At 37.8% G+C, this 288,358-nt stretch overlaps 1 protein-coding gene, 1 non-coding gene and 2 pseudogenes across 9 annotated transcripts; 3 read left to right on the top strand and 1 right to left on the bottom strand.

The window, feature by feature from the left end:
• The first annotated feature begins 9,253 nt into the window (after nt 1-9,253).
• On the top strand, nt 9,254-9,592 carry LOC113256560 (transmembrane protein 230-like; annotated as a pseudogene).
• Nucleotides 9,593-22,889: 13,297 nt separating this feature from the next.
• On the top strand, nt 22,890-28,519 carry LOC113256628 (cytochrome c oxidase subunit 6A1, mitochondrial-like; annotated as a pseudogene).
• An 8,545-nt stretch (nt 28,520-37,064) lies between these two features.
• On the top strand, nt 37,065-242,866 carry CHL1 (cell adhesion molecule L1 like). 8 transcript variants are annotated; one of them, XM_057311886.1, is made up of 30 exons: nt 37,424-37,705; nt 86,077-86,157; nt 95,272-95,364; nt 96,695-96,785; nt 163,184-163,363; nt 169,283-169,388; nt 172,535-172,722; nt 183,965-184,087; nt 185,137-185,307; nt 186,256-186,303; nt 188,277-188,397; nt 193,514-193,698; nt 199,326-199,457; nt 205,129-205,269; nt 205,817-205,928; nt 207,680-207,846; nt 210,347-210,512; nt 213,123-213,247; nt 218,609-218,710; nt 218,914-219,111; nt 220,382-220,452; nt 223,784-224,006; nt 225,283-225,398; nt 225,528-225,732; nt 225,941-226,063; nt 229,072-229,251; nt 232,476-232,637; nt 233,379-233,510; nt 236,299-236,371; nt 239,195-242,866. In XM_057311886.1, exons 5-30 carry the CDS (start codon nt 163,273-163,275, stop codon nt 239,409-239,411), a joined length of 3,678 nt encoding a protein of 1,225 aa, XP_057167869.1. In that variant the 5' UTR covers nt 37,424-37,705; nt 86,077-86,157; nt 95,272-95,364; nt 96,695-96,785; nt 163,184-163,272; the 3' UTR covers nt 239,412-242,866. The 8 variants fall into 8 exon arrangements, with proteins under 8 accessions (XP_048083007.2, XP_044240953.3, XP_057167869.1 ...); XM_057311884.1 differs by lacking the exon at nt 95,272-95,364; XM_048227050.2 differs by lacking the exons at nt 37,424-37,705; nt 95,272-95,364; nt 96,695-96,785 and adding an exon at nt 37,065-37,325.
• Nucleotides 126,087-126,193, bottom strand: LOC113257316 (U6 spliceosomal RNA). The gene has a single exon (XR_003316927.1). It is a non-coding gene; the product is annotated as a U6 spliceosomal RNA (small nuclear RNA).
• Nucleotides 242,867-288,358: the final 45,492 nt, after the last annotated feature.

Genomic DNA, 288,358 nt, shown 5'->3' on the forward strand with positions numbered 1-288,358 from the left:
CTCAATTTTTATAAAATGTTGGTATTTTCAAGATTCTTCCAATTATTTTTTCTTATGATTTGTATTACCTCTTAACGTTCATAATCCTTATCTCCAGATTAATTATGTAAGACAGTCCAGATTGTGGTTGATTTTTTAAGAAATATGAACTTGAATTCAGGTAACTCTTATAGAAAGTTACCTGTAAAAGCTCTGGTGGTTTTGCTATTACACTGTAATTTCTGTTAAGCCTCTTATTCTCCATTATAGGAAATTTGCTTTGGCAGAATCCAAACTGAATGAACATAAATCCTAAAGAAATACGTTCATGGGACTCATTAGTCCAGCTCCCTTACCTCACTTAAATGTCTAGTACCTGTTAATTCCTGCTAGGTTCTTTCACAGTTTTAAAGGTATCTGTGAACTCTTACTTAAACTGTGTACCATATTTGTTGCACCATCTTCAAAATTCTCTAAGGTTTATGCCCCAGATTTAAAAAGAACGTTTTTACAAGGCAATAATTTCTACAAAAACAATATTTTTAAAAACATTTCCCCCCTCCCTTAAGAGCTTTCCAGAAAATTAGAAATAAGAGGATTATTATTGTTGTTGTCCTTGGTGAATTATCTATAGCGATATATTTTATGAAATTATTCTTTTTTTATTAAAAAAATCAGTGATCACAACTGCAATTAGCATTTACTGAGCACTGATTAAATGTCTCAGCTTTATTTGAGTTTTATATATATATATTTTTTAAAGATTTATTTATTTTTTTTAGAGAGAGAGAGAGCACAAGCAGGAGGGGCAGAGGGAGAGAGAGCATCCCAAGCTGACTCTGTGCTGAGCGTGGAGCTTGATGTGGGCTCAACTTCAGGACCCTGAGATCAGGACCTGAGCTGAAACCAAGAGTTGGATGCTCAACCAGCTGGGCCATTCAGGCGCCCCTGAGTTTTATATTTTTTTTATGTTCGAATCTTACAATCATCCTGTTAAGTACCTATTATTATTATTATTATTTATACATGAAGAAATTGAGCTGCATACAAGGATAATTCACTCAATATGAATTAGTTGGTAAATGAACAAAGGAGAATTCAAAACCAGTTCCGCCTGGGTTCATGATTCGTGTACTTGCACTCAGTGTAGCCTCAAGTGTGTAATCTTCACTTAAACTTAGAAAAAAAAAAAAACTTTGCCTGAATACTTTGTAAATCTCCACAAATCAGAAAAACATAGTGACTTGATGTTAATTGAGAAAGGGCAGACTCCATCTGAGCTCAGAGTTGGGACTAACCACCCAGATATGGCTTCTGTGGTATCTTTTTACAGAATGGAAGAAGACAAAGACAGGAGTTTTATACCGTCATTATGTAGTGCCCAATATAGTCTTATAGCTTGACATTTCATTCTTTTCCTATTCTAAACTTTAGAAGGATAAGAAAAAGAAAGAAAGGGGGGCGCCTGGGTGGCGCAGTCGTTAAGTGTCTGCCTTTGGCTCAGGGCGTGATCCCAGCGTTCTGGGATCGAGCCCCACATCAGACTCTTCTGCTAGGAGCCTGCTTCTTCCTCTCCCACTCCCCCTGCTTATGTTCCCTCTCTCGCTGGCTGTCTCTGTCAAATAAATAAATAAATAAAATCTTGAGAGAGAAAGAAAGAAAGAAAGAAAGAAAGAAAGAAAGAAAGAAAGAAAGAAAGAAAACATACACCAATATAGCTGTTATGAGAAGAGAAGAAGAGGTTCTCCCCTCTTAAAAACTGATGTATTAAGATGAATAATAGGAGAAGAAAAGCATAATTCTTACTTATAATGAGATAATGTTACAAACAAGCGTAAGTTAAGCATTTTGCTAAATGAAAAAGAAAAATGAGAAATAAATTAAGAAACGATGCCTTTCAAAATATTTAATTATATACTTAATGTCAGAAGTCATAATAAGACATTATTGAGTTTATTTGAGTTGTAATAGTTAGGAATCCATTCAGCTACAAGAAGCAGAAAACCAACCACAAATAGCCTGAAGCAGTTGTTCTAAAACATGGCTGATTTTGGAATTACCCAAACAGGATTTAAAATGACTAAATATTGGGCTCCAGTTCTTTCTGTTTCTGGTGAAATTGGTCTCTTTCAGGGCCACAGTATAGGTATTTTTTTAAAAGTTCTCTTAGGCATTCTTATATCAGCCTATGTATCAGTTATCTATTGCTACATAACAAATTACCCCAAAACTTAGCAACTTAAAGCAATAAATATTATTATCTTGCATGTTTCGGTCATGAATCTAGGTACAGCCGAGCTGGGTACTTCTGGCTTAGGCTCTGTCCCAAGACTCTATTCAAGGTGTCAGTTGGGCTGCAGTCATCTCCAGCTTCGGCTGGGGGAAGATCTGCTTCTGGGCCCACTCGCGTGGTTGTTGGGTAGCCTCGGTCCCTGTGGCTTTTTGGCTAGAGATGCCAGTGTTTTTGCCACGTGAGCCTCTCCAAAGAGCAGCTCACAATATAACGGCTGGTTTCCCTTAACGTAGGTGATCACGAGAACAAGAGTACCCCATGTGATAGCCACAGTCATGTGTGATCTAATCTGGGAAATGACATCCCATCACTTTTAACGTATTCTGTTCTTGAGAAGCAAACCACTAGGTCTAACCCACTTTTAAGGGGAACAGATTAAACAAGGATTTGAACACCAGGAAGGGGAGATCATTGAGGGACACCTTAGAGATGGCCTACAACAGCCAGGAATGAGAACTGGCTTAAGTAAAGAGAGCTTTTTCTTTTTCACATAACAGGAAGCCAGAGAGTTTCAGTAGCTGAAAAATTTCAAGGGTGCCAAGAAAGCTGAATGCCAGTCATCTACTGGCATTTGACAGGAACAAGGGGACAGAGGAAGAAGGAAGTCTATACTAGATATGCCTCTCCTTTTCATTAGGGAAGCAGATATCTTCTCGTGTCTTCTTAGAAGACATTTGTTTGCGTCACTTGGGCTCCCCTAAATAGAGGTGCAAATGGGTGGTGGACATTTACCATCAACTTTGGTGTAAGAGCAGCAAGGGAGCTTGGGGTTGTGAACAGCTTTTGAGTACCCGTCAATAGTGTGTACTCACAGTGCATATGTATCTTTGTATGTTACTCTTCACTGGATCTTGATTTAAGTTTGTAAATTGAGTATGAATTAATGCTAGTATGATAAATGTAATATAAAAACTAATCTGGAGTTCATTATTTCCCATACCTTCAAATATATCACAATATACTCTTAAACCAGAAAGTAACAAACACCTTTGAGCAGGTGAAGGAGCTCTAATCAAGGTCATGTCCCTAAATTTACAGGAAATCCTTCAGACCTTCATTTTAAGTTTTATTTATGACTTTTTAATTCACAATCCTAACAGATTTAATGACTAACTCGTTCCATAGTTTGAAAAAAACATTTGTCCCAGTTTTTCCCAAAGGGTAATCTCAATATTTTAGCATTTTATAAAAGGGCCTTCCTAATCGGGTCACAAAATTTGTCTGTGGCCTTACTCCTCACTGTTTCTCCTATACTCTCATTTCTCCGGCAATGGCTGTGTTCTGAGCATAACATCTTCTTCTCAACCTTCCTGCTTCCTCTCTGTCTGCATTGTCCTTCCTGACTCATCTTTCAAGGTCTACATCACATCAAACGATCTCAGATGCCTACAGGGTCAGGGAAACAATGTAAATGAGAGGAGTGTGCTGGTGGATGCATATTAAACATGTAGAAATAACATTTGCAACAAGAGATATGCTCTGTGCCTTTTTAATATTTTCCCTATTCTTGGTTATTCTTTTAGACAAAAGAATTTTTTTAAAAGATTTATTTATTTATTTATTTATTTATTTATTTATTTATTTATTTGACAGAGAGAGAGAGACAGCCAATGAGAGAGGGAACACAAGCAGGGGGAGTGGGAGAGGAAGAAGCAGGCTCCCAGCAGAGGAGCCTGATGTGGGGCTCGATCCCAGAACGCCAGGATCACGCCCTGAGCTGAAGGCAGATGCTTAACGACTGAGCCATCCAGGTGCCCCTAGACAGAAGAATTTTGATAGAAACATAATGATCAGCCTAGGTTCATCACTCCATGCAGGAGATGGCTACAGTACGGCCACATCTTCTATTTCCTTTTAAAAATTTTTATCAGGAGTAATGAGAAATCCATAGTTTAATGTGAAGCATCCCATTTTAAATCTGGGTGTATGAATATACATATTTACTCATTTAATTATTTCAGTGGAGAAAGAGAACATTCTATATGCTGCATTAAATACATCTGCAGTCTGGAGTCAGCCTGCTGCTAGTTTGCAAGCCCAAATCAAAAGAGTTTCCTTTTTGGAGTCTTTCCTAGATGTCCAAACTAGTTTCTTCCCCCACTCCAGGAGGGGCAGACTGACCTCCAAAATAACACTGTGTTACACTATTCTACACCTGTTGTCTATATGTAATCTTTACCAGAACTGTGATATTTGAGGGCCGAGTCTGCACATTTTGATTGAATTCCCAGCATAGCACATGGAGTTAATCTCATAGTTGACACCTTGTAAATGCTTGATGCAGTAATGCATCTTGAATGAATAAATGACTCTAATAAAGAAATGCATTTGATGTGGAAAGGATATGATCTAGCCAGAGAACAAATAGGCTTCGATTTAGCCACAAAACACTTGAAGGAGAAATTTCCTGGTTGTTCTCCTCGGACAGAAGCATTGGGTGGTGGCCCAAGATTCATGCATTTCCCATGTATGTGTTGAAAACCCATGATTTATCAAGCACTCTTCTAATTTACTGAGAATTCTGAAAACAACAACACAGGGGGGAGAAAAATCTTAGTGGGAAGGGACAGATAAGAAATAAAGTAAAAAAAAAAAAACCAAGTCATGTTTTCAATTGTTATCATGTATTTTGGGGGATGGGGATGAAACCAGAATGGAGGGGTATGCTAGTGAGAACCTGATGAATGGGGTTGTGTACAAATTTAAATAGGCTACTCAGGTTCCGTCTCTGTGAGAAAGGGAACATTTGAGTGAAAACCTGAAAGGAATAAGAGAGCCATGCAAGTGGATTTCTAGGTGAAGAGTGATCCAGCAGAAGGAATATCGAGTTTAAATCCTGAGGCGAGAGCATACCTATTCAAAAATTCAAAAAGCAAGGTGGCTGGGGTGGGGGTGGGGGGAAGAGAAGAGAATGAAGGAGATAAGGAGGAAGTGATATTAGACACATTAACAACAGGATAGGAGTTAAGATCTCTTAGAACATTATAAGCATTTGGTGACACCTTTAACTTTTACTCCAAGGTAGATGGAAGCCATTGGAAGAACCCAAGAATGACATGATCTAACATATTTTAATGGGATCCTTCCCATTTTCTGTTGAGATTGGACTGAATGGGAACAAGAAAGGAGAAGGATGGCCACTTAGGCATTGAGGTAATGCGGGCAAACAAGATGAAAGCTTGAACCAGTGCTGTGGTCACGGGGGTAAAGAGGCTGATAGACAGCTTGGTTTCCAACCTCCTTAGGTTATTCACAGAAGACCACACTCCTTGTAGAGCAATTGGGTCACAACGTGACCTACCAGCTCAGTCCATGTATATCTTCTCTGGGATCCTTCTCATTTCAACACAACCAAAATGAGAATGAAATTGCCTTATTACCATTTATTCCCCCAATATTTAGCACACTGTCTAGCACATATATATTGGATGGATGGATAGACGGGTGGATGGATGAATGGATGCATAATCCGATTGACTTAGAATTTAAGCATTAGTCATCTTGCTATTTCTCACCATTCAGTGCAATTTGTATTCTTAGAGGCATGAATAGAGAACAATTGCAAGTCCTGATTGTTGCAAGTGTGCTGCTGTAAAGCTGGGCTACAAAGACAGCCATTTTGTCCTGCCTGGTGATAAATAGGCATAGTTTGAGTAATGGCAATTAGAGCCAGAATTCAACTGGTGAGTCACAGCGAACACCACTTGAGTGAACTGATGGATTGTAATCATGACTATTCCTCATTTGGAAGCCTGGGGACTTAATGCTTTTGTTTGCCCGTTTTCTGGCACAGTCTGTGAGCCTAGAATGAAAAGATTATTATCTTTAACTAACATCTCATATTCTTCAATTTTCATCAAGCTTCTCACATTTTCATATCAAGAAAGCTGGGAATGATTTATATATATCTAAGAGTAACTCACTGACATTTTTGCAATGTTGCCTTTAAAAAATATACAGACCTTTTTTAAAAAGTAGTCTTGTAAAATAACTTCATAAAGCAAGAATGTATTAGTTCTTTCCTTCCAAAAATAAATTGAAGCCAGTGTCCCTATTTTGATGAAAATGATATTACATGCACTCAAATGCAATGATCTCTGAAGGGGGCTAAAACAATATTCTGTCATAAATCTTGAAACTTTGTAAATTCTGTCAATATTGGATCACCCAATTGAAAAACAATGTCTTTTTTGGGGCATTCCTTGTAAATTTTGTCTATTAATTTTCCCATAAACAGGTTGGTATGTTTTGCTATCAAGCAACTTAAATGTATATTTTTATAGGTCTTGGGATCATTATTAAAATTAGGCTAACAAACAGCAAAGGCAGTTGATGTGGATAAACCTTAGAAGAATAAATATAAGAACACAGGGAGAAGAAAATAATGTGCATCTGCTAAAGGGAAAGATACTGCTGAATACTGATTAGGAAAGTGGTCTGGGAGTTGTTGGAGAAAACCTCTAAAGCATGCAGCTTAAGGTACAGCTGCATTGAAAGGGCAGGGAGAATGCTAGATCATATGGATGGGGAAAGACAATATAAATCAGATTTAGCATCATTAATCTAAGCTCAAGTGCTAACGTCACCTAAAGAATTGTTCCCTACTTAGCTGCTGGTCAAGAGAGGCGCAAAACAATGCATTTGCTGCTGAAATGGTGTAGTAAAGAGGCAGCTACTGGAATTTAGTGGTCTGAAGTTGGCAAGTAGGGAAAAAAAGAAAAAAAATAGAAAATTTGCAGCCCTGCTGGTAACTGTAAACTGGGATGGGTGTCACTGCCCTTTCTCTGCAAATGGCCATTGGGAGTTAAATAAACAAGAGATATCATCGAGTTCATATTAAACTGAACCCCAAGCCACTTGAGCCAGACTCAACGGAGGCTTCCACATTCCCCAAACCCTCAGATTTCTACCCTTTCCAGTTTATCCAGTCATTTCCGAGAGGATACTTTGCTGGCTCCCTTGACAAGTACTTCTTTCTGTTTGGTTTTCTTTCTTTCTTCTTTGATTTAGTTGCCTCTTCTCTTATTGGTTTGTTATGAGAACTAAACAAGATAATAAGTATTTTAAAAATTAACATGGTTACTGGTACATATTAAATGCTCAATCATATGCATTATTCTTCAAACAGCTACCTATTCTTACCTTTTCTTCATCTCATTTCAGTCCATTTTACTCTGGCCATTCTTCCAGTGTCTTGTAGTACAGAAACAAAATTTCAGAGCTGAAAGCCTCTACTGATAACGTGATTTACAGATGTAAAAACTGAGTCTCAAGGGAAAACACAATGAGCTCAAAATCTCAGAGTTGGTGCTTCTATGAGGACTTCTCTCCCATTTTCCATAATGCTAACTTGAATCCTTAGTTTAGGTTTTGTATATAGGGGATAAAGACACCAGGTTCTCTCAAGTCTGTCTTTGAAGTGTTTTTTCCTATCCATCATGCCATCATGCCCTCTATCCCCATCCTGCTGCCACAGCAGCATAATGCTTGGATCATTGCAGTATCTTCCTAGCTCATTTCTTGGCTCTTCTCTCTCTTCGAATCTATCTTACTCACCATGGATGGTCACACTTTTGGAGCCATGCCACTTCCACTGTTACTCCAGTCCTTCATGAGTACCCACCCTGACACTCACATAAATGCAAACTCCTTTGCCTCATTCTGAATACTTATCATCATTGACTGCCTCTCTTCCTGCTACCGCTCTCTTCCAACACATCCCTCAGTGCCAGCTGACCCATTGTTCTCAATGTATAATAATAAATAAGTTACAATTGTGCCCATTTATGTGCATGTGCTTAAATGTTCCCACTACTGGATTATGTTATATTTATTATAGTATAGTACACCACACTGAGTTTTATATATTATTATTATTATTATTATTATATTTCTTATCTTTCTTGTTTATTCATCTTCAGTCCAAGGTAATATGGAATTGAGAAACTGAGTGAAAGTTCCAGAAAACCCCAGGAAGTTGTTATGTGTCTATATATACAAGCATATATGTGCTTGTAAACAAGCATACTAGCATTTTTTTCTCTGAATTGTTATTCCAAATGTAATATCCTTAACCATTTTGTAAGTGAAAATTTCATATGAGGTTAGGTTCAAAGCAAAACAAAAATCAAAGGAATTCTTATCTCTGAAGTTTCCCTACTTGCAGGATCCATTCTTTGATAATAAAAAAAAAGGATTTATTTAGCTTGATAAATAAGAGTTGGCTGTTACTAATACCTGATATCCTCTCTGTGCTTGCAAATTGATTTTTTAATGAATTGGTGCAAAATTTCTTTGAATCTTTCTGGTAACATTACCCTTTTCACCTTTGCAAATCGGAGTTGACAGTGCTTTAGAATGCTGCAGACTACCGGATGCAGAGTAAAATATATAGCCCTTGTACTGGTTGTCTCATCCATACCGAGCCAGAAGCATCAGCAGGTCACCAGATATCTCCCCTTCTGGGAACTTTTGGCACGTAAGTGCTGACTAGTGTCTTTATGACTATATTTATGGCTTTCAGATGTTATGCAAATTACCACAGTGCTAGATATAGTCATAGAGGATGCATTAGATATCAATGTACCTAACACAGGTAGGCAAATTTAAAATGATCTTTATTTTTTATTTTTTTAAGATTTTATTTATTTATTTGACAGAGAGAGACAGCCGGCGAGAGAGGGAACACAAGCAGGGGGAGTGGGAGAGGAAGAAGCAGACTCCTAGCGGAGAAGCCTGATGTGGGGCTCGATCCCAGAATGCCGGGATCACACCCTGAGCCAAAGGCAGACGCTTAACGACTGTGCCACCCAGGCACCCCTTAAAATGATCTTTAAAATATTGATAGTATTGGCGGGTGGGATGGCGGTTAGGTGAGGCGTGCCGTGAGGCCTCCAGCACCTCTGCTGCCGACCATGAGCAAGTTGTTGGTGTGGGGGTGACCTGGTTTGGGTGCTCTGATTGTCGCTGTGTCCGCGTGTTATGATGCTGTCTCCTACCAACCTGGTTACCGGAATCCCCAGTAATAAAGTGAGATACTCAAGGCCCTCCTGTGCACATGATGGCGACATTGACCTTGAGTTTAAGAAAAACCCTCCTAAGATCCTGTATGAGGCCACTGCTGTTGTGGCCTCTCATCATAGCCTCCCTCCTGTTGACTGGCTATATCAACAAAAGGTTGGGGGTTGGGGGCATGGCAGACCGGTGGCATTGCCATCCTGGTGTTCCTGCCAGAATTTTACCACCTTTGTATCTCCTACTATGCATCCAAAAGCTACTGGAGTTACTCGTACCCATGACATTCCAGATTTTGATGACTAGCCCTCACCTCAACCCTGAGGAGATGAGTCATAGATGGGACTGGGCTAAGGAATTCTGTAGTTTGCAGATGTGAAACAAAAGAATGGCCAGATTTTATGGTCCATCCCCAAGATGTCAACTGAGCTTACAGCCACAAATTAACTAATCAGGACATGCTCTATTTTTCATCTCCTAGCCCTGGCAAAAGCTGACAAGTTTTTCCACATGCATATGTATCTTGCAAGAGTAGTAGTGTTAATGGCACGGGAAAGCCAGAGGTTATTTGGTAGTGGAAAATGTTAATGCTACCACCCTTTTTATAGTTGAGCATTTCTTTTAAGTAGTTCTCATTGTCAGTTTGTTCTGGTGGCAAATGGAAGAATTCAGTATGCTAAGTTTCATATTACTGGTAATGTATTTTGAAAACATCTAAGTATCTTACCCCTCCACTCATCTCTAACTTTGTATTCTAGTGGAAAACCTTGGCAAAATCAAGTATCAGTGTGGGTGCATCTGTAATATTTTTCACTTGCTTTCTTATTAACAGCAGCCAGGGCTTTTTTTTTTTAAACCTCAGAGCAAGTTTCCAAAAGGTAAACACTTCCTCTCTTCACCAGTCATTGGTCAGCTTTGATTCGGTCCACCAGTAAATTGACCAGCATGTAATTTAGGTCATTTTGTTCTTTGTAGATCAAGATGCTCTGTATATCATGCCTTTAAAGGCTGGACTTTTGGATGTTTCCTAAGGGGGAAAAATGTAGATAAATGGTTAGTATTTAGAGAGTATAAGCCCATTCTTAACACCTTGTGTCATGATGTCATGCTGCTAAAGATCATAAGACTTGGCCTGGGTCCCTAGAAGACTAGACTGCCTTAGTTTGATTCTGTTTCCTAGCTTGCAAAAAGTGACATATTCAAAAGAAATTACAATGTCAAAATCTAAAAAAATAAAATCATAAAATAAAATATTGGTAATATTAAAGTCATTATTGGGGCACCTGGGTGGCTCAGTTGGTTAAGCATCCGACTCTTGATCTCAATTCAGGTCTTGATCTCAGGGTCATGAGTTCAAGCCCCAGGTTGTGCTCCACACTGGGCATGGAGCCTACCTAAAAAAAAATAATAATAGTAAAAAACAAAAAAGATATAATAAAAAAAAAAAATAAAGTCACTATTGACTTCTTCCTATACAAAGACAGAGACAGTTTCACTTCACCTGAAAGTAAAATTTAAAGGTATAATATTTTAAACTTATAAAATCCTCAAGTGTTATAAAGTATAGTCGGATAGTGTGCTAACATAGCAGACAATTCAGGCTTTGAATCTGAACTACAACTTATCCTTGAAGTTCACGGCATGGGGTACTCCATTTCCAAGTTCTTACTTGCCAAGTGACATGACCTTGAATTGTTCCCAGCTCCAACCTCACAAAGAAAAAGGACTAACTGATACCAAATGGACTCTGCGGTGATAAACTTATAGATAGCTTTTTTGAAAATTCAAAGGATGGTTCTTAACATTTTATCTGACACTAGAGGAGGTGTGCCACAATCTGAAAGTAGACCTTTTGGTCCTTAAACAGTAGCTATGAAATAATATAAACATATCAGTCCTACCAACTTAGGAAAATGTATTTTTATTTTGATATACGATGGTACTTTCCAGGGTTGTATTTCACACTGGACTGCAGCAGTATCACCAGGATTTTATTATGTGTTCATTACTTTTATTTATAACTAATGCTATTTTGGGCTTATATTTTGAATGTAAGGTAGACTATGTCCATACATTTTCTGGAATTGGAATTACAAATTACAAATTTGCAGGACAATATTAAAAATTATTTAAATATATGATATAAAGAATCTTGATAGTTCAGAGTGTATTTTTTTTTCTAAATTAAATTAAGTAAATTCTATCCATGTCCTATGTTATTCAGGAATTAGAGCCATCAGAGAGAGAGCATCATAGAGTCTGATGTCCTGAATTGAATCCAGGCTCAGTAATTTTGTAGCTATGTTACCTTATATGAGTTACATATTTTAACTCAGCCTCAGTTACTTCTTCTGGATAGTGTGTGAAATGTAAGTGCCAGGTTGGTTAATTGTGTGCTGCATATAATAGGTTCTCAATACAATTGGCTACTATACTTGTTTTATTGTTATTGTTTTTTTTTTTTTTTCTATTGCATGCTATCTCAACCTTGTTACTCTTCATTTGTCCTTTGTTTCTACCCATTTTCTTATAATTCTGCATGTTTTACTTATTAATCCCCTATTTAATTCCTTAAATCTAGAGTACAAATTATATTCTAAATTTTTTATGCCTTACTTACAATGTCTTAGTTATGACAGTCAATGATTTATTGAGTTCAAGTTTAGCCATTGAAATTTAGATGTGGATCATGACGCGATTCAATTGCTAACCTGTCAAGGATTGATAGTTTTAGTACATTTTCCTCTTTCAAGAACATGGCACATTTTCCCTGGTCATGAGGGTAGAATTTGAACTGGGCTGGGCCTGTTTTATAAAATCTGCCTTAGATTCAAATTGTGTCAGGAATGTAGGAAAACCAGGTCAATTAGAGATTTCCCAAATTTTCTAATGGACTTAGCAAAAAATATTTTTCTTCCCTCATCTGATATGAAGAAGAAGAATACACCCCTTCATAACATTTTTGATTAAGAATGAATATTAAACAACTTAAAAATGTCTTGGCATAAAGTAAGTTTTCAGTAAATATAGCTGAATACTAGCTGTTATTACTGTTGTTATTACTATCGACATCACCTTTATCCAGGATTGTTAAAATGGTAGGTTATGCCTCTGTGGTTTCAGAGACCATCTTGCTCATCACATAGGGAATGTCTGAACAAAAAAGTAAAGCCAAGCAAAATAAATTCTTAGGGATGAAGAAAGAGATAGTGGCCGAAGCTTGAGTTCATAGATCTGACCATGCCTGAATGCCAGGATACTCTACTGGAATTCCAAAATAAATGAGCCAATAAATTTCCTTTGAAAAAACTAATGTGAGCTTTTGTGTTTTCTCATTGTCATCAAAAGGATATTAAATGATTTTTCCACTAAACCACATAACCATCAAATGAACAATTTTCTGGCAAATTTGATTAATTTGAAAGACAAACTTGATATTCAAGACTGGATCTCTCTCTCTCTCTCTCTCTCTCTCTCTCTCCCTCCCTCTCTCTCTCACACACACACATACACACACAAGCACATATGCAAGATATCTTCTGCCTGCGTTATCCAGATAATCTCTTCAGTTAAATACTTGACTCTATCAGCATAGGCATAATGAATTAAGAATGGAAATGATGCTGAAATAGATGAAAATTTAGGATCATTACCATTGTTCCGCCTAATTAAGAGACCCAGAATGACCAATGAGGATCTGCAGTTACTATCATCATGACTTGATTTTCTGGATGTTCTCATTCAGTGTAAACAAAGAAAAACAAGCTCCTTAAAAAAACAAAACAAACAAAAACAAAACAAAAACATATGGGACTTAGAGAGATAAAGAATTTCAAATCTTGGGCGCCTGGCTGGCTCAGTTGACTTGATCTCAGGGTCGTGGGATTGTGAGTTCGAGCCCCACGGTGGGCATGGAGCCTACTTAAAAAAAAAAAAAAAAAAAAAAAAGAATTATAAGCCTTAATATCCCTAGTCCTATTCTAAGCATGAGGAAGTAAGTGGTCTTGGAACATAAAATGGTGATGTGTGTCTTCTGCATATTGCATAACTTGGGTCATTAAACAACTGAAAATAAACCTTCATTTTTCCATTGGTTACTTGGAAATTTCATAATTAATTAAGCTCAAGTAAGCTATTTTCAGAAGTTTCTTAAGTCAACAATTTTCTTAATAACTTCTATATGAATGTTGCTGTATTTTAATTTGCATTTATTTGGATTTATGGCCACTCAAGGTAAAAACAGATGATTTACCATTAGGTAATTTCCATGTTAACAATACCCATATTTTTTATTAGCGTTCATATACCTTACGGAACTTTAATTCAAAGCTAATTTTACCAGATAAAGATCTTTAAATAAGAATATTTCTATTCTGTACCTTTTCTCAATAATAGTTTACCCATACATACTCATGTAATGCCAAAAATTTCTCTGCCAGGCATTTCTCTATATAATACTTAGCCGTAGTCTGTAATCTGCTACAATAATAATCTGCTACATTGTCATCTGTAATAGCTGGTACTGTAAAAAAGCTAATACTTCTCAAAACATATCAGCTAATTTTCCTCCAAAATTACAAACGATTTAAAAGTTAGTACTATAGAGATGCCTGGGTGGCTCAGTTGGTTAAGCATCTGTCTTTGGCTCAGGTCATGATCCCAGTGTGCTGGGATTGAGTCCCGCATGGGGGTCCTTGCTCAGCAAGGAGCGGGCCTCTCCCTCTGCCGGCCCTCCCTCTGCCTGCCCCTCCCTCTGCCTGTCCTCCCTCTGCCTGCCACCCCCCCTGCTTGTGCTCTCTCTCTCTGATATATAAATAAATAAAATATATGTATTTTTAAAGTTAGTATTATAAATTGACATATGAAGTAGATAAAGAGCTGCTTTTTCTTAGTGAGTCTTAGTTTATATGTATATGTAGATATGTGTGTATGCATATATATATATACACACACACATACATATATATATATATATATATATATATATATATATATATATATATGCATGTGACTAGAATCATTTGAAAGGTGGTATGAAATATCACCTTGAATTAATTCTTTCACATATTCACAAATCAGCATGAAAAACATTCCCAATTATTTGTGAAAAACTGGTCTGCATTTAGCTTGTGGAGGCCAGGCTAGTATATTTCCCAAAACATGTAGGCATGTAGGAGCTTTTGTTTTTCATCGCTTTCTTCCACTGATTCCTCCCTGTATCCTTTTTATGCTGTTCTTATTCATTTCTGCTTTTTTCCTCGGGTTGCTTCTCTTTCTTTTTCTCTCGCACTATATCATTTTCTCTTAAGACAGTTGGTGGCATTTGAAGATGGGATTTAACTATTAGCACAATCTTGCCTTTGCCTGGCCACCTTTCCCCCAAGGAACTGGCTTTCCTTTGAAATTGGCTTTAGATCTGACAAGGCTTCTGCAGTTTCACATTACTGCTAGCCCAATAGAGAAAATGAAGCCAAGAAATTTGATCAGGTTATCCTAGGGCAAAAGAAAAGGTTGGTTTGGGGAAATGCTTAATTTCCATGATCCAGCAGGGGTTTATAAGCTGATTCTCCTGAGGAAATCAGAATCTGGTTTTCCATTTATCCATCCAGCTTTTCCGAATTGCCAGCTCTAGGTGGTTTTAAAGATAAGGAATTGGAATGGATTCTGAATGTCGAATTTAATTCTGATATGAGGTTATCTTAAAACATGGGTCAGAGCAGTAAGCCCCCTCACCTCACCACCCCCTCTTCAACTACCACCACCAAACAATCTGTATATTTTTGAGGTTTTTAGTAGATTTCCTCTAGAAAAATCTTGGAAGTAACTTAAATGCTTTGGAGTAAGAGACTATGTTAACCAAAGGTCAAAAGGAGACACTAGGTTAATTGAGAAAGGATTTTCAAAATTTTATTTTCTATCTTGTATCTTTTATTTTTTTCTTGTTTCATAAGGGGAATGTTGAACAACAGGCTGTTTCTTTAAGCAATAAGGAGAAAATAAATCTGCACCTTTCCTTACATCATTAAGCATAAGATGAACTAATATGCATAGACTCTTGGGGGTTGTTACTGCCTTTGAAAATGATCAACATTCACCACCATGATTTTTCTGCTGTATGTTTTTTAATGTTATATTTCTAATGAGTAATAGATTCAAGAGTAAATAATTTAATTTTGTAAAGGAATTAGATGCGTTATGTTGTGTCCATTGTCTAGCATTGTTATGACCTTTTAATACAAATTTGAGTTACACATGGAAAATTGGAAGCAACATCTCTTTCTTCATGTGCACAGAACCAATTTAAATTTGTCATTCTCGTGTCCTCAATGCAGCAAAGGAGCTTGCCTTTTGCATTACTCAGACTATGAAGGCAAATGTGGGGGGGTGTCACGCCAAATGCAGGTGAAGAGGAGGATGCTAATTAAGAACCATCATTCAATGTCATTTCTACATTAGATTAAGGAAAATCCATTAGAACACTCTGTCTTATTTTTCTGGAGAGGTCATGATCCAAGCTACTAACCTCATCAAAACAAACAGCTATAATCACTCTTTATCCACTTCGCCACCATTCGAGCTAAATTTAGGTCTCATTTGCCTTTCGCCAACATGTTTTCTAAATGCATTGTAAGCATTTCTTCATTTTGAAGAACTTACCACAACAGCCCCATACATCTTTGCCCACATGCATTTTTATCAAACTAAGACAGTTCATTGGAAATGTAAGGATTTTCTCTTTGGGCCTAGAGACTAATTTTCCTTCTATAGACTGTCCAGAATACACCTGAGGAAAAGAAGTTTCATGGATGGAGTCTTTAGTTCTTGTTAATTTGCTAAGAACACCATGGAAAAAGTGAGATTCAACTGTATTTATGCAGATCTAATTTTGTTGCTTCAACGAAATCAATTTGGATAACCATTTGGATTTTTTTTTGTTACTGCATTGATCATAAAATTAGTCTTTCAACAGAGCTAACCCCTTAAGCACATGGTCACCACCCCACTGTGTAATTTCCTACTGAACTCAGAAAATATATTACTAATTAATGATCCAGACTTAATAGTAATATTGATTTAGAAATAATGCTATTTCTACACAAGTAAAGTGAAATTCAGAGTACAATTAACAGGATCATTTAGAAAGGAAAACTGTTTGAATATTGTGTGCTACAATTTGGTATGAATTATTTAGATGACTATCTCTGTTATTCACTTTACTTGGTGTAGATATGGTTTAAATCATGGCATTAAAATGAATGGCCAGGTGTTTTTAAATGAATAAATAAACGTATAATGCTTCAGATACTTAGTTTAGATAACTTCAAATTCCTAATCATATATATTATAATCATATATATATAGTTTCTTATTTTATATATATGAATTTATATGTGTGTACATGTAAAAATACATTTATGTATGTACTATATATAAATACATATATAGTCAAACAAACATGAATAGGTAATTTGTATAATTGGTGACTATAGTACTTTATTTAATCTGTTCACTCTGTAAAAAAAGAAGCAAAACATATTTTGATAGTCGTATATGTCTGATATCCTATGCAAGAGGAGAAAAATGATAAAGAGTGAAATATGTATATAATATATGATATATAATATGATATAATATATAATATATGATATATAAATATATGTAAATATATCATATTTTGCATATTAAATATATATATATATATACACAGACACATATTTAGAGTGAAAATATAACACAAACTTTAATTTTGGATTATTTTTCCTTTCTTTTTCCAGTAAATGACCATTCACCTTAATATGTGAGCATGATAGTCTTCTTAGATAAGTTGGTAATAGTCACCATTTCTCCATTTGATTTGTGCATCATTTTGTGTAGTATACACATATGCAACACACACCAGGGAGTAGACACTGTATGTGTTACAAAGGGGACTGAAACATGATTCTGTCATCAATTCAAGATGAGCTGGACGCTGACAACATGCAGACACCAAGGTGAAACTGCATCACATACTATCTGCTGGTAGCTGGCAGAATCGATGTGCTTCTGTTTCGTGAAATGGCTTTGACTACATCCATGAAGTCCATAAGTGACATGGGTTTTGTTTTGTTCTGTTTTTTTGGTTTGTTTGTTTGTTTTGTTTTTTAAGATTTTATTTACTTATTTGCCAGAGAGAGAGAGAGCACAAGCAGGGGAAGATCCAGGCAGAGGGAGAAGCAGACTCCCCGCTGAGCAGGGAGCCCAATGGGGGACTTGCTCCCAGGACCCTGGGATCATGACCTGAGCCAAAGGCAGACCCTTAACTGACTGAGCCACCTAGGCATTCCCATAAGTGAGATGTTCACAGAGAGACAAATTTCTATACAAATATGTAGAGGTTATATACCGTATGTTTAAAATCCCTAGAATCAGCAGACAGACTCAGATTTAAGTGTGTGCTATCCACTTTTTTAGCTGTTGACTTTGAGGAAGATATGCAACTCTGTAAGATTTTTTTTTTTTGCATCTATAAAATGAGATAAGTATTTTTAAACATTAAGGATGAATCTGAAGATTAAATGCAGTAACACATATCACACATTTAGCACAGTACCTAACATAATAATTATTACAATCGTGACAAGGGATGGAGTGGCTGGGTGATGGACATTGGGGAGGATATCTGTTGTGGTGTCTTACACTGTGTATTGTGTAAGACTGATGAATCACAGACCTGAACCCCTGAAACAAATAATACATTATATGTTAAAAATAAATAAATAAATAAGTACAAAAACAAAAAACAGTCATGACAAGACAAAATAAAACACAACTAGTATAAATGAAACGCAAGTTGCTGTAGAAGTTCAGAGGGCAATTTCTATGGAACACCTTGGGAGATCAGAAGCATTCTAGTAGAGAGTTAAAATGTACACTGACTGAAGATTAATCAATATGACAGCACAGGTGTTCCAGAAGCAGTGAGTGGAGAAATTAAATGCTGAGCGAGTGTTAGGAAAACCAGATGTGATCTGGGGGACTAAATGTGGTCAAATTTGAATGAAAGCAAGTATTAGGATTAGAAGACTAGAAACATGAGTTTAAAACACAATCTCCTAGGCTCTTGAATGGTAGGCATAAAGGTATGACCTTTATTTTATAGGATAGTTGAAAGACTGTTGATTTTCAAAAGTTGGTGGGGTGGATTGGAGATGAAGAGAAGTAGATACAAGAGGACCATTTAGAAAACATTTACCAAAGTCCAGACTCAAAGAATGAGGTCATGGACTAGGTGGCAGTAGAAGTGGGAATGAAGGGACAGAAATGAAAGATAATTCTGGAATAAATGTAATCAGACTTGGCAAATATGTGAGACAATGCAAAGGGAAGTATCAAGGGTCAAAGACTGGATGATTCCTGGTGCCTGTTATGGGCTGAAACCAAGCTCTCAACACATTGATTTAGGACTTCCAGCCTCTAGTACTGTGAGACAACAAATTTCTGTTGTTTAAGCCACCCAGTCTGTGGTGTTTTGCTATGGCAGCCTGAGCAAATTAATACAGTGTCACTCACAGAAATAGAGAAAATAGAAGTAGAGCATATTTAGATCGACGTAGACAATTACTATAAGCAGAGACATCTCGACCTGACTCATGCTTTACATATTAAGATATTTAATGACTATCTTGTTACAATTTGATTGTTATATTATAAAGGTTAAAAATATAAAGCTACCATTTTGGGGGGGGGGAGAATGCTTATCTTATAGACAGAATTAGAGTAATTAATGCTAGCTACTAAAACAAAACTTTCTTCTCCCAATAGCTTTACAGAATAAAAATCTATTCCTTGTTCACGTAAAATCACTATAAATGTTCCAGGTTGTATTTCTTTTCTCTAAGAGTAAATCCAGAGAGTATAGCCCATTCCCTCTTATCACACTGACGGTTTCTCATTTCCTTCCAGTAGTCTCTATCTCATGGCCTACCAAACTTTTAGTTTGCAGAGTTATGTATAATGGGGAGAGGGAAAGAGTAGCTAATTTGATATAGGATACATTTCTGTCAGGGTAATTCAGAAGACCATCTGGACTTGGGGATTTACTCTTAACAATATAAATATTTGCTGGCAACCTCAAAACTCCAGGACAGAAGTTGAGAAACTTCTTCTGTATGAAGTCAGATAGCAAATATTTCGGGCCCTGAGTACCATATAGTTTCTGTTGAAACTACTCAAATCTGTCACTGTAGCACTAAAGCAGGCATAGAAAACATATAAATGAATGTACATGACTATGTTCCAATAAAACTTTATTAATAAAACAAGTAGCAGACCAGATTTGGCCTGCAGGCCATGGTTTGTAAACTCTTCATATAGCAGATTAGGTAATCTGTCATTTGCAAGAATTTCAGTAAGCTCAGCTAATTGTATAGCAGTGAGACTAGCTGATGCCCAGCAGTAACATCAAAATGGGTTTTGCTGTGGTTTAATTTACCTGGGCAAAGCTCATGGAATATCACCTGTACAGTAATAAGAACAAAGATACTCTGTGAAAAATGGCCTCCATATCAAAGGTAACTACTTGAATTGGTTATGAATGTAAAGAGAAAGTGACAGGCCCAAGACAGTGATGGACTATAGCTAGAAGATGCTATATTTAATTTCTCTTTCTTTGATTTGTCTTAGAGGAAGGGCTATTCATTCTTGATTTCACTATTTCTTCAATCCCAAAGAATTTCATATTCACCCTTGTTTTCATCTCCACTTTGTCCATCTCTATTGGCCTATCTCCTTCATATTGCAAATGCCATGTGGGGGTATTGCTGTCTCTTCCAGTACATTATTCTGATCTGCCAAAGCATATACTGAAGCATGTGTGAATCAGATGCAAGTTCCAGTCCCTAATCTTTCACTCTCTAGCCATATGCCTCAGCATTTCACTTTGTCTCCTAGAGGCCCAGTTTCTTCATTCTTAAAGTTAGAATAATCACAGTATCAAACTGAGGGTTTTTGTTTTTGTTTTCCATGTGGATTCAATGAATTAATCTGTGTAGATTATGAAATTCACTGTTTGGTACCTGGTAAGAACTTGAAAATAGTTGATTAATATTTTAATTTCCTTCAATAATCCCATCCATAATGCAATATGATTTCTAAAACCATAATTCTCCCAAAATGTCACCAAAGCCAACAATTACCTTTTTTTGGAGGTGGGGAGGGGTTCCTAAAGCCTTTTATTTATTTGATATTGTTAAACATAATTTCCCTCATATACCTTTCTGCTATAATACTCGTGGCATTGTACTTTTCTGTTTATCTGTTACTTTTTGATACTTTACTCTTCATATAATTTGATAGTTTTCCTCTTCTGACTCCTAAAATGTCCCCACATTCATACCCTTGAAGATCCTTTCATAGTGGCTACTCTCCACAACCCCCAGAAAAACATAAAACAAATCCTTCATTTTAGTGCTTTAAAATCCCACATTTGCAACTTTGTGAATATCTGGTATTTTCATGAGCCATATCTCAGCTGTATCGCAGCATGTCCAAACCCATGACATGGTCTGGAACTTGACTCATGTTTCTTACTTGCTGCCATTTCTTCAGCTTCCCAGGCTTCACATTTTAACTCATTTTCTTTTTTTTTTTTTTAAAGATTTTATTTATTTATTCGACAGAGATAGAGACAGCCAGCGAGAGAGGGAACACAAGCAGGGGGAGTGGGAGAGGAAGAAGCAGGCTCATAGCGGAGGAGCCTGATGTGGGGCTCGATCCCATAACTCCGGGATCACGCCCTGAGCCGAAGGCAGACGCTTAACCGCTGTGCCACCCAGGCGCCCCTTTAACTCATTTTCTACTCTCCTGCTTCTTCTCTCATATTTACTCAGTTCTCAAATCCTGCCCTTCTCTCAAAGTATCCTCTCTTCCCCATCTCCTTTAGAAAAATCTCAGATCTTATCCCTGAAATCATTTGTGCCCTCAGTGTCTCTCCTTTTCTTCTTCCATTTGTCTATCCATGTATTTATTCAACAATCATGAAGGCCCGACTATGGCAACAAGTAGTTTTTGGTCTTTGCTCTGAGGCATACACAAAATACCAGTCCCCTCCTAGCTTTTTAGAATGTATGCTTTCTTGGGGGACATTAGGACAATAAGGAATCAAACTGTCTTTTGTTAAAATCGTGACTCCATCACTTCCTGTAACCTTACACAATTTACTCAATGTCTCTATGACTCATTTTCTCGTGTGTAAAATGTGGATGATAATAGTTCATACTTGATAGATGCTTTGTGAGTATAAATTAACTGGTGGTACATGTAAGCCTTAATATTGTGCACAACATATAATAAACCTTTAATAAATGCTAGCCTTTAATATTGTCACTATTGTTATTAATAAAAACTGAAAGGAAAATTGCTGCAACAAGGCTTCACATGTTAGGAGCCAAGATGAGTCATCTAGAGTTATAGTGATTCAGGGAAATTGGACTGAGTCATCTAGAGTTATAATGATTCAGGGAAACTGGGCTTTTCCAGAGCCAGCCTATTGAATACCCCAATGCAAACACAAGCCTCATGTTTGTGAGTGTTGCTGGTAAGACTGAATATGGTAGGTAATGGCCTCTAATAATAAGCTAAGACTCGTGGAATTCCTACTGTTCACAATGTGGGACATTTTAGCTTTTTGAAAAAAGAAGTAAGTAATATGATGGAATCAGTGTTTTATTTTATTTTTCTGAATCAGTATTTTAAAACAACTTGAAATGTTATAATGATCCCCTTATTCCTGTATCCATGTCTAACCTGACCTCTATTAAGGCCAATTATATGATTTTTCCCATTTATATATTGAATTGTCCCAACTGGAATAAGAATGAACTATGTCTTATTTCAGGGTTCTTATTTTTTATATATAATAAGTATTCAGCAAATACTTGATTATTTATTGAAATATAACTTTCCTGATCAAAGCAAATGATATTGGAATTTCATTTTATGGAGGTATATTCATGTTGTCCCTTTATTCCATGACGACATTCTGTACCATTAAATCAAGGCTAATTTAAAATGCATGTGCTGCTTTGTCACAAGACAACAACACTATAGATATCAGCCAAGTCATCTCCACTACTATAAAATTAAAGTACAAAATCAACTGATTAAGATTCTGAGATACAGTCTTCATGATGATTAAGAACTTGATTATTCTACTGGATTCTGCTTATATATGAACATCACTACTGTGTTTTCCACTGTGAGAATAAATCATTTAAATGAAAATATCTTATTTGGCTCTACTTTGGTGGTTTTGCTGTTTCGATCAAATACTATATTTATAAAGGCCAAGGAGCTATTTAAAATTGTTTACCTCTCAGAATAAATATTTGGCTAGCTACTAAGCCAAGTCCATATTTACACTGGGCCTTAATGAAATGGCTATTTGCAAGAATTGGACTGTAACTGCATTGATGCATGAGGGACAACAGATCAGCTTTAGGAGTTGCATTTTACCGATATGAGTTATATGTGCCGGTAATAGGAAAGATCCCTTTGTCTTTGAAAGCTTGGCATTGGCCTGGCAGAGTGGTGAGGATCCTGCCTGTGCTTTCCTCAGGGCAGGATGGTCCCCTTCTATTCATTTTCTTCAAGCAGTACTGTTATCAGAACTACATTTGAGATGAAAGGAATCCCTGTTATGGCCCATACTGAAAATCTCCACTGGATTCCACTCTGGTAAGGATTAGGCTCTTATGAAGGCATTGAATCATTTCAACTTTAGCTATTGAAAGGAAGTATTGCTTCCTTATGGTATTCAGGGTGGTCTTTGCTATTCCCAGCCTTACTGCTTTCATCACTGAGGACATTTTAAAACACACTAAAGTTCCATTCATTCCAAATATTGGAAAATTAATTATACTGGTTCAAGGGGAGGTACCATGTTTCGTGTCTACCATATGCAGACTCCGTATGTATTATACATACGTATGTGTGTATTGGATGATGATTCAGGTGGCATTACAGGCTAACCCTTACTCCCAAGATAATTTATGTGAACAGGGGTATCATTAATAAAATTTCACCTGATTCTTCACTTGCAGGGTCCAGGAAATGCTATAAACTCTGAGGTTCACAAAATTCATCTGGTTGTCGATCGCATGTGTGTGTATATTTTCCAATTCCCTTTTAAACTCTTAATGATCTTTTTAAGTTTACCACTTTGACCCCAGAATACCCCATATTTTTATTGACAGAGCTATTTATTTCTCAGGGAATGCGAAATAAAGGTATAAGAATTTGTTTTCTGGATGAAGCATTCTTTAGTATGCATTATGCGATTTTTTTTTTTTTTTCCTTTTCTCTCTCCTCATTACATCTGTTTATTTAGGGAAGCAATGCTTGCTCATGTTTTAGTCTTGTTATTTTTCTGACTTCATTTTGCACTTTTCTTACTTTAATATGCACCATAGTTTCCCAATTTAACAACACTTTCTGTATCCTTTTACTGAAGTTCAATCTCTTGGGAATCAAGAGGAAAAACAAAGTCATCCATCTTCAACAAATATACAAGATTACACTTACTGACAGTAGTAAATACAAAATTGGTGATACTCTCCACAAGTAGAATTCCATTTAACTACCAATTCCCAAGGAGGCCAAGGGTATGAACAAAACCAGTCACTATTTCAGAGAACGTATTGCATTTTCCTTCTTTGAGATAATTCTAACAAAGAGCCGCTTCACCTTACATCTTAGATCACATGATGGTGAGAAAACTCTATAACTTAAAGGATAGGAGTTTATTACGGTAAGTATAAAATAGAACAAAACAGTTGGGCTTCTACAGCATTTTACGGGAAAACCTCTTCTGACCCTTCTATAAACAATCCCTTTGGTAAAGTCCCCATTTTATGCTGGTTTGCTCTGTCATCGGTGTAGAGTTATAGCTTGAATAAATTCTTCTTGAGGGTTTGAAGGTTGGCATGGGAATGCCTTTCTTTTCTAGATCTTATAATGGATGTGTGTAATTCGTCAAGTGTGGAACATATGCCTTGCTTTAATTCACAAACTTTTAGAGAAGTTAATTGCCAGCTATCACCTTCAAAATCTGGCACCAGATTTTGGTATTTAAATTAGTTGAGGAAGAATTAGTCAGGAAACCTTTGCATTTTATTCCTAGTAAATACATTAATTTACTATCAATATGAAATTTGTTTCTAGAGCATTTTAAGTTTTTCAAAGCTCATTATTATGCTTCATTAAATATCTTGGTGAGCATTTTAGATTTTCACTTTATCTAAATTTTGGAGTGGATGTGTGAATTCAAGACAAAGGCAAGGCTGCCAGATAATATCAGTTCATAAAAACTTTATTTACATTTTATTTGAGTGGCATTTAATGGAAAATTGTTTTCTGTATGTACATTAGATTTGTGGTATTTTTGTGTATGTTAAAAAGCATACTATCCTCCAAATGTTTACTTCATAAAGAAAAAAGCTTAGGACTACAAAACAAACTCACTTTTGTTTATTCCTTCTTATTCTCTCTTTTAACTGCACTGTTGACACTTGTCAATGCCTTGAAAACTCACTAAAATGCATTGTGCATTCTGCTTTTACAATTTCTGGTTATTAAGTCATTATAAAAAATTAAAAATATCATCTTTCTCTGTTTCATGATATTCAACTGTTGCATAAAAGAACAGATATGATATTGGATGAAATACTATAAGATAAACCTTTTCTTGGTTCATAGTACTGGTACTCATATAATCATTAGTCCCATTTTGAGAATCACAAATGAGCTGTCCTCAAATGTATTTTTCATTGGATAAAGCGAAGAAAACATGTTTGATGTACGAGAGTTATTGTTAATTACCTTGTGCGTAAGATATTTATCAGTTAATCAGTCCTAGCTGTTTCTACCAAAAAACAGTTTTCCTCTGGGCACGCATAATAGAAAAACCATATTATGCTGGGCAGAGAGTTGTTTTGTACTTCCTCTTAAGCAATTCATTCAAATTTAGATAAATTTTAAGTTCTTTTATTTTTAAGTGGACTAGCTATATTGATTCCACTTTGTTTTCAGATGCAAATGGTTAACTATTCTGCATTCTAATCAGTAAAGAGCCCGGTGACTAAATCATAATTTAATGATCTCTTCCTAGAGAGATAATGATGCAAAATTTAGATCTGAAAAGAGGATTCTCATTTTTATCTAATTGGGCTGATCCTTTTGCAAAATCTCTGCAGGCTTCTGTAGTTGTGCTAATAATAAAACAGTGGATGAAGCTGATATAATGAAAAATGCTGTATTTTACTCAGGGAATATAGATTATTAAAGCATATCTTCATATATGAGATGACATTTTTGTGCATGTAGTAATGTTCATTTTCTATTGAATTAGGGGAATTGTCAGTTTTAATGGATGCAAGAGCTAGGCCTTTGGGTTTAAACAGTCTTATATACTTTGAGTAAATCGAAAGAAAAATAATTTTCTAGATGTACTCACCTATTTACCATTTCCAGTGCTCTTTCTTTCTTTCTAAAGATCTGAGTTTCGGGGCTCCTGGGTGGCACAGCGGTTAAGCGTCTGCCTTCGGCTCAGGGCGTGTTCCCGGCCTTATGGGAGCGAGCCCCACATCAGTCTCCTCTGCTATGAGCCTGCTTCTTCCTCTCCCACTCCCCCTGCTTGTGTTCCCTCTCTCTCTGGCTGTCTGTCTCTGTCAAATAAATAAATAAAATCTTAAAAAAAAAAAAAAGAATATCTTTAAAAAATAAAAAATAAAGATCTGAGTTTCATCTGGTATCATTTCCCCTCAGCTTTAAGAACTAGTTTTAGCATTTCTTCTAGTGCAGCTCTGATGGCAATAACACTCTTCAGTTTCTTTTATCTGAACTATGCTTATTTTGCCTTCATACTTGAAGAATATTTTCGGTGGATCTAGAATTCTAGGTTGATTTCTTTTTTTCTTTCAGCACTTTAAATTTGCTATCAACGTCTGTGTAATGTGCTGTTTTACTCTCCGTCTTCTTTCCAGGTTTTCTTTTCTTTTATCTGTGTTTTTAACAGCTTGATTATTATGCATCTAAGTACGGCTCACATTTTATTTATCCTGCTGAACGTTTGCTGAGATCCTTGAATCTATAAGTTTCTGGCTTTCACCACATTTGGTAAATTTTCTGGCATTATGTCTTCAAATATATATTTTTATGTCCCATCCCTCTCTTCTCTTGAGATGGCAGTTACACAGATATTAAATATTTTGAGGCTGTATTCATTTTTCTGCCCCTAATCTTCTCTCTTTCTTCTCATGTTGGAAAAATTTATATTGATCTAGCTTCAAATCCACTGACTTTTTTCTCTGTCATCTCTAAACTGCTATTAAGCAAACTGAAATTTTAAAAATTATTTTTGATTTTGTATTTTTTTAAAACTAGAATTTCCAATGGGTTCTTTTTTTTTTTTTTTTTTTTTTTTTTTTTTTAAGATTCTGTTTCTCTGCTTCCGTTTCCTAATTTTATATTTGGTGTGATAATGCTTTGTTTCCATGAGCATAATTATAATTGTGCTTTAAATTCATTATATATTATGTCCAATGCATGGACCACTCTGGGTTGATCTCCATTGGCTTCTCTTTGAGTGTGGATCACTTATATTTTATCATATGTTGAGCCATCTTGGATTGTTTCTTGGTATTGTAGAGATTCTGGATTCTGTTATGTTCTCCAAATAATATCAATTTTTATTTTTCTTAGCAGGCAGTAAATGTAGCTAAGATCAAACTACAGTCTCCTTTGTAGTGGATGGTTGACATCTCAATTCAGTTCTTCTGGAACCTCAGCAGACCTGTTTGGAGACTGTCCTATTAATACAAATTTCAGAGGATAGCCGAAGATTAAGCATCATTAAAACAGAGAATCCAGGGCTTCCTCTCCCTGGCTCTCCCCTCTGTGGGATTCCCCCTCTTATTTTTTAGTTGGTCTGATTGTGCAAAATCTGTTCTTTGTTTCTTCGAGACTGTAAGTCTACAACTCTTCTTTCCCAATTTTGCCCACTTAGCATGGACAGACGGGGTCCTGCCCTTCAATTCCGACTTGTAAACCAGGAAATTCATCCAGTGTTGTTTCCTTCTCCAAGTATCTACCCTCTCCAGTATCTGCTTGTTTGGGGTCACTACACAGTGTTTTCAGGTATTATGTTTTATATTTTGTCTATACTTTATAGTTTTTACCTGCAGGAGGGTTAATTCTGAAATAAACCATTACTAGAAGTCTACAACTTTACGTTGGAAAGAATTACAAATCCTTATGCTTGTTAACTTCTTTTTTTTAAAGATTTTATTTATTTATTTATTTATTTATTTATTTATTTATCAGAGAAAGAGAGAGAGAGGGAGCCAGTGAGAGAGGGAACATAAGCAGGGGGAGTGGGAGAGGAAGAAGCAGGCTCCCAGTGGAGGAGCCTGATGTGGGGCTCAATCCTAGGACTCTGGGATCATGCCCTGAGCCAAAGGCGGATGCTTAACGACTGAGCCACCCAGGTGCCCCTGTTAACTTCTTTATGTCTTCTTCAGATAACCATATCAGAATATTTTAGGGACCCTGGAATATTTCAGATTTTCATCATTAAACTCCCTCTTTTACTCATATTTGAGAAATTAAAATCTGCTTAATTTTAAGAAACTTTTAAGATGGCTTCTATATGCAAAATAAGAAATTTTGCAAGTGTGTTTCATATTTATATTTGTGTGGATGTACTGAGCTATAGGAAACAATATGAGCTGATAAATTTTGCCTGCCTGGAGGAAACACTATATATGGACAAGATAAGTGTTATGTAAAACTCATGCTTGGTGACATGTCCTTAAATGCTTTATTATGAGCTGCCAAAAAACTACCTGAGTGAGGTCCAGGTCAAAAAAGGTGGTGGCAGCTGGGTCCCGGGTTTCTGGGCTACTAGGTTGGTCCAGGGCATAGCTGGGTCTCTCCATGTCATGTGGCCCACATGCAAGGAGGGCTCTGCTGGCATGTGGAAGGCCCTCACCTACTTCGTAGCACTCCCTGGTATGGGAGTGAGCACGCTGAACGTCTTCCTGAAGTCACACCATGGAGAGTAGGAGAAGCTGGAGTTCATTGACTACTCCCATCTCCACATCAGTTTCAAGCCCTTTCCCTGTGGAGATGGTAATCATACTCTATTCTATAACTCTCAACATGAATCCACTTCCCACTGGCTATGAAGATGAATAAAGAGAACCTGGACCTAACTCCCCAGTGGGGACCACAGCACTAGTTTGGACCATGACTCTGCACACAGACTGGAAAAGTATATGGGACCTTAAGCTCTTCTTCCCTACTTGTACCAAACGATGACCAGTATACTAATCTTCCTTCCCTTTGCTATGACAGGAGATGGCTTAAATAAATAACTTAGATTGGTCCATGGGGAACAACAACAAAAAAAAACAACAAACAGAAAACACCAAGAAGTACTGAGTGAGAAACTGGCAGAAGATAGAGGAACTAATGCCTATACAATAAGGCAAATGATTCTTGTCAATACCAGCAGGCGATTCAGACCCCTTGCTGTGGACTTATTGTACTGTGGTATGGAGTTTAAATGCCTTATTGTATTTGTCTGTTTACCATATTCTGAAAAACAACATGAAAAAAAACAGATTGATAAAAAAATACTAATAATAAAAAAAATAGATTGGTAGTCTCATTTAACCTCTGAAATCCAATGCAATGCCTGTAAACAACTGGGTTTGTGAAAGAGGATTTTACCTCAATTTTGACGTTCATCTGTGCTTTCTAATGGATTAAGTTCTTTCCAACTAACCTTTTTTTTAATAATTTTTTTATTATATTATGTTAGTCACCATACAATACATCCCTAGTTTTTGATTTAAAGTTCCATGATTCATTACTTGCGTATAACACCCAGTGCACCATGTGATACGTGCCCTCCTTACTACCCATTACCAGCCTATCCTTACCCATCCCCCTCCCCTCTGAAGCCCTCAGTTTGTTTCCCAGAGTCCATAGTCTCTCATGGTTCATTCCCCCTTTCTTCTTCCCTTTCTCCTCCTACCAATCTTCCTACTTCTTATGTTCCATAAATGAGTGAAACCATATGATAATTGTCTTTCTCTGCTTGATTTATTTCACTTAGCATTATCTCCTCCAGTGCCGTCCATGTTGCAGCAAATGTTGAGAACATCCCGATCAAAATACCAATGGCATTTTTCAAAGAACTGGAACAAATAGCCCTTAAATTTGTGTGGAACCAGAAAAGGCCCCGAATCCCCAAGGAATTGTTGAAAAGGAAAAACAAAGCTGGGGGCATCACGTTGCCGGATTTCAAGCTGTACTACAAAGCTGTGATCACAAAGACAGCATGGTACTGGCACAAAAACAGACACATAGACCAATGGAACAGAATAGAGAACTCAGAAATGGACCCTCGGCTCTTTGGGCAACTAATCTTTGACAAAGCAGGAGAAAACATCCAGTGGAAAAAAGACAGTCTCTTCAATAAATGGTGCTGGGAAAATTGGACAGCTACATGCAAAAGAATGAAACTTGACCACTCTCTCACACCATACACAAAGATAAACTCCAAATGGATGAAAGACCTCGATGTGAGATAGGAATCCATCAAAATCCTAGAGGAGAACATAGGCTGTAACCTCTTTGACATTGACCACAGCAACTTTTTTCATGACACATCTCCAAAGGCAAGAGAAACAAAAGAAAAAATGAACTTGTGGGACTACATCAAGATAAAAAACTTCTGCACAGCCAAGGAAACAGTCAAAAAAACTAAGAGGCAGCCCACAGAATGGGAGAAGATATTTGCCAATGACACTACAGATAAAAGACTGGTATCCAAGATCTACAAAGAACTTCTCAAACTCAATACGCAAGAAACAAATAAACAAATCATAAAATGGGCAGAAGATATGAACAGACACTTTTCCAATGATGACATACAAATGGCTAACAGACACATGAAAAAATGTTCAAAATCATTAGCCATCAGGGAAATTCAAATCAAAACCACACTAAGATACCACCTTATGCCAGTTAGAATGGCAAAAATTGACAAGGCAGAAAACAACAAATGTTGGAGAGGATGTGGAGAAAGGGGATCCCTCTTACACTGTTGGTGGGAATGCAAGTTGGTACAGCCACTTTGGAAAACAGTGTGGAGGTCCCTTAAAAAAGTTAAAAATTGAGCTACCCTATGATCCAGCAATTGCACTACTGGGTATTTACCCCAAAGATACAGACGTAGTGAAGAGAAGGGCCATATGCACCCCAATGTTCATAGCAGCATTGTCCACAATAGCTAAATCGTGGAAGGAGCCGAGATGCCCTTCAACAGATGACTGAATTAAGAAGATGTGGTCCATATATACAATGGAATATTACTCAGCCATCAAAAAGAATGATTTTTCCAACTAACCTTTTAACTCAGTCAAAAGACCTTGTGGGGAAAGAATCCCATGATGGGGACCAAAACTACCCCTCAAGGAATCATGACTGTCCTGACCAAGACCCCACAATTAACCCTGAGACAATGATCAACCCGACTATTACTGCTCACCTGCAAGTACCCACTAACCTTTGTCCTACATTTTTCTTATAGAAACCTAGAAGTATTTTCAGCACTTTGGAGACAGTCTTGGAGACATTGCTCCACTGCCTTCCTGGTGCTGGCCTCGCTAAAATAATCCCTTTCTTGTTTCACCCCCACTTGTCTCTCTGCCTTTGGATTTTGTCAGTGGTGAGTGACCGAACCTGGTTTGTTTGGGACCCTCAGAACTAGGTGCTCTTGCACCCATGGGCCCCAGTTACATCTGCGTTTGTTGTTAACATGGCATATCACATATAAGTAATTTGTTATTTAAATGCATGTTTGCTAATAAATTTATTTTGTAGGAAAAAGCCAATTGAAAGCATGAATTATGGCCCCTAAACAGTGCAATGGAAAGGACTAATTCTTCCATGGATATTTTTAAAACTGCTAAAATATGCCCCCAAAGAATGCACCATCCGATTGTAATTACAAAAAAAAAAAAAAAAGTCCCTTGCATTATCTAGACTTATGCCACACTTTCACAATGCAAGGATCCAAATATCCAGCATATGAGAATCATTTCTTGTGTAATATCAATGACAGACATCATTAATAATCACTTTGTCTTTTCCAGCTGAACTCAGATACAGGTTTGGAATCCCTTGGACATAGTATTTCGAAGAGTCACTACCAATCAGATGGGTTATCTCATGAAAGAAGGCTTTTTGTCATGGACATCCCTTTTACTAAAGAACCTATCCAAAGGGAATAATCTTACCTAGGAATTTATAGTAAATAAAAGTGATTTTGGGGCGCCTAGGTGGCTCAGTCTGTTAAACAGCCAACTCTTGATTTTGGCTCAGGTCATGATCTCAGGGTCCTGGGATAGAGCCTGGGGTTGGGCTCTGTGCTCAGTGGGGCTTTGGCTTCGGGATTCTCACTCTCCCTTTGCCCCTCCCCCAACTCACAAGCACACAATCTCTCTCCCTCTCTCTCTCTCTCTCTCTCTCAAATAAATAAATAAACCTTTAAAAATGATTTTGATGTCAGGAAACATGAAACTAACTCAAACTATTTTGCTATAATATTTTTTCACTCACCTAGCCACATAGTCAAGATGTATTTCAGTTTCAGCTTTTAATAAACAAGAAGCTTTCATCTATTTGAAGACCTAAGTCTTCAAGTAAGTGTCAAGTGTCTGTCTTCTTTTCTTTTCCCTGTGGCGGTTTTCTTCTCAGGCATGCTTTGTCTAAGTGGGGATAAGCAGCCACCTTCTCCTACCTTACATCATGCCTCCTGAGCAATCCTATGTTTTTTCCTGATCGTTCAAGCATACATCCCAGGTAGGTCTTTCATTAGCTCCTTTTGAGTCTGTTGCTTTTCATTGCTCTAATCACCATGGACAGAGGGATGGCAAATATGGATTCTATACCTGTGTCACGTATCTGGAGCAGTGGTAGATAGGAAGTATTGGCATCAGCCTCAAAACTCAGCCACATAAATATAGGAGATGTTATTTCCTAGGATTGGTTGCTATATGAATGTCTATCAATCTGGGCAAGCAAAATATAATGGATGCCTACGATACCATCCATTCTTATTTTTCTTGGCTATTCTGAAATTGTTCTGATGACAGAGATTATAACTGTACTAATTATGGAAAAGACTAAATAGTTAAAATAAAGAGACCTCAAAAGACACTGGCTCAAAGAATAGGGAAGTTCAGTTCTTCATGGTAATATGTGGGCTCTCATTCCTAGAGTCATGAGGGACTCAGGATAATGGGGGTGCTTTTGTCATCCTCACATGAATATTTCACTATTGGAGGCTAGCTAGAAGGAAAAAGAAGAGTGAATCTACTTTACCTTTAAGAAGATGGTAGTTGCCAATAGCATTTCTCTTCATGTCCCTTTGATGAGAACCTAGCCATGGGGCCAAACCTGGTCACAAGGGTGAATGTGAAATGTAGTCTTTAGGTAAGTGGCTGTGTGGGCAGGAAGAGGGGGGAGAAAAAAGAACAGATTGCGGGTCAGGGCAAGGAGAGAAGCAACCAGCAGCCTGCCACAAGCTCTTATATTAAGGAGACATACTAGGTCTCTTCCTTTTCTCTAACAAGTTTCCTTTATTCTGAGAGTGGAAAACCAATTTCCAAAATCAATTGGACAAAACAGACAGAAGAAAAGGATCAACTGAGACCTTCATTTTAGCTATTTGTTTCTGTAAAGGTCAGCTCTTATTCTCCTGGTCTCATTCACCATCTCCCTATTCAGCATTTATCTTGTTTGCTGTAGCAACCTGGAATAAATACAATTACCTTTCAAGATGACGGTGGCTTGTCATAGTCTAAAATCATACAAGAATAAAAAAATCTCTATATTAATTATTAACAAGATTAAGAATACACACACACATACACATTCTAGGCCACCAACCTGTTGTACAACCTTGAGAAAATTTCTGAACCTTGCCCTCCTCAAGTATAAAAGGAAGCTATAGGAGAATATGCTATCTGAGGTATCTTCCAGATTGAAAAGATTTAGTATTATGTTGGATATAAAGAGATTTAAATGAAATTTCCATCCTCCAAAACTATGAAGACTTTTCCCAACAAATGAATTCATACTATAAACCTGTTCTCAGGCCTTTGAGATAAGACTTCACTGGACAGGACTTTGGAGCAAACCACCAGTAGGAGACTAAGGTAGTCATAATGGGCATTTGATCATTTCTGATTGGAGGACAAGAAATCTTTCCGATCTTTACAAGTAATCGACAAATGCCTTAAAGCATGAGATTTGATAACACTTAGCATGATCATAACTACATAAATATAATGTTATTAATTCTTATAAAATTACCTAGCTCTTTAAAAAATCCAGTGAAAATATCTGGTTCCATGACCTCCTAAGGCTGAATCACATATATTAATGATCCATGGCATGAAGGACTAGATGTTACCTTTTTTTTTTTTTTAAGATTTTATTTATTTATTCGACAGAGATAGAGACAGCCAGCGAGAGAGGGAACACAAACAGGGGGAGTGGGAGAGGAAGAAGCAGGCTCATAGCGGAAGAGCCTGATGTGGGGCTCGATCCCATAACGCCAGGATCACGCCCTGAGCCCAAGGCAGACGCTTAACCACTGTGCCACCCAGGCGCCCCTAGACGTTACCTTTTTATTTGTTCCACAATGATTGCCCTTTGACTTTTAATACATGTCCTTTTGTTCTTGTATTAAAGGACAAGTTAAATGAGTATTGACACTGTCAGTTTAACTCTGCAGAATTAATACGGTCTTCTTTAGCTTTCTTAATATCTAAGCTGAAGGTAGCTGCTTTGTACTTCCAAGGTTGCCTTTGAGGACCTACCCCTCAGCGGAACATCCTGTTTCCTTTAGGACAGTAGTTGGCCAGAAAATCCCTGTGGATCTGTGACTATTCAGAACTGCTAGACTGAAATGCCATTTCAAAAACTACAGCTTTTCCGCTAAACAAGTTTTCTAGGAACATTGCCATATCACTAGCTACTCGGCTTTGCCAAAAGGCAACACTCCTCTATGGTCCTGGCTCGGGGAGTGATACCAAATGATGGTTCAAGCTGGGGATAGGCAGTAAATCAGCAGTAAAAGCTGAAAAATACCCCGGCTCTTAATACCTTTTCTCTTTTTTTCCAGATGACTGGCCTATCTCTCTCACCTTCTGCTTCTATTCATGAAAGACCTCCTTTCTCCCCTTCATCTGTGGTTTGATAGTCGGATTTTTATTTTACATGGCCTTCCTCAATTGTGAGAGATAAATTCACACCTTTCAAAGCAAATGAACTAAATTTCCATGTGACTCGTAAGAAATCTAGTCTTTCTTTAGCACTCACGTGCAACTGTGTGATGCCTGATAGATTAGGATTGTTTGTTGAGTGGGAACTGGTCTGAACAAAGTGTCAGACAGGAGGATGGGAGCCAAGAGAGGATTTCAAAGCAGCAGCAGAAGGTAGCTTCATCGAATATCCACTCTGGTTGAAGGCTGCCTTCTGGTCTCGGGTTCCAGCCTTTCCGGAATCTGAGGCAGTGAGCTGTTTTAAGTTCTTTGGGTCAGGAAAGCCTACATTTGTGGCCTGCCTTTGGAAATGCATCAAAAAACAAACAAACAAAACAAACAAAAAACAAAACAAAACAAAACAACCTATCCTTGGAGATAGCATCAATGGGTATTTTTTGGATGTGGAAATTTAAGTCATCTGCTTCTATTTTGCCTTTGTTTTAAAAGACTTATTTAGCTGGCTAAAATTCTTTCTTTTAAATACTTTTTTTTCCTTTCTTGGTTAATCATTTGTCTTCCCATTTCCTTTCCTCTTCCCTTTCTCGTTCCTTTCTTCCCTTTTCCTTATGTACTTTTCTCTTTCTCCCTCACTTCAAATGTATTTGCCTGGCGTAAAGCATATTGTACATATATAGACTTAATGGCTGTCCCTAATAAGCTTTGGGCTTACTATTGGGCTATTAGTTCCTCATTTATATGCAGCGTCAGAGACTCAGAAGTATGCTGTTTCCCTTTCAAGAAAACTCATATTTAAGAATTGACACTTCATCTTTTTGTTTGGGGTATTATGCCTTGGTAGTCTTTATTTTTGGATATTTGACTTAAAAAGAAGCAGCTAGCCTTGTCTATTGTGTTTTCCACTGTACCCTAGGACCTTGAACAATGAATGACTGATAAATACTAGGGTCTCTCTCCCTCTCTCTCTCTCTATATATATATCTTTTCATAATGATCCTAATGTCAAACAAATCATAGAGAAAAGAAGAGCTGTATGTTGAAGAGTATTCTGTTGGTCTGGCCAGGATTGAGTTGAGTCTTTTGGTCCTAGAATGTTTGTTCAGAAGGTGGTCAGCTTCTGAGTTCAACTCAGCTTTGTGTCTCCTTGACCTTGGAAATGTTTTCCTATATTTTCCCTGTTGGAATTTCATTCAAAATTCTATCTTTGTTTCTACTTTAGAAAACACGCCATGTGAATAATGATGCCTCAGGCAAAGAAATTACACTAGCAGTACAATTTAAACTCAGGGCAAATCCTGCCCTCACTTGAATTCGCAATTTGCAATGCAGTCAGTAAGAATTGGGCCCACACATGAACTGACAGAATCAGGGCTCCAAGGTTAGCAATTATTAAAGTTTAAAAGTCCATTAATTCTTTTTCAAAATATTTTATTCAGTTGCTTCTGAAGCAGAATTCTGAATTGCCTTCCCTCTAGCTGCTACTACAGTGGTATCCAACTCTGAGGGGAGCTCACAGCTCTAAATGTCCTCATTGTTCAATGTACAAGATGAGAACAAAACCAGGCTGTAAAGTCAATCTTACTGCCTTAGTGGAGTAAAAATTAGAAGTCAATGATTCTCTTACCATCAAAGAGAACTTAAATTCAACAGAATTTTTTTAAGTGGTATTGTGTGAAAAATTTGGAAAATACGATCATGGCGTGAAAAAAAAATGAAAGGGTGTATAAATAACTTATTCTGCAAAAGCCTGTAACTTCCCAAATTAATTTTGGAATCCTAAAATAAAATTTACATGTTTGGTGGAATTGATAAGGCATCAGGAATGGCCTTTTGCAGTGGAAATAAACACACAGGGCTTTCTTTCACCCTACAATAGTGAATTAATACGCAATAAATAGGAAAAACTTTACTGAACAATGTGGTAGAATTGGTACCACAATGTGGTACTTACAGACCGCATTAAGACAAAAATTTTAAAAATGGTTAACAGTGAAAGGTGCCCAAATTTATGTATGTAATCATTTGTTAACTTATCGTAGTAGCATCTTTTGTAAATTAAATAGCAAGCTTCATCGCACCCATAAATAAGGAAGGAAACCGAAAAGAATATTTTTTAATAGGTATATGGCACCACACCCTTCCAACATGCAGCAATGAAGGAAAACCAGACCGGCGGCCCGTGTCTGGAATATGTACTGAGTGAAACCATCGGGAGGGGGAGGGTTTTTTTTTTTTTTTTTTTAATTCGTTATTGCAGATAAAAGGGACAGCGATCTTACCTCTTTTGACCATAGATATAGAAAATGACGAGCGAAGTTTTGGCTTCACCCTTGCTTTTCACCATGAAATAAAAGTCCTAAGCCTGTAGCTCTCCCTGTCCTAAGGGAGTGTGCAAAGGGAGGGAAAATAAGCGGCGTGGGTGAGGGGTGGCGGAGCAGAACCGAGGAAGAGAGGAGAGGCGCTAGCCAGCCTCTGCCCGGAGGGCGTGGATCCGAGCGCAAGCCAGAACAGGTCCAGCGTTCTCGCGGCCACTGCCAGCGGCGGGAGGGGCCCGGCGGGATCTCAGCCGGCCCACCCGCGTGTGGATCAGCTGCAAGCGGCCGGCGAGAAACTCCCTCGGATCCGCTTGGAGCTGCCGGACACCGCACGACCCTCTCCCGCAGCAAGCCAGCTAGGGGGAGAAGTTTCCCTGAGAGAAGGTACGTTAGAGATCTAAAGCCAAAGACGGCTCAGGTGTGTCTGGGTGGGGGTTAATTTGCATCTGTTTTGCTAGCCCTACGGCTTCTCCCAGTTCGCCCCGTAGCCAACTCTTTGGGCGTGATGGAAGGCGGATTAAGGGTTTGCTGCTGGGAGGGGTCAACTCACTGTGGATAGGAAATGGTGCGCAGTCAGGGCTCCATCGTTGCCTAAAGTGGGGTGGTCCGAGGTCCCTCAGCCCTAACCCGGGAAGAGACACCCCCTTTCCCAGCTCCGCCCCCTGGTGGCTGACGCTGGATTCAAACACAGCTCCGTGTCAGTCGGATGGAGTGAACCCCGTTACACGAATCCTCCAGCTCCCACTTTCTCCGCGAGGTTGAGGGTAGGTTAACCTCTGTTTTTTCTCCAGCCTCCCTCCCCCAACTGCCTCCGACCCTCTGGCGAGCATTCCAGACCCTCCTGGAGATTGCAGTCCTCTCTCCGGTAGGGGGTCCGAGGTCTACCGGGGTTTGGGGTCAGTCCTGGTCGCACTCCTCCCTGCCCCTGACCATCTCTTGGGTCGTAGGGCTATGTTCTCTCCCTCACCCCACCCCGCCCCTGTCTTCCTCCCATTCTCAGGGGAGGATTCCAGGTACTGGTTGGGGTTCAGTATACGCCGCCAGCTTGAAAAGGGAGATCGGTCGACAGCAGGGTTGGGCCCGGGGGCGGCAAGCAAACCGGGAGGTTTAGGAGTTCCACGGTGGGTGCTAGAGGCCAGGCCGGGGGCGTGGTTGCCATGGCTCCTTGGTAGCCGAGCTGGGGGAGCTAGAGATGCCAGTCACGGATGGTCCCTTCTTTGTGCCTCTCTCTCCTTTTTTTTTTTTTTTTTTTTTTGAGTGAGAGTGTGCGTGGGGAGGGAGAAAGTGATTAATTTGGAGAGCAGGGATTGGAGCCTGGAGGCTGGTAGGCTGGGGAACGCCGGCCCCTTGATTCCCACTCCTCTTGCACGCTGTGTGAGCCGCACTTTCTCAGTCAGGGGCAGGGCTGAGGAATTCCTGCGAAAACCCTAAGGCCGAAGAAGCCGCTTTCGCGCGGGCCCAGGTACCCACGCCCGGAGCCGCGCCTTGGGGCGAGCGCGGGGTGGGTGGTCCGGATGTCAGCAGGGAAGGCGGGCAGGGGAGGGGGTAGAAGGAGAGCAGCGGAGGGCAGGTGTCTAGTGGCACAGCAGGGCGGCGCGGCGGGAAGGGAGTCCCGCGGCTCAGCCCTTTGCGAGGGGCGCTGGGGTTCAGCCCCGCCCTTGAGAACCTCTGAGGAGTCCCCAGGGCCGGCTAGTGGCCACCTGGGCACGCGCGGGCGCGACGGCGCGCTCTCTGGAATGCCCGTGGTGGCGGGGGGGGGGGGGGGGGGGCATGTGCGCGTGCGCGCGGAGGTGGGCAACTGGTGAGCCACCTGGGCTCGCGCGAGGCAGTCTCTCGCGGCGCCCAGGTGGATTCCAATTCCAGCTCCGGCGTCTCTGTGATGTGTGATTTTGGACGAGCGATTTAACTACTCCGTGCCTCGGTTTCCCCTTTTCAATAATAGCGATAATATCAATACCTTGCTTATTAGGTTTTTGCAGGACTGGAATGAGATAATCCAAGAAGACAGTTTAGCTTCGTGTTTATGCTTAATAAACACCCTAAGTTATTTATGGTTGCTGATGGCGTTACTGTTACTATTAATTAGCCCTCAATTTAATTAGATACGGTGCATTCTCATTTCTCCGCAAATTTATATAAGACAAAATACTGTGTTTTCTTATTTTGGAGAATATCAGTGGATATTAAATAATACTGCCCCGTACAACTCTCACGTAGCTCTGGATTGCAGCAAATTGGAAGATATAAACTGACCAACTGCTGGTCACGTTGGCTTGTCAGTACATTGATGGAGAGAGAAGCTCAGAAAGCTATTTGGGGAAACTTAGTGATAAGGGGAAAAAAAGAGTTTATTCTTACAGCTTTGTGTGTAAGACTCTATTTCCTCTTTCACAGGCTGATGTTGTAGTTGGGTTTGTCTTAATTTCAGTCTTTTGTAATGGACTACCCTATGGCTTTCATAATTTAACTTGGTTCTAGAGTCTTATGTATAACCCAGCTTTCCATTTTATGGCCTTAAGTGCTGTGGTGGATTTACCTCTAGTAGAGGCAGAACGTAGTGTATAATCATTCCTCCTAAGCTCCTGAATATTGTCAGTGAATAAATGGAGACAAATAGTTATTTTTTGCCAAGTGTGAGTACTGGCTATAGCAGTTCATTAAAAATCTCTTTCTGGGCATGTTTTTACCCACATCACTGCAGAAGAGTAGGACTATGATGATTAATATATGTTTTTTTAGATTGTTCTTTGTTGCATCTATACTTATGGGTCCTTTAAAGAAAAGACTGCAGATGTTTATTGCTACCTCATGGTTTTATTATGTGCTCCAACTTGCCTGGTGATGAGCAAAACATCCCATGGAACTAATTGTAAAAATGACAGGATTTGATATTGCACATAATGTATTTATTACCTTAAAATTAATTAATCCCATGTACTGGATTCGTTTTAAATATAGCTTAAAAATATCATTTGCTTATTAAAATGTAGGTGTGTCTTGGTGGATCCAAAGCAAGTAAAACTGGACATATGTTCCCATCACAAAGTTCCTTAAGACTTCTACAAAATAGACCTGACTTTGGAAAATATTTGCTGGATAAAATAGAATTTACTTTTGAAAATTTTGAAGATAGGTTGTTTGACCCGAAATTGCTTTGCTTAAATAGTCTGGTTCATTTTTTTTTTTTTAATGGAGAATTAAATAAGAGTAATGATCAAGACTGATTGATGATTCTGCTAGGTTTTGTTGCTGTTGTTTTTAATCTCATAAAGGAAAATTAAGTAATAGAGGGGGCCGGATGGCATCAGATTTGAAGGAATGAGTGTCAAGAAGCCCTGTGAATATCAATTCAGATAGTAGAGTATTGCTTTAAGTTTGACTTTTGCATGACAACACCCCCTTCTTCACAGCGAATATGTCATCTTTAAAAGGTACCTTGAGGAATTAGTGTGACAGCTTGCCTGAAATTCATGTGATCATTTACATTTTGTTTCCCAGGAGCATTGGCATTAAATGTTTCATTTGTTGGAAATTATTTTGCCCTTTGATTTATGACAGCCAACAGTGCCATGGAGTCTAATACATTTTAGAAACAAAAATTTAGCTTTTCACTCTTTTGTATTTTCTCCCTGAATATCCCCAGTAATGCACATGGAAAGCTTAAGTTAGGCCAAAGACAAAAGGTGACATGGAAAACCATGACAGATCTGGAGGTATTGAGTCCTGAATTTGGGGAGCTAATTGACATGCAAAGGTATAAGCTAGAGGAGGAAGTTGTCTCTATACTAAGGCTGTTTTCAATGATGTGCTGTATTATCTGATTCAATCAGTGTTGCTTGTTATTTTTTCAAACCGAGACCGAGAATACTATATTTTCAATTATGAACATTTTGATTACAGCTTCATTGTAACTAACTAATTCAGTCTGAAGAGAATGCAATTATTATGGTGATTTACATACAATATGCTAAGTTAACACAGCTAATGAGTGAAAGCATAATATTCTTTCTATTCATTCCTGGAAAAATATTGTGCTAAGCATTCTTTCAAAGAAAAGATTACATTATTCGCCAGCATTTTATGTCTACCTACAAGTAGAATTGGCATTGAGCCATTTTCTCTGCTATTGAATTGAAATCTCTCACATTTTGGCGACCATGCCTCTCCCCCTCTTTGGGGTGTGAGGGAGAATGGAAACAATTCCCAATTTAATTAGATTTGGTGCTTTCTCCTTTCTCTACATCTTTATTGGAGGAAAGATTCTGTATTTTCTAATTTTGGAGGCTGGTTAACACCTTAAACATTACTAATTACTGCAGTTTATTTTATGTGTGTCGCAATAGTGTAGTTAGTTAATTATAGCTTTCTCATTAGCACCATGTAGAGAATAATGAATTAACACATCCCTTTGATCGAAAGAACATCTAAGTTTATCTTCTGAGAATAAAAGTGTTATTGTGTTACCGAAAGTCACTATAATTTCCCAAGAAACAAATTGGTTGGAATTCTCTAGCACTGGGATAGGAAGCTTGATGAATGAGTTGGATTGATCACAAACAAGAGGGAGTAGAGCTGTGGTTGCTTGGCAACCTAACATTATTCTGCAATTTCTTCTGGTATATTTATCCAGTAAACTAGAAAATTCTGTTTTGTTAACGAATGTTTTTAGTCAGTGCACAAATAGACCATAACTAATTGAGATTTTATGTATTGTGGATAAAAAACGATCCTGCTTACCTTCCTATTGTGTTTTGATAATAAAAATACAAAGAGAATACATATTCTGTTTTCAATCTTTAAAATTTTCTGTGAAAAAATGTGATTTTTCATTTTCATAATAGCTTGTTCCTACCAAGAGATTATAGCTTATTTGTCTCTTTGGAAATCAAATTATTAGGAATATGTGTGTGTTAATGTGTATATTTATACACAATTTTTCAATAAGCATCAGAGAGTTTGAACTGAGATGAATTCTTCAAAAATTGTGGTTTGCTGGTTGAACTGACAATATAGGCAAATTTAAGAAGGCATAAATATCCAATCCAAACGATGCTGGCAGATGATGATAATAATGAATGGCAACTATATAAATGCACTCTCTTTAAATAGGGTTTCTTTTCCTGGTGGTTTTAATTGTTCTTCCTTCTGATGTTTGGGTGCATCTCATTTTCCCCATAGTTGCAAGTAGGAACTAAGCAAAACCATCAGCTGTCCATCTCCTAATCCAACTTTCCCTAACTCCAGGGACTACAATGGACCACTTTCCCACTCAGCCTGTGAATTTTAGTGTGCATCAAAATTCCCTTCTCATATCTTAACATTCTTGAGGGCACACATTCTATTTTATGCATCTCATAAACCTTATATTGTCTGGCACAGTGGGAAGCAAACCGGTGCATGGGCTGTAGTAATCAGGCTGCCTGCGTTCCAGATCAGTCTGCTAACTCCTCAGTGTGTGACCTTGGTTAAGTCATTTTAATCTAACACTGATTTCTTCTATGGAGTGGAGGTTAATATCCATGCCCAGCTTGTGTGCATTATTCTGAACACTATAGGGGGCAATCTTTATAGGCAGCTTAGTAGAATTTACTAAGGACTCAATCAATTCTGGCTTTTAATTAGAATGATTATCCATCTATTCCGTATTCAGTGTATGAATGGATAAAGATAGAGGGATAGATATGTATGTGTGTGTGTGTGTGTGTGTATTCCTTTGCATGTGAATAAATGTGAACCGTCATCATGGCACAATCAAATGGAAAATTGTTGATATCTATGTCAATTATGCACACATCTTCTAGTAGTGATTGTTCCACATATTTGAAAGATCCTAAGACTACTGGCTCTCAGGTTGGACTGAAAGGAGAATCACCTGTAGAGCTTTTTAAAACTACCAACCCAGCGGAATTCCATCAGAATCCCTGGGGATGGTGACTAAGACTTGGTGATTTTTGAAAGCTTCTAGGGAGAGTAATGTACCTGGAGGGTTGAGTATCACCAACTGAGATTGGGGTAGACGTTCTTGAAGATCATGTTGGCCTGAGGCATTGACTTGCAGTTACCTCGGTGTCATGAAACGTGGTTGGAAAAGGGGGGGGAAAAAAAGCTTTGGCAAACCTCAGGTTTTTCTTATTAATCCCTTTGGTTTAAACAGCATTTTATTCTCCGAAGAGCTCAAATGCACTTTTCATTTACTGTGTATTATTTCATTTCTCAGCCAAATGTCTCTGTGAAGATGGTAGGAAAGAAGTCATTATCCTGATTTTGCAGATGAATGGAGTGAGCCTTACTGAAGTTAAATGATTCGATTAGATTCATACATTTAGAACAGACCCAGTTACCAAGATTCCTGTGACTTTCCAGTCTGGATGTTTCTTTGTTTTGCCTTGAGATTTCAAGTGAGATAGAGAATTATTTTTTTAGGACTAAATAGTTGTGTAAGAAAAAGTTGTATAGATGTGAATTTCCACCTTTCTTGTAATTATGCATTGCAACAAAGAGCAGATTTTTTTTTTTTTTCTTAAAGAAGAGGCACCATAGTCTATTTAGGATCCAAACTAATGTCCTTTGGACTGAACCTAGCCTACATATGTGTTTTATTTGGCCCAAGGAGTGTTTAAGAAGTATTTCAGCCAGTATTTAAAAACCAGAGATCTCACATAAAAATTCATACTCCTGACTTATCTTTAAAGACTTGATGTTCTCACAGTATTGAACCCGAGTGTCTAGAGAGTGCCATTGGCTGGAAGTGGATAGTATGTCCCCTTGATAGTCTTAAAGGACCCGGAGTTTTGTGTCTTCTCTGAGTAAGACTTGGTTTCCTCTTGCTTTTACTTTTACTTTTTCTTATGTATAAGCATACTGAAAAAGGCAGTTGAAGGGAGTTTTAAGAAGGGACCACATCTTTTTGGACAGGCTTGAGGGAAACCAACAAGGGCTGCTGAAGAGCCGTTATTGCCCCTCAGCCAGTGGGACAGTAGGCGAGCGAAGTTACTAAGGAGATGAGAGCAGTAGCCCTGGGAAAGGCTGCCAGCCAGGACCTGTAAAGAAACAGCTCAGTCTAGTGGCAGATGCAAATCTGCTTGCACTTCCTTGGAGCGGCCAAACTGACAGAGTCAGATGGCAGGGGAGCCTGGTTGAATGGTCTGCGGAGATGGTTCCCTCTGCACAGAGTAGCATGGAAGAAGGTGGAGAACGGGTTGGAATCTGGTAGGTTAATAAAGAATATCCAGCACGCCTTGAGCCTTAACATTTATGGAACGCAGGTAATGGGGAAGGAGAAAGTCTGAATTGCCGAAAGTAGAACAAAATGGAAAAATCATTAAATTTGTGTTCAGAGGCATCTCCTACTTTCCTTTGTCATTCTCTGCCCTTCTTTCATTGCCCTAGGTGGGCGTGCTCACATTCAGAGGTGGGTTTCAGCTATAGTCTCCAAACTTCCAGACAATTCTGTCCATTCTCCTGTACAATGTTCTCTTTCCAAGATGAGAACTGAGATGGCAGAGAGCCTGATGCAAAAGGCATATTATAGCCTCTATGGTAACAGGTTTGCATTTTTAGCAGAGGTTCTTCCCTAACAAAAGCTTTTGTTGTAAGTGGTAAATCTGATGCTACGGATTGCAGATGTTAATGCCTGTGGACTGGAGAGACCCTCAAATAACAGTCTGACAGCTTAAAGTCACTGTAACCTGGACATTTGAGTCTCTGGAGGGGTACCCCTCTTCTTTGGCGTGGTGGTATCAGAGTGAAGAGGATGAGGCAATCATCGGGAATGCACTGGTAGCATACTGATCGGAGGCATTTGTGTTCCATGGCTAAGGGATGCAATCCACGGTGTAATGGAAGGCAAGGAGGTAAGAAAAATGTGATTTTTGATCATTTGATGCAGTTAGAGTTGATTGTGAATTCAGTTCATTATTGCATCGAAGACCTTTGCTAAAGAATGTAAAGTGACAGAATATCAGCTTATTATGAGATATTTTGTGTACTGATGTGTTCAAAGGAAACAACACATCTCATACATGCAAAATTTCAAGGGGAAGATCTTTTCTAACACACTCAAGACTACATTTCCATACATTCAGAAAATTACTTTTGAAGATTTCTATTTAAAAAATTGCAATGTTTTGCAATATTTGGATACTTTCAACATTTTAGAGATTTTTCCCCCATATCACCTTGCTTGACTTTTACAGTGACATGATGAACAAAAAGGGACAAGTTGTTAGCCCATTTTATAGACTAAAAAACTCCCAAAAAACAAAACAAACAAACAAACAAAACCCCCAAAAAACAAGCAGGGTCTAATAGCTGGTTAGGCAGTAGTGAAATCAGAATTAAGGCTCAGATATTCTGATTTGTGATCTAGTTCATAGCCCACACTACTGCTTTTAGATTTTATTTACTTATTTATTTTTTTAGATTTATTTATTTATTTATTTATTTGAGAAAGAGAGAGAGAGAGAGCATGCGGACAGGGGGAGGGGTAGAGGGAGAGGGAGAGAGAGTCCCAAGCTGACTCCCACGTTGAGCACGGAGCCCAAAGTGGGGCTCAATCTCATGACCCTGAGATCACAACCTGAGCTGGAACTGAGTCAGTCGCCTGACTGCACTGCCCAGGTTCCCCTAGGTTTTCTTATTTAAAACAAAAAAGAAAGGTGTTACAGCTGATGAATTTTTTTTAAAAATCAGAATTAATGTGTAAACTGAAGGATATAATGAGTCTAAGGGAAATATTGAAAACATGACCAGTTATATTCCCAAGGCTGCATGTAGCCCTGCCCACAGATAAGGAGATCTGATTTTCCATAGCTTCTTTAATTCTATGATATATTGATTGACTGATTGATTGATTAACTGATTGATTGTGGGTCCTATGGAATACTGACCAGTCATTTAAAAAGCTTTTATTGGTAATTGTTTTATGCTAGAGAGACAACTAAGGCTGTGCCAGGCTGATGCTTAAATAGCTACCACTTACTGAGTGTTTATGATATAGTTTGCATTCTCTGCATTAGTGATTTGTACTATAGTACTGTAAGTACTATTATTATAATACCCATTTTAAGCTGGATGACATAGACATAGTGGGCTTTTTGTCCAAGGTCATCCTGCATGGCTTAGAAGTGGCAGAGCCAGGACTCACCAGGACTCAAACTCAGAAGTGTCTTGAGTCCCAGCCCCAAGCCCCTAACTGCTACCCCGCACTCCTCTTGAGTCTCTCCTACACCTCCGCACCCTGTGTCAATTCAGGGGCTATCACAAAGTACAATAGCAGAGTGGCTTATAAACAACAGAAGTTTATTTCCTGTATTTCTGGAGACTGGAAGTCCGAGATCAGGGTGCCAGCATGGTCTTCTTGTGGCGGCCTTCTTCCGGGTTGACTTCTCTTTGTATCTTTCCAACAAGAATGGCAGAAGGAGCACGAGAGCTCTCTGGGGTCCTTCTTACCAGGGAACTAATACCATCATGAGGGGCTTCACCTCATGAACTAATTACCTACCAAAGGCCATAGCTCCAAATATCACCACATTGGGATTTGGATGTCAACGTATGAATTTTGCGGGAGACTCAAACATTTAGCCCTTTGCATGTCCTTTCTCTTCTCTCTTGGACTCCATTGCCCAGGTGTGCAGCGTCCATCGGTGCGCCCTTGATGAGCAGAATCCTCTCACTGTAGTCTTCATCAAGAGCTAGCACCCATCCCTGTTGTTTATCCAAATTCACCTGTTCTGTGTCTCACTACCTCAGTTAAACTTGTGGAAAAATAGATACAAATGATTCCTCTTAAGATACTACATGAAAATGCATACTTATCCCAGGAATGGCAGCTTTTAAAAAGACTATTTAAAAGCCTTAATGCAAAGGATTAATTGTGAGGGACTTCCATGTGGGAGAGGAGGACATTTGTGTTCTCTCCAAAATCTTGTCATGAAAGTATTTGGTGCCTGATTCTTTCTATAACAGTCCTTGGGCACCAGTATTTGTAAAATTCAACCTTTACCCTCCCCAAAGCTTTTGCTTGCCCTCATTACCATTCCTTATTTCTTGGCAGAAATGTTTCTGATGCTCTGTCATATCAATATGCATGGATTTCCCTCACGTCTGGGTGTTATATATAACCAATTGCATTACACGGTTGGCATTTCCACAAAGGTGTGAGTATCTGCCACTCCAGATTAAGATAGAAATAGTTGGCAATAGCAGATGTCATATACCAGCCTGACTGTTCTTGAAAATGACACCTATCATTATGATGGCACAGTCTTTATTAACAGCTGTCAATTGAGATAAGGCTTTGAAGGAAAAAAAAAATCAATGCTATTCCAGGCATGGTCAATATATTTGGGATTTTGAGAGGTGTTTGATGTTTTGGTTTGGGATATTTAGAAGCAAATGCTATTGTTATCTTTTAATGCTCAAAATATAAGTAGCATTCTCAGATGCTAAGGAATTCCAGCTCCTTTTTCTATAATAGAGTCACAAACGTTTACTTTCTGCTTTGGCTAGATAGCCAACCCCATTTCCTTGGATTGATGGAATGGATTTGTTATAGGACTTTTGTCTGAACCATGTCTGCTTCTCCAGAGTATAGTACTTGGCTTCTCAAGAAATACATTTGTTTTTGTGTTATAAATCCAGAGACTCTCTAAACTTGTTCTGTAAGATGCATCTGATGACATAGTGGAGAATTCATTTATTAGATTAAAATATTTAAGACATTATACAGTGACAAGAAATTGAAAACATTGCCCACAGTGGTAAGCAAACAAACAAAAATAATTTTAACATCTATAGAGTACATCAGAATGAATAACAGATGCTTTGGATTATTTATTATTGTTCACTAATTTGAAATGTATACTATTTTCCATAAAGGAGATCTGAGTGAATGAATAACAATAGAAAGCCCAAATAAAGATGTTTAAGTTTCACCTTGATTCCATTTTGCTTTGTAACCTCTAGCAATTAATTTTCAGTGGGGCTAGATTTCAGAGGGTCTCAACAGACCACTTTTTCCATGCATAGAAGCTTCTGCATGTAATTGATTTGGGCTGAATTTTTTAACACAGTTGACTTGCTTGAAATAATCCTAAAGACCACCATTGAGCAATTTGGATACAACTCATGTGTGCTTTTGTGAATCAGGTTCAAATAAACTGGATTTGACCTTAACCACTAACCCCTCAGAAAAGGGCTGGCAGTCATCACAGTGAATGCCATCCAATTATGTATAAAAATTGAAATGCGTCCTCTCTTCCTGTGGAGATGGCAGCCACCACCTACTTGGCATCATGGCCACCCTCAGACCTCTGGTGAAGTCCAAGATCATTAAAAAAGGACCAAGAGGGACATCTGGGTGGCTCAGGTCATGATCTCCAGGTCCTGGGATCGAGCTCCGCATCAGGCTCCCTGTTCAGCGGGGAGACTGCTTCTCTCTTTCTTTCCCTCTGCCACCTCCCTCCTGCTTGTTTTTTTTTTTTTTTTTTCCTCTCTCTCTCTCTTTCTCCCTCTCAATTAAATAAATAAAATTTAAAAAAAATAAGAAATAAAAAAGGACCAAGAAATTCATCCAGCACCAGTCAGACTGATATGTCAGAATTAAGCGTCTTGACAGTAGGGTACGCAGAAGATTCAAGGGCCAGATCTTGATGCCCAGCATTGGTTACGGGAGCAACAGGAAAACAAAGCACATGCTGCCCAGTGGTTTCTGGAAGTTCCTAGTCCACAGTGCCAAGGAGCTTCAAGGGCTCTTGAGGTGCAACAAATCTTACCATGTGGAAACTGCTCACAGTGTCTCCTCCAAGAACCACAACACCGGTGTGGGAAGAGCAGCCCAGGTGGCCATCAGAGTCACCAATCCCAATGCCATGCTGTGCAGAAAAGAAAATGAATAGAGGGATAGCCTATGTGCACACTGTAGTTGTGTTAATAAAATCATAAAACTACAAGAAAAATGATGTGAGTTGTTTGAATTGGAAATTGAGCTCTGTACCCAAAACCTGCTTTTGAAGACTTGATTACTACCCCTGTTTTCCTGTTTCACCAGCTGTAAACTGAGGATAGAAACATTTACCACTGCCTCCCAGTGGCAGTTGGAGGATTGATGAGCTAATATTTGTAAAGTGCTTTGAAGATAAAAGTGCCAGCTATTATTATTACTAATAAACCATTTTTCTCCAGTGTAATTTTGGACAGCAGCCATTAAAAACTCATTACTGTATTTAACAGTAAAACAATCTGCTACAGCCTTGTATTTACTGCCTCAATTAAGCATGCATTCCACTTCCTTTGCCCCTTGAAATTCAGAGCTGATGAGGAGGGACAGAAAGGTGTGTGTCATCATTTCCCACGTTCATTTAAATAATGGGTTTAACAGACTGGATGCTTATAGTGGAGAGTAGTTTGATTGTTTCTACCGAAAACTAGACTGTGTCCTTAATGGGAGGCTAATTTGGCTACGTTTGCTTCTGTGCTCTATGAAGGGAATGGAATGCCCAGTTCTAGGTTTTTATTCAACTGGATTTACTTCACATTTACTGCCTTCGAAGATTGTATTCCAGTGTCTTGATGGTTCAGACTGGTTCCACGAATGACACAAGTTTATGTGGGTGCCTCTATGGTGTGTGTGTGCCTGGTGGAGCAGGGGCGGGTATGCTTTATTCAGAACTCATGCTAAACATGACATAGAAAACTGAAGTAATTATTTCAGCCGTTGCCAGTCCACAAATATTAAAAAATAAAAGTGGAGGTCTTGAATTATACAGAGTAGTTCATTAATCTGTGATTGATGTGTTGTATTAAATCCCTTCAATACTAATTTATTTTGATCTACGTAGATGTTCTTAAATACTGCATGATACAGGTAGTGTGAAGTATTTCTCACCTATTGCCAAAACGATGCTCATTTTCCCCTGTGCCGTTTTACTACTGCAAATAAGAGTAAAAGATATAAAATAAATCAATGACTATAATCACAACAAGAAAATCTGAAGTCTATTCACTAGCTACCTACAGTCTCTAAATCCTAAACCAATATCTAAAGGTTGAACAAAAGAGGCCTCATAGCAACATAAATTCACTGAATTCACTGCAAGCATTTTGGTATGGAAAGACCTTCTTCACTCAGTGACTACTCACTCTTAATTTAGAACCCTTCTAATAAGCAAAACTCTGTTTTATTTTAGTGGATGGCAGAGTATAAACTGCAAGTTAGAACAGAGATGGAAATTTTGCAGATTTGTTCGCAGACAAAAGAAATTATAGCTAGCATCTCTTCAGCAAGGGAGGAGAATGGAAAAGCTAGGAAGAGCCGACTCAGAAATCATGATGGCCTTATGGGTGGTCCCGAGTCATTAAGAAACTATGAAATAGTTTAAACTAAAAATGATTTTGGTATATCACCTATAGGAGTATAAATCATTAATCTGAAAATAAGTGAAATCATCTTTCCTAGTGATCTACCTGTTTGAGAATGTTACATGCAAATACAAAACAGCAATATTAAAATTCCCCAAACCTTTTACATGATGTCCTTCTAATAGCAAGGCACTAATAACTACCGAGGTGCTATTGTTTGCAGATGAGATTTTGCACTGCAAGTGTATCACATTGTATTTTTTTATTACTATCACTTAGGGAGGCCATGCTTTGTAAATACTATCACCATTCCATTGACTTCTGAAATGGAGCTCATGCTATTTTCATCATTTATTTTGTTGAATTGTGCATGGGGAATTCACCATATGGCTTTAAACTGTTTAAGACCTCAGTAGGAATGTGTTTTGCATATCAAATTCTTAGGGGAAATACACAAGTTGCTTATCATTTGGAAGAAAAGTACCTGGAGACTTATGTGTAGCTAAGAGGGGAAATGATGAAAAATTAGTTTGAATTGTAACTATGTAGCAATTTATGTAACATGTGGAGGGGCACTCTTCAGTTACCTACTGTCACATTACTAACCCATAACTGAAACAAAAACAATTTTATGAAGTCTCGTGCTTTTGTTTGTCAGGAACTCAGTCAGACTAAGATGGGTGATTTCTTCAGCTCCACCTGGTGACACCTGGGGTGACATGGTAGGTTCAGATGGGGGCCGGGCTGGGCTAGTGGCCCCAGGATAGCTTCACTTGCATGTTTGGTGCTGTGTACATGCAAGGAGGGCTGAACTCCGTTGGGCCCCTCTTTGGCCTCTGTTTCTTTTCATGTAGCACATAGTCTCACCACTGGTATCTCAAGTAGGTCATTGGACTTCCTACATGATGGCTCAGGGGTCCAAGAGTCCAATTTAGAAGATCATCAGTTCTTGTAAAGACTGGGCCTGGAACAGGTTCCGCATCCCTCCGGCTGTCGTCCAAACCATAAAACACCAGTCCAGATACAAAGGGAGCACTCATCCAGCTACCCTGCTGTGCTGGAGGATTCAACTAGACAGGGTAGGAAGAACTTGAAAGACATGCTGACAAAGGGAATTATTCTACCTGCCATGATCCCATTTACTCATCACATGACTGATTACAAAGTAGAAGAACACATGGAGCAGGTAGAAGAATGCTGTGCCCCAAACGGGGCGCCTGGGTGGCACAGCGGTTAGGCGTCTGCCTTCGGCTCAGGGCGTGATCCCGGCGTTGTGGGGTCGAGCCCCACATCAGGCTCCTCCGTTATGAGCCTGCTTCTTCCTCTCTCACTCCCCCTGCTTGTGTTCTCTCTCTCACTGGCTGTCTCTATCTCTGTCGAATAAATAAATAAAATCTTTAAAAAAAAAAAAAAAAAGAAGAAGAATGCTGTGCCCCAAAGGGACGCTCCTTTCCCTTCCTACTTCCTAGATCTCTTATGCCCAGGAGAGCACACAACTTTGAGAAGGAAATGTGACAGGAGAGTGAACTTTGGATAGCTGGAGGCGCCCGTGTCTGGAGAGGGAGGCTAGAAGTGAGATGATGGGCCGCTGAGGACACTTGAGGCTGTGATGCCTTAGCAGGCTGGGCTTTGCTGATGCTCTGCACCTCCCATCCATTTGCATTTATCCTTACTCTTCCATTTAGCTTGGAAGTGGGTTGGCCTTGGGAGAGCGAGGGCTCCCCTAGCAGAGCTGGAAGGACCATGGTGAAACTTAAACGCCCGGAAACAGGGAGTTGACTACTCAGATCACATAGGCACTGGGCTTGAGGAGGGACAGAAAAGAGCCTCTCCGTGTCCTTCTATTTATCTGTTAACAGCCACAGACGACAAAGGAGGCAGGCTTCTTGCACCGAAATGATAATTGTGCACTTGGCTTCAGTTGTTCTTTACCTGTAACTTTCAGAAACAGGATTGTAACAGAAAGGGGACTCACGGGTGGCGAGTACCAGCATCATTCTCGTATCTTCCTGCAAAGCTGTGAGAGTGAAGAGCACGCAGGTCAAGAATATACAGCAAGGGAGCTGTCTTGGGCTGTTTCTTTTCTCTTCAAATGCTCCCTGATAATGGATGGAGAACAACTGCCACCATGTGTGATATGGGTTCAGTCTGTGTTCTCATGGCCTCTCCTCTATTTCCTCACGCCTTCCCATCATCTTCTTCCCTCTGCGGCATGCCATTTTTCTCTCAGTGCTTGGGAGGCATGCATACTATCATTCTCATACCTCTGTTACATTATCCACCTTTCTGATAAACACGAGTAGATGTTTTTCTCCTGCAGTCTTGCCAAAAGCACGTACGGAGTATTGCACTGTATTTTTCATATTTCAGAAACTAATTCAGCAGACAAAATACAATATATGCAACCCTAAAATGCTCTGCTGTGGTGAATTTAATTCTATAATGGTAATGCTGAAAAATTGCCTTTAAGTAAGAAACACACACATATATCATTTAATGTGATGCTTATAAAAGCTAGGTGTTAAATAAATGAATGCCTAAATAAAAATTGTGTGTTTAAGCAAGGTAGGTATTAATCCTATTCGGAGAGGGTAAGGGGACTCCTGGCACCATTTGTGTAAGAGTGGAACTGGAAATCCGGTTGTCTGATTTTGTCTTACATCATTTTCATGACAAACCCTTTTAGCTGTTGATAAAATGTTCCCTTGTTCAGAAAACTTACAGTTTCTGAACAGATTTCACTTGGGACTGTTGAAACACTAGCAATCCTCAGATTTTTTCCCCTCAGTTTCTTTTGTTATAGCAAAGTACATTTTTGCTAGAGCAGAAAGCACCTTCTGGCCAGTCCTGCTTTAGCGATTGTCCATGTTCTGTCCTCTGCATCCTTTCTCTACTTTTAAATGACGACAAAGCCTGCTTCAACTTTCTCTTTGGCACACTGAGATTTATTTCTCATGAGCCATTCTGGATAATTCCTTTTTCAGTCTTTTAATCACTAGACCACTGCAACCTTCCTCTCACTGGATTTCTGCCTTTTGTCACCGCTCTTCTCCACTAAAGTCTAAATGTCCCTGTTAAAATCCCCTTTCTCGCTTGTCACTTTGCCCATGATGTCACTTACTTCCCGAAAATTTCCCCTGGCTCCCTACTGCTTTGCAGGCCAAGTAACTGTCACACTTGGTTTCCACATTCAGCTGGACTCAGCCTTCATTATTCCCTTCTACTTTCCTGTATCCTTAGAGACCCTCTCCTTTTACCCAACAGCTCACTGTTCCAGCCTTCTTAGAGCTCCTGTCTTCTCCGACACATTTCCTGCTGTTCTTTCTTCTTAAAGTAACTGGTCACTCGATCATCTCCTATTCTCTAAGACTCCCCCAAATACACCATCTTCATTATTTTTGTCATAAGGTATTTAACATTTTTAAAGACACATTAAGAGAAAAAAAACTGTTGCCTTAAAATGGAGGTTTTATTTCATTACTGTAAATGAAATACTGGTGTCAGTGGGAAACATTGGAAGGTAACTACAAATGTTAATACAATGAAAATAGTCCAAGGTCATTAATGCTAGCAGGATACAAATTACCTGCCTATCTGCCAAAGGCTCTGGGTTGAAGTCCTACTCCCACTCTCCCGCTATATAATAGCAGGATTAGTAAAGTTAAAGTGTTGTTGGTGATACACTAGGACCTACCTGAGACTTCCACTTTTTTTTTTTTTTACAGTCAGAAAGATTGCAAGACAATTCAAAGGGGATGTTCACTTAGGTCATGCCCGAAGTGCTTCCTAAGAGGATCACAGTACAGAGAACAGTGCTCTGGAATATGCAGCCCAACTCAAAGAGGGTGAAGACATCCCTTAGAAAAATTCATCACACTTCTCTGCCTTTATCCTATTATGTTCCTGCATTTAATCATTTAAATGAAAATCTGTGAAGTTCTTGCTGTGTGAAAATCACTATGCTGGATGGATAAACTCCAAGATGAATTAGACACAGGAGCTGGCCTGGAGATGCTTACAGTTACCACCAAATATATGCCTACAAAATAGTATTAATATGAACATATATGTGTTTTGGGGGGCATCTGACACTCCCTGTATGTTGTAAACCTCCAGTCTAATTAAGGACATGTACTCAAATAAGAACAATGTAAAATAGAGGACCAAAAATGCCATAGGAATGTATAGACAATATATGATCAGAATAAGAAAGATTATTTCCAGTCTGTGCACTATTAAAAGTGTCAGGGGGCACCGGGGTTGCTTAGTCAGTTAAGCATCTGCCTGCATTGGGCTCCCTGCTCAATGGGGAGTCTGCTTCTCCCTCTCCCTCTGCCCCTCCAACTGCTGTGTGCTCTCTCTCTCTCAAATAAATAAATAAAATCTTTAAAAAAATAATATAAAAGTATCAGGAAAGAGGTAGAATTTGAAAGGTGAAGGAGAAATTCCATTGCAGTTACCATTTCTCTGAAGCAAAACAAACGTGCAAGCCCTACTTAATAAGCAATTAATTTTTAGCAGTATTTATCACATCAGAGTCTAGTACCATTAGAGAAAAACTTCTTGTGTGATAAAATGTGATTTGATTACCTTTGTCAAGTTCCAAAAGGCTTTTCCACGTATTATGAGATGTGTTGGGAGATGTGCTTCCCCAATTTGGCATAGGCTTAGAGAAAGCCAATCCTAGGTGGAAGATGGGGAGCCAACCTAATGCCTACTTGATTGAGAAGTCAGGGTGTGTGGACATCCAGAGCCATCATAAAGATGTTTGAGTTCTATGACCTTGGACGGTGCTTTCCAATTCTGAAATGACCAGGAAATCAGATGCTCCCAGCAGAAAAACACAGCACCTTCTGTGTTTTTTAGGTGGGTTAATTTCTCCTTTATGTTTCAGAGTGCTGCTGACTTTATGTTCTGTGGTCCCTTCTAGGACCTGGTTCTCAGTTCTAGAAGCTCAGATAATGCAGATAAGGCTATTGTGTATTCAGTCCTCTATACTTAATATGCTTGTGAAATGAGAAGAAGGAAAAGAAAACAAAGGAAAATAATGATAAGGTCATCAAATACTAAGAGCTGACTGTGAAATACCAGGATTTTCTTAATTGTTGTTTATATATGTATAATATTCATATATTTTTCAAGTGAAAATATTTTGTGCCCTTTATTTCTTAGAGACATTGAGGTCACGTGCTACATTATCAATGTCACTTTGTTGCTATGTGTTTTTTTTCTAATTTTATCTTTTTAACTTTTTTTTTTTTAATTAAAGTTTTATTTATTTAGGTAATCTCTACACCCAATATGGGGCTTGAACTCATACCCCAAGATCAGGAGTCCCATGTTCTTCCAATTGAGCCATGTAGGGACTCATCTTTTTTTTGTTTTCTTTGTTAATCACTTTCTTATTGGCCATACTAACACTTACATAATTGACTTGTTGAATCTCCTATACATTGCATTTTAATTGTATCAGTACTTTCACTCTTTTTAAAAAAGATTTTATTTATTTATTGGAGAGAGAGAGAGCACACAAGCAGGAGGAGCAGCAGGCAGAGGGAGAAGCAGACTCCCTGTTGAGCAAGGAGCCCGATGTGGGACTCAATCCCAGGACCCTGCGATCATGACCTGAGTGGAAGGCAGACACTTAACTGACTGAATCAACCAGGCATCTCCAGTAATTTCACTTTTTTAAAAAAAAAGTAGGGAAATGAATATCCACACTATTGATTAGTGATGGATATTCTTGCTTTTGATAGCACCTTGAATAAATGCATCCCTCTTTTTGATTACTGTGAATATTTCATTAATACCTAGAAATTCAGAAAATACAACTTTTTAGAGTTCAATAGGAAGAAGTAGTTATGTGTTAGTAGAGTTGATAAAGTAATAGTTGCAGTGATGTGAAATATTCTAGCTTTATCTTCTGAAGTTATTCTTTGCAAATATTAGTCACGTGCACCTAATCAGTAACAGTGACAAGGTATAACTTAGAGACTATAAAACTGAGAATTTGCACACATAGCATGTGCAGGCATACACATACGTATACATAACTGCTCTTTGGTAAATCTACATAACCTCACTTACGCTGAATTCACTCTCAGGATCTGCTTTCTCATCAAGCATTTATCAGCAAAACAAAAACCTCTTAAAATTGTCATGGATTTGCTTATACTACTGTATGTTAAGCACAAAAAGTAATATTTATTTCTTGGCCTCATACTAGGTGACTAATTGTAAAACTGTTCTGTGCATTGTAGCACTTCTCTCAAAAGCTTTACAAGTTTTTGTCAAAGCTTTACATGTTTTGACAAAGATGCCATTGCCATCTATCGAATATGCTGCAATAGTGAAATTTATTGAGGTGACCATTTTATGAATTCAGAATATTTTTTGGCTTTCAGCATTTCTACTCATTTTTTATTTATTGGCTCAGTTTCATCAAATTTGTCAACTGCCAGCCTAAAGCTTTGGAAATTGGTATGATGAAAATTCTGAGTGGGAATAAATGTCTTTAGAGATATTTTATTTTTTTTTAATTTAAAAAAAAATTTATTATATTATGTTAGTCACTACAGTACATCCCTGGTTTTTGATGTAAAGTTCGATGTAGTTGCGTATAACACCCAGTGCACCATGCAATACGTGCCCTCCTTACTACCCATCATCAGCCTATCCCATTCCCCCATCCCCCTCCCCTCTGAAGCCCTCAGTTTGTTTCTCAGAGTCCATAGTCTCTCATGCTTCATTCCCCCTTCTGATTACCCCCCCTTTCTTTATCCCTTTCTTCCCCTACCTATCATCCTAGTTCTTATGTTCCATAGATGAGAGAAATCATATGATAGTTGTCTTTCTCTGCTTGACTTATTTCACTTAGCATTATCTCCTCCAGTGCCGTCCATGTTGCAGCAAATGTTGAGAACTCATTCCTTCTGATAGCTGAGTAATATTCCATTGTATATGTGGACCACAACTTCTTAATCCAGTCATCTGTTGAAGGGCATCTCGCTTCCTTCCATGATTTAGCTATTGTGGACAATGCTGCTATGAACATTGGGGTGCATACGGCCCTTCTCTTCACTACGTCTGTATCTTTGGGGTAAATACCTAGTAGTGCAATGGGTGGGTCATAGGGTAGCTCCATTTTTAACTTTTTGAGGGACCTCCACACTGTTTTCCAGAGTGGCTGTACCAACTTGCATTCCCATCAACATTGTAGGAGGGATCCCCTTTCTCCACATCCTCTCCAGCAATTGTTGTTTCTTGCCTTGTCAATTTTTGCCATTCTAACGCGTAAGGTGGTATCTTAGTGTGGTTTTGATTTGAATTTCCCTGATGGCTAATGATTTTGAACATTTTTTCATATGTCTGTTAGCCATTTGTATGTCATCATTGGGAAAGTGTCTGTTCATATCTTCTGCCCATTTTATGATTTGTTTATTTGTTTCTCACGCATTGAGTTTGAGAAGTTCTTTGTAGATCTTGGATACCAGTCTTGTATCTGTAGTATCATTTGCAAATATATTCTCCCATTCTGTGGGCTGCCTCTTAGTTTTTTTGACTGTTTCCTTAGCTGTGCAGAAGCTTTTTATCTTGATGAAGTCCCACAAGTTCACTTTATCTTTTGTTTCTCTTGCCTTTGGAGATGTGTCATGAAAAAGGTTGCTTTGGCCGATGTCGTAGAGGTTGTGGACTATGTTCTCCTCTAGGATTTTGATGGATTCCTGTCTCACATCGAGGTCTTTCATCCATTTGGAGTTTATTTTTGTGTATGGTGTGAGAGAGTGGTCAAGTTTCATTCTTTTGCATGTAGCTGTCCAATTTTCCCAGCACCATTTATTGAAGAGACTGTCTTTTTTCCACTGGATGTTTTTTCCTGCTTTATCAAAGATTAGTTGCCCAAAGAGCCGAGGGTCCATTTTTGGGTTCTCTATTCTGTTCCATTGGTCTATGTGTCTGTTTTTGTGCCAGTACCATGCTGTCTTTGTGATCACAGCTTTGTAGTACAGCTCAAAATCCGGCATTGTGATGCCCCCAGCTTTGTTTTTCCTTTTCAACAGTTCCTTGGCGATTCGGGGCCTTTTCTGGTTCCATATAAATTTGAGGACTATTTGTTCCAGTTCTTTGAAAAATATCATCGGTATTTTGATTGGGATAGCATTGAAAGTGTAGATTGCTCTGGGTAGCATGGACATTTTAACTATGTTAATTCTTCTGATCCATGAGCATAGAATATTTTTCCATCTTTTTGTGTCTTCTTCAAAGTCTTTCAAGAGTGGTTTATAGTTTCTAGAATATGTCTCTGGTTAAGTTAATTCCAAGGTAACGTATGGTTTTGTTTTTGGTGCTATCGTAAATGGGATGGATTCCCTAATTTCTCTTTCTTCAGTCTCATTGTTCGTGTATAGAAATGCAACTGATTTCTGAGCACTGATTTTGTATCCCGCCACATTACTGAATTGCTCTATAACTTCTAATAGTTTGGGCATGGGTTCTTTTGGGTTTTCCATATAGAGTATCATGTCATCTGCAAAGAGAGACAGTTTGACTTCTTCTTTGCCAATTTGGATACTTTTTATACCTTTTTGTTGTCTGATTGCTGTTGCAAGGACTTCTAGTACTATGTTGAATAATAGTGGCGAGAGTGGGCATCCTTGTCGTGTTCCTGATCTTAAGGGAAAGGCTTCCAGCTTTTCCCCATTGAGAATATTTGCTGTAGGCTTTTCATAGATGGTTTTTATGAGATTGAGGAATGTACCCTCTATCCCTACACTCTGAAGGGTTTTAATCAGGAAAGGATGCTGTATTTTGTCAAATGCTTTTTCTGCATCTATTGAGGGAATCATATGATTTTTGGCTTTTTCCTTCTGGATAAAATCTAAGACACCGATCGATTTGCGAATGTTGAACCACCCTTGCATCCCAGGGATGAATCCCACTTGGTTATGATGGATAATCCTTTTAATGTACTGTTGGATTCTATTAGCCAGGATCTTGTTGAGAATTTTGGCGTCCATATACATTAGCGAAATCAGTCTGTAATTCTCCTTTTTGAGGGGGTCTTTGTCTGGTTTGGGGATCAAGGTAATATTGGCCTCATAGAAAGAGTTTGGTAGCTTTCCTTCTGTTTCTATTTTTTGAAATAGCTTTAGGAGAATAGGTATTATTTCTTCTTTGAATGTTTGGTAGAATTCCCCAGGAAAACCATCCGGTCCTGGAGTTTTATTTTTTGGAAGGTTGTTTATCACTGTTTCAATCTCTTCATAATTAATTGGCCTGTTTAAAAAATCAATGTCTTCCTGTTTCAGTCTTAGTGGTTTATAGGTTTCCAGGAAGTCCTCCATCTCTTCCAGATTGCTTAATTTATTGGCATAAAGCTGTTGATAAAAGTTTCTAATCCTTCCAATTTAATTGGTGTTGGTTGTGACCTCTCCTTTTTCATTCGTAATTTTATTAATTTGGGTCCTTTCTCTATTCTTTTGGATAAGTCTTGCCAGTGGTCTGTCAATTTTATTAATTCTCTCAAAGAACCACCTTCTAGTTCTGTTGATCTGCTGTACTGTACTCCTGGTTTCTTTCTTTTTTTTTGTTTTAAAGATTTTATTTATTTATTCGACAGAGATAGAGACAGCCAGTGAGAGAGGGAACACAAGCAGGGGGAGAGGGAGAGGAAGAAGCAGGCTCATAGCGGAGGAGCCTGATGTGGGGCTCGATCCCATAACGGCAGGATCACACCCTGAGCCGAAGGCAGACGCTCAACTGCTGTGCCACCCAGGAGCCCCTGTACTCCTGGTTTTTAATTCATTGATTTCTGCTCTAATCTTGGTCAACTGCTTCCTCGTGTGTGGATTAGGCCTGTCCCTCTGTTGCTGTTCCAGCTTCTTGAGGTGAGAATATAAAAATGCACTTTAGATTTTTCTATTCTTTTGAGTGAGGCTTGGATGGCTATATATTTTCCCCTTAGGACTGCCTTTGCAGTATCCCATAGGTTTCGGACCATTGTGTTTTCATTCTCGTTGGTCTCCATAAATTGTTTAAATTGATTTTTGATTTCCTGGTTTATCAAGTCATTCCTGAGCAGGATAGTTCTTAGTCTCCAAGTGTTTGAATTTCTTCAAAATTTTTCCTTGTGAGTTTTCCTTGAGTTCCACTTTCAAAGCATTGTGGTCTGAGAATATGCAGGGAATAATTTCAGTCTTTTGGTATCGGTTGAGACCTGTTTTGTGTCCCAGAACATGGTCTATTCTTGAGAATGTTCCATGGGCATTAGAATAGAATGAGTATTCTTTGGTTCTGGGGTGTAGTGTTCTATATATATCTATGAGGTCCAACTCGTCGAGTATGGCATTCAAAGCTCTTGTTTCTCTGTTGATTTCTTGCTTAGGTGATCTGTCTATTGCTAATAGTGGAGTGTTGAGGTCCCCTGCTATTAACGTATATTTATCTATATGTCTCTTTATTGTGGTTAAGAGTTGACTTGTGTATCTTGCTGCTCCCCTGTTGGGGGCATATATATTTATAATTGTCATATCCACTTGTTGGATACATCCTTTAAGAATAATACAGTGCCCTTCTGTGTCTCTAACTCTAGTCTTTAGTTTAAAATCCAATCTGTCTGATATGAGAATTGCTACCCCAGCTTTCTTTTGAGGTCCATTGGCGTGAAAGATGGTATTCCATCCCTTTACTTTCAGTCTGAATGTATCTTTAGGTTCAAAATGAGTCTCTTGTAGACAGCAAATGGATGGGTCATGTCTTTTTATCCAATCTGCAACCCTGTGGCATCTTATGGGAGCATTTAGGCCATTTACATTGAGACTGAATATTGAGAGATATAATTTTAATGATGCCATGTTGCCAGTAAAGTCTTTGTTTCTATCGGTTGTGACTTTCTGTTCTGTATCACTCTTGGGGCCTTTTTACTTTTATAGGACCCTGCTTAATGTCTCCTGTAGGGCTGGTTTCATGGTTACAAAATTGGTCAATGACTAGCAATTCTGGAAGGTCTTTATTTCTCCATCCATTCTGAATGACAGCCTTGCTGGATAAAGGATCCTTGGCTGCATGTTTTTCTCTGAAAGAGCTTTAAAAATGCCCCCCCCCCCACCCTTTCTCTCATTCCAGGTCTGTGTGGACAGGTCTGACGTAATTCTGATACCTTTGCCTTGGTACGTGAGAAATTTCTTTGCCCTGGCCGCTTTCAATCCTGTATCCTTGGATCTAATATTTGCGAAATGCACTATGACGTGACGTGGCGTAGGTTTGTCGTGGTTGAGCTTGGGAGGGGTCCTCTCTGCCTCTTGGACACGAATGCTTGTTTCCTTTGCTAGATTAGGGAAGTTTTCAGCTACAATTTGTTCAAATATCTCTTCTAGACCTCTGTTTTTCTCCACCCGCTCGGGGATGCCGATGATTCTGACATTGGAACGTTTCATTGAGTCAGTAATCTCCCATAACCTACATTCTTGAGAATGGATTTTTTTTAGCCCAGATTGTATTTTAGCTTTCTCTTCTACCAACCCATCCTCTGATACGTTCTTCTGCCTCATTCACCCTGGCCGTCAGAGCCTCTAGTTTTGACTGCATTTGGCTCATAGAATTTTTAATTTCTGCCAGATTCGCTCTCATTTCCACCCTTAGAGATTCTATATTCTCATTAACATTTTCGTTAATACTTTTTCTGATCTATACATCATCTTGACCATTGTTACTCTGAATTCCATTTCTGATAATTTGGTTATATCCATATCCATTAGGCCACAGACTCATTGTCTTTTCTTTGCTGGGGGGGTTTCTCCTTCTCGTCATTCTGATGAGGAGAGGTTGCGGAGTTGTCCAGAGCCCAAATTACTGACCGGTACCCAGGCCGTGCACCCTTGTTTTATAGGGATCTCAGGGATGTGGGCTTCTTGATTTTTCAGCCTGCCTTCTGGGGGAGGGGCCTGCCACACCGATACTCAGGCAACCCTGGTTGGGTAGAGTCTCCATGTCCCCTGCGAGGGGGAATGGGGATGGGCACACTGTGAGCTGGTATTTCCAGGCTTTTGTTCTCTGGTGGCTTTCCCTGGCGATTTGCTGTGCCTCTTCTGAGTGTCAGAGCAGCAGTGGCCGAATCTCAGCCTTTGTCTCAGAACAGAGGGATTGCGGACTGTTCTCCACTGATGTCCTGGCCACTTTAACTCTGTTTCTGTTGGTGCTGCTCAACCCTGCAGCGTCCCGGGATGTTCGCCCCACACCCCGCGTCCCCACCCTCACTTCCAGGGCCGGCGTGTCTCTGTCCTTTGTGTTTCTAACACTACCAGCCGCCAGCCGCCCCCACGCTCCCGGAGCTCCCGGTCTCAGTCTGGTTCCAGTGAGCGCACCGGAGCTCCGTTTCAGTCTGGTGGCGCGCGCTCCCGGCTCACGGTCTCAGTCCGCTCTCTCGCGGGTGCCGGTCCGCGAGTCCGCCCGCTCCCCCGTGCAAGTGGCTACCGCTTCCCGGCACCCGAACGCGGTGGCTCCCTCCCCCTTCCATTTATCTTCCGATATCTGTGCGCGGTTTCACGGCTCCCCGCTTCATACCTCAATACTCAGCGCTGGAGATGTTCATTTGTAGAGATCCAGATGCATCTTCCTGCGTCTCAGGCTGATTCCGTGGATGTTCAGGCTGGTCTGGTACCTATCCAACTCGATTCAGGGGACCGGCTGAAAAAGGGGTCCCCTGCTCCTCCGCCATCTTAACTCCCTCCTCCTTTGCCATCTTAACTCCCTACTTTAGAGATATTTTAAACCCTAGAATGTGGTATCTGAGACCTACCTGTCCACATATGGCAGAAAATGTAAACAAAAAATGATGTTTAAAATAACACTACCGTATTTTAGCGGAGCAGTACTAATCAGATAATATTTAAAAACTTGGGGGTGCCTGGATGGCTCAGTCAGTGGAGCATGTGATTCTTGATCTTGTGGTTGTGAGTTCGAGACCCCTGTTGGGTATAGAGATTACTTAAAAATAAAAATCTTTAAAATACATAAATAAATAGGAACTCATATGTGGTTATTATTTTGAATTGAGGTATTATGGGGGGGGAAATATCATTATTGGAGTTTGAGGTTTTGGCTCTTTGAGGATGTTTGGCAGAATAATTCTAAATATTACAGTTGTTTGTTGTTGTTGTTGTTTTCTTTTTGATTTCCTGTGAATCCAGAGCTGACTTTCCTATATGACAGTTGAAAAGAATCTTCTTACTTTTTGTGTATTCTTTTAATGTGGTCAGGAGAAGAATTAAAATGAATACTCTCTTTCATAAAGCAATTGAGAGTTGATTTTGAAATAATGTACAAGAGAATGCTTTTAGAGTGAGAGAATAGCCTTGGAGCCCTAAGATAGTCAACATGTACCAGACCTGTCTATAAAAAAAACATAAAATAATTTGTGCTTATATGTGCCTTGTGTAAGATGTGGATTTATCAGAAGTATTTGAATTTCATCGTTCCCTATGACTGCTAACTGACCATAAGTATTGGTAATATATTTGGGAAGTTTATTTCCTCCTTACATATAAGATGCCATTGGACACTCAAGGAATATTGCTGGAGACGACTTTGACATTGACAAACTGGAACATGCATTTGGGAAAGGCCTGCTATGGTCATTCATACCCAGAGAACTAGCATGTTCCTATTTGCCAGCATTTTCCTAATTTGGCAGTGGCTCCTGGATGCTGCACCCAGACTTTCTTTCTTTAGCAATGTGTTGACTTATGGAAGTGCCTTGATAGAGGCTCAAAAGCTAACACCAAATTCAGCAGTGCAGAACGACTCCAAATCGTATTCTTCCTTTTTGTCAATATTGTCACTAGGGCAATGTAAGATATTAAATCACTGGAATTAGTGCCATTTCAGCAACCTTTTGTGCTCAGTCTGCTACAAGCTGTTTGTGCTGATTAGCAGTTTAAAAGTCTGCAGAGGAAGGAAATTTTCAGTAGCTTTCTTCTTTCCTTCCTTCTTTCCTTCCTTCCTTCCTTCCTTCCTTCCTTCCTTCCTTCCTTCCTTCCTTCCTTCTTCTTCTCTTCAGTCCTTTGTGCACTGGGGTAGGAATTACCCTCTGTGCAATTCCTGAATAATTTGGTTGAACAGATTCATGCTGGAAAAGAACAGTATCAGAAAAAATTTACCTTTGTGTCTGTGGCAATGCTCCCGGATACAAAAGAGGAGAAGAACAAGTGACTCCAAGTGAGGGGTGTGTGTGTGTATGTGTGTGTGTGTGTGTGTGTAGCTCTGATTCCAAGGAGTCATTCATTCATTCATCAAATATTTATTGAGCTGTTTATAAATCCCAGGCACCGTGCTAAGCATCAAGATGAAGACAAATTCCCTGCCTTCCAGGGTTTACCATTACTGAGAATGTCAGCCAATAAATAAGTAAACAAATAAAATCATTTTACAGGAAAGAAACAAAGGATGATGATAGAGAAAAATGAAAGGGGGAACTTACTTTTAGAAAGGGTTTTCTGAGAAGGTGACTTTCAAGCCAAGCCAGAAAGGGAGGAAGGCTCACAGGAAAAGAGCCAGAAGAGCAGGGTTCCAGGCAGAGGGGCAGCAAGCGGAAAGGCACAGTGGAAGACAGGAATTTGGCATGGTCTGGAGCTGACAGAAGGCTAGAACTTGGAGTGTAGGGAGCTTGGGCGCGATTGGCACAGGAAAGGTTGGGGCAGATCTTGTGAGGCCTTCCAGGTCATGGATGAGAATATGAATTTAAAGCGCAGTATAGGAACTTCGAAGGAATCCAAGCAGTTAAAGCAAGTGGATGTGATTAATGTTTGTAAAAAAAAAAAATCACGTTAGCTGTTGTGTGAAGAGCGGATTGCAACAGGGAGCAGGATCTGTCGGTATTGCACATGGGGAATGAGAACAACTCGGACTCGGACTAGGGTGCGATAAAGGGGATTTGTGAGACTGTTTATTGTACTTTTAATAAGATGATATGGGTGGCTTGGGGACTGTTGTGAGAAATAGCACACAGCCCCTGCAGGCAGAAACCTACATGGGAAACAACCACAGAATATGGAGTTGTGAGACAGGGAGGTTTAAGATAGGTGTTGCCATGCTGCCTCAGAGCAGAGGGATTTGGATGAGTTCCAGGAGGGCTCAGGGCTGGGCCGAGTGACATTTAGTGAGCTTCTGGTCTGAAAGAGGGCATGCACTTCTGAAAGAATGTACGCACCACACTGGGGGAGCCTGCTCATTAAGTCTTACAGCACTTTTGTGTTGGGTATAGAAGATGAAAGACATTTTCCATTCAATTATTGATCATAAGCATGATATGTGTTGATTAAAATGGCATGATAATTGTATTTTCTTTTTTTTTTCCCTTGCTATATTTTAACATGCCATATTTAAGTTTCCACAAATGAGTAGAGAACCCAGTACCCAACTTCCCCTTTCTAAGGAAAGCACCATTCTATTGTTAAAAGGGTTACTGAATAGCAAGTAAATTATGTTGATTTTAACCCAAAAGCCCACCCTATTTTTGGCAGATACATTAGTAATGTGAAATGCTTCTAAATGTGTTCTTCTTGGGAGATTAAAGTTTAGGCTTTGGATGTTTATTTTCATGTTTACGTGAAAAAGATACAATTTATTAGTTATATAGATAATGACAAAGAACAAAGGATAATTTTTAAATTTATGAGAAAAAAAAAGACAACACAATGGAAAAATGGGCAAAGAGAAAGAACACATTTTAGAAAAAAGAAACTCAATTGGCCAAAAATACATGTAAAAATACTCTACCTCACAAAAATCAGGGTAGTGTAAATTAAAAATGTGAAAACAAATTGTAGGTTATCCATACCAGGAATACTACTCAGAAATCACAAAGAATGCAGCACATGCAATGACATGAGTGACTCTCAAAAACATCATGCTGAGTGAAAGAAGCCAGACACAAAAAGTTAAATATTGTATATTTCCATTTATAGGATATTCTGGAAAAGGTGAAACTGGAGGGACAGAAATAAAATCAGTGATTTCAGGGACTGGTGGGTGGGGTTGGGAACTGAGGTGATGGAAATATTTTATAGTTGATTGTAGTCATGTTTAAACAACTGTATACTTTTCTCAATACTGAATAGTACATTTAAAACTTGTTAATTTTACTGTACGTTAATTATACTTAAGTAAAGCTGATTAAAAAAAAAAAAAGCAATGAGGATCTGTATAACATATATTGGGCTGTAACAATGAAAATACCTAAAACTGAATGTTGTGAAGATATCGAGAAATGGGAACATTCATGCTCTGCTGGTGTGAGTGAAAAGTGACAGAACCCCCTTTGGGAGGAGGAATTCACAATAGCTAGGAAGATTGAAAATATTTATACCCTGGGATGCCCCAGTCATTGTGCAGCTTCACGATTACCTGAGAGAAGTGCCCACACATGTGCTCAAGGGGAACTGTACAGTCAGGGAGGAAGAATTTCCTCTGCTACTCTAGGTCCTTCTAGCTGGACTAAGAATGTAGATGAGCACACATTGAAGAGGGAGGTTAAATTATGTGTTTAATATTAAGTTAATGAGACTGTAAATACTATACTTAACTTATACAAGGTATTACTCTATTGTATATTAATGTTTGTTGACTAATTTATGAAAATATTTTGTGTGCTCAAAAATGATATGACTACATATGTGACAAATCTTACTTAAAAATTCAGGTTTCTGTACGAAGCAGCATAATTTTAACTTAGGCTTATGGATATATTATTTCATCTCCTTGCAAAATAATTAGTAGGTAACATATATTTTGTATCAACCTGAGGAAGTACCAATAATTGGTTCCTGAAATCAAAACCTAGGTTCTTATCTACACATATCTGTGTTACTTCAATTCCTGTTTTTGCTGTAAACAATTGCCACCAAATTAGTGGCTTTAAACAACACAGATTTGTTCTCTTGAAGTTCTGGAGGTTAGAAGGCCCAAAATCAAAGTGTCAGCAGAACTATTTCCCTTTAGAGCCTCCAGGGGAGAATCTGTTTCTTTGTTTTTTTTTTTTTTTTTTTTTTTTTTTTTTTAGCTTCTAGAATCTACCTGCATTCCTTGGCTTATGGCCTCATCCTTCATCTTCAATGCCAACAGTGTAGCATCTTCCAATTTGTCTGTCTCTGCTCCTTGTATCACTTGTTCTGACTCTCACCCTCTGCCTTCTTCCTACAAGGAACCTGTGATTATATTAAGACCCATTCACATAATCTAGGAGAATCTCTCTATCTCAAGGTCCTTAATCTAGTCACATCTGCCAAGTCCCATTTACCATGTAAGGCAACATTCTCACAGGATGTAGATACGTTGTTATGTCTTTATTCAAACTACCACACCACCCTTAAAACTATTTCCTAGTTGAAATATCCATGAAATTAAGTGAACTTTTGGCAAAAACATTTTGGTCCATTACTATCACTATATGATTTAAAATAGTGATACTTAAGTGAAGTGTTATGGGAACACAAATCTGCATTGCAAAGTTAATATTAGAAGGGAAAGGTTTTCTAAGTATTGAGCCATAGAGTTAAAATAACTTTTGTGTGGTCAGTATATCATCTTTTGTTTTTAAAGGAGTAATCTGTTCAGAATGTGGTATTTTTGTAGTGTAAGTAGACTGTATCATGGATAAAGAATAGGACATATCTCCAGAAGATTGTTAGAATTACTAAATGAACTATTTTTACAACTGTTACAACAGTGACTGGAGTGTAGCTTTTGCTAAATACATGCTTGTTGCATTTGTTAATATTACTAGAATCACTGATTTATCAAAAACCATATTGGCTACTTTAAGTAACAGAATTTAGTGGGAGAGAATAGTGCAAAAAATTGCTTGAAGTAACTCAAAAGGAAAAATATTTTGAGGAAAAAATAAAATAACTCAAAAGGACTGTGTCAGGTACTAATTGACTAGAGTATTAAGTTCATAAATCCTTTATTCATTCAATAAGCAGTGTTGAGCACTTAGGATACCAAGTTGTCTATTAAGTTCAGGAACAATGGTGAGCAACTGGAATGATACCTATCCTTACAGAGCCTACAGTCTAACTCAGGAAGGCTGTTAATAGAGGAATAATAAGCATTGGGATGGAAGTTATACAGGGTATCAGACTGTCTTTTATTTGATTCTTCGAGTTAAGCCAAATTTAACATCTTTTAAGTCTGAAAATGAATATAAATTAGAGATTCATCCAGTAGAATGGAGTCTAAATCAATTCTTAAAACATATCTTTTTCTTTCTTTCTTTCTTTTTTTCTTTTTTTCCCTTTATAAGACAGCTCATAAAGCCAAAGTGAAAGTTGGGTCAAACATAAAACAATTCAGGGGCGCCTGGGTGGCACAGCGGTTAAGCGTCTGCCTTTGGCTCAGGGCGTGATCCCGGCGTTATGGGATCGAGCCCCACATCAGGCTCCTCTGCTAGGAGCCTGCTTCTTCCTCTCCCACTCTCCCTGCTTGTGTTCCCTCTCTCGCTGGCTGTCTCTATCTCTGTCAAATAAATAAATAAAATCTTAAAAAAAAAAAAAATTCAGTTTCTTATGCTCATGTACACCCTGATAGTCCCACATTCACACAAACACACATACTCCCCACCACTATTGTCTAGGAACTCAACAGTGATTGTGCTTCTCTAAATATCTAAAATCAGGAGAGTTATTGTGAAATAGATAATGAGGGAGATAATTAGTACTTTTCTGCCTTTTCTTAAAATGGAAATATTTCTATGACTTGTTAGACAAAAAAAATATTTCCTTGTAATGCTTATAGTTTTTATCTTTCCCCTCATTTTCCAAAATTCTTCCTTCTCTCCCCAATGTTTAGTAGACAATCCACTACAAGTAGATACTTTCTGATAGACTGCACATAGGAGAGTTTTGAAAACATAACAAGAAGGGTGTCTTAGTCCTTGTCAAAATATTTTCTTGTGGAAAACAGAGAAAATTTTTGGTGAAAGCTGAAATGCATGTCAGTTTAATTCATGCCTATTATTTCAGGTAAATAATTTCACCAGGATTCTTCATTGGTAAAATCAGTGTTTATGTCATGTAAGAAAGTAGCAGGTGTAGTTATTACCAGGTTGGAAAATATATAAATGTTATCCACCTCCTCCCACCCATGTCCATCTTACTTTTATTTTAATAACCACCACCAAGAATACCCATCTATTAAAACTAAGCAGGAAGTTGTATAAATCATTTTTTTTTAAAGATTTTATTTATTTATGTGACAGCCAGCCAGCGAGAGAGGGAACACAGCAGGGGAGTGGGAGAGGAAGAAGCAGGCTCCCAGTGGAGGAGCCTGATGTGGGACTCGATCCCAGAACGCCGGGATCACGCCCTGAGCCGAAGGCAGCCGCTTAACGACTGCGCTACCCAGGCGCCCCAGTCATATAAATCATTTTTAAAAATATTTTTCTGCCTCACTTTTTATAGAAAAGTGATATGAGAAGAAACATGGGAAGACAGGAAATAACCTATTAGTTCCACAAAGGTAGACCCAAAGTTGGGGCCTAGAATAGCACTGTGTATGTGTGCAGCAGTAAGCCATGCTCCTTAGGACTGATTGGGAGAATATTATGCTTCTGAGCTAAATGAGAAAAACAAACAAAACCCCTGTCTTTTCTCTAGCATTCTTAATTACTTTATATGGAAATAAGGGCTCAAGGTTCCTAACACTTTGAAATATAGTAGATGATATATGTTTGGAGAGAAGAAACAAAAGACATGGAATAGAAATCAAAAGCTTTCAGAAATAGAGCAAATTCTGGAGACGATAGCATGTGTGGACACCGACTACATTTAGTGCGGACAAGTCACAGCAGAAATGCGGGCTTTTTTTAGTGCTTAGGGGCTTTCCAGTCTTTTAGACAAATTGCTTTCCTTTGTACATCTACATTGTTTTCTCCTCTGGGATTTTCTTTTTGGCTCACTTCTCTTTTACTATCTGTCCACTCCTGGATACCTGCACTCACTACTTTGGGCCTCCCATTAGTGATTTTGTTACAGTATCTGCATTCTGCTGTGTTTGCTTCCAGCAGTGAGCCAAAGGGAAGGAAAGCAGCCAAGGCTCATCAGGCGATGTTATGGGCTCAGGCTGGGTTCCTTCAGCGATCCACACTGGCTCAAGGAAGATGATTGACAGGACTTCTCATTTTCTCTCTTACATTTATCACAGCCAGTGCCCTGATCTGTCTTTCCATCTACCAACCGATAGATCGATCCATCCATGCATCTGTTTATTTTGGCATACAGCTTTGCAGTTGAGACAAACAATACCTGAATGGATTTGAACTGTCACAAGACTGCTGTTGAGATTAAAGAATCAGGATTCAGAAGAGGTTGAGATCAAGTTTAATGATTTTTTTTGAAATGTTTAGTCTTAATAATGATATGTTTTCTTCAAGGGAATTTCAATTTAATTAAGTATGTAATAAAAACACAGGGGAGTGTTTGAAGAATCATTTAGTCTCTGTCCACGCGGCATGCTTTTGGATGGAATTACATACAATCTAAGAATTGAAAAAAAAAAGTCCCTTAAAGGATTACTCCAATCACCCGTCCCAAAAAATACATACATACATACATACATACATACATACATATGTATAGTTTTTTTGAGAGAGAAAGTGCTTATGTGAGTTGGGCAGGGGAGGGGCAGGGAAGAGGGAGAGAGGTTCTTAAGCAGGCTCCAGGCTCAGTGCTGAGCCCATCACAGGGCTTGATCTCATGACGCTGAGATTATGACCTGAGCTGAAATCAAGAGTCAGGCGCATAACCAACTGAGCCACACAGGTGCCCCACCAGAAAAATATTTAAACCATGTTTCTGCTTAAACTGCAAAAATGTCTGTTTAGATGTTAAGTATTCAGTGGGATACCTACACATGAATAAGACATTTTTACATATACTCAGTTGTATATGTACATGTGTAACAGGGACAGTATTTTTAAAATGATCATAGCAAAAAAGTTACTTTATTTCTATTTATTTTTGTAGTGGAATTAAGCAGATTATAATTTACATAAACTGAATGCACATGGGACTCCAAATCTTTGCATGGTATATTGTGTGGTAATACAATTTTAGAGTGGCTCATTAGCCCTTTGAGGTCCAAGGACATAGGATAGCAATAGATTGCTATCAAAGCCAAGAAGAAGATAAGGTGGCATCTTTTTCCTGTGGAGCTCCAAATCCTCTATTACTTTGAAATCACCTCGGTAGCATATTTTAAACTCAAGGTAGGCTGTCTTTCTGGTTCCTGATGATTGTTTTAATGGTGGATTTGACCATATGTGTATCAGATATGGAAAGTAATGTCCATTAAATGGAGTAAAAATGTTCTTTTAGAGAGAAAAAAAGTGATTTAAATTTTTAGATTCTCATGGGATCTCATTAAAGTTCTCTTTCTTTAATAGATTGTGCAGCCTAATAGTTATCAGGAATCCTACAGTGCCCATGGCTGATAGGTTAGTTTACACAGGATTAATTGTGTAATTTTGCAGGCAACCAGCACAGTGAACATTGATTTTTGCATTAGCCCTGTGTGTTGTTTGTAAGAGAGATTCTGCTTTCTATTTTAAGGTGGTGTAACATTTCACTTTTTATTAATTATAATTTCTACTGACATGTTTTATGCCTGATATAATTTATTATAAGTTTTTCCTAATTTTTTTTTTTCCTAATTGCTATGTCCTTCAGTAACTTCATTAATTTTGAGCACTGATGTGTAAAAAAGTGACAGGAGAAAATGCCTTTCACAAAACATTCTCTGACTGGCCAGTTTCCCCGTGCCTCCATCGATAAGTTGCCCAAATCTTCCCTTAGCATACAGAAGCAATTCAGTTGCATCTACTCCAGCTATGCTGTGAATAATTAATGCAAGAGATAACCTGAGAATATTACATTTCTCAAAGCCAGAAATGTGAATGTCCAAAGGAGAGCAGGCTACTCAGAACAGAGGCTAGTTTCTAGAATATGTAGATCTCTAGAGCCTCATATTTCCTGAACTATTTGTCCATATGGAAGGAATAGAGAAAAGAGTTTTTTGCTTGAATTTTCCAGATAATTAGTTTAGCTCTCAACTGCTACAGTGTGTCCACTCTCTGTGGGTATAAAATGCCTGTTGGGATTTCAGTGGGATCATTATAGCTGGGTTCGGAATATACTTTGTTATATTCTATGTGCTTTGGAGAAAACAGAAAATGATGGTGATCGCATGCAATTTAGGCCTTAATCTTTACACTTTTCTTGTCTTGATCTTGCAAATCAATTACCTGCCTGTGCCCCTCTTACTCCCCCCATTCGGGGCTCTATTAGAGAAAATTTTCTTCCCTTCGTATCATTGTGGTTCCTCCAGTAAAAGGAGTTGAACACCTCTTAGTTTTTGCTGCTTTTGTTTTGTTTTGCTTTGCTTTGGGTGGATCCTCCCTCTCCCTTCTCCCCCACCGTGAGTGTCTGCAGCATTATAAAGAGCCAATAAGGAGCTGTACAAAGTGGTACTTAAAATGTGCGCTGAGTGACCAACTGGCCCCTCCTGGAAGAACCCTCTTAGACACTTTGTTACCACGACTTCAAAAAGGGACTTGCTTCTGAAGGATCAAAGGATCTCTTGTATAATAAATTTGGAGCATTCACTATAAAATGAAGAGAATAACATGTCTTTTAAGCTCCTGTATGACGCCCGATTATGTGGAGAGACTAAGGAAGTGGTGGTTCTCTCAGGCCTTTGTGTCACGTTAAACAGAAATAGATGAAAGCAAAAGCTTAAGACTGACAAAATCCCAGGTAGGGAAGCTCTGGTCCACAGGTGGTTCACTGGGTCATAACAATCCACCAGCTGATGATTTGAAGAAAAAAAAGAAAGAAAAGAAAAGAAAGAGAAAGAAAGAGAAAGGAAGGAAAGGTTTCCTTTCATCGTGAAGGACTGAATTTGTTTTGTGTCATTTTAAACTGTGCGTCTTCACGAACTATGTACCACCACTTGTTTTTCTGACATAGAAATTGGGTCATGACATTTGAGAAAGGACTGGAACTGGAATCACAATCCTGGGTTCTACACTTGACCTTTGTCACTTGCTACGTGTGACATTAAAGAAGTAACTTAACCCTCTACATTTTATCTTTCCTCATTTTTAAATGAATCTAACAAATTAACAAATTGTTTCAAGGATTAAATGGAAAAATAATCTTTGTTAGAGTGTTATAAAATGTAAGATTTTATACTGTTATTCTATTCAACAATTAAAACAGATTTTAGTTCTCTGTTTTGAGGCTGAATATTCACTTTTTACATTGAACTTCGTCTTGAGTAGTTTGAATAATTTTTGAAACCGTTGCAATTGTGTTCGATACAGTGTATGCATGAAGATGTGTGTAAGCTTCTGGAGACAGTCCTTAGCTTTCTCCAGATTCTCAAACGCGTCTGTGAGCCTCATGGAGTTGAGAACCCCTTCACTAGATAAATCATTACCAGTTTCCATTTCACATTAATTGGTAGTACTGGTACTATAGTGTTGGGGACCTGAAGAGTAAGTTTACTATATTGGTTTATATTTACTAAGAGTTTTTGTCTACTGGAGGAGGAAATTAATGTGGACTGGAGATCTGAATAACTTTCCCCAATATTCCTTTTTTGTTGTTGTTGTTATTTCCCATAATTAAGGCAGATTCGTTTCTTTCTTTCTTTCCTCATCATCACCACCACCCTTACCACCATCACCATCACCGCCACCATCTATTCCTCTTTTGCTTGAAATTTGTAGATAATTGCAGATGCACAATTTTATGGAAAACTGAAACAGACCTAGCCCACAGGTGAACTTCCACATTTTGTGAAATAGGACTGCGTTACATTTAGTATTTTTCTGAATGTTGACTTTGAATATATAAAAACGTTTATGTTAATTACAATTTTCAACTGACAGTGTATCTTTAGATTTTATTTCTTACTCTCTATCACCCCAGATGCATCTCACTGTAAATGTGTGGGTGTGATCAACTCTACTTTCAAGTTACCTAAACCAATACAAATTTTGTTGTAATAAATACTTTTCAAAGTATCACTAACGATATTCTACTCTTGACGTCATCAAATATCTTTGGATCACCTTATATTTCTGATTGATTTGCTGATCACTTTTTGGCCGGAGTGAAAGACAGGGGAACCCCTACTGATTGACCACAAAGTTATGCTTAGAATCCATATATTCATCTCTTTAACTGAGAGTAGTTTGACACCTACCATATGCAGAGCTCATTCTGTAGAGACACTGGGGAATCATGGTCTTGGCCCACATACTGGCAGGTTGTTTTAAATTATTATTTTGGTCTTTTGAGTAACACCATTATGTTTGTATATCATTCCTCTTGCTCACAGTTTCCCGGAACTCATCATATAAAGTCATTTTGATTTGGTCCACATAAAGATATTTTGAGAGTTGTCATTGAATTTGCATATTCTGTTCTATATTACAGTTAATAGGAATTATCATTTTATTATGATAAATTAGAAGTTAAGTAGTCTATTTAGGCTATTTAGACTGTTAGACTCTAAATGTCTAAATATCCTTCAGTTTTTAGACATCTTATGACATCTCTTTGTAGCAGTTTTAGATTTTTTTTAAGTTTATTTATTTTTTAGTCATCTTTACACCCAGTGTGTGGCTCGAACTCACAATCCTGAGATCAAGAATTGCATACTCTTCCAACTGAGGCAGCCAGAGGCCTTTAGAATTTTTTTTTTTTTTTTTTTTTTTTTTTTTTTAGTTATTGAGTAACTTATTCATGTTCTGCTGATTAGCTATTTATTTTCACAGTTTTACAAGTTAGGTTTTGCCCTTAGGTATTTTTTACACAACAAACTTTCCATTTGCTAGTGAGTGTATATAAAATAATAATTATGTTATGTTAGATATTATCTATTTTTAATTGAAACATTGTTTTTTAAGCTTTATTGAGGTATAACTGACACACAAAAATTGTGTTTATTTAAAGTGTGCAACATGATTTTGTATACATATACACTGCCAAATGATTACCACAATCCATCCATCATCTCACATAGTTACCTGTGTATGTGTGGGGGCGGGGATATTTAGTAGGATCTACTCTCTTAGCAAATTTCAAGTACACAATAAAGCATTGTTAACTGTAGTCACCTTGCTGTACATTGGCTCCCCAGAACTTAATCATTTTATAACTGAAAGTTTGTACCCTTTGACCAGCATTTCCCTATAAGCACCCCCACCCAAGTCCCTGGCAGCCAGCACTCTATTTTGTGCTTCTGTAAGTTTGACTTTTTCAAATTACACACACATAAATGAGATCATATAGTATTTTTTCCTTTAGTGTCTGACTTATTTCAATAGCATAATGTCCTCTGGGTTCATCCAGGTTGTTGCTAATGGCAGGATTTCCTTCTTTTTTATAGCTGAATCATATTTCAATGTGTGTGTGTGTGTGTGTGTGTGTGTGTGTGTGTGTGATTGTGTTTCGCTGTTTCTTTATCCATTCATCCATCAGCAGACCCCTAGGTTGTTTAGAGCTTGGTTATTATGAATAATGCTTCAATTAACATAGGAATGCACATATTTCTTTGACATCCTGCTTTCATTGACATTATCTCTGTTACATGGTTCACAATTTATAAAATCTATTGCCACTCTGAGAGTGGTGAGGCAGAATTTTGTTAGCTCCAATTTAAAAAAGGAAGATGCAGAAGTTCCTGGCGATTGTGACCTACTCAAGGGTACTGTTAGTACCAGAGTTTGTGTTTCCCATCATTTAACTTTACATCATATCTAGAATTTTCTAAGCTGCTTTGCTCTCTTCTCTGCTCAAAGACCTTCTCTGAAAGGAACCAAAGAGCTCTTAAAATTCTTCCACTAAGGTAAGGGCTGAACTCAACATCTTAGACAAAATCAATTCAGTTGCCTCTTTTCTCCCCTTTTTCTTTACTTCCTAATGAATCAAGACATCCAGATCCTTGGAACCTTGAGTTTATCTGAGAATACAAAGATATGAACCTGAATTATCATCCTGATACAAAAATTTGAACTTGTCATTTCCTACTAAAAACCCACAATGGTCTTCTGTTCCAAGATGAAGTTTAATTTTCTAAGCAAGACACCCAGGGCTCTTCACACCTTCATCGCAATCCAACTTTTTAGCTCACGTCTATTTTATCTACTTTTTGCCCTCATCTTCAGCCTCTCAAACTACATCTGTCTTGTTGACTATGCCCTGATTTCCTAGGCTGCTTAGCTTCCTCTCCTGCTATCCCATAGTGAGCACCACCCCCACCCTGAATGCCGTTCTTCTCTTTATAGCTTCATAAACTGAGTCATTTACTTACCTAGCTCAAATGACTGTGCAACTTTGGAGGAAAAAAAAGTGTTTTAATTTCCTCTCTTGTTTACTTTGATGCAAAAAATAATACATGATCATTAAAGTACTTATTAAATTAGATCATTTTCAATCTCTCCTTTTCTCTTCGAGTGTTACTTCCCATGAAGTTATAGAATCATACCTTCTTTTATTTTTTTGGCAAAATTGAGCCATACTTCATATACAATTTTGAGGTGCTTTGTTTCATCTAATTTTATAACATAAGAAATTTCTCTCAGCATTCAATATTCTTTGAAAACCCAATTTTTTAAAACTACAAAGTTGTCTAATACACAGTCTATTCTAGATACTTATTTCTCTATTACGGAGCATTTAGGTTGTTACCAAAATTTTATTGTTATGAATTACACTGACTAAATATGATTTTACATTAATGTTTGAGCATATATCAATGTGTTTAAATTCAAGCTAGGTTTCTATTTATACGAAGATTGGCTTAAGCAGAAGAACATAAAATGGTGTGTTAGATTATTCAATAAGGTAAAATGTTTATAATGTTATAGGAAGGAAATGCACTTAGTAGTTTTACCTTTGACAGATTATTTTTATTATATATATGCATATGTGTATGTGTGTATATTTACACACACACACACACACACACACACACACATACTTATGGGTGTATGTATGTGTATACATAGCTATTTGTATTTTACCAGATCTCTACAGTGGACATTTATTACTCATAATAAAGAAAAAAAAGAAAAACAAAAACATAGGTCACAAGTTATCCACCTTAACCAGTTGCTATCTCCTTCAAAGCCTTTCTAACATGACCTCTTAGGTAAAAAATTCCTCATGGGTGGAATAGTAAAACCACTTGAAAATTATTTGTCTCCTAAGGTTCGCTGTGGTGTGAGACTATCACCATCACAGTATTGTTACCGTAGCTTTCAATACTAAGATATAGACAGTACTGAAAAATATTGGGAATGTGGGCAGAGTACTGAAACTCAGTCTTCTTTTGAGGAAGAGTTAGAGAGCGTAGCCCTACATGTGCTTTGGGAAGATGAGAGGGAAGCAGAAATTCTAAGTTCCAAAGGCCAACGGATTAACAACAGTGGACGCTGGTCTGGGGTTGAAAGCTGTTTGAGCAAATACTCTGACCAAAGCAGCAGGTGGAATGGCTCAAGCAGGAAATTGGGAATAGTATCCTGGGATCGGATTTGTTTAGACAAGTTCCTATTTCAGGGACATAGGGCTCTCCATTTATGGGCAGACCTTGACCACAGTGCCGGACATGGAGTAGTCAAGTAATAAATACTTGAATGAATGAACAAAGATGCCCTTGTTTAATGCCTTCAGACAGAAAGTCCTAATAATAGTGATATTAACTTGTTTTCATACCTAAATGTGCCTGAAAGACTTTCATGAAGTTTTTATATGTACTTTAGTATGACTTGGAATTCCATTCTTTAATCGTGATTGAAGATATGAAAATATGTGTGGTCACTAAGTTTGCAGCCCTAAAGAACAAGAGTCTGGTTTAAAAATGTTCTGATGCTGTGACAATACCTTTGGTATTATTTAAGACTAGCACGATTTTAAAGCTGTATCCAGAAAAATGGTTTTGTAATCCTAGGCAATATGTAAATTCTTTGTGCCTCAGTTGTCTTATTTTTAAAATGAGAACCTTAAAAACAAGAAGTGTCTACCTCATAGCGTTGTAAGGATAAAATGAATTCATAAAATATAAAACAGAGCAGTGCCTGGCATACAACAAGCCCCACGTAAATGCATCCTATTATCATCACTGAGCGAGCCTGACCTTGGTATTAACCTGTCCACAACCACCTAATTTGATCAGGCTTTCGTCAAAGCAGAGCTTTGCTCTTCTGATATATGAGATTATCATCACATACATTTTGGATCATATACAAAAGCAAAGTGCTCCTCAGTCAATTGTGTTGAGAACTGCAGATTTGTTATGGACATTTGTACTTCCTGGGGAGACAATCTATAGTTGCATGAGAAAGTAATATAAAATCAGAGCTAGATCCTGTTTGAGATCTAAAAGATTATCTGTTCAATTTATTCTTAACATAAAACATTGACATTTTTACTTACTACTTTAAAAACCATTTCAAACACGATTTCATTTGCTACAGTACACTTGACAGAATTGAGAAAATGAAGAATGTTCCTGCCCATCACACAGAAAGGTGATAAACAGGGGATAAGCAAGTCCATAAGAGGGCCTCTGGCCTCTGGTAGGTGGGGCTTTAAGTTGTATGATTTGGAGAAGCAAGAGCTTCTCCCTTGGTGTCATGAGGGTCTAGTCCAAGCTTTGTGGTTTGACTAGGTAATGCAGCTGAATCTCGCCCCTCCAGGGTTGTTCTCAGTATTCATGGTTGGAAGACCACAGATGGTGCGATGAGGGGCCTGTGCCTTGTAGATGTGGCCTGTGGCCTCAGGATCTGCTCTACCACTCTAGTATTCTGCTACAACAAACTGCCTTAAACTTCCTCTTTGAGAGGGATTCCTATCGGGGACCCTGTAGGGAGTAAGTCATGTTGATCCTCACCTCTCAGATAGCAGCAGAATAAATCCTGTCCATAGTTGATTGCAGAGAAAATGAGGAGTTGCGTAATTTTCCCAAGGTGACACAGCTAGGAAGTGGCGGAGCTCATTCATTCAAACAAGTATTTATTGATCACCTGCTATGTGCTACATGCTGGGAGTGGCTCAAAACTCCGCAGTTCCTGAGTGTAATTGATAGCATTGGTCAGATCCAGGTCCTTCTAGGTTAGCCATCCATAGAGAAGGGAAGAGTTCTTGAGAGGTATGTGGTTTTCCACACTGTTCTCAAATGGGAGAGTCTCCAATACTCTCAAAGTAGGGTATAAACCCTGCTCTCTGTTAATAAACTGGGAGTGCACTTGCCAAAAATAGGTCTCAACCTTTCTGGAAGCTAGGTATTTCTTTGACATTTATGACCTGTCATGGTAATAGAATTCTGTTGTATATGATTTGATCTCAATTTGTTTCTGAGGGAACCTCTTCTCTTTCAAGTTATAGAAGTCCAAGATTATAGAAAGCATAATTATATTCACCTCTCCTGTATCTTTCAAGATTTTATTCATTTTGATCTGTTTTGTATATTCATCTTTCCACAGTATAGATTTCTAATCATTTAATCTTCCCTTGTATAAAAGTTCATGACCCCATCCTCTGTAATATTTTATTTGCCCTTCTCTTCCAGCTTTATTATCAGAGCTATTTTTTCCTGTAATCATGAGCTTTTTTTAAAAAAAAATTATTTATTTGACAGAGAGAAAGAGAGAGAGAGCTCAAGCACACGTGAGCGGGAGAGGGACAGAGGGAGATGGAGAATCTCAAGCAGACTCCCTGCTGAGCGTGGAGCCCAACACAGGACTCCAACCCAGGTCCCTGAGATCACAACCTGAGCCAAAATCAAGAGTTGGCTGCTTAATTGACTGAGCCACCCAGGCACCCCTTTCCTGTAATCATAAACTTTTAAGGCAAAAAGAGACTGTAAAATATAATTGTTAGCATTCTCATGTTGTAAATGAGGCTACTGAGACCTAAATTGGTTAAGAAACTTGCTGTTAATAAGCAGTATTAATGAGAGAGCTAACAACAAAATTCACATGGTCTTCTGATTTGCCCTGGAATATTCTTTGCAAGTTTCTCCACATGGTGCTATTAGCCTCCTTATGACAGTTAGGTGTATGACTTTAAAAAATAGTAGGAGATAGAGAAATAACTACCATGTAGTGCTTTTCTCAAACTCAAGGCGTGGTACATGAATGATGGAATAAGGAAGTCAGGCTAGTGTAGATAAATCATGAGCTTCCAGCTACATGGACAGGTTCCCATCACGGCTATGCTACTCACTCTCATTGTGATCTTGTGCGGGCTCCCGAATCTAACGGAAATCATTGCATCTTCTGTTAAATTACGGTTGGTCGTACCGAACTTAGAGGGCACTTGTGAATCAGAGATAAATTAGTACAACATGCAGCACAAAGTATGTCTTCAATTAATGTAGAAGAAAAATCACATATGACCTTTAGCAGGGGGTTAGTCATTGTTTTTGAGTAAACACATGCTGAAACTAGTATCAGAAATTGTGACTATTTCCTTTCAGAGTGTTCCTTCAAATGTATTCCTAGGAACAAACTCAATTTTTTTTCCAAATTTTTATTTAAGTTCTAGTTAGTTAACATATAGTACAAAATTCAGCATTTTCATATTGCTTGCATACGGTTTTGCTTATAAATAATTTCCCAAAGTGACTTTTCTATTGATCGTAGTTTCCCCAGTTATTGTATTGTGCATCATTTTATGTTAAGCATATTGAAGAAGTTCTGTTGTATGCTCATTTTTACTGTACTACCAGCTTATATTCTAGGGAATGTTATATGCATCATATATAATTTTCTTTTTAAAAGATACTGTATTCCTTCAAAAAACATTGAATCGAGTATCTTGGTACACATTTTGAGCATATGGACTTTAGTGATTTGAATCAAGAGCTCATTCCTGCCAGGCAAATGCTAGTTGATGAGAGAAAGGGAGAGGTTTTCAATCCCAACTTTTTAAGAATATTGACCCAAATATTGACAGAAAGCTGAGGTGTTTTCAGTCTGTTTTAAAAAATCAGTGAAACATCTCCACTGTCTGAAGATTAATTGAGATTAGGTACATTTTTAAAATAAAGTAAAATAAAAACAGAAAAAAAAAATAGCCACTCTTGATTCCAAACACGTACACACACTGCACACACACACACAACAAAACATATAGAATAGGTATTTTCATTCAACGTACATTTATTAAGCAACCAATATTTGATGATATGACAGCCACTGTGCTTGAGTACTAGGGAGGCAAAATTTAAAGAGTTGCTCCCCCCCCCCCGCCCCGGTCCCCCGGCCTTAAGGAACTCACAAACTTGAAAAACATTAGTAGAGAAATCCTTTTCCATCTTATGAGAATAAGACAAGTAACTGCTCACACATGTGTCTTACAGAGCATTTGTCAGGGCTCCTCTGCCACCGTTTGGGGTAGCGTGGTTTCATGCCGTTGGCTGAGTTTCAGTGATGTCTGAGCAAGTGCTCCTCCCAGCCTCGCTGACTGCCTCTGGGTGGTAACGGGGATCTGTGCTGTCCCTCTGGTTACTGAACACCTTCTAGATCCTCAGCCCTGAACTAAGCATTTTATACAAGTTAATCTTTATCTTCAAACCTATCCTGCAAGATAGATACCATTAATCCCTTATTTACCCATGAGACCATTGGCGTTCCAAAAGGTTATGTCATTCGCCTGAAGTCACACAGGGAGTAAGGACACACTCAGTTTATTTTCAGCTCCTCTGTCTCTTTTTTCTCTATGTTAGTGTCCCTTTCGATAGGCACAGTGGTGGTAGGGTGGTGACTCCTCTAATGGTGTGTGACGTGCACACCTGTGACTGTCAGATTGAGTAACTGTGAAGTACTCCTATTTTTTTGGTGTGCGTAGCTTTCATACATTCAATCATTAATCCGTCCAAAATGTATTTGTTAAGCTTCATTATGGTCTCAGCCGTGACACTGGGGTTACAGTAATAATCGAAGTGTGCCCTTATTGAACTCAAGATTCATTGTATAAAAATACAGAGTGAAGCCTAGCAAGAATATTATGACAGCCATGTGGTCTTTAGTTAATTTTGTCTAGAATGCCGTTGCAAGTTACATATGATATGTTGTAAATTCAGTAAGTAAAGAGAATTCACCTGGAAAATATGCTAGGTGCCATGTAGAAAAGTGATATATCATCTCTAAATAATTCTTGTGCAGCCAACTTTTCCTCCAGGATTGGAAGACATCACCGCTTTTTTTTGCTGAGCACCTGATGGAAGTCATTGGTTTGCTTTTAGGGGCCACATTGTGTGGAAAATACTATTTTCAAATACTGAATAACCAAAGCAGTATGATGTCCAAATTAGGAAGGCCTGAGGACCTGTGTTAACCCGATTCAGAGCTCCTGCCACAGGTATGCTGTTCACTGAGTGGACCGGCCTCATCCACTTTAATGCCTTTTGCTTTTGAGGAAGTTCCATTTCTTCCTCTAGCACTTTCTCTGTGTTTGGTTTCCTTAAGTGAGTACAGTTTAATTTGATGTACCTACGCTATGTATTTATATATTTTTTTCACTCATGCTTTTCTCTTCCCCCAGTAAAAAAGCAAGCAACCAACCAACAAGGGCCCAAAGGTCCATTTTGCTTTAATAGACCTAAAAATTCTTTAGATTTCCCCATCAGTTTTTCTATGTATACCCCCCTTTGCATTTGGTAGGCATATTTATTCAAATCTCTTAAGTAGAGGAAACAGAGGGACTTTGGAAAAAGAAACAAACAACGATTTGCTAAGAATAGAAAATAAGATACTGGTATCTGTATCAACAATGGTGGGAGAAAGGATAAAGTTTTGTAGATTAAATAAATTCAGAGGATTATATATCCTGATAAATATCATAAAAATACACTGAGGACATTTTCTTGGACTACAGTGTTGTTGTGTGTGTGTCTGTACCCTTATCATTGAAAATGTTTGAGCTTGTACCTCCAATATATGCATATCCTAATTGTCCAGATACATAGTATCTAAATATTACTGTTTGAAAACAGAAAAGGAGAAAAGAATTAGAAAGGATGAGAAAAAATGATTTTATTTACTTATTTTTTTTAAAAGATTTTTTATTTATTTATTTGACAGAGATAGAGACAGCCAGCGAGAGAGGGAACACAAGCAGGGGGAGTGGGAGAGGAAGAAGCAGGCTCCCAGCAGAGGAGCCCGATGTGGGACTCGATCCCAGAACGCCGGGATCATGCCCTGAGCCGAAGGCAGATGCTTAACCGCTGTGTCACCCAGGCGCCCCGAGAAAAAATGATTTTAAAATAGCATGTATATTCATATATGTATTTATAGATATTTTAATATCAACATAAAGGTTTTCAATTATATAATATATAATTAATATAATTATATAATTAATATAATTAATATAATATAATTTCAAATATATATATATATATAATTGTTGCATTCTAAAGGATTACCCCGTTTTAGAGATCATATTCCTACAGCATGAAGTAATGAAAGACCTAATAATAAGAGATAATCCTTTATAGACACCAACACCACACACACACACACACACACACACACACACACACACGGTGACTGGATTAGTTGCAAAGAACTTATATCCATGATTAATGGGAATGCTTTCTCAACCAAAGTTGGATGAAGCAGATGAGAGCTCAGCAGGCATATGCTGCTGCTGTGAGCATACAAATAAGTTTGATCAGTAGCTACAGTCTTCATGCCTAATGCCAAACAACAGTTTCGAAAATGCTAAGCGAGACTGTGGATAATTCAGCACGGGCACTGATCCCTGTTGTCATGGGTGTCCCTGAGAGTGTTAAGAAGGTGGGAGCCATTGGGAAGAGCCCCCTGTGGTAGCTATATGATGTGGATGGGTTATAGAGAGGTGTCTCAGAGAGACTTAATATTGGAACTATAAAAGTGCCTCCCCGGCTGTAGAATATACCTGATTTGTGACATTCTTTATCATGGGGATAGATAGAGGACATCCTATATCACATCGTTTAAATTCAGACTCCTTCAGTGGGGCAGGACATCAGCAGATCCCATTTGGACTCAACGTGCACATATTTCATTTATTCTTTTCCCTTTTGAATGACTTGTAACACATAGAAGATGCTGGACACAACAAAATGATGGAGATTTTCTGTGCTCCTAGTTAGGTCAAACTCTTCTATTAGCCTACAGAACTCAATAAACACAGTAATATTCTGATGTGTGCCATGGACCCACTGACTAGGAGCCATATTAAATGCTGTTTTATGCATTGTTAGTCTTCCATAAACAATTCTGTGTGTTATAATAATGCAAATAATAATGGTATCAGAAGTAAGCCTAAAGGGTTTGAAATGAGGTCACCAAACAAAAGTAGGCAGGACACAGTCCGTGCAGTGTGTCACTTGGTCACTTGGACAGCAGTAAGGACTGTTCTTATACTTGCCAGGGTAGAATTTGTTTTTCAGTGTATTGGTGTGAAGTTCTCTGTGAAGGATTGCAATCTGTTTATAACTTTCTGGCAACAGCTTTTGGAATAAGGCCAAATATACAGTCAAATAATGCAAAGAAAGGGAATTGAGTTGCTTGGATATTTTAACCCTTCTCTTTTGTCAGGCCAAAAATATTGTAGTTTTGTAACTATCTTTAATTAGTAATTTCTACCAGAGTGAGTTAGAGTTACTAGATAGAATTTAGCTCTTCTGAGTGATGCTCATTAGGTTATGACAACTGGTATGCAAAACCAGTTCTTTGACTTTTTTGACTGTCCTTATGCTCAACAGAAAGTCTTAGCTTTTTAAAGGTGTACTCATGGGACGGCATGTGAAAAAAAGGCTTATAAGCAGTCTTTTAGGGATTGGGAGCCAATCCTCAAATCATCCAGGAATTAACAGTAAAAGGATTGTGTATTGGTTGAAACCCTTCCTTTATTCCTTATGTTGATTTTTAAAAAGATGGGAGCCTTGGAATTAGAGCACACCTGGGTGAGAGCTGGTCTCTTGAATTGAAGGCTTATGTTAACTGTGTAATTCATAGAGTCCTGGTCTTGGAGAGTGCTTCCTGAGAGAGCTCTCATCGCTTTCGTCTGTACTGTTTTATGTTGACACATTGGTCATCGCCTCAGACAAAAGCAAGTGGCTATTCTGAAGAACAGTTCATGGAGGACTGCCAAGTAGAAAGTCCTGTATACTGTGGTCTGTTGCAAAATACTTGAATTTGTGAGAGAAGACATGTCAATAATTTTTTTCAATGAGAAGTGTAATTATGTGGCTGTTTTCTGCATGTCTGCCCTCTCTGCTTTATTTGTTCATAGATAGGAATCTATAGGATGTCTTTTTATAGCAACAGAACAGTGTTATTGTTTAGGCATTTGGGAATTTTTGGGGGGGTGGAGAGAAAGGAAATAAACCAATATTTTTTTAACAGAGAAAAGATAAACACAAACTTAAAAGTGTTTTTAATTTTTTTTTAAAAAAAGTTATATAGAGACAGATCATGGGTATGTATAAGCAGGGGGTAGGGTGAGGGGAGGAGAGGGAGAGAGAGAATCCTCAAGCAGACTCCCAGCTGAGCACGGACGCCTATGCAGGGCTCCATCCCAGGACCCTGAGATCATGACCTGAGCCAAAATCAAGAGTCAGCCACTTAACTGAGCCACCTAGAAGCCCCTAAAAGTGTTGTTTTTTTTTTTTTTAAGATGAAAATTATCTCCATAATTATAACTTTCAAATCTATCTCTAGGTGCTGTGAACTGCAAACAATGATCTTGTCTTAATACTGCAGACATACCGTAGTGGAACTAAAGGGGAACTTAACTTACTGGTAAGAATATTTTTCTTAATTATTTGCCTTACTGCATTTTTGAATGCATCTAATTATTGCAATGCATGGTAGAAGAGTGTAGCCAGAGGGAGTGACACAGGGTATGGGGCAGGTATAAACAGGTGAGGGTAGTGCTTATTGTTGTTAAGTTTCATTAAAATGCTGGCTTATTTTTGAAAGGGCAAAATCCTTAACTGTAAGTTATTTTTCTGTGGGCTGACCTCTTGGCATATTTGAAAGTTGGATCCGGGTATTTATCTGGACGTCATTTTTTAAAGAAGATGAATTTCACCATTAGAATCTGAGAAGGTTGGCTTCTTAGAAGGCTTGAAGTTTTAGTGAGAAAAACTGTATTTTCAGACCATGAAGGGCTTTCAGCTTCAGTAACTGTCCCTTGGATTTGGATCAATGTGAAATCTGACCTGAATCCTCCTTTGCAGTTTTTTCAAATTCTTTCTGCAGTACCAGGCTGAATTGTATAATTTCAAAGAGTTTGGAGGAGTGAGAAAAATCCACTTTCCGGGGCCAGACATGCAGTGACGTGGTTATGGGGAAGCAGTTTCAGCCCCTTTAAATCTCCGTTTCCTAGTTCATAAAATTGAAATAATAATAATTGTAATTGCCTATAGGTACAGGTTAAATTGGATTATTTTGGTAACACTTAGTAGCACTGTGGTTAGTCCATAATATTGTTTGGTAAATGTCAACAATTAGTATCATTACGAGTTTTTTATTTTTATTTTTATTTTATTTTTTAAAGATTTTATTTATTTATTTGACAGAGAGAGAGAGAGACAGCCAGGGAGAGAGGGAACACAAGCAGGGGGAGTGGGAGAGGAAGAAACAGACTCCCAGGAGAGTTGGGAGCCCGATGCGGGGCTCGATCCCAGGACCCTGGGATCACGCCCTGAGCCGAAGGCAGACGCTTAACAACTGAGCCACCCAGGTGCCCCCATTATGAGTTTTTAAAGACAAAGTGATTTAAGAAAAAAAAAATGGTATTTTCCCCCTAATGATACGAATGAAAGAATAATATTATTCTTACTTTCTCAAGAGCACATTTCATTACCAATAGGCTATGTACTCCTGAAGAATTAAGATATTATCTGGCGCATGCAGCATCTTTCTATATGCTGGTTGTAAACTAGGGTCTTAGTAACTATAAAATAATGTGGAAACAGATGAAACACCTCAACTGTGAGTCCTTGACAGCATACTTATTGCCTGGTAACCAGGAGGGGCTTTCTAACTGAATGGGGGCTACTCCAAGAATAAGTCTATGAGGAACTTGTATGTATGTGTGCTTTGAATAAATTTGGTCTCTTTGTCTCCTGCACCGGAGTGGTTTTGTCCCTCCACTCTATTTAGGTTGTTCCTTTGGAGCTGGCTCCAAGAGGGCTACCCTGCACAGGGTTTCCAGTTCTGTTTAATCTACAGGTCTACTAGATGATTAAAAAGCATTTGCAGTATATACTCATATTCTTGGAGAAAACCCTTCCTGAAATCTGTTTAATCAAATCCTTTGATGATGATGGGTAATGAGGGGTACATTTGTCATGTCATATGATCTCATCCTAAATAAATTTCTAATTCACAAGAAACCTAGGTAAATCTTTTCAGAAATTAAAGGATGAAACACAATGTCCAGTGTATTAAAATTTTAAGAAGTTTTTATTATACTACTATGAGAAACCTTAATTGTGGTTGTATCATGATGATGTATTAATAACTGTGTCTTTTGACATGAAAATGAATGGCAACCTGCAAATGTTCACTCATAACAATTCACTCTTTATTTTATTGAAATATGTTCATTTTCTTGTGTTTTTCTTGATGACTGATCAAATTATTACTTAGTTCTGCAAAATCAGTTCTCTCGCCATCAGTTTTCATTGTGATACTTGAGAAATTCAGTGTTTGTATCTTCCGGGAAGTGTTTCTGGAATCATAGTCGTTGGACACCTCCTCTCTCCCTCCACACACATTCAAGCATCAATTTTCCTTTGAAAAGTTTTCATTTGGAGTCCTCCCTCTTTCCAAAGAGCCTCTTAAAATTTTTTTAAAAAATGGAGTGAAATGATTCCCAAGGCTCTGATTAGACTGTAATATATGAATACTAATTTTGCTCTTTTTGCTGTTTTTCAACACCCAGATTTATCTGAACTTGTTCACAGCACAATCTACGATTTAAGTGTTAGAAATTTTATGAGTTTGAGTTTGTGCATAGCAGATTGATGTAAGTTCACCTACACATTTCAGTTGTTATCATATCTATGTATAATTTATCCAAAGATGATATTATACATACATCTTAACAGAAAGCTTAAGTAGTTGAATGACAGAGACTATATTTTTGTAGCAGAAGGTCACACAAAAAATATGGGCTTTGTTAAATATGGTGTGTCACCTTGGGTCACCTGCTGAGACTGGTTGATGGTGCTTATCTCTACACACTGCTCCTCCCACTGATTTATGGGCTCTGGTGGGTTCTATTATATTAGAGACTAGGCTGCATGCCCTAGGAGGTAAGAGAGAGTAGTGTCTTAATTTGTTTTAGCAAAGTGCTATTATGTGAGAGAAGATTATAGCTGCCTCCCCTTGCTGGCCTGTGAAGTTTTCATAAAGGTGTTGATTATTTTCCGGTGACATCCAGATCCACTGTCAGAGACCGCTCACACGTTTAGTTATGTCAGGGCTTGGCTCCTATACTCTGGAGGGGACAAGATATAACAACCTTTCGTTTTTGAAATGTTCTCGGTGCAATGTGCTGTATACACTGCATATGGTGGTGAATTTTCTGTCAGCTTGACAGGGACTAAGGGATGCCCAGACAGCTGGTAAAACATTATTGCTGGGTGTGTCTGTGAGTTTGTTTCCATATGACATTAGCATTTGAATTGGTGGACTGAATAAAGATCACCCTTACCAGTTTGAGTGGGCATCATCCAATTCATTGAGGACCTGAATAGAGCAAAAAGGCAGAAGAAGTGTGAATGTGTTCCCCGTTTGAGTTAGGATGCCCATCTTCTGTCCTATCTTGGTTCTTGAGCCTTTGGAATCGTACTGAATTGCAGCACTGGCTTTGCTGGTTCTCCAGCTTATAGACAGCAGATCGTGGGATTTCTCAGCTTCCATAATATCATGTGAGCCAACTCTTATATATAATAAATTTCTATCTATCTATCTATCTATCTATCTATCTATCTATCTATCTATCTATCTATCTATCTATATCCTGTTTGTTGTGTTTCTCTGGAGAACCCTATTACCCTGCACAGATGCAACTTACTTGGCTGATCCTACCTCTGTCTCATTTTAATTGTGTTTATATGCCCTCAACTTAATTGCAATTAACTGTTTACATATTTGTCTTATGAGTATGTCTTTGAGGGCAAGGTCCAGTTCAAATACATATTTGTAAATCCTGAGCATTGAACCTAGCACATACTAGATGCTTTATAAAGATGGGGGCAGAAAGAAAGGAAAGGAAGAACGAAGGGAGGGGAACATTATGCTGATAGATTGCTCCTGGGACACCTTCTTTTTTTTTTTTTTTTTTTTTTCCAATTTCTTCTTAATTTTTTGAATTTTTTACATTTTATTTCATTTTATTTACATTCAATTAACATATATGTATTATTGGCAAGAAACAACAAATGTTGGAGAAGATGTAGAGAAAGGGGAACCCTCTTACACTGTTGGTGGGAATGCAAGTTGGTACAGCCACTTTGGAAAATAGTATGGGTGTTCCTCAAAAAGTTAAAAACAGAGCTTCCCTATGACCCAGCAATTGCACTACTAGGTATTTACCCCAAAGATACAGATGTAGTGAAAAGAAGGGGCACATGCACCCCAATGTTCATAGCAGCAATGTCCACAATTGCCAAACTGTGGAAGGAGCCGAGATGCCCTTCAACAGACAAATGGATAAAGAAGATGTGGTCCATATACACAATGGAATATTACTCAGCCATGAGAAAGGATGAATACCCACCATTTGCATTGACATGGATGGAACTGGAGGGAATTATGCTAAGTGAAATAAGTCAAGCAGAGAAAGACAATTATCATATGGTTTCACTTATATGTGGAACATAAGGAATAGCATGGAGGATGTTAGGAGAAGGAAGAGAAAAATGAAGGAGGGGAAATCAGAGGGGGAGACAAACCATGAGAGATTAAGAACTCCAGGAAAGAAACTGAGGGTTTCAGAGGGGAGGGGGGTAGGGGATGGGTTACTGGATCACTGGATGGGTATTAAGGAGGGCATGTATTGCAATGAGCACTGGGTGTTATACGCAAACAATGAATCATGGAACTCTACATCAAAAACTAATGAAGTACTATATGGTGACTAACATAATAAAAAATAAAAAAAATAAATTAAAAAAACATATGTACTATTAATTTCAGAGGTAAAGTTCAGTGATTCATCAGTTGTATATAATACCCAGTGCTCATTACATCGTGTGCTCTCCTTAATGCTCATCATGCAGTTACCCCATTCCCCCACCCCACTCCCCTCCAGCAACCCTGTTTGTTTCCTATGGTTAAAAGTCTCTTTTGGTTTGTCTCCCTCTCTGACTTTGTCTTGTTTTATTTTTCCTTCCCTTCCTCCATGATTCTCTGTTTTGTTTCTTAAATTCTACATGTGAGTAAAATCATATGTTAATTGTCTTTCTCTGATTGTCTTATTTCACTTAACATAATACCCTCTAGTTCCACCCACATCGTTGCAAATGGCAAGATTTCACTTTTTTCAAGGCTGAGTAATATCCTACTCTGTGTGTGTGTGTGTGTGTGTGTGTGTGTGTGTATACACACACGACTTCTTTACCCATTCATCTGTTGATGGACATCTGGGCTCTTACCATAGTTTGGCTATTGCGGACGTTGCTGTTATAAATATTGGGGTGCAGGTGCTCCTTTGGATCACTACATTTGTATCTTTTGGGTAAATATACCTAGTAGTGCAATTGCTGGGCCATAGGGCAGCTTTATTTTTAACTTTTTGAGGAACCTCCATATTGTTTTCCAGAGTGGCTGCGCCAGCTTGCATTCCCATCAGCAGTGTAAGAGGGTTCCCCTTTCTTTGCATCCTCAACAACATTCATCATTTCCTGTCTTGTTAATTTTAACCATTTTGACTGGTGTGCGGTGGTATCTCATTGTGGTTTTGATTTGTATTTCCCTGATGCCAAGTGATGTTGAACATTTTTTCAGTGTCTATTGGCCATTTGTCTGTCCTCTTTGGGGAGATGTCTATCCATGTCTTCTGCCCATTTCTTGACTGGATTATTTGTGCTTTGGGTGTTGAGTTTGATACCTTTTTTATAGATTTTGGATACTAAGCCTTTATCTGATAACACATTTGCAAATATTTTCTCCCTTTCTGTCGGTTTTCTTTTGGTTTTGTTGACTGTTTCCTCACCGTGCAAAAGCTTTTTATCTTGAGGAAGTCCCGATAGTTCATTTTTGCTTTTGTTTCTGTTGCGTTTGGAGACATGTCAAGCCAGAAGTTGCTGCAGGTGAGGTCAAAGAGGTTGCTGCCTGTGTTCTCTTCTAGGATTTTGATGGATTCCTGTCTCACGTTTAGGTTTTTCATCCATGTTGAGTTTATTTTTGTGTATGGTGTAAGGAGATGGTTCAGTTTCATTCTTCTGCATGTGGCTGCCTTGGGCATCTTCTGTGCTAAATTGCAGGATTGCTTTTCTAGGTTCTCTAATCTATATAATCTTCTTAGGAGTTTCTAATCTCAAACTTGGTTTCTGATAAATTTTGATGTTCCCTTAACTCTCCTCTCTATGATTTCCCTACCTGGTTAAGTGGGACCTGGTCTCGTCATTGGCATATGGCTAATTCACTTCAGGACCACTAGGAAGTAGAAGCATGAGGTATTGTCAAAGTAATATTCTGCAAAATGGAAATCTCTCTCAAGAAAGCCTAAGTGGTGGGGGTGACTCCTGGGCAGCTCAGTTGGTTAAACATCTGACTCTTGATTTCGGTGCAAGTCATGATCTCAGAGTCATGAGATCAAGCCCCAATCCCGGCGCCCAACTGTGATCGAGATCCGTTCTCTCCACCCCCGCCCCGCTCACACTCTCTCTAAATTAATTAATTAATTAATTATCAAAAGAAAACCTAAGTGGAAGATAAGTAAAATCGAATTCCTCAGAAAAAAGTTCTCTTCTTTTGCATAATTGTTAAGTTTTTCAGCATCTCTTGAAATGAGATATTCCAAAGTGATAAGATTCCATTACATGCTAGAATATTTTGCATAAATAATTAATGTTTCATGTTTCAAAATGATGATACTAAACAGTATCCTCTTTCTTTTCTTTTTGTCCCCCCTCTTTCTTTTCAATTATATAATCAGAACTAACTCCATGCCCTTGTCCAGAATTAATCATCCCTATCCATATTTGATGTTTACACCTTTTAAATATTTATGAGCTGTTATGTTCCTTTATTGTTGTTTACCCACTTTGGGACATTTAGAAGCCTTACATTTCTTCCTCAGCCAAGCACTCCATTCCCTTCATCATTCTCTTGGCTGTTCTTTGGACCACCTCCAATTTGCATACATAATTTCGGTACTGAGGTGCCAAAAATACGTTTGTTTCAACTGGAGTCTTATTGGATTTGCTTTCACTCAAATCATGTACACAAATAAATGTGATCTCCAAGGGATGAAAAACTCAAGGAGGGCTCCAAAGGGAGGCTAGGATATATAGAAATGCTCTTAAAATGCTATAGGAAGATTTTAAGTCACTAGGGAAATGGCATCTCAAAATCAAATGATCGTAGAATGAGCAATGTGTGGAAAATTCTGTTTGTAAGCCCAGGTCTATGATGGTTTTGCACATTTTTGTTTAACTGCTAGTCTGTTGGTTTTTAAGATTTTGATGGGGTTGAGTTCAGTCTTACAGCCATTTCCTAATTTTTAAATTTATTTTTTCTTTCTTGGTAATTTCAGAAGGCAGAGTCCTTTATCAGTAGGAAAACAGTTGCTATTTCATTGCAGAGGGAAGACTGAAGTAAAATGACCATTAAAATATTCAAGACAAAGAGACACTGAAACCCAGGAAACCTTGAGTGATCTTTTTAATAAATGGACACTTCGGATCTTATGTTGTTACTTAAAAGGAGTTTTCAAGTAGCAACATGACACACTGCACAAATAAGATATCCATGAAATTATGTAGCACAACCAAACAAATGACTTACAGTGAAATCCATTGAGAAGAGAAAATTGTGTTTTCTCAACAAAATGCCATTTTTGCCCTAAGGCAATTCATGTTGGGGAAAAATATCATGTATAACATTGACACAAATCATAGGCATCTCCCCTAAACAGCATTTTTTATCGAACTGCACACATGTGCAAATATTTGAGGCCTCAGAGAAGAAACAAACCAATGAAATACATCACTGCTATCACCAACTGAACTGGGGAGGCAGCGGGAGCAAACACATTTCAGAGCCTAGTGATGAAGCAAAGAATTAAGAAGTAAATCAAAGCTTCTGATCAAAGGCTAATTTAGGCTGTCATAAATGATCCTACAGTGGAAGAAAGCCTCATGCACAAAGATCAAAGATTAGTGCCTCTACATAAACCACAATACTCTCTGCAAAGAGGCAAAAGAAAGCAGGAGAAGGAAGGGGAAAGAAGAACTACATTAAAGCATCGTAAGCACCCTGAGCAATATAATCTCCCTTTCTTAGTACAGCATGCACTGCTGCTGAAAACACTGGGGTGCAGGTGCCCCTTCGGATCACTACATTTGTATCTCTGGGGTAAATACCTAGTAGTGCAATTGCTGGGTCATAGCGTAGAGCTCTATTTTCAATTTCTTGAGGAACCTCCTCCCTGTTTTCCGGAGTGGCTGCACCAGCTCGCATTCCCACCAGCAGTGTAAGAGGGTTCCCCTTTCTCCACATCCTCATCAACATCTGTCTTTTCCTGACTTGTTAATTTTAGCCGTTTTGACTGGTGGGCGGTGGTATCTCATTGTGGTTCTAATTTGTATTGGGGAAGTAGACTTTGAAAAGAAACACAGTTCCACTTTTTAGCAACTTTACTTACATTTCTTTAATCCACATTTTAGAAGTTTCTATTATCTTAGATTAAATGTTATGGCACACATTTCTTCTGCTAAAAGGCCTTTAAAGTGTTTCGGTGGGACATTTAATTTCCCATTATGGCTGGTTTCTCAAATCATTCCCTTTGTAATTGTCACATTTTTACAGTCCTATTTAAAATGAATTTAGTTTTCCAACTAAAAATATCAAGCTGAGTTGGAAATTGAAATTCAAGGACTGTAAAATAAAATGGTAAAAAATGAGGCTTCAAGCCAAAGTTTTCAACCATTACATCTAGAAAGACCATTAGGAAAATGTTTTCTTTTTCTCTTATTAAATACATAAGAATACTTATAAACTTATTTTGGTCAAAATAAAATTTTGTAACATATCTGAATCTAGAAAGGGGAAAATGATTTATACCTTGTTAGTTATTTGAATGTGTAAATATTTGGTTTGATTGGGGCATCTTCTTATGCTTCACTTAAATTACAGTTGTATCAGCTTTAAAAGTTTTCTTTTGACGTATTTTGTTAAACATTGAATCTTTTTTTATACTGTCACAAATAGAAGAAAGAATACAGACACATATTTTTTCTATTTGGTATTTTAAAACCTCACTGCTGTGTTTTGCTTGATAAACAGTCTGAGTGCTTTCATGTTTATCTGTATCTTTACCCTTAAGGGATACATATTAAATGCATTAACTAGGTAGCCCAGGTGCTACTATTTCTATATTACAGGTTAGAAAACTGAGATGTTGACCCTCTCAAGGTCAACTGCGTGTTTTTTGAATTGGAATTACATTTCTACCTCCCAACTTTTGGACTAGTACACACTTCACGGTGCCTCACTGATTTTCAAATGTACTCTAGACCCTACTCAACTGAATGGAAGCATGCAAACCCCTACATGAATTAGATCTGGTTAAATTGGTCAATTATTATCTGATTGGTCTCAAGGATTGTAGCATTAAATAGTATTTCATGTTGATTTCCCTTGCTATTTTTTCTTACAATATTTCCCATTTAGTCAGCCTCTGTATGGATATGCTTTTCATTTGTGAGTGCCCAATTATCATGCCTTCATGTTGGATGGAAGACCAATTATCATGGATTAATTAAGGTAATGAAATAATTATACTAATTATGATATAACTATATAGTAACCCCCATTAGTATGGCCTAATTGTCTAGTGGTTATGAGTGTGTGGTTTGGAGATCTGATTTAAGTGGGCTTGAATATGACCTTCAGTATATACTATTTATGTGTGCTCTTGCAAGTTAATCTCCTCAAGCCTTAGTTTTTTCATCAATAAAGAAGAGATGATAGTACTTAGTTTTTTAATAGATGAATTATTTAATTGTATTATATTTTATGCATGGTAAAAGCTCCATAGTTATTATTAACTTTACTTTTATGGCCCTAGCCATAAGGGTGTGTGTGTGTGTGTGTGTGTGTGTGTGTGTGTAAATAAAATTATGAGGCAGTCATGTTCCCACAGCACCATAGTTCTAGAGGTGGGACAGTCAATGTAAATTTGGTCATGACGAGTTCTTCACTGGGGATTTATTAAACTCAAGCTGGAATAACAGTCTGGTCACAACACAGGATGCCTCAAACAAGCAACACAGAAACAACAGTAAAGCAAGACAGTCTTGATGGTGTTTGGGTTCCAGAATCAAGAGGTCTCTGGGGCTAGTTCTGCCTCTGTGTTTCCTCCACTTTTGGTTTGTAGGCCAATAAATTCACTTAATTAAGTTAGTTTGGTTTGGATTTTTGTGACCCACTAATAGAATCCAATAATACAGTATCCTAAGAAACATTTCTTTATCCTTCAGTTAAGATTTATTACTCCCAACAGTGTCTTATTACTTATTTATTTACATGCTTTTTTTCCCCCTTCCCATTACTAAAATGTAAGCTCTATTTGGATAAGAACTTGGAATACTTTCCCTCAGGCATTAGAAAATCCCTACCACCTAGTAGGCACTCAGTAAATATTGGGTGAGTGAATGGATGAAGGGAGAAAGGAAGGAATAGTTTAAAAAAAAAAAAAAAAAAAAAAGCTCTCTGATTAAAGGATATGCATCCATATCCTTTCCTGAATAGATTAGGTAAAGATGCAAATTTAGCATTTATTGAGAGCTTTACATTGAGCCAATGTAAAGCTTTACATTGAGCCAATCTAACACGATATTGTTAGATATTGTACATCTTTTAAGATTGTTAGTATCATCCCCATTTTACAAATGAGAAAATGGAGGGACAGTGAGATAAAGTTGCAGTAGTGGGTTCTGTAATGCCCTGTCCCGATCAGCCTTTGAGAACCAGTTACTCCCCATCCTTCTTGGAGTGCTGCCAGCAATCAGCCCCCACATGTCACCTCCCAACCCATTAGGTTGCCACCGCTGAAGAGAGTGCTCCCTTGCTCAAGGTCATGTGTCCTTTCCAGGGCAGCCCTCATCTAAGGCCTGTTGTGGAGGGATAAAGGCCCAACTCAGGACAGCTCTAAGGATCATGCCCACCCCAGAACTCCCTGTAAGGTAGGCTGAGGCTCCTCTTGACTCTGTACTACAGCTCCGCTTCTCCTTTTGTCCAGTTCACCTTCCTCCCTATCCCTTCCCCAAGCTTTGATCTCCAATCCCTCATTCATAGACCAGGGTCTGCTTCTCAGAAAACCAGCGTGCTGTGCTGACTTGTGAAGATTCCTTGCCCCAGCTCGCGAGGAGGCCTCTGTGAGGAGGTAAAGTGGCCTGAGAGCTGTCAGAGCTGGGAGAAGTTGAGCTCTGCAGTCTGAGTGGAGAAAGGGCTAGGCCTTCTCTAGGGTCTTGAAGATAACAACTGTAGCTGGAACACAGGGAGCTGGAAGGAAAGAGGCTTGAGAAGGTGGTGGGTAGCAGACAATGCAGGGCTACGTAAACCATGCAAAGAAATTAGACTTGTATTTTTAATTGTTTCTGCCCTTCTTTCTGCTCATGCAGCAGGATCTGCCTACTGCTGTCTCTAGCTACATGGGTCTGCCCTTTGAGGCCCATTTCTGCCCTATGAAATTTTACTAGCATTTATTTTTTCCTTTCAGAATGCTATTCATAGACCCTTTCATTCTTAGCCTTCTCAGTGGTTTCCTACTATAATTACGGTCTCAAAAAGCAGTTGTTTTCTGGGAAAAAGGATGTTTTGAGTAATTTGTTGTGACTTAGTTAATTGTGTATAGTTTAAAAAATTCTTTCTTTATCCACTGATAAGACTAGAGTTCCGGTTGTTATGATTCAAAGGCAACATGGACGATTTCCTAGAGTTTCGTGGGATTATGAAAACATTTTCAGACATTTTCGGTGATCATGGTTTATACCACATGGATTTACATTGTGGGGCCATTCAAATGACCCTTGGAATTCAGTAACTTCTAGGTCACAGAGAAGCACAGATGAGCACCATACCTAATTTTTGTCTTTGGTAACTGATGGGGTGTGTGTGTGTGTGTGTGTAGACGCGCACACACACATACACACCCCAAACTATCTTGGTATCCTGTCTGGAAGAAGTCTGAATGCTAAGCATTTTCATTTATTTAGGGCAAATACAAAGTGTGGCAGACACAACGTAGTATCTGCAGTCTGGAAGATGCAGAGATAAATGAAACATACATGAGCCTCAGGCCTTATTTTTCTGCATGATTTTCCCCCAGTGTCTCTTGACAACTTAGAACAATAGTTCTCACCTTTGACTGCCTGTAATAATTACCTGTGGCACTTTTTAGATCTAAGGTTCTCTGGAAGATCTTCTAAAACCGTAGCTGGAGCCCAGATAGCTATTTTGTGGTGGTGGGGATGGTGGTGGTGGTTGCTTTTTGCAGCTTACACCTGTGATTCTTTTGGACTGCCAGGGCTGAGAAACATTAGTCTGTTCTCATGTCTAAAAAGAAGGTGTCTGTGGATCAAGGATATGTCTTCCTTTGTCTACTGACACACTCACAACTTTCAAAGTTCCTAAGATTCGTGTTCTCATTTCCAAAAGAACAGTGAATTATCTAGAATTATATAGCAACCATTCATCAATAATGCTTTTGCCTCATTGCTTTTTTTGGGCTGCTGCTTAGAAGTAAAGACATCAAACAAAGTAAGAGGGTTCCAAACCTCTGTATGTGTCTGTGTGTGCATGATGGAGAGAACACACAAAAGAGAAGCAGTATTCATGAGTGCAATTTAAAAATGCAGTAGAACTCCGATAGGTATTCTCTATCCTAGTTGTTTATTAAACTTCCAAATCATTGTATATCACCACCGGAGCATGTAATTCCACCCATGGCACAGCAAAGCAGAGCTGCTCCTTTTGAGTGATGTACAGTTGTTGCACAACTGTGAGGGGTAACTTCACACAGAATTGCAACGAATGGTACTCCCTCGAGCTGTGCAGAGCAGCACTCTTGCTTTGGATATAGAGAAGAAGGCCTCAGGGCAGTGTTTTCAACCAAGGGTGATTTTGTCCTTCAGGGGACATTTAGTAATATCTAGAGAACATTTTTGGTTGTCACAACTGGGGTGTGTGGTGGGACTGTTGCTAGTGATATCTAGTGATTAGAGTCCTGTTTTTTGTGTGCAGGACAGCCTCCTACAAAAAAAGGAAGTACCTTCCCAAAATGTCCATCATGCTGGGTTGAGAAACCCTGGCTTATTTGTACTAGCTCTCTTGCCCCCATGAACCCATGTAAATATGGAGGTAAGGGCAGGAACCTTGTCTGTGTTTTTGGTTTTGTGTTTCCAGTATCTAGAAGAGTACATGGTACACAGTCATTGCTGAGTGTATTTTTTGGATGACTGAAGGAGTGAACTGTTTTAGCTGGGCAACCTTGTATTGCCGCCCTGGAATCTAGGTGAATGGGAACTGCATTAGGAGGCAGAACTGAGTGCTGCCTATCTCTGTGGTTGTCCTTATATGGAAATTCCAGTTCAAGGGGGGCCTAATATGTAGGTGACTAAAGATGTCTCTGTGGATTTTCCGTGGTGCCTGCCATTCTCTAGTTCATTTTTCCTTGAAGTTTTGCCCACCTGGGTAACTTCAGTGCCTCAAGGCTTCATGTCACTCCTAACATGGGTACATTAGCTTTGATCAGTTCAGTATATCCCAAATGATGGGATAGATACTACCGATGGGATATAAGGTGATCAGAGGCAATCTAAGATTAAATATAATTAAATAATAGACTCAATGTAAAGCAGACATTTGTTTCCTTTAAATTTTTTTCTGGTACTTCAGATTAAGTCAAAGGCTAGTTTTGTGATGGCATGATTTTATACATTTTTAACACTTTCCTCCATCTCTTTTTCATAAAGAGAGTCCAGACTTCAAAATCCAGGAGTCCGCTGGTCACAATGTCTCTCTAGAACTTAATTGGTTAGGTTTCATTGAGTTTATTTTCATGTAAAACAATGCCGATTTCCCATTTATAGTTGCGAGAGAACACATTAAGATATTTTAATTTAAATAAGAGAGTCAATTAAAAATACCTACAAGTAATGCATGCTTATGAAACACATCATGAATGTATATCATTTGAAGGGATTGAAAAGCATTGAAGTTGTTGATTTCATTAATTCTGATATCTCATCTTGGAAAAGATAGACTCTTGGGGAGCACCTGCCTGGGTGGCTCTTAAAGAGGCAGCTTGTTCTGGGGACGTGTGGACAGATTGGTGGGGGCCACTTGGGAGATGACTAGGGATGCTAGAAGGGGGCAGCCCCCCAGGAAGGAGCAAGCGCTGAAAGGACACGTAGGACCCTTGGAAAGTCCACCTACCTCTGATCATAGCATTCCCTTCTTCCCACGTGGCTGACTGTCCAGGCAGCACCAGCGTCACTTCTGGTTTGAGATGCCCGGGGAGTGAGAGGGAGTATTGTTTCATGGGGTCAATCAGTCATGCTATTATGAGTCATGGAACAGGAATCGTGCGTCACAGGTTCTCTTAGCAGACCCCCGTGGTCCTTTAATGCCACCGTGCATTTGGGTCTTGAAGACCTTTGCACCACCCAGTGTGTGGTCACCAACCTCTACTTCCTCTTCTCTCATACGGGGTCTTCCTCCTGAGGCTTTCGAGTCCATGTTCATATAATTGCAAACCTGGGGTTAGGAATTTGCATCTGTTTCTCTCACTTCTGCCTTGTGGGACCACAGACAACAAAATCTCATCCTTTCCCTATATCCTTCCGATGTTTGAAGAGAGGTTTTATGTCTCACTAACGTCATCTGGTTTCCAGGAAGACAGAAACAACCCTAACTCTTTCACCTTTTCTTTCCATGATATGGTGCTAATCCCTCCTCCCATCTTGGGAGCTTGCCTCTGAATAAGCTCACTTGGTCTGAGTCAGTTTTAAATCCAAGCACTTAGACCTGAATACAACTTATGAGGAGTTTCCTGAGTGGAATAAAATAAAGTGTAACAATCACATCCTGTATTCTAGGTACCATACTTCTTTCACCTAGGATCACCAACTTTTTGGCAATTTCATCACATTGTTTATTAACAGACTCTTTCTTTTTCACACTACAGTGATGCCAAGCCTTCTTTATTTTAAACTTTGGGCAACAGCTTTCTAATAAAAATATGTGTGATCTGTGTTGTGTGTGTGGTGAGGGGGCAGGTGAGGGGGCGGGGGTAGGAATTGCAGGGACATATGAGTGAACTGCTAAGTACCAAGAAAAGTGGGAAATTTGAGAACATGAAATATCTGACACTAGGTTCGAGCTTGGCACAGATAGTATTTTTCCTTAGCCTGTTTCAAGGGAGTATTTCTCCAGGTTTGGTCTCTGAGTCACTTGGATCAGCAGGATCTAGTCTGAGAGGCCCCCTCATTCTCCTTTGCTTGCCGTTGCTCCATCCTTGGTATCTATCCCTAGCTCTTGTCACTCCCTACATTTTATGTATCTTTATTTACGGGTTAAAACAATTTATAAAAGCAGGGACTTTGTTTTTTTCACCACTCTATCCATAATACGTAGCACACAGTGTAATATTTGTCACAATGGGTTTGTAAAAATGAATAACTGAATAAATAAGTAAAAGAATGATTTGGGGGGCGCCTGGGTGGCACAGCGGTTAAGCGTCTGCCTTCGGCTCAGGGCGTGATCCCGGCGTTATGGGATCAAGCCCCACATCAGGCTCTTTCGCTATGAGCCTGCTTCTTCCTCTCCCACTCCCCCTGCTTGTGTTCCCTCTCTCGCTGGCTGTCTCTATCTCTGTCGAATAAATAAATAAAATCTTTAAAAAAAAAAAAAAAAACTTAAAAAAAAAAAAGAATGATTTGGCAGGTTAATTACATATGCAGATTCTTGGAACCCCCAGTGTACCTGCTGAATTAGAATTTCTGACAATGGGGCCCAGTGCTGTAGGGACCCGTCTGTATTCTAAAATTTTAGCACGGCTGTTTTTGCATAAGTGCGCACAATGCTCGGTACACCAAAACCAAAACCAAAGTATAGGGAGCACATTTTTAAAATACTGAAAAATGGCCATCTACCTTTACATTCTTAGAAGAAGACATGTCTGTATCAAGACATTAGTATATGATCTTTTAGATCTTAAATTTTAAGGCATTTGCACATTACTGACCACTTGAGGATCACTACCTCCCAAATCATACCATTTGCTATAATGTAGGTTTGCTATTTAAAGAGATGGAAGGAACTTAGTAAAATCCTGTTTTTGACTATGATGCCACCATAGCTTGAGCGTTCACTCCTACTTCCTAAATCCCATTCCATTGCTAGTGTGACAGCAAAAATCTGTACATACATGAGTACCAGCAGACTACTGTAGCTTACCAAACAAGTCCCGGGTAGATCATTTTAGAAAGTCACCTCACTGACAGCTGGGCTGTCGTTTGTGAAACTTGTTCAAAATGCTGATCTCAAAAATTCAATGCATAGTGGGAAGAAAAAAATCTGCATAAAGCCTTTCCATGGAAGAAGAAATTCTTATTTTCCATAAACTTCATTACTAATAAAATAAGGGAGAAGAGCAATAAGAAACAAATAAGATTAGGAAAGCCAAAATGGTTTTTAAATTAAGTTATTCTTCTCAGACTTTTCTATGAGACATTGGCGGCTCTGCAACCACTTAGTTTATTGGAAATCAGCCTGGTTTTTGAGTTCGAGACAGTTTGAGAAGCCTTTCTGTCTGCCCCATTTTTTACTTATTGAATTACTTATCCTTGATTTGTTTTTCGGAAGTAAATGAGAATAATCTGAATGACGAGCTAAGCTGTTAAATCCCACAATGGTTTGGTCACTTAGTTCTGCCTCCCAGCTAGCTGGACTAGGACACATTCTGTGTTTTTACCTTTGATCATTGTACAAGAAGAAAGTCCAATATTGCATAATATAAGCATAATGAAGAAAAAGTTGTCTACTCAATTACTCAGTGCAGCTGTCCACTGAAACATTGTCTGTTTAGCATGATGTTTATATAATTTTTACCTTCAGCTAAAGTATTGGGTCCTAAAAGAAGGAAGTAAAGAGGAAGAGAAGCAGGGAGAAAGACAGAGGAAGGCAAGGAAAGTAAGTAGGGAGAGAAGAAGAAAAGAAAAAGGGAGAGATGAGAGAGAGGGAAGGAAGGAAAGAGAAAGAGGAGGAAGAATGCTGTATTCAGAAAATGGTATTATTTTTCCTTCATGAAACATTATGTGATAGGAAAGGCCAGTTACTACTAAAATTAAACATTGAGCTGAGGTTAAAAAATCATATTCCATCATTGGATTTCATATTCACTACCTGTGTGCCTTCCAAAGGTCACACATTTATTGATTTCTTACTTGTAAAAATATAAGATTTGCAGCTAAATGATACTGAAGAAACATTCCAGCCTTAAAACTGTATGGCTCTTTGATTTTTAATATATCTGTCAAATCTGAAACACAATGAATAGAATATTTAAAAATAGAAGCCACAAAGTTAAGGGTTGGCTATAAAGGAACTAAATCAGTATTTATAAGGAGAAATAAATTTTGAACAAAATGATAATAATTGTGAAGTACAATTATTGCTGGACTATAATTCAGTCTTTAGCATTTTAATAAAAAATAAGCAATATATGTTATTAATAAGTTCTTTAAGTCAGTAATTTAGTTTGAGAGTTTTAACAGGTTGTATATTCACAGCTAAGATCTGCGGTAGATATGGGGCTGGTATCACACATTTAAATGTGAAGGAGTGAGGCATCAGGAGAGGTACAAGACAATAGGGAATGGTGGAGACTGGAGCACTAGAGAAAATAGCCTCTTTTAAGAGTGGAAAGCTCTGCTCAGCTCTGGAAGGTCATTGCCATGTACCAAAAGCAGGACTTGTGCCATCAGACTTTCTACGTTTTTTTAATAAAAAGGACAGAAATCTGAATTTTACTGTTAAAACTCCTAATGTTTAAGAAATGGAAGCTGGGGCACCTGGGTGGCTCAGTCGGTTAAGCGTCCAACTCTTGATTTCCTCTCAGGTTATGATCTCAGGGTCATGGGCTCAAGCCCCTACGTTGGGCTGTGCACTGAGCGGGAAGCCTGCTTGAGATTCTCACTCCCTCTGCCCCTCCCTCTGCTCACACTCTCTCCGTCTCTGTCTTTCTCTCTAGAAAAGCAAAGAAAAAAGAAAAAATAAGGGAAAGGAAAAGAAAAGGAAGCTAATGGGGTGCTTGGGTGGCTCAGTCAGAAGAGCTTGCGATTCTTAATCTCCCTGTCATGAGTCCGAACCCCGTGTTGGATGTATAGATGACTTAAATAAAAAAATAAACTTTAAAAAAGGAAGGACAGAAAGGAAAGGGAAACGGATAGTACACTAATTTAAGCCTCCACAAAAGCCGCTGTGTGAGCTACATACAACACACCTAGGAGCAGTTCGTTGCCTTTGATTCTAGGATCTTTGGAGGTGCCTTCTACTCATTTAGCTACCAGGTGAACTACTGTCAGTTGTCACACTTTAATGACAGCTTTTTAACGCTCTTGTTTAGATATTTAAAGATTGGCCATCCCTGTGGAATTCCGAATGGCTGAAACATGAAGACAACATACATGCCATGCTAAGTGAAGGAAGTTTGGAGAGTAGATTTTTTTGTAGATTTCTCTGTTAAATGAGTTGCTCCCAAGCAGAGTCCAGAAGCTCCGGCACCTGAGTTCCTTAGAACGGAAATGAGCTGCTCCATTAACCTGCTTCTGTCCACTCCAGTGCCTTGAGACTAATGGTGATTCATCAGATGAACTCCTAGCCATCTGAAAGAGCTCATTCAGACTCATCCCCAGGGTGGTATTGATGCATTAAGAGGTTATGACTCTTGGAGTAGTTAATTAAAAAAAAAAAAATGTAATAGACTTGCTGAACAGTTAACTGAAAATTTCTCATTTATACCATGATGGTTCTGAATTTTGCCAGCTACTTCTTTGTACCCTGTGCCATCTTTCTTGTTTGTTATTTTGTTTTCTCTTAAGGAAGAATAATGCTAGAGAAAGGAAGTGTTCATTTGTTACTGGAAACTTCCAATAATTGGATGTGCTATACAGGACATCATAAGAGGGCCCTTGTTTCCAGCTTGCATATTTCACTGCTCCAAATCATTCACATATCTATATATTTGTTTTTCTATCTAGCTGAAATTTATTTACATCACTGGTTTATTGAGTCCATTTTCTCAAAGATGAGAATTATTTTACATTTTTTATTTATGCATTATTTGCTTTTCTGCATCTTTTAAATTTTTATAGTTCTTGGACTATAGAGAACACAAACCACATTCGTGTGGGCTTAGCGGATGTGGAAAGAGTGATTTTAATGATGCCATATATATTTTACTTTCTTCGTAGCTACACACAATTGTGTAAGGTACACCTTTTGAATGGATCCATGTGCAGTGCCAGATGGGGGTAACACAAAGTGCTAATATTGATTTGAAAAGAATGAGCTTTTTTTATTGTTGTTATTTATTTATTTATTTATTTATTTATTTATTTATTTATTTATTTATTATGTTAGTTACCATACAGTACTGAGCTTTTCTTCTGGGTTCCTTTCCAGCAATCAGCTTATCTAAGATAGATAGTGTCAACAGGCTGCACTGCCACTGTCTTAGATAGACTTGCAAAAATGTCCCACGGTTTTTTATTTTAGTTTTTCTCCCTTGGGTGCTTTGCTCTATCTCTGTCATTCAGACCTTACTATAAGGATAACCAATTAGTAGTTAAATGAGTTGAATGAGTCTTTTTATGTTCTCTATTCAAATGGCACTAAATTCATTGCCACATGAATAGGACAAGTGAATTATTTCTTTATGCGCTTTTAAAACAAGCCCACACAGTAAATGATACCGGTAGTTCATAACCCCTGCGTTTATTGCTCTTTACTATACCTTGGGAATCATTCTGAAAATGATCTTGTAGAGCTCCTATTGGTATTGCAGTAGAAAAAAAGAACTCAAAAGTAGTAAGAATGTATAGTTTCCCAAATAAATAGAAAGGGAGAAGTAGTTTTGAAAACAATACTCATATGGAACAACAATGAGACTACTTGCTGGCAGTTTACATCTTTGATAACGCAGGACTATCAAACTAACAAAATGTTCCTGACCTGTATCATTTCTGCATGGTATAGATGTATGTTGTGGACCTACTACGTGCCATACATTAAGATTGCCAAGGTAAATTCTCACTTCCGGTCTTTGAGATACTCAGACTTGGGGGCTATTTGGGAAGTTCAAAGTCAATGCTCATTATTTGACTCTCACAATGAATGATCCTTGGTCTTTTAGCAAAGGACATTCTGATTAATAAAATAGTATTGGGGTTGTAGGGAAAATGTCATTCTGGAAAACAAAGACCTTCTGTCTTTTCATACAGGATCATTTGCATAAAAGAGCAGCACGCTAAGTGAATTACGCATCTATATTTCTATGTAAACATTCCTCTCCAGTTATTGCTTCCTGGTCAGCAATCCTGAGCACTTTGAAAGGTTTTAGTTTGGGTTTTAGGAAAGAACCACAAGGGAGATACAGCTTTCAATAGTTGTTATTTAGTAAATTTGCTACTAATGTCATTGTGGCATGTGACAGAAGCATCATACCTAATGTTTGCTATGACTACTATGACTGCTACGTCTATGACAGCCATTTCGTGGGCTCTTTTACCTTGAGCCAGGAACTGTGTTTATATTGTATTTGCATAATACACAGTTATTTAATTGACTGGTGGTTTGGCAACGTAGCTAAGAGAGTGGCCTGCTGAAGTTTGTGTTCTGGCTCCCATACTTGCTAGTTGTGTGAACTTGGCCAAATTGCTTAACATTTCTGTATCTCGCTAACCTCTTCTGTAAAACTGAGACAGTGGCGATATTTACCTGGTAGCTTTTTATGAGATTAAATCAGATGATACCCATTAAGTGCTTGCAGCACATAGTAAGCATTCAATAAAAGTTTGCTATAACATTTACATAATGTCACTCAATTAATATTTGCTATTGATGTGGTTTTGGAATATAGGTGAGGTTCAGTGGGGTGAAGTCCGGAGCCGATGACCAAGAAAGAATTCTTGAGACGTCTTTGGTGCAAAATGGTGGTTTATTAAGCACGGGACAGGACCCGTGGGCAGAAACAGCTGCTGCCCGGGTGGCGAGGGGCGGATGGTTATATACTATGGGGTTGGGGGAGGTGAGGAAAAAGGGAGGTTTCAAAAGGAATTTCATACGTTAAAGAAGACTCACAGGATACCAGAGGTCTTGCTGTTGTCAAGTTAAAGTTGTTTTCCCTCTAGCAAGGCATTAACATGAAGATAGTTGGGAACTTCCTGGAGGCTGCAGATTATAAGGACATTTAATTGTATTTACATTCCCTTCCGGAAGCTAGGTTATTGATAGAAATGCTTTGTTCTTGTAGATTGCTAAGACATTTATAAACTGAGGGAGACTCAAGTCTTGCAGGATTGTGGTCTCTATAGGTTACTATTTCTTTTTCTTTTAGGGCAGCCAGGAGTGCCTGAGGAATGTCACATACATCCTGGGCGGGGGTGGGGGTGGGGGGGTGAGGTGTCAGTTTCTGCTTTGTCCTCAGCTTGCCTTCTGTTCCCTCACCGCTATGACATTTTTACATCACTTACTGCTCACCAAAGAATTGTCCTTTTTTATTGTTCTCATTCTAAGGAATCGGGCTTCACCTAACTTCTTTCGTCAAAAATTACTGTGTTTCTGAGTTGAAATGCAAATCTGACTGATATGATTTAAGCCCAGAAAAATGATGATATATGGTGGGAAGAGCATAGGCCTGTGCCTGGAGGTTTCTAGATTCCATACAATAATATATTATCCTCACACGCATTCAAAGTGGGCGAGGTATGGAAAATGTAATGCCAGAATCTTGTAACTATTCACAGTGAAGCAGAAGGTTTGATGAGGTGGGATTGTAAGGTTTTAAAAACTTGATGGTTGCTGTAAGGTGGGAGTGGTTTGGAACGAGAGGTGGTAAATTTGGGCAAGCATTCTAGGAGTCTTCTAGAATGGAAGAGATTTCTCCCGGTATTCAAGGTTCTTAAAAACCTCTTGAAACTTGGTCTAAATAAAATGCCTTCTTAAAAAAACAAAAACAAAAAAAAAAAAAAAAACAAATAAACAAATTGATGAGGGAACAGAAGGCAAGCTGAGGTCAAAGCAGAAACTGACACCACGCACCCCCCCCCCCAGGATGTATGTGACATTCCTCAGGCACTCCTGGCTGCCCTAAAAGAAAAAGAAATAGTAACCTATAGAGACCACAATCCTGCAAGACTTGAGTTTCCCTCAGTTTACAAATGTCTTAACAATCTACAAGAACAAAGCATTTCTATCAATAACCTAGCTTCCGGAAGGGAAAGTAGATACAATTGAATGTCTTTGTAACCTGCAGCCCATAGACAGATACCCATAGATAGAAGTGGGCAGAGTGTAATGTTCCTCCAGGAAGTTCCCGACTATCTTCATGTTAATGCCTTACTGGAGGGGTAAACAACCTTAACTTGACAATGGCAAGACCTCTGGTATCCTGTGAGTCTTCTTTAACGTATGAAAGTATTTCCTGAAACTCCCTTTTTCCTTACCTTCCTCCAGCCCCATAGTGTATAATCAGCCACCCCTCACAACCCAGGGCAGCAGCTGTTTCTGCCCACGGGTCCTGTCCCCGTGCTTTAATAAACCACCATTTTGCACCAAAGACGTCTCAAGAATTCTTTCTTGGTCGTCGGCTCTGGACTCCACCCCACTGAACCTCACCTATATTCCACAACCTCATCAAAACAATTTCATGCAGAGAAAAAGAAATGAAACCAGTGGGTATTTGAAGTGGGAATGGTGGTTCTGCGTCTGTGCAACTTGTCTACGAGGAGCAGATCACATTCTTAGGGGCAGTTGTGAAAAGGTCTATAAAATCTGGTAAGGTTAGTAACTGTGGCCAACTTTGGTATGCAATATCCTTGGTTAAGTATAAATGCTTAGGGAAAAATCTTTCTTACACGTTGAAGAATTATGTAGGTTAGTCAGGACTTGATACCAAGAGCTGTGCCAGCAATAGGAAAGCAGGCTCTGCTCAAGCCTCTGTCCCTTTGAACCTATAGGTGGCGCTGATGGGCACCTGTAGCAATGACGTGAGTTAATGGCAAAGGAGCTCTGTCTTTACTGGGGGCAGCTTTGGAATTTCCACATGGGGGAGGCTCAGTGTCAGCAATCTAATGAAGAGGGGGCTAGGGGCTGACCTCGAAGTTCTATCTGCCCAGCAGGCATGCTATTTTTACCCAGATTGTAAATTTCTTTGAGATGCCTGGTGGTTGATGGTGATTGTGGAACTAACCCCTTACCCAAGGTACAGGTTGGCATCACAATTGTTTTTTTTGTTGTTGTTGTTGTTTGTTTGTTTTTCTTTATTTGTAAAAACATTAAGCTCTGGCTTTGGTGCCAGCAACCTCAGGACAGAAGCTTACTTTGTGGCACAGGAGCTGAAAACCTTTCCTTTCTTTCCTTCTGGGTTCTTTGGCTGGTCTAATAATTAAGTTGAACTAAGATTAACAGGAGAAAAACAAATTTAATTTCATGCATATGGGAGCCCTATGGACAAATATGAGACTCACAGGCAGTCAGGCAATTGAGGCTTGTATACCATCCTAAGTTGAGAAGGGGGTAGGATTCTGGGCTTCAAAGGGGAGGAAGGCAATTCACAGGAAGATGAGAAGAGCAAACATTTGGTAAATAGATGTTTGCCCTTTCATGCAGGTAAGTCTTTCTGATATTAAAAGTTTCTCTGATAATAGCTCTCTCTTCCTGGTACAGACCCTCTATCTAAATTCTTTTAGGTTTGGGGAACCTGGGTGGCTCAGTCAGTTGAGCATCTACCTTCAGCTCAGGTCACGATTTCAGGGCCCTGGGATCAAGCCCTACATCAGGCTCTCTGGTCAGTGGGGAGTCCTCTTCTCCCTTTCCCTCTGCCCCCCGCCCCCCCCCCGTGCATGCTCTCTCTCTCTCTCTTGCTCAAATAAATAAATAAAACCTTAAAAAAATAATTTTTTTTAGGTAGTTAAGGGAGAGACAAAGAACTCTTCTTGAGGCTGCTGGGTCTTCATGGTGTTTAGCTCAAAATAATCCACATGGCAACATGGTGCATTTTGGGGTGGTGTGTGCTACTGTCCCTCAGTGACAACCAAGCTGATAGAGTGTGTGGTTTTCCTGCATTAGGAGGTTAGGATGGCATCGAATTTCATTTTCATTTAGAACAAGTGAAGTAAGAGCAAATGAGGTCGGCTTCGAACGCATGTGAGCTGGATGGGGATGCTTTAACCTATCAGAGTGGGGCGGGGAGGTGACCTAAATCAGCAAGCCAGCACCTGAGAGCTTTAGTTTAGGACACGCTAACACACAGTTATTTACTCATATCATAACAAGAGTTGTTAAAACAGTAGTTATTAATCAGAGTTGTTCCCTGATTATCTTAGGACACAGTGGTATAGAATGAGTATTTGTTCCCCAACCAAATTCATACGTTGAAGTTTATCCCCAGTGTGATAGTATTTGGAGGTGGGGATTTAGGGAGGTGATTACGTCCTAAGGGGGGAGCCCCCCATGAATGAGATTAGTGTCCTTACAAGAAAGACATCAGAGAGCTCCCTCGCCCCTTCTGCCATGTGAGGACACGGCAAAAAGACAGCTACCCGTGAACTGGGAATCCAGTTCTTACCAGACACTTCATCTGCTCGCACCTTGATCTTGGGCTGCCCAGCCTCCAGAGCTGTGAGAAGTACATTTCTCTTGCTTTTAAGCTACCCACACTATGGTACTCTGTTATAGCAGCCCGAATGGACTAAAACATCCAGGAGAGGATCTCCCCTTTCCCCTACTTGAAATGGTAGGAGCTGAGTCTACTGGGAGCTGGCTGATCACAAAGCATGTGTGAGCATCCCCGTAGCATTTACCTGCATAATTTGTCCTCATTACTTTTCATATTGGCACATCTGGTTCCTTGCATTCATTCATCTGTTACTTCCAGTGTATATCTCATATTTCTCAGTGGTAAGGACCCTGTGCTCTATTTATTTTGTGCTCCTTCACCGTATACGACAGAATTCAAATAAATGCCTACTGACTAACTGAACAGCTAAGTGATACCATTTTTGTTAAGGCGATTTTATTTGGCAGCAAGATCTCTTTTTGAAATTATGCTGAGAAGGACTATCTTGTCATTATTTCCCTGGTGATATCTGGGCACCGAATATAATGAGAATTTGTTTCCTTGCCCTGGTAGCAACTTGCTTTGCATAAGATCTAAATTAACCACTGTGAGGCGATTTAGGCCTTAGGGCAGGTTGGGCTTATTCATTTTCCTGTACTTTATGTTCATGTTTTAGTTCCCATTGACTTCTTAATATTGCATGCACTTCTGAAGAAATTTTTAGTATTGAGGTGTTTCTAGTGGCTCATGTTAGCTTAAAATTATGAGAATTTTTTGCTATTATTTTGCAAAAAGAAAATTAAACCAAAAGCATGATCTGTAAAATCTCTGCTTTTGAGGATCTAAAATCACCTCATACAATGTATCTCATGATCTTTACCAGTTTAAGTTTACACCTACTTAAACCCATCTGTGTATCTCAGGGGCAAGGTTGGGTTCAAGTTGATTTTCTTTGTTAAATTGTTACATAAAACTCAAGAAAAATGCTAAATATTATACAGCTTTTGGCAACAAATATCCTCCCTCTGATTTAAGAGGTATTCTGTTAAGAAAATAGATTTAAGAAATTTCCAAGAGACAGTTAAAAGCAAATTGAATACTTTCTTTTTGTTTTTGAAGGAGAAAATGTAACGGTTGTCAGAGAAATGGATTTGCCTTGATATTGTCATTTTTGCAATGAGTTTGATTAACTCTGCTGTTGATGGTCAATTCTGAAATGATAGGTCTTATAAAAAACCTTGCTTTAGTTTTATTTTGTTTTGCTTTATTTATTATTTTATAGTTTTATTTATTTATCAATTCATATTCGTTGTCTTATTACATTGTATGTTTACTCCTGCTTTAATGTGTTTTGCCCCAAGACGTGTTCCCTAGATAAAATCTTTTGCAGAAAAAGGCTGTAGGTTTCTCAAGCTTCTATATTATATTAATTTCAAACAGTGAGGAAAATAATTTGGAATAATAAAGTATAAGATTTTATAGAATATCTAGTGGTGACATGGTAAATATATTAAGAACTGTTGACTAGGAATGCCTGGGCTCTACCTTCGGCTCAGGTCGTGATCCTGGGGACCTGGGATCGAGCCCCACGTTGGGCTCTTTGCTTGGGAGGGAGCCTGCTTCTTCCTCTCCCTCTGCCTTCCCCTCCCCCTGCTTGTGCGTGCTCTCGCTCTTTGTCAAATAAATAAATAAAATCTATAAATAAATAAACAAATAAGATAACAGGATGTTGAGTGGGACCTTATATTTTTGTTGTTGTTGTGGATCCCAAATTAGTAATTATAGTTCACAGCTGAAAACATAGATTAGCCCAGTTAATCTTTAGTAAGAGGGAAATAAAATCTGAGTAAAGAGAGGAATAAAATCTTAGGGCCAGAATCTTCCTCAGAGGCTTCCTAAGAGCTGAAAGAAGCTGGAGTTCCCCAATATTACCAGCTGCCCTGCTTCTGTACAGAAACATTTGGGGCAAGAAGATGAGAGTGGCTCTCTGAAACTGTGCAAATTGTGCATTGTGATAAGAGGGGCTCCTTCTGTAGCACTTTTCCTTATGCGAAGCCAAGTGAAGGGGTCTGATGTAATCCTTTGAACAGGTTGATGTGCCTGAGAGATGGGAAGCTGGCAGTGTGTTCCCTGTTTGGTTACCTGAATCACGGGTGGACTTCCTGGTGTGTGCCTGTGCCAAGGTGGGCAGGACAGGGGGTTGGGAAGAGGTCATAGGATGGGCAAGTCAAACAGCTCATACTTTTACCTTTGGATCCTGCAGGGTTGCATGAATGTCCTATAGCTCAAATAGACCCCATAGTAAGTGGCTGGGTGCAAGCTGTCCTGGGGGTGCCTCACCTAAGGGGGTTGCTAAGTGTGCTTTGACTCCAGCTGCAGAATGCTCTGGGATCATTCTGGGATGGGGAGTGAGGGGTAGAAATGGGGGAGGGGGGAATGGAGGTGGAAGTGCCTGGGGCTGGAGCAGGGGCTGACCCAACAGACAATCAGGCTAGAAGTAACAATTATAATTCCAAGATGCTACAGAAAGAGAAAGAATGAAATAGGAGAATGCATTCCTCTCCTCATTTAATAAACTCCATCCTGCCTTAGTTCTGGCAGGAAATGAGGAAGGAGGGAGCACTTTGAATCAGCCTGAATTTTAGTGATAAAAAGTGACACGAGGCTTATGGAATGACACGATATCATAGAGTGATGGGAAAGGAGAATTTGGCAAAATAGTGTTGAAAGCCACCTTTGAGGAAAAAAGTGAAATCATTTCAGGCTTATGCTCTACCTGAGGCGAGGATCCTTGATCAACCAATTTCAGCTGGATTGGAGAACTCCATGAGGCCTCCTATTTTTTTTTTCTCTGAACATCGACCCTTGTGCCCACTGATTATTTCTAGCCAGTCCTAGACAGAGAGGCTGTCAGAGAGATTACAGAAACCTGCTTGATACATTTACCACATGGGAAATTCTCATGAGATGAAATGAAGGGCATTTGTGAGGGTGGAGAAAAACTGTCAAAAATTTTTAATTTGGAATGGACATTGGCATCAGTTGAAGCCAGGGATGCAGAGCTGCAAAAGCTGATATATTCATGCTAAGCTGTGGAAGTCAGGAAACGTGCAATATGGTTATCTGACAAATAGATTCAGAGGAGCAGTGGAGAGAGGAAAGGGAAATCAAAGTGAACATTGATGAATGTGGGGAGGAGAACTGTGCGTCGAGCACACATCCTGGTTCTTCCTTTTAATACGCATGCTGTGTTTGAAGCCCTCTTACGAAAAGTCATCTTTCATGTTAAGTGGAGATCATGTTTTTGTGACATTTCTATTTGGTAGTCATATCTCTAGCTATTAAAAATAGCGTTGTGATAAAACACTGTTTTGATATGTGCCGACTGAAGTCATATGGTAGACGTTTTCTGCAATGTAGCAGGATTTCAACAGAATTGGGTGAATGAAATTTTTATACTCCTAAATAACATGCCTACAAATAATTTTACCAATTGCTATATACAGTAAGTTCTTATGTCCATTAATTACTTAAAAGTTTTCATTGTTTTTATGCTTTACCATAATACCGCTACTGTTATTTAAAATGTTTCATTTATACAAGCTCATGTACACAGTGCCAAAAATGTTAGGGGAATTACTTATCCTTTTGCAAGTCTCAGAGAGAGTGTGTCTACATTTCTGTTATCGTTGTCGCTATAATCCTTATTACCTTGTTCTTGGAAAAATTTGCGCAGACTCTTCTGTTCTCTCCCAAGTCGTAGGGGTACTGACAGACATAGTTCCAGTTCATAATTTTGTTTGTCTTTATTCTTATCAACACACTGTTCTTTGTCATTTCTGAGTGGACTTTATGATCTTCTTCCAAGCCTTAGGTTTAGTAATATGTGTACTTCTGGTTCATAAATTTCAAGCGTTCTTTCATTATTCTCTTCCTCTTTCCTCTCAGAAACATTTCAAGAACACAGGCTTCATTTGTTACAAGGCACTATTGTGTGGAAATAAGGAAGATGAATTCTTCCCTCATGTAGTTTGTGTGGTAAGTTAGTACATTGGCCATGATACTTTCAGTGTCAAGTAGCCCTAAGCAAAAGAGAATTTTAGGTCTCATAACTAGAAAGACTATGGAGTTGTTTACATTGTGGAGACAAATTGCAAGATCAGGTAGGAGTTTATATTGAAATAGTTCAAAGCAGCAATCAACACATTTTGTGGCATAAGTTCCAAAGACGACTGATTGCTGGACTCCACTCACAATGTGATCCGTCCTGCACTCCCTTCAGTCATCCTTGCCCCCATTACTTGTTGAGCCAGGCATTTGGTGCTGGGGATATAGAGATGAATAAGACAAAGTTCTGTCTTTGTGGGAGTTATAGTCTAATATCAGGAGGTAACAAACAGTCAAGCCAATAAAGAGGTAATAAAGTGTCAGGTGATGATACTTCCTATTAAGTAAAAGTGAGGACACGGGGCCACTGTTAGATGGGCTAGCCGAGGAAAACCTCACTGAAGTGGTGACATTGGACCAGAGATTTGAATGAAGGATGGCTCTGTGAATATCTGGGAAGGAGCCACTCAAGTGAAGGGAGCAGCAGGTGCAAAGACTGTAGGAAAGCACGAGCTTTGCAAATATTCTAGCGACAGTGAGTTCATACTTTGGGTTTATTTTTTGTTTTTTGTTTTTTTTTTTTCTGTTAGTTTTTGTGTTTTTTTAATGGGTATAAAATAACTAGCATTTGCTTGGTGGATTTTTCATGGCCAAAAAACGAGTGTGCCCCTCCTGCACACTCTGAAAGTGGTTACTTTGCACCACCCTGGCCAATGGAGAGTTCCTTGTCTAGGAACCTGAATCTTTTACTTTAGCTGTCTAAAGTGTTTTACTTTAGCTGTCTTTTACACAAGTATTTAAGCTTTTTAAGTTCTTCGGGATAATTATCATTCCCAAACTTAGTTATTTCCCCCTTAGCCTCTGTTAATCTCCTTTTAAAAAAAGATTTGGTTTATTTGAGAGAGAGAAAGACAGAGAGAGGAGGGAGAGGAAGAGGGAAAAAATCCCAGGCAGACTCCGTGCTGAGCGAGGATCCACGGAGCTCCATCTCACAACCCTGAGATCATGACCTGACCCAAAACCAAGAGTCTGACACTTAACAGACTGAGCCACCCAGATGCCCCTGTTTTCTCCTTTAATGTTATTCAGGAGCTGGGTTCTCCAGACCTTTATTATTTTACCATTCAGTGTCGTCAGTATTGGCTTGGAGCTAAATTCAGCATATTTACATGCTTCCCTGTCTATTCCTTCTCCTATTGCTTCTGTGGATAGAAAAAAAAAAAAAATCACACATTATGAAATAATCATATCCACAAGTTTGAGGTCAAGTTAGTTTTCTATCATAATAACTCCTTTAAAAATTTAGCCATATTAATATGGATGCTTTTTGTTGTTAAATTATAATCTGCCCGCCTATATTTAAACTAGAGGTGGCAGGTGGAGAGATAGTAACATGCATGGATGTGTCTAACTACTCTTTTCTACACTTGCCCATATGGTAGTTCTCCATACTGTACCCAGAGATTCTTTTTGAAATACAAATTTGACCACACCACCTTTCTGCTTAAAATTACTTTCCATTTCTTTTTGGGTAAAGACAAGCTCTTTACATTGCTCACAAGGTGTCAATAATATAGACCAGGATCAACTTTGACCAAATTCCCCCACTCTTTACCAGTTCCTATACATTGACCTTTTCTCCCTCACATTCTCCAGGCCCTTCTGACCACAGAGCCTTTGCACATGATCATCTATCTGTTTACTACACTTTCTCTCCTCTTTGCTGAACCAACTCCTGCACATCTTTTATCTCATGTCAATGGTAACTTCACTAGAGTCATCTTCCTAGGTAGATCAGTCTTCTCCCTCTAAAATTACACCCCTTGCCTTTCCTTCTTAGGACTTATCATATTTTCAGTTTTAACTTTGTGTGAACATTTAGTTAGTGTCTATTTATCCCATATGAATGTAAATTTCATGACAATTGGAACAATATCTATATTTGGTTATCATTTTGTCCCATGGCTTAGCCCAGGGCTTGGCACATTAATAAATGTTTGTTGTGTAAAGAAACAAAAATAAATGAATAAAAATAAATGTATAAATGAATGTCTACACCAGATCTACTCAATAAAACTTTATTCAGTGATGGAAATGTCCTATATCTGCATCGTCCAGTATGTGCATCTTTAGCTGCATGTAGCTGTTGAGTACTTTCCATGTGATTAGTGTGACTGAGAAAGTAAATTTTTAATTATCTTTCATTTTAACTAATTTAACTTTAAATAACTAAATGCGGCGAGTGGTTACCATATCGTAAAAGGCAAATCTAGAAAGAGTATGATATCACATGCAACTTTTAATCCCTGTAAAACATTGTGAATTCACACACACATACACACACACACTTATGTTAATATTAAAACATATTACTATTTCAATGTAAATATATTTGCCTAAGATAAACCATCTGCAAATTAGAACATTCAAAACTATTAAGCCAACTAAGGCTGTCTTTAGTTAAACAGAATAAATATGCCCACTATTCAGACAAGCTAAATGAGAAAAGATTTGACTTTCAAGTTAAACTACCTACGATCTTCTAAACACAGATACTGCTCTGGAATTTCCTGGTTTATTGTTTGGTACAATTTTTTACTCTAGTGTGAGTTGGGTTGACATTTCTGTCACCAGTAGTTCCCTTTCATTATAAACAACACATTGTTTTGTTTCTCCTAACATGATTTTCAAAATTTAAATAGAATAATTTTGACCATTTTCAGGAACATTTAAGATATCTACAATTGGAAAATTGGTTCCCACAGTTTGTGAAGTACAAGGTATATTCTGCCTTAATGCACAGTTTTTTCTTCGCTTCTTTTATTTGTATGAGGATTTACCCAATTAATTATATGCAAGAAATATTATTAATGCTATATTGAATTCTTATGCTTTCCATATATAAACCACTGTGATCTTTGCAGTGTCTTCATTTATCATTCTGGTGGACCATATAGCTTATTCTCAGCGTTTTTATGAAATAAGAAGCAATATCTTCCTTTTCTATCTAAGCAATGTAGACAGTGAATTATTAGCATGGACTGTAGTCTAGTCTTATTTACCACCGTATCTTCAGTGCCTAGTGCCACTAGGCATATAGTAAGTGCTTATTTCTTACAACAACCTGTGGGTTGGAATTATTCTACCCTCTTACTAGTGATGAAACTGCTCCTTAGATTGGAGAGGGTCTGGGAATCAATGACTGCCCAAGTTTACATAGCCATTGAGTGGTAGGGCTGAGCCAAGCTCTTAAGCATTGTGTGACTCATCGTCTAGTATCACACTAACATTGTATGGGTATATTTTTCTATATCAAAATGAATTGTTATGTAACCTTTGTATTCATCGGTCAGATTTCCATTGTCAGGTTGAAAAAATAAATCCATAATCTATAGGACAGAAGCAAATATCCTACTTATGTTCCAGTTATATTATAGGCACTTTTAACTTCTGTATTATTTCTACTGATGTGCATTGATGGCAAGAGTGGTTTATGAAAAAAAATCTTATCTCTGTGAAAAAAACATATCTTGTAAACTGTTTTAGTTGCTATGTAGAATGACAAAATTTTGCCCATCAGAGTGAAATACTTAGTACTTTACTACAGAGAGAGCTAGCAGATGGTTTCTATGATGTCACAGACAGGAAACAGTGGACACTTAGGGACCAGGTGTTTGCCTTTTTCCAGTAATCTCATTTTTTATGTATTCATAAAAATATTGAATGGAAATTTGATAAACTTACTATTGTTCTGTGATGAAGAACCTTTATTTGTTGTAATTGAAAAAAGGTCATTACTATTATTCAAAAGGATAAGATAAACGTATGTAAAAGGAAGGGCGTGTAAAAGATAAACACTGAGCAATTATAAAGATACTATTAATTGAATGTATATATTGTATGTCAGGCAATTTTCTAAGTATTTTGTATGTTAACTCTTTTAATCCTTAAAACACTATTAATCTGTTCTAGTAGATTTTTTTTTAAATGAGAATTTGAAAGTTTAAGAGAGTAATTCATGTTCTAAAAACTAGTAATCAGAGGAGTTGGGGCTGAAGACTTACTGGACTCCAAAGTTGAAATCACTGATTTATACCATTCTTTTAAAACTTATTTAAAATAAATAAGCACATATTCATTGACATTACTTTTATATTTCCCCACGAATCTTACGTGTTGTGATGGTAAAGATTATGCATGTTTAATTCACCACTCTTTTTAACATATACAATATATATGATGTGTATATTTCATAGATACTCAAGAAAATATGTTGAATGAAACATCTTGACTTCTGAAGGTTGATATCATCAAAACATTAACATTGTTACAGCCTTTCTTCAGAGACTGTCTGGGAGGTTGGTTACAGGGAAGGGCAGAGTTTAGCTTGCTTAGAAGACAGTTGGGTTTTCTAAAGTGGGTGGTATAGTTACAACTAATGGAATCCAGTGACTCCGTTTTCTTTGACCATGAGGTTTAAATAAGAGGTAATAGCAAGAAGAATGGGAGTCCCAAGGGAAATCTCGTGCCTGGAAGGGTTGTTGTACATTGATCTGGGAAGGACTTCCATAGCATCATGGAGGTTAAAGATGATGGACTCTGGTCCAATTACAGACTATCCCACTTATCAGCTGTAGACTTGTTAAAATGACTTATCTTCTCTGTACATGCATTATCTCACCTGAAAGTTGGAGATATTAACTTATAGGGTTGTTATTATTAAGATTAAATGAATTGCTTGTAAAGTTCCTCAAACAGTGCTTGGCACATAGTATTTGTTATACAGTGTTTCTTACATATATAGTCATTTTAGGAAATCACTTACTATATATGCTAACTGCTCACTGATCTTAAAGAATGTATTGAGCATCTGCTTGGAAATTGAAGGGTATTATTTGATAATTAAGGTATTCACAGTTACTAGAATTAGATGATAATGTCCACATGCTAGGATCATAAAGGAATTCTGGAGAAAATTTTTATTGAAAAAAAGCAAAATAAAGAACCAGGAGTTAGCCTCTAGTGCCCAGATTGTGAAACCAGAGTTAATGGTCTGTATCTGTATACACACATAACATTAATACACTTAATTTGTCTGTTGGCAGAAGAACATAGCATTGAATCCCACGTAATTTCTGGTTCTCAACCACATTTATAGTCACGTGTTCCTTTTATTCTTTTCAGGACTAACAATTGCTTGCATTTCAAGCTATAATCACTGTACTTGTGATTTCTCTTACCATATACTGTGAAAATTATGCAAAAAAGTGGCATTCATAACTCGCATGCTGTTTTTATATTAGGAATTCAAAGAAAATAAATACCTTGTTTATGTGACTTTATTTCTAAGTGCTAAATTTGCCTGTTCTTCCTTTTTCTCTGTTTGCTCATTTCCTCATATTATCTTTGACGTGACATTTGGAATTGATATAGAAAAGGCAATTAACTCAGAAGTCAGTAAAGTAGGCCTGTGACACATTTATTTATTATGCGGTGCAAATGTTTTGCTTTGCTCTTTTAACATCTATCTTTTCTATAACAAAGAGTTTTACAGTTACTGTTTCCAGATTTTACATTTTTGCATGTAACATAATTATAAGATTTAGTTACAGTGTGGGCATTAGTGTTTTAATTTGCATGGTACAGCCAGTGTGTGTGTGTGTGTGTGTGTGTGTGTGTGCGCGCGCGCGCGCACGCTTCCACGCTCACATGCCTGCGCACGTGTGTGCTTCGAAAAACCATGGTTGCTCCAGTACTTCCTCCGCTCATGACTGAAACCCTTGTTCTAATTCAAGGAAGAAATAAAGAGCTCTTCAAAATTATAATAATGGATACTTTATTCATCTTCTCTGTGGAAATTAGTCCAGGAAGTAAATTAAAGTTACAAGAGTATCCAAAACAGAATTATTTTTGCTTGACTGCCACGTTATTTGAGCCCCACCTTCTACAATTTTAACTTTCTACACATTTTCTCAGGGGACGGTTTTTCTTACGGCCCTTAGGAGATCCCACTGAAATCATTTACTAGATGTCGCAGTTCCTCCCACAATCCCCACTGTGCTAAGTGGAAACGATTCTGGAAGCTGTCATGTTTGGAAAATACCATGATACCACGAGTTAATTTCATACCTGTCATGAGATCTTTGCATGAGATCCCAGGGGGCCTTTCAGTGTGTCACAGTACCGCAAGCCATTCGTTAGTTCCTTTCAAAGCAATGACCCATGGCCAAGAGATCTTGTCGCAACACATGGCGACACCTGTCACCAGGTTTTGTGATTGGCATAAAGTTAACCTGTTTTCCTCTTTGATTTGCTGCTTTTTTATAATATCCATAAAAAGAATGAGAAGAAGTTGTATTTGGAAACAATTTATTGTCACTTACAAGAAGCGTAATGTTAGATTTGGGATACTGGAGCTAATGAATAGAGATATACACACAGTTATTCAATCGAGGTAATATTCTCTGAAGTTCTGAATGGTGGTCTGCAAATTTCAAATAGGAAAATGTTTCAGTATTTGAACTTCATCAAGGATTGGAACAAAGCAAGAAATGATGTTATTTTGAATTTTGTTGTGGAAGTAAAATCCAGGAAGCTTGGGTTTCGGATACAGGCTTGCCCATGGTTTTCAGTGGTTTCAAGCAACTTGAGATTCCTCTGATTTCTCTCCGTATTTCTCATGCCCAGATCTTACTATTATTATGGAGGCATGCACAAAATGGACTTATAGAATAACAACATTTAGAATTATGACAAATACCTGAGAAAAACAGGTTAATGGCGTTTAGCCTTTAGATCCTTAGCAATTTATCAATTACTTGTAAGGATAAGACAGGGAAAAAAATAGGCAACCACTTATCTGTGCCTTTCCACCTCACTGAAACAGTAAAACCCTTTTGATCAAGTTATTTTTCTATGGAGAAAATATTTGGTTCTGTGCATTACCATATTTTTTTTTATCTTCTTTTACATCTTTAACTTCTTAAAATGTATAGCTGTTATCTTTCCCTTTTCTTGATTAAGTTAACTGCTTCTTAGATTCTGGGAGTTTTACTATCCAAATATAATAAAGAAAAAGATGAATTTTAGTCACCCCCCCCCCCTTTTTTCTCTCTACCAATTCTAAGGACTAAATGGTGTTCTCCGATCTGGACTGGTTGCTCTGTATTCTGGAGTAATCAATTTTTCCTGGCATTTCTTAAATGGTCTTTATTATTCAGTGAATTCCCTTTGAAAGTATAAACATTAGTCCTTGTTGTATGGCTTTAGAAATTGATAGCTGCTGTTCTCAAAGGATGGTAGACTTGGGATGATTGAAAGTGCAGAGCAAAGAGCTGAACTAAAACAATGGAATCAGGGGAAGATGGTACTAGAGACAAAGAGACAAGAGGACAGCAACTGTGAAATAATCTGAAGTAGGGATTGGGGATTTAAAGCCTGCTTAGACTTGATTAATAGATGCTGTAAAAAGGAAATGCTGAGCCAAGGGAAAAAAAAATGCACTTGAAAAGTCCCTTGAAAATGTGTTAATGCCTTTACTTGGCAAGCAGGGTTTTTTTTTTTTTTTTTTTCCCCATACTGAGTGTAAAACCATTGCCTGAAAATATAGATTTTTTTCCCCCACACTGTCCAGTGTTGTTGTTGTTGTTGTTTTAAATGCTGATTATGGTTATGTTGGAATAAAATCAGGTTTCTACTAGACAAAAAGAAAACAAAAAAGAAAAAAAAAGATCTATACTTACACTGTATTGGTCTTAAGGCATATCTTTGCTAAGTCAGGATCAAGATAAGATGTAAAAATAAAATACATGTTTAAAAATGTTATTGGTAAACTAAAGGTATTTATTTTCAAGCCAGAAACATCGATGGCAGTTTGTACGTAAAAGAATGGGAGATTTTGTAGGGGATGTTCAAGAGACTGTGGTGTTGGCATGGCTGGTATCCAAACCGTTTTCCAACAACGTACGTCTAGAAAATTGAAAAGCATTCTTCTTAAAAAAAGAAAATAATTTGTGGCAAATCATTTTATTATTAAGAACAAACTGAGGACCTACAAAATAATTTAGGTAAGCATTAAAATGCTGAAACATTTTTATTGCTGATAAAGCTGATTCATAACTGCTTCTGGTATTTTTACTACATGTGAGCAGGATCTAACAAAGACACCTGAATCTGTTTAAAGGCAAGCACTTAAGAAGCGGCACTAGGATAAAGAGTCAGGAGGTTTCACTACTATAAACCATCAACTTGGCTACAATCAAGTAAATCACTTTTTTATATGAGGAGTCAGTGAAGGGTAGAGGGATGAACTAGAACTTCTGTTTGTTGGTTAGATGTTTAGTTCAATACATATGTTTAATAAATACTCTTCAGAGTACTAGAACGGAAACCTTTCCTCCCTGGTTTTATGAGTTAACTATTAGCAAGTGCCCCTGTCAACACACCCCCCGCCCCACACACACATTATTGGCTAGATAATTTTCCAATTAACAATATCACGATCTCTAGCTCAGTTGTTCTCAGCTGGGTCGCTTTTGTGCCCTGCCCCCCTGAACACCTGACAATGTATAGAGATATTTTTGATTGTCATGACTTGGGGGGAGGGGTGCCACTGTCATCTCCTGGATAGAGGTCAGTGCTCCTCCTAAAAATCCTAGAAGGAACAGGATATCCTCTCAGAACAAAAATTTATTCAGTCTAAAATGTGAATAATGTTCATGGCGAGAAAATCTGCAACCATTTTAGGTAACTTAATCTCCCTGGTTTCTAGGTATTTCGGAATTATTTCTTTTTCTACTTCTATACCCCCAAGAAATTGCCTAGGAACTTGGGCATTTACATGAATCGAGTGCAGTAGAAAGGGACTCCTACATAAGTATTCATTCTTGTGCTAGCTTGCAGTTCCTTGCTTGCCTTCAGGACAGTGCTTTGCCATTAGCATTTAATATCAGTCACCCAATTATGACCACTACTTCTTATAAATTATGAGACTGGTAAAATTGTGATCAGGCTGGTTCTCCTGGATTACCAGGGTCCCAAGACCCTCCTTTTTTTTTTTTTAATGTTTTTTTTTATTATATTATGTTAGTCACCATACAGTACATCTCTGGTTTCTGATGCAAAGTTCGATGATTCATTAGTTGCATATAACACCCAGTGCACCATGCAATACGTGCCCTCCTTACTACCCATCCCCGGTCTATCCCATTCCCCCACCCCCTCCCCTCTGAGGCCCTCAGTTTGTTTCTCATAGTCCATAGTCTCTCATGTTTCATTCCCCGTTCTGATTACCCCCCCTTTCTTTATCCCTTTCTTCCCCTACCGATCTTCCTAGTTCTTATGTTCCATAGATGAGAGAAATCATATAATTGTCTTTCTCTGTTTGACTTATTTCACTTAGCATTATCTCCTCCAGTGCTGTCCATGTTGCAGCAAATGTTGAGAACTCGTTCTTTCTGATAGCTGAGTAATATTCCATTGTATATATGGACCACATCTTAATCCAGTCATCTGTTGAAGGGCATCTCGGCTCCTTCCACAGTTTAACTATTGTGGACAATGCTGCTATGAACATGGGGGTGCATATGGCCCTTCTCTTCACTACGTCTGTATCTTCGGGGTAAACACCCAGTATTGCAATGGCTGGGTCATAGGGTAGCTCAATTTTTAACTTTTTAAGGGACCTCCACACTGTTTTCCGGAGTGGCTGCACCAACCTGCATTCCCACCAACAATGTAGGAGGGACCAAGACCCTCCCTTTTTTATTGTCCACCTCAAGTCTTGTTCATGCTGTTAGGCCTCTGTTGAGTCTTGGTGACATCATCTATCCAACTCATCACTGGAGTCCTGTGATGGTTAGTTTTATGTGTCAACTTGTCTGGACCACACTGTCCAGATATTTTGTCAAACATTATTCTAGGTGTTTCTGTAAGGGTATGTTTTTGGATGAGATTAACTTAGATTACTGGACATTGAGTAAAGCAGATCTCCTTCTGTGATATGGGTGGGCCTCATCCAATTGGTTGAGGCCCTCAGAGAACAGAGTATAACCTCCCCAAATGAAGAAGAAATATCCCAGCAGACTGTCTTTGGAATCAATTGTCATTCTTCACTGATTCTCCAGCCTGCTAGTCTATCCTGCAGATTTTTGATTTAACAGGTCTCCACAACTGTGTGAGATAATCCCTTAAAAGAAAGAAGAAACCTCTTTCCTTCTCTTTTTTTCTTTCTCTTTCTGTCTCTGAGTGTGTGTGTGTGTGTGTGTGTGTGTGTATGTTTATATACAGATAGATATCGATACACACGCACACACACCCTGTTGTTTCTGTGGAGAATTCTTACTAATAAAGGTCTGTTTCATCTTGATACAGTGGCCCTGTGGCTTTTATCTTCAGCGATTCCTATGCTCTCCCACAGAAGTCCATGGAAACTTCTGGACCTCTCCAAGCCTTCCACTTCCTTGTTGATCTTCTGCATAGTTGTTCTATCCATTATTGAAAATGAGGTATTGGTCTTCAGCTGTTTACTATTGAATTGCCTGTCTCTTCCTTCAATTTTGTCAGTTTTGGTCTTGTGTATTTGAGGGCTGTGTTTTTAGGTAAACTTATGTTTGTAATCGTTATATCTTCCTCACTGACTTTTTAGCATTATAAAATGTCCCTTGTTGTCTCTAGTAACTTTTTTTTCTTAAAGTCTATTTTGTCTAATGGTAGTATAGCCATCCGAGATCTGTTTTGGTCACTTTTTCCAAGGCATACCTATTTTTTCCATTCTTTTACATTCATCCTGTAAACATCTTTGAACCCTAAGTTTTTCACTTCTAGGCAGCATCTAGTTGCATCATTTTATTTAAACTATTCTGGCAATCTCTCTTTTTATTAAAGTATTAAATCTATTTACATTTAATGTAATTACTGATATGATGGATTTGACATCTATTATTTTCCTTTTTTCCTTATATATATACATTTTTGTTTTTCTGTTACTCTTCTTTCATTTTAAATATTTTTCTAGTGTATCGTTTTCTATCCCTTGTTTCTTTCTCTGTTTTTTTTTTTTTTTTCCTTAGTGGTTACCCTGAGGATTACAATTGGCATCTTACTTAAAACAATCTGGTTCATATAAATCCTAACCTAACTGAATAGTGTAGAAGCTTTGTTACAGTATATCCATTACCTCCTCGTCCTTTGTGCTGTAATTGTCATACAAATTACATCTTTGTGCCATTGCTTTTAATCATATAGGAGAAGAAGAGAATTACAAGAAATACATATATACACGTCTTTTATATCTTTGTTTACTAGTGTTCTTTATTTTTTCTGTGTATAAGTTTCAGGTGAATGTCTAGTTTCCTCTTATTTCAGGTTGAAGGATTTACTTTAATGTTTTTTGTAGGGCAGATAGGCTAGCCACAAATTCTCTCTGTTTTTGCTTATCTGGAAATGTATTAATTTCCTCTTAATTTTAAAGGATAGTTTTCCTAGACATTGAAATCTTGGTTGACCATTAACACTTTGAATATGTTATCACACTAAAAAATATAGAAAAGACTTTATGGATTTGCATTTCATCATTATACAAGGGCCATGGTGTTCTTCTCTACATCATTCCAATTTTAGTATATGTGCTAGTAAAGCAAGCACTTTGGATCCCTCCACACTATGATAGAAATGAAGAAGACTTGGAGGAAGCAACCTCTGTCCTTCTCTTAATATAAATCCTGCCTTCGCTACATCTCACCTATTTCATGGACATACTGCATCCATAGAATGCAGCACCTCTTCTAGGAAACAAAATATTTTTATTTTTCATCCAGTGATCTAAGGATAAGCCCCACTCTTTAGGGCTCTGATTGTTTTCTAACCACCTCTGCTCAAACTCTTTCTTTGATTTCAGTTTTCTTCTTCCTCACGTACTACAGAACCATTCCTTCCACATAGTTAATACAGATCTCACTGGACACAGTGATTTTCATTTATGGGAAGGAGACACATGCCTTTCATTTGAAGGAAGGCATTATTATATTTATTTCACAGCACACTTAACTAAACCCTGGTGACTAGTTCTCACTTATAGCCATTCTGTTCACAAATGTCATTAGCATTAAGGAGGGCATGTGATGTAATGAGCACTGGATATTATATACAAATGATGAATCAATGAACTCTATCTCTGAAACTAATAATATACTATATGTTAATTAATTGAATTTAAATTTAAAAATGTGATTAGCATTTCATGCCAAAATTACCATATAGTCTCTCCCCAGTGTTAATTGTATCTTATTACGTAGCCCAATATTTTACTATTTAAAAAGAACAGGGGTGCCTGGGTGGCTCAGTTGGTTAAGCGTCTGCCTTCTGCTCAGGTCATGATCCCAGGGTCCTGGAATCAAACCCCACATCAGGCTCCCTGCTCAGTGGGGAGTCTGCTTCTCCTTCTGTCTGCCTGCCACTCCTCCTGCTTGTGTGCTCTCTCTGTGTGTCGAATGTATAAGTAAAATCTTGAAAAAAATAAAATAAAAAAATAAAAAGAACAAATTCTATGGATGCATGATTAGATGATAGCAAGAGGATACGTTTCCTGCAATTAGCCATCACATGGTTTTAGTCCTACACTGTGTTGGGATTATCTTTCTATTTATGTGTGCATATATCTGTCTATGAGGTATCTGTTCATCTGTCCTTCCATCCATCAGTCTAGCCAGCCAACCATCTATTTGTAACTCTGTTTGTAATATATTTATAACATGTCTTTTTCTTCACAGGAATTCAATATTAGCATGTGGTATTTGTGTAATACATATGTGTTAAATTAAATATGTATTAGGAGTAAAAAATAGTAGAAAGCGTTGGCATTATTAAACGTTGGACTGGATAATTCCTTTTTTTTTAGAAGACTATCCTGTGCAATGTTGGATCCTTCGCAGCAGCATCCCTGACCTCGCAGTGGATGGTTGCCTGTATTACCTTCCCAGTTGTGACAATCACAAAGCCTCTCCAGACATTGTGAAATGACCCTGTGGAGGGAAAATCCCTCCTTCTGTCATCCAGATGAGAATTACTGGTAGAAAGGCATTTTTTCCCCTTCTTTTATCATAATATGCATATTCGTGAAAATCACTGTTTAACAAAGACGAATAATGGGGCTAATTGTTTGATGAATTAATGTATTTACATCATGTTTTCCAGGTATTCATTCTCTCACTCATTGACTCATCTACTCAAATCATTCAGTTAGCATTTATTGTATACCTATTATGTGCCAGGTACTGTACTAGGAGTGGCTTTTATCTATATTAGGGAAATATAAGTCCCTGCCCTTATGGGGCTTACCAACTTTGAAAATAACCAGAGGGGGTGAGGGGAGAACAAATAACTAAATGAAAGATATCACTGGCAAGTGTTTTGTTGATAATCACGCACAAAGTTGTAAGGCAATGACTGGGGTTACACTGGATTAGTGGACTAGCAAGGACTCTGAGGTGTCATTTCATGTGAGCACTGAGTAGTAAGAGGACATCAAGGTAAAGAAGTGAATGAATTATTTATTCATGTTGACTTATTTTTTATGGCACACAAACTTTGTTATGAGTGTAAAGAGGTGAGCATTGTCTGGCATATTGACGTACTTCCCTACCTGTATATATGAACAACACTGAAGTATTTGTGTGGAAATCATCAGGAATCGTTCCAAACTAATTCCAAAGTCCAGCAAATTTTATAATGAGAGTATATAGTCCTACCAATGTAATTCTGTTCACTGCTTTAAGGATACCATGAAAAGTGGACCATAAAAGCCAAATGTGAGGTATGAAGGCCTTTAAATGTCCCATGTGTCAAGAACTAGGAGTTATTAAGAGAACACAACACATATCATTTCTACCTTCATAACATATCACTGAGGAGACGGGCATGACCAGAGAAAGCTACTCAAAGGAAAATCCTGACCTGATATATTTAAAAGAAAGAGGAGAAATGATATTTATCTTAAGAATGGCTCCTCTCAGGGCACCTGGGTGGCTTAGTCAGTTAAGTGTCCGACTCTTGGTTTTGGCTCAGATCATGATCCCATAGGTCTTGGGATCAAGCGCCACTTCGAGTTCCGTGCTCAGCTCGGAGTATGATTAAGATTCTCTCCCTCTGCTCCTTCCCCCACCCCCATTCACACATGCACACACTCACTCACTCTCTCAAATAAGTTTAAAAAAAAAAAAAAAAGTATGTCTCCTCTCTCTAACTTCAGTAGATTCAAAGACATTACTCAGACCTTTCTAATTTTTCTGTAAATTCAAATTGGATTGAGATACCCATTTTAAGGTGGATATAACAATGAATAAGCTGATTTGTAATATGGATAATTACATGCATTTGTGGTAGTGGGGGAAAAACCCTATAAATTTCTGAGTATTTAGATTCATTTATAATTTCATTGGTAGTAGATAATGATATTAAATATAAAATACTGCAGGGCCTATGCTGTCATTCTTTGACCAATCACAATAATATAGTTTGCTTTTTATGCTCATGAATGTTTTCTGTATAAATAGAAATCCTGAGTAAACCATTTGGCATATACTTGTATTTTAAAAGCAGATTTACTTACTGGAAGTAAAAGGCTGTTCACAAGCATGATTGAAATATTAATTAGAATAAGGGTTTCATTATCAGGTCTTCACCTTTTATGCTAGATTCTGGATCAAGTCAAAACTGCAGCTGCAAGCCCCACATCCTGATGAAAGGCAGAGTTCTATGAAAGGAGAGAGAGGAATTACAAAATAAGGTAGTTCTCATTTGATGAAGACATCATTACAGCTGAGTGACTTGGGCATTTCAGTGAACTTTGAAGAAGTCCCACCATTTTCTTTACAACTATCATTGGCCTTTAAAAAGCGGTGTCACCAGAGAAGCCAAAGTAGATTTTTTATACTGCTATTATGTAATTGAGTACAAAATTCAGTACAGTGAGATGAGATGAATACAGGGACCCAGAGAAGGTGACGATTTCAGTTCTTTCCTCAATATTCCTTTCTCACATAGTTGAAAATCTCTAACGTCCAACTGTGCTCTAGAGTGCTAGCCCGTCTCCCCCACAGCTCTGTAATCTTGGACAGGTTATTTACACTCTACCTCAGTTTACTTAGCTGTAAAATGTGGATAATAACCCTTGTCTTCTACGGTTGTTGTGAGGATTAAATGCAATACGATATGCAAATACGTATAACATAGCCATTGCTTGATAAATAATGGCTTTATTATTAGCAATATTTATTGCCTCCAAAAATAGCTCAAAAACAATTACAACCACAAAAACCCCAGGATTTTCCCTTGCTTCTGTGGTCACTGCTGATAATGAACACATTGTGACTCTGCATTGGTGTTTGAGGTAGAAAGAAAAACAGTTGCAGTGAGAGGGGAGCTGTGTTTCGAGTCTTGGGATGCTTTCGTTCAGCTTCCACCGGTATGATTGCCTCTGGTAGTTTTTCCCTCCCACGTTTATAACTGAACGTAATTAGAATAAACAACAAAACTCATAGCGAAGATAATTTATATAGTTCATCACACCCCCCCTTTTCATAATTCTGGTTTCAACTTAGATATTTCCATCTAAGGAAGGCCTTCCTGAGTCCCCTTTCTGAGATAGCCACACGCACCCCGTGCTGGATTATAGCACCCGGCTGGTCTTCTGCTTGGCACTTAACCACAACCACTTTTTTTTTTTTTTTAATTTGTCTTTTCTTTTTCCCATCATTGAAATGTAAATTTTAATAGGTCAGTGACAAAGTATATGTTGTTCTTCACTCTGGCTTTGGACACATACAGACACTCGGTGTATAGTAGGTGCTGCTGATCTTCTTCTCCTTCAAACCATAATTCCCCCCTGCCAGATTTACATCTTGCATTGCCTTCTCATGCTCTCTTGTATATACTTGTGCAAGCTACTGAGGCATATGTGTGGTAGTAACTTGTTGCAGTGGGAATGTGCTTCAGGAACGATGCAGGAACCATCTCTTTGTGATCTTAGAAACAATCCTAAAATGTCATCTGCAGAGATTGTAAGTGCCAGTCTTTGATTTGATCTAATTAACCCTTTGGATTATATTTATAACACATGGAACTAACTGGCTTTAATAAGATCATTGGTGTCCTGTAGCTCGCTTTTTCAGCTTGGGTTCTGCCTGAATTATTTCCTCCTCAGTACACAGAACAAAACAAACTAAATTAAGGTGCCCAAGTCAATACATTTAATACAGTTTAGTATATTTTCCACCAGAAAGTTGGTTAGTACTTCAAGATTTAACTTTCAGGGGCGCCTTGGTGGCTCAGTCATTAGGCGTCTGCCTTTGGCTCAGGGCGTGATCCCAGGGGCCTGGGATTGAGCCTCGCATCAGGCTCCCTGCTCTGCTGGGAGCCTGCTTCTTCCTCTCCCACTCCCCCTGCTTGTGTTCCCTCTCGCTGGCTGTCTCTCTCTCTGTCAAATAAATAAATAAAATCTTTAAAAAAAAAAAAAAAGATGTAACCTTCATTTTCCATTAGAGGATGACAGTTTATCTAGTATCTCCTTTCTCTAAGTCCAGTCATCATGTTTGATTCTTGGAAATTTCAGATGCCAAACACATGTAGAATTTACATACACAATTTATATACATACACATACCCAGTTTACATACACATGTATACAGTTTATGATACAGCCATAAGGTAATTAGCAATTGGTTATAGTTTGCTGCTAATGAGGTCAAGGGTACAGATTTACTGTTCCTTTGAGTCTGTTTCTTGGCCCAGTTCCATTTCTACAGATTTTACCCTGACCCCTGGGCTGCGGTTTCACAAATGCTGTTTGTCACTGGAGGGAACCATGGAGGGATGTGAGTGGTTCCCTGCCAACCCCACACCTCTACTGGTCAAGGCTCTCAGCATTCTCCTGACAAATGGCATGTGTGTGGTGTGTTTTATCTTTGCATTCCCTTTATGTCAGGCTTTGTCCACAGGGATGGACATTAAAAGTTTTTAAATCAACAGGACCAGGAATATCATCTTTATAGAGAGAAAACAGCTTATTATTCAACATAGTTTGAGACAAGCTTGATTGTGAAACTGAGAAGTATTTAATAATTATGTTTCTTATATTCCATCCTTTTGAAAACCTTTAATCAATATCTCTTCCATCAGAAAACAGATCAAATGACGCAGTGAAGTGTGATCTAGGGGAAAATGTGTGAATTAGAAGCCTTGGATTCAAGCAAAAAAACCCAAACCAAACCAACAAACAAAAACCCCTGAAAACACAGATAGACAAATCATAGATAGATAGATAGATAGATAGATAGATAGATAGATACATAGACAGACACATTTATTTTTGTTTTAATTTCTTGGTCTTCTTTAAGAAAACACTGTTCTTCATTTAAAAGGGAGTTGTGGAACAAATGTACAAATAATACTTTGGGGATTAAAAATGCACTTGCTGCAAAATATATTTCTTTTTTCCCTAAAGACATGAAAACTTGGTATCCTATTTAATCCTGTAAATGTACTTATTAATAATGTTAATCTTTGATTTTTATTTTGCTTAACATTCTTTTATGGATTAAGATAAATGGTTTTATTCTGAAACTTAGAAATATGAGAGATGTTATAAAATCTAAAAACAAAAACGTTTACAGCTGATGCTCATTATTCATGGTAGTAATATTCTACAAAGTTGTCACAAATACTAAGTGAATGCTGAACCTTGGCTCTTAGGGGAAATACAGGGTTAGGTTTCTGTTAGCTTCTGGTCACACCATTTTAGTCAACTGATCAATTCATAGCCTTTTTTAAAGTATGTTTTTGTTTAATGATACCTTATTTAATGTATATTGTTTTATTCATGAATATTGCACTCAGTGCCAACAGCACTATAACTCTTTCCTGAATGAAACTTAATACAGCTGTTTTCTGCACAAGACATATCACAGCCTTGTTGCACTTAAGAATACCAGGCAATGCTCCAGCAATTTGCTTTTAAACAGCAAGCTCTTTTAAATAGCAAGATCACCAATGAAAAGCATAAAAGTGAAAAAAACAAAATAGACTGTGGAAAGGACATTCACATGCAATATGAGAATTGAAAGAAGAAGGTGGAGAATCGCCATGTTTAACTTCAGCTGAAACAGGTGTTAGGCAACTCAAATTTTCCCGTGCTCTGTACATGTTTGTGTGACCTCAAAAGCGCTGTGAGTACTGATTTTGGCAGAACAAGTTAACTTCAGCAACTAGGTAAATTTATACATATGGCATTTGCAAATAAGGAGGACCAGCTGTATAAGCATTTTAGGTTAGAACAGAGAAGACTAGATGCTCTTAATCACTTAATGAACCAATTAAACACCTTGGTTTAGGATATCCTTTCTTCTCTTGATTTCTTATTGGCTTATTTCGGTGTCAAATTCTAATTAGTTATTCCTGCCTAACACAATTTGGGAAGGAGCCAGGTCGTCCTCACTCTCTACTTCCAACCCCTGGCCTATACCTGGAATACAGTAGGCATTCAGTTAAATCTTTTCAGGGATTGTACAAACCCCTTCCCTCATTTGTAAGAGGAATTTTGTGGAATCACTGTGAACATCAAATGCCATTAAGATGAGTACAGCTGTAAGCACACACAAAAATGTTAGCTATGATGATAGTTGTAATTATTTTTAATAATACAGTAATTCTCGTATTAATTTATAAATGATATTTTATGGTTTCATGCATTAATATAGGACCTTTGTAAAAGGGGGATTGCCTGTTTAATGCATGTTTGAGATACAATAATGAACTAGTGGCTCCCTTAAGGCAAGGGCAGGAGAAAAGATTTGTTAACAAATGAAACTGTTAATTTTGCAGTTAACAAAGAATGACTTTTGAATATTTTCATCCCCTGGAAATATAAAATGTGAACTTATAACAGTATCAGACACATCAGCCTAATTCTGTTTCCTTATTTTAATAGATATATTTACCTGCATCTTTTCATTTTTGTGGTCAGTTGCAAAAGAAATTGATGAAGGAAACTATACAGTTTTCCTCATGTTGATTTTGGTTTTGTTTTTTATTCTTTGTTCCTCAGAGGGAATTAAATATCCAGCAGTAGGAAGAAGCCTTACTACCCTGGCCATACACTTGGTTTTCTTGTAACAACACTTTTAGGACCATCAGTATAAATTCACAATAGAAAAAATTTGGTTCATATAAGCAGTTATGTAAGAAAAATTCTGAACATTGGTAAATGCAATTAATAGTATATAATTACTCTTCAAATAAGATTTTTAAAGGATACCTTTTTCTTCTTTTTTGAAATATTGACTGATCCATATTTGCACTGGCTGCCTTAGAAGTGTTTGGTCTGTGCTTTCTCAAAATGATTGTCAGCAAGCATAATGAGCCTTGGACCCATCCGGTAGCTTTGCTAACATATGTCTGCGGAAGGATTTTTAACATCCTGCTGACTGTGCTGGTCCTGTCGAGCCTCACAGCAGGAAAATTGTCTTTTGCAGCTCAGCTTATGAATATAACCTTTGCATGTTGGAAATACTCCTTCAGAGGCAGGATTTATACTTACGCCTTGAATCCAAGGGCTTATTTTGATATCAGTGTTAAACAGGAGAAAGAAGAGCTGACAGTGGTTCACCTTGCCCTTTTTATTATGTTAAAACTATCTGTTATCAGTGTCTCATTCTCTGTTGCATTTACTACTGTGTATAAGCTCTGGAAATGATGAAGGTGTTCCTTGCAAATTCACATTCTAGAAATGCTGACTCTGTATTTTAAGTACTGTAAACATATCTAAGTGGTAGACATAATAATTTTCACTAAAAATGCTTTAAATCAGGACCATAAAGGTTGTGCTGTTACCCCAAACAGGGCAGCCGTGGCTTGAATGGGGATCTAATCTTTTAGGTACCAAGGGGCTAACTATGGTAAGTGCACATATTTAATCACAAAGTTTTGCTTGCCTCTACCAAAGACTTATTTAATTTGCTTTTTTACTTAGGGAAATCAGGAGTCTGCTTGTATAGGCATTGAGTATATCCTTTTAAAATAATTATTTTCTAAATATAAAAGTGTAGTATATTAGAAACACTGTCTATAGCACTACAGTGGAAATTAATCTAGCCAACATAATTAGTCAGTTTGATTCCCCATGCCCCAAGAGGTAAATCTTGTTAGGGGGAAAAATTGGTGTTTTAACCTAAATGAAGTACCAATGCTTTTTAATGATTATTATTAACCTGATTTATGGGTTTATGGTAAAACCAAATGTTTATTGATTGTTTGGGTATAAATATATAGATACAGCACAGTGCTTTAGGTTAGTTTAGAAAATAAATATTGTATTTCCTCTAAGTAATGAATTATTATGCAGTTATTAACGTTTAGAAATGCTGAGAAAGAAACTATCAAAGGAAAACTTGCTTAGCTAGGAAAGACGGATTCTCAACCAGCTGGATACTTCCCTGTTTTTCTGAAAAAATAAACAAATGTAAAACAAACAAACCAAAAAAAGAAAAACCCATAAAACCAAACCAAAACAAACAAAAAACCCCCAATACCCATGGAATAGTTATTCAGAAATCAAAGGTCAAGCAGAATACAGTCTAATGTTTGTCGAGATGCTGGTGAATGTCCTGCATCTTTCACCCCTGTGCTCCTGTCAAAGCTTCCAAATTATGATTCTGGGACACTGTGACTTGAAGATGTCATTGAATACATTTGTGTGTGTTATAGTGTGCTTCCTAATGCTATTGTGTGGAAAGGCTATAAAAGATTTTTAACAATAAAGGTTAGAATCACACGGGTTTTTTGTGAGTCTTAACTAGAAAAATAAATTAATCAGAACTCATATTACTCATGTAATATTTAATTGAATGTTCTTAAAAAACGGGTTACATATTGAATGATATTTGAAAACAAGGATCACATACAAAAGACAATTTATTGTTGAAAATGGCACATTTTCATTATTTTTTATGGCTGGATAATATTGCTGTGTGTGTGCACGTGTGTGTGTGTGTGTGTGTGTGTGTGTGTGTGTATGTGCGCATTATCCATTCGTTCAATGATATATACTTGGGTTGTTTCTGGGTCTTGGCTATTGTAAATAATACTGCAGTGAACATGGGGGTGATTATATTCTTCTTCTTCTGAAAATGAAATTATTATATTAACAAAAGTAGACTACAGTGAAAATTAGCATAGTCAACGTAATTAATAAATTGAATTCACCACATCCTAGAATGGAATGTATTTTCACCTTCAGAAGTGAAGTTAACCAGGATTCAGCTTTCAGACTACTCACTGTGAAAATGCATGATAATATATGCCTAACTGGCATAAAATTGCAGGTCATTAATTTATTCCTTTTTATTGATTTAATAAACATTTATGGAATGCTTGTCGTGTGCCAGACACTGTCATGCCATTCTAAGATATTTTAGATTACTTATTATTGTAATTATACTTACTAAAATGATAATTTATAGACAGAACTTTGGCTTTTTTTTTTCTTCCTTCCACTCCTCCCACCCTTCCTCCCTCCCTCATTCCTTTTCTCTCCCTCCCTTTTTGTTTCCTTCTTTTTTCCTTTTCTGTTTGCCATAAATATGATTCTACTAATTCATTTCTGTTTATAAGACACAATTTGTCTTCCAATCCTCCTTCTACAGCTAATGGGGTGTAGAGACAAAGCTGGACTTCACTTATTTAGGGAGGGGCTATTAGAATAATAAGGAGCTAAAGGTCCTGCAGAATTACTTTCCTTACATAAACAATTACCATACCAAAACGGTTAGGGTAGAAGTCAAAGAGCAGGGGCGCCTGGGTGGCACAGCGGTTAAGCGCCTGCCTTCGGCTCAGGGCGTGATCCCGGCGTTATGGGATCGAGCCCCACATCAGGTTCCTCCGCTGGAAGCCTGCTTCTTCCTCTCCCACTCCCCCTGCTTGTGTTCCCTCTCTCGCTGGCTGTCTCCATCTCTGTCGAATAAATAAATAAAATCTTTAAAAAAAAAAAAAAAAAAAAAAAAGAAGTCAAAGAGCAAACACCATTTAATTTGTGAGAGTTTCTAGTGCTCCAAAAGCACAGAAGGAGCAGCTGCTTAAACATGACTTGCCCTTTGACTAAGGGGCAAAGGCACTGAATGGGACTTACATGGGTAAGACTTAAACAAAAGTAATACCACCACCACTACCACTACCACCACCACCAAAAACGTATTAAAAAGTAGCTTGAAGTGAGAAAGAGATCATGGATGCAGAATTATCCATTGCTTTTTTCTTTGAAAGTGTGGATGTGGAAAAATAATTTTCCCTCTGCTCTTCTAGGTTCTTGACTGAAAACCCTTGTAATAAAAGATTAACAGGAGAAAAAAACAAAAATAAGTTTAATAACATGTATACCTTCTGTGTATATGGGAGATACTAAGGAAAACTGAGTAACTCTCCAAAATGGTCCAAGCCATCACCTTAAGTACCTTCTTTCCATTAAAGCAAAAGATGTTGAGGGAAAAGGGGAGGCTTAATATGGAAGGTTATCAAGAAAAGCTTAGTAAACAAGGGTAAGGTTGTTATGTAGATTTACGTCATAGCCTTCTTATTGAGAAGAGCAGCTTTTTTTTTTTTTTTTTTAAGATTTTATTTATTTGACAGAGAGACACAGAAAGAGAGGGAACACAGCAGGGGTAGTGGGAGAGGGAGAAGCAGGCTTCTCGCTGAGCAGGGAGCCCGATGCGGGATCGATCCCAGGACACTGAGCCGAAGGCAGACGCTTAATGACTGAGCCACCCAGGTGCCCCTGAGAAGAGCTTCTAAATATAGAGTTATCCCCCCTTCCTTCCTGGTACAGACAGAAAGACACCCTTACAAATGGAGATTACCCTTATAAATGTTAATGTCTTTTACAAAAGGATAACTCCAAGTTTCTCATGTGCCTGTTGTTCCTTAAAGATAATAAGCCTAAAATAATGCTTTTGCCCCTGAGGAATATTTTAGCTGGAAATTTCTACTTCTTTTCAAAAGTAACACTTTTTTTTTTTTTTTCTTCTGTTCTGAATCATCCACTTCTACCAGGGTCCCTAAATAAAAAATGTAAAGGAAAATGTTAGGCCTATTCTAAAACAATGAAAAATAAATTATCTGCCTTTGGGTATGCAATTTGAATTGGAAGTATTATAATGTCAATGAAGCACAATTTGCTAAGCAAATGAAAAAGGCTGATAAAGCAAAGCAATGACTTTGCTTTTCTTTTGTACTTCCTTTACGATGAACTATTTGCTACTTACCAAATGTCAGGCCACTTATCTAGTGAAGAAGTATGTTCTGTTCCACTGATTCCACACTTATGTTTTAAGAAATGATTGTAAGTGGGTTTATAAAATCATCACTAACTCTTAATTCTCTCTCATTTGATATGTGTTTAGAAGATAGAGCCATAGCATGCCTCCTTCCTGGGGGAGGATGGGAATCAGAATCATAGCATAACTCTCCCCAAGGAAATACTCTTCTAATTTCCATTCAACGTTTCATCTTTTTTTCTTTTTTAATCTTGTATGTGGTAAGGAGTTTCACCTCTTCTTCGTGAATGCTGCATTTTATGTAGCATACTATTTGGAATAGTTTCTTGTTGTCTCAGCTGAAACTTATATTTTAACATCCCGTTATGCACTTAATACTTAACTGATAAATACTTAGTTGGTTTTTCTCCAAATTGTAAATTATTCCTGGCCTATCACTGGGTTAAGATTTGTACTCAAATATATAGATTTTTGTATCTTTTATAGATACTGCAAGTGACAAAAACTTAACTCAAGCTACTTAATATTAAATACAGAATTCACTATGTCATATATGAAAACTATGTGAAAATATAGGTCGACCTGGCCTTAGAGATACCTGGTACTGATGAGGTTCAGGTAAGGTTCAGTGGGGTGGAGTCCAGAGTCGACGACCAAGAAAGAATTCTTGAGACGTCTTTGGTGCAAAATGGTGGTTTATTAGGGGCGCCTGGGTGGCACAGCGGTTAAGCCTCTGCCTTCGGCTCAGGGCGTGATCCCGGTGTTATGGGATCCAGCCCCACATCAGGCTCCTCCGCTATGAGCCTGCTTCTTCCTCTCCCACTCCCCCTGCTTGTGTTCCCTCTCTCGCTGGCTGTCTCTATCTCTGTCAAATAAATAAATAAAATCTTAAAAAAAAATGGTGGTTTATTAAAGCACAGGGATAGGACCTGTGGGCAGAAAGAGCTGCCCCCCCTGGGGTTGTGAGGAATGGCCTATTTTATACCCTCAAGTGGGGAGGGAACTAGAGATAGCGTAAGTCTCTAAGGAATTTTGGAAGCAAGGTCTCCAGGACCTTGAGGGGGCTAGCTACTGTTGGGAAAGGGTCATTTATTACCGTCTAATAAAACCTTAGTCATGAGACCCTTCAGATGTATATCGGTGGGCCATATTGTTGGGGGATGATTGCCAACACGTATCTTGGGGGGGGGGTAGAGATAAAGGAATTTTTATATGTACAGGATCTTGGTGGAGGGGAGGGACTCAGGCTAGGGCTGCCTTTTGCCCCCAGCAAAGTATTAACATCGAGGCAGCTGAATTCCTAGAGGAATGTCACCGTGCCTGTTTCAAGGACTCGACAATGGGCTGTCGGTAGTAAGGACTGTTTCTTTGTCCTTTAGGGCAGCCAGTAGTGCCTGAGGAATGTCACATACATCCCATGGGGGGGGGGGGTGCAGGGTGTCAGCTTCTGTCCTCAGCTTGCCTTCCGTTCCCTCATCAGTACTAGGACTCAAATCTCATACCCATCTCTGCTTCTCTTTGTGTGACTGGGGCCCGAGGGTGTAAGAGCACCTGCCTCCAGAGGTCCCAAACAGACAAGGTCGGCCATGCACCACTGACAAAATCCAAAAGCAGAGAGAAAAGTGATGGTGAAGCAAGAAAGGGATTATTTTAGTGAGGCCAACACCAGGAAGATAGTTGGACTAAAGACTCAAAGGCTGTATCCAAAGTGCTGAAAGTACTTCTAGGTTCATATAGGGAAAATGTGGACCAGTGGTCGGTAGATGCTGCATTTGGGTGGTAAGGTCAGGTCAATCATTGTTTCGGGGTCAGTCATGCAGAGTATTGCTTGAGGGGGTAGTTTAGGTTCCCATCATGGGATGATTTTTTCCTTGGGTCTTTTGCCAGAGTTAAACAATAAGCTAGAAAGAAGAACTTAGAACACACGAAACAAAACAAAACAAAAAAACATACAGCTGAGGTAAAATGAAGGTGGCTGACATCCTCTTTCATTTGTGTACATTTCTTTTCTTTCTTTTTTTCCTTTCCTCTTTTCTTCTCTCTTCTTTTCTCATTTACTTCTCCATGAGTTGAGAACCATGGTCATTGGCAATTTCTGACTCATGCTTTCACAGATTCATGATCACAAAGGAAAAGAGAGTAAAAATTCTTACGGAATCGTTTCACATTTGGGTCACAGGTTCATCTCTTGGACCTGTCATGGTGACCTGGAGAGGTTAGAGGTTGTAAGTGAGCCCACCTTAGACCATGAACCTGCACCTGGGACAAAATCTGTGGGAAGCTATTTTAAAAATGAGAGGAGAGGTGGGAGGCAGACATATGATAGTTTTCTACCCTACCAAGAACATAATGCTGTAAGGGGGAAAACACAGACTTAAATTAGAGCAGAGCAGTTAAACCGATGCACATGAGTTTTGTTGTTGTTGTTGTTGTTTAGGTTTCTTGAAATATAAATTCACATGATAGTGAATTCAGGGGAATAGGGTGAAATGATAGGAAGCATGGAGAGGAGAGAATGTGCATTAGAGAAGAATTAAAAGAAATGTGGGAGATGTGGAAATTAATATGTGAGTAGGGCATAGATTGGAAAGGTATCAAGTGAAAGGTCTATAACAGAGTCCTAGTTAGAGGATGGGGAAATAAATATGAAGTAGAGTATCAGAGATAATGAGAGAAAAGGATCCAAGAATGACATGGGTATAAGAATAGAGGAAGAGAAAGGATCGGAAAAGTGTAATTGGTGGTAAGAAAATTAAAGGGCTATTATCATCATTATTAATAATAATATTAATGTTATCTTTGCATTTGCTCTTTTTTTGTCAAATAGAACATTTTGGCTTTATAAGGAGGCATATTGCAATTTGAGAATTGTGAGCAAAATTAATTTTATATTTAAAAGTGCCTTTCAATGTAGTGTGAACAAATATAATAACAATTCTCAAAAAACAGTGCTATTTTCAGTCAATGGAGGGTAGAACATCGTATATTTTAAAACCATACAATACTTCAAACGCTGTGGAGAGAGAACAAAGCTGTCTCCAATAATGCATGAATGATCCGTATTATGGAAGTACTTGTTCTGATAGAACACTTCAAATACCATTTGGCTGTCAGTTCTCCCTGGTTTGCTTTGTATCCCATGGAGATGATCTGACCTTAAGCTTTTGTTAGCTTCAAAGTGAGCTCCATTCTTGCCTCATCTCTGCGGGACTGAAGAAACAGATCCTTGGTTAACAACAGGAACCAAATTGATTTTAATATTGTGAATTCTTTACTCCGATGCAGGAAATGTTATCTGGGCCATCTCTGTGGTCTAGTGATTATAGGGTTGGATTAGAGCTCAAAATACAAACCGACTCTGTGGATCTGGTATAGCTGTAAGGTCCAGAAGTAGAGTTACTAGGTGGCCCTCATGATAATCTTCTGTGATTATGTTAATAAACCTCCTGAGTGGACTTGTTACTTCTGCTTTCAGTGTTTACAATCAGTCGTCTTCACCATTTTCAGTGGTTATCATTCTGGAAAGGGAGACTATATCAATAACATAATTATGAATATATGTAATTCTGGAAAGGTACAATGTATGAATGTTCATCAGATATATCCAATGAGCTCTCACTCAGAATTTCAGCCCATTATGTTAAATAGACATAAAAAATGTGTTCTTTTAGGAGATGCCTATTAGAAGCTAAGATAATACAGTGGGTCAAATTAGTATAGACTCCTATGAATTAGCCAAATATCTGGCTTTACTAAAATTTTAATCATGAAGCACAGGAAGCCCTGTATAAAACTGGTCCCAATGCATGGTCTAATGCAAGAAAAGACCTGGGAACTTCATTCACTGGAGGTCAAGAACTTCTTCCTGTTTTTCCTGTGCCTTATGATTACCTAAGGGAGAAGTCCTTGAATTCCAGTGAATGAAGCTTTCAGATTCTTCCTTGCCACATCAGAGCATGTGCTGGGCCCACTTTCACAGGGGAGATCTGTAAGTGATGTGTGATATTTTCTTTATTTGCACAAATGGAGTATAGGTTATAAAAATCTCAATTTTATATTCAGATTATTACATAGCTTTTTCCAAAACACCATGCCCCATAAGCCATAGATTCCAGGCTTGTTTGCCATAGGTAAAGCTGGACAGTCAACATTTCATAGATAAGGGCTTTCCCATCAGTCACTGCCATTACCTTACATTCCAGGAGGGGTGGTCCCTTGGTAAAGGGATAGAATGAATGGCAAACCTGCTGCGTAACCATGTTTTTTCTGCATGCTTTCTTGGTGATGTGGATACAGAGATGAATAAAACACCCCTTGCCCTCAAATATTTTTATAGTCTGAAGAGAGGAACACAAAACCAGTACCACAGATAATGATTCTGAAACCCTGAACATGGTACATGGCATGTCTCTCAATAGATGGTAATATTAAAAAAAAAAAAAAATGTTATCAAGGCAATTGTGAAGCTCTAACATGGTTTAATATTATGAGAAAGGCAGAGTCTTAGTGGATAATATAATTGGTACAAGTTTCAAGTTTACCCATTCTGCTGACATTTACCAAACAATTTTTCATGTGTCAGATGCTAGATGAGGATAAATAGAGAACATTCCTGGGTCCTGTGAGCTTTCAGTCTTGGAGGAGACACAGCCAGATAAAGAAATAGTACACGATGGGGGCGCCTGGGTGGCTCAGTCGTTAAGCGTCTGCCTCCGGCTCAGGGAGTGATCCCGGTGTTATGGGGTCGAGCCCCGCATCAGGCTCCTCTGCTGGGAGCCTGCGTCTTCCTCTCTCACTCCCCCTGCTTGTGATCCCTCTCTCTCTGGCTGTCTGTCAAATAAATAAATAAAATCTTAAAAAAAAAAAAAAGTACACAAAGGCATTGAGTTAAGTGAAATAAGTCCTAGAAAGACAAATACTGTTCCAACTTTGTGTGTATATTCTCACTTGTATGTGGAACCTAAAAAAGCTTGAACTCAGAGATATAATAGGATGGTGGTTACCAGGGGTTGGGGATGGAGGCAATGGGGAGATGTTGGTCAAGTGTTCCAGACTTGGAAAAAAACAAGCAATATAACCATAGCTCAGTTATACCAGAAAGCTTTCTAAGAAAGTAAAGCTAGGTTGAGACCTGATAAAATGTTTTCTAAGCAAAAAGTGAAGGAAGTAAAGAGTGCTGTAGATTGAGGGAAATCACGTGGCGAGAGATAGTAAGGAGCTTGAGAGCAGTTATGAGCAAGGGGAAGAGAGTGGGAGATACGTGCAGAGCCAAGACCATTTAGACTTTGTGGGACACGAGGAGGCTTTTGATCTGTGTCCTCAAAGTAATGAGATGTTGTCAGGGAGGAGAAATTGCCTTTACCCTTTAAGGCCCTTCTAGCTGGACTAAGAATCAAATTGACGTGAGACAGAGTAATAGGGCAAAGTCCAATTTAATTTTGCATGTATGGGGAATTCACACAAATGTAGAAATTCCAAACAAAATCAGGCAAAATGAGGTATATACACATTATCCTGAACTAAGAAGGGGCAAGGGGTCTGGGACCTCAAAGGGCATGAATGGAATCTTCAGGAAGATGAAAAAGAGTAAATGTTTGGGAAAGAAATGTTTGTGGGCCACTCAGAAACAGTGAGACATAGAGGACTTTGATCAAACAGGCCTTGCTAGGTTCTTCCCTGTCTACCATACCAAGTTCATATCATAATGTAGTTATCTATAGGGATAGCTCTCTTCTGGAGCAGATCCTCTATCTAAATTATTTTTGGTAGTTGAGGGAGGAGGTAAAGAGCTTTTCTTGAATCTGCTGGGTTTTGATTGCTTTTTAACTCAAAATAATGTTCACTCTAAAGTGGCCATCTTAGGGCGGCCTGCCCTTGGTCCTCACAATGCCATTGAAGGTTTTCATTTTTAAAAGATTATTAACTTCGATCTTCCTTACCTGCTTTAACCTTAAAATAAAACTGCCAGTTATTTTACCAGCAAAAGATGGGCTTATTCAGGAATAGCGGGGAATGGTCCTCCTGGACAACCAAGCTATGGCAAAACCATGGTCTGAGGAACAGAGGAGAGGAAGGTTCTTTTTACAGGGAAGGGGGATTTGGGGAGGCTGTTGTAGCCAAAAAGTCCATTGGAGTAAACTGGGAGTTTGAAGTAGAGTTGTTTTTCATAGGCTGAGTTATGACTGCCTCTCATTGGCTGGGCTGTTGCCAGGGGAGAAGGAAGCCTTCCTTTCTCCTGCTGAGATAGCAAAGTACTATCCAGCGTACAAGATCTGTCTCTTCCTGTTGGGTCTGCAATTGAGAAAAAGTGATAGGACATGAGTTCCCCCTACCAAACCTCTTGACTTCATTCTAGTGGGGCTTCCCTTTATTAATGTTCATACCTGGATAGTACAGCCCGGATAGGGAGTGCTGAGGAACCAGATCACAGACAGGTGGGATTCATCATCTTGCCAGAGGATCTGTGTTAGGAATGGCCTGAGCCTCATGAAGCTGTCTGCATGGTTTTTTCTTCATGCACAAAGATGCATGGCCTTCTTAGTCTGCAGACCACTTTTTTTGGTATCACCTAGTGTCTGAGATGGCAGATGACCCATCTCTGGAGAAACTGGATTGTTCTGGCTTAAAAAAAAAAAAAAAAAAAAAATCAGAATGCAAATATTATAACCCACTATTTTTCCTGTTTAAGAGAATTCATAGCCAACCTCTTACTGGCAATTCTAACCTGATAAACAAGCAAAAGTGACTTGTTAGAGCCAGCAGTTCTCTTTTGAGTACCATTATCCTCCACTGAATGATTCAGCACTTAATGGAGGTGATTTTTGGTTGCTCAGAGAAGGGATTCTTCTGCAATTATATAGCACTTTGCTGAGACTCAGCATTGTCTAGTTAAAAGTCTAAGGAGCAAAATGCAGAATTCTTGCTGTGCAAATCACTTCTAAAGAAATACTTCATTGCCGTATAATAGTTATCATTGCTGTGCTTCTACTTTATGGAAATTGCCTTCCTGCCTGGAGCTCTTCTTCCCAAAAGAAGTCCCTTTGGGTGACTGGGTGGCAGTTTTTATTTATCAGTTATTCTGTAATAAATTACACTGTAATTATACCTGAAATGGATACATTTTACTTCCTTTTGACTCTGTTAGCTATCAAACCGCAATGTTTATGAAAGCAGAATATCTCTACAGCTGGCATTTACTAATGATATGTTAAAATGATAGTTTGGCGTTCTCTCATTCAAGGGAAAGAGCTCTAAAGGAAGAAGTACCAAGTGGCTCAAAAGTTCGCATGAAGTTTGATCCAAGCACTTACATTAACACCTTTTTTTGTCACCGTGACTTGTTAGTGACTCTGGATATATCAGTGAATATAGTAGTGTCTTTGGAATTGTGAACTATAATGTAAAAGAAAATTGTTCTGGAGTGAATGTTCTTTGTAGGCAGGGACAACGGATTGTTCAGAAAACAATTCAGCTGAGTACATTTAAAGATCAGATTGGCTTTATGTAATGATTCATGAATCGGGCAGCATCCCATCTAGCACAGAAAGGCGCTCTGAAATGCTGTTCAAAATGGGAGACTTACAGGCAGAAGAGCGCAGGAACAAGGACAAAGTGGATTTACCTCATGAATGTGGGCTAGAAGGGGCCTATCGGGCCGATTTCCTCACTACTGCTGAACAGGAAAATCCAAATTAACTGCTTTAAGATTACACTCCTGGGAGAGGTTGAAACTGCGGTTGTGTTAGGTATCAAGTCTTGTTTTGTTGATGTCAGGCTTCGAACAAGTCACTTTGTTTTGGTCCTTTAAAAAACGAAACACACAATAAATGAATTAATGGTAAAATGTTGATGAACTTAAGAGCATTCATAACACTGGCAGTGATCTCTATCCTAATTATAAATTTATAGCCAGATAAGTTTGGAATCTTTCACAGTTTTCCTTCAATTATTATTTTCCTCAACTGAAATTAGAATAACTAATAACTTCTGATGTTCCCAGGAAGAGCCCCATGACCCTTACAAGTTAGTTCAGTGAATATTACTTTATAACTTGCCATTTTTACTTAACAGAATATCATAGATATATGATAGCATTTGTGTAACAATGGATAAAATATATATATAGTATTATGTCTCATATATATTTCTATAGAAAAGTTTCTAGAAGTGTTATTCAGGAGTGGGGAGGGAGAGGGGAAATGTGTAATCTTTAATCTAATTATTGTTATTAATTAACAAGCTAATTATTATACTTAATGTTTTATATAGTAATAAGTTACAATATTTTCTTTTGGACTTTTACAGGGATGTATCTTTATTATTAAATAAATAAAAACTAATTTAAAACAGTATGTGATAAAAACAGTACAATTTAAAAAAATAAGTTAGTATTGAAATTGAAAGTCATAAGATTATTTTATATTGTTAACATATGAATTTAGGTAAACTGTATAACTTTACCCGAGAACATTGTATCTAACTGGTTATCATACAAATAAAAGAAGGCAATCAGTTCAGAACAACATATAAAGCTGATATTGCTTTCTTGTTCTTATTTCTTATTCATGGAAAACCACTACAAGATGTGGATGGTTGAGGGATCTAAGTCATTGGCCCAGGATTCTGCATTAATTCATCTCATAAAAGTACAAAGGATGATCAATCAACTTTGCCAGCTCTAATGCCATCATCAGAGTGATGGTGGGCTAAAGGAAATTATAAGCTATTTATAAATTTCTCTTTACTGCCTAGAAATATTACTTTGTATTTTATGACTTTAAAAGAATAGGATTGCTTTTGAGGATTTGTATAGAGGCAAGCTTAAAATTTTTAACATACCTAGGTATTCATGCATGTGTTAGAGTATTTGTAACAAAACTGCTTGTGTGCTTTTTTTGTGAATTTTAGTAAAGACATTTCACTTGGACAACACCTAGACTACGATTATGTGTAAGGGTTATTTAACATGCCCTATATCTCATTGATTACAGGTGATTTGCTTCATTATTTTCCACCTGTCAGTTTTGAATTGACAAGAGATAATTTTATGAACTCTAAATTTCAAGGGAAAAAAAAGTCTAAAGTTTAGTACATGGCCTTTAGCATTTTTCACTGATAAATTACTTTGGATTTTGCATCAGAGAATGGAAAAGACAATGTGGGGATGAAGCAGAAGAACTGAAAAAATAGTAAATGGTTGAAAATAGTATAAGGACAGAAAATCAAAAATAAGATACCCCAAGCTATGAACTGGTTATCTTCATAATACTGCCTTGTCCTCCCTGAAGGGGAGGTTCATGTGTTTAATATTCACTAGAAGTTCTTAATGTTGGTGGCCCTCGTAGTCATGATAACATACTTAAGTGCATTTGACGATTAATGAAAAATAAAACCATACTCAAGTACCATCAAGTACCAGTTGTTGATTCCTTCTGCAAAACGACCTTAGGTTTTTGTTTTGTTTTGTTTTTTTGAGAGATTGAAAGAGAGCTCACATACATGTGCACGTGTATGGAGTTGGGGAGGGGCAGAGGGAGAGAACGAATCCCAAGCGGTTTTACTCTTAGTATGGAGCCCATTGTGGGGCTCAATCTCACCACCCTGAGATCATGACCTGAGCCAAAATCAAGAGTCAGACACTTAAGGAGTAAGCCACCCAGGTGCCCCAATGATCTTAGGTTTAAGGTTAAAGGTAACTTTTTCAGATTTATAACATCTTTTTTGAGACAATGTCTCCAACAGGAGGTTTATGGCATGTAATGATTTCTTGATGTTTCTTGCATCCTGGCCTAATCTAATTTGTTTATTTTTCCATCATTAGGTTCTTTTTGTAGACATTGGTAGTTTGCAAGACTCAGAGGAAGATGACTATTTTAGGTCTCTCTCATAACCTGGCTACCGGGTGTTATGTGACAAGGGCAGTGTTAGGCTGACATTCCCCAGATGAACCAAAATTTAGTAGTCATCAAATGTACACACGTGGGTGCACACACGTGCAGACAGTACGCACGCAGTTATACCCTCTGTTCTCTGCTCAGTGGAGTCCCCAATGTTAAAACTTTGAGGAACTGTGATAGAACTCTGTAAGAAAGCTTCCCTAGTGGCAAATGTGATGTTCTAGGTACAGGATTCAGCCATCCTTCCAACTGGAGTCAGGAAAAACGCTCTCATTGCACGAATGAGTGGAATCCTAAGCCTAGAATGCAATCAGAGCATCTATAGGCGCAGGGCTTGCTTGATCATTATATCCTATTCATGAAAGGGTATTTGTGTCTGGACAAATATTTTTAGTGAATCCACCTGTATCCTGGATACCACTGTTTTTACTGTGAATCATTCTTCTAATATTAACAAGCCACCTGATATTTTGAAACAAAGATAGCTGAAACACTTGAGGTAGCCAATTCTGCTACATTTGATTAGAAGTTTAGCACAGTCTTGATTAAAACCTTACAAATATTACCCAACCATACTATAGGGTGGAATAAAATTCAGTCACACCTACATAACTCAGACAGTTTATGACGTAAGTATTCTAAAGTAAATTTTAGAAAATGTAATGCTTTGCTTCGTTGGCGCTTGTCAGAACCACTAAAACCTATGAATATAGTTGGCTTCAAGTAGACACTGATAAAATTAATGAGATTTATTGAAAATTCTATTTCTGTTATCATTTCTTATTGCAACAAGCCTAGCAATATTCAGATCAATGTTTTACATATTCAAACCCACATTTTCTTTAATAAGTAATGCAGAAAATTTAATTTCTGAGTTGTCTTTGGGTGAACAAGGGAAAAATGTTATTTAAAGTTTTATTGACATTCTACATTTAGACAGAGTATATTCTTGTGTGGACATATGTATGAAATTCATTTATTCAGAAAAATTTAGCAAGTGTCTCCTGTGCTTTAGGCAGACACAATAAGGGCAAATATGATCTGGTTCCTGCCTCAGGAGGTGGACAGTCTTTTACAAATATATGTACAAGACAGGAGCAAAAACAACACTTGAGCCCTCGTTTTAGTGTTATAATTAGTGTGTGCTCATGAGAAGCATTTGATTAATAGAGAAAAGTGGAAAACCCCATTAAAAATCATCCAAAACTTAGGTATATTTTTAAAATCAGTTTTCTATTTTTTAAATGTAATTGTTAGTTGTAATCAAACATTATATATAATTATGCTTTTTTAAAAATTTCCAAATTTCTTGCTTATGGTTGATTTTTATCATTGATTTCCAGACTCACTAAAACCTCTTTTCATGTGTGTTTGTATTATTGGTCTATTAATAGGAATAAAGAAAAGAGCTTTTAATTTATCTGAAAGTACTTCATTTCCTTTTGAATTTTTTTTTCTTGATACTGAGCCAAGTTGAAATATATAAGGAATAAATAAAGAGGAAGTAAATAGAGGGAATAGTATTTAATGACAGGAGAAAAGTAGAGAATGAGAAAAGAAATTCTACAAAATGAGCTTTGATCTAATTGTCAGCTGGCTATCAATAGCTTATTTTTTAAAAAGCTGTTGACAATCTTCTGTAATTATAGGTATTGTGAAGTGGGTCTGGGAGCTGGAAAAAGGAAACGGATCTAAGAGGATGCTTTCTTTAACTTAACTCATTTCCTGAAGTTAGTCTGGTTATGGTTCAAATATCTCTTATAGTCTCTTTCTTTATGTATCACAGTTCTTAAATTTTAGGAAGTTTGTTGTTTGATAATTTTAGATGAGAATATAATCCATGAATGCTTTCATTTAGATTAGAAGTGATGGGACCTTCTTGGTTGAGACAATTTTGAATGGTAAAGTTTTAGATTATTTAGTTGCAGCTATTTTTTTCCCTAGAGATAATGTTCCGTTAGTGTGTTTTAACCAATTTTCCTAGGAAATATTAGTTAAGATGTGATGAAATTAATCAGTAGGAAATTTTCCATAGTTGCTTCATATATTTCTTATTTGATTAATTCGATGTGCTATATTATAGCTTTACTCTAATAGCCAATAAATATCTTTAAGTCTTGAAGATTATTTTTTTTCCAAATAGTTACAGTTATAATAATTAAGAACAGTGGTTCCAGAAACAGATTCCATTGTTTCTAAATTGAGTTCCATTCCATTTGTTCAACTCAACATTTTATTTGTAAGACTGGACATTTTGTGTTTCAGTTTCCCTATGTTTAAATGGATGTTATAGTTATGATATTATTATATCTACATCATGAAGATGTGAGAATTAAACAAGTTGTTCATATAGAAAAGTGATTTATGGCATGTAGAAATTGCTCAATAAAGGTTAAAGGCTGATAGCTATTATTATTGATATTTCAGTTATTATTAGTTGGTGATGACTCATAAAGCAGTTTCTTCCACGTGTGAATTTTCGTAAAAATTACGCACACATGCACACACACACACACACACACACACACAGATTTTCACAGTCAAATAAGTTTATGGAACCCTGAATTAGGTGATGTAAATTTCTGTGCCTTTATATGTTAGCATGCATTGAAGAATTTTCAAAGCTGCATAAAGTAGTGTGTATAGCCCATCCCTGATTTATTGATGACACGACCTTCCTTTCACTGAGCATGATAAACACCGGTATGGCTCACAGTGGAGCAGTGGAGACTCTTCCAGTAGGGCACTTCTCAATTGTGTAGGACTGTGCTGAGCCCTGTAGGTCATTTCGGGTCTAAATGCCAGTAGCAGTCCCCAGACATTAAGACAACCCAAACTGCCCCTGCATAATCCAAACATCAGCTTTGGGGAGTGATGCCACCCTGGTTGGGATCCAGTAGTTTGGGGGAACGCAAACAAGTTTTGCTTTCTTGTGAACTGGTCATCTGGAGTCCTCTAGGAATGAAGCTGGTGGAATGTTTTTGTGACCGAAACTCTAGAAAAGGTTCGAGAAGTGGTTAAACGGATATATATATAAATTCACTAAGCTATACACCTAAATTTTGTGTTTGGTACATCTGTGTTATTCCTCAATTTTTAAAAAATCCCCTGGACGACCATCACTGGTGTATAAGGTGTGTTGTGAGAAATGATTCAGAATTTGACTTCTGTGTTGGGCTGTGAGATCATTTTCTCCATCCCTGCAGTCAAGTGATCTTGAATTTTGGTGTGTTTTTTCTTTCTTTCTTTGACTCCATTATGAAAGATTTCAAATTAGGTGTCATTGCAGCATGCTACTTAGTAAGAATTTAGGATGCATAGGTACATGAAGGGCATATTCAGTTATATTTTTGTCAGAGCTCAACCACATTATATTGTGCTATTTAGTTAAATAATGGTAGTATGAATAATATTAATTTATCCAACATAATTATTAATTAAAGCTGACATTTTTCCAATAAAATCAATTTGCTTATAATACAAGTCTGCATTTCTTTGATCTTCTGCAGGGAGGATGAATTAACACTCTAAGCAATTCTTTTGTCTTGTCACTTCGGTGACATGAAACAGAGTTTTAATGGATATGGCTGTAATGTACGATATTTCCTTTGTTTTCAGAGTGAAAAGCCATTAACAGTTATTTCAGATTACTGTGTTTATGACACTTGTAAATTGACTTGTGGTATTAGCCAAGCAGATGATTGAACAAAAGCCTTTGAATTTCTTTGTGTTTATCCTTCCCCAGTTTCAAGGTGTTGAGTGATTCAGATCACACGTCAGGCTTATGGAAATGTGCTGGACTTCCTCTGCGTAAGACCTAATTCTTGAATCAAGGGAATAGTTTACCCTAGCCTGACAATCGCGTAAAAGGGAGTTTTATAAAGGGACAGCCGAGGTCAGAAGGAAGTGAAGGTGACATCTATCCCATCATGAAAATGTCAGATGGCCTTATATAAGACACTGGCTTGTTGGAGCTCAGCGATTCTTAAGTCCTTTTAGTGTGAAGAGAAAATAAAATTTAAACAATTCCAAGTTATAGCACTGTCCCAGACTATTACACAAATCCATTGAGTTATTTTTAAAACTACAATTTGGATGTCAGTGTCATAATATATCCCTTCATGCTGACTATAATAAAAGTTGCTGATCTATTTCAAGCTTCCCGAGTAGAAAAATGTTGTTTAATGATTTAGCATGCGTGAAGTTAATTCTGATCTCTAGAATTCATAGTGGCTGAAACAACTTAATGCTGTTTCTTAGTGAACAGGAATGTCAACACAGCACTTTTTGGGGGACTGTTTACATTCTGTGCCTTCTTTAGAAATGGCAGATGGACTGTCGCTGACATGACTACTTTGTGTAAGCTGCTGCCATAGAAATGAGAGTTTTAAAAATCGTGATCCTGAGAGTTGCTTTTTTTTCTTTAGACTTGCCTTGTTCTGTTTTCTCTTGCGAAATTTGACTTGAACATGTTTGTGAATAATTATTGACAGAGAGTCCAAGGATATGAAAAATACCACCAAGGTAAAATTTACTATCCCAGACTACCTGTTTAAGCTACTTTTGGTCCATTCACTGCACTATCAGATTTTATTCTTTATACAGTAAAGTAGGAATCTCTTTATTTTGGAATTCAGGAGTATTATTTGCTTATAAAGGAAAAAAAAAGATTTATAATACTGTGGGACCATTAGAAAACCTTAGCGTCAAAGGTTTTGAGTAAACATGACACCATTACTGTCAAGTGTAAAAAACAAGTGGTTATTAGGAATGATTATTATTCAGAACATATTAACAATAGCTGGAGACCTTTACACTTACTTTAAAATAATTTGTGTTTCTGTTCAGTTTAGAGGCATGGCATATAGACATAAATATAAATAATAGTCCAAAGTGACTATGTACTCTCACCATATTTTCTTCCTTTTTCCCTTTCTATACTTTATTAATGGAATTTAACAGACTCTAATGGAAACAGTGTATACAATCAGTGAATTAAGAATCAAAGCATGACATCCAGAGGATTTAATAGTTTTAAGATTTAAATAATTAGCTGTAAGTTGGGCTTATATTTCCATAGTTGGACTATGACATTCCAGACACATAAAGCAATAAGGAACAAATATTGTGTTTAATTACGGACGTGTGCTGGGTATGCAGAACACATACACTTAGGTTCCAAGGGACCTCACATTTTCTAAATGTAGTTCAAACAGAAGAGGTCTGATAGCATGGTAGCCTAAGAGAGACTTTCTGGCTATTTTCTATTTTTGTATTAAAAATGTGCCAGTAGGTGTTGTTCGCCTTTTGCTAAAGGAATCTCCTTATTGCACTGGAATATTTTAGGCTTATTTCTGATTTCAACAGACTGAATAGCTACATTATAAATGTCTGTATTGTAGAAATGTTAAAACATACCAGAAAATAGAGACCGTAGTATAAAGAACCTCCATATGTATCTGTACACAGCTTCCACAATTATCAGTATGGTAGGAATTCTTGTATTCTTTTCTCCCCATATCACTTAGCTATTTCTGCATTGCAAGCCATGCTGAAGCAGATTGATTTAACACAAGAAACATTTACTGTTGTTCCTAAGTCTACTGTGTCTTTGGGTGCACAGAGAAGGAAGATATCTTTTTTCCTTCTACCCTTCTAGGTTCTTGACTGGGTCTCTATAGCAAAAGACAGAATAACAAGAGAAAAGCATACAGATTTAGTTAGTATAAGTTTTATGTGATACAGAAGTCTTCAGAAGGAAATGAGGACCCAAAGAAGTATTTTTATGCTAGATTTTATGAAGAGCAGAAAGTTGTGGAAAATGTGATAGAACAAAAGGAGTCTGGGCTATGTAGCTGTGAAAACCGTAGCAGGACCTGCTACTATTGATTCATCTATTGATTCATCTCAGTGTCCCTTCATCTTCAGAGATAAGAACGCTCCTTTTCCTCCAAGTATAGGGAGCGCATCTCTCCCACGAGGGTTTTAGACCTGCTTCAGGGGAGGGTCAGAGTCCTTCTTGCACCTTCCATTTCTAAAAATTCTTCAGCTTAAAATATCCCATATGCCAAAGCACTGTGTTTGGTAGTGGCGTATCCTGAAACTTGTCAGATGGTTCTGCTGAGGTTAACCAGTCTGGACTGATTCTGAGTGGGCTGGCTCTTGTAGCTGTGTTCACTGGCAGGTCATCTGGGACTGGCTCATCTAGGATGGCTGCCCTTTCTCATTTGGTGGCTGCTTGCCTATTGGCCAGGATCACAGAGGGTAATGGAGTAATGTCTCATCTCTCAGCAGGCTTGCTAAGTGCAGACTGAACAGGGTTCTAGAAAGACACAGAGAAACAGAGAGCGAGAATGTGCAATTCTTCATAAGGCCTAAGCTCAGAGTTCATTCTATTGATAAAGGTCAGCCGGATTCAAGAAGTGAGGAAAGAGCTTCTTGGTGGGAGAACCTGTAAATTTAATGCTACGCACATGGAGATAAGGAGGGGAGAAGAACTGAAGACTTTTTGTCATTAAACTACCACATCCCCCACCTTTAAAAAAAAATAAGAGTATTTTAAATCAATATCATTTCACCACTAAATACTTTAGTGAACAGGCTTTTCTTTTTTTGTCATTGGGTTTTGTAACTATAGTAGAAGCCATGCAAATTCACCATAGTCTTTGGATCAGAATATGATTACCGGAGGCTATATCCTACTTATTTTTGGTAACAACAAAATCACCTTCACTGTCACTACTAGTAGTAACTTTCATTTCTTATTCTGTGCTAAACATACATTACCTCACTTGACCCTCCTAAGTGTGCTATAGGGCTGAAACTCTTCTATTCATTTGTAGAGATGAGCAAGAGAGGTTGGATAAAGTGCCCAAGGCCACATGGTAGTGAGTGATGGCTTTGATCTATGCTACTCTGAGTCCATTTTTCATGTTCTTATGCACTACATATCACTGTCTCCTGTTAGCTGACCCATGGACTCTAGTATCTTTGCATGTACTTGAATGGACAGGTAGAATGGACAAAAGATAAGCCAACTCTCTTTTCCATTTCTTAAAGCAGAAGATGAATTTAAGTTAAGGGAGTAAGTTGTTTCTAGATTTACCACAGTGGAGCCTATTTTAAAAACATCAGAGGCAGGATGCCTGGGTGGCTCAATTGCTTAAGTGCCTGCCTTCGGCTCAGGTCATGATCCCAGGATCCTGGGATCCAGCCCTGCTTCTCTCTCTCCCTCTGGCACTCCCCCTGCTTGTGCTCTCTCTCTGTCAAATAAATAAATAAAATCTTTAAAAGAAATAAACTAAAAACATCAGAGGGATCTTTGAGGTCATTTTATAAAATTAGTTATGTGTGTATATTAGAGGCTATTATTTGGGAGAAACCAAGAGCTTTATTTCCTTATTGTTGTATTAGAACTAGGTCTGTGCAGTATGCATGCCTGTCCATGTTTCTGTTCTGTCTCAGAACCAGCGTGTTCTTAATCCTTATCACACTATCATGCTGGACAAGCTTAGGCAGTCAGGAAGGGTCAGTTGTGTATGACATCTGTTTTCTTTTGAGTTAGTCAGAGATGGTTTTCTTCTTTCTGAGGATGAGCTAGGATAGAAGGAAGATTAAATCCATGAAAATTCATTGATTCTTTTTGGATACGAGTTAATGTCATTAACATAAGCAATCAGACATCAGCTTTATGTGACGAGGCCTCAAAATATTTTAGTGTCATTTTGTTCTTGTCTTACTGTCATTTCCATCCTAAGTTCCAATAATTGCTTTTATCTTTGAGGTCTGGTATGTGGCATTAAATTCATTTTCTTTGAAGAAAGATAAATGGGAATATAATTTTATTGCTACCTTACTGTTGCAAAACATAATTACCAAACAGTATGCCCTTTTGCATTCTGACAATGAAATTATGACTGACATTCCCTTTTTAATATGAAAGCTATTTGGGGGCTATCATCATCACCTAATGGAGTCTTACTTGCAAGGAGTCACATTTTAACTTCCAATAGCTTTTATGTAATAGCCTCTTAACATATAAGTCTCAGGTAAATTGAAGCTAATCCTTGCAGGAGAATAGGTCAGATGTAGAATTAACCATTCCATATTCTGGAATCTGTTGGTGTCATCAATGCTATGTCTCTTAATTTATAGCCTTATTTTAAGCCAGGGGTTCAATGTGGCATCCTTTTATGGGAGAGAATTTCTCTCATCAAGACCATTTAGTTAAAACCATTAAAATTCCAAAGTCAGATCATCACTATTGAACAATTAGCATCCGCAAGCTATTTTACTATGGCAATTAGAGACCATTGGGCTCGCTAGCCTAAATCAGGAGATTAATTTAAATTGAGTCTGTGGTCACTTATTGGGCTATCTAGTGTTTTAATTTCTATGACACTATAGCTTGATGTATGAATCTGGAAATATGGTCTCCTAAAAAAGGTCATGGTTTTGAAAGCCTTTCTTCTAACAAATAGAAGATAGGATCATTAAACAAATACATGAAATGCCTTTAAGAAATCAGCTTTGAATATTAATGGGACAGAATATTAAGTAATAGATTGCAGGTAAAGAGTGACATATAAGTATAAATAATGAATTGAGAGGACTGTTATCAAAGTGTTTCAAGAAGAGGGGGACCTGGGTGGCCCAGTCGGTTAAGCATCTGCTTTCAGCTCAGCTCATGATCTCAGGATCCTGGGATCTAGCCCCACGTCAGCCTCCCTACTCAGCAAGGAATCTGTTCTCCCTCTGCCCCTCTGCCCCTCTCCCTGTGATCATGCTTTTTTCCCTTTCTCTCAAATAAATAAAATCTTAAAGAGAGAAGGAAAATGAAAATTCAGAGAATAAGGTATTCATATTTTCTTCTAGTTTTTCATCTTAGAAATCACTGTATAGTTCAGTATCTCCCAACTTTGTATAAATGTGCAGAATTCAGTTTTTGTAGTTAAGCAGTGTTCTCATTTTTATAAATAATTTTCTGTATTTGATTAGAATAATTCATTTTATCAAGAAAGTAGGTGTCAATGCAGTGGTACATTTGAAAATATTTTAATTACCAATATACATTTTTTTTTTTTCTTTTCCATTTGGGGAAATTTTCTGAACCACATAATGCTAATTTTTTTCCCCAATTCCCATTTTTACAGATGAGTCAGTTGAGATCAGAGACAGCAGAACAAAGCCATTACTCTAATTCAACATTTGGGGGGGGGCAGGTGGGTGGTATGCGAGTATTTTCCTTTATGAGCCATATATAAGTTTTCTAAAATTAAAATATAAATGGAATTTTTGTCTTTTTGCATTCTCAAAGTTATAAATAAAGCAGAACAGCAGCCTTAGTTACTATTTTAAATGTAAAACATTTTATACATACATGAAAGATGCCAGTGCATAATCTCTTCAGATAGTTGAGGTGACATAAAAAAAGAAAAAAAAGTGCCTAAATACTTGGAATTAAGGATAAATTTGAGAGAGTCCAAGATGGTGGAGGAATAGGAGACCTTAGTTTCATCTGCTCCCAGGAATTCAGCTACATAGCCTTCAAATTATTTCGAACACCTGGGAACTCAACCGGAGATCTAAGAAAAGAATAGCTGCAACTCTACAAATAGAAAAGCAACCACTTTCTGCGAGGTAGGAGGTGCAGAGAAGTGAATCTGAGGCAATATGTGGGAAGATAAGCTGCGGGGCAGAGGGAGCTTCTGTAAACCGCTACTGGAAAGTGATGCAGCAGGGGAGCGCAAAATCAGAACTTTTAGAAGTCCGCTCTGGTGAGGGACGCCCCTGCCTGAAAGGTGCTCAGGCAGTGAAGTGGGGCAGAGCCCTAGATGGGACAGTGTGGTCTCAGTATCCTAGGGTCGCGGGAAGACCAGGGGTGCTTGAGTGTGGCAGAGCTCCCAAGAACTGGAGCCAGGAAGCTGGCTGCAATCAGTGAGCTCAGGAGTGAGCTTTCAGCTCAGGATTGCCATAAACTGCCAGCCCCAGCATGGTCCGGTGACTGCTCTCTGAGCAGGGACCCAGCAAGCGGCAGAAACGCCGACACCCCCCTCTTCCTCTGCCCGAAGGAGGGGCATGGGTGTGCATTGCAGGAGTCTGCGGAGTTTGGAGACTCGAAAGGGGGTTCCATGCCTGAGATACAAATGCTCAGTCACATTTGTATCTCTCGGTGAGCACAGAGTACAGAAGGAGACCAGGAGACAGGAGTGATTGACTGCTTTTCCCTGAGGACACACTGAGGAGTGGGGCCCCGAGCTTTTGGCTCAGGAACTGGAGATTGGGAGGCCGCCATTTTCATTCTCATCCTCTATCTCATCCTCTAAAGCTGTGTGGAACAATTCAACAGATTACTTAGCTTGGCCCCTGGCAAGGGCAGTGCAATTCAGCCTGGGGCAAAAACACTTGAGAATCGATGCAAGAGGCTCCTCCCCCTGAAGATGCAAGAACATCCAGCCAAGACCAAGTTTACCAATCATTGAGAACTGCAAAGCTCCAGCACTAGGGGAATACAGGATATAGAATTCATGGGGTTTTTCCTCCACGATTCTTTAGTCTTTCAATTTTAATTTTTTTCCTCTTTCCTTTTCAAACCAATTTCTTATTTTACCAACTCTTTTTTAAAAATCTTTTTTAATTTTCATTTTTACAGTTACATTCTATCCTTTCATTGTATTTAATTTTGTTTTTGTAAATATATATACATTTTTGTTTCTTTACAATTTTGGGATGCAGTTTCTTCTAACAAACTCAAATATACCCAGAATCTAGTATATGGCTCTGTTCTCTTCACCTGTCTGATCATTCAGGGTGCTAAATGAGAAAAATATGCAGCCAAGAACACTTTATCCATCTAGGATGTCATTAAAATAGAAGGAGAGAAAAAGCTTCCAAGACAAACAGAAACTAAAAGAATTTGTGATCACCAAATCAACCCTACAAGAAATTTTAAAAGGGATCCTTTAAATGAAGAGAGAGCCCAAAAAGTAACATAGATCAGAAAGGAACAGAGACAATATACAGAAACAATGACTGTATAGGTAATACAATGGCACTAAATTCATATATTTCAATAGGTACTCTGAATATAAATGGGCTAAATACCCCAATCAAAAGATGCTGGGTATCAGATTGGATAAAAAAGTAAGACCCATTGATATGCTGTCTGAAAGAGACTCATTTTAGACCCAAGGACACTCCAGATTTAAAGTGAAGGGATGGAAAACCATTTATCGTGCTAATGGACATCAAAAGAAAGCTGGGGTGGCAATTCTTGTATCAGAAAAAAATAGATTTTAAACCAAAGACTGTAATAAGAGATGAGGAAGGACACTATATCATAATTAAAGGGTCTCTCCAACAAGAAGATCTAAGAATTGTAAATATTTATGCCCCTAACAAGGGTGCAGCCAATTATATGAGCCAATTAATAACAGAATTAAACACATCAATAACAATGCAATAATAGTAGGGGACATTAACACCCACTCACTGCAATGGACAGATCATCTAAGCAGAAGATCAACAAGGAAACAAGGGCTTTGAATGACACACTGGACCAGATGGACTTCACAGATATGTTCAGAACATTCCATCCTAAAGCAACAGAATATACATTCTTCTCAAGTGCACGTGGAACATTCTCCAGAATAGATCACACTCTGGGTCACAAATCAGGTGTCAACCGGTACCAAAAGATTGGGATCAGTCCCTGCATATTTTTAGACCACAGTGCTTTGAAACTGGAACTCAATCACAAGAGGAAAGTTGGAAAGAACTCAAAAACATGGAGGCTAAAGAGCATCCTACTGAAGAGTGAATGGATCAACCAGGAAATTAAAGAAAAAAAATTTTAAGAAAGCATGGAAACAAGCAAAAATGAAAAAAAAAAAAAAAAAAACAAAAAAACTTTTCAAAACCTTTGTGATGCAACAAAGGTGATCCTAAGAGGGAAGTATATAGCGATACAAGCCTTTCTCAAGAAACAAGAAAGGCCTCAAAATACACAACCTAATCTTATACTTAAAGGAGCTGGAGAAAGAATAGCAAAAAAAAAGCCTGAACCCAGCAGAAGAGAAGTAATAAAGATTAAAGCAGAAATCAATAAAATAGAAACCAAAAGAACAGTAGAACAGATCAACGAAACTAGGAGCTTATTCTTTGAAAGAATTAATAAGATTGATAAACCCCTAGCCAGACTTATCAAAAAGAAAAGAGAAAGGACCCAAATAAATAAAATCCTGAATAAATGAGGCAAATATATGCCAACAAATTAGACAATCTGGAAAAAAATGGATGCATTCCAAAGATGTATAAACTACCAAAACTGAATCAGGAAGAAATAGAAAACCTGAACAGACCCATAAACAGCAAGGAAATTGAAGCAATAATCACAAATCTTCAACAAACCAGAGTCCAGGGCTAGATGGCTTCCCAGGGGAATTCTACCAAGCATTTAAAGAAGAATTAATACCTATTCTTCTGAAGCTGTTTCAAAAAATAGAATGGAAGGAAAACTTACAAAGTTTTCTTCCTTTGAAGCCAGCATTACCTTGATCCCAAAACCAAACACCCCACCAAAAAGGAGAATTACAGACCAGTATACCTGATGAACATGGATGCAAAACTTCTCCCCAAAATACTAGCCAATAGTATCCGAGAGTACCTTAAAAGGATTATCCATCACAACCAAGTGGGATTTATCCCTGAGCTGCAAGGTGAGTCTCAACGTCTGCCAATCAATCAATGTGATACCTTATATAAATTAAAGATAGGACAAGAACCTTATGATCCTCTGAATAGATGCAGAAAAAGTATTTGACAAAGTACAGCATCCTTTCTTGATTAAAACTCTTCACAGTGTAGGGATAGAGGGAACACACCTCAATATGATAAAAGCCATATATGAAAAGCCCACAGTGAATGTCATTCTCCATGGGGAAAAACTGAGAGCTTTTCCCCCAAGGTCAGGAACACAGCAGGGATGTGCGCTATCACCACTGCTGTTCAGCATAGTACTAGAAGTCCTAGCCTCAGCAATCAGAAAACAAAAAGAAATAAAAGGCATCCACAACAACAAAGAAGAAGTCAAAATCTCATTCTTTGCAGATGACATGATACTCTATGTGGAAAACCCAAAAGACTCGACCTCAGAATTGCTAGAACTTATGTAGGAATTCAGCAAAATAGCAAGATATAAAATCAATGCACAGAAATCAGTTGCGTTTCCATACACTAACAATGAGACAAAAGAAAGAGACATTAAGGAGTCAATCCATTTACAATTGCACCCAAAACCATAGGATACCAGAAATAAAATTAACCAAAAAGGCAAAAATCCGTACTCAGAAAACTATAGAACACTCATGAAAGAAATTGAGGAAGACACAGAGAAATGGAAAAACATTCCACGCTCATGGATTGGAAGAACAAATATTGTTAAAATATCTGTGTTATCTAGAGCAATCTATACATTCAATGCAATCCGTATCAAAATACCATCTTTTTTTTTTTTCCTCCACAGAGCTGGAACAAATAATCCTAAAATTTATATTGAACCAGAAAAGACCCTGAATAGCCAAATGAATGTTGAAAAAGATAACCAAAGCTGGCGGCATCACAATTCTGTACTTAAGCTCTATTACAAAGCTGTCATCATCAAGATGGCATGGTACTGGCACAAAAACGGATGCATAGGTCAATGCAACAGAATAGAGAGCTCAGAAATGGAGCCTCAACTCTATGGTCAACTAATCTTCGATAAAGCAGGAAAGAATATCCAATGGAAAAAAGAGAGTCTCTTCAACAAATGGTGTTGGGAAAATTGGATAGCCACATGCAGATGAATGAAACTGGACCACTTTCTTACACCATATACAAAAATAAACTCAAAATGAATGAAAGACCTAAATGTGAGACAGGAATCCATCAAAATCCTAGAGGAGAACACAGGCAGCAGCCTGTGGCCTCTGCTGCAGCAACTTCTAGCTAGACACATCTCTAAAGGCATGGGAAACAAAGGCAAAAAATGAACTATTGGTACTTCATCAAGATAAAAAGCTTCTGCACAGCAAAAGAAACAGTTGACGAAACCAAAAGACAACTGACAGAATGGGAGAAGATGTTTGTAAATGTCTTAACAGATAAAGGGCTAGTATCCAAAATCTATAAAGAACTTATCAAACTCAACACCCAAAGAGCAAATAATCCAATCAAGATGTGGTAACTGGATGATGGACATTAAGGAGGGCACATGATCTAATGAGCACTGGGTATTATTTAAGACTGATGAAACACTGACCTCTACCTCTTAAACCAGTAATACATTATATATTAATTAATTGAATTTAAATTAAAAAAAAAAAGTTTAATTTTGATGGCTTGTCAGACACTATATTCAATAACTTTTTGGACTAAGTGAATAGAGGAATTGATTTTTATGGAAAAAGAAAATTGGGGACCTGAAAAACTATCACCTTTTGAGCAAATTTATTTTTAAAAATACGTTACAATGTTTAGATGTCTATTATTACAGTGTTTCAGAATAAAATTGAAATGGTATGAGAACATTAAGGAAAAGTGACATTTTAATTTGTTATTTCTGTACAATATGGAGTGAATGAACATTCTGCCTAAGTGTAAAGTAACTGAAGATAATTATTTTCTTCTTGAACAAAACCCAAATTTATAGATGTTAGAGTGGCTGATCCTTGCCTACTTGTCCTTCATTTTTGCACTCCTGTATCTTGCTGTTCACTTTCTATTAGTGACATAACTTTGAACATGAGAAGTTATTTTGCCAGAAAAATCAACGGTTAGATTTGTGATGCTTCATAAATGACTCAAGTGGGGTTAGATGCCTGATACAAAGAACTGATTGAACAAGAGCCACGTTTTGAACAAAATGAGTTAAATGAAGTTATTCTCATAGCACTGACAACCACACCTGAAAGAGTATACTAGAGTGCCTTGAAGCAAAAATTCATCTGGCAAAAAGACGTAATTCAGTGGAATGGGTCACCGTTTGCACTATAGCATATATCAACTGTCCTTTTAAAACATATAGATTAATTATATTTATGTAGAGTTACTAGTAAAGTGTTTCATCAAGAGGAAAATTATTGCAACAGAAACATTTACTTAAATTTTGTTGTTGGGGATGCCTGGGTGGCTCAGTAGGTTAAGTGTCTGCTTTCAGCTCAGGTCATGATCTCAGGGTCCTGGGATGGAGCCCTGATCTTGTCCCTGCTCAGTGGATAGTTTGCTTCTGCCACTTTGCCCCCACTTTCCCTCCCACCCCACCTCTGCTTGTGCTCTCTCAAATAAATAAATAAAATCTTTTAAAAAATTATGTTGTCATTTCAGAGTGTATGAACTTAAAGTAAATGTCATTTTGTTTGTTTGTTTGTTTTTTCAATTCCCAGGTGAACTACATTCTTCTCAGCTTTAAACCAAAGTAAAAGGAAGCATTACGATTTTCATTATTCCTGAATTGCCTCTATCCTGAAGAGCAATGGAGATGCTGTCAGGTGGAAGAGGATTAATTGTATCTCTAATTTGTTTCCTGTTAAAATTCTCTACAGCTTTGGAAATACCACTTTCAGGTAAAATGACAGTATTCAATACTTACTTCATGAAATTTCATATTTGCATTTTCATTTTTAAGTAGAGTACTTGTAGGTTGAGGATGTGATTTTTCTACCATATTTCTATTTATTTTCCAGCAATCTGTTCTCAGAATGCATCATTCGCTTTTTAAAAAATTGGATGCCTTGTATTTGGCTGCTTGCTGTAATTATTTTGCAGCTCAGGCTTTTTGCCTCTTCTTATGCAAACTTGGCACATAATAAGAAACATGACCAATAGATTAGGTGTTTTGCCATATAAGATATTCTTCAATATTACCAATGGCTGTTACTTTTATATACTTTGTTAGTTTATTTTAGAGAATGTTATGATTCAGAAATCAATGGTATCCAACCAATTATGATAAAAAGGAACAGAATAACTTTTGTATCTTTTTTTTTCAAAATGATTGTATATTTAAGAATGAAAATGATGAATTAAGAAAATATTAAAAAGCCATTATTACACAACTACAAATATAAGATGATATCAACTCTGAAAATCTAGAGCAGTTTATAGTGTGAATTCTTATCCAGAGGTTAGTCAGTGGTTTTATGAAAATATATATCTTGACATACATAAAAAATAACATGCAAAAAATAATACATTTACAAACACAGTTTATATAATACTGTATCAGCTATGTAAAATAGAGATTTGGGGGAATTTGCCTTGTGTTATAAGGACAGGGGATATAAAAGACCTTTGAGAGGTTATTTAGATATTTTTATCCATATGCTTCCCGTATTATCCCTCCTGTCTTTTCCATATGTAATTTGGAGATTTATAATACAAGAGGCAGTGCTTGTTTATTTGAATCTTAGCCTTGGAAATGACCTTTGCTCATCATCTAAGCTCTAGACAGTTAGACTTGAGCTCAGCAAGTTGAATAAACATTAAGAGAATTGCTAACTCTGGGGGCGCCTGGGTGGCACAACAATTAAGCATCTGCCTTCGGCTCAGGGCGTGATCCCAGTGTTATGGGATCCAGCCCCACATCAGGCTTCTCTGCTATGAGCCTGCTTCTTCCTATCCCACTCCCCCTGCTTGTGTTCCCTCTCTAGCTGGCTGTCTCTATCTCTGTCGAATAAATAAATAAAATCTTTAAAAAAAAAAAAAAAAGAATTGCTAACTCTGAACTCAAACTTTTCTTCTGAAGTATTCAATCTGAATGTGAATAGAAAAGGAAGTAAGTCTCTGACTATATAATACAATGTGTTTTTGAACCATTTTTCTGAGGGCCACCTTAAATTGCTTCACATAGGAGTTTCACATCATACACTTTGGGCACCCCTGCTCTTTTAATTCACCCATAAGTGAGAATTCCTTCTCCATTTTCCTTGACAGATGGTTGAGTCTCTCTTTGAATATTCTTTCTTCTTAAAGAATTCCACCTCCCTGTTCTGTAGATGTACAGATTTAAAGTTCTCTTTAAATCAAGCTGAAATCTCTTAGCCTACCCACAATATATATCAGCCTTGTTGTAGACATTCAGGTCAAGAACAGGAAATTATTTATCTTTAGTACATTCCTTTGGTTTGAGTGTGCAGTGCCAAATTAAGAGCGAAGTTCTTCTTGATCCTTGTGGGAAAGAGGTTAATAATCTTACATTTTTCCCCCAGTAGCAACAAAGATGCACTGGGATTCCTGACCATATTCTCTTAGAATATACATTTTCTTTCCATCTTTTCTCCTCATTTAGTTCATCAGCGGTAAAGAATCTGAAAGTTTATATTAATCCATAGCACACATTTTGTTATCCTGGTGGTCTCAGTTACTTACGCATTTTCATTCTGTAATGTCCTTAGACAACAATTGTTATAAAATATTAAGGACATGTTTTCAGAACTGAATATTATCCATTTGTTTCAGTACTCTAGAGCACTCACGAGCAAATGCAGCTAAGGCAGATATCCAATTTGAATGTCAACGAGTCTGGTGTCTCTCTAATTGGCCTAATTAGGGAGGAAAAGATTTATAATGTAGAATATATATTCTTATAAACACTCAAAGGTTATTAGTTCCATTCCCTGAGTAATTAGTTATTGCCGAGACTTTACAGCCTTAGCAAATTTAAGGAAGAATGATGTTCTAATAAACAAGTTGTTCACAAGTTATTAGCTGACATCTTAGGGACTGTTGCTATTGAGCATCATCCCTCACCTTTTATAACTATAATAAAATTCAAATAATGTGAATTTGCTGTAAGCTCAAGATGTGTTCTACTTAGAAGCAGTAGCAATCGGAAGCAAGGTAAATGTCCATGAAGGTAGGACTGTTTTTTGCATGTTGTTAAAATGTTTATGAATATCCAGTGGAGAAAGACTGAACTTGGGCTCATGGACCTAAACCAGTAATACTCAATTATCAGATTCATTAAACCAAAAACATTTTTTTAGAATTGGAAGTAGCTTTGGGTTATTATTCTAGGCTGGCCATCAGTGCTTAAAATGGAACCCGTGGACCTTTCAGGGTTGATGAAACAGTATTTTTTTTTTCTTTTTTCTAAATGGTATTACATAATGTTACAAAATTTTACATGGTTAAAAAGAAACCACGGATAGGGGTACCTACTGGCTCTGTTCTCTGGAGAATGCAACTCTTGATCTCGGGATTGTGAGTTTGAGCCCCACCCTGGGCATAGAGATTACTTAAAAAAATAACATCTTAAAAAAAAAAAAAAACAACAAAAACAACTCATGGGTAAAACATGTTATTTTAATAGAATATGAAAAGTTCATTGATATGATTTCAGATTCCATATTGTAGTAAATGTTTAAGAAACTACCACTTGTTGAGTTTTGGTGTACTGTTTAAGAAGAATGTCCACAATCATCAGAAAGGATGATAAAATATTTCACCCTCTTCCAAGTACATATCAGTGTATAGCAGGATTTTCTTCATATATTTAAGCAAAACAACTTTTGTGACAGATTGAAAGTAGAAGTAGATGTGAGAATCCAGCTGCCTTCTATGAAGATATTAAAGAGATTGCTATAATGTAAAAACAATGCCACTGTTCTCATTATATTTCATGTTCTTGATAAAATAGGTATATATTTTAACATATAAGATTATTTAAAATGGATTAATAAATACAATTTTTAGAGGTTTCCCAGTTTTAATTTCTAATATGGTAAATATTGTTAGATACAAACCACATGAACAAAAGCCCCTTGGGACTTCCTTTAATTGTTAAGAATGTAAAGGGATCCTGAGACCAAAAAGTCTAAGAACAATTTATCTAGCCTGAATCCCTAACTTTACAAATGAGAAAATAGACTGGTTCAGGGCCTGGCTCAATGTCACTGAGTTTAGGGACCTATTTGTAACTCCACTGTGGAATATTAATTACCTAAATCAGGTTCAGTGCCTTTCTGTGAATTGCTTTTCTAAAACATATTTGCTGAAATCAGGTTCCTGCTGCTGAATCACTTACACTTTCTTAGGGATTTAGTGCTATCCCTTTCCTTCCTAGAGGTTGTAAGAACGGTACTAAAATGGTAAAGTATCAATTTGAAAACTGTTGAGTGCTCACTGACAGTAGATCTTTACCTATTACCCGTGTCCCACTTCAAACTTAACCCATGTTTGTATCTTCAGCATTAGTACACTTATTTTATAAACACAATTCTCAAATGCCATCCAGCTGCTTCACTTAGGGAGAGACAAAGTGACCCGCCTACTTTTTAAGTGTGTCTTGAAGGTTATTTAACTTGTGAGACATTAAAAAAGTTTATCACAAGTTGAGGAGATATTTGAATATGTAGAATCCATTTAAAAATGCCATTATTTGTTTTTATTGCTGATTATTAGTGTTAAATTCTAAGGGGAAGAAAACTAACCCTGAGTCCCCAATAATAGTGAAAGGATAATTTATAAATGGGGAATGACAAATAATAAACAAGTTTAGGGAAAAAACGTTTATTAATCAAAGCAATAAGTAGAAATAAAAATAGGAAAAAAAAGAAAAATAGAATGAGGATGTTATAATTAACTTGTGATAATTAGCAAAATATTTTTATCATTTTTAAATGTTGGTGTTCTTTTGTGGCAAGGATGTTGGAAACGGCTATACTTATATGTTGTTTATAATAAATATCCTTTTGTGAAATGATATAATTATTTACCCAAAGTAAATACTATTTGTGTCTATACCTGGAAATTTATCATAAGTCACTAATTCAATAAAGGAAAAACTTAAATACTTGAAAATTTATATGCCTGTGGAAGTACATGTTACCTGGAAAGAGAAAAACAAAACAAAACAAAAAACCCCAAAAGTCCAATAATAAGAAAATTATCTAAGAAGTGATCACAAAACAATGGAATAAATAATGTAAAAGTGGTAAATTAATTATGATGTCTTAGAAAACTATAAATAAAAAAAGAACTGTCAAAATGACTGAACTAAATAAAAATATAACAAACACACCAACATAGACTAAATGTCAATAATTTAGGGGCGCCTGGGTGGCACAGCGGTTGGGCGTCTGCCTCCGGCTCAGGGCGTGATCCCGGCGTTACGGGATCGAGCCCCACGTCAGGCTCCTCCGCTATGAGCCTGCTTCTTCCTCTCCCACTCCCCCTGCTTGTGTTCCCTCTCTCGCTGGCTGTCTCTATGTCTGTCAAATAAATAAATAAAATCTTTAAAAAAAATAAAATAAATAAAAATAAATGTCAATAATTTAAAAATAGAGATTTTAAAGTTGTAATGATATGGCAATTTTTATTCTGCTCTACAAATTGTTCCTTCATTCTGGGTTTAAATAAAATGAACATCTTTGGTAACATGAAATGAAATGGAATCAGTGAAGCATATTCTTTAAAATTAAATACATTTTACATAATCCAATTAAAAAATGGGCAGAAGACATGATCAGACATTTCTCCGAAGAAGACTTATAGATGGCCAATAGACGCATGAAAAGATGCTAAACATCACTAATCATCAGCAAATTAAAACCACAGTGAGATATCAGTACATACCTGTCAGAATGGCTAAAATCCAAAACACAAGAAACAACAAGTGTTGGATGTGGAGAAAAAGGAACGCTCGTACACTGTTGATGGAATGCAACCTTGTGCAGCCTCTGTGGAAAACAGTATGGAGATTCCCCAAAAAGTTAAAAATAGAGTTACCATATGATCCAGCAACTCCACTATTGGGTATTTATCCAAAGAATACAAAAGCACTAATTTGCAAAGATATATGCACCCCTGTGTTTATTACAGCAGTATTTATAATAGCCAGATTATGGAAGCATCCCCAGTGTCCACTGATAGGTGAAAGAAGAAGTACTATATATATACAATAGAATATCATTCAGTCAAAAAAGAATGAAACCTTGCCATTTGCTATGATGTGGATGGATCCAGAGGATATAGGCTAAGTGAAAGAAGTCAGTCAGAGAATAACAAATACCATATGATTTCACTCACATGTGGAATTTAAGAAGGAAAACGAACAAAGAAAAAAAGAGATAAACCAAAAAACAGACTCTTAACCATAGAGAACAAATGGATGGTTACCAGATAGGTAGTGGGTAGGGGGATGGGTGAAATAGGTAAAAGGAACTAAAAGTATACTTATCACGATCAACACTGACTAATGCATAGAATTGTTGAATCACTATATTGTACACCTAAAACTAATATAATACTACGTTGACTACACTGGATTAAAAAAATATATATATGACCCAAGGGCAAACCTCAAATAATTAATTAATAAAATATATTTTTCAAAGAGGAAGTCAGATTTGTTCTATAATTTTCATTTTTTATAGTTCTCTTATCGATATAGAAAGCATGTTTCAAGTGTTTCTGTTATAGCTAAATTCACCTGACCTAGTATTTGAAGACCACATTCTTTAAATACATATTTTGATATTTAGTTCAACAGGTTCCAACAATCATAAAACAGTCAAAAGTGCAAGTTGCCTTTCCCTTTGATGAATATTTTCTAATTGAATGTGAAGCTAAAGGAAATCCAGAACCAACGTGAGTATTCTTGCGAACGAAATAATTGTTTATATGTATGTAATCTTTTTTTAAAATTCCTTTGTACTCTGACCATTATAAGTTTGTTGGACTATAAATCTACATATGATTAAAGATAAGAGTTGCCAAAAGAATAATAGCTATGTTCAATAAAGTTTGGTTATTTTACGTATTTTCTTCTGCAAGTCAAAATTATTTTTACCATAAAATATATTGCCTTATGTTAAATACTTAGCATAGGTTTTGGCACCGTGGAAATATTCAGTAATTCCTTATAAGTGAACAAGGTAGCCAAAGTCCAGAAGATCCTTTATTCTACTTAGTGAAAGGTAGCATTTGTTAAGGTGAAAGTTAATACATTGATAGTATTATTGCATGTCTTTAAATGTGACACATATTTTTTTTTAACGTGACACATCTTATTCAGTGAGTAGGTTGTTACTCGATATTTTTTAAGTTGTCATAAAATATTTAGTCATCCTGAATGCTATCTGCATGGTATATTGTTATCTAGTGTTTTATTAATTAAATAATTGTTACTGTAGGTGATCATAATCAGTGATGAAGTTTTTTCAAATACCTCCTACACTGGGAGAAAGAAATGTGTGTGTATTGGGAGTGAGGAGGGAGAAGCTATGGGGGAATTCTAGATTTTAGTATAGGTGATCTAAAATGGGCAGCGAAGCTACATACTTGTACTGATTTGCTTAATTCTTTTATATCCACTAAGTAGATACATATTTAAGGAAGCTTAATTATTTGAAATTTTATCGTGACTAACATTATTGCCTGATAATTTGGTATTTTAAAATCATTCTTAATGAATCATTGACATGTTAAATTATCATTATTATCTATATTTTACCAATGGAATACATTCAATTAGTATATGTAAGTATGGATAGAATTATATGAAGAAGAATTTAGTCAGTCATTGTGGCTGGATCAATACAGATCAATCAATATTATGATATATATTACTAGTAATGAACTGAATTATATCAAAAGATAGTGCCCTACAATCATCAGAGATGATTAATTATCAAATGTATCTATTATATCTATAACCGGTATGAATTTAATTATGAAGTACTGCTAGTATTTACAATAAATTCAGAAATAAGGTTAGAATGTCTTCTGGTATCACTATTAGTTATTTCCTGGAGCCATGTCCAATATAATTATGCAAGAAAATAAAATCTATACGTATGAGAAAAATACGGTTAATAATATTTATTATTATTATTATAATTTGTTATTCTATCTATTTGCAGGACAGAAACAAGCTTTTATAAGTACAAAGGGTTACACTGAAGTGGTCAATTATAAATTGGTTTAAAAATTAAAAATAAATTTTAAAAAGCTTAGTTAGATGTCCATACAAGGCAGTTAGAAAATAATTGGGAAACAAGAAAGAAAAAAATATCCCATCTCAATAGCAAAAGGAAAAAATCCAGCAGTCTTAATAGTTACTGGTAGCAACATCAACAAAAACAATATCAAATACTATGTAACAAGAACTATGTGGGATTTAAATTGGGGGCAGTGTCTATAAAATTCTACCTAGGATCAGGAAAGAAGATGTGAATGGATGAAAAGACATAGCATATTTCCAAGTGGAAATGTTTAATTTTGTATAGGTGAAGTGATCCCATTCAACATATTGGAATTTAAAAGAATAGATTCTTTGTGTTCTCTTTAAGTAAAGCCAATAAAACATAAAACACACAGAGAGAGAAGACCTAAAAGAACTGGGGCTGGGGGAGAAGGCAGGCATGCTCCTAACAAAAATATCCCATGTCCCATGAAGGTTTGTTATTCCTGGTGACAAAATAATCAGTTTAGTGTAAGAAAATGGTGTCTTGAAACATTCTACAATTTGCATGGATAATTCATATATGAATTAAATGAATTCAAATTGGGAATAAAATCAAATTTGGAAGTCATTATTAGATTGATAAGATTTTTTTAAGGACCTTTTATAGCCTCATCCACAGAAATGACATGGTTACACACTGGGATGGGAATTTAACTATGTTTATTTTTTTCTGGAATACAATTCTGCAACATTTATCAACAGCTATAAAAATTTTTCTTATGTTATTGGTCTATCATTCTTACTTTTAAGAGATTGGTCTAATAAAATATTTGGATAAGTGCCAAAAAATAAATATGTTAAGGTCGTTTACCACAATTTGTTTGTAAAAGGGGAAAAATGGAAACCATTAAGTAACTTAAATAGTAATCATACGACAGAAGGTAATGTCATAGAAACCACTTTTAGTAGCATTGTAATAATTGGAAAAACTCAGTTTGCAAAATTTTATATTTTTTTGTGGTCTCAAATACGTTACTAATATGTCTAAAACTCTAGATAGGAAATAGGACCACATTTAATAGTACTTTTTTTTTTCTTTTAACTTTGAGCTCTTCACAAATACACATGATGACATATTATATGTTTTATAGATTTAGTAGTCTTCAAAGTATTAGTAAAATACCTTTCCAATTGAAAAGTTAAAGAATAACTTTAAAAAGAACAGAACAAAACCTATCTTCAATTTCTGTTTTCTCAGTTGTTACAGCTTTTTTATTGCTTGGTCTTAGTTCAACGTGCTATACTAAAAAGGCCACAGACCAGGTGGCTTAAACAACAAACGTACATTTGTCACATGGTTCTGGAGGCTGGGCAGACAAGATCAAGGCCCTCACCGATTTGGTGTCTGGTGAGGACCTGCTTCCTGGTTCATAGACAGCTGTTTCCTTGCTGTAACCTCACGTGGCAGAAGAGAGCAAGGAAGGCTGTCTGGGGTCTCCTAAATAAGGATGCTAATCCCATCCATGGGCACCCCACCCTCATGACGTGATCACCTCCCCTACCCTCAACCTCCAGACATTTACATTAGGGACTGGGCTTCAACATTTGAATTTTGGGGCGACATAAACAGTCTATAGTAACTTGTAAGATTTCTTAGACTCTTCTGAGACTTTTTTGGTATTATTTAGGCAATTAAAAATATATATATATATTTTTTACCATACAATGTCTTGGTTTTGTCATTTCTGGGCATTTGTTTATCACCACTTTAAAATTAAGAAATATGTTTTGATTTTTCAGGATTGTTTACTTTAGTTTTGTCTTACAGATTTATGTGGACTAAGGATGACAAGCCTTTTGATCTCTCTGACTCTCGGATAATTGCATCTAACAACTCAGGAACCTTTAAGATCCCAAATGAGGGACACATATCTCACTTTCAAGGGAAATACCGCTGCTTTGCTTCTAATAAACTGGGAGTTGCTATGTCAGAAGAAATAGAATTTATAGTTCCAAGTAAGTGTTACAATGGAGATTTCATTTTACAAATGTTTTAGTGTTGAGTAAAATAATGACGCATTCTTAATTTAATTACCAGCTTATATATTATATTTCTTTTTTCCCTTTTTTAAATTTAAATTCAATTGATTAACATATAGTGTATTATTAATTTCAGAGGTAGAGTTCAACGATTCATCAATCTTGTATCATACCCATTGCTCATTGCATCACATGCTCTCCTTAATGTCTATCACCCAGTTACCCCTTACTCCCACCCCCACAATGAAACCTATATTTCATCTGTAAGTGAAATTATCCTCTAGGTCTTCATACTTAAAAGTGGATGATCTTTTTTTTTTTTAAGATTTATGTATTTGTTTTGGAGAGAGAGAGGGAGCGACAGTGAGTGGGAGGAGGGGCAGAGGGTTAGAATATCAAGCAGACTCCATGGTTTGTGTGGAGCCTGACTTGGGGCTCGATCTCATGACCTTGAGATCATGACCTGAGCCAAAACCAAGAGTTGGACGTTCAACTGAGCCACCTGGGTGCCCCCAAAGTGGATGGTCTTTGAAAGAAAAATAAATTTGCTGTGTTTCTGTATTCTTATATCTAACATGGGGGAAAAATAGTGTCTGCTTTGTTTCATAGGGTGAGAATTAAGTTAAATCCATTGGTTAGATGTGGCTTAATGATACTGGAGTAACAAGTGTTCTCCAGGCCCCTGTGTTTATTCCCTGATTATGCAGTTGGCTGTGGGCCTCACAGCTCTTCAGCACATTTTTCTCCATGAAGGCTCTTGGAGGTCCAAGCTGAAAGAGAGGGCATCATCCTGCAGCTATACCATGTGAAACTTATGCCACCTTGGTCGAAGAGTCTGGGGCAGAGAGCATGAAAAATTACTTCCAACAAGAAATTGTACAGGCACCTTCTACTCATAGTTTGTTAGGGCTATGGCAAATCCCACAGCCCTACTTAACTTCAGTAATATGAGTGCCCATTAGGAGAGGAGAATGAGCAATTGATATATATTAATAATGTTTTCCATAAATAATAATCATGGAAAACTGTAAACTACTTTACTGTTAAGGGTGATATTTATCAATAACTATGATGAAGATTAAGTGACTTCCTCATTACCATGTTTTGCCTGTGCAGCACGGGATCGCTGGTGACCAGCTTCCACTTTTACCCTAATCTTAAGGTATCCAACATTACATGATTCTAACCGAAGTCTTTGCAGAGTAAGCTCTTAGGTAGAAAACCGTCGACAGCTTTGATTTGGCGATTTCTTCTTGCAGACTTGTGGATACTGAAGAGTCTCAAAGTCATAGACCTTCCAGGATGTGAACACTTTATCCTGGGGGCAGCAGGGGTGGGTCAGAATGTATACAAACCTCAGAAAAACAAATACTGAAAAACATGTGTGCCTTATCCTAAAAATTGGGACAGGTGACTGGATTTAAATTATTCTAAAGTCCTTGTATAATTTGAGAGGAGAGGAGATAGATCCAATTTAGAGTCTTACAAGTAAAATGTGCGTCTTAAGATTTATAAAGCAATTACATTAAAAGTAGAGAGTAAAATATGAATGATTAACAGACTATGTTCGAGAGAGAAAACGAAAAAGGTAAGAAATGTGTGAGAAAGAAAAAACTGTGCAATAAATCCACACACATATATTAATTGACGATGAAAATAAATAGAGTAAATGCTTCAAGTTGTTGTTGTTTTTGAGAAAGGTATGGATTGTTTACTGTATAACACATCTGAATCATAAGGGTACAGAATTGTTAAAACTAAAAGGTGGAAAAGATGTTCCAGATAAATGCTATTCACAACAAAGTAGAAATGGCTGAATGATCAGTCAAAACACAATTTATTTTTAAAAGGCTTCCTGAAGATTAATTCACTAGGCATATATAATACTAAAATATGTGAAACAAAAATAGATTACACATGGAGACGGGCACATCTATCATAATAATGAGAGATATTAACATATGTGTTTCATTTTTTGGTAGCTCAAGCAGAGAAAACATCAGTAAGTCTGTGGAAGATTTAAAGAACCCAAATATAAGGTCCATCTAATGAACATGTAGAGAACATAGTACCGAAAACAGCAGAATGCATTTTTATCAACATTTGATGACATATTAGCTATGAAGTAAATATGACCCAAATGCAATTAACTTAGAAATCAATAATACAAATGAAATCAGAGAAGTCATATCTTTGGAAATTAATAAATGGAAGTCTAAGTAACTCATAGTTCAAATAAGAAATGGTAAAAGACAATAGAACATCTTTTGAAGTGACAGTAGTAGAAATTCTACATAACAAAACATGCTTCAGCTAAAGCATTATTTAGAAGGATGTTTTTCATCTTAGAAACATACATTAGAAAATAAGAAAACATGAAAGTTAATAATCTAAGCTTTTTAGGTAACATAATTTTAAGATGAAAATGCATGAGCTAATTTAAGATAACAAACTCAAAAGAGATTGAAGGGATAAAATAATACAGAAGGAGAACATAAATCCAACAAGAAGATGTAAAACCTTTATAGTTGAAAAGTATACAAAATTACTGAAAATATTTTTAAAAGATCTAGATAAATAGGAAAAAAATATGCCTTTTTCATGGTTTCAAAGACTCAGTAAAGCCAAAATGTCAACTCTCAATGACTTGATATATAGAATAATTGAAATCCAAATCTCTGGTTTCTTTTTGATGTGTTTGTGGAATGTGACCAGGTGATTTACAATATATTTGAGGAGCAAAGGGCAGAATTTGGTAGAAACTCTTGAAGAATAATAAGTCAAGAGGACTTGGCCTTATCAGATAACAAGGCTCAATGTAAAACCTTAGTGATTAAGCCAGTATGGCTTTGAATAGGATTAGATAGATGGAACAGCATAGAGAACCCACAAACTTTTGTACATGTGAAAGCACTATGAAAACACTAGCATGGATTCCCTCCCTCCCTTCCTCTCTCCCTCTCTCCCTCCCCCTTCCTTCCTTCTTTGCTTCCTTCCTTCCTCCCTCCCTCCCTCCTTAATTTAATGAGATGGAACAACTGATTGTCCATGTAGAGACACATTTATTTGGAGTCTTATCTCACATTATATAAAAAATCCATTCCAGGTGGATTAAACCCTAAACTTTGAAAGGGAAAATATATTTTGAAAAATTAGAAAATGATTCAGACAGTGTATTTATGATTTTAGGGTAGAGAAGTTTTCTTAAGTAAGACCTATTGTAGTTCCATGAGGAAATCACTAAAGATTATTTGACTACATTTGATTTTTAGAACCCCTTTTTATCAAAAGACCTCAGGAAGAAAGTGAAACGATAAGCCACAACCCAGGGGGAAAAATCATCACCAATGACTATAACTAAAAATAATGTTATGTATTTATGTATTTATAAATAAGAATGAATAAATCTATTGTGGTATAGTCCTATAAAAATACAACTCAGCAGTAAAAATTGATGAATCTTAGGAATATGTTGAACAATAAAAGCAAATCTTGGAAGAATACCTACAGTATGATTTTATTAATATAAGTTCAAAATATGTAAAAATAAAATATTGTTTAGGAGTCTGGCTGTATGTGGTAAAATTATAATGAAAAACAAGAGAATAATGGAAACAAAATTCGGGATAGTAGTTACCTCAAAGGGAACGGGGAGGGGATGGATTCTGCCGCAGACTGAAAGGTAATGGTGATGCTGTGTTTTTTGTTTGATGGGTGGTGGATAAAAGAGTGTTAGTTGTATTTCTTTATTTCTCTTTATTCTTTACAAATGGCCTTTTTATATATGCATAAGAAAAAGTAGCATGCTTATTTGTCTGAATTAGATATACGGGTTATTAAGTAAGATATCATAGCGTAATAATGGCCAAAGTACTGACAGTAAACTTGGAAACTGGCCTCAGGATTTTAGGTTTGAAGTGACATTCAATAGGAGATGTTCATGAATTCTGATTCAGAAAGTATTACCATATTTGTGGTTGTGATCATAAAACTAGACAGATATATTGTCTCTAGGTAGATAACTGTAGTCCTTTAATAGTTTATATTCTAAAACGATATTTTGTAGTCTAACTATAACCATACAATCTACCTAGTTAATTAAGTGAAATAACTGACATAAGACACGTGTGCAAGGGAGAGGTATTAAAAACTCTGTTGTAGACGGCAAGGCATTAGCGGGGTCCCTAACCTGAACTCTGATGGTTGCTATGGAGACACAGAGGAAAAGGCAGTAGCTAGATCTATTGCAGAGAAGCAAATGGCACATGTTAGTATAAGATTCTGCAATTAAAGGGTTTTAAAAAATATTTTCTCTCGTTATCTAAGCAGACCAAGTGAAGGGGTGAACAATGTGAGGATAATTCTGGCCTGAATCTGCTAGCATTGCCGTGAAGAGATGAGAGTTGCATGTGAGCTATGTAGTGGGTAATTACCCTGTTTCTCTTCTGCTGTAGAAAAGAGCAAAATAAATTAGGTTTCTTATGCATCATTTCCAGTCTCTCCTGAAATTACTTCATCGTCTAACAGCTTTTTGCAATCATTTCTATGTTGAATAGGACCACTACCCCAATTCTTAGGGCTTTATAAATCAGAGACCATTTAAAGCTTCCTACAACCTTTATCAGTTGATTATTTTCTTAAGCTGTTGAGAATCAGTCCTTCTACTATATTGATAGAAACTTCATGATTCGAATTTTAAAGTTTCATCTGATTTCTTAAAGTTTTCATTAGACTAACCTCAAAGGCTTTAGCCACCTAAGTTTTCACATGAGGACAGTAACTGAAAATCCCGTTATTACTCTACAAACAGAAACCTTTATACACGATGTTCAGCTTTCTGCTTTCAATAACACTGCAGTTGAGTTTGCTAGGGAATGAAAGAGTAAAAGTAAAACCAACCAAACAAACACAATGCACTGTTTTCAAACATGGAAAAAATCATTTAACTAAATGGATTTTCCACAATATGGCTTGGAGAGTTAGTCAGTGAATTATTCAACAAATCTTTATTAAGCTCCCCTCATGTGCCAGCCACTTTTCCAGTAATTTGAGAGATAGCAGTGAACAAAACAAAGACTGTCCTCAAGAAATTTCTATCCTATGAATGTGGCGAATGAGCTTGGGGAGAAGGTAAGGTTCCTTCTAGCCTTCATTTTGACAACCACCAGCGGGGTTAAAATGATGGCATAAATGATTCCGTTTGGGCTATTCAGTACTGCCTGTCATTCAGAGCACAGATCAGCCTTCTCCAGTTAGCATCCCTCCTCTGTCTCAGCCTCTAGTGGTTTTTCTTTCTGATTTTTTCAAATTCATTTTTATTTATTAAAAGATTTTATTTGAGAAAGAGAGAGAGAGCACGAGTAGAGGGGAAAAGCAGAGGGAGAGGGAGAAGCGGACTCCCTGCTTCGCGGGGAGCCCAGTGTGGGCTTTATCTCAGGGCTCTGAGATTACGGCCTGAGCCAAGGCAGATGCTTAACCAACTGAGCTGGCCTGAGCCAAGGCAGATGCTTAATCAACTGAGCCGCCAAGGCGCCCCCCTTTCTGATTTTTTTTCAAGGATTTTGTTTATCTATTTGAGAAAGAGAGAGAGTGTGAGCAAGAGAGCACAGGCAGGGGGAGCAGCAGAGGGAGAGGGGAAAGCAAACTCCCCACTGAGCAGGGAGCCCAATGTGGGGCCTGATCCCAAGACCCCGAGATCATGACCCAAGCCAAAAGCAGATGCTTAACCAACTGACCCACCCAGGCGCACCCCCCTTTCTGATTTTTTAAAACAACTTTTTGAGGCATCATTTATATATCAGAAATTTTATCAGTTTTGAGTGTAAAATCAATGAATTTTTAAAATAAATTTTTAGTACAACCATCATCATAATCTAGTATTAGTACATTTTCATTATCCCCCAAAGATATGCCCGTTTGTAGGTACTCTCTCCTCCCACCCCTAGCCCCAGACAGTCACTAATCTGCTTTCTGCCTCAGTAAATTTTTTTCTGAACATTTCATGTAAATGGAATCATACCATACTTGTTTTCTTCCATCTAGCTCCTTCCACCTAGCATGTTTTTGTGAATTATTCATGTTTTAGTATATATGAGCAGTTTTTTCCTTGTTATGGCTAAATAACATTGCACTGTGTGGATGTACCACTATTTGTTTATCCATTCACCAGTTGATGTCCATTTGGACTGTTTCTAGCTTTTGGCTATTACAGATAGTGCTGTTAGGAAATCCACATGTAAATTCTCTGCAGTTTTTGAAGCATTTAGTTATATACTATTTAGAAGTCTTTTGGTTGTCACGTGTACTAACTGGGATGCTTAAAATTGGTAAAGATGTCATGCTATGCTATTCTTCCTTCTTTGCACGCTTCCAAATGCTGCTTGAAAGCATATTATCAGTGACTGATATATTGTTTCATAGGCTGAAGAATAAAAGAATGAATAAGAGTACTGAAGCAATTTCCACACACTATTAAAATAATCTAGGAAATGGCAGGCTTAAAGATGCAATCCTCTATATACTGTTTTAATGGAAACCAATTAGAGTTTCTGGTCTGCTGGGTTCTCCATTTGTATAGGTTCCTCAGATTCCTCAGGACAAATCCCTTAAGACATACTTTGCCTATTTACTGCTCCGATTTGGGAGGGGTGGGGTGGCAAAAACGGTCTGGTAGCATGTGCTGATTTCTTTTACTGATGTATCCAAACCAACTAGAGAAGATCAATTTGTTGAGAGTGCAACTTTGAGTTTTACAGGTTTAATTAAGACCGAGGATTTTCCTCTCATCTATCAGATTGTGTGAACGACTAGAATGAAATGGGCAGGACTGGGTGTCCTTCCTTAGTGTGAATTCATTACGAGCTCATAGACGGAAAGGCAATGTTATTTCTCTGTAGTCCTAAATGGATTAATGGGGTACTCTATAGGAAATGGGAATCAATTAAATTTCTTTACAGATGGAAACTGGACTTAGTGATGATACAGCATGTGAGCTCAGTGGCATACATTCATGATAATGACATCAGGCTATAAGCAATTCGCCAAACACATTCAGTGGAAATGTAAGAAACTCAAAAAGCTCACCAGTCCAGTCCTGTAAATAGAGAAGTCAAGATAGAGCAAGTTCTATGGCATAGGAAGGTTTGCCCAGTAATGGGGACGAGTATCATTAAACCATAGGTTCTACATGAAATACATACTGTTTTGTCCCCCTGGCCTCCTCCCTACCTCCTCTGTAAAAGCTAATTGCAAATATTTGCATAAAATTACAGAAGTTGGTACAATGTAGGCTATAGGGAAAATCAGAAGGCGCAGCAGAAGAAAGCTCTATGTCCCTTTGCCCATCTCATCTCATACAGTATGGCTGGGTGTACTGTGCAAAGTGAAAATACTTGAGTAATGGCCAACAAATATTGAGTGATTTTTAAGTGCCCCCCGCTATTTAATTGATTTATATAAAATGGTTTATTTAAACTTTGACACAAATCAGTAAATGAGGTGTCATTACAGCTTGAGTGAGGATACGGAAGCACGTGCAGTAAGTGAGGAAGCCAGGATTCAGCCCCAAGCAGCTGGCTCCAGGCTTTATGTGTATAACCCCGAGACCATACGTGCTGCTTACACTTTGATCATTCAGGTAGCACATCCTCTAAATGAGCTGAAATGTGTTGTACCTTTTTTGTTGGAATCACCTTGACCATCGAGTATCAGACTCATGGAGAGATAGGAGTGTAAGAAGACTTGATGTGATTTCTTGAGTATAAGAGCAAGATTATCTGTAGAGTTATGTAACTTCACAGTGGTTAAGTCGCTTGTACCTTTTTCATTTAAGTGGTTTAGTTAGCACAATTTGTATTAAGTTAAATCATCCTGATGCTGTTTCATTATTACTTTTCATTAATAAGCACGTTGGCATGGTGAGACTATACACCTTACATTTTGCATGCCCTTAATAAACTTCTAATCTAGAGAGACTTTTGAGGAGCCTAGAGAGATGATTTCAAAGGACTCTCAGATCCCAGAAAAAAGTAAATGGGGGCAAGGGTAAAAATAATGGTCTGAAGGTACATGGCCAGTTAGTTTTAGTGCCTGGGCCAGAACCCAGTTTATACTATACTATAAATACAAAATATTTTTTTTTAGAAGTCATCTGCATTTCATGTACAAAGATGTTACTTTTTCAGTATCTTAGGTTGGAAGAACTGAAATGATGAGTTTCAAAACTCATTGTTACCATCTGACCTTGTAGAGGTCCTAGAAATTTTGTATTTGCTGGTTTGCTTTATATGGATAGTTCCAGTAAGGAGATTGCTGTCCACCTATCTAGTTTCTAAAAGAGTTTTTTCATGCTAGATTCTGGCTGGGTTTTTAGGAACCCATACCATTGGAGTCATTACTAGAAATTTGTCTGCAACAGTAAATAATAACTGTGTGAGCCTATTGGAGCATAGTAAACAAAGATGGGTGCTACCAACTGCTTGATTTCCTGATGCAGAGAGACTGGTAGGAACATTCTATATGAAGGAAATTGACTTCATGTAGTCTGGTTATTATGGGATTTCCAAACATTCTTAAACTTCTGCTTAGGTAGATGCTGGTGTACAAGTACATTCTGATTCCTTTGCAGAAAGGCCATGCCATGGTCAAGTCCAGTGTTAGTGAAACATAATTAAGTGATTGTGTTTTTGCTCTTGATGGAGAACTCATTTAAAATATATTGGCAAGCTAAAGCAATGTAGTTGCCTTACACAAAAGAAAAATGATTGTTTACAATTCACTTTTAAAAGTATTGCATCTGTCCAAACTCAACACTGCTAATGTTTATCACCAGAGAAACACAATTAACTAAAGTCATTGGTTGGAGTTATTTTTAAATTGAGTCATTTCTTTATTTGAATTAAGATAAAATTCATGCCTGCTGTTGAGTTACAGTAATTAAATTCCACATTCATCTGTGGCCATTAAAATGTTCACTTTCTAGCATGGAATCAGACTTACTAAGTAGTTTCAAAGTCAAAGAGGAAGACCATAAAAAAAAAATACTCACAAATTAATGTCTTTTATAATATCTATTCTCAGACCTTAAATTATTAAATATATAAATATTCTTCCCTTGTTTCCTGATATTAATTTCATCTTGGGTCAACAACTGTTCTGAAGATTTATGGTATGTGATAAAGGGTTTGATAGACTTATAAATTTTATTTTATTTATTTTTATTATTGATGCCTCAAAAGCCAGTTGAATTACATATTTACATCTTTGGAATTAGAATTTTATAATCTAGATTTAATTAATGCGTGGAGGCTAGCACTTCACTGGCAGTAATATCTGTTTGAATCATTAGATTTTTCTGAATACTCTGAGGGGGCAGCTCTCCAATTAAGGCTTTATATATCTTATTAATTAGCTACTTTATAATAGATATCACCCAGAGAACTGTGTATTTCTGTAAGGCATTGTAAAGTTTGCTTGTTATGAAACAGGATTACAGGCTCTTTCCATTATCTATGTTTCTCTTCCTCTATTGCCCTCTATTGTCCCAAGAGTATAAACAGATTCAGTTGCTATCCAATAGCACTGTTAACTTCAATACCAAAGAACACGGGGCTTCAGTTATAGCAAGTTACACTAAACAAGTGATTTGAATTTGGAGCTTTGGACATGTAATAGTTTTGTAAGGTTCTACGCATGACTTGCATAAGATACACTTTCTACAAAATGACTTGTATAGCATTTGTTCTCAAAGTTTAAGGCATTACCAAATAGGTGGCATTGATATTTTATCTATAAGATCTTACCATAGTGAATATCCTAAACATGCTTTCCTGTCTTTTGGTGGAAATTTCATGTTACCTAGAGCAAAAGCATGATTCCAAGATAGTTGCCATTTCAAACATGTTTCCAGCCTTGCCAAGAGAAATCTGCTACGATGGGTTGACCAAGAGGGAATCGAGGATTGTCATATGACTGACGCCTGCCTTCCAAACTGGCAAAGGCACTGTATATAACACATTGCCCCTGTGGTGTTAAGGCTTGAAGGGTCCTTGAATTTAGACAAAAAACCATTCACTGTAACTAGCTGGTGTATCGATAAGAGAAATGTCAGCAAATTCCTTCAGCCGCTCAGGAGTGGGGTCAGAGGGTTGAGGGGCAAGAGGACAAATACATAGGAAATGCACAAAGCTCTCAAGAAGAATTTTGTAATAAATGAGTATACCTTTAGACTTCCAAGAACAATAATAATCTTTTGTAAACCACCATTTAAGAATGAAATACAGAGATGGAATACCCCGTAATATATCCCGTAAAGCCAGCAATGCTATAAATACCTTCTTAAGCTCCTTCCATAAGAGCCTGAGTAATTTTATCATTTAAAGTCCCCTAATGAAATCTAAAGGTACCAATATAGTGTTCAAGCAGAATACATTTTGAATATTCATAGAAGTACCTTATAAATAATTTCATAAAAATAGCCACACATTTGTTCCGGATTTCCAGTTCTGCATAGTTGTGACTTTTACTCCCATTGTAATTGTGTTTCTCTTTTCGGAGACTGCCTCCAGCATGGGAAAGAAACAATATGTTAAATTATTACAGTTTCCTTTCCTACATTAATTCCATTTCATTTGAAATTTCATTTTCTGGGTGTGATTCCAATGTGGAAGTTTCTTTTAGCAACTTAAAGTGGTCATGTTTGTCTTGTCATTGTTATTTGTACCGTTTTTCCCATGTGGTCTTTGAATTTTTAATTTAGCTTGGTTATACTTTGAATAAAATATTTGCCCATCACATTCAAGGGCTTCACCATAAAGCCAGAGAAAGGGAATATATGTATCTGCCTAGAAAATAAATCTCAGTGTTTAAAGAAAAAAAGTACCACATCTATCAGAATTTAAACTCAGTGAATCCTGTGACTCAGAACTTGTCTCTCTGTGCAGAGAAATATGTACAAGCATATTGTTGCCAAGTGATGTCACATTGCAAAATATTTTTTGTCTACACTTGTAAAATGTAGGAGTATTTTAAAAGTTATATAAGGTTGCAGCCCAGATTCTTAACAGTGTTTTGTTCTTCAGGGGAGATATGAGAACCAAGAGTTGGGGGATTGAGTTTGGTAAAAATACTCTATTTTTTAAAAAAGAAGGTTTTAATATATTACTTGTAACATTAAAAGTTAATTTTAACATAATGTCTTAAATGATTTTTTTTTTACTAGATGTTCCAAAATTTCCAAAAGAAAAAATTGACCCTCTTGAAGTGGAGGAGGGAGATCCAATCGTCCTCCCTTGCAATCCTCCCAAAGGCCTTCCACCTCTACACATTTATTGGATGAATATTGGTAAGTAACGTTCTGTTCCATCCGTAGGATTTTAATTTCATGCATCGTGTCAAATAATATAGGGGAACAAAGATTAAAAGTTTATCAATGTGGGGAAAAAAGGAAAAAAATATGGAATGAAATCGATTTTAAAAAACTATATCCATTTATATAGTGTGTTCCAAGTTTTGACTATTCTATTAAGGATATATGTGAAAACACTAGAAACCCCTAAATATTTCTCTCGATTTTATCATATCTGAAAGAGTAGAAGGTATTGATATGGTGAAGTATGTCTATGAATAAAATACTCTCTATGTTCCAAACAACTTACTTACCTTTTAAATATTATCCATGTCAAAGTTGAGGATGGCTTGGGTCTGTGTTGCTAGCATTATATTTCTATTTTAATAATGTTATACCCGCTACGTACAGTGATCCACAGAGAAATTAGTCTTAACCTTTGTGTTTAATATGCCAAAAACACTCGAGTGGAAATTCCAATTTCTTGTAAAGTCCTTCTGGCATGTGCCTTCACAATGCACCCTAAATATTTTTCTCATTGTGATCCCTAGAGAAAAATGATAATATTTGTACAGTACTTGGAAGAAAGTGAAAGAAATATTCTTGGCTGCAGCCAAACATTCCAGACTCCAGTCACCCTAGAACATTCCAGACTGCATCCAGGAAAGACAGATTGATATCTCTCTCAGACACAACTTTTGAGGAGATCTGTATGATTGGACCAATTGGACCAGTTTTTGGATAAGCCAGTACATAAGTAGGGACTTAGATGGTGAAGAGAGGTAGAATGTACAGACTGGTTGTCCTCCACTGGGCTTCTTTGGTTAATAGTGGAAGGCAGGCTCCCAGGGGGTTTGTTGTTTTTGGGTTTCTTTTTTACTTCTCACTCATTGTTCTTATTTAAGACCAAACTTGCAAGGAATAGGAAGAGAAAGCATGAAAAAGAGAACAAAATGAAATAATAGGAAAGAAAGGAAAATGAAGAAGGGGGCTAAGGCACAATAAAGGACAGTTACCCCTATTAATGACAAGATGTTTCTTTCCAGAATTAGAACACATCGAACAAGATGAAAGAGTATACATGAGTCAAAAGGGAGATCTGTACTTTGCAAACGTGGAAGAAAAAGACAGCCGGAATGATTACTGTTGCTTTGCTGCATTCCCAAGGTTGAGGACTATTGTGCAGAAAATGCCAATGAAACTCACAGTTAACAGTTGTAAGTCCAAATAATTTATCATTCCATCGTGAATGCTGAATACAAATGTGCCTGTAATTTCATTCTGGCTGAAGCCAGTTAAAGCTGGGTTGATATTTTCCGCCATTGTTTAGTTCAACTCTAGAGACTTCATCCAGATGAAAGAGACATCTGCAGCTGCAGATCTTCCATAGCTCTGTCTCTCGGAGCCAGAAAATCAAATCTCAATTCACAGTACAAGTATATTTCATTTGACGTCTGCAGGATCTGGTCCTTTGCTGTGGGTGAAATACACAGCAATATTCCAGGGTTTCTGAAGCAAGTCTCAGGCTTTGATGCATTGTGATCTTGAGTAACCAGCAGGCTGCAAACGTGGAAGAAAACAAGAGTCAAAAATAAAAAGAATGACTAATAATTTTTATCACATCATGCTTTTTTGTCATTTCCAAATTTTCAAAGTTATATGAATTTCTTCTCTTCCCTGCTTGATTCTGCAGATGCTGATCTGGGTTCCCAAATGGGAAAAAGTCATTAGTGGGAGAAAGAATCATAAGATACAAAGGGCAGAGATAATCCCTGACAGTTCACTGAATGAATAATTGGCTCTGGTAGAGTCGCAAGTTGGCATTACCATTCCATTGTCTAATTTGATTCATGGTTTTTTCCATTGTTATGTGTAGATACACTACGCCAGGGCTTCACTATAGCATCCCTTTTGGCAGCCTCAGTTCTCTTTAACAGAGCCATAATTTGTGTCCACACAACACGGATTCATCTGTGGTAGCTCAAGATTAAGCTCATTATAATTTTTTTCCCAATATATCCCCAAAGATGATGTTCTAGTGAAGCCTGGTTATATCTCATTTTGTAATCTTTCTAAGAGAGAACTATGACTTTTCATTCATTACTGATATCAGCATCTACCATTATGTTTGTGAGTTTTTTCTTTCATTTTTTTTTTTATTTCAGTAAGGCATGCTAATGACTCAAGTTCATCCACAGAAATTGGTTCCAAGGGTAAGTTGATCACATGAAGAGTGTTGGCATTTATTTTTACCTTTTGTAGCTCATTGTCATCTCAGAATTTAAATTTTTCCTTTAATGTCTTCATGAGTATATTGAAATACTAATGTTTTTATAAAGGAAAACCCCTGAGCGTAGAGGTTTCTTTTACCCCCTCCTCCCTTAAATATGTGCAAAGGAATGATATTTATAAATTCATCACTTGGTAAATGTATAACTACATAGATAATATAATTCATATAGACAAATACACATACACTCACATATATATATATATGCATATTTTTTAATGGAGTAATTATTTTGCATCTCCCAAAATGTCCTGTCATGGTTGAGTGACATTTTGGTTGATAGCTATTACATGCAGAAAGGAAAAAGAAATGGTTGAGTATCAACAGAAGTAGAGAAACACTAAATTTAGTAAAGTTAAATGGTTACTTTTCTAGTAAGACTTCTCAGCATACTTAACACGGGACTGTCCATTGTAACTCTGAGAAAGAATACAGTCTGCAACGTTTTCCAAACTCATTTGTCTGTGAAATATTTCATTTTTCCCCCCACAGAACAGCTACTAGAACTAGTGTTTTATGGAAGTTGCCTGAGTAAACCTGAATTCTATAGTAAGCTAGTTTACCACAAGGAGAAGAATCCTTTACTTGAATGCATCACATGTTCTTCATACCATTGGGACCAGTGGCTTCATCTAGATATCCGATACACTGGCGACATCACAAGGGCTGGCTGAGGGCTCTTTTTGGTGTACCCTTAGTTTGACGATGGACTGATTAGTGTACATCCCCACCTTCACAATCATTGAGGTCAAAAACCCAGTCATGTATATTGTATCTTTATAGCACTCAGTAAAAAATAATTGCATATAGTATGTGTTCAACAATTATCTTTGGATAAACACTTGTAAGGAAGCTGTCGCATGTAAACACTGCTACCAGTCCCTTCATTTCTCTACTCTGTCAGCTGTTGCACTTTCCACGTCATGTCAAATCACACTGATATTGGATAGGAAAAAAAAAAAATTGTGTGAACATTTGGAAATGCTGTTAAAATTTACATTGAAAATGGAAGACCTCATTTGCCATTGTATTTGAAAAGTACTCTTGAGAAGTAACAAATGAAATGTTTCAACATGTAGTTAGTGAGAGTGCTTGCTAATCGTTCCCTACAATAGCGTTTCTCTTTGAGTGTGTGAGACTGTTAAATAGACTCATCTCAAAGAGCCTGATAACTTCATAGATGCATGGGGTCCACCACAGACTTCCTGAATCAGAATTTCTGGGAGCGAAGCTTAGGGAGCTGTATTATAGCAAGAATCTTATCAAATACTTAAGTACATTAATTTAAATTAAAAAAATACATATACTACCATCAAACATAGCCAGGTATGATTAAAGTGTAGAATATAAAATCATAGACTACCAGTTAACTTTTAAGGGCTTTCATCAAGAAACTAATTATCTTGAACTTCTGGAATTTGAAGATGTGGTTTAAATCATAACCTTCTTAAAACTTGGTGCTCCACTAAGTTAATTCAGGGACAACCCATGCTTCATGGTAAGAATGGAGTCTATTTGGGGTGCCTGGGTGGCTCAGTCATTAAGCGTCTGCCTTCGGCTCAGGGCGTGATCCCGGCGTTCTGGGATCGAGCCCCACATCAGGCTCCTCCGCTGGGAGCCTGCTTCTTCCTCTCCGACTCCCCCTGCTTGTGTTCCCTCTCTCGCTGGCTGTCTCTCTCTCTGTCAAATAAATAAATAAAATCTTAAAAAAAAAAAAAAAAGAATGGAGTCTATTTAAATGGTAAATGGTAATTTATTAAAAATGTGTCTATGTATATATACGTAGGTACAGATAGGTATATATGCTTAAGTATGTTTTAAGGAAGATTTAGTGCCACAGGATTTTAATGCTCTTAGTCTGGAAGAAGTTTGTGACTCTTCTTTTCTGTATTACAGCAAATTCGATCAAGCAAAGAAAACCCAGACTGCTGTTGCCTCCTCCTGAAAGTGGCAGTGAGTCTTCAGTTACCATCCTCAAAGGGGACACCCTGCTGCTGGAGTGTTTTGCTGAAGGCCTGTGAGTAACTCGACCCCTGTTCATGACTTTGTCCATCCATTTTTGTATAGGATAATGCCTCAGTTAAGCAGTTCATCCTAGGTACACATTTTAAAATGATTTCTTAAAAAAAAAAAATTCTGTTACTACATTTCTGGAGGAAGTAATTTACACTTTACAGATTTCAGGCTGTGACTGAGATTGATTTATAATTAGATTGTTCTGTCAGTTTGTGATAGTGTGAATGGAGGTGACAATGACAACATTCTCCTTACCTAAGTCAGTGGGAAGATGCCATCCTTAGAGGTTGGTCCTTGTCAGCCTCTTATTGTCGCTGCCAGGTTTTTGTCTCTCTGCTATCACATTTTGTCCCACTCCTTCTTGTTATGCAACGAGCTCTGATTCCTTTTCAGGCTCCAAGGAGGTTTATCTCCCTATTATTTCACCCTGTTGCCCTTTGCATACGAGGAGGTCCGGACATGTAATTTTAGAGAGCTTCACCCAATAATATAATTAACTCAACTTTTTCTTATCTGAAAAATCAGTGCATGTTTCCAAATCCTCCAAAAAACACCTAAGGAAATTTCACTGGGTCATTTCTTAAAATTGTTACATTTGTTGAGTAATTCTATGCAAATAGAATTTCTATGCAAATAGAATTTCTATGCAAATAAGGACCATCTTATTTAATTCTGAGTCACGAAAGGTTGCCTTTTTCCTGCCACCATCCCTATATGCTTACTACCACATGTCCATTGCTACCAGTGGGAATACCATGGGAAAATACACTCCCCCATCCCAATGCCTGAGTTTACGTAATTAGCTTGTAAGCTCAGGCTTTCTTTTGGCTGGGCACCTGGTTAGTGAAGTAGAATTTGAAATTTTAAAAATTGTGGTCATTCATAATTCAGTATATATTCTGAGTGGGTGATTTTAAATTGGTTTTTGAAGAAAAAGAGTCAATTTTAATGGTTTTGCAACCTCTAGGCTTTGCAAATGTCTCTTTCCATCCATCAAAGACATGCAGGTTGCAGGGTCCCTGGGTGACTCAACCGGTTGTGTGTCCGACTCATGATTCCAGCTCAGGTCATGATCTCAGGGTCATGAGATTGAACCCTGCATAGGGCTCCATTCTCAGCGGGGATTCAGTGTGGGATTCTCTCTCTCCCTCTCCCTCTGCCCTTTCCCCCCACATGTGCACTCTCTCTCTCAAATAACAAATAAATAAATCTTCAAAAAAAAAGAGCTAGTAGCTTATGTGTTTGAGGTTGCCAAAGTATATTTGATGTTAACTAGTTAGATGTGCCTTGTGACATGGCCTCTGTTCCAGAAGTTTGATCTCTGTATTGTGAGAGAAGATGAAAGCCTCAGGTTCAGTCTGAATCATGATGGTAACCACCTGCTCTGTTGTTCTTATTCATAGATATTTACAGTGGCAGCAACTCCTTTCTTTCAGGATTCACTATTCTTGGTTGACTCTTTGGGCAGGGTGAACATTTCCGTAATTCTTTCTTCTTATTTCCCACAAATGTCATAATTTGCCTTTTGAGTTGGCTGAAAACTGCACAGATTTTTCAAAATAACAGAAATGCTCTCGTGTGCTTTTTGGAAAATGCAATGCCTTGAAGCAATATATAAAAATAAAATGGACATGACTATCTGTTGTCCTTGGGACGGGATGATTCCTGATTGTCAAGGCGTTTTCCCCTCGACTGGTTTCTTCTTACTCATGTTGGGTCTGTGTTGGATGATCTATCTTATGTGGCCCTCTTTCAGATTTTACGTTGTAAAATTTTTGGAGTTCTTTGAAAATTATTTTCTAAGAAGTTTTGAAGCCATTAGTGTTCTGTGGTAACACGTCATTATAACTGGGACGTTGTTCTCTTTCTTCGGTGCCAGGCACCCTGTTTTGCTCTTTACGTGTATTAGCTCGTTGTATCCTCACCACATTGCAGGGCTGTCGTTACTCCCATTTGCAGGTTAGGTAGATGAAGCCCAGAGGCTGGAATTCTCTTCTTCGAGCTGGCGTAAAGTGCAGCTGGAATTCCATCCTATCTGCCTCCAGACCCTGAACTACCTCTAAATTTAATGTATTTCCATCTATTTCAACCAAATGAACGGTTCTGTTCAGTTAAGGGGAGGGGCGGGGGGAAACAAAGCATGGCACTCTTTCTGAACCGGAAGAAGGGGCCCGTAGTAGCTGTTTCAGTAGATGGTCGGTCATAATGAAAATGTTGATACTATTAATTAAAACAGGAAAAACTAAACAGGGTTTCGATTCTACAGATTCTGTGAAGAAGGCAGAAATTTTGAAGTTAAAATGACACTGTGAATCTCCTTCGGAAGAAGAGGCAGTGAGTGGGAAGTGCACATTCATGGGCCAATTCACCCACTCCCACCCTGGAAAAGCCGCGTTAGGGTTAGAGGGGCGTATTGTCGCTTCCCTCCGTTCACCACTGGGCTCCCACGGTTTCTTCTCTCTTGCGCCTCTCTGTTTCGTAAATTCATAAGCCAGGTGTGATTCTATTGCAAGATGCTACATTGTAGAAATGTAGGAAGTGTAAAGAAGTATACAAACAAAAATGGGCTGAAGGACAAGGACCTGAACAAAAATGTGAGATTATGAGCTAGTACATGTTTGTATATTAAAAGGGATTAAGCGGTATATTTTCCCTCAAAATTTCATTGCTCAAATACTGTTAGTAAATGTACCTTAAATTTAAAAAAGAGAGAGAAAGAAAAAAAATTGACAAGAATATAACTGGACATCCTCGGAATGGGATTGACATGTCCCTAGATCAATTAGGTCTCCTGTTCACCGGATACTTACAGATAATCATTTTATTCTGTTCTTTCAAGGGATAGGTATGGAGGATTAGACTGGTTTTTGAGGACTGGCAAAAAGAAAAAAAAAAAAAATCCTGCAGAAAGTGAGATGCTTGCACTATTAAAGCCTGGACTCATGGAAAAACTGGTTTGGAGGAACCGAGGTCCAGAGCAGCCTGTAATTTGGCAAACTGCCATTTTGACAGATGGCGTGGAAAGCAAGCAGTTAGGAGACTTGAGTTCTGCATCCTGTTAGGGTGGGGTGCTCAGGAAGCCGGCAGCTAATATCCTCTCCCAGCTGCCTGTCTGAGCATCATTGCTGTTTCCCCAGAAGTGTGCCCTGTGCTCTCAGCCTGGTCAGATATAAACTAGTGGTTCCAGATTTGTATAGCAGGGAAGCGCTTGAGCCTTGAATGGAGGAGGGGAAGAAAGTAAATGTGTTTAAATTAAAGGACCTACATCTTTACCTCCAATATATATTTTTGCATAATAATGGAATTATTTTAACTGTTGCCTGATCAATACAATCTGAGATAACTGACAGAGACAATATGAGGTAATTGTTCAGTTATCAACAAATAGCTAATTAATTTGGCTACAAGTATATATTCCAAGAATGTACAGTTAAGAAGGAAAAGGGGATGGAAAAAGCACAAATATAATAGGACACAGTGGTAGAGAGGACAAGTTTAGTGTTGGGAAAACTTAAGTTCTAACATGTCATTTATTACCCCAGTGACTTTAAGCAAATTCATTAACTTCTTGGAGCTTCAGAATCCTCACTGGTAAAGTGATGATAATAATGCCTATCTTTAGACCATATCGATATCTTATAGCTATTAATAATAAAAATAGAGTGGGGAAGGAAAAGCAGCATCATTAAAAATAGCAAAATAAAGTTTATTCCACTCATGTAGCCCAACTGGAGGGGAGAAATAAAAAAATTATCAGTTAAAATCAGCCATCAATGCTTTCCACATAATTTTTTTTAAAAGATTTTATTTATTTATTTTAGAGAGAGAAAGAGAACAGAGCAAGTGATAGGAAGGGTAGAGGGAGAGAGAAATAATCTCAAGCAGACTCCCTGCTAAGTGTGGAGCCCGACAGGGGGCTCGACCTCACGACCCTGAGATCATGACCTGAGCTGAAACCAAGAGTTGGCCACTTAACTGACTGAGCCACCCAGACACCCCTCCACATAGTTTTTAAATCACAAGAGTCACCCATTCTCTACTTGTCTAGTTTTCAGGAGCTGAGATTTTTCTTAAACCCAGCTGGCTTGATTCCCCACTCCTGTTTTCCTCCCTGAGGTGGAGAAAGTTATCCTCTTGATGTGTGACATGTTATCAGTTTGCTTTTAGTTTAGTTTTGCTTTTGCTTTTTTTGCTTGTTTTGATTGGGTGATCTCATCTCTCTAAGCAAGGGAGATATGGTTCATTCCCTCTTTCCCCTCTTCCCCAGCAGAGGGAGAAAGCCGTCTGGGTAGCCATGTCTGTGCAGAGCCCACCTTGTCCTAAAACAGGCCGTTCCTAGGTCCAGCCAACACATTTGGCCGTCACATCTGAGTCATGTTCTCCACTATCAGCCTCATTAGGATTGAGGGGATATCACGGCTTCCCTCTGCTTACTCTTGGGCCCTACTTTAGCTTGTTCTTCAAACTCATACACGGAAGAGGGCAGTTATTATCAGCCACTCCAAATCACCCACAAGGAGATTTCACACTTGAAATATATCTTGTAAATGTTGAAAATTTGAAAAATATCGTATGATATTTCTGTGGGTCCAATTGTCCACCCTTTTATACAGCCATACCTATTCAGCCATTGTAAGTAGTCAGCCCTCTTCATAGAAGAAACTTGATTTCCATAGAAGCAGACTATTCAAGGAGTAGTAAAGGAGACCTGATCCAATCTGATGTTCACCCTCGATGGTGGTGTGCAGGTCTGTGCACTGGGAAGACTTATTTTTATTCACTGGAGCTCCGAGTGCATACATAAAAGCAACGTGTTAAGGGGTGTGTCCTCTGAGGCTCTTTGAACTTAATTTTGCACTTTACTTTTTTTTTTTTTTTTTTTTAAGATTTTATTTATTTATTTGACAGAGAGAGACAGCCAGCGAGAGAGGGAACACAGGACGGGGAATGGGAGAGGAAGAAGCAGGCTCCTAGCGGAGGAGCCTGATGTGGGGCTCGATCCCATAACGCCAGGATCACGCCCTGAGCCGAAGGCAGACGCTTAACGACTGCGCCACCCAGGCGCCCCATAATTTTGCACTTTAAAAAATGTTTATCACTCATTTATTGTTTTGCAGACCAACTCCACAGGTTGACTGGAACAAAATAGGTGGTGACTTACCAAAAGGAAGAGAAACAAAGGAGAATTACGGCAAGACTTTGAAGATAGAGAATGTCTCCTACCGGGACAGAGGGAATTATCGCTGCACAGCCAACAATTTCTTGGGATCAACCACTCATGATTTTCACGTTACAGTAGAAGGTACATTCCCCATCTTGATTTATTTTTATTCTATTAAAGAAAAGGTGAATTGCTACATGTAGTGGGCCTACACTTCTAAAGCATGTATGTTAGAACAGGTAAGCCATTTAAACTTCTAATTTTAGTGTGGGTACTGGATTATATTATGCTCCAATCAACCAGATTTGTCATTTATCCCACAATATCTTATAAAAGGGACAAATGACAAGAAAAGATCTCATGTTAGGGATTAAACACAGATGATTTCCATATATTTTTTGTTATAATAAACATATAACGGTGTATAATACTAAATCATAGAAGTAAGCACTACAAAGGAAGGAATTATGGTGAGTCTTATGATGAGCTTTTTTCCCAGGCTATGGTTAACTTGCTGGACTTGATCATCTTTCTGTACCTCGGGTTCTTCCTCAAAGTAATGAGGGTGTCAGACAAATCATCTTAGTTCTTTCCTAGATACATTTTTTTTTTTGGTCCATATTTTGATTTCACATGACATTCTATATGTTACTTACGAGGAAAGAGTAGACTGGGTGCTAGAGATACTCATTTTCTATGAAAAGATGCAAAATACACATTATATTCAAGTCATCTCTGTAAACCCAAGCCTTATAAACAATAGAGGTTTAGCTATTGTTTCTTGTATTCATGGAAATAAATAGGGCATGATCTCATCATTTAAAAAAAATCTACATATCACACCATGTAGATATTGGAGCTGTACCTGCGCCGCAGCTAAGGGTTATCAAGGCATCTTGTGAATCAAAGTGATGCAGACCGTTTTCTGTGGGTCTGATTACGTTGAGGTCTCCTGTCTATGGTTTAGTTGACTGTATTGATCAAATTAATGGATTGATTACGGCATTTGTACTCATGTAGAACTGTGTAGGCTTAACGAGTTGAGGGAATCGTCTCTTTCAGGATCCTGTTTAGTGGACTGATGCTCAAGGGTTTCCATATATATTCCAATAAAGTTTACCTCTTAAGCCTTCAATATGTGCAAGAAACACCTAAGTAAAAGGCTGACTGTTTTAATTAATGGGGAAAAAAAATGAAGACTCAGACACAAATTCCACTTACAAGTAAATGTTAGGATAATTGTTCTGGTTGTGCCGCTATTTCGAATGTCACTGTGTTTCTAAGACCTAGCCCATGATGTCTATGATTAGTTAAGTTGGGACGAATGGAAAACCAAAGACGAGAATTTTCCTTGATTCAAAAAAAAGCAAAACCTATATAGGGGAAATATTACTCATATTACCAATATTATGCATAAATATCAACAGCTGCCAACAGTGATATATTCCTCTGACTTTAAATCATTCACAAAGAAATTCAGAGAGCAGGAGTTTGAGAGGTTTGTATATATATTTTTAGTCATCACTTGATGCTCCTATGTAATTCCACTACACCGTGCAACAGGAATATTTTTCTGCAACCCTTTACCCTTGCCTCAGTGCAAACACATACCCACAAACCAGACATGTCTAATTGTTAACTGCTCCTACTCCAAGTTGCTGACTATTAGAAATCCTTCCAGATGGCTGGAACATTGCTACGGTAGCTGAATATTTTAACAATCTGGCCACGGTTTTCTTGACTGTAAGACTGAAGCTTTCAAAAGAATTGCAAGGGTTGCAAAAAAAAAAAAAAAATCAAGGATGTAAACTTAATTACACAATTTAAAATGTTGACTGTAGGACTCCAAAGGAATCTAGGTTTCCTGAACGAATTGTCCTCACTATTCATAAACAGCTATTAGCACTATTGAGATGTAAATTATGTTTTTATTAGGAACATTTAATCTGTTCTCCTTAATGAGAAGCTACTAAATGTGCCCTCAGTTGTATGTTTTAGGAGTTTCTCTTCACGCGTGCAAGTGAAAAGCAAACTGGGCTCAAGAAGCCAGGTTTTCTTTTTTTTAAGTGTGAAAACAGTAAATATAAGCCTCATTAATCATAAGCACGAGTGAGCTTACTTTTAGTCAGTTGTCTTCTGCTTTCCTGTACCTTCTTTCCCTTTTTTTGGTCTCTTGTTTAGAAACTAAAATGAAATAACAAGGATTACCATAGGATCACAGAACAATGCTACTGTGAACTTTGAAAATTGAGCCTATTCTGAAAACACCCCTTTGTGCCTAAGTAAAAGCATGTATTATATTGTATTCTCTGTCTATGTGATATTTCTTCTTTATTACTAAACACAGTCAAATTCTGTAATTGAAGTTCAACATCCTAAGTACAAAAACCGTGTGCGTTTTCAAATTCTGTGATACGTGTAAGCAAAACCAGCCAGGATTTCTTGAGTAGGTACAGGTACCCTTTCTAGGTATCTATCATATAAATATTTCACATTCAATAAGGAGATATATTAAAATGGCATTTAAAATATTCTCAATCCAGAAATCAGAATATGACTACAATCACATTTTAACTAATTATTTAAAAATAAACTCCTACCAACAGCGTCCATGTAGTAAACTTTGGAATCATTTAAGACTTTTGAATTTTAGTGTAAAAGGAAAATATTTGTATGTAATTATATACTCATAATTGTCTTAAAAAGATATCATGAACTCAAAAGCAATTCATTGATATACTTAAGAAAACCTCACTTTCAAATAATCTGTTATTTCTAAAGAGTTACAATTAAGTCCAAGTTTGATGAACCTAACAATTTTGATTTAATAGAATATAGATATTTAATAGGGATCCGTTACTAAGAAAATAGCTTCCGTGTTGTTTTATAGGTATCAAATTTCCAATTTTATTTCATTTCATTTTCCTTCCAGTGATAAACGTCTCTAATTAACTTGCTTATTATATTCTAAATGTTCAGTCATTTGCATCTCAGTTTTTAACAGCATACAGAAATTGTCATCTTTTTTTTAATTTACAATTATAACAAAATGAGTTAAGTTTCAATGTAAGTAGTTTTCATCAGTTACCATGTATCTTAGGATAATAGGTTAAAGAATGGGATTCAGTGATGATGTTGTCTCTCAGAATTTTCCGTTTTAGTCTTTTTTCCTTCCTTTTTCTTGAGCTTTTTTTCATCCTTTCAACTAGATCTTACCCTTCAGGAATAGAGTTACATGTTCTAAGCCTTGGAAAACATGTTTGTTCTCTGTTGCTGCATGTCCCCAGTGTTACTTCACTCACCAAAAATATCTTGACCCATACCAATGTCCTCACGCTGACTATGCGTTCTTTTGTGAACAAAGTAGCAACTAGCTATGTAGGTTCAACCAAGGCATGAAATTATGAGATTGTGAATTACTAGAAGTCAGTGATTCCCTCCTGTCCAAGCCTCCTTCATTCCACCCCGTGCCTTTCTCACTGGAGTCTTTAGGGGTCAATCATTTCAATCCAACTCGTAATTACTCCACGTGTGTCTGTTCTTGTGCCAAGCACAGGAGAAATAAGGAAGAGTAAGATTCCACCCTGGCTGTTTATCTCTTTATTTATCTGGGTAGCATAAAAACAAATGTCCAAGCATTTATTAAAAAAAAAAAAAATCTTATCCAAAAGGATGAAGGTGAAGTTAGTGATGATTCCTAGTGAATATACAAAATCTTGATCTCAACCTCCAGGGGATAGATGTTGAGGGAGCTTGGATTTGGAAGCACAAAGTGAAAGTTGGTAAAGCGATATGACCTTGGTTTCAAATTAATAAAATAATAATTAATTAGGAATAACATCACATCTACATTGGAGTCTCAGTGCTACTCAGTTTATGGGTCTGCAGGTCAAGGACTGGCAAGAACACGGAATGGGGTTTCTTTTCTTGGGGACACTGAGCAAGTTAGATGGCATCTGCAAGGCTCAGTCCTTGGTCTGCCAGGAGAGCTGGGTAGAGTGATAAGCTTACTAGGTGTTAATGAAATTTATAGGATGAGAATAGAAATAAAATCCTAATCTTTTATGCATGTATGTTTAAAGAAATGTCATCATCACATGATCTTCTTTATTTTATTAAGGTATCATTGATAGATTACATATTAATTTCAACATAATGTGTACAACATAATGATTTGATATTTGTATGTATTATAAAATGATCACCAGACTAAGTCTAGTTAACATTCATGGCTGACAAATGTTTTTTGTTTTTGTTTTTCTCTTGTGATGAGAACTTTTAAGATCTACTCTCTTAGCAGCTTTCAAATATGCAAGACAGTATGATTGACTATGGTCAACATGCTGTACGTTACATCCCTGTGATTTATATTTTTACATTTTATTTTTGCTCTGAAAATAGTAGTCTTAGTTTGCTATTGTAAAATGGAAATTTTCATGTTCATGGAACTTTTTTCTCTAACTCAAATGTTTAATTTTATTGTGGTTGTGTGAAAAGACAAAAGTAACAACAACAACAAAAATGTGCATAGACAGGCACATACACACACATCTCAGACAGTCATGTGCAATTTATAATTTGGACGATTGCATTTTAACCTGAATGACTAAATATGCACCGATTGTAGAGTATGAACACACATTTTTAATTTAAGATTTAGTAACTAAGCCTACACCTTATAGAATAATTACTTGGGCATGTCTCTTGCTTGGACTTGAATTTTCCAGGCTTATTTGTATATCTATTTTTTCTTTTTATAGGCACTTTCTTTTCACATAATCCCTTGTTTCCCCTTTACTTAAAAAAAAAAGCAGTTTAAATGACATTTTTTTTCATTTTACACATATATGTATTTTTAAAAGAGTTTTCTTTTTGACAAAAATGGAAATCCAAAACTGTCTTGGGGGAAATAACCAAGCAACACTTGATAGGAATTACTACCTGCAGGTATTGTGCAATTTTCTCTGGAATCAAATTATCCAAACCATCCCCACTTTAATCTAAATATTTTATTCACTCCTGACATAGTAATATACTTAAGGTGACAAGGTATGGCAGTAATATTTGCACTAAAGACAAATGTCACATTCTGTACTGAAACACCACTTAGAATTATACTATTGGAGCATTAGAGCATGAGAAGACGCACATAATTTAAATACATCTTTCCCTCCATTGTTTTGAGGACAGTAAAGCTAAATGTTGCTTTCAGACTGCCTTCTCCCTGCCTTACAAAAAATAGTCTCTAGGAAAATACTGTTTTCCAAATTCTTAAGATCGGTAAGTAGATATAGATATGGTTAGGTAAATGCTACAAAGTCATTAAGAAATATTTAAAATAAATGCTGAACATTTTAATTTCATTAAAAAATTCTCAAAATATGTTTATGGAATATCAGCCTTCTTAGATGACTTGTGGTAGCTTGAAATTAAGCTGTAGCCGGGTTCAGTAAACGTAACCATCTGCTTATCCCTCCTTCCTTTTCTGTTAATGAGATCGATACTTCTGTTGCTGAATAAAGTGACTGTATATATGTTGATTTTATTATACATGCCAAGAGTCCAAATTAGATCACACATGCACACATAACATCTTATAACACAAAAACGATGCCCACCTTGCCTTACAGAGCAAGTACCAGAAAGAGCTAGTGTGAAACACTTTATTGTCTGCCATCTGCTGGTGCATTATAGAAATACAGGCCTTAACAGTTTTGGACCTTCTGACATGGGTGAAATCACACATGATCTCTTCACTTTACTTCTAGAGCCTCCTCGCTGGACAAAGAAACCTCAGAGTGGCGTGTACAGCACTGGGAGCAGTGGGATCTTGTTATGTGAGGCAGAAGGAGAACCTGAACCCACAATCAAGTGGAGAGTGAATGGCTCCCCCATTGACAGTGAGTGAAAACGCCACTTGTGATTCCGTGCTGAAGGCAGTGGTGCTCTGGGACCGTTGATAGTCAGACACCCTGGTTATGTGTAAAATGCACTTGGGAAGTGGCTGGACCATCAAAACATATCCAGCCAGGAAATCCAAAATTGCATCTAAGTAGTTTGATTTATGCTTAGATTTATGGAAAAGCCATAAATAACATTTGTATTTGTTGGGTCATTACATTAATTGTATATAAAAATATGGTTAAGAAAATAAAGCAAGTGAATGAGAAAGAGAATCCAAGGAGGAAAGCCGATTGCTCTTCTTCTCCCTGAGAAGAAATAGGTGCAACAACCTAGTGGTCGAGAGCATGGGTTGGAAGTCAGGACTTAGCGTAGACCCAGGCAACGGAAACGGTGCCCTGGGTTCTGCTCTTTATAAGCTCCTGCTCTGGCCATCCTTTGGTCATGCCTGCCTCCTCTGTTATTTGAGAAATTCACAGGGCCAGTGAGACCTGCAGAGCTTGGGCCCATGGGCCCTACTCCTGGCTCCCTCCATGTTCTCAGTGGAGCTGCAGTAATACTCAAGATCAGAAAAATCTCTGTCCAGTCGACTCTGAATCCTCCCATAAGGGCTGGGCGTGGAAGGGTGGAGATGCACAAAGGCCGAAGGCTGATTCTCCCTACTCTGCCATTTCCAGGAGAGAACTCTGAGAAGTCCAAAAATCTTCAATTTGAACCTAGTGGTCTGGTCAGTTCTGAGTATCTTTGTGAAAGTAGGATAGAACAAATTTTGTCAGTTGATAAGCTTAATTTCGAGTGTTTACATTAATATCTGTTACTTTCATAAGTCCCTTTTGTCCTGGACCCACTTGTGTCAAGTGTAGACATCCTGGTGGTCCATAGACCTGAGGTCCCATCTAGGCTGCGCACCTTCCCCGGGTGTATGATCTTGAGCTGTTTACTGAATCTCCCAACGCTTTAATTTTTTAACAGCACAACAAAGCTAATATTAGTTGGTTGTGATGGAATGAGGTAAATGTGGTCAACCATCTAGGATAGCGGCTTATCCGTAGAACACTGTGGTAGTTTATAGACTCTGGGGCCAGAATGCCTATGTTTGCATCTAGGCTCTACCATTTACTAGTTGTGCGATTAGGCCTATTACTGACTCTCTTAAAACCTGCTTCCTCATCAGTAAAATGGGCGTGAAAATTGCACCAACTCGTGGGTTGTTGTGTGGATTAAAGAAAACACCATGCAGAGAATGCTCAGGACAGGGACACTGTTACCCTATTGTTTACTTATTGTTGTCACATAGCAAGCACTCAGGAAACCTTAGCCCTCATTATTAATATCCTCAAATTTGAGATTTTTTTTTTCATCTCTCCAGAAGAGCAGACTAAGAAATGAGAGATGAGGCTTCCGGTAGATGAGAGGGAAATGAAAACAGTTGTTTATAAAGAATGTTAAGGATGCTAAAATAAGAGACGCAGATTCTCTGGAACATAAAATCATAAAATTGTATATCTGCATGGCACTTGACTGATTATGAAGGACATTCACATATTGCTTTGAATTCCCAAATGAGCATTTCTAATGGAGGTGCAATTATTCATATTTAACTGATTGATTCTTTCATTCGGTAATATTTATTGAATGCGTTCTTTGTGCCAGGCGCTGACTGGCCTTATTGCTTGGGAGGTAGCCGTGAATAAAATAAACCTAGCGGGGAGAGTCAATCAATAGACGAATAAGCACATAAACGGGCACTGTAGTGTGGTAAATAAAAAAATAAAAAAAATAGCTGAGTAAGGGCTGAGTGTAATAGAAGTTCAGGACCTAGAGATGCTATTTTATTCTAAGGTAATACTAGTAAGCCCCCTGTGGTAATTTACCTTTAAGTAGAAGGCCCGAAGGAGGTGAGGGAGGCAGCCATGAAAATATGTGTGGAAGAGCTTCAGCGTAGAGAGGTCAGTGAGTGCAAAGACCCTGAGGTATGTTTGGAGTGTTGATGTCAAGCAAGGAGGCCAGTGTGGTTGAAGCTGAGTGAGCGGGCCGTCCTGGGACATGAGATCAATCAGCAGGTGCAGAAGCCACATCACGCATAAAAAGGTGAAAACCTGACTGGAGTCTTGGGGTTTTATTGTACATAAGATGGGCAGCACTTGGACGTTCTTGAGCAGAAGAATGAGTGATCTAATCTATTAACAAGGGATTGAAGGGGCGCCTGGGTGGCACCGCGGTTAAGCGTCTGCCTTCGGCTCAGGGCGTGATCCCGGAGTCCTGGGATTGAGCCCCACATCAGGCTCCTCTGCTGTGAGCCTGCTTCTTCCTCTCCCACTCCCCCTGCTTGTGTTCCCTCTCTCGCTGGCTGTCTCTATCTCTGTCAAATAAATAAAATCTTTAAAAAAACAAACAAAAAAAAAAAAACCAAAAAAAAACCCCACAAGGGATTGAAGCGACTGCGTGACTACTGCAGCTAGAAGCCGCCTGAAAGACCCTCGAGCCGAGGGCTAGGTTTGTAGTAGTCATGGTTGGGTTCTGGATGTACTCCCAAAGTAGAGCCGGTAGGTTTGTTCCTGGATGGGGAGGTCAAGGCTGAAAATAAATGTACACAAGACAGCACAGCTGAATAACGGCAGGTGTAGGACCAAAGCCGCATCCTTGCAGTCTGAGCTCAGTGTTCCTTCCACAGCTCTTGACCACAGCTCTCCTTGCTGCCCTGCAAATGGGCTGTAGCCATTTGTAGGTTGGGATGCTTGATGACAGTGAGCCGACTAAAGGATCTGAAATCTCTCTGAGCTTATAGTTCTAGCAATTCTATATCCTTTCTATGTAGTATTTCAAAGTTAAATGAAACTGGTTGCTAGTATTGGTAACAGGCCTAACCTTTTTCAAATGCTTTGCATCCAGTATCCATGAGCTTCCTAACAAGCCCTGCAGAAGAGATCTTTTTTATTTTTTATTTTTTTATTCTCCAGTTTGCACATGTGGCAACTGAGGCTCAGGGAGGTCATGTTACTTAATGGAGGACATAACCCCAGTAAATTTAGAGCTAAACGTGGAACCCAGAAATGATGAAGTCTCAGAGCTGAAGTTTCTCCCACTGTATTTATTGCATTATCTCCCACTGAGCTGCCCAAGACAACTTAGGACAGAACTAGTGTGTTTTGATTGATATTGATAGAGAACTGGCTTTCCTGAATCCCGGGAGCTCCTGTTAGCCTTGGCCTGTATGCAGCAACACTGCAGTTTCCATACCTCTCCCAAAAGGCAGCGTCGAGCCATGCTTAGCTCTTTGTCATCTCAAATCTGAGGCTACAGTTTCATTTCTTCTTTTTTTGATGCTGTGTTTGAGTCAGAGTTTACCATGGGCAGATGGCATAAGGAGTCCAAAGATAACGATGGGGCGAGCTCTGAAAGTTGTAGAGCTGGGTGTCGGGTGTGGGAATGTGGAGTCAGATCAGAGCCTCAGTCCTTTGCAGCCTTAAAGAACTTCAAAGAGCAACTCATCCCGAGCGTTCTCAAGAGACAAACTGCCCTACAGGACTGTACCAATTTTCTACTGTTGCTATACAAATGGTCACTGATTTAGTGGCTTATGACAATGTACATTTATTATTTCACAGTTCTGTAGGCTAGAAGTCCAACCAAGCCTCCCGGGGCTGAAATCAAGGTGTTAGCCATGCTGTGCTCCCTTCCGGAGGGACTAGGAGAGAACCCCTTTCCTTGTCTTTTCCGGTTCCTAGAGGGAGCCCACCTTGGCACCTGCCTCTCCATCTCCAAAGTCAGCATCAGTGCATATCTGACCATTCTTTCCATCTCCCTTTCACTGGCCACAGTCAGGGAAACTTCTCTGATTTTAAGGGGGCTTGTAATTACTTTGGGCCCACTTAGATAATCCAGGATAATCCTTCTATCTCAAGGTGCTGAACCTTAATCATCACGGCAAAGTCCCTTTTGCCGCAGAAGGTATAATATTTTCTAGTGGTAGAGATTAGAACGTGGGTATCTGTTGGGGGCTGTTACTCTGCCTACCACAGAGACCTTCTAGGAATAAAATCCCACCCAACATAAATGGTTTTCCGTCATTTCAGGAAATATTTACCGACGGCCTCTGCTCTGCGAAGCAGGCACTGGGGACACCGTGTACAACACACAGACAAGGTCCTGGTTATGGGGAGCTCACAGTCAAGCGTAAAATTATGTTCATCTTCTATTTTAATAAGCAATATTCTATGTTTTCTCTAAACCAAAACTTAGTCACTATTTTGTATGATAGTGGCAAAATAAGGGCGCCTGGGCGGCTCACTCAGTTAAGCGTCTGCTTTCGGCTCAGGTCATGATCCCAGAGTCTCGGGATCAAGTCCCACATCGGGCTCCCTACTCAGCAGGAGTCTGCTTCTCCCTCTGCCTCTCCCCCCTGCTCATGCTCTCTCTCTCTCTCTCATTCTCTGTCTCTCAGATAAATAAATCTTTTAAAAAATTAGAGACACAATAAGAAAAAAAAGTAGGTTGCTTGGTAATCTTCTAATGTTATTTTTTTAAGGTTTTTAAAATTAATTAATTTATCTATTTATATTTAGAAATAGAGTGCGAGTGGAGAGGGGCAGAGGGAGAAGGAGAGAGAATCTTAAGCAGGTTCCACACTCAGCGTAGAGCCCGACGTGGAGCTTGATCTCATGATGCTGAGATCGTGACCCTAGCTGAAATCAGGAGTCGGAAGCTCAACTGACTGAGCTACCCAGGCACTCCTTGTAATGTCATTTAAACTAAAAATTTTAACATCTCTGCCCCTTAGTCAACATTCCTAGTTAATGTATTTCCTTTACACTGCTTGTTTGTAGTGTCATAGCAAGCCTAGGGGATTTGGCATGTGTCATTCACTTCTCCAAAATCCAGTCCCTCCTTCCACAATGGCCTTGTTAGTGCTGATCTAGCAGGTTCTGAGCCGTGTTAATGAGAACGCATGTGCTGTTTCCAGCAGAGTTCTTTGGCCCTTAATAAATGCACCAGAAATATTACATTTTTCTCATTTCCCAAACGTATTTCCAGAATTATACCTGGATGGGGGTTAGGTTGGATTTATTGCCAAAAAGTAGAAAATCTAGCCCCTGATCTCAAGAAGTGTTTGCTTTTACTGTGAAAACAAAATATATGAGTTGTGTATCCAAAGTGGTTAAATAGCAAAACAAGACAATTGAAATGAATGGTATAGATCAGGGAAGAAAAATGAAATAGAGGAACAGAAGTGTCAAGTGGGGAACCAAGAAGCCAGTGTTGGTGGACCGGGGGTGGGGGGGGAGTCTATGCTGATCACGTGATTTGTGTTGGCAGTATCAGGACCTAAATTTATAAGAATAAGTGAGGTTTAGTTATAGTGGGACTTGAATGCTGAACAGAAAATCTGAAATTTTATTTATGGGTATGGATAGGGAGAGGCAATGAGCTAGAGATCAACAAATATTTTAGCAATAAATATTAATCTGAAGGAAGATTGAAATTGGAGAAGGGTCTGGAAAGAAAAGCCCGTGGTTGATGCAAAGAAATTCTATAAATTGGCTTCAGTGAACTATTATTCACCCTAAACTGGTCTTAAAATATAAATACTGTGTGACACATTTAATAAATGGCATATAAATATTTAATGTCCTATTTTTTATCAAACTGACATTCTTTAATCTCTTGCAGGAAATCCATTTGCTGGTGATGTTGTCTCCCCCAGGGAAATCAGTTTTACCAACCTGCAACCGAATCACACGGCTGTGTACCAGTGTGAAGCCTCAAATGTCCATGGCACTATCCTTGCCAATGCCAATATCGATGTTTTAGGTAAGCAGACTGTTTACCTGCTATTTTCTAAGGGAAGATGTTCAAGGTCATGCACACAAGTAGATTGAATTCCAGACACATAAAACATGGGGGGAATATCATCAAAGTAGCTTTCACCTAACATTTGGACATTAGCTTTCCTACTAAAATTATACATTATTTTTTTCTTTGTTTTTTTTCTAGAGAGATAGAGAGTTGTGTGTGTGCACGAGTGGGGTGAAGGGGCAGAGGGAAAGAGAGAGAATCTTAAGCAGGCTCCACACACAGCACAGAGACTGATGCGGGACTCAATCTCACGACCTCAAGATCATGACCTGAGCCAAAATTAAGAGTCAGACGCTTAACCAACTAAGCCACCTAGGCGCCACTAAAATTATACTTTTGGAAATGTATTGAGTTTGGATAGTTTTCTAATTCAGGAACATACACTGCAATATTCAGCTGTCTCCCCTTTCTGTTAATATGACTAGGATATAGAAAAATCTAATGTGTGCTCATTATTTCTTACATGAACGTTTACAACTGTATTTATGTCATTTTCAAATAGATGTCCGTCCACTGATCCAAACGGAAGATGAGGAGAACTACGCTACGGTGGCTGGGTATAGCGCTTTCTTACACTGCGAGTTCTTTGCCTCACCTGAGGCAATAGTGTCCTGGTAAGCTGGTACAAGCTTTTCTTAAGAGAATGTCAGTGTTAGATTTCATCTTGTGTCTTCATCCATCATTTGATGAGCTGTTGTTACATGTAGCCAATGCCTCTGAGAAATAAGGTAGCAAACTTAATTACCTACCTGTCCCAGAACTGTTGACTAGATGTGTAGGACTTTTCTCTCATGGGGAGATTAGGGAGAGCCATTTCTGCTTACGAAAGGAAGCAAAGAATCGAAGTGATACTAAGACAATTTTACAGACAGATTTGGTTTTTCTTTATGGATATATCGAAATTCATATATTACAGCTGACCCTTGGACATTGTGGAGATTGGGGCTGATCCCCCATGCAATTGAAAATCTACATATAACTATTGTCTCCCCCAAAACTTAACTACTAATAGCCTATAGTTGACCAGAAGCCTCACCTGTAACATAAATAGTTTATTAACACACATTTAGTATGTTATATGTATCACATACTATATTCTTATAATAATAGCTTTTTCTTAAATGGTTTTCCATATTTCTAGGCTACACAGTTTGTGAGTTTTTTTAAGTTGTTGCGTATTTCCAAAAATTTCCCCAATATATTTATTGAAAACAACTCATATACAAGTGGACCCACGCAGTTCAAACTCATGTTGTTCAGACTTAACTGTACTTTTTTGTTTTGTTTTGTGTCTTTTCTTAATAATTATCTAAGCATGCATTTGATTCCAAACAGGTATGCTTAAAACTTTTCCAACATGTATTTTGAATTTAATTTCAGTAGATCGATAGTGTAGTAAGTCCAGATACTTTGTGTGGATTCAGAGCCATATTTGTTACTTCAGCAGAAAAGCTTGGAGGAACTGTTCTTAAATAAGTCTGCCATGGCTCTGCAGGGCCGAGATTAGAGTGAGAAGGGGGAGGCAGGGTCACTCAAGTGCAGGGTCAGATCCTATCTTAATTGAAAAACTGGATATTTTGCTCATCGTGGATTTTTTGTGTGTGTCTTTATTTTTAAAAATACTCCATTAAAATATTATTTATTTTGAGTCTTGAGATTTTTTGGTAATCCTTACACTTTGCCTCTAAGGCAAGTGCCTCACTGGCCTTACCCTAGTCCCGAGCTCTGGAAAGTCCTATGTGAACAGCAGCCAGAATTTACCCTTTGAATTTTTTTTGCTCCCGCAGAACCTCTTATTGTGAAATGTACTGGGTAAGTCACACTTTGGCAGCAAATGCTCAGAAAATGGATGAATGCAGGAGAAAATGACTCTGGGTTGATAAGGGCAAATGTAATCCATGTCCATGGGACAGGAACTACTTCCTGGCCTATAATATTTCTGAATGACCAATGTTCCCCCAGGATGGCAGGAGGTTCAGAAGGTTCATTATCTCTTTCAATTACTAGCTTTCCCATTTAGTCCCCTGAAGCGATCATTAACTAAAGGGTTCACCATCAATACACCAGAAAATATTTATTAAGCTGTGAGGACAGATGCAAAAACGGTCCTTACAGCTATGAGAAATGCAGCAGAAATGTAGAGCATGTCCCGGATTTCCTCTAGCCACAGTCTATCTGGGCAGTTCAGATAAACACCTCAGCTAGGACCCATTCTGGGAAAAATATAAATCCCAGTGGAACATTTCATAAGGTCTGCAGAGCTCCTGAAGAAAGGGTAAGCTTGAATGAGTATCAGCAACGAGTATCAGAAAGAGTCTCCAGTTCTGTCACGTCTAAAATTGATTTATGCTTTCTATGTTCATAGGCAGAAGGTGGAAGAGGCGAAACCTCTTGAAGGTAGACGGTACCATGTCTATGAAAATGGCACATTGCAGATCAACAGAACCACAGAAGATGATGCTGGCTCATACTCCTGTTGGGTAGAAAATGCTAAAGGAAAAACCGCAGTCACAGCCAACTTGGATATTAGAAGTAGTTTTATTTTGGTTTTACTTTGCATGAATTCTCACATGGGTTCAGTTTGTCTTCATTTTCCCAAATGAAACAACATGATTTAAGTTTGAGTGCCTGTTAAAGTGTTAAGACTGTATTTCAAAACTCCCAGATTGTGTTTCATCGAAAAGACCGTCCCCAAAATTATAGGATATGCTGATGATGTGTTCATGGCTTTTTACAATTTAAGAGGGACTTAGGTATTTGGGGGATGACTGGCAATTATTTAAAATGCTCTATTTTTTCATATTTCTGTGACTGTATTTTATTTCAATAACGAACTCAATAGAATGTCATCAGCAATCAACTCTTAGAGCTAAAAGTTTCGCAAACCCATAAAAATCAGCTTCATAAAGAGTGGGGCGTGATAGGGTGGAAGATTTTTTGTTCTCTTTTTGCATCATAAGCAGCTTTGTATTTTTTCTTTCTTCAGAACAAAGTCCTGGGCTTCACTAATATTTTGGTTCTGAAATTGCTCTGAAAATCCTTTTCAGGAAAACGTAATAGAGAGATCCTACAGTGATTGCGGGGAGTATCTGTACGACGTGTGGCTTGTCACTATGGTAGCCTACTGCTGCGGCTCCTTAGATGACAAGTGCATTTCTCGACTCATCATTTTCACGGATATCCTGATATTTCTCTCTCTCTTCACGCACATACCCTCCCTTCCTTATTCTTCTTCTGTCTTATATTCTTTTGTAGTATTTGTTTCTTTCTGCACCCTACGTTATCCAGCATGCCAACCCCATGGACTATATTTTTAAAGCACGTGGATGTTCTCTTCAGATGTCTGCTTAACAACTCTCACATCCGCCTGCATGTTTATATGTCATGGACAATTTTCAAAATGCCCTTGTGAAGTCCATGAAGATGATTCTTTTTATACTTTATTAAACCAACCTATGTCAAAGTTTAGCAGCTCAGTCAGATTCAAAGTCAAAGAGAGGGAAGCCCAGAATCCAAATGAACCTTCCCCTTCCTATTGCCCTACACAGCGCTTGGCCCAGAGTGGACCTCAGTACTGCTATGGACAGGGTCCTGAGCTTTTCACCTGCTCTAAACACCCACTTATATGTAAGGCATATATAAGAATCCTATCAGTGAAGGATAAAACACAATTTTTGCATATAAAAAATGAAACTTCTGGAGTGGAATTGAGTAAGAGGCTATATCACATAGTGTTTGAAAGCAAGAGCTTTCGTCTCTGCCACACGTAGCTTCAGATTTCAGTTTCAACCCCTTGCCAGTTGGGCAACTTTGGTGTTACTTAATTTCATTTTAACCTGATGTTCTCTGTAAGGTGAAAATATTAATATTTGTAGAATTATTATAATTATAAAGTGTCGTGTGACCGTGAACTTCTTAGCAGAGGTCCTGGTCCATAGGAGAAGTGCTTTATTAAATGATATGTTATTATTAAGTAGATTTCTGGCTTTTAAATTAAGAAATAGGAGTAGATATTTAACAATCCACTTACAATTAATTCAATTAAATAATCTCTTCAAGTTTCATGCTTTGGATACCGAATGATCAATTTCTTTTATCACTTTCAATTTTTCATCAGTTCATGTTGTAACATGTAGATAGTGAATATAAAACATATTGTGGAATTGGAGGTCAGCTCATGAGATTTGGTCTCTGCGAGGGTTACCAAGTGGTACAACAGGGTAAAGTACATCTACCCTTAATAGGGCCTCTAAGAGTAAGGATCCTGTATTTGAAACTGTCATGATGAGCAAGCATTTTTAAGACAGCCAAATGTGACTCTTTTTAATTTATTGATTTGAAATTGAATTTAATTTATTTGATATATTTGAATTTGAAACTAAATTGTTAAGCTTCATATTATGGATACCACTGATTTACTTTTAAAATACCACTCACTATACCTCATTCAACAAGAATTTTGACAAATATGTGTTGAGTGCTTGCTGTATACAGGGTCCCTTCTAGGCTGTGTGACTACTTCATGTAACAAAACAGACACAGCCTCTTCTTCACCAGGCTTATGTTCTAATTTCCCGCCTTCACGTTGATAGATCATCTATGCATGGGCTTTACCATTTAACCCCCAGTTTCTGAATTATTAATAAGCACATTAATAGAAAATCAATTAATTTCCTTTTTTCCCCTCCTGGTGGTGTGATCACATGACCAGAAGCACTAGAAAGATAAACTGTATTTTTTCAACCTCTAGAGACATCTGTTTGCTCCCACTCTTCTTACTCCTTTTGCCCAAGAAGTAGTAAGGGGAATTGCAAGATATTAATTAGTACTTCCACCCTAATTTCTCAGAGGTCCAGGCCTGATGGAAAGAAAATAGTAATGAAACATGATGTCAAGAAATTACAGTGAACAAACACTGTGTGAAGATATGACTATTCCATCAAGAATTGGGGTTGATTAAATTGTAGGCACTTGATTGCAAAGTAAGCTGGGGTGTATGCCTCTCACTAGTCTCTTTGTTTGGTAAAAACAGATGCTACAAAACTTCAAGTTGCTCCTAAGAACCCTCGTGTCCCCAGACTGCATGCGCTTGAATTACATTGTGAGAGCACGTGTGACCCACATTTGAAGCAGAGTTTGAAGTTGTCCTGGAGTAAGAATGGCGAAGCCTTTGAAATTAATGCCACAGAGGACGGCAGGTAGGGAAGGTACTACGCTATGTCGTCAGACTGGCTTGGGATTAACACCGAGCACTTGAAAACAATAGTTGTAAAAGTGCTCACATGGAATTAAAATACAAAAAGCGATTAATACCTTTCAGTCTTCACGGCAGGATTTAAAAGATAATGCAATGCATGGTTTCACTTCTCTCGCATGGTTAGCTGCTGCTTTTCATCGCTGACTTTTTATAGAAATTGTACCATCCTGTTAGCTCATGAAACAGACCCCACTCTGGGTGTGTGAGGTGTGTCTGCTCACGTGGGCCTGGAGGGGACCCTGCCCGTCACCTGTTTCCATCCCAAACTCAGATGAGTCTGTCTCATGAATGGGCAGAACCTGAGTCATGCTTCCAGTCCTTCCAGTTAGAAAGTATTGACAAATACACTTTTAAGCCTCCTAATCCCATATAGAGAATACAGAAAAAAATATAGAAGTGAGAATGTGGAAGAAGTGTGAAAAGATGCTGACTAGCATTGGATGGTATTAAGTACATCAGGGAAAGAGAACAGAATCAATATTTACCGAATGCCTGTGCTATCTTTTGAAAGCATACAGAGGTTAGCTCTCCTGACTTTTGCATTGTGATTAAGTGGGAGTTAGAAATAGACCATCCTTAGCCAAATCTCACCTGCAGTTTTATGTTGTTATTCATCAGTCTGAAAACGTAAATCTGAAGGTAGGACATGCGTTTGTTCGGTGAGACTGTGGCAGGGTGGTAACTAAAAGCATGGACTTGAGCCCAGTGGCCTGGATTTAAATCTCACCTTGGTCACTTCTCCTGTCTGTGACTTTAGACCAGCTGCATAGCTTCTCTGTGCCTTAATTTTACACTCTAAGATACCTTCCTAAGGTTATTGTGAGTTAACATACCAAGAACTTAGAAAACGCTAAGTACTCAGTCCAGTTTAGCTCTCATGATTTGTACTAATGTCTGCAGACACTTAATGGCTTATCTCATTCCTCGTGTCTGCTTGGCCCCTGTTGCTGTGTTTGTCCGTACGTGTTCTTGCGCCACCTGTGTGCAGGGGCTTTGGTCTCGGCTGGGTACTTACTTGATTCTATCTCATCCCTCCTGTAGACATAGGAGTTTGTAGAAAGGAGCGTATGTATTACACCTAGTTGTCATTGGGAAAGAGGAGATTAATTATCGACCTAAAAGACTACACATTGCAACAGAGATCTTCACCCTTAGGTTATGTCTTAGTCAATCTGTCAACTACTGGGATCTCAGCTGCTGGGATCTCTCCATATTCTCTCTCTTTTGTCACTACTGCCTAGTTGCCTGGGGTCTTGCATGTGACCTCTGGGCTACAGCCAAAAAGGGAATCAGAGACTGATGCCTAGTTGGTGATGTGACCTGCATATTTAGGCCCTGATCCCAGAAACTCCAACCATCCTCTGTGTGGCCCAGTTGAATAGTTTCTGTAGGATACTGGGGCTGACACTCAAATGAGCCTCTGGCTGTATCTCCGTGACCTAAGCAAGTGGCACAGATATTCTGCTGTTTTCCCTAGGGTAGGGGTGAGGAACAGTAACCTTAGCTAGAATAACTTAGAAGAGGTCTCTGGAGTGGGGAAGGCTGGGAGTAACTGTTGCTGCTGGGGTTGACTGGGACCTAGAGCGGGTATGGAATTCTAGCAGGGAGTGGAGATCACAGGTATTTGCTAAATTTCTAGGGAACCATTAGTAAGCTCCTGTCTCTCACCTTCTGCTGGGACACCTTCTTATTGATAGTAGGTTGGGGGCCAGAGGCTTTTTACCTAGGAAGAGGTTAAATGAGTTATACATCAGAAATGTCAATTATATAAGAGTTTCTCTCCTTTTCTGCAAGGACATTATTTATTTCGACTAAATAGCAAACTGTTGTAAATATATTTCAATTTAGTGGAACTTAATTTTACTACAAGTATTATATAGTTAAGTTGATAATACATAGGTATAGGGCAAAAGGTATAATTTATAGTAAAGAAATTTTCATGTCCTGGATTACAAATTGGCAAAATAGAACAAATGAGAAAAAGCTAGTGGCCAATGATTTGCAAATAAGAGGTACTGGTCTGCCCTCTACTGTTCAAATAAATCACGGTGCGATTGTTAGATTTATCAGATGTGCATTCTACTAGTCAAGCAGAGGGGTGGAGATAAAGGACCTTCGTCAAAAACACAGATTACCAGACTCCAGGCCAGACAGTCTGGCTCCGTAGATCTGGGATTCAGGAACATGCCACAAACCTTAAGAATCATCCAAATGTATCTTCACTGTTGTAACATAGTACAGTCTTCAGAAACACCAGGCAACACAGTTCTGTCACTGACCCGTACATCACAGATGGTTGGACTTGGTAATGAAAACAAAACCAAACCAATTGATAGCTTTAATGGCTGTGTAGACAGTTGTATCTGTTCAAGTAACACGTCACCTCCAGTTTCAACTGTAGCACTAAGAAATTTGCACTATGTGAAGCTGTGTTTTGTTTTGTAACTCTTCCTTGAATTTTTTTTTTCCTATGGGGAATATCTATTTTTGAATATATTGTTGTTTTCTGTTGTTTTCCTCCTCATCATGTGCTCATTTTTTTTACTGGTAGGATAATTATTGATGGAGCTAATTTGACTATATCTAATGTCACCTCAGAGGACCAAGGTATTTACTCCTGTTCAGCTCAAACTGCTCTGGATAGTGTTACTGATGTAACTCAAGTAACTGTCCTGGGTAAGTGCCCTAATGAGAAGTCTCTGTTCATTTCTTCCCCGTCACTGATTAAATGCCACTGTTCTTAGGCCATTACATCAACCATTATTTGAACCCCTGCACGTATACGTTCGTTTGAATTTTTCATTTAAATAGTCGTTGCACTTTCAAATGCTTTCTCCTCTTCTGGCTTTAAAGAAATTAATGAATGCTTAATTTCTTTTCACTGCATGGGTAATGTTGCCAATAGCTGTGGGAGGTAGGCGATGTTATCTGCAGAAAGAAAACTGAAGCATGCTTGAGTTGTTAGGGCGCTTGAGCTGCCCTTCCCCAGCTTGCAGACACATAGAGCTGAGGAATGGGGATGAGTTAGCATGGGGGGATCAGGCTAGGCACCCCGTGGTGTTGGCTCAGTGGTCATGCTCTAAACCAGAGATGTGGACTAAGTTCTCAGTGTTCCAGAAAGGGAGTGGAGGAACTTCAAGAGTTCTGCAAAGGAATGGCTTTTTTTTTTTTTTAATGATAATGTTAATTAGAAAATAATGTGCATACTTCACTAGTGTAATCAACACAATTAGCCTGGTAACCACCATGTTTAAAGCTCTTAGACCAGCCTGGAGCATCTCTTAGATCACCATTAGCTCTTGAACCATCTCCTAGACCATCTCTCCTCCGGTTTCCTTGCCAGATTCACTCTCCACAAGCTATCTGATACGGCAGCCTGACCTCTGTGGACAACATCAACAAACCACTCACCCTCAAACTTCCATTTGGTTCAGCCAGTGGGGAGCCCTGGTGTTAGAGGAGGATGGGTGGGTGTGTTTATTCTCCATATTCGCTCCCTGCAGGCTGTGTCCAAAGTTACTGATTTCTCCCAGGGAGGCTCTCTTCTCAAAATCCTCCCTGATAAGATTCTATTAACCATTCCATCCACCCCCCACCCCAGATATTCTGCCAGTGATCTTTTGAAAGAGCTTTAAAAAAAGCAAAAAAAAAAAAAAAAAAACAAAACAAAAAACAAAAAACAAAAAACAACAACAAAACCCACAACTCTCGGTACTATCCAAATTGCGTGAACTGTTTAATTTCTGCTGGAACCCTGACTGATAGAGACATTTTTTTTAATAGTTTTCTCTTATAATTTTGTTCCTGTGGGCACTATTTAGTCTCTCTTTTAGTTTTCTGATATTCCTTGATGTTTGGTTTTGCCTAAACTCCTTTCTTAGATGTGTAGACTAAACATTATTATTAACAGACATTTGTATCTTTAGCCGTCTGGTTGCTGGGACCCGCAGGTAGGTTGCTAACGCAGCTACCAGCTGAGAGGAAATAATTCAGTTTCTTTGGAGGTAGGATGTGAAAAATGAGTAAACAGGCTGGAGCTCTTCAAGTGAAGCAAATGGTCACCGGACTGGGTTCTACGCGCACGCGCGCACACACACGCACACACACACACATATACACACACGGGAAGTTCCCAGGTAGTAGAGGATATGCACTTGGTTTGATAGAATTATACCTTTAGGTGAGAGGTTTGGCCATAGGAATTCAGCTACTTAAGGGGATTACAAACAGAAAGGTTTGACCCTCTAGGAATTATTTCACTAGTAAGTCATCGGATAAAATAGTGGAGCTTCAGGTAAACTGGAGTTTATTCTAGGCACCAGACGTATAAGGGTAAGTCTCAGATCCATAGACTTTGTCCCTCAGTATTTTGAGCCATGGAGCCAGCAAAGGGATTGGGCGCCCTACCATTTGGTTCATGCTGTCAAATTGCCTTGCAAAATTTAATATTTCAGTCTTGTGATTAGGCTACCATCTCCTAAAACCATTAAATTTTAATAATTTTAAATAAATAGTTGCTATGATTATATGTAATATTTACATATGAAGTTTTTTTTCCACCAATTTTTTAAGAATAAATATAAATTAATCTAAAAAATATTCTGTGACACAGATTTCCTTTTCTTAACCACTTCTTGGAGTTTACCTTCTAATATTTTAGGCTGATCCCTGGTCTTAGGAAGTGTATCTCACTGACGGACAATAACAACTAGATCCCTGTGTAGTTTCTCTAAAAACTTCTTTTCCTGAGGAAACAATTTTTGCAAACATATGCTTGACCCATTCCAATTAGAAGTAGCTGTCCTTTAAGAGCATCAATCTTTTAAGTATCAAGTGCAGCCCATCAGTTCTAGTTCCATATGATTCTCGGAAAGAGCACATTTTAATGTCAGATGCTATAGACTGTAATGGTTCCTTCAGGTAACTTTAAACATGAGTGAGCTCTTAATCAGTGCTGAAGACAAACATAAATTCTCTGAGCTCACAGATCTGAGCACTGTTGAGGAAATAATTTCTTATTTCAGGCCCTCAAGTTTATTCAGAGTCAGTGACCACATTTTAGAAATAAAATAGTCTCTTTTGAATTGAAAACAATGTGTTTTTTGCCAATGTAAATTTCCAGCAGTCGGCACGTACGCAGCATGGGCGATAAATGTTGCTTCCCACTTGGAGAACATAGAGCCCACGGGAAAGCCCGATGAGATATTATGTAATTATCTCCTCTGAGAAAAGATAAATGTCCCTGAATACAAGAGAACATTGAAATCAAATTTTGGAAGTAAAGACCATTAGAGATAAGTTTTCTTTGTTGTTGTTGTTGTTGTTGTTTTGCGGTTGTTTTTATTTTAATAAAAATTTCCATGGACTTTAACACTCTTAAAGTCATTACCTACTCAATATCCAAAATATATAAAGAAGTTATAAAACTCAACACCCTAAAATGAATAATCCAGTTAAAAAATGGGCAGAAGACACAAATATACATTTTTCCAAAGAAGGCATGCAGATGGCCAAAAAACACATGAAAGGATGCTCAACGTCACTCATTATCAGGGAAATACAAATCAAAACTACAATGAGATAGCACCTCACACCTGTCAGAATGGCTAAAACCAACAACACAAGACACAACAGGTGTTGGCAAGGATGTGGAGAAAGGCAAGCTGAAAGGGATGCAAACTGGTACAGCCACTATGGAAAACAGCATGGAGATTCCTCAAAGAGCTAAAAATAGAACTACCCTGCAATCAAGCAATCTAGTAGGTATTTACCCAAAGAATACAAAAATACTAAATTAAAGGGATACATGCACCCCAGTGTTTACAGCAGCATTTTCCACAACAGCCAAATCACGGAAACAGCCCAACTGTCTATCAACTGATCAGTGGATAAAGTGAAAGTAGTGTATGTGTGTACACACACACACACACACACACACTAGTATATTACTCAGCCATAAAAAGGAATGAAATCTTGCCATTTGCAACAACATGGGTGGGCTAGAGAGTATTATGGTAAGCAAAGTAAGTCAGAGAAAGACATACCATATAATTTCATTTGTATGTGGAATTTAAGAAACAAAACAAATGAGCAAAGGGGGAAAAAGGAGAGAGAAGGCAAACCAAGAAACAGACTTTTAACTATAGAGGACAAACTGATGGTTACCAGAAAGGAGGTGGGTGGGGGGATGGGTCAAGTAGGTGAAGGGGAGTAAGGAGTGCATTTGTTGTGATGTATAGAAGTGTGGAATCACTATTTTGTACATCTGAAACTAGTATTACATTGTATATTAGCTAACTGCAATTTAAATAAAAACTTAAAAAAAAGTCATCACCTACTCAATTTTCTAGTTTCTGACACAACATTTATCAGTGCCATATTTTCCTCTTCTAATATAAACTGCTTTCCTACTCTTTCAAAACTCTAGGCCAAGAGAGTATAAAAGTTGCTATAATGTACTGAAAATTCAGTTAGAAATTACAATAAAAATCCAGAGCACGCAGAAAAGAAAGTTTGAGTTCATGTTCTTTATCTTTTTTTTTTTTTAAAGATTTTATTTATTTATTTGACAGAAATAGAGACAGACAGCAAGAGAGGGACACAAGCAGGGGGAGTGGGAGAGGAAGAAGCAGGCTCATAGCGGAAGAGCCTGATGTGGGACTCGATCCCAGAACGCCGGGATCACGCCCTGAGCCAAAGGCAAACGCTTAACCGCTGTGCCACCTAGGCACCCCTCATGTTCTTTATCTTATTTCCCTATAGTTATAGAACCTCATTTTATTGCTCTAGTATGGTAATTACATGCATGATTGAAGTGATAATATACTTTTCACTTATTCATTTAGTCATAAAACATTTACATGCAAAGCACTGTTGGTGATGCAAATATTAGTAAAATGCAGTCCCCACTCGTGAAGATCTGTCATATACAGGAAATGAATCCGGCATATAAACAAGCGTATGAGCTGAAAGACACTGATCCACTTGAGACAGATCATGTTTCTCAGAACTGTACGTAATTATAACCCAGGACAGTTGTTTAGAAATGCAGATTTCTGGGCCCAGCTCCTTCAGTATGCCAGAGAGATGGGGCCCAGAAATACATTTCCATTTATTTTTAAAGATTTATTTTTGAGGAAAAGAGAGTGATCGCAGGGGGGAAAGGGCAGAAAGAAGGAGAGAGAAACTTAAGTGGACTCCATGCTGAACTTGGAGCCCGAGCTCCATCTCACGGCCCTGAGATCACAATCTGAGCTGAAACCAAGAGTCGGTTGTCCAACCGACTGCACCACCCAGGTGCCCCAAATCTTCATTGTTTTTTTTTTTTTTTTTTTAAAGATTTTATTTATTTGACAGAGATAGCGACAGCCAGCCAGAGAGGGAACACAAGCAGGGGGAGTGGGAGAGGAAGAAGCAGGCTTCCAGTGGAGGAGCCTGATGTGGGGCTCGATCCCAGAACACCGGGATCACGCCCTGAGCCGAAGGCAGAGGCTTAACGACTGCGCCACCCAGGCGCCCCCAAATCTTCATTGTTAATAACTATTCCTAAAAGAATTTTGATACCCATGGTCAAGGATGCCCTTTGAGAACTGGAATCAGAGTAGGGTGAGAGGATACTTACAGTAGGGAGTAGATGAGCAGGAAGCTGCATTTGTAATAGAACCAAAAGGTTTGGGGCACCTGGGTGGCTCACTGGGTTGGGTGTCTACCTTTGGCTCGGGTCGTGATCCCAGGGTCCTGGGATCAAGCCCCGTTTCGGGCTCCTTGCTCAGTGGGGAGCCTGCTTCTCTCTCTCTCTCTCTCTCTCTCTCTCTCTGCCTCTCCCCTAGCTTGTACTCTCTCTCCCTCTCTCTCGCTAATTAATAAAATCTTAAAGAAAAAAAAAAAAAGAAACAGAAGGGCTGCTGAGATGTGGGGGATTGGGCGTGGAAGCCAAGGCCCAGAGAGGAGGGGAGTGGCAATGTGCTTCAGTGAGGAAATTGGGTAGACGAAGGCATGGTCTGCAATCTCCTTACTTTCATTTTTATTATTAATTAGATGTTCCGGATCCACCAGAAAACCTACAGTTGTCTGAAAGACAGAACAGGAGTGTTCGGCTGACGTGGGAAGCTGGAGATGACCACAATAGCCATATTAGCGGTAGGGAAGAGTTGGGATAACTGTGCTCCTTACTGTCCTGAGTCAAAATTAATATTAAAGCCATTTTTTTTAAAACCACAGTTGCTAGATTATCCTTCATAAAACATCCTCTAAAACTTTTTATACTGTGTGTGAATGTTAGTATAACTTAAAATACTAAATCCATTCTAATGGGTTTTTCCCCCCTACGCTTCTACTGCCAGAGTATATTGTTGAATTTGAAGGAAACAAAGAAGAACCCGGACGATGGGAGGCATTGGCCAGAGTCCAAGGCAAAGAGACAACCGTCACGCTCTCTTTGGCTCCATATGTGAGATACCAGTTCAGGGTCATAGCCGTGAATGAAGTAGGGAGAAGCCAGCCTAGCCAGCCGTCAGACCACCATGAAACCCCTCCAGCAGGTATGTGGTTTCTCACGTCAGGTTTCTGAGGAAATATTTTAGTTCTGCTCCATCTTTCCACATCTTTTTTAAAAAAAATTGATAGTATGGTGTAGGTTTTTAGATTTCTCCTACTAGAGAGCTTAAAAAGTCCTGTGAACTGACAGCACACAAATATTCAGAGTACATCAGATTCATAAGTAGTATATAAATGTTTGATAGAGAGCAGGAGATTACACGGAGGTTTATGGGCAAACATTAGTCTGAGTTAGTCGTGATAGCCACGTATCGTGTTAAAATCGGATATCAAGTATGTTATAAACTGAGGTTCAGTATATAGAAAGCCAACTTTCTCCCTTATTTTTCTTTCTATTTCAAGGCGACTTTCTATTTCAAGGCAGATGCGACTCAGCCACCCAGGCGCCCCCACAACATACATTCCTAACAATAATTCTAATAAAAAAAGGAAAGCAAGTTTAAAATTAAAATGTATATTTAAAAAGCAAGTTTAAAATTAAAATGTATATTTAAAAAGTAGGTTTAGGATTTTTAAAAAAAAGCAGGTTGAAAAATTTAAAGAGCAGGTTTTAAATGAACATATCTATGGGGTGCCTGGGTGGCACAGCAGTTAAGCGTCTGCCTTCGGCTCAGGGCGTGATCCCGGCGTTCTGGGATCGAGCCCCACATCAGGCTCCTCCGCTATGAGCCTGCTTCTTCCTCTCCCGCTCCCCCTGCTTGTGTTCCCTCTCTCGCTGGCTGCCTCTATCTCTGTCGAATAAATAAATAAAATCTTTAAAAAAATAAATAAAATGAAGATATCTAAAGTAAATCATCTACTTTCCATTGAATAATAATTGTATCACTTCATACATATGATTTTACTCCTTTAAATGAAATATATATTTAAAAGCTGCCTTATGTGAGATCATGGATGTGTTAGCTAGCTTTATGGTGGTAATCATTTTACGATATAGACACATAAATAGAATGTGTATCTGTATACTGGATACATATATACATACAGATATATACACACTTATACACACACACACATGAAATTATTACATTGTACACCTTAAACTTACACAGTGTTATATGTCAATTATATCTCAATAAAGCTGGTGAGAAAATAATTGCATTAAGTCTTTTTACAAACTGGGCCAGATAGAAATAAACAAATACAATCAAAGTTATTTAAAAATCTGTTTTTAGGGGGAGGTGGGATGATATACTGATTTACCGATGGACCATAAAATTGGAAAAAGTAATCTCAATACTTATAATTTTTCAGCTCCAGACAAGAATCCACAAAACATAAGAGTTCAAGCCTCTCAACCCAAGGAAATGATAATAAAATGGGAGGTGTGTATTCTCTAATGTGTTATATACCACTTTGTGTTCTTTTTTTTTTCCTTTCTTTTAGGTCTGCATGCTAAGTGTAATGATAGAAAAAAAAATATTTTTTAAGAACAAAGGTATAAGATTTGTATGTTTTATAAATATATTTCATTTGTATATTTTACAGATGATTGTGATTAGAATGTTATGAGATATAGTTAAACAGTGGTAAGTAATGTATGGAAGGTTATACAGGTTGATTTAGTTGCAATCCATTATCAGGTTCCTAGTATTTTTATAACTAATATTCTAAATCATCTTGTGTTCAAAAAATACTAAAAAACTTTCCTAAATTTTAGTACATGGACTAATAAATATTATGCATATCAGAAGGATGTCTGTCAAATAATAGCCACTATTTATTAAGTACTATTAAGCATTTTGTATGCTCTTTTCTGAGAACAGCTTTGTCATTAATGCCTTTTTCTAGATATAGGAACTGAGGTCAGGGTAGTAGGCAATCTTGCCTGTCACCATACCACTAAAATACCACTAGAAAGCAACAAACCTACCGTAGGTATCTTTGGACTTCAAATTGCACTTTTTACCCCTTTATATATTTCTTTTTTTAAAAATTATGTTATATTAGTCACCATACAGTAGTACATCATTAGTTTTTGATTATATGTTTCTATTAAAGGTTATGAAATAGACTTTTGTCTTTGAATTTGGTGTAAAATTTGACATCTGCTCAGAGAACTTTAATTCTTTTCAGTGTCATTTCTAAATTCCTTCTGTAACAGTGGGTAACTTTCTCCCCCCTCTATGTGGACATATTCATCAATAAATAATTTAACCTACTTGAAAGTAGATTACCATTCAGACATTTTGATTAATAATAGACTTCCAACATTAAATTCATTGAATTTTACATAAATGTAGGACATTTTTGAATGTATGAGGGAATATACTGATTTATTTCTAAACCTCTTTCAAGACATGATTTTGGGAAGAATTTTAGGATAAATAAAGTTTAGTCTGATTTTTTCACTCAACACTTTTGTATTAACACTAACCCATTATTCCACTTCAGTGAAATTAAGTTTTGCAAATTTAAAATTTGAAAAAAAAAATTGGTAATACAGAGGATCTAAGTATATTCAAGAATATTATTTCTTTCCTTGGATTTGTGGCCATACATAGTTGCTACCACCTTGTCTTCATAATTACTTAATGTATAATCTGAAATTACATTAATATCTTATTCTTGTAGAGTATCTGTCTTTTTCTCTCTTAAGTTCCCTACAATTTCCATAAGATAGATGATATAACTGGTTAGATGAAAATAATCATATGTAATTATCAGGTCAGTTCCTCAGAGAAGTACACCATGTTCCACCAACATCAGCTCATTAATCCTCACCACTCCTTCAGGAGGGAGACAGCAGCTGGATGGTATCAGCCATACATTTCATAGGGAGAAGCTGGGTCTCTCATTTCAATGACCTTACCCAGATGTCATGCCTTCAGTCAGTGATGAAAAGGGCACTCCCACCCCCACCTCTGCTTTTGCTCCTCTGGTCTGCTATCTTTGTTGGGGGCCTGTTTAAGAATTTGCCGTGGTTTTGTTGCCAGTTGTCTGAAAGCCAAATATAAACACTCCTGCTGCTTCTTCCAGAGTCTAGGCACTGAAAACCCTGGTAATTTAGATACGTTTTTCTTAAAAGTGTTACATATGGTGGCAGTTTATTTTAAAATTTGCAGGACAGCTTTATCAAATGTAGCTATTTTCCTTGGAACAAAACGTGTAAATTTAATAATTTTATTTGTACTCATTTATTATTGGTAGAGACTGAAGGAAATTGTAATTCCAGGTTGCAGTATGAAACTAAAAGCTTGTGCCCTGATTCATCTAGGCACTGCTAAAGCCCCTGGTGGATTTATATCTGTATGGTAGTAAAAATTATCTTGGTGCAAAACTTAGAATGCAAAGCATAAACAATGATTGTGAAATCTCTGAAAGGTTTGGTTTTGTTTTGATTTTTTTTTTTCTCGTAGCTAATTTAAGTGTTCACCTTGGAGTTAGCATAGACTTGAAATTGTTTTGCTGATACAGCACTGCTTTCAACTTACTTCCAACCAATCCGTCTAAAAATATTTTAGTAAGTTAGACTGAATCAAGAAGAATGACAAATTCTGAAAGAAAACATCGTATATGACATCGTTTTATTTATTTATTTATTTTTGAGAGAGAAAGCAAACTGGGAGGATGGGCAGAGGGAGAGAGAGCATCTTAAGCAGGCTCCACGCCCCCAGCACAGAGCCTAGTGTGGGGCTCACTCTCACAACTCTGAGATCATGACCTGAGCCAAAATCAAGAGCTTGATGCTTAACCAACTAAGCCACCCAGGCGCCCGGATATATATGACATTATTGAATCACTCATATATACAGACAAAATTACTTTTTATATAAGTGAACCTTATAATCTAGGACTTAAGTCACATTTTTATATAGCCTATATAATTGATTCATTTAAATGCATATTTCTATTTTTGAAATGAAACAGGTGATTTAAATCACAATAATTTTTTTTTATTAAAATATTGCTTGATTAAAAAAAAAAAACTAGACTGGAAATGACCAATCCCCTCTACTAAAAATTCCTCCACTAAATTTTCCTATATAGCAAAATAAAGTGTACGTAGGGATGGGGTTGGAGGGGGGCACTCTGTCTTAAAGAAATAGTCAAGAAGCTGGGGAATTATTTTATTAGAGAGAGGAGCTATATCTTCTAGGCACTAATGTATAAACATGCATATGTTTATTATCCAGAAATAAAAGATTTACTCAATCTCCCTCCTTTGGAAGGCAGATGGAGAAGGATGGATGGAGTCAGGTGGAAAGAGTCTCAGTTCTCAGACTGAAAAGTCATGGGAAGTCCCTTTCACAACCATACAGTTCATGATCATGCACTTTTTGTATCTTCCAGTTCTTTGGGAGTAAAAAATAGAGTATAGAGGAAAGTGTAGACAAAAACAAAAATCCTCTGTGGAATTCCTTAGTAAAATTTTTCATATATGAACAGTGAGATTTAATCGCAAGGGGATAATCAAGGCATCTAAATTGTGGGCTTCTCACTACTTAGGGAGGTGAGGGACTGACTTTCAAACTTAAACTTACAGAAAGACAAAAATTTTCACAAGTGTTTCTAAACCAAACAGGGGGATTTAAAATCTTCCAAGACGGGATCCCTCTTTTGCAGTGTTCCTTACTGCCATTTAGAGTGGCTTGCCACCATCTCTGACTCAGCATATCCGCGATCACACTAGATGAGTCTTGCCTTTTGTCTTAGCCCTTGAAATCCATGGAGCAGAATGGACCAGGACTGGAGTATAGAGTGAGCTGGAAGCCACAGGGAGCCCCCGTGGAGTGGGAAGAAGAAACAGTTACAAACCATACGTTGCGGGTGATGACGCCTACTGTCTATGCGCCTTATGATGTCCAAGTCCAAGCCATCAATCACCTTGGCTCTGGCCCGGAGCCTCAGTCAGTGATTCTCTATTCTGGAGAAGACTGTAAGTGATGCGCCTGAAATGGCTAAGCGCTCCAAGAGCGATTTCTTTCAAGTATATTGCATTTCTGTTGATGACCATTTCTGAGCAACTACTGCATGCAAAGAGGATGTACTAGGTGTGGGAGATAAAAAGAAATATAGTGCATGGTTCCTACTTTAAGGTTGACTGCAGGATAGCTGATCACTGTAGAGTGGTAAGGTATGATGTTAAAAGTTTTAATTTTATTCAATTTTCCAGTAAAGCTTTTACTATATTAGAAATCAAAGACCAGTACTCATCACTGCAATCAGTTAAGCAGCATAACTGTCATAAGGTTTCCAGTTACATTTGTCCTTACTTGTCAAAGAGACTTCCTAACAGCCACCTGCTGCAATACCCTGGCCTCAGTTGTATTTTTGGAACCTTCCAAATGCAGATGAGATACAGACCTAGATTTGTCTATAGAATTACAAACACACATGCACACACACACACTCTATAATGAGTGATATGCTCATTATTAAATTCTTATACCATAATAAGTGCTACAAGTAGATTATTAAAAAAAAGGAAGGATGGTGTATTCCATGTCACTACACAGGAATTACTCTCATTGTTCTTCCAGTATCCAGAGTAATATTTTTGATTCAAGAATGGAAAAAAGTTGAGAATGTGAAATGACTAACTCCTTATTCACCTGCTATCTAAATTCTTCTACCCAAATAAAATTATACTGGGCATATCACTGTGAGCTAAGATATTATTAGTCTTGGCTTCTCTGCATTTGGTTTATTCCTCTGTAGTTAGTTCCTCTATAGAATGGGGATAATAATACCATGTTATAGGGTTGTTCTAAGGATTATGTGAGCCAGTCCAGTGAGACAGTCCCTTAGAACAGTGCCTACACATAGCCTATGTTCAGTTAATGTTAGCTGTTGTTATTAATGACTGATCAAACTCTCAAGTAATTTTAGTTATATTGTTTAGTTCCTCTGCTTCTAAAGGCAAGATACCCACAGAGTATTTCACTGGCCACTGGTTCCAGTTTCACTACCCACGCTGTATCCTCCTGGAGAGCTGCATTTCTCAGTGTGGTGTAGGCTATCTTCTTCTCCTAGAAACCTATTTGGACTTTGAAACTCCTCTGTAATGAGAAACTCTCTTGGTTCCATTAGGAATCCATTTCATAAGAATGCCTTGCTCAGATTAAGCAATATGAAAAATCACCGTTTGAAAAGGATCCTAATAATCACATTTGAGGGTTACTGAAAGCTCATCATTCTTATATGCTTAACAGATCCTGATACAGCTCCAGTGATCCATGGGGTGGACGTTATAAACAGCACATTAGTTAAAGTTACCTGGTCAACAATTCCGAAGGACAGAGTGCATGGACATCTGAAAGGATACCAGGTTTTTATCATAGATTTTCTTGTTGTTGAATTAATATCTTAAATGCAAATAAGAACTGATCTTAGAAGAAGCTAGAAGAGAATCTGCCACTGTGGTTGGTATGTTAAAGGGTTCCTATTTCTATTGCAGATAAATTGGTGGAAAACAAAAAGTTTGTTGGATGGAAGAACACATCCCAAAGAAGTAAACATTCTGAGATTTTCAGGACAAAGAAACTATGGAATGGTTCCTTCTCTGGATGCCTTCAGTGAATTTCACTTAACAGTCTTAGCCTATAATTCCAAAGGCGCTGGTCCAGAGAGTGAGCCTTATATATTTCAAACACCAGAAGGAGGTAAGCATAACAGTGAAGAATAATGCCAACAATGGGAATTAGCCAATGGCCAAATTAAACATTTACCTCCTTATTAGTAGTTAAGCAATATGTACTTCATATGAGTTAGCTTCTCAATTTCTACAAAAAACTGGAATCTAATGGAGCTTCTTTTTTTAAAGAAATTTACCAATTTATGAGTGTATCTTCTTGGTCTTATGTTTTCTAGTACCTGAACAACCAGCTTTTCTCAAGGTCATCAAAGTTGATAAAGATACTGCCACTTTAACCTGGGGACTACCTAAAAAATTGAATGGAAACTTAACTGGCTATCTATTACAGTATCAGATAAGTAAGTAGATATCTGAATTGAATTCACCTTTTTTTAATATTTATTTATTTATTTGAGAGAGAAGAGAGCATGAGCAGAAGGGACAGAGGGAGGGAGAGAGAGAATCCCAGGCAGACACCATACAGAGCGCAGAGCCCGATGTGGGACTGGCTTCCATGACCCATGAGATTACAACCTGAGCTGAAACCAAGAGTTGGACGCTCAACCGACTGAGCCATCCGGTGCCCTGAATCCACCTGCTAATATTTCATTTTTGGTTGAGTATTTGGTTTTTTCTACTGAGATTCTGATGATCACAGTTTGCAAGCTGGCATACTTCCTTACAACAAAGGGGTCTGTAAATCAGCTTGCAGACCAAATCCAGCCTGCTGCCTGTTCTCATAAACAGGCCATACTTGCCATTTACATTTGTCCGTAGCTGCCTTCTCAGGACTGTGGCCACAGCTCAGTAGCTGTAACAGAGATTGTGTGGCTCACAAAGGCTGAAAGATTTACAGTCTAGTTCTTTTCAGAAAGGTTTGGCAATCCCTGTTTTAGAAGAAAAGTCAGTAGGTCCCGGAAGACATATGTTTAATACTTACCTATGAGAGACCTTGAGATTTAAGAAACATGCCAAAGAAGAGAGTATGTAAATGATGTCATGGAGATTCGAAGTGCACGTAACTTCCACTCTGCACTGCCTCTTTGGCTCTGATACGTGCTTCTGGTCTCAACCCTAAATGTACTTCAGTTTGTAGAACCCTCTGCGGGGAGCCTGCTGGTGTAAGCAGGTTGTTTTGAGAACATTGAAGAGTTGTCTTTGGACCATTACTCGGAATGGACTCTGCTCTTGTGCCACTATGCCATTTGGTTGGAAACAACATGTTTAGAGGAAATCAAGTCATTTTTAATCACAGTGCCTTCCATGTCTAACAGTCTTCACATCTAAGCATCATCTCAGTATGGAAATTAGGGAGCTGAAATCATAGAAAATTTTAGACTTTGAGGACATGAATTCCAAATAGCGGAAACACTAGGACTACACTACTTGCAAAAGCCACCTTGATGATAGAGCTGATATGCTGCTCTGCCTCCATGTAGTTCAAAGCTTGGGGCAATCCAGGTCATGTACGAGTTTTGGCTCCTGATGGCCTGTCTGGTTTGAGTCATATGATTAGATAGATACAGGCGAAATCCCAATGGAGGTGGCACTTGAGCATTTTTGAGTGTTTGCTCTGTAGCAAGATCAGTACTAAGTGCTCTCCCTGTATTTTTTCATTAAAATAAAAAATCTATGAGGGATGTATTTTTCACTATTTTGCAGATGTGAGAATTGAGGCATATAGAGTTCACTTATGTAAAGCCATGTAGTAAAATAAATATTAAGCAAGATTCAAACCTAAATCAGTTTTATTCTCTATGCTGAGCTCTTAAGCCTATAGTATTCCATGAACTGGTTTTCAAGTATGTAGAAAGCACTGAACAAATATATGAAGACTTTTTAAATGTTAATTTGTTTAGTAAAGCTATGATTTTTCTTTATCCTAACAGTAAAGAAACTCAGTGTTAATTAAATTCCAACCTTTGTGTTGATCTTATGTAAGATTTAAATTATTTTAAAGACCAGTTCTTAGAACATAAAGAAAAAAATCTGGAACGTTAACAATGGCAGTGATTAATGTACTGCTTAATCTATGGATTTTTTGATGAAATGACATAATTGTGTATTTATTTTGCTTTCTATTAAGTGATGGAAATATTTTTTTAAAAATTTATCTCTTTCTTTAAAGATTTTTAAATATTTGAGAGAGAGTGAGCACGTGAGAGAGAGCACAAGAGAGAGCCTGAGTGGGGGGAGGGTCAGAGGGAGAAGCAGACTCCCAGCTGAGCAGGGAGCCCTGATGCTGGGCTTGATCCCAGGACCCTGAGATCATGACCTGAGATGGTGAAGGCAGACGTTTAACCAACTGGGTCACCAGTTGCCCCGATAATTTATCTCTTTTTGTTGCTTTGTATGTTCTAAACAGTTGTTGTGTGTCTGAGAGCTCTCTGTATAGTTCTCTCAATTTATGATTATTGTAGTTTTTCAGTCGACTTTGGGTATTTTATAGGAATGCTCTAAAATTTGTAAAAGAGTAATATTTCTTTCTAATTTCCAACATTTGGATCTTTCATTTGTTCATCTTTCATTTTTGATCTAATTGCATTAGGTAGACCAAGGAAGGCATTTTTATGTTAAGAATAAATGTTTATTTGCTTGCTTGTTTGTTTGTTTATCTGTGTGATATCTTGGACTGAGAGTCAAGAGGATTTATTCTAGCCCTTCCCTTGCCACTAATGGCTGCACAATTTTGGCATGTGTTTCATTTCTTGGACTTTTCTTTGGTAATCTTATAATACACTGCACTCTTGCACAAATCCCATAGTCTTGCTGGTTGCAAATTCTTTGAAAGGCACGATCTAATTCATCTTCTTTGTGATTAGCACTTGTCATTGTACTTAGTATATAGTTGACATTTTTAAATTAATTTATTAATCAGTTTATTGATTCTATATATATTAAGTACATTTGGTACTTCAAATTGAGCCAGAAACCATAGAAGACACAAATTATTGTCTAGATTATTACACTAAAAGATTAAAAGTGAAGGATACAATGAAAATATAATACAGGGGGAAAGTCCATCATTTTTAATAGTTATGATGAAGGTGGAGCTCCAGTATGCCTTGGTGATTAAGAAGATGGGCTCTGGAGTGAAAAAAGTCTGGTTTGGATTCAAATTTGGTTGGCCAGTTACTGGCTCTTAATTTAGGGAAAGTGTTTATTCTTGCTAGACCTCAATTTTTCCATGTATGGTATTGTAATAAAATTATGTCTACATCATAGAATTGAGTAAGTTGATGTCTGTGAATAATTAAGGGAGCGCCTTGCATACAAGCATACACAGAATCAAAGATAAGGGACAACATAACTTGAACTGTTAAGGCTGTGAAATCTGAGGCATTGTTGTTCATGTTTATTTCTTTAGTAAATGACACCTATGAACTTGGAGAACTGAATGATATCAACATTACAACTCCATCGAAGCCCAGCTGGCGTCTCTCAAACCTCAATGCAACCACCAAGTACAAATTCTACTTGAGGGCTTGCACTTCAAAGGGCTGCGGAAAACCAATCACCGAGGAAAGCTCCACGTTAGGAGAAGGGAGTAAGTGCAGGAGGCTTCTGATGCTGTTTTTTAACCTGCTCTGAAGGGACTGTACCAAGCTAGTCATTGTAAATTGGAAATGACTGTGATCTCAATCTGTCTGACCTTTTGTTTTCCGCTGATACAGATACAGAATTTATTTCTCTTGTTTGTAAAGTTCACATTGACTCGATTTATGGATTTCTACCCACCAGCAATGAAACTATAGCCTCAGTGTATGTAAGGTCAGGAACTATAATTTTACTTAATTAAAATAGGAGTACGTAAGGTCATGAAGTTATTCATAAGGTTACTAGAGGGGTATTTTTCTTTTGGAAGTGTTTTCATACAGAAAAAGATTTGCCTCTTGCCCTGGTCGACGTTTTATAACAATGATCTAATACATTTCACTTCCATGTCTTGGCTTATACACACACACACACACTGATTTATGTATCAATTTTATTTTACTGTTTACTGGTTGATGCCAAATACTGGCTGGAAATGGCCTATCAGCCTCTGGTTTAATTTGTATAATTCTTTAGATTCAATTGCACTTTTCGGTTTTTTTTTTTTTCCAACCTAGACCCATTTTCCTTCCCAAATTATTTCGATAATTATGATTTTAGCAATGTTCTTGCTAAACTTAAAAGGAGAGAAATTAAGAAGGCAGAGCATAAAAAGGAAATGAATCAAAGCAACTGTTGCACACACTAATAAGTTAAAAAAGAGGGCTTTTGATCACGGTTGGATTGAAGTTGATCAGACCTAGAAGGATATTTGAGGACGGGAACAAGGAGAAGGAGACGGCAAAAAGGCAAAGAGAATCATTGCTCATCATGTACTATGTGTCAGACACTGCCCTGGATGGGTTTCTACATTTTAGATTAGAAAAAAGACCAAGTCACTGGAAAAAGAAAATAGTAATGAGAAAAACTAAGCTGTAACTTATAAGATATGTATATTATAAAATATATTCAAGTATATGTGAATCACTGTCAAATCAGTGTTTGTGTGTGAATGGTTATGCTCTGAACTTTACTGTTTCTCCTTCTTATTGTCCCTACTGTATCTGCCTAATGAAGGCTTTATGTTTTCCTCAGATACCCTAAATACTCAGAACTCCCCTTTATGGGAAAAGTATGTACACTCAAAAGAGTTTCTTCCAAGAAACCCACACATTATTCCCAAGGACAAATAAGACACCAAGTGAAATGAAGAACTCACTTACCTACTCAAAAGAGAGATTTAAAGATGATTATTGAAAACTTTTTAGTAACAAAAAGGATCTTATTTCTCAAGAGTTCAAAGTGGCATCAAGTGTTCAATACAAAGAAAAGAAGTCAGAATAGTAGTAATCTAAATATGCAACTTCTGTATTTTTCAAAACAGAGTTCAAGGCATGGAAAGGGTTGCTATTTTGTTAGAACCAAGACCATAATATGCATGAGATATGCTAATCCCATTATTGCTAATTTGCAGCAGGCAAGAAAAAAAACACTCATAAAGTTCTCTTACAGTAGTTACAGTTACCATATGCATATATGGAAGTATTTAGAAAATCTCGGTCTGGTCGCCTTCATGTTGGAAAAAAATGTTTTTAGCAGATGGAAAATGCTGTTTGTGTGGTTTTATAAATGATGCTGCATCTTTGAGTATCTCTCAGCATATTTCTTCACTGCCCTATGTCTCAGGAATTTGAAAATGTTCCTTACTAGTAGTATGTTTGTGGTCTTTTTTAGGATTCTGCATTTTCAGCTCCTGCCCCTTCCCCCGTTGATACTGATTCCTCTTCTGTAGGCATATCTTGCCATATTTACAGGAAAGGAACTATAATCTCTTTTGCCACTGGATTTCAGCATGATCTTTGGAAAAGAAAAAATACATATAGATTTTCATGGAGGAGATAAATCTTGATATCACTAAACGCTCTAGAAATAACTTTTGCACAAGTTGGAATCTATTTCTGTGTATCTTTCTTCTCCTTGCTCTGCCTAGATAGCGCATTTTAAGGTCATCTGACATTTATTCAGAAAATAGGATTTGATACACAAGCATTTTTTTTTTTTCTGATTATTTCCTGAATGTCAGTCTGATTTTCAGGTGACTCACATTCCATAGTCTCAGAGGGGGAAGATGATGGCGCTAGTCAGAAATATTTGTGTCATTGCTGGTTTGAACAAAACACTTGCTTTGCTCTATTTTTCAAAAGCTTGCTCTACTTAATGTTATACTAATATTTCTCTTTTTCAAAATCAAAATTAATTGTGGTCTACCTCAGTGGTGCTCAATCTTAAAGGCTTTGCTCAACTAATATAGTTGGCCTTATTTCTCCTGTGGTGACATTTTTTAATGAAGCCCTTTTGTTATCAGTAACTATATCACCAATTTCTAATGTGTGACATATACCCATTTGACACAGAGTTTCATAACTTTTAATATCCTCAACATGGAATATATTTATTTTCAGTGTAAATTATTAACATTTTCTGGTTTACATTTATTATGTTGATTCTCAGCAAAACCATGGATCAAATACAAAAATATTTTACATATTTTATTACATCAGAAATTAAATGTATATTTAATTACACTTGACTCATTTTTATCTGCTACTATGAGATTATACAATTAATATATTGATATATTCGTGTTTCTTTGTCTCATAACATTTTAAAATTCTCAGTGCATTTCATTTAAATGTACCTATAAGCCTGCTTATTGTTTCTACAAATTTCAAGTATTTAATATATGACAATGTTATACTATTCCGTCAATATTTATAGAAGACCAAGACAAGAAAAAGTAATATATATTTAAACCTATAATGTCATTTGCTTTCAAAAATAAGCCAGAATGGCCATGTTCAGTTTCCTGCTAGGTCTGTGAAAGTTCCAATTGCACAAAATGACATCGTATAATTTTTTGAAGTCTGTGTTTGGTTTTTGAACCATTCATGTGACCGGGCAGATTTTTAGTACCATTTCATCAACAAGTACATTATCTTTAAAGGACATGAATTAAGTTCATTTCATTTCCTCAATTTCAGCATATTAAGAAAGAAAACATTGAAATGTTGATTTTCTTGATCTCCCCATCATTCAACAACTATCCGCGAAAAAAATGCTACAAAGGGCTCTCCTCTCAAATAACAGTTTTTTGTTTTGTTGTGTCTTGTTTTTACTTTTCATGTCCTGCTTTTCAATGATTACAATTTATATGATTTAACTGTGTACATTTCTTAGGTAAAAGTATCGGGAAGATATCAGAAGGAGTCAATCTTACTCAAAAGACTCACCCAGTAGAGGTATTTGAGCCGGGAGCTGAGCATATAGTTCGCCTATTGACTAAGAATTGGGTTGATAACAATAGCATTTTTGAAGATGTAATTGAGACAAGAGGGAGAGGTGAGACATGAGATTGTATGTGGGGCATGTTCGACAATCAATCTGCTTTGTAGATTAATTTTACATACTTCCTGTGTTAAAGATAAAAATATGGGGTACATTAGTTACAAAGATAACAGTTTCAGTTTGCTTTGGCATAGCATTTTTTATTATTATGTTCAGTTAGCCAATGTGTAGTGCATCATTAGTTTCTGATGTAGCGTTCAACAATTCAGTAGTTGCGTATAACACCCAGTGCTCATCACAGCATTTTAAAATTATCAAAATGAAAAATCTTCCACAAAGAGCCAACGTAGTCTTTCTTGTTTTTGTCGGTTGACTAAAAAAATATCTCCAGCCAATTAACACGTGTTAATAACAAAAACTAAACAGAAAACCAAGACAGAATAAAACCCGCAGAAACTCCACTGCAATCTGCATATAACCAAGGCAGCTTGTGCTTCTGCTTTGCTTGGGCTGCTTCTGTGTTTCACTTGCTCTGCCTCCACTATCCCTTTTTGGTTTTCATCCTCAGAGTCAAATGCTACTTGAGAGGGCCCTTTCTAAATACAGGATGGACGATTTATCAGTATTCTTCCAATGAACTGTCCTTTAAATCACATTCCCTCTAGGGTCACTGAAAGGGAAAATAAAATGGATTCTATTTTGTATGTTTAAAAATGATGTTTCATTTCCCCAAAGGGGGCATAATCCCAAAGACTGTTTCTAGCATTCAACGTGTGACTTCTCTTTGCACAACAGAATACGCTGGTTTATATGACGACATCTCCACTCAAGGCTGGTTTATTGGATTGATGTGTGCGATTGCTCTTCTCACACTAATACTGTTAACTGTTTGCTTTGTGAAGAGGAACAGAGGTGGAAAGTACTCAGGTAAAGCTGTTTCTTAATTGAGTAATATACTTCCAGTTTATTAAATAGTATTTTCTAGGATGCATTCTTCAGAGACATCTTTTATTTTTTAAATTACACATTTAAGCCAAATTTATGGTAGCACAAGAGGTATGCAATATACTGAGAGGAAAAAAAAAAACAAACAACCTACATTAACTAACCAAAGGATGTACGTTCTAGAATATTATTTTCAAGTGGTTACTGGTTTCTAATGAGGCTTGTAATACTTCCAGCCTTCTATCTTCTGTCTGTAAAATATCAGAGATGTTAAGAACACTAATCACTAAACTACACACACATATTTTAACATCTTAAGAGGAAAGGACCTTGTCCTTGACAGCATGCCTTGTCATGTATTTGTGACCCAGAGAATGTTTGCACTAGTACCTTCTGATAGTACTGGCTCCACTAGTCAGCTTTACTAGAGTTAACCATTGCTGGGAATGCATTTTTTATTACCATGACATATATTAGATACACTGCCTCCTGAATTAATGTACATAAAATAGAAATAAAAACCATCACAGTTAATGTGACAGTTGGCTTTAGGGGCGCCTGGGTGGCACAGCGGTTAAGCGTCTGCCTTCAGCTCAGGGCGTGATCCCGGCGTTGTGGGATCGAGTCCCACATCAGGCTCCTCTGCTGTGAGCCTGCTTCTTCCTCTCCCACTCCCCCTGCTTGTGTTCCCTCTCTCGCTGGCTGTCTCTATCTCTGTCAAATAAATAAATAAAAATCTTAAAAAAAAAAAAAACAGTTGGCTTTAATTCAACTTCCAAATTTATTTTATCTTTTTCAGATATACATACTGTGTTGTTGCTATTATTATTGTTATTGCTTAGTGTTCAAGATGCTTTTATATAAGGGGAAATTTAGATCTCACTGCTATTAGTTTGATGATGTTCAGATTAGTAAGAAGTTCTTTTATTGGCTTATTATCCATTTAGCAAATATTTATTGGGACTCTGTATATTGAATAATCAAAGAGCATGATTTTTAAATTTTTGTAAAATCGATGCAATTTATGCATGGAAATTTATGCAATAATGAACTTTTTTTTTTCTACGAGAACTGAATTATTATGTATTGGATTTACAATGATTAATGAATGTCCCAGTTAGTTAACTGGAAAATTTAAACACATATAGCATTCCTTTTTGAGTATCCCCAACAAATAGTCACTTGTGAAGTATGACCCTCTCCAAATTCTAACGATGGAAAAGAAAAAAAGTCAGCATTTCACATTATAGGACAACTAAAAGAATCTCTTAGGTCTCTGCAAGTAGTAGTAAAAGGTGTCATGAAGAAGGATTGTTACAGGGTTGCTGGGTTCGTCTCATGGAGTCAAAGAATGAATCTTGAGGCACAAACGGGTGAAGTAAACTGAAAGTTTATTAAGTGAAGGTGAGAGCAGAAAGGAAAGTAAAGCTCTCCAGAGTGAGGGGTCCCGAACGGGTTGCCGCTGAGAACTTTTAGCGGCAGTCTTTTATGGAGAACTGCCTGGGAAGCTTGTGGCCTCGAGAGTCTTGTGCCATCTTGGTTTGTTCCCTTATCTTTTGTTCCGCTCTGTCTCAGCAACCACTTGCCAGGAATAGTTTCAGAGCCTAGTCAGGGGAGACAGGAAGGGGAGACAGGGGCCTCCTGTCTCCCCTCCTGTCTGTACCTTAGCCCTTTCCCTATTCATGGGACAGGACCTGTGGGCAGAGCGAGCTATACTGGGATTGTGAGCAGTGACTGATTGTATACTTTTTAGTTTGTGGGAGTTAGGGGTAGTGCACACATCCAAGGACTCTGGAGGCAAGGCTTTCAGGACCTTGAGGGACCAGCTGCTGCCAAGATAACGTTACTTTTAAACATTAAGGCACTAAGGCAGCCACAAGTTCCTTGAGGAAGGTCATGTTCTGCATGTTTAGGGTATCTATCAGTGGGCTGTAAGCTCTAAGGAGATTTTAATGTAAGCTGCATTTCTTTTGCCTTTGTTTCCCACATCAGGATTTTTTTTTTTTTTTAAGACTCTATTTTGAGAGAGTGAGTGAGCAAGTGAGCACCAGCAGGGGGAGGGGCAGAGGGAGAGAGAGGGAGAAGCAGACACTCTGTTGAGGAGGGAGCCCATCACAAGGCTCCATCCCAGGACCCTGGGATCATGACCTGAGCTGAAGGCAGATGCTTAACTGACTAAGCAACCCAGGCGCCCCCCACATCAGGATTTTTGAGTTTTCCTGATAAAGTGTAATAAGAGCCCCCTGGTCCTCTGTCCCACTATTTGGAATAAATCAAATTTAAAATGTCACCATAGACCTGAATAATCTGATTTTTGAGGCAGTTATGAGTAAGAGAGAGCGGAACCACCAAATGGTTGACTCTTAATCACTCTAGCTTAGTGATATAGATCTGGCATGAGCCTATGACATCTTCAAAAAGTTTTGGATAGTAAAAAGTGTATCTAGTAATTTGGTCTCCATTAAGAAACCATAACTAAGTTTGACTCTTCCCGTAAGACTTGTTGCCCACACAATACTGAGCAGCCCCATGATCTGCAACATGCTGTAATTCTGATGACAGATCAGGAGAAGCCAGGAGATCTTTTTTCCCTTTTTTTGCTTAAACAAAGAGGTAATTGGTGGACTGTGGATAGAACCATAAAAAAAAAAATGACTTACTAGTATCAAAAAGCTGGAGCAATGCTGTTCTCATTAATTATCCATCTTTAACAACACTGTTAATATGTCTTTAAAAATTATTTGTATTACTTTCCCTATTTGTTTTTTAGTGAAAGAAAAGGAAGATCTACATTCAGATCCAGAAGTTCAGTCAGTAAAAGATGAAACCTTTGGTGAATACAGGTAAATGGTGTTCCATTTTAAAATGTATCAAAACACATACTCATCAGGTTATAAGCTTAAAAAGGCAAAAGCAAACAAGTATTTATTCTTCAAATAAAGGTTACACTACTATATTGTAATGCCTTTTTAAAGACCAGTTTGCAAAAATAGGGCCTGCTTATGAGATAGCAACTGACCTCCAGGTGCAGGGGTATGTGTAACCTCACTCTAGGGAGATGTGTGTGCTGGGAGACTTTTCTGAAAGCTCTGTGTGCTATGCAAAAGGACGCTATTTCACTATTTTTATTTAGAGTGAATATCTATTTGGAGTATTAAAACATCCTGAAGTCTTCAGCATGGCCATTATGGGTCCAGATTGCATGCAATTTATATCCGTAAACATGTATTCTGTTCACCTACTGTCTAGACTCACAAAGGTAAGTTACATACAGATCCTGTCCTCAGGATGAACCTAGTCTGCAGAGGAAGAAAACTTCCCTCTGCAAAATCACTGTAATTAGGTAAAGAGAATAAGAGAGCAAAAAGGGGAGTGGCTCTGTCTGCCTTGAAGGGATGCTGATAAAGGATCCCATCCAAAGAGATAAGATAGGCTGTAAAGAATGAAATGGATTGTGTTACTGTTAACCACTGGGTGGAATATGACCAAACTTCAGGCAGAGAAGAGTGCCATTCCTGGGAGGAATGGTGGGGGGGGGCATCTGGAGGAGGGGTGTAGCTCTTGAGGTTGCGTTCAACTTCCCATTCTCCTGTCACTGCTCACCATGTTCCCCCTTCCACCACCTTAGCCCTTCCTGTTTGGGATGTCATTGTTTTCCATCAGGTCCTCTGTATACTAGAGAGCTTGCAACGCCCGGGCTTATACAGCCTTTAGCACACAGGAGGCCAGAATTCATATGGGAAAGAGACCTGATTGCCTCTAACTGGCCCATCCCTGCATCCAATACTATAGTCAATGACACAGAGCATTATGACGAGCTGTTCTGCGTTAACTGATGTAGGCTTAACCTCATTATAGGCTCTACTTTGCTCTATACTAATTCTTCTTTTTTCCACTTAATGAAAGCTCTCTTTACATTTTTATATTTCTTGATTAAGTTCTTTCCAGAAGGATCATTAGAGGGAGAAGAAGAAAGGAAAGAGGTGCGAGAAAAAGGGAGAGAAGGAAAAAGGAAGGGAAGACGACAGAGAGAGAGAAACTTGGAACTTTACAAATTTATAAATTGTGGTTCAGATTCCATGAGGCAAGAATCATTAGAGGCCCATGGCAACTTTTCAAAATATATTTGAAAGACAGATATTAATAGTTCAATTTTATAAGCAAGAAAACTATGATAATGCCTTGTTCAAAAACTCATTCCCCCACACCCTGCTGCCTCTTTAAAAAAGATAGCTAAAATCATCCCCTGCACTATTTCACCTGGCATCCCATTAATATAATTATTTATTAGTAATTTAATTAATCTCCTTAATCCCTTAATGTTTTCCATCATCTTTTCCCAAAACTATGTGTTCATCCAGAAAATTATCTAATCTCCAGGTATCCCAGTGAGAACTGGATGCTGTTCTCACTCATGACATGAATTGTTAACCTTCCAGCTTCTGGTAATAGTTTCTTCACTACTTGCTGCCTGGTCCCTAAGTTAATGCCACATTTCTGTTGTTGTTTTTGTTTTGTGTTTCTGTAACTGTAAGCATCCCACTTCAGGAGCCAACTACTCTGTGAGTCAGGATAGCCTGGGTTATGCTGCTGTCAAAAACAACTCCAGAATCTTTTTCTTTCTCAAGTTATGTGTCCAACACAGGTGGCTCCATTCATCTTGATCACTTAGGAGCACTGGCTGGGAGATGAGCATCCAGCAGCACCACAGGCGGAGAAATAGAACATAGCAAACTGAGCACGGGCTCTAAAGTGACACATGCCACCTTTGCTCACTTTTCTTTGGCCAAAACAAGTCACATGACAATGTGTAAGTCAGGAAAGGCAGAGAAATGCCACCCTGTCCTGCTCCCAGGAAGCTGAGAGATGGACCTATTTGATGAACAACACTGATTACCAAAAACTATACAGTGCTAATACATATATAAATATATGTATTATATTTTTTTTACCAAATTCATCCTTTTTAAAATTTTCTAAAAGCATTTAATTTGGTGTACAGATTTATAGTGTGATAGCTGTTAGTAATTAAAAACAAATCTTGATCCAGAAATTTAGAAGATCATATTTTATAGCTATTTTACTAACTCAAGAGTTATTTTTTTTTTTTTTTTGAAGAATAAACCCAAACCAAATACTGTAGTATTTAGGTTCTAAAAATGCCAGCCATCTTTTAAAAAATTCAACAAACTTAAGTTTATAAACTATATTAAAGAAAGTTCTTCAGTTACCAGAAACAGAATTTGACTGATTACCATAATCAAAAGAAAAATTTGGGGAAGGATTTAGGGGTACGTACAGGATCAAAGGTAAAGACAAAAGATCAAGACCTGATGACTGGGAGTTCCAAAAGTTCATGAACTCAGAGGAATAACATTATCCTCAATGTAGGTCAGCAGACTGAATGTCTGCATGTCTCAAAACTCCCAATTTTAAAGGGAAGCAGAAATACTGTGAATAATAGAAAACAGTTTCTCAGTTACTCAGTATGACGCAAATTGGTTATGACCTTTTAAACATTTATTTGTGAAGGGGTCATTCAGGGTTTATGTGTCTGCAATGCTAATGTGAATATCTTGAAAATTTTAAGACCTATTAGCACTAATGCCTGCATCTCACTTTACGTGAATATCTCAGATTTTGTTGAACGATTCTTTGTTTTGTAGTGACAGTGATGAGAAACCTCTCAAAGGAAGCCTTCGATCGCTTACCAGGGATATGCAGACCACAGAAAGCGCTGACAGCTTAGTCCAGTATGGAGAAGGCGACCATGGTCTGTTCAACGAAGATGGATCATTTATTGGCGCTTATGTTGGATCTAAGGAGAAAGGATCTGTTGAAAGCAATGGAAGTTCTACAGCAACATTTCCACTCCGAGCGTAAATGTATCCCATGTAAACACCATCAGTGGTTCACACCAACCTTCCGTATTTATCTGTTCGAGGGAGCAAGAACTTTCACATAGGAATAGAAACGTATTGGCAAAAGATTTCATCCAGAATTCGAACATCTTGCAATTATGTTAAGAAAAATAGCACTGCCTTGAAAAAAATACCAAGCGCTACAGGCCTATATTGTTTGTTTTGTTTTTCAGGTGCTGAAAGTTCAGAACACAAAACAAATCCTGTATTTAGATTCACCTCAACTGAACCCAAAGTATCCATCCAGTGTACTCCATTCTGCCTGGTTTTACTGTTCACTGTGTTTGCCATAGTTGTTGCTACCTTGTGGGTTTTTCTCTGTGTGCACATTTGTATTCAGTCTCTCAGAACTTAGTGACTTTGCTTCGCTACAGGTAAAAAGATGGTAAGCAAACTGGTTATTTAAAATGTAAAGAGGAATATGAATGTCTTATTAAAGCAGTTCATTGAATATATACAGTCTAAATCTATTATTTAAATCTTTAGTAGCAGGAGTCTTAGGTGAACAATCAACCCGTATTTATTGAGCGCCTGGTTGCCCAGAGATGGTCATGTTTAAATACATTTCTAACTTTTTCAGTTTCAACATGAATTTTTTTTTTTTTTTAATGTCTATCAGTTCTGACATCTAGAACCATCTTTTTTTTTTTTTTTTTTTTTTTTTTTTTTTTGGCTTTTTTCTTGGACTAAATTCAGCTGCAAAGTAAGTGGTGGTCAGAAGGTTATCTTACGAAAGAACAGGCCAAGGTATCCATGATGCTGCAGTCTAATAGCTATATCTATTTAATATCTCTGTTTCTAAATTGACTGCTTTTACCTTTTTTCTATGTTTATATAATGGTATGCTTGCATATATTTCATGAATGCATTGTACATATTATGTTAATATTTACACAAACTATAGATGTGTTTTATTTTGAAGTGAGAAAAAGAACATTAACAGGCATGTCTGTACAGCTAGAGTATATAGTGAGATAACATTTTTCATCATTCCAGAGCTGCAAGCAATAACATGAGGTTCCAAAACTGAAGACTTTGTACAAAGCATTTGGATTATGTTCTTATATTGCTTTCTCCGACAGTTTCCAAATAAAATATCATATAAATATTGAGGGAAATGTTTTCATATTTTTCAAAATAAGTTTTTATTGTTGAGTATATTCTTACCCCGGCCCCCAAAAGAAAAAAAAAACTGTTTACAGTAGAAATTTCCAGACATATGCTTGCCTTTCACATTTTAAACATCTTAAGGGTGGGATCTCTCTGTTCTTCTGTCAAAGTCAGTACAAATTCAGGGAATTCATTTCCTGGCGTGTGGGCTACTAGTCCTTCTAAAATTGTACATGAAAATGGTTTAAAAATATTACGAAGGACTGTGCATGCATGCCAATAAAATTCAGTGTTCAACTTCTCACTTTATGGAAACATTTGTTAACCCTACCATGAAATTCTTAACTATGTTTAAGTGAAAGTGACTTACAGAGTTTATTTTTTGAGCTGTAGCTGCGGCCATATAGTGCTAAATCCTGACTTTGATTTATGCAGCCACTGTATTTCTTGGGGGCCAAAATTAGGGATGTTTCTACCGTGGTCAATGCAGTAATCCATATGAAGTATCTGTCATTTTAAACTTTCTGTGTCCTCCAAAATACATAGGCAGCAAAAGAATGTTTGATTTAAGACAATGTGTCATGGGCTCAGGATTTGACCGAACTCCCAGAAGTAAGAGTTTCCAAAGGGGAAGGTATCTTGGTCCTCACCCTGTGTGTCCAGCACTAACCTTGAGCTTCATCCCCATCTGATTGCTAAAGCACTTCTCTGGAGGGAAAAATCATCACGTTCTCACTTACCTGGGAGGAGTTTCTGGTACTTGGCTACTGATGAGGCCAAGGTTAGGACTTCTGAGTTTAGTTCTGCTGTTATTCTAGTTCCTCTTCTTTGTCATCAGCCAAAAAGGTTTTAAGAGAATCATGCAGGTTGGAAATAATCTCCAAAAAGCATTAGGTGTAGATTTATTATAAATTTGATAATCTTCAAGTTAGAAGTTAACACAAATACTGAAGTGTTTGATTTTCCTAGACTTCAGTGTTTCCCTTTAGCAGTCTGAGTAATAGGGATGTTCCTGCTCATATTTTCTCAATGACCAAAACTTAGAGATATGATAAATGACATCATTGTGTTATGACTGCCTTTTGCTATTTTTCTTCGTACCTTTTCTTAATACCATTTGGCTTCTACTGGGAATCTTCAGTGCAGAAGGAATTGGTTCATAACTAACTTTCTCCGTTAACTGTCAATGTTATTTTAATGTAATAGATTGTATATAATCTCAAGGATTATTGGTGGGGATGAGTTCCTAGAGAACTGTCCAAGGGTTGGGAAAATCCAAGTTCTCTTCCTGGTTCCAGCACTGATTTTGTACATAAACCTTAGGCACGTTGCTTGACCCCTTTGCTTCATACTGTCTCAACTATAAAGTGCTAATGATTATCTCAGTTACCTTATCTTTGTCACAGGGTGTTCTTTTATATGAAGAAAAATTTGAAAACGATAAAAGCTAAGATGCCTTTTAACTTCATAAACAAACCTTTAATCTAACGATGTATCAAAAGTCACCCCACACATACCAACTTTTTTCCTGTGAGCACATAAATATATTTTTATAGAAAAACAAATCTACAGGAAATAAAATCTACTGTTCAGTGAGCAGTATGATTTGCACATGCCATCAAAATTATTAATCAGAAAACAAGCAGGGTCTTTGCTATACAAAAGTGTTTTTCACTGATTTTGCATGTGTATTTGTAAGAAAATGTGAATTTGGTGGATTATTCTATTGGTATAAAGGCATCTGATATTTTAGATGTACCCATGTTTATAAAAGTGTAAAGCACAATGAAATTATGCTGGAAGTCTCAAATAATATTTTTTTCCTATTTTATATTCATGGAAGAGATGAGATAAAGAGAGAACAATAATGAGAAATGTTGGTGTGTTTTTCTAAGCATTTAAAACATAATTGCCAACTGAAGCCCTAAATATGTTTACATGCGATTGAGATATGATTCTTGTAACAATTTTAAATTGATTATAAAGGGATTGGGTTTGTAATCTGTGGTAGTATATATCCTAGTGTTCCCATAGTGAGATAAGTAGGGTTGAGCCAAAGCTTACTTTGTTTTGTGTCTTAAATTGTTTGATTACATCATCAAAAGAGATAAAAGGTATGTAGAACTGGTTTACCTGATTACTTTTTTTTGGCTTAGATTAATACTCATAGTAAAACTTTATTAAAATGTGTTTGTATTGTAGGTGGTGTTTGTATTATGCTTATGAATATGTATGGTTTAAAAATATTTTCATTATACAAGAAATTCAACTTTCCAAATAAAAGTTCAACTTCGTGTACTCTAAAAATGCTTGTATTCTTTTCTATCCAGACAAGAAGAATCAGAATTTATAAATCAACCTTACCTCCACTTGCCTCTGATCCTGGAATATCTATAAATGAAGCATAAAGTTAAAAAGTACAAATGACATATAAATAAAAGTATTTTGATTTGAATGACCATACTTACAAATGGACCATTTAATAGCAAAATCTACAAAATGTAATTTGCCAATAAATTTAGTGTTTAATGATAAATGTAAAATTAAGATGAATGTGTATTCATTTGATTTTTAGAACAATGCAGAAATGTCAATTTTCAAGACACTGTCCAATATACTATAGTTTCAAATAAGGGTAGTGAGTAATTGGGAGACAATCTATTGAAAATTGTGATTTTTGAAAAGTGTTTTATGTGTATGAAGCACTTTACATACATTATCACATTTAACCTGTGAAACAATCTTCCGTTGGCAGAATTAAGGCACAACATGGTTAAATAATGTGGTAAGTGTAACCAGCATGGGCTAGAGCTGGAAATAAATTAAGCCCAGTGCTGTCTGGCTCTAAAACTCAGACTCAGAATCTGTATTAGTACATTAGAATATATATTAGTATAGATTTTTTTATTCTCTCACTCCACATTATCTTAGAAATGCTAAAGAAAGGGAAGTTTGAATTTAATGTTGACTTAGTGATCATGTTTAGAAACTTCTTGGTTTTAAGATATGTGATCAAAACATACAATAGGGGAAAACAATATTCTATCTATAAAACAAGATATGTGTAGACTGAAAAGCAGTAATTGAAATAAATTGAAAATTTGCCACCTTATAATTCTGTCAGGAGGAAAATATGGAATCTGAACTTGTTGGACTCTGGAGTTCCCTGCAGACTCAGTCTTAGGTTCCTGCCCTACTCTGCTGTTTCTCAAACAGGCCTTACACGTCAGGCTTGATTGTCATGTGCAGACACGTGACCTTGAGGTATTTTTAGCCCAGAATTCTCCATGTATCTGATGCTTTTTATTTATGACTTCCTACTTGACATCTCCTCTCCTAACGTTTGAAGGATATTTCAAACTCACTGTTCCAAAAGTAACTTTCCCCTTCCAAATCTGTCCAGCGCCCCACCCTGCCCCTCAACTGTACCTACAGTTAAGTGATTTTCAGCAATAGGATCCATCCAAGTACTCAAGCCATAAACCTATCTTCCTTACCAAACTTTCTCCCTTTCCTCATGCTCAATCCATGACTAAATTCTGTTGATACTACTGCCTATGTATCTCCTGGATCTACCCACTGCTCTGTACTGGGATCATTTGGCTGGACCACTTCCATGCTAACTGGTCTTTCTGTGTCCATTGGCTCCCTCTCCAAACTTTTGACCAGTATAGAAGCACGGTGATATATGAAGTGCATATCTGTTCATGCTGTTTCCCTATGATGACCACCCTCCCCGCCACCCGCCAACGACTTTCCTTTGCTCTTAAGATAATGACAAAAATCTTCAATTAGTCTTCAATGTTCTGCATGGTCAGACCCCTACTAAGCTCCCAATCCCATCATCCACCATTCTCCCCTTCCTCTCCCCAAGCCTGCCATAATGATTGTATCAAATACCTCAGATTCTCCAGGCCTAGTCCGTCTGGTACGAGCCGCTGGTGTCATGAGCAGCTCCACTCTATGGACTGCAACGGGCTAATTGCAGACGGGAATGAACAGTAGTGCTCATGATGCGTCTCTTGCTGAGGGCTCTTCCCTGAACACTATGGATGAGGTGCCGGGAGACCCTGCCTGGCACCTATTCGTGCTCAATATGGAAATATGGAGGAATTAACACCCTCTGGAGCAAATGTTTATCCAGTAAGAGAAGGGAGCTGGTGGATAAATTTCAGCCTTCTCTCACGGCCCCTCTCCACTCTCTTATCCTGGATGGTCCCATAGATTAGAGCAATCATTTGCATTTAACAGTGGCCAACCCAATAATGCACCTTCTGTTGGTTCTTCCTCTTTGCCTCACTCTCTTTTTTCCTCATGCCTAATCCTAATTTATTAGGATTGCACTCCCTAATAAATTAGTAGTCCATATACTGATTGCTGCAGACTCTGCTGATAAGGACTCCAGGCTGTCTTTTAATCTTTTATCAGGTCCAAGTATTTGGCAAATTCCTTCCTGTTATGAGCCCCTTAAGTTTCTTCTTCACAGAATCACTGATTTGCTATCAAGTTAATGTTTCTTTAGGGAAATCTCCTAAGACTTCCAGAACTAGGTCAAATCACTCTACTTTAGTGTATCATAGTATTATGTAGCTCTCATTTTTTGTGCTAAACACTGTTGCAATTTGCTTTTTTTATATGGCTACTTGATTACTGTCTTTATTTCTCCAATCAGTCTAGAAATTCTATAGGGGCAGGGGATGTATCTGCATTTTTACTGGAAATACCAGCCATCTAGCGTAGTGTCTGGCATCTGATGAACATTTATTAAATATTTGTTAAATAAAAGAATGAGAGTCACAAAAAGGAGATATTCCAAGTAATGAATGCGTTTAAGAAAACTGTAGTCCAAATACTGAAAGAAGTCTCCATTTGTACCCCTAAACAGATTTTTATCCAGTGTTCTCCATCTTAATAAATAACCCACTAGCCACTCAATTACTCACGCCAAAGCACTTAGAATCATTCTTGGATACATTTTTTCCCCCTTATTGTTCTACTTCACCTCCTATCAGTCTGAACTCCAAAATATATATTTAAATTTATTTATACTTCTCCCTTTTTTTTTGCCCTCCTCTCCAATGTATAAAACAATCACGGGGTGGGGGGCAGGGTGGGACAGCTGGGTGGCTCTGTCGGCTAAGTGTCTGCCTTCAGCTCAGATCATGACCCCAGGGTCCTGGGATCAAGCCCTGCATCAGGCTCCTTGCTCAACAGGGAGCCTGCTTCTCCCTTTGCCTGCTGCTCCCCCCTGCTTGTGCTCTTTCTTTCTGTCTCTCTGACAAATAAATAAAATCTTAAAAAAAAATAATCACAGGGAACTGGATAACATATAAATCAGATTATACCAATACTTTCTCAATAAATTTAGCTAAGATCCCTAATTCCTAACCACATGACCATCTACTAGTAAGCCCCTGCTACCTTATTGACTGTATCCCATACAGTGTTCTTCTCGAAGTTATGCTTCGGCCATTCTGACCACCTCTGTGTTTCCAGAGCCCACTAAAACTGATTCCTGCCTAAAAAACATTTGCCATTGCTGTTCTCGCTGTTGGAATGTTCTGCTGAATCTTGTATAAACTGGTTTCTGTCCTAGTAAATGTCACTTTTTCAGGGAAGATGTTTGTGATGGTCAACTGTAAAGTAGTCAGGGGCTGTTTATGTTATTCCTTTATATCAGTCATTACTATATTACTTTATATTCTTATGTGATTCTTTTTCATCCCTGCTCCCACCAGTGTAAGCTCCATGAAAATAGCAGCTTCGCTTCTCTTGTTCATTGCTCTGACACCCAGAATTGGCCCCAGCATATAATACATTCCAAATAAATGTTTGTTGGGTAAATAAATGAATGAGCTAACACACCAAAAGGGAAATAATGCAACAACTGAAATACAGGAAAACGAATCTGCTTATCAAAACATAGTAAGCTGAGTTTTACATTTTAAAAATATTCATATATTTCGAATATACTAGACTTATTGGGCTGATCATTTTGAAATATATAAAAATATCAAATCATTATTCTGTACAACTGAAACTAACAGAATGTTATGCCAGTTACACTTAAAAAAAATACAACTACGTCAACAAAAACACAAAACTGTATACAAAAGGTCTGATCATAGAAGAAAAAAAAATTTTTTTTTCAAAGCTGGTACCAAGCTCTCCTTTCTTCTGCTTTTAGGAAAGGAAGTTTTTAATGTTTTGGTAAAACAATTATGTAACTCAGTAATTAACTTAGTGATTCCAATTATAAGAATCAGTATAAATTTCCTTTTGGGTGAACTTCAATAAGTTACATATCAAGAAGCTAACTGCAATACAATATATATTAGAGTAATTATGTTGTTAAAATGTTTATAATGTATGTTTGTAATTCCATGGGGAAATGTTTATTTTATGAAACAGTAAATTGCTAATGTAGACTATGAAAGTTAACAATGTTTTAAGATGAATTTACAAAATAACTTCACATGCCTTTTCCATGAAATTAAACAGTGGAAGCATTTTATAATTGTACTGCTCTAATAAAATCTGTAATTAAAAGACTCCACCACTAGATGGAAGTATTTCAAAGTAATAGAAATTGTGTGTACAGAAAGCACCCTATGCCGAAGCGTTTTTTTATCTTGCAATTTTCAAGATTTAAACATATATTATGTGTGTATTACTTAGGGATTTTACACTTCATCCTTCACTTCTAAATTGTGATCTCATTATAATTATTATTGGCCCTCATTAATTCAAGTTTTGTGAATTATACAGGTCTCTCCTAATTTTGAAGAACTCAGTATTTTTCAAATCTTAAAGTGTGATAAATTGTAATACTTAGGACATTAAAAAATGTTTCTTAGTTTAACCTTTTTCTTTCTAGTAGAAACAGATAAAAGTGATCTCTAAATGATTCATATTATTATCTATTTCTAAACAAATTGATATTTCACAGTTCTTTTCTTTAATATATGAATAACCCAGGTATGGTGATGACAAAATAATCTCTGATGAATATATGTATAGCTAAATATTAACAGTAGTACCCATATCACAGGACCACTGTAAAGATAAAAATATGCAAATAATTCAGCTCTGTGAAAAGTGCTAATTACACATTGTAACGCAGTAACTACCTGTTAACTGAGTAGGTATAGTTATATTCATGTTGATAATTCTGCAGTAAAGAATAAGATGTCATTTGAAATAAACTATTGTGTCCAGAAAGGTCATTAGGTGAAATCTGAGTTGACCTATAACCAAATGAAGCATTAATATCAAAGTCAACTTAAACTTCACTACATAAAAGTTAAATACCTTTACATAATTGGCTCCTCTCAAATTAATAGTCCCAAACTTCAGCAGGCATCAGCATCCCCTGCAGGGCTTGTTAAAGCGTGAGTGCTAGATTCCATCCCCAGAGTCTGTGGTTCTGTAGATTTGGGATGGGAGTTTGCATTTTTAAAAAGTTCCCAGATGTGTTGTTTCCCCTGCTGGTTCCGAGATGTCACCTTGAGAACCACTGACCTACAACAATGCATAGATTTGAAAATAAAACTCGAGAAAAATTCAAAAAGAATGAAATGTTCCATCAGCTTTCTGGATATTCTTTTCAAAGAAGTAGTACATTTACTTTCAGAATGAAAGTAATAGTATATTCCTTTCATGATTTATGGACTAAAATCCACAACACAGTAATATCTATTTTCAATGTTTCTTAATATCGGACAGATGTTTTACTTTTTACCCCAAGAAATGCTGGTCTAGGAAAAATTGCTATACTCCCTGTTGTATTAGTTTTTTTGTTTTGTTTTGTTTTTTTAATTATGAAACAGCTCATCCTGAAGGACTCTGAGAAATTATAAAATGGGTTGGAAAATTGCTTCAGCATCCATTTTGGTTTTGTGCAGAACAATCTCACATTTGCTCCTGGTTCTCTCCCAATCTGAGCAGAAAGTCCCTGTGCACTGGGATAAGCAACACAGACCTTCCGTGAATCCTTCAATACCCTTAATCAGTTCCTACCCCCTCCATCTGCTATTTCTTTATGCCCCCAGCAGCTGTCGAAGTGCATGCCTACAACGTAAACCCCCCATCAAAATTATCCTACTTCCCAGGATTCTCCAAGCTTCTCTGTTTCACAAATATTTAGGATGTTTTTGTGTTCATGGGGGCACCTAATGTCCATGGTAATATAAACAAAACGTGCAAACTATCGGCAAAAATGGACCAGCGTAGAACTTTGCCCTCTAGAGAGAAAGCACCTATATTAGTACTTCTTCCTGAAACCAACACTCATCAGAGTTAATATTCATCATTCTCTGGTTTTTCTGTGATGTTAGAAAAACGTACAACCTAGGCTGTAGCTTTGGCAAGTTCAAATCTGAAACATGTAAGCCCAGTGCAATAATATAATAGTAAAATTAAAATTTAAAGAAACAAACATTATTAGTCCTCATAGAATTGGCAAAAATAAAAAATGATAATAATGTTTAACGTCGGCAAGGGAAGTAGTAAACTATTTATAACTCCTGCTGGTAGCACAAATTGGTAAAAAAAAAAAAAAAAAGCTATTTGGCAGTATGTATCAAAATGTACAGGAAGCCCCCCAAATATACTCTAGGAATGTAATTAAGTACTGGAATATAATTAAGAATACTTCATTTCCTATGATTTATATGAAACTATAATTATAGCAAATTTTAACAATGGTATTTTTGAAATAACGCCTGTTACGAAGATAGCATTATTTATAGTGACAGAAACCTCTGGAGTTCATAATCAAGGAGTCAGTACTCTGGCATATATATATATACATATATATATATACTATATATATATGTATATATATATATATAGTACATCTATGTGCACATGTATATGTTCTGGGAAAATGCATAATAACTTTAATCTGATTCTCAAAGCTGCTCATATGCTCATATGCACAGTTTGGCATTTAAAAGGAGGTCTGGGGAATTCTCTGAAGCCCAGTTTATTCACCATTCTTAGGTTGGTTATCTAGTTATCTAGTAAATCCCACATTTAATACAAGAGGAAATTGGAGTGTAAAAAAATAAGTTTCTTAAAGGCACTGTGCTAGTTGTAATGTACGGTATAGTGTATGGACACAGCAAAGTTCCCTATCTTCTATTTGTACCCATATATCTATATATCTCTCTATATTAATATATATATATATAAATATATATATAAAACCTCTGTAACACATTTTGATGTTTGTGCTTTTATATTTGTCACTGTTCAAATTAAAATCCCTTTTCAGAAAAAAAATAGGGTATCTAGTTTAATATCATTATTTTATAGAATGAGCCCAGTGAAAGGGACGTGCCTGAAGTCACATTGCTTATCTGTAGTGATGAAAGCTAAAAGGTAGGTATCTTCTGTTTTTTTAGGTAGATTTGCATCCAATATTCCAGATTTCAAGGCCTGGCTCCCCAACTTTTTAGTTGTCTGACCTAGCAAGTCTCTTAAAATTCAGTTTTCTCCTCTGTAGTAACAGTTAACATTCAGGTTTGTGGGAAGGAATGAATGAGAATATTATAACTAAAATAACAATGTACAAAATAGTGTCTTACCAAATGGTTGATGGACACCGTAAAACAAAGATAAATACTCGTAAGACACAGCAATTGTCATGTGTGAAAGCAAGTAAGATAATGACTACGATGGTTAAAATGGAGCCTTCCATAACTGGTTATAAAAAATATAAATCCCTTATAATTTATGTTATGGATATTTATAAAATACCTTAACATCTTAACCACCATCTGGACCACAAGTTACAGGAAAACAGGTTTTTGGTAGGAACTACTGAGTCTTTAATCCCGCCAGATGTCTTTCTACTTCACTGCTAGAAGTAAAGCTTCTCCAATAGCCCCTGCCACTTCCCCAATACAGCGCACCCTCCCCCCGCCCCCGCATCCACAGGGGATATGTTCCGACGTCACCAAGGGGGTGCCTGAAACTGCAAATAGTACCAAACCCTGTATACACTACGTCTTTTCCTATACATACTGACGGTAAAGTTTAATTTGTAAATTAGCACAGTAAGAGGCTGACAACAAACACCAACAATAGAACAGAATTATAACAGTATACTGCAATAAACATTAGGTAAATGCAGTCAGCCTCTCCCTCTCCCTCTCTCTCTCACAATAACTTATTATCCTGTGCTCATCTTTCTTCTTCCTGTGATGATGTGAGATGATAAAACACCTACGTGACGAGATGAAGTGAACGAACACAGGCATCGTGATGTAACGTCAGGCTACTACTGACCTTTTGATGATACCTCAGAAGGATCATCTGCTTCTGGACTCCAGCTGACTGCCAGGAACCAAAACCTGGAAAAGCAAGACCACGGGGGACTACTGTATTCCAGCTGAAATCATGATGTCAAAAGTGATCACTGCCTGCAGCCCTTCTCAGAAAATGTCTGTGAGTCATTATAACTGAAACAAGTGGTAGAGGACGGGCTTCTAATGGTATCCCACGTCTGGGCTTCCCTGGAGTGGGCTGCTGTCCATCTTTATAGTTTAAGTGATGACTTTCAGTAACTAACGAAACACAGGAGATCGCAATCTTCTTCAAGGATTTCAGGGCCCTTATACTTTCTTTGGGACTATTGGCATAACATCATAGCATTTATGATCCCATCCATTAAAAGTATATATTTTTCTTTATTCTTTTTCTTACAAAATATTTTTTTCTCTGACAGCCTTGGTGAAATCAGAGGACACAAAGAATGCGACTAATTGCTTGTACAATTCCCTACTGTATAGTGAAGTTCATCGGGACACACGTTATACAGGAATACTGCAGATGGTTAGACACATGGTAACTAAAATGTTATTTACACTTTGGAACTACTCAAAACGACTACACTTGCCTAAATAATTAAAAATGCATCCTCCATATCAAACAAAGTATGTGATCAACTCTCTCAAACTGCATGCATTGCAGCACCAAATTAATAATCATTTACTTCATTTCCTACTTGTCAACAACTGAAATATGTATATAAATAGCATTATATGGTATTAACAGTGACAGGGTGATAATAATCAATGATAAAATATAAGCTTCCCCCCCCCAAAGTATGTCTTAATGCTTTAGAGTGTGAATTGTGAGGTCAGTACAGTTAAGGAAAGAACGGAACTCACTTCACATGGCAACTCCAATCACATAGCCATGGCTGTCTGGAAAGGGAGGTACGTTGACGTAGGCCACCAGAGAATGCCACGATCAATTAGCACTGTCTGCCGCGGACAGAGGAATAGGCAGTGGCAGCACGGACAGTGCATTTGCCTTTCCTGGGTTTGTGGTAATTAACCATAGGGTTTAGGAGTCAGAGATTCCTGGATTTAATTCCTGGCATCACCACTTGCAAGCTAGATAACTAAATGATCTTGAGAGAGATCTTTAATCTCTCAAAGCCTATAGCACTCATTTTCATCAATGGTGATTGAGGAAACTCTCTCTCTCTTTCTCTTGTCTTTACGCCTATGACTATGAAATGCATGTAGTGGTGCTGGCGTATAGTCAAACGTTCAGTAAAGCCCAGTAGTACCATTACTACTGCTACCAAGGATATTATAATGAAAGGACAGTTATCTGCCGAGTTCATCACTCATCAGGAGAAACGTTAAGAATTCACAGCAATCCTTACCCTCTTATCTCCCAAAAGTCATCCCAATCAAGCAGCTCCAGAACTAAATAACTGGAAGCATAACCTTTGCAGGAGATACTGTGCCATAGCGGGAGATGTGCTGACCTTTGACACATAGAGCTTGAAGAGGAACCCAGGCTTTGCCATTTCAGCCGCTGCTCTCGGGTCATTCACGTGGCTGGCTTTTAAGTATTTACTTCTTCCCCACTAGCTTAAGATTTAATCATGACACGGCAAGCAAAGATAATTTCTAACTTAAAAAGTACTATACGTATGTAGAAATAAAGACTTTAGATGTCATTAAAATTTTCAAAAAGCTCAAAGAATACCATAAACCGATTTACATCATATCTGAGATTACAAATATTAATATCTTGTCACATTTGTTTAAGAGTATTGTATTAATTATTAAAACAGAACTTCTTAGAGAGGTAACTCCCTGGGTTGGAATCCCTTAGATACAGTGGAAAAGAATTCATACTGTCAGAAATCTCAGCAACTATTTCCATGAAGAATTAAGAACAGATTTGAAAGTTGATGGTTGCAGTGTTCGCTGAAATTATGGGGTCATCCACAAAGATCGGGAATGGCCAAGTGACTTGAGAACTAGCTTATAAGGGTCATGGCATAAGGCTGTTCAGTCTCTGAGCTGTCAACATGAGCCCTAGATGGGTGACAATTTTGTTGGGCTCAGCCATGTGGAAGGAAGGTCTAGGAGTAAAGTCAGCCTGGAAATTCATCTTCTGTAAAAGGGATCTTAACTGCACTTTTCCACAGCAAAATGGGTAGCTTCCTTCTACCAGAAGAGCTTATCTCCTATTCATCTAATGCAAAATGAGATTAATATCACTCCTTTAACACTTTGGGATGTAAAGTAATAAATAAATGAGAAAGCACTGTAACATTCTCCTTGCTAACATCTGTTCTTCTCTGGTTTTTACTAAAAGAAGCTGCATATTGTAGCCACAGTGCCCTCCTACTGTTTATGCTCCATTTACAGATGGCAGAAGGAAGTTTATCTGTAGTGTACAGTCTGTGCATATCATTATGATGAGTTATTTCAGCTGGGAAATCAGGATCTAAAAAAGACCGTGACTTTTGGTGCCAAAAATAAGCATTTATCACTTAAAATTTCGAAGAGAAGCCAAAGTCTTGCCATCCGTCTCAGGGTACACACATCAGATGGTTAGGTTGAATGTGAAAGCTCATTATGCAGTGTTCCTACTGGTGAAACATCTGACTTGGACACTTTCCTTCTCACCAGAAAACTGTTTTGACTTTTCTTCTTTAGATGAAAAGCCCCGTACAATTCTGATTTTTATTTCTTTCCTAATAATCACAGTTCACGCTAATTGACTAGAGCAGTGACCACCTATGACCACCTAGCTCACCATTTCTCACAGAGGCGTCCATGGAGCCCTGACAGCCCACTCCGTATTATTTGGTCCTTCTGAGGGATGGACGAATGGAGGGGACAAAAGCCTTCTGTGATCAAAGGAATGTGAGTCCACTGTGAACTAAGTTCCTTCTCAGAGAGTCAAGATCATGCTAAAGACTGAGAAAGTAATAGGATGGAAGTCTGTTCAATCCAGTGTTTCACACACTTGGTTGTTCTCAGAGCTCTTTCACAGAATCTCTAGTAACATCATATAAGACATTGTAAAAATCAGTCATTTCCTCTCCAACTCTTAAGTATACTGCTTGACTGCTTGCTTCCTCTCCATAAATTTATATCTATTTAGTTTGGGCATTTAAAAACCCATCCACTGCATAATCTCTAACATTCTAGTTAATGGTAGGTTGTCTGGTTCTCCTCAGAGAAGTAGAAAACTGTTTTCTATTGTTTATAGTCACAAAATGTACCTTTCGAGCCCCTTACCAAATTACTGATTTTGATTGTGTCCCTGGTGGACCATGTGGAAAATTTAGAGAGCATTTTGTTCTCTAAACTAGTAAATGACTTGATACTTCTCCAGCCAAACTAAATAAAAAATATTGAATAAACTCTCAGGACATGTTTGTTTCCACACAGATCATGTGTCCATGGAACGACTGAGACACCAGACCTTGGATAAGTTTTCTACAAAACTAAAAAAGAGTCTGGAATAACATCAACTGGTGCAGTGCTGAAGAGCGTGGGTTATAGATCCAGACAGACCTGGTATCAATTCCGTACCTCTGTTTGTTAATCATGTGTTCTTGGACAGATTATTAAATGCTTCTGCCATTCTAAATGGCGTAAAGATTAAATGAGATAATGAATACAATAATGAATATAAAACTATTAGCACGATGCCTGCTAGAAAATCGTATTCTGATAGTTGCTACTATTTTTATTCTACCACTGAGGATATAAACTGAGAAGGAAGCAAAAATGTCCACTATAAAGCAGGTACCACCCACTTCACTGATGCCCATGCTGCTGATGTTGGTCTGAAATGTATGCTGAGCATTAAAACTCACCCTTACACTTTCTTTTTTATTTACTTACCTTCCCTTCTGGGCCTTTTGGGAGTTCCCTAGATCACCTGACAGAACCCTTTCTGCTGCTGAGCTAATGTTAACTGTGCAAATAACCAATGTATTAACTATAAAGCAGGCTTTATATTTACTGGCTGAATAACTTTAATAAACCAATAATAATGGAAAAGGATATTAGAATAGACTCAAATCTATCAGTTATCAGATGCCAGAGACCTAAGAGTATTGTAAAAAAGCTTACCTGATAGAACTTTCAAACTGTAGGTGGTCAAGAACCAGTTAGATGTCTCTGAAGCAGTTCACCAACACTGAGGGAAAGAATTGTGGACCATCTTGCATCCTCTGAGTCCCACCTTGCCTATTCCTCCCCAAAGGGAAGGGCTGGAAGTGCTTCTCCATTTGCTTCTAGAGGAAATAACGTCAACAGAAGCACAAAGAGACCTTGAAAGTATCACCTGAGTTTGAAAAGGTCACAAGAGACCAATGTCTATCTTCTATCTGAAAAATCTAAAAAGTGAGGGATGAATAATTTAGGGCAAATAAATTGAAAGAAATCTGCTTTGGAATCATGTTGTATTTCAAGCCTAACTGAGGCCACAGGATGAACAAATGTTTTCGATAGTCCTCATGAGGGTCCTGAGGGAGTAAGAGGCAGCATGGGATAAAGGTCAATAGCAGTAGTCATCAAATCTTGTCCAAGAAGACTCTCCTGGAGTAGAAATAACATCAACAGATAAAAGCTGGTAGTGAACTTCTGGGTTCTAAAGGTATTACTACAGAAGTAAGCAACCAGCAGAAATGAAATCGATTTGCTATAGTCTGCGGGGCTGGAGGTGAGAGTTCCCCGGCAACAGAAGGGGGCTGTTCTCCAAAGAACCAAAAAGCCCTCCTTGAGAGGAAGAATCAGCAACAAACACCTGTCAGAATAAGAGATGGAGAAACAAGAGCAAAACCAGATATTCCACACACACTCTGACGCCCCATCCAGATCCCATATGTTGGTGTTGGGGAGGAATAATTTTACTCTGGCCTTCAGCATACTCCTAGCTGGTATAAAAATTAAATTGACATGAGACAGATTAACAGGAGAAAAAAAAATTAATTAGGTGCACATGGAGGCCCCATAATGAAATTGAGATCTAAAGAAATGACCACAGCATCTTGTTTGTATACGTTTTAGACAAAGAAATAATAAATCTGTGAGGAGTTGGCAAGACAAAGAAAACTTGTTTGGGAGCTTCAATTAGTGAGGAATTCTAAACAGAAATTAAACGGGGGCAGTAAATTTGTAAAGTAACAAGGGTTGTTTATGCAGCCTTCTCAGCTCTCAATCACCTGGATCTGATGATTAGGATGTCTCTTTCCTTCCTGGTACAGGGAGTGTACCTTTCACATCAGAGATTTATTTCCTGCCTTCTGGAGACAAAGGAGGGGAGTCAGAGTGTTCTTTTTGCACTGGCTGCTTTCCTAAGTAACTTTTAATTCAAAATAATCAATTAGCCAAAGTGGCACATTTTTCGGCAGCCTGCCTTGGCCCCTACATTGCTTACTTTAAAATCAATATTATCTGGATCTAGACATTCTACTTTCCAAACTGGTGATGTGTTTTGTAACTTAAACTGACAAAGCACTTTGAAATTCTTTATATTGACCAGAAAAGTCCTAGGACTGCCTAACTTTTCATGCAAAGACAGGGAGAAACCTTCTTCCATTGAGCAAAGGGGCAGAAGAAAACTGAATAAAGTTAGTTATTATTCATAATAGTATTTCTTTATTAAACCTGTCCCAGGCACTGTGCTAAGCACTTTGCCCACATTCAATGCTCCCAACAATCATGAGAGAGAAGTGTTGTTATTTCAATTTTCGGGTGACACAGATAAGCACCTAAGTCACTCAGCCACTACAGAAGAGCAACCTGAAATTGGGGCACAAACCTGCATGACTGTAAACCACAGTTCTTTCCAGGTCATGACAAAGCCAAGTCCAACTTACGTCTACAGAGAACATACTGATCTAGAGAGAATTCCAACCATTTTAATACGCAAACCTTTCATCAGGATATCATGGGACTATTTAAACACGTCTATTGCTCTTTAGAGTAAAGGTGGTTTAAATTGTTTCACGTATCTTTTTTTTTTTTTTAAAGATTTTATTTATTTATTCGACAGAGATAGATACAGCCAGCGAGAGAGGGAACACAAGCAGGGGGAGTGGGAGAGGAAGAAGCAGGCTCACAGTGGAGGAGCCTGATGCGGGGCTCGATCCCACAACGCTGGGATCACGCCCTGAGCCGAAGGCAGACGCCCAACCGCTGTGCCACCCAGGCGCCCCTGTTTCACGTATCTTATGTATCTTATAAAATCACGCTGAAACTGATTTGGTAAAATAGCTCAGTTTTCAGCTCTGCCAAAGACGCTGAATAACAGGCAACTTTATTAACATACTTAGAATTGGGTTAGATAGTAAAAACTCTGATGGAGATCTTCCTAATTGGAAGCTAAAACTCCCTAGCTTGATCATGTATTACTTTATTTTACCCATCAATTTGCAGTTATAGCAGCAGAAACCAAAACAGTGGCAGTCTCTAGGAAAGAGGCGAGAACAGTCTGAAGAGCCAATTAATCTAAGACTCCCAGACGATTTTGACAAATTTTTATTTCATTCAGATTTCCTTTGTCAAATTAAAAATAAATCGGGACTTAGGTACAGAGAAACTATTCTAAGAGATTATTAAAAGTGGTGAATTAGACTAATGCAACAGGGAAAGATTCTCTGACTGTGGATCAGCAAGTGTGCCAGAGCTCAGGGAAAAGAGGTTTTCCTTTTTCTTCTAGAAAGACGGGTGAACGAGGCTAGGAAGTACTTGGTGTGGGGGAGGTGCTATGTGGGAGAAGAATGTTCTGCCCTAATGATAGCTTATTTCCTAGAGGGGTCTAATTAAGCAGGGCTGTGTTCTGGCTCAAGCTGAGGATGGGTCAAAATTCAGAGGCCTGAGGGGAGGAGAATATTAACCAGTTTTGTCAAGAAATACTTGGTCACAACGATGGAGACAAAACGATTCAGCTAATTGCTTAAGAGTTAAAGAATGGGAATGCGGAGCGTCAGTGTGTAGCCTGGTCAAAACCAGGGGGTGCCATGACTCATTATTTAAGTAGCACGGGGAAGGGTGTTTCTTTGCAGTAAGCCATTGCCCAGAACACAGAAGGGTGAGAGGATTTCTCAATCTTGGCTGTTTTCCAGGAGTACAGGGCTCAGGTAAAATTCAGCACGTCACCTTGAATGTACATAGATAAGTGCCAATCTATTACAGAGTCAAAAGCCATTTTATTTTAGAAAAGATCTAAGACTAATTTTCAAAAATCATCAAGCTATCAGGTGTATTTGCTGCTACATTTCAACATTAATGTGGGGCCTCACCTATAGTGGTTTGCTCATGTCTTCTGAATATTAATAGGTACAATACTAATAATTGTTTTCACTTACTGATTTTTTCATGTCAAACACTGTTTATCTTCTTTAATCTTCACATCCTCAGTAAGTTGTAGTTACTATTATCAGAACTATTTTCAAATATAGAAAATTACACTTAGGCCCAAAGTCTCACAACCAATTTTGTAACCTAGAACCATTTAGAGCCCAAAACCCTGCCCTAATCCAGAGAGTGGCTGGCAGGCCTTTGTCTCTTGGGTTCTCTACCCTATAAAAGAGCACTATGTTAGATTCTTAGTTGGCTTGGGCTGCTCTAAGAAAATACAACAGACTGAGTGACTTAAACGACAGAACTGTGTTTCGCATGGTTCTGGAGGCTGGGAAGTAATTCAGGGTACCAGCTGATTCGGGTCCTGGCGAGAACTCTCTTCCTGGCTTGTCGATGGCTGCCTTGTAGTTCTGTCCACACAAGGTGGAGAGAGAGAGAGAGAGACAATCTCTTTGATGTCTCTTTTTAGAAATACTAATCTTACAGAATCAGCGACACATCCTTATGACCTTTGTTTAACCTTGACTACCTTCTTATAGGCTCTATCTCTACATACAATCACATTGGGGGTTAGAGTTTCAACATAGAATTTTCAAGGGACGTACACATTCAGTCCATAACAGGATGCAAATTGTAGAGGAAAATAGATCAGTAACTACTGGTTTAGCTTGTCTTAGAATAACTGAAAAGACTAAATTATTTATGGTAAACTGAGTATACAAAATTTTAATCTTGCATCCACAAAATGTCTTTGAATACAAGTACCAGCTAGAATACATTATGAAACCCTCTCTCATTTCAGATCCTAGCACCCACAAAGTTAGCCCACCCAAATCCAACAGTCCAACAGTCTCAAAATCATGTATCTGTGCCTTTTACCAATATTTCCATTGTATATACCTTCCTAGAGGGGAAAAAAAAGTTTTATTCATATTTGATGAAAATTGTAGGGAGTGATTAAAACTGTTTTGGCTTTCTAATTTAATTTTTCTATTTCTCTGTATGATTTCAGAAACACTATTGAGGCACAGGTCTCTAGGCTAAAAACCAGGATTCCAAACAAAAAGGCAGTTTAAAAAAGAAAAAAAAAAAGCTCTTAGACAATCATTTGTTGTACAGTACTTCGCTAATGGGAAATACTTGCCTAAAAAAAAAAAAAAGAAAGAAAGAAAGAAAGAAAGAAAGAAAGAAAGAAAGAAAGAAAGAAAGAAATGGAAAAAGAAATAATGGTCAAAGGAATCCCAAATCATAAGGGTAGAGAAGGGAAGTGAAAACCAAAGCAATATCCAAAAGCCATGAAATAATCAGGTAACTGTGAGAGGGAGACAACATTTAGCTTTAGTCTGAATAAAATAAACACAATATAAACTGGAGTCAACCATAAAATTCTTAATCAGACAAAGGATTAACTGATGTTCATCATGTCTATCTCTTCTCCACCCACAATCTCTATTTCCACATTCTGGACAGTTTGACAAGACTATACTGATTTCTTGTGTTCTCATTATCAGGATAACCAGTAAAATTATTTGATAGATTTGCCATGATGGAAAATACAGATTAATTTTTGCCATAATAATTGAGTCTTCATTGTCAGTAATTGCCCACAATTATCTGTATCAGCTGTCAAATGTATTTTAAGTGAGTGTAGGGTCCTAGAACTACAGACACAAACTTGGTTATTGGTTCAATTAACAATAAAGTATAGTTTCTTCCCTTCCATGATATTTTAGTTTTTCCACATAGTTAGGGAAGGTACAAGAATGCTCATTGCTATGGAGCCTGTGTTCATAATTATCTGAGTTCCCTTGGACTCAGGAGTTTTTATAGAGCTAATAGTTTTCCAGCCTTCTTGAGATATTTCCCCTGTCTTTACTTACTCACATTCTGAAACTCCTTCTAATACATTCTGATTTTCAGGGGGCTCTACTTTATGCCAGAGGGTATTCTTCAAGTCTTACTATAATTCAAAATTTGCATAATTCAAGACTGATCTTGATAAACTGCATTTTATATTTATCAGCTAAAGAAGGTAATACCAGTTAGCAAAAGCATAAACACAGTTTACAATTTACATAGGCAGCTATGAAATCAAATTAAATTTGAACATAATTTTGGGAGAGAGAAAGGTGTTGCACAAATAAAGATTTTTTTTTTATGGTTTACCTCACACTATTTTGAATATAGTTAAATCATATTTATATAAAATATGAATATATTAATTATATAGTTATGTTATGTAAAAGGTTTGTAGGAAGCCACACAAGTCAGGTACATAAACAAGTTTAAGAGAAAGATTTAGAATGAATTATACAAAATTCACTAAACACTAGTGATTAGTCAGAGAATAAAAGACAACTGACTTACCAATGCAACACTGAACAATGTCCTTTACTCCAAACATAAGTCAACAAGCTTCAGTAGGAATATCGGCAAATCTCCTTTTGTTTCCACCATTCTTCAGAAATTTCCATCCAACAATGAATAATGGTCGCATCTCCTTTTCCCCTTCTTTTCATTTGACTTTGCTTATTTACCTTTCTTTTGTTTTTCTACAATTTGATGCTCTAAACTTCTGCCCCTTTCTGAGACCCAGAACCACTGCTACATGAACTTACATTCCTGAATGCACTGATGATCTTGTTCCTAACCTAAAACACTACCAGTCAACTAAGTCAACGCCAAAGGTGATGCTTATCAGAAAATCCCTATACCATGGTGGGAGATTAGAACCAATGCCTGCCTCAAATCTGAGCTACAGCTAATAATATGGTCATTTAGCGTTATGAAGGCAAATAGATTTCAGGTGTGAAAAATGGAGTCTATGTGGGGTGTTGTCTTCAAGATTCAGAGATAGCATTGATGTTAAGGCTCCTATGATTGGTAAGTGATGGTAACCATGGTGTGGATGGGCATTCTATCACATACATCATTTTAATTAATAACTCATGCCACATATTGAGCATCCTTGACTTGAGCGTTAAGTAGACCTTCACTTAATGCATAAAGATTGGCATATTTGCTGAAGTCCTGGGCAACTGCCTAGCAGATATTTGTGGAGACCAACTTTTAGCTGTTAACCACCAATACATGGAAGGCTGTGCTAGAGACTCGGGCCACCAACTCAAACCCCTGCACCACTCGGCACTATCCCAAAGTCTGGTCAGCATTGGCTGACTATCTGGAGCCTAGTCTCTCTCACTTCCCCAAATTTAGGTATTTTCCTGGAAATTCTATAAAAAAAACTAAATGGCCACTCACTACAGGACCTACAGGGAATTCCTTCTACCAAGAGAGCAGTGATGTGGTGGAAACAGCACTGGATAGAGTCAGGACATCTGAGTTCCAATCTCAGCTTTGCTACTACATAGGTTTGTGAATCTTGGGCAAGTCATTCAACCTTTATAAGCACTGTATTTTCACACATAAAATGTCAGTAATAATGACAATCAAATCTATTCTATATTGTTGTAAGGCCAATTGAAGTCAGGTAAGGAGGCTGGTTACAGTTATGGAGGCATGACTACAAACAGGAGATAGTACAAAATATATAATTTTTACTGAACAGCTATCAGGATTTGGAATTCCACTGTTGTTTCAATGTATCACCACATAATTTCCTAGTTAAAACATACAATTATGAATTTCCCCATATTTTCCATCAGTTATCAATAATTTGCTTTAAAAAGGCAAATTAATAACTGAATTTAAAATTACAAAAAGATATGCATTATAGGACATCAGTTGCACTCACATCATACTTATTACTATAAATTTATTATTCTATTTAAACTGCTATGAAATAGCACTCACATAGAGGCATATTTAAGTCTTCCAGTCATGTAAGAGCTGGAGTTCCCAATCACAGGTCAACAAACCAATGCTCCTGGGCCAAGTCAGGCCCCTCATGTTTTGCAAAGTTTTATGGAAATACAGCTATGCCCATTTACGTATTGCCTTTGACTATTTTCACATTACAACCGCAAAGCTGAGTCCTTACGACAGAGGAACATGGCCCACACAGCCCCAAATATTTACTGTCTGGCCCTTTACAGAAAAAAGTTTGCTGATCCTATCCTGATTCTATATTATCAACATCAATAAAATACCATCAGCTTTTTGTAGTTCTGAAATGCTAGAATGACCCCCAAGAGGAAATAAAAATTAGTCTACAGTGAAAGAAAAATGGTTACAGTGTTAAAACAACCAACACACTGATGGAAATTAAAGACCATGATTGCAGGGAAAACTATAAGTAAGCAAGAAGGTTATTTATCTTTTTTTAAAGCCAAAGTAACTATTTTTGCCTAGGAATACGGTGTGTGTGTGTAGTATTTAATGTATATGAAGAATTTGCTGCTTTTAAGAACTCACATATTTGGCTGTGAGTTGATGAGAAAGGAGTAAATTTTTTTTCTATTTCTATAAATGAAAGGGATACAAATTAGCCCATAACCTAAAACAATTATCTAAATTAAAATCATTATTTTAAAGTGATTTTTAGAAGTGAAAAAATTATTTTGTATGGTAAAGGAATTTTAAAAACCAGTCCTCAGTCTACATTACCCGCTGAATGTGTTAAATTTTCTTTACTTAACTCAGGCTAGAAGGTCTGGCTTAATGTTGCTTTTTTTTTTTTTTTTTTTTTTAATTCAGCTTATCTTATTTGTGACCTGGGCCAGAAGGTTAGAGGTGGTCTTTAAAATGACGAGATAGGGGCGCCTGGGTGGCACAGCGGTTAATCGTCTGCCTTCAGCTCAGGGCGTGATCCCGGCGTTCCGGGATCAAGTCCCACATCAGGCTCTTCCGCTATGAGCCTGCTTCTTCCTCTCCCACTCCCCCTGCTTGTGTTCCCTCTCGCTGGCTGTCTCTCTCTGTCGAATAAATAAATAAAATCTTTAAAAAAAATAAAAATAAAATAAAATAAATAAAAAAAAATAAAATAAAATGACGAGATAGCTGCTAAGACATCATTTATGGTCTAATGGCCCCTTGTGTTAGCTAACTTCAGTCAGAGTCCTCAGCAGGGAAATTTGATTGGGATATTATGTTTGATTTCTCCACATGAGGACAGAATCACAATGCCTTCCTTGTCAGATACTAAAGGAGAAAGAATGTGAGTCATTTTCTCCTGGCTCCCTGATCCTTCACTCTGATGAGTCTCTATCTCAAGCTTGCCTTTCTGTCTATGGTTCTACGAGGAGGAAAATAAAGTGACTCTAGCCTGGAGTCACTGTGTCCCCGGATTATGCCAGTTCTTGTTGGTTTCTTGGTTTTCTTTTAAGTTGGTTCCTGCCCGCTTCCCTACCTCTTTTGCCATGTTGAGTGTCATTAAAAAAAATTTTATGACTACACGTGAATTTGCTTAATTCTTTGTGTTTATATTTCCTTATATTTCACTTTTCATTTATAATTGAGTGATCCCTTCTTGAGTGAGGTTTGGAAGATCCATGCAAGATTTCCCTCCCAGGTTTACACAGCAGACTGTTCAACACTGCAGGAGAATCTTGCACATGCATTATTTTTTAGGCATCATTCCACTTATAACCTGCAAGACAGTTTAGCATAGTGGTTAAGGACTCTCAGTCTCAAAGGGGGTTCAAATCCTGGCTAAGGACACTTACTCACTGTGTGCTTATTTACGTTCTCCATTCTTCAATATCCACATCAATGAGGTGGGAATAATTACAGTACCTATCTGTTAGCACTATTTGAAGGAGTAATTTAGTTAGTATTTCTAAAAGGCTTCGAAAAATGCCAGGCCATGTGTTTATAACTACTAGGACTCTTTTTTTCTCTCTCTCTCTTTTTTTTTTTAAGATTTTATTTATTTATTTGACAGAGAGAGAGACAGCCAGAGAGAGAAGGAACACAAGTAGGGGGAGTGGGAGAGGAAGAAGCAGGCTCCCAGCGGAGGAGCCTGATGTGGGACTTGATCCCAGGGTCTGGGATCACGCCCTGGGCCGAAGGCAGACGCTTAACGACTAAGACACCCAGGCGCCCCAATATAACTACTAGGACTCTTAAGGTCAGTGATGCAAACTCCAAGTCATTATTTTCCCCAAGTCACTGGGCCTCTTTTCTATGTCGGTGTGTGGGGCATACTGATGTTGTGGGGTGAGGGTGGGGTAAGGCAAACCCTTTTCCGATATTGAGAATGTTGCCTAGTTCTACCCAACGATACGTAAGGGGATAAAAATTGATGAAATCTGGGGGGAAAATCCTTCCCTTATTCAAGGGGGGAGCTTACGGAGAAATGCTCAGCTCAGTACCATCTTTCACCTCAAGACTTTATTTATTTTAAAGATTTTATTTATTTATTTGTCAGAGAGAAAGCACAAGCATGGGGAGTGGCAGGCAGAACAGGCAGAGGGAGAAGCAGACTCCCCACTGAGCAAGGAGCCCGAGGAGCAACTTGATCCCAGGACCCTAGGATCATGACCTGAGCTGAAGGCAGACGCTCAACCGACTGAGCCACCCAGGTGTCCTTCACCTTAAGTCTTTAAATGAGATAGAGACTGTGATGCTTGGCAGAGCTGCAGCCAAGGGATAAACAAGGGAAAGTAGAAATAATTACAGACATCCAAAGTTAGTCACTTTGGAGCTGCTGAACCAACCCAACAAATAGTGCCTTGTAGCCTTCCTGTCATGTGGGAAAATAATCTATTTGTTTAGGTCAAGTTTCATCATAATTTTCTCTTTCTAGGAAAAAATATGCCACTGCACATAATCATTTCTTCTACAGAACAATATCTTCTTTCTCATTGCATAGATCTCTGCAGTAATAGATTCAACTACTTGATGATAAATATTTGGATTGGCAATTCTGAAATAAACATTTAACGATAAAGATACCAGTGATTTTTTTTAAGGATACAAGTGATTAAGTCTCACTTCAAAATAACACATACGGTGTTATTTTATTTCTAATTTATTGTTATTTTTTAAATTGAACTATAGTTGACACGTTACATTAGTTTCAGATGTGCAAATACTGGTTCCGACAACTCTATCTGTTACACTGTGCTCACCACAAGTGTAGCTGCCACCTGTCACCACACAATGCCATTATTATACCATCGGTTATACTCCCTATGCTGTACCTTTCATCTTGGTGACTTCTTCATTCCATAACTGGAAGCCTGTATCTCCAAACTCCCTTTCACCTATTTCGCCTATTCCCCCCACCCCTCCCCCCTGGCAACCATCAGTTTATTCTCTGTATTTATGGGTCTGTTTCTGCTTTGTGTTTTTAAAGGAATTCAAATGCTTCAGTAACTGGATAAGAGAGCACTGCAAAGCAAAGTCAGTGGCCCTCTCAAGGGTAAGTCTTATCACAAGTATCCATGTACCTAGAAGCATGGCTCTGTTAGTCCAGGAATTCTCCTTATCCACCGGATTGGTCTGGCTCCCCCTGGGTGTCCTTGCTTGCACTTTCATAAAAACATCCAAATGAAATTATTTAACTGATTTGCATATGTGTTCCTAACAATTTTTAGGGAAAGGAAAGGAATTTTATTTAACCTGGCAAACTTTATGGACAAAATTGAATACCATAGATATGTATTTTAAAAACAAAAAAGATAAATTTATTTATAAGGATGTGAATGAAAAAGAAGAAGAAAAAAACACTGTCCAGTTTTCCAGTTTTATTGAAGGGTGGGAGACAAGATAAACCTTGGAAGGGATCTGGATGTGGAATATTAAGTTTGTCCTCATCCTCCCACAGAGGCCCCAGTGAGGGCCTAGAGAAAAGTCAGACATGCCTCCCCAATTTGTTCCTTGGGACTTTAGTAAGTTTTATTTTATATATATATATGGAATTTTCATTCAGGAAATGCCAGGTTAAACAAAGTTACTTGGTGTTTTAAATAATACATGAGTATTGGGTTATAAAAATGACAAAAAATGACAGCTGAGCAAAAGTTCTCCTCTGTCTCCACTCCCAGTTCCACTCTAGTCTCCAATGTAACAAGGTTTGGTATCAGGTGAATGTATAAACATCAAATTTCTTTTCCCTATACCATCCAGTACCAGCTAGTGCCGCAGGGGAAAAGTGTATGTATGTGCATGCACGTGTATGTGTGCTGACAGCTGTTTACATACACAACCGCCATACTTTCAGAGAACAATTTATTTTATAAGTATTTTATCCAACGTTTTTTCAAGTAACAATATCTTTTAGGTAACTGTCTTTATCAATGTGCGTAAACTTCATTCATGTTAAAAGCCAGCAGTGACATGCTGTTGTGATCTAAATATTTTCATCAAATACTATACCAATCTCTCAAAACTTTCTGTGTTCCCTGTTGTTACAAGAGATTAAATATTAAATTAAGAATATTTCCTCTATTTGAATGTGGATAATCATTCACCTTCTCAATTTTCCTTTGTTTTGTATCCTCAATTTCTCTTTCTCACGACTTGTGGTAGTCATCTTGTGGAGTTTCTGAAATATATCTAATGGTAGACGTTCTTAAAAATGGTTTTGAGCGTCCTTTCTATATGTTTTCAAGGGTTTCCTTCTCCTTGCAAATACATGTGTTTTAAGTTAGTTAGCCATGGATATGGCTTTGGTCAGCCACTTCCTGGGGAAGCTTTAAAAGCCAGTGTAGAACTTCCTATGTTCTCCACTTCATGCCAGGTGGTCATGAAAGCAAGTGTTCATACAGAGCCTCCATCAGCCTCGGTTCCTGCACCAGAACGATAAGCAAAGCGCCTGGAAAACCTTAATTAGATTTGTAGCACGGGAGAGAGATGTTTATTGTGCTAAACTACTGGGTGTCAAGAGTTGTCTGTTACATCAGTGTCACACATTACGCCAAGCTTAACTGATACCCTGCACAAAACCATGCTCCCATCCTCTGGTTTCCCTCTTCGCTCACCTTCACAGCAATACTTTTTTTTTTTTTTTAAAGAATTTTCTTTTTTTTTTTAAAGAATTTTTTCTTTCTTTCTTTCTTTTTTTTTTAAAGATTTTATTTATTTATTTGACAGAGAGAGATAGCCAGCGAGAGAGGGAACACCAGCAGGGGGAGTGGGAGAGGAAGAAGCAGGCTCATAGCGGAGGAGCCTGATGTGGGGCTCGATCCCAAAGCACTGGGATCACACCCTGAGCCTAAGGCAGACGCTTAACAACTGCGCCACCCAGCCCCAGCAATACTTCTTAATACAGCTATCTGCATTTACTCTGTTTCTTCATCATCTCCATCTAGTCATCCTTCAATACCTACCCCTGCTCCAAAATTGCTTCCAGTATCACTAATGCCATTTATGTTCCCAAATCCAGGGGTCAGCTCTCTGTCCCCTGCTTGGCTTCTCAGGAATATTCACCACAGTGAAAATTATTTTCTTTTCTTGACTTCCAGGATGCCCCACTCTGATGGTTTTCTTCTTACCCACTGGCCATGCCATCTTAGTGCCCTTTGCTTGTCTTGCACAATGACCCAAAGTGAACTTTTAAAAATACTGATTAAACAATATCACTTTCCTGCTCAAAATATTCCTGAGATTCCATAGCACATTAACATCCAGACTCTTTATCTTGACCTAAAAAACCCCCCATGATTTGCCCTCCACTCACTACTGAGTCCTCATTTCATGTCACTCCTTTCCCCTGGATACCAACAATATACACCTATACCTTCCTTCTTTTTGTGAGCAAGCTGAGGTTGTAAGATCACTAGCATCTTTGTGCTAGCTGGTCACTCTGCCCGGAATGATTTTACCCCATATAGTCTCATAGATGATGTGGCATGCAGTCTTTTAAGAAGGCTCCACCTTCTGCTATTTTCATGTCTTTATATTACCCCCTCCCCTTGGGTATAGATTGGAATTGGTGACTTGCTGCTAATGAACAGAATGTAGCAAAAGGTGAAGGGAAGACACTTTGGGGTTAGGCTACAAAAGCCTATGACTTCCATGTTGAGAGCAGACTTATTTTATTGCCTTCCTGGCTTTTATGCTTTGATGAAGCCAGCTGCCATGTTGGAGCTATACTTGAGTCATTACTTCTGGCTGACTGCCAGTGAGAAAGTCAGGCTCTTGGTCCAACAAGGAGTGGCAAACTGAATTCTGCCAGCAACCCCTTGAGCTGGATCCTTCCCCAGTTGAGCCTTGAGATGAGACTATACCTTGATTCTAGCCTTGTCATAGACTGGGAAGCAGAGAACCACCCTAGATCATATCCAAGTTCTTAATCCACAGAAACTGTGACACAATAGCTATGTGCTATTTAAAGCCACTAAGTTTTGGGGTAATTTATTACTTAGAATAGATAATATAATTGGTTTATTATGCTCGTGTAGGTATTAAAGTAATTGTAAATCATCAAAAATGCTGTCCTAGACAACCCAATCTAAAATTACTGTCCAACCCTCAGTCATAAATCACTCATTTTGCTTTATATATATTTTATTGCTATCTTATTACAAAACTGCTAGTTATCACCGGTATCACTTCTCTCCTGCTTCCTCATTACTAGAAGTTCTGGTCATGTGGATATTCAGAAGAAAAGAAAAACACTAATTTCCAGCTCTCCTTGCAGTTAATCATAACCATAAGATTAGGTTCTGGCTAGTAAGATTAAGTGAACATTGTATGTACAAATTCCAACATGCATGCTTCCTCCCACCTTTAACGCTCTCCTGAATGTGGATATAATGACTCTAGCTCCATGCTGGACCCTAAGGATGAAGGTTACTCCTGGAATGGGAGAGCAGACAGCTGGAAGTAACTGGGCCTCATGTAACCATAGTCAGTAAATCTGCCCTGCATCTCCTATCTAGACTTTGACATAAGAAACAAACTCCCTTGTTCAAACCACTGTCATACCAAGCCAAAGCTAAATCTAAATGGTATATATTTACTAGGTTTTGTTAGCTTATTATTTTGCTTATGGGCCCTCCTTATCCTCCCTGTTATATAAACTCCATCTTTATGAACTCCATGATGGACAATCAGTATCTTATCTTCATTTTTCATTGGTCTTTCTCCTGTGACCAAAACTATGTAACAGACACTCAATGAACACTTGTGAAGAAAATGACATGGATGGTCATTTACACTGACTGAAAGTTTCTGCTATTACAAAGCTGTGGAAATAACCCTTAAATACACATCTTCATGCACTGATGAGTAGTTGTAAAAGGGATACCAAGAGGTAGGATTGTTGGAAAGAAGACTATGTATATTTATTAAATACAACTGCCAAACTGCCTTCCAAAATTTTTCTACCATTTTATGTTTTCATTCACAGTTCATTCTAGAGAAACAGGTTCTCTATTCTTTTGCCAAAAGAGGATATTACAAATCATTTTTGGTTTTACCAATCTGATGAGTAAAACAGGTCTCCCTGTGATCTGCATTTTGCTACAAAAAGATTTTCCTGTTTGCAAGTCTACTCAGATTCTTAATTTGTAATGTGCATTGAGGTTCTCCAGAAGGGATACACAGACGCAATGTTTCCCAAACTAACTGTGGGACCTTTCTTTTTCTTTCTTTCTTTCTTTCTCTTTCTTTCTTTCTTTCTTTCTTTCTTTCTTTCTTTCTTTCTTTCTTTCTTTCTTTCTTTCTTTTTCTTCCTTCCTTCCTTCCTCCCTCCCTCTTTTCTTTTCTTTTCTTTTTCTTTTCTTTTCTTTCTTTCTTTTTCTTTCCTTCCTTCCTTCCTTCCTTCCTTCCTTCCTTCCTTAATTCCTTCCTTCCTTTCTGCCTGTTAAGGTGCAAAAATTCAGAACAGTGATCTTTTCTGGGAAATGTTAGCCTGCACTAAAGTGGTGACTGGCATGTGGTATATAGTTTCTAAGCTTCCTAGAAGATAAGTTAAATGTATTTTGGGGACTTTCATCAGAGGAATTCACTGAGAGAGGAGATGGTAGTAAATGTAGCTTATCTTCGTATTTTAATTTAGAAGGCATGCCCTTGAGTTCTTAACTTAGCAATTTTTTAGGTGGTGTGACTCTTGGTTAAGATAATGGACTTCTCTGGGGCGCCTGGGTGGCACAGCGGTTAAGCGTCTGCCTTCGGCTCAGGGCGTGATTCTAGCGTTATGGGATCGAGCCCCACATCAGGCTCCTCCGCTGGGAGCCTGCTTCTTCCTCTCCCACTCCCCCTGCTTGTGTTCCCTCTCTCGCTGGCTGTCTCTATCTCTGTCTAATAAATAAATAAAATCTTTTAAAAAAAAAAAAGATAATGGACTTCTCTGAGGAAGAGAAACGCTTCTCATCAGAGGAAAACCTTGTTCCTGTTAAATTTGCTCACTTGAAGAGTTCCAGGTAGAGTGACCAACTGCCACTGTTTACCTTGGAGTGAGGGATTTCCTGGGACCTTGAACTTTAAGTGCTAAAACCAGAAAGTTCTGGGAAGACCTGGTTGAAGTGGTCACTAGTTCAGGGTTCATTTTCTGAGCTGGTCATTTCTCGTAAAGTCATGTCATTTTAAGAGTATTTGCTTCAGAAACACAACCCAACTTCATATACAACCTTTTCGACTCTCACGCTGCAGTGCTTAAAACACTGCTGATCCAGTTACCTGTTCCTCCATTACAAAGTAGCCCAAAACTCTGTGGCTGAAAACTAACAACTTCATATTGTTTCCTAATTTTCGTGGGTCAGGAATTGGATAGGGCTTACCTGAGTGATTATTCTCTTCCAACCCGCCTTAATTCAAGCCTTTTAAGAAGCAGATGTAAAATGGTGTAGAAGAAACCTTCAAGCAGATATAAAATAGGGTTTAGACATGCATGGGATTACTGAGGGAAATGTCTGGGAAGGATTGGGAATAGGGAGTGGGAATAGGCAGGAAAAGCCTCAGACTATCATGCAGGTCTCACACCTATAAAGGAGAGGGAGGAGGAGTGAGGATTGGGTAGGAAGACTCTCAGACTGCAGTGTTGGTTTAAGAAAGGTTCAGGCAGGCTGCAAACTACCTCTTAGAAGAATTGTATGTCCTACAGGAACGGACTTCGACTAGCAGCCTCATGGTAGTCAGTCACTGGATGGGAGGAGTCCAGGTGGCCTAGAAACAAGTGTGGTGGGGAGATCAGGAGTGGTAGCTGTCAGTTATATATACCCCCCCCCTTACCCCACAACAGTTATCTCAGTTATCCTGAAGATCTGAGCAGTGCATTTTCATGGCTCACAGATGTGATATTATAGTATTTAACAGGTGGTTGGGTTGATCTCAACTGTCCAAGACAGCTCTGTACACATGACTGGTGGCTCGAGGGGGTGTCTGGACTGTCTACTGGAACACCTTTCCAGACAGATGGTCTCTGCTAGTGTAAATTCTTATATGCTAGCTCAGGGAGTGTGTTCCAGTGAACAAGACAGAGCTGCACAGCCTTCTACGACAGCACTGGAAGATACACAGAGTCACTCCTGCTATGTTATACTCGTTTAAACAGAAAGAACACTGCCTCAGTTCAAGGGGAGGGGCCACAGACCCCACTTCCCATGGGAGAAGCATGAGAAGCATTTGCAGCTATGTTTTAAAAGAGCCACATGGCCTACCTCCCTTTATCTTTCAGATGGCCACCTTCTACCCCATTCTTATCGTCTCTAAGGCGGCATTAACTGTCAAGCAGGTCCATTCTTTGAGATGAGATAGTGTGAAAGTGAATCCAAGTTCTATGACTTTAGGCTAGTTTTCCCCTGCTTTTCAATTAACTTCTAAATAAAATGGAAATTATATTATATAACATACAAAGTCATTGTGAAGGCTAACGAAATAATGCATGAAAGTTTGCTGGCACATGGTAAGCAGTCATTAATGTTTTCTATCACTTATGTATTTTTCCCATTTTTTATACTGTAGCATTGCCAGTCTCCTTGTTTAAGGGCAAATAATTTTGAGTCTCTCCTGCTGCCAGAGATCTTTGTGGCTACGATTCATTTACTACACCATAGGATTCCAGTCTTTTAGATCAAGAAAGGGCACATAACAACCAAAGTTAGTATTTAACCAACATTTTGTGAGTACCTACTCTTGAGTTGGCTTAGGAGTTAGATCAAGGCTCCAAATGGAAGAGAAAGTGAATTACAAAGATATGCATTTTGTAATACTGTACATGGGCTTAATGGTGGCAGTGCAGCCTCACTTCCCCCCCCCCCGCCCCCAATCCTTAGTTGGGTTGTCAGCAGTAGGCAGTGCTTCCCATGCCCAGGTGTGCCAGGCTCTTTGATAGTGACCACACTGTCCATGTCCCCTGATCAGGCTCCCTGTAGATGGGGGCCAGGAGCGCCGAGCATGGTGCTGATAGTAGCCGAGCACCTCACACAGGGAGTTGTGCCAGCTTGCAGAAAAAAAGGTCTGGCCAGGCCCTGTAACCAGATGGCTGGCCACTGGCCCAGCTGTTTTCTTTTTTCCATCCAATTTCTGGGCTGAATGTTACTGTTCCCAGTGGTAATCTGGGACTGTACATTTTAAGTCTTATTGATAAGTTCTGAAAAATACAGTGTAAATAGATCTTATGAAATGTACTGTGCTCTGAAGTCCCAGACACAAAGTTAATGATTTATCACATTATCTCATTTAATCCTCAGAACACATTTCTAAGGTTGGTACTATGACATCTACTTTACAAATGAGGAAACTGAGGTTCAGGGATATAGAAGGAAAACTTAGGGTTTGAACATTTTAAATGGAACAATGGCAACAATGTGAAAGTTTTCTTTCTTCATAAAGAATAATTCAGCAAGTATTTTTTTTTTTTTTTTAGTTGTCGTTGTTCTTAGCATTTACTTGGCAAAGTATACAGTAGAAACCCAATCTGATAATTGGCACTGATATTTGATCACTCATGAAAATACCATCTAACATGTGGGATCACACAGTAGATACACATATGACCAGTTTTAGTATGGAAGTATCAATGTTCTTTTATTCTTCGATCGTTTGATGCACAGCCAAGGCTCTTTATTTATTGAGTATGGGTCTACTGACAGAAGTTCCCTGCTGAATGAATTCATGAAAAAAACTTCTCATGGTGCATCACCTAAGATTTCCACCATGAGTTTCCTCACTCTGTAAGGTCTTTTGTTTTCATGATCATTTCCCCCAATTATTTAAAACTATTTATATACCGAATTCTATAATAATTGTTGAGCAAGATGCCCTTTCTGACTTACTTCATAGAGCAGAGAAGTTCCCTCAGTTTCTAACTATTGAAATAAAACTTAAAGCTTAACATTCAATTGGAATACATGGTTTGGGAGACAAATGCAGGCAACCCTCAGTAAGCACATAACAAGAGTGCACCTGTGCACTCAAGGGTAGTCAGGGGAACGGCTGGTGGTGGTTTATTTGTAATGTTCATTAAACACAGGCAGTTGGAGCAGAAGGGTCTATGGCTACTTTCTACTTATCTTGAAGACTAACTTTATTTCTATTAATATTGACACCAGTTGATACTTTTGTGACTTTTTTCGTCATTATGTTCCTAGGATATCCCTTTGTCAATGAGTCCCATATGCGCTGGCTTGCAGAAATAAGTGGAGCTACTTTTGTAGTGGGAACAAAACACAAAATGAACTTCTTGCAAAAAAAAAAAAACAAAAAAAAACAAAACACCACACACAAAGATGTGTCTAGATTTCTCTGGAAATTATTTAAAATGTAAGGTGTGATCTCTCTAATTAGGGTTGTCCAATAGAACATTTGTGATGATGGCAATGTTCATTATAGGCCTTTCTTTGTCCCTGTTGGGTTGCTTTTTTTCTTATTGATTTGTATGATTGCTTTATATATTTTGTAGCTATATGGTCCAATATGCAGTCATTAACTACATGGGACTATAGAAGGCTTTATTTTTTAAATAAACCAATAATATTTTCTTATTTAAATTTAATTAATTAACATTATAGAACAGTTTAAATATGCCTAATACAACCGAGGAGCTGAAGTTTTCACTTAAATTCAATTAATGTAAATTTATAAATAATATAAATATAAATTAATATAAATGTGGTTTCTGGCTATCATGTTGATCAGTACAGATCTACATCTAATACTCCAGTATTTACTCAAATACAAGGCTAACATATATGGCTTTTCCCAAAATACATGAAGAGATTGTAAAGGTAAGTTATCAGAATGTTTTAATGTTACCCTGGGAGATTTTCTCTTAGTCTGATTGAAAGAGAAGTATGAGGCAAGTACATGTCTGCACACAGGTGTATGCTAGCTGTACAATAAATTATTCCCCACATCTCTAGATAATTTTTTTTTTTTGGCTTCGTTTAGTTAGAACCTCATTTATAAGTGTGTGAAGAAAGTCAGAGGGCAAATGCCTTGTCATCAGGGTATAAACTAACTTTTTGCAAGGAATGACATACAAACCTATGTAAATATCCTTAGTCCTACCAATGTTCACAAAATGAGCTTATGATAAAATAAATATGTAAAATAATGCAAATATGAAGGCAGATCAGCTAGTGACCACTTTCTAAATATAATGATCACGGCAAAGCTACTCTGGATTTAGGAAAGTTACTCAAGTAATGTTTACTAATAAATTATGAGTCTGTCAGTCAGCCTTCTCTGATGCTGGGAACTGGAACCCTCACTAGCCTATGAATTATATCAGTCTAATTTGGAAATCAGATGTTTTTATATAGACCACTGCATATCCCAATTTATATCAGAATCTTCCAGTAAGTACAGGTACAATGGGCCCTAAGTTTTAACGTAGAAATAACCTATTGAAATTTGTAACATTCAAAAATGGAAATAAGATCAAACAGAATATAATGAAAACATCGAACTATTTTACTGCTACTATGGTATTAGTGTTTTGGAGGCCATTTAAAATGTCTGCTTTTGGGGGCACCTGGGTGGCTCAGGTCATGATCTCAAGGTCCTGGAATCGAGCCCCGCTCGCTTTCAGCCTTGCCTTGGGGCTCCCTGCTCAGCAGTTGGTGGGGAGTCTGCTTCTCCCTCTCCCTCTGCTCCTCACTGCCACCACTTGTAGGTGCTCTCTCTCTCAAATAAATAAATAAATAAATAAAAATCTTAAGAAAAGGTAATAAATAAATGAAAATTTTAAATGCCTGCTTTTAATTCAACTAAAACATTTTAAATATACATTAATGGTGAAATATATATCACAACACATTTTAGTCATGTTTTCTCCCCATTTTTAATGAATACAGTTTTGCAGTCTTAATTTATATTCTATATAAATTATATAAAATTTATATTTTTAATTATATTAAAGAACACCCCAAGATACTATTTGGGTGATGGGGAGGGTTGGTGTAATGTGACTAATAGGAGTTAGGAAAACCCTTTTCTATGTAAATCATAAGATTATATGTTGTCAACACTGTTTAGTTATTACGAGAGTGGGAGAATAATTCTAATGAATACAAAGATTACAAAGATTAGATATTAATGTTTAAATCTATCATACACTGGACAATTTATAAAATTGTCAGCCTTGCATCCTGTGAAAAATACTTAATGGAGGATTACACACTGGATCTTTTTTTTTTTTTAATCTTCTTGTGCTTTTATTGACTGGCTACCCAATTTGATGGATTTTAATCAGTTATGTTCAGCTAATTAATACCACACAAGAGAATAAACCACTTAAATTCAGTATCTTCCCATTTATGGAAACTTCCCACTGAAGAAATATTCTTCATTGAAAAGCCAGGAATAGTAATTTCTACACGAGAGCAGAACTGCACTGTGCATTAAAGTAACATAAAATAAAATGCTCTGCCAGGGAAACACTGAGCATGTGGTCTGTTAGATTGATCAACATGCTGAAGTTGGAATTGGGATGTAGATTTATGCATCAACAGTTCCCAGAGGAAGTGCCTTGTAGGGGAGCCACTTTGCTCAAGAGACACCAACAAGTGTTTGGATTAATTTGTCTTGACAGACTCCTGCCACTAAGAACTCTTCGTTGGAGTAAAACACAGCTGACCTTTGCCAAGCATTTGTGTCCCTCTCTTGCACCTCCACCCTTTTTATTTATTTACTTTTTTATTGAGGTAAAATTGGTGTATAACATTATATACATTTCAGGTGTACAACATTATAACCATCTATATGAACTGCAAAGCAATTACCACTAAGTCTAGTTATCATCCATCACCATACGAGTGACACCTTCACCCCATTTACCCCCTCCCCACTCACCTTCCCCTCATGTAACCACCAATGTGTTCTTTGTATCTAAGAGCTTGTTTCTGTTTTGTGTTGTCTTGTTTTTCATATTTAGATGTGTGAATGAAATCACATAGTATTTGTCTTTCCCCATCAGATGTATTCACTTAGCATAGCTTCAAGGTCCACCCATTTTGTTGCAAATGACATTTCATTCTCTTTTATGGATGAGTAATTATCGTGTGTGTGTGTGTGTGTGTGTATCACATTTTCTTTATCCATTCATCTATTGATGGACACTTACGTTATTTCCATATCTTGGCTATTATAAGTAATGCTACATGAACAGAGGGATGGATATATCTTTTGGAATGAGTGTTTTCATATTCTTTGGTTAGTCAGAAATGGAATACCTAAATTGTATAGTTCTTTTCTTAATTTTTTGAGGAATCTTCATGCTGTTTTCCACAGTGGCTGTACCCCACTAACAGTGTAGGAGGGTTCCCTTTTTTCCTACATCCTCTCCCACACTTGTTATTTCTTGTCTTTTTGACAACAGCCATTTTAACTGGTGTGAAGTGGTATCTCCTCGTGGTCTTGGTTTGCATTTCCTTAATAATTACCATTGTGGAACATTTTTTCACATGCCTCTTGGCCATCTGCAGGTCTTCTTTTGAAATGTGTCCATTCAAAACCTTTGCCTATTTTTTTATTTGGGCTGCTGTTGTTGAGTTTTGTGAGCTCTTTATATATTTAGGATATTAATCCCTTGTGGATATATGATTTGCAAAGATCTTATCCCACTTAGAAGGTGGTTATTTTGATGATGGTTTCTTATACTGTGCAGTAGCTTTTTATTCAGATGTAATCTCATTTATTTATTTTTGCTTTTGTTTCCCTGGCCTTTGGAGTCAGATACAAAAAATATTACTAAAACTGATGTCCCTTTGTTTTCCTCTAGGAATTTTATAGTCTCAGGTCTTACATTTAAGTCTTTAGTCCATTTTGAGTTAATTTTTGTGTATGGTGTAAGACACTGGTTTAGTTTATTTATTTATTTATTTATTTATTTTTTTGCATGTGACTGTCCAGATTTCCCAGCACCATTTATTGAAGAGACTATTTCTTCTCCATTGTATACCCTGGCTTTTTTTGTTGTAAATTAATTGTTAATAGAAGTGTGGATTTAATTCTGGGCTCTCAGTTCTGTTCCACTGATCTACGTGTAGTGTATATTTAGCTTTGTAGTATAGTTTGAAATCAGGGAGCATGAAATTTCCAGCTTTATTCTTCTTTCTCAATACTGATTTGCCTATTCAGGATCTTTCGTGGTTCCGTACAAATTTTAGTATTTGTTCTAGTTCTGTGAAAAATGCCACTGGAATTTTAATAAGAATTACATTAAATCTATAGATTGCTTTGGGTATTATGGCATTTTACAATATTAATACTTACAACCCAAGAGCACAAAATATTTTCCCACTTATTTGTGTCCTTATCAATTTATTTCATCAATGCCTTATAGTTTTACATGTACAGGTATTTCATCTCCCTGGTTAAATTTATTCCTAGGTATTTTATTCTTTTTGATGCAATTTTAAATGAGATTTTTTTCTTACTGTCTCTTTTTGATAATTTCTTATTGGTGTATAGAAACATCACAGATTCCTATATGTTGATTTTGTATCCTGCTACTTACTAAATTTATTTATTAGTTCTAGCAGTTTTTTTGGTGGAGTCTTCTGGGTTTTCTATATACAGTATCACATTGTTTGTAAAGAGTGATGGTTTTACTCCTTCCCAGATGATTTACATATCTTTTATTTCTTTTTCTTGTCTAATTACTATGGCTAGAACTTCCAGTACTATGTTGAATAAAGTGTCAAGACTGGTTATCCTTGTCTTGATCCTGATCTTAAAAGAAAATCTTTCAGTTTTCCACCATTGACTATGATGTTAACTGTGGGTCTGTTACAGGTGGCTTTTATTATGTGTAGGTATTGCTCCTTCTATAGCCACACATTGCCCAATTTGTTGAGAGTTTTACCTATTGTGTATTTTCCAGTTCAGCTATTGTATTCTTTAGTTGTATAACTTCTGTTTGGAATTTTCTTATTTTTTAATCTCTGTTTTGATTATCTCACTGTGTGCATTCATTATTCTGTCAAGTTCAGTGAGCATCTATATAACCATTACTTTGAACTCTTTATAAGCACAAATTGTTTATCTCCATTTCATTACGATTTTTTTCTGATGTTTTACCTTGTTCTTTCATCTGGAAAATACTCCCCTCTTAATTCTGCTTGACTCTCTGTGTTTATTTCTATGATTAGACAAATCAACTACCTCTCCCAGTCTTGAAGGAGATTCTCGGTGTAGGACATGTCACATGGAGCCCAGAAGCACAATCTACTCTGCCCATGGAGCTAGGCACTCAAGGACAAACCCTTGTGCTGACTGCATGCACTCTGCTATGGTAAGGCTACGTCTGGAGCATAACCAAATATTTGCAATCTCTTTTCAGCCAAAAGTTTTACCAAATTGTAATTATCAATGCACAAAACAATTCTACACACACATGTATAAATTTATTAGAATTGCACAGAAACCTCATAACTGTCTGCATCCATTTTCAACTCTTCCCTAAAAGTCAATGTCAGAAAAAGCTGCCAATAACAGTGAAATAACCAAAGAGCAAATGATAAAAACAAATGAGGAAGAGGCTAAAACCTAGATTTTTCCACATATTCTATAATGAGCCAAAGATAAATCTAGAATTATCTTGATATTTCATCCTGGCAAATACAGCACATACCATGTTAAAACAAAACAAAACAAAACAAAACAAAAAATACACAAAATGAAATTAAGCAAGAGACAAAAATTTCTACTATTATTTTCCAGAATATTTTGGCTGAAAATAATGGAAAAACCACCACTCAAATGATGTAAATTACAAAGGGATGTGTTATCTTAAAATTGTATACTTACCCAAGTGCACATGTAGGACAATTCTAAGCATAGTGTGCCTTCTTTTTTCCTTTGGATTTTTCTTGAATCCAACCTCCTTCCTGTTCTCAATTCATCTTCAGGTTGATGGCAAAATAACCACACCATTTCTAGGGATAATTACCTAGAGGGAGAATACTACCAAAAGTCAGTAAAAGCTATGCTTTTTGTTTGTTTGTGGAAAAACAATATACATTGTCACACAGTGGAGCCATACAGTGGAATTTCTCACCTACCTCATTGTCCAGAATCAGGCCACATGCTCACTCTTAAAGCAATCATTGCCAGAACTTAGGTTACAGTAATTGGCTTAAACAATTCAGGAGTGACCCTTGACTTGAAGATATTGCCATACTCACAGGGAGAAGGAGGATATACAGAAAGAGTGAAAGTGGGGGGGGGAGTAATTATTTTAAGGACGAAATATGAAATACTTGGGAGGACTGAACTTTTAAGTAGGCAATAACAGTGTCTGATGTACTATTTTATTAACATATAAAATGTACTATTTTATAACATATCTTCACAACCTGGGTTTGCATGGACTGATACTGATCTCTCCAACAGAAATGCAATATAAGTCTTCTATGTTCTTGCAATGATTTAATTGCAGGCTTTCCAATATCCTCCTCTGATCCTTTGTATCAGGGAAAATGTAAGCAATTTGGTTAGAATAGATTCCAATCCACAAGAACTTAACTCTAAAAGACTAGTTTCTCAAAATTCTATTGCTAAATAAGAAAAACTGGTTGCACTAATAAACTAGCCTATTTTAGACCTTCAGGATTTCCTTAGAATTGCCCTCTTATGTTAATAGTTATGGAATTAATTTTCTCATTCCCCAAAATTGCCATCAGTTCCTGATTTTTGAAGACTCTCTTTAGCAATTTCACCATCAATGGTCATAAAACAAAGATTTGTACATTTCAAGGAGAATTACTTCTTTGGGATGGAAAAGGCAGGGATACAGGGGAGCCTCAATGAGATGGGGAGATATTATAAACCTCATACAGAAAAAATACATTAAATATTATATTATATATTACAGTTTGGATATGGGTTTCTGGGACAAAATCTATCAAGGCTAGTATTTTTGTATTGCCTTTATGTCAGAAGGAAATACATGCTTCACTAAGATGAGAAATCTCATCATTCAGGTTATAATTTAATGCCATCATCCCAGTCCACATTATGAAATAGTGTAAAATGGTAGCTGTTTAGAATTGGCTCATTTGTGTTGTATTTATTTATTCTCATTCAACAAATACCAACTGAAATATATTAATTTTTTTAAAATAAAAAATGAACCAATAGGAAAAAAAATCATATGTACTAGTCAGAACTGACTAGGGACAGATAAAAGTTTGTCCTATTTCTTTGTTTTGTTTTTAAATAAAAATAATGAAACATTAAAGTTTTAGCTGGATCCCCTTTTCTGTGTTATGACCATTCCCTCTGTTTTTGGAAGGAATCCACTATTATGACTTTGGTGTGTATCCTTCCTGTTCATTTGAAAAAAATATTTCACTAAAAAATGTTTCACATACATAAATTTCTCCATGAACAATATTTGGTATAGTTGGTATTTGTTTGATTGTTTTGATTATGGCACAGCAGTTGTGATAATGTGTCTCACAGACCTCCTTCTGCGTGGCGAGTCCCAACTGCTACACTTTGAAACCTATTGTAGTGTTTGTGCCGAGGCCACATATTCCATAGGCTGCTCCCTGTCAATGGCTGAGTGCTTAGGGGATAGAGGGCTGACCTGGTCTGAGATACATGTCACTAACTTTGGCTCAAGGACTCCCTGTTGGCTTTGTTGAACCTTCCTTAGACAGCGAGGCAGTATAGGTCTTTTTCACACAAGCTTTTTTCTCTGTCCTTCACTCAATGTCAGACTAGCATGACAGTCTCCCAGTCTTTCCTAGCATACTTCCTTGAATGTTGTCTTCTCTTGTGACTGTTTCTTAGAGAATCCAGATTAACAGAGATGATTTCATACTATGTGAATCCTAGCTCACATGATTTAGTGTTATGCTTTTGTTATCTAGCCATTTTTATATAGATTTTAGTTCATTATTTTAAACTGACCTATATGACCTATATGACTCAGTCTTGTGAATATATTACATATATTACATCTTATTTATCTATTCTCTTATTGATGGTTATTTATATTGCTTCCCTTTTTTGCTGCTATAAAATGTGCTTCAATGAATATTGTATACCTGTCGTACTGTGCACATGTGCAATTTTTAGTTTATAAACTTAGAATTAAAATGACTGGACTACAGTATGTATGCATTATCAATTTTCCTATGGTGCAACCTTATTTCTTAACATAAGAAAATTGATAGGAATTAATTTATATTTATATTCCACCAGTGGAGAATAAGCTTTCCTGTTTCTATTCTTGCCAACATTTAATGCTAATGATTATTTAATATTCTTCTCATTAATGCTTTGCTTAAATTTCTCTGATTTTAATGAGGCTGAACATCTAATACATTTATTGGAATCTGTTCAGTTTTTCCCATATCCCATACACTGCTATTGTTATGGTGGTCTTTTTGAATCACAGAATTTATGGATTTAATAGTAATCTGGTTCAATCTCCAGTCCACAGTAGAATCCATTTTATATAACCACCGGAGAAAAAACAGTCAACATCTATTTAAATACTTGTAGTTAAATAATTTTTACTAGCACCCCATGAATATCTTTTAATATTGAAGAATTCTTAGCACTAACAAGCAGTCCAGTGAATTGTTTTTCTTTATTTAGTAATCCCCAATGTTTAAAATCTCTATATTCATTTTCATAATCACATGCTGGTAAGCTTTTTCAAGCAATTTGTTTTCTTATAGTTTAAATATACTTTTCAATGTGCTTTGAATTTGTATATTTAATATTCTCATTCTAAATTTGATGCCACCAAGGACTCATGTTTAGGAAGTTTCCATTTGCTCAAAAGCAGGACTGCTACAGAGATGGCCTCTTTCCATGTTTATTATATCTTATTTTTGTTATAACTTCCAAATAACATATTAAAGAAAGAAACTATCTGGTGCTTAGTTGCACCCAGACTATACACATACATATGTTGGTATATCAGCTGGCGCACTTTTAGTTATATATAACAAAGCTTACTTGAGCCAGTGTAGAGAAAATGAGGGAGATTTGATATTCATTTTATGTATCACGTAAACATGTGACAGGAATGCATCAGAAATGTAGAAATGAACTGAAATAAAGGATTCAAATATTGAAAGAACATTCATTCTGTCTTTTGTATCTGCTCCTTTTCTTGAATCTACCTCATTTTTCTTCCTGGTAATATACTGGCATTCTCTGTTTTCCCAGGCCACGTGTTAGAAATTTAGCTTCTATGCTACCCTGAGTCTTCTTATTATTGGTCCAACTACCTGGAGAATAATTGGATTGACTCTTTCCATCTTCTAGCTCCCACGTAAGAGATTTCATGAGTTTTTCTTGGGTTAGCTACCTACTCCAAGTCAACAGACTGTATTCAATATGGTAGAGATTTCTAATATAGACATGGCTGCTTTGGCTTTACCAACAATAATTTGAGGAACAGGAGTCACAGAAACTAGATCTGAACATGAGGTTGGGCTTGATAATCAGTATAGTACATGTTCACTACAGCTGATGAATGTTTGGTATTATTTTATTAAACACTTAATTTGCATTCAGCATTGGGCTTGACTCTAGGGTAAGAGGACTGAAATGTGAGGCCATTTATACCTCCAGCACTTGGAAGGAAAGTATCATTATTTAGTTTCTTTTATGTTCCAGACAATATGGCAGACTGTTTACATGTTATCTTATTTAACACAACAGTCCTACAAGGTTAACACTGTTATACTCAGTGGCAGCTGTGGAAGTGCACTGCTCAGACTGCCCTTCAAAAGAACTAGTTTCAGGGAGCATTGCTGATTGATAGCTTCTAGATGCCACCTTTTTGAATGTGCCCCAGTGTTCACATCAGGCCATGCTTTCCCTGGGCATCTTGCTCCTATGCAAAGACCAGAGGGGGCACTAGAACTCGGCCGTTTCCGCCCTCTGCAGGATTCTTCTAGTCGATAAATTTGGCTCCAGGATTCTTCAACAGCCTTAAGACTTTTCTAGCACTGAGCTGTGGTCTAAGATTCTTTATACTCAATTCCTTTCCCTTTCTTGTTTCACAAGTGCCATACCTGGTTTGCAGTCTCAAGTTCTGCCTACCTTGGCTCCATCCCTTTATCCTTCACATGTGTTTTCCCCAATACGTTCCCGTCTTGATGTCTGTTTCTTAGAGCACTAAAACTCACACTTCCCCATTTTACAGATTAGAAAACAAACTCAGAGAGAGGCCAAATATCTTTCCCAAAGTCACAAACACATTGCTAGGAAAAGGAAAGTGCCAGAATCAAACATAAATCTTTATGACCCGAAAACCCATATTCTTTCCACTATATCGTTTACTTTCCACTGTGGACTTCAAGTTTTATAAGAGCGTAATCATTAATTTAATGTGTGAGACATTTAGAATAATATATGGTATATAAAAAGCAACGAATGTGTAACTGTTATTATTCTTCTGATTTTTGCCTTCGTTTATGTTATTTAAAAAAATTTGGAAAGCAGTTCAGCATAGCAACTTCTAGATAACCAGTGTGGCAGATGGTAAAAATGGCCCTACGTTCTTCGTGTTCTGCATCCACACCTTTGCAATGTGACACTGTATATCTTTTCATCAAGAAGCGGAGACAAATTTTCCACCCCTTCAATCAGAACTGGCTTTATGACTTTCTTTGGACAATGAGACATTAGTAAACATGATGCAAACAGAGACTCAGAAAAGCACTTGTACATTGGAGATTGCCTTTTTGTGGCTCTGGGAAACATTTCCACCACCATGTGAACAAGTCCAGGCTAGCCTTCTGGAAGATAAAAGAACATATGGAATACAGCAAAGCTGTTACAGCTAAGAACCTCCCCTAGAATAGTACCTCTCCTAGACCAAACAGCTCCTAGCTTAACCAGCAGCTTCCTACAGATGCATTTGTGAGAACAGTTGAGACCAGCAGAAAAACTATGTATCTGAGCCTCACTCAAAATGGCTGATTCACAGAATTAGGAGTAAAATAAATGGTGTTGTTTAAGCCACTACATCTTGAAGTGGTTTGTTGCAGGAAAATTTAACTGCTACCCAACCATCGCTGCAGAAGGGACAATATCTATAGTGGGTACTCTTGTGTGTGGTCTGTGCAATGGCCATTCCCTTCTCTTTCTTGCTATCGCTACGCTAATGGTCTTCAGGAACTGGGTACATATAAGTTTCATAAGCCTCTGCTCAGTGCTAGCTGGGTAAATGTTGATTACTGTAAGCTAATTGCAGTAATGCCATTTATTTTGATTGTGACTGGGCAGCAGATAAAACACTGACAAATGAGTTGCCTGGGAATTCTATCAGAGAGACATCTCGGGATACAAGGCAGAGACGTGCTACATCCTGCCTTTGGATGTTATGGTGTGATAATGTGGTGCTTGGGGCTCTGGCAGCTACCTTGAGGGCATGAGGTGAAAGTCAAGGGAATCACAGACAAGTTGGCATGGATAACTGATTTCACTGAGCCACAGAATTAACCAACCCTCAAACTGCCTGTTCAAGACACTGTGATATGAGATAATGTATTTCCTACTGTTTAACACATGAGTTAGATTTTTCTATAACTTGTAGCTGATGGCATCCTATTTAATACAGTAGTTAAATTTAAGCTTCTTAGAAATTCAATACAAACTTCTGAAATGAACACATGAATATTCATGCAGGGAGATGAAGTCTAACCACTAATAAACTTCACCTTTCAGATTTTCTATTCCCTTCTCTACTCCTCTTCTCCAAACCTACACAGAGCTTTATAAAAATACTAAGCAAGAAAAGCAGCACTGTGGTTTCACACCAAGATAATGTTCTCCAATTTTCCCAAGTATTGTTACATATTTCCATTTTAAAAACATGGCTGATTCCTTTAAAATAAATTCATTTAAGCTGGAGGCTTATATGCCACAAAATCAAATTAACAGACTAGAGCCTAACATTAGTACATTTGATCTGTGAGAGGATGATCTGAGAACCCTTCAGAGAAGGCCAGTAGCCATGGACTAAAAACAACATTTTCAAAATTGCTCATGAGGTTAGCCATCTAGGTAGGAAAAGTAAAAGAAAAAAGATACTCAAGTCTAGTGTAAAGCTCTATCTACTAGGACACACTCTTGCCTCATAAGTTTCCAATATCTTGTTTCCAAACTGTGTTCATAAATTGTCCCTGCTGGATCCGGAATGCCTCATCTCACTTCTTCATGCATGTTGCTGTTTCCTTATTTCAGTGCAATCTAGAAAGTATCCTGCTGTAAGATGGAAAAGAATGATATGGGAAAAGCAGCTGACATGAGGATAAGCTTGATTACTGGCAACATTCTAATGTCTGATGAGTGCACACTATCATCCAGGCTTGCCAATACTCATATCTCCAAAGGATACATGATTTCCAAAATGGCCTCCATCCACCAAGGCATCCAAGGTATGACAGGGATGTTCCTAAATTGTGAATCTGAAGGGTGGCAGTCTGAATGTGATGCTAATGGAGTTCGTGCCCTGGCAAGCACTGACAGGAGGCATTTAGACACCCTAAGATTCCTCCTTGGGAATGACAGGGTCAATTATGGACTCCTCAGGTAATCTCATCTGGCAGACGATACACAGGCAGTGGGAGGGGATGCTGACTCAGAAAGGAGAGAGCTTATCAGTCCCTCAGCAAATAATCATTCAGTGCCTGCAGTATGCCAGCACAGTAGGGTCTGAATCTTCATCATCAGAACTCTTACCAGAGATAAGTGGGTCATAAAGGGCAAAGGCTCTGATGAGGATAGAACAGGGTCTTTTCTACACAATTGCTGGTACCCATGTGTCATGAATACACTTGAAGACATGGCCTTCAATTTGGATATACTTTTTTTTTTTTTTAATTTAGTAAATTGAATGAAACCTAGGTAATGTACAGTGATAAAAAGGCTAGCATGGTCTCAACCCAGAGAAAATTAGAAAATCTGAGAACTATCCCTTATGGCCAAATCACAGATCATGTTGGCCCTGCTGGCTATAATGTTCTCAACATTTAACACATTTTACCATCCGCTTACATAAGGTCTTTCCAGCCACATCTCCCAGGACTAAATCTGTGCCACGTATTTCAGCTTTATGCCTCACTCTCTAAATACTCACGCACGCACACACACACACACACGCACACCCCTCTGTCATCCAAGCTTCTTCCTTAACTCCTGCAATTTGCCATTTTCCTGCTATTTGCTTGGCTTGGAATACACTTTGCCTTTTCTCCTCTAATTATACTTATTTAACTTTTTTATTTCCATAATAAACATGATTTCATCTACAAAGCTGTGTTTACTTGTCAGAATTCATTTTATTTCCTAGGATTTAGTAAGATATAGATATAGTTCTTGTATCTGGAAAAAAATAGACGTTCAATAAACATGAGCTATTTGTGGTTTGTTTTACCTTTTCTTTTCTGTATCATGCATCCTTGGTTATATAGCTCTCCTATATACCACGACAGATTGTTTGTAAAAGTGGTTCCCAACACTTCTCATCCTTGAATGCCTGGCTACTTCTTCTGTCAAATGGTGAGGTCTATTCCCCCTCCCTTTAAGCATTCGCTGGCCCCATGACTTCACTTGACCAATAGAAAGTGGTCATAGTACTGTTGTGAGACTTCCAGGTGTAGGCCAGCAGCTTTGACTTTTATGTTCTTGGGATCGAGCTACCATGTTAAAAACTTGGCAAGTTATTATAGACATGAAGAGAGAGAGAAATAGCACCATCTACTCCACCTGAGACACCCGTGAACCATCTCAGATGTTCCAGACTCAGCCAAGTTTCCAGCTAAATGCAGCTGCATAAGTAACCCAAGTCAACTCAATCTCCGCAGAGAGGGTGCATCCCCAGTAAGCCTGGCATAAACTGTGGACTTGGAAGCCAACAAATGGTAATTGCTTTGTAAAGCCCCACTAAGACTGGGGTGGCTAGATATACAACAATAGATAAAATATCTACAATGCACAACATGCAGACATTCTGAGGGAGAGCAGCATGCCTTACCCATTTGTAAAACCCCTAATGCCCACATCAATGTCATGCCAATAGTCATCATTAAGTTAACATCTCAAATTGAACCAAAAATGCTCACTGATTACCGATAGCTTTTGCTCACCCTGTGTCATTTAGGTGATCTCTTTAAACCTGAATGATTGTATTACAATTTGTTGGCAGTTCTGCTTTGCTGGTATCTCACATTGTACACTATTGAAATTTGCTCTGAAATGCACATTTTTTAACCTGATTTCAAGCCCAGTGTTCATTATTCTGTCCCAAGGGTATTTTGCTGGACATTTCCATTATGCTGATCCAAAAGTGTGGTCTCACTTCATATAGTCTTTAAAGTTTCTAAGGAAATATGCAATTATCTGTACTATGGACAAATACTCTGTCAACAATCAGAAAATAAATAAATCTGGAAATCCTTATCCTTACATATCCCCTGCCTCCGTGACATTGTAAGTTCCAGCCTTGGTGGCATTAACTATTTCCAATTGATGTTGAGTTTTTTCCTAAATGTATGATCTCCTCCTGGCCACTCTGAGGTTTCTCAGTATCTTGCTGTTCACCAGCTTCAGGGCTAGAACCAGCTGCTGAACTTTTTCTCAGTTTTAGTAGACACCTATCAAATATGAGTAAAATGGCATTTGATTGTACTTGAGAGCACTTCCTTCCTCCTCAGATGAAGCTTTCACCCTTAATAGTGGTCTGTATCCTCATGCCCCGCAAAGGGAAGGGACATGGGGAAGACAGCACACTGGTTCTGTAGGGTCGGAGCCGAATCCTGGGAGGGCTGAGGAGACATATTCTTAGAAATATCTTGGGGGCATCCTCCCATGTATACATACACAGAGA

The sequence above is a fragment of the Ursus arctos genome, unplaced genomic scaffold (genome assembly GCF_023065955.2).
Source record: "Ursus arctos isolate Adak ecotype North America unplaced genomic scaffold, UrsArc2.0 scaffold_14, whole genome shotgun sequence".
NCBI classification, from domain to species: domain Eukaryota; kingdom Metazoa; phylum Chordata; class Mammalia; order Carnivora; family Ursidae; genus Ursus; species Ursus arctos.

Bases quoted from the DNA above. Each gene is read 5' to 3' on its own strand.
- CHL1 (XM_048227050.2), top strand. From the start codon at position 163,273: ATGGAGATGCTGTCAGGTGGAAGAGGATTAATTGTATCTCTAATTTGT. The intron at 186,304-188,276 runs GTAAGTTGATCA...TCTGTATTACAG, and splicing joins CACAGAAATTGGTTCCAAGG to CAAATTCGATCAAGCAAAGA. The intron at 199,458-205,128 runs GTGAGTGAAAAC...AATCTCTTGCAG, and splicing joins GAATGGCTCCCCCATTGACA to GAAATCCATTTGCTGGTGAT.